At 41.5% G+C, this 243,793-nt stretch overlaps 1 protein-coding gene and 1 non-coding gene across 2 annotated transcripts; one reads left to right on the top strand and one right to left on the bottom strand.

The window, feature by feature from the left end:
* The first annotated feature begins 19,528 nt into the window (after positions 1 to 19,528).
* Positions 19,529 to 208,910, top strand: LOC126213359 (uncharacterized). Its single transcript, XM_049941063.1, has 13 exons — positions 19,529 to 19,707; positions 19,796 to 19,885; positions 26,444 to 26,533; positions 51,508 to 51,600; positions 54,672 to 54,740; positions 76,602 to 76,778; positions 96,640 to 96,708; positions 119,997 to 120,083; positions 130,617 to 130,654; positions 146,976 to 147,432; positions 170,864 to 170,901; positions 199,163 to 199,750; positions 208,787 to 208,910. Exons 1-13 carry the CDS (start codon positions 19,699 to 19,701, stop codon positions 208,908 to 208,910), a joined length of 1,929 nt encoding a protein of 642 aa, XP_049797020.1. The 5' UTR covers positions 19,529 to 19,698.
* On the bottom strand, positions 55,567 to 55,641 carry Trnat-cgu (transfer RNA threonine (anticodon CGU)). The gene has a single exon. It is a non-coding gene; the product is annotated as a tRNA-Thr (tRNA).
* Positions 208,911 to 243,793: the final 34,883 nt, after the last annotated feature.

The following is a 243,793-nucleotide window of genomic DNA, read 5'->3' as shown; positions in this document are numbered from 1 at the left end:
AGAGACGTCTACTGACATTAAAGTAACCTCTGGCATGCCACAGGGGAGTATTATGGGACCATTGCTTTTCACAATAAATAAATAAAATAAATATGTGTGGATGGATGTGTGTGTGTGTGTGTGAGTGTATACCCGTCCTTTTATCCCCCTAAGGTAAGTCTTTCCGCTCCCGGGATTGGAATGACTCCTTACCTCCCTTAAAACCCACATCCTTTCGTCTTTCCCTCTCCTTCCCTCTTTCCTGATGAGGCAACAGTTTGTTGCGAAAGCTTGAATTTTGTGTGTGTGTTTGTGTTTGTTTGTGTGTCTGTCGACCTGCCAGCACTTTCATTTGGTAAGTCACATCATATATATATATATATATATATATAACAGAGGGAAACATTCCACGTGGAAAAAATATATCTAAAAAGAAAGATGATGAGACTTACCAAACAAAAGCGCTGGCAGGTCGATAGACACACAAACAAACAAAAATATACACACAAAATTCAAGCTTTCGCAACAAACTGTTGCCTCATCAGGAAAGAGGGAAGGAGAGGGAAAGACGAAAGGATGTGGGTTTTAAGGGAGAGGGTAAGGAGTCATTCCAATCCCGGGAGCGGAAAGACTTACCTTAGGGGGAAAAAAGGACAGGTATACACTCGCACACACACACATATCCATCCACACATACAGACACAAGCAGACATATTTCAAAATACCAAATATGTCTGCTTGTGTCTGTATGTGTGGATGGATATGTGTGTGTGTGCGAGTGTATACCTGTCCTTTTTTCCCCCTAAGGTAAGTCTTTCCGCTCCCGGGATTGGAATGACTCCTTACCCTCTCCCTTAAAACCCACATCCTTTCGTCTTTCCCTCTCCTTCCCTCTTTCCTGATGAGGCAACAGTTTGTTGCGAAAGCTTGAATTTTGTGTGTATATTTTTGTTTGTTTGTGTGTCTATCGACCTGCCAGCGCTTTTGTTTCATATATATATATATATATATATATATATATATATATATATATATATATATAACAGAGGGAAACATTCCACGTGGAAAAAATATATCTAAAAAGAAAGATGATGAGACTTACCAAACAAAAGCGCTGGCAGGTCGATAGACACACAAACAAACACAAATATACACACACAAAAAATTTGTGTGTATATTTGTGTTTGTTTGTCAAAGATGATGTGACTTACCGAACGAAAGCGCTGGCAGGTCGATAGACACACAAACACACACACAAAATTCAAGCTTTCGCAACAAACTGTTGCCTCATCAGGAAAGAGGGGAGGAGAGGGAAAGACGAAAGGATGTGGGTTTTAAGGGAGAGGGTAAGGAGTCATTCCAATCCCGGGAGCGGAAAGACTTACCTTAGGGGGAAAAAAGGACAGGTATACACTCGCGCGCACACACACACATCCATCCACACATATACAGACACAAGCAGACATATTTGGTCTCTAAAGGAGATCACGAACGTAAAATTAGAGAGATTTGAGCGCACACGGAGGCTTTTCGGCAGTTGTTCTTCCCGTGAACCAGAAGCGACTGGAACAGGAAAGGGAGTTAATGCAGTGACACATACAGTGCCCTCCGCCACACACCGTTGGGTAGCTTGCGGAGTATAAATGTTTATGAAGGTAGCAACACAAATGTAGCCCACGGATACAGAGAATGTTACCTTAGCATACACCATCTCCATCATGTCACTATGGTGTAATTTAGCCAATCAGCCCCATCCACTGGGCATAAAAGTGTGAGCATTGCCAGTTTTATGACATGTCAGACTTAGTCCCTGCTGATGGTGATGGAGGATGTTACGAAAAGCTTGGGATTTTATACAAATTTGACATGGCACATTTACAGAACTTTTTATCCGTGTGAGTAAAATTATTGTTTAAAACTGATAGCTGAGCATCTTACAGAAATCTCTACAGATTCTTTGGGAGTCTTACACTTGCATGTCAATACACTTACTCCCCAATAGTATTTGTTTTTAATAACAGGTGTAATTTTACTGTGTTGAGCGAAGTGAACTTGCAAAATACTGGTAGTAAAAATAATGCCTATGTAGATTATGGATACATGCCTACAATTCAAAATAGAATTTTATGTTCTGATATAAAAGTATTTAACAGGTTGTGGCTAGATACCAGGTAGAAGACTGGAAATCCGAAGCTAACTCCAGTGTTTGAGATCGCCACCAGGTCAGATTAAATGAACACATTGAAGCAACTCAGAGATTGGCTGCTCGATAGGATAACAGTAGGTTCAAACAACATGGAGAACTCTTATGATAATCCCTGCAGGGAAGACAATGTTCTTTTTGTGGAACACTATTGAGAAAATTTAGAGGCCAGGCTCTTGAAGCTTATTGCAGAACAACTGTACCACTACCGATGTGTATTTTGCGTAAGATCCATGAAAATATTAAAAATTAGAGCTTGTATGGAGGAATACGGATAGTCTGTCTTCCCTCACTATTTGCGAGTGGAACAGGAAAGGAAATGATTTGTAGTGGTAGAAATGCACCATTCGGTTGCTTGCATATTACGTATATACATTAAAATATGGAAGAAAATTGTGATTGCCTACTACATGAAAAAGTAGTTGAAACTAACCTAAAACTTAGTGATTTTTTTTCAAATGCTTTGTTCCATATTCAACTGTATCTGATACACTCTTATAATCAGTGGGAAATACGGAAGCGTCCGATTCAGCCCGTCTGCTTTGACCCATGACGTCACAAATATGGCGGAAACGACCATAAACCACGATTCCAATATGGCGCATATAAGTCTTTACGTACACATTATGAGGACGAAAATAAATCGAAAAACAAACATACACACGTTCCACAAAAAGCCTAATGACACTAACGGGACAAGTGCGGGAAATAGGGGGTTTTTTGGGTGGGGACAAAATAAATATAAACAAATTTAGACACCCACCCCGATACAAAACTCCCCAAATACCACTAAACACAATATCATCTGGAATCGGACACTTCCCTTGACCTATATAGCTCAACAGCAGCTCCCGATCCCATAAATTAGAACCTAACACTTCCCTTGACCTATACAGCTCTAAAATATCTCCCAATACCAAAACCAACATTCACAGGCACACATTGGGATCGAACACTTCCCTTGACCTGTTATCCTTACAACATCTCCACATACAGCCGTCCCTGGTCCGAGACGCCGGAACTTTAAGTAAACCTCTTTTCTTCACAGCATACTGAACACTTCACGACTTCATCCAACAATCCGAATACTTGAAGAAATGTCATTAGAGACAACGCACTGTCCCCCATCATAGCCGTCAACCGAAAACTGTTGACCCTGTCAGTCATATCCATACCTAGCAAAGACATAAAAAAAGCAATTTACCAAAATTCACACACGACGCCACACTCGCAAACTAAACCAAAAACATCACCTAACACTCCACCAGAGAGCACCAGCGATCGCATGAAAACGACACCTACAAACACGCCACTGTCAAACTAAATTCCGCGCCATCGTGACGTCACACACAACAGCCTTACGTCACGGGTCAAAGCCAACGGGTGGGATCGGACGCTTCCATTCACCCAATCAGGGACTTGCATCTACAACAGTCTTACAATTTGGGGATCTGGTATTTCTTAGATCTGTTAATAATTCCTCATTCAGCTCTGTTTATCAAAATACCACATAAAAATGAACTGGATTTTGAGAAAATACATACAAGAAAATGTGATTGGCACACAGCTGTTTGTAAAAACGATCCAAATTGAAGCATATCGGTAAGACAGATTGGGCAAGAGCACACATCTGGGCAAGAGTACTATACGGGATCCCGGCCCCCCCTTTCTTTGAAACCTTGACTGGAATAACAAGCTTATCAGTAGCGTAGTCTGAGGTATACATAAGGCTGAAAGGTGATAATTTTGTTGACAGTTCTGGAACTCAGCGAATGTGAAGTAAAGCTTGTGGTAACTGACAGACGTGTGGCGCTGCCTAAAATTTTGTTTGCGCCATATTTAAATGAACTTTCCGTTATTTAACGCATTTTTATGACAAATACTAAAACTACTGGGTCACGACAAAAAACATACAGTAGACAATGAACAGATTAGATTAGATTAGATTAATACTAGTTCCATGGATCATGAATACGATATTTCGTAATGATGTGGAACGAGTCGAATTTTCCAATACATGACATAATTAGGTTAGTTTAACAACATACTTAAGTTAATATAACAACTTTATTTTATTGTGTTTTTTGTTTTTCTTTATTTTTTATTTTTATTTTTTTATATTTTTTTCTTAATTTATATCTAAAAATTCCTCTATGGAGTAGAAGGAGTTGTCATTCAGAAATTCTTTTAATTTCTTCTTAAATACTTGTTGGTTATCTGTCAGACTTTTGATACTATTTGGTAAGTGACCAAAGACTTTAGTGCCAGTATAATTCACCCCTTTCTGTGCCAAAGTTAGATTTAATCTTGAATAGTGAAGATCATCCTTTCTCCTAGTATTGTAGTTATGCACACTGCTATTACTTTTGAATTGGGTTTGGTTGTTAATAACAAATTTCATAAGAGTATATATACTGAGAAGCTACTATGAATATCCCTAGATCCTTAAATAAATGTCTGCAGGATGATCTTGGGTGGACTCCAGCTATTATTCTGATTACACGCTTTTGTGCAATAAATACTTTATTCCTCAGTGATGAATTACCCCAAAATATGATGCCATATGAAAGCAATGAGTGAAAATAGGCGTAGTAAGCTAATTTACTAAGATGTTTATCACCAAAATTTGCAATGACCCTTATTGCATAAGTAGCTGAACTCAAACGTTTCAGCAGATCATCAATGTGTTTCTTCCAATTTAATCTCTCATCAATGGACACACCTAAAAATTTGCAATATTCTACCTTAGCTATATGCTTCTGATTAAGGTCAATATTTATTAATGGCGTCATACCATTCACTGTACGGAACTGTATGTACTGTGTCTTATCAAAATTCAGTGAGAGTCCGTTTACAAGGAACCACTTAGTAATTTTCTGAAAGACAGTATTGACAATTTCATCAGTTCATTCTTGTTTGTCAGGTGGGATTACTATACTTTTATCATCAGCAAAGAGAACTAACTTTGCCTCTTCATGAATATAGAATGGCAAGTCATTAATATATAATAAGAACAACACCCGACGTGTGGTTTTATGCAAATTACATATATACATCGCACACAAACCGCAAGAATGCAAGGGGCGTTCCACTAGGCAACTTTTATCCATATTTGATCCGTTTTCCCGCATTTGCAACTGTTGGTATGACAAATTCGTAGTAAAGTATTGTAAACAGACCTGCACACAGCCGTCATTTTGGAACGTCAAGTTCATATAGATTGCTTGAACGAAGCCTCCGTTACGAGAAATGTAGAAACACTATGTGAATAATCTCGACTATGGTGACATACCAATCCTTAGCGTAGTCAGAGCTACAGATTAGTGTGTACGTGTTTGATTTAAGCCAAGTGATTACGAATTGTAAGGTGAATGACCACTTATAGTGGTGGTTACATCAGTGAGCTGCACCTAATATGTTAAAAAAACATTGTGCTAAAGGCGTAATATTGTGTATTACGCTCTAAATCACGGCTGTCATTCAACTTATAATTCGTAATCACTTGGCTTAAATCCATCACGTACACACTGATCTGTAGCTCTGACTACGCTAAGGATTGGTATGTCACCATAGTCGAGATTATTCACACAGTGTTTCTACATTTCTCATAACGGATGCTTCGTTCAAGCAATCTATATTAACTTGGCGTTCCAAAATCACAGCTGTGTGCATGTCTGCACAAACGCTCTGATCAACAGGCGAGGACAACGGCGACTGACGTACGTATGTCAACACAGCTAATTACAGGTCTAGTCACCAGGTGGCGGTGTCACGTTTTCGGTTTTTCTGATGACGTCATGAAATGAAGCAATTCCTCGGGGCACGCTAGACGCAGATGTCTACTGTACTGGTTATTAGGACTTTTTCGCGTTCCATTCACGTGTAGCACGCGGGAAATGTGCCTGCACGTGCAGTAATTAGTCGAATCGTGTCTTCTCGATCCCTACGGCAGTTATATTTTAGGGGTTTGTGGGATATTCCTCCTAGATAATTATAATTTTTATATTATATAAATCAGCACAAAATTTTGCTTCATTCTTTTGTGGGTGTGATAAGCAAGTCTGTTTGGACCGAACTATTAGAAAAAAAAATTGCGCACTGCAGGCCTGGACAAAGAATTACATTCGTAATAATAAACCTGACAGAACATTATGTCCGCAACCAAGTAGAGTTGTAAGGTTATGCGCACTTTGCAATATTACATTTATAGTATTTTCTGAAACGATTATGTAATTCAGGAAATATAGGTATTCATCCATCCATTCTAAAACTACAAATTTGATATTTAAGTTTGAGCCTCTGGCACTAAAGCATTAAATGAGGATGCTGTTATTTAATTCCGATTTCTCTCGTTGAAGACCGCAAGGGTTACAGAACTTACACAACTACGGAAAGGAATATTTCACATTATAAAAATGGGACCTGAGAGGAAGATGGTTAGTTTCAACACTACCTTCTGGGTGTTTTTTTAGCACAACGTGTGAGATTGCTGGGAGTGGATCTTTTGTCACTCTCTGGAATGAAATTGAGTCTTGAAAAACGATAGTACGTAAACAATCACACAGAAGAGAGTATTTTAATATCATTGTATTCAGTTATCCACTATTCGCTATGAGGAGCGAGCACAGATTTCTTCACGTGTTTGGGGGGTGACTTGGGTAGCTCTACAAGCATTTCTACACGTCCGTGCGCCATTACCTTTTTTCCTAAAATTTTCTTTCGATCCTGTAGAATCACGAATACTACCGTCATTTTATGCAACCAATCAGCTCATTGGACTTGACTCTCATCGCAGAGGTGGCCGCCATTTTGTAAAAGCCAAGGAAATTAAGGAAGTTGTGAGTCGAACCGTATTGATAGAAGTTAGCAGTCGACAACTCCGGAAAGAGCGCGAAGTTGCGAATATTGTCCTGTTGTGATTTGCATCGACAACTTGGGAAAGAGCGCGAAGCTGCGAATATTCGCCTTGTGATTTCCGGTAAATCTTCGCTAATACTCCAGAGGTAATAAATGAAGAGTGATGTTAGTGTTGTTTACTATTTCAAAATTCAGTTCTCGTGTTGCTATTCTCCCTGCAGGCGTGCTCATTAAAGAGTTTAATTGTGAATAAACAACTACTATAAATGTATCTATGTGTGTGAGAGTTTCGGAAGGTAGTGCGAGTTTTTCTGTTTATGTAAGTTGGAACAAACAATGGCTGTGAATTGAAGTCCATTCAAGTGATAAGGCTTGAATATCTCCCCGGGTGTGTGGCTTTGAAACCCTCTTCTCTTTAAATGTGTGTTGTGGGGTACGCACTGATCACAACCGTTGCCCGACGCCTATAGCTTAAGGTTGAAAGTTGGTAATTTGGTTGAGGGGTGGTGAATATGAATGCCAAATAAAGGTTATGTTAATAGAATGACCTATAACGTACCCTAACGTTTACATTCGAAACATTCTTAAACTGAAAGGTAAATTCAGGAAACTTACAGTACATGCTGGACACACGCCAGACGAGTATTTTGTTGCCTATTACGTAGATATATCGTTAACAAACCACGAAAAATGCTAGTAGTTTCCCTCTGTTTCAACACAAAGAAATTAAGCTTAATGAGAAGCTCAGTCAGGCTGGTACTCGATATGTTAAAATATTACTAGATTCTTATAAAAGCACAGTGAAAAATGTTAGTATATTCCATCAGAATATCAGGGGATTACAAAAAAAGTAGGTGAGCTTCTTGTTTGTTTAGAAGATTTAGAAACAGAGGGTGGAATACATGTACTGTTTCTGCCTGAACATCATATAGTCACAGATATGGGAAAGGTAAATCCAAGAGGAAAACTTTCCACATGTAAGACGAGACACTATGGAGAGAGGAGTAGTTGCCATATATATTAAAATTTATCACTGTGTGAAAAATTTCGAAACTCGAAGATTTCATGTAGAGCAACATAAAGAGGCATGTGCATGTGAGCTTAAACTAAATAATGGTACTTTTGTAATTATAGCTGTGTATAGATTCTCATTGGGAAATTTTCAGCTATTTTTGATTTTCCCACTTGGGTGGTACAGGAAAGCAGCACACTGATAGCTAATGTTTTTGTTGATCAAGATAAATTTAATCAAATATAAAACTTTCCCTGTGAAGAATGGTCTGTCTGATCATGATGCACAGCTAGATACAATATGACATTGCTCCATATAGTAATGGAAACAATACTCCTAAATAGTGCGTTCAGTTAACGATTTATCAGCTGCAAATTTTAGGGAATGCTTCAAACAGTTGAACTGAGATGAGGTGCACAGGGAACCTGATGCTAATGTAAAAACTGACCTATTTCATGATACCCTTGTGAGTGTATTTGGGAACAGTTTCCCTAAGAAAACAGTGAAACATCTAAAAAGCCAGGACTTTCTGAAGGGATAAAAATATTTAAACATAAAAGGAAAATGTATCTTACAGCTAGAAGGCATAATGATCCAGGAACAGTCAAACATTACAAAATACGTTTGCACTGTAATAAGAAAAGTTATTAATAATTCCAGAAGTATGCACATTATGTCTGAGATTATCACCTCTCATAATATAATTGAAACGATTTGGAATATTGTTGAAGGGGAAGCAGGGCAATTTAGAACACAGGAAGACTGTATTTCTATCAAACTCAATGAAAAGAGTGTTAAGTCAGAAGTTGAAAATATTTTTAATAATCGTTTTTAAGTGTTTCAGGGAAAATAGGATCCAGTTATTCTTCAGAAAATGCAAGGCTGTGTGTGGAAGGGATAATTCCTGTGCAATTTGATAAAATTTGTCTTACTGAAATTAAGAAAATAAGGCACAGTCCGTATCAGTTCGGGCAGACTAGGAAAAAATCTTACCTTTGTAGTCTCATATGCTATTGATTACAGCATATGTTAAAATGAAGGTCTTAAGTAAGGAACACCTACTTTTATTTTCTTCAAAAACAAAAAAAAAAAAAATCTGCTCTGTGATGTACCTCCAAAGATGACACTGCACATACCATTTTGAAGATGTAAATTTTGGAAATTTTTTTAAAATGCTGTATCACTGGAACAGTTCTAAGTTTTTTGAAAGATGATTGCTTTATGATTACAAAGAAATCCTTCATTTTGACTTATCTGTCAAAGTGCTTTTACTATAGCGTTCTGAACTTTTTCATAATTTATGGATTTTTTTTTTTTCAAAAATGCCAATCCATAAAATTGATTTTTTTTCTGTTGATTAATACCATATAGTTCTACATACCTGGAAAAGGAGAGCTTCCACTTTTAGTTTGAACAGATTTTATAAACAATTGAAATGTTTGCCATACATAAAATCTGTTTTATTACTACATTACCACATAACATGCTCACAGAAATCAAAACTTGGCCTTATTTAACAAAAATTTTAGTTTTAAAAGATGAGTAAGAGACTCATTTTTCAAGCATTTTAAATGGCTCCAAAATGTAAGTGAAAGGTCCAAAGAATTAAAGGTTTGAATTCACACAACTTACGTGGGGTCGACAGAAGCGTCCGATCCCACGTGTCGGCTTTGACCCGTGACATAAGGGTGTTGTCGTGTGTGACGTCATGACGGCGCGGAGTTTGGTTTGAGTGTGGCTGTCTCCAGTTCTGTTTTATCTTATTTTATTTACTTTTCTGATCTGTTCGTTCTATCTTGTGAGTTTTTTTTTTTTTTTTTTTTTTTAATTTAAAAACACTTATTACTTATTTTAATTATCTGTTTCCTCCAATTTCTGTTTTAGTTTATCATATTTATCTTTCTGATCTGTTCGTTCTATACCGTGAGTTTTTTTTTTTTTTAAAGACAAAAAACACTAATCAGCTACTGAAGCATCTTTATCTTCTATGGGTTGCAGGGGTTACAACCCCTGAGGAGGTGGGTGGGTATTCATGCATGGCTGTCTTCACTTACATGTTGTAGCTACGCAAGGCGTCTAAATTTGTTTATATTTAGTTTGTCCCCACCCCCCACCCAAAACACCCCATTTCCCGCGCTTGTCCCGTTAGTGTCATTAGGCTTCTTGTGGAAAGTGTGTGTGTTTGTTTTTGTTTCCGCCATATTTGTGACGTCGTCGGTCAAAGCAGACGGGTGGGATCGGACACTTCTGTATTTCCCTTATGTGCGCTCTGTTTTGTACTGAAATTAGCCAGTCAATGAACTATAAATGTGTTCCAATGCTTCAGTAGCTTCCTTTGATATAGAGTGATGCCTTCCTATTGAACCAATAGGAACTGGAACACTTACAATCTTCAAAACATTGTGAACAGGAAGTGATCACTGGTGGAATTGTTGCTGTCTTTCAGCTGGAAACCTATGTCCAGCAGCTGGTCTGCGTGGTAGCATAAAGGTCACAACAGTTTCGTTTAACTCATAACTGGTGTCTATAATCTGTGCAATCTACTAGTAAGTCATACACGCATGCCACAAACATTCCCCTTCCCAGATTGTGAATCTGAATATTATCCCGCTGTTTCTGAGGTGTTGGCCAAACGAATGAAATTTCTTCTTTCTTTGTCTTCAAAGTGCATGTAATATAAGTTGCCCCGTCACTGAGTCCAAAAATGTCTCTTCTGAATGCTTTCACAGTAAAATCCTCAGCATTCTGAATCACAGCTGTATTTGGTCTGGAAAGACTGTTTTGTAGCCTGGTGCTTCAGCAGGCCTCCTAATCCATCACAAGGCCCCTTCCCAGTCAGTTGGCACAAGCGACTTAATACGAACAGTTGGTAACGATTTTTAAAATGACGAGGAGCACCACAAGAAATAATGATGCCCCTGTTTGCTGTTGAAGAATTTTCCACATTGCTAGCAAGGCATGTGCTGAGTCATGTCTGTGTCATCACTTATAACTGCAACGTTTGTGGTCTTCTTTAGAAAATAAGTCACTCCTGTAAAAATTGAATCCTAGTCATTACTCCAATGATATCCTTTTCCTTTCTTGTGGGAGAATTACAGAGCAGTTCTCAGGAAAATCACAGTGAAGCACTAAACATAGTTCTTCAGCCTGTACACACCCTTTCACCTTTGCAATGTGTTGTTGTTGTAATTTCTTCAGATGCTGGTGTGTTACTGCTTTCACTGGCCATTTACCAAGTTCATCAATGAAACTATCAAAGGCAACAGTTTTCGTAATTAGTTTATTTTGGCCCCATGTTCCATATATAATTTCTGCAGTGTTATCTGCTACATCTTCCAGACAAATTGTCTGTAAATTCATTCCTCCCTTTCCAGGGCAGTCACCACATTCTCGAAACTAACAAGTATCTCGCTTTGTCACAGACTACTAATAACTTCACACACTCAACCAAGGTGTCATATGTCAAGTGCCCCAGTACGTTCTTCAGAGTTCAAAATTTGCACAGTACACACATAATCAGACATCAGTAGGTGGGTGTGGAACTACCCATTTAGGTTGTAGAGCATAAAACTTTGATCTTCCAATATGTGAAGTTGTACAGTTGCTTCTTCAGGATGACCATAATAGGGGCCTGGTTCCCAAAGACTCTTTTTTATAGACCTTACATTTCGTTATTTGTCTACCATGTACTTTGATACCAGGGGTGATTCTGGAAGTCGGTCGGGGGGGGGGGGGGGGGGGCCTTAACAAAAGTCAAGTTAGGGTCCTCCATCGACAAATTGCTGAAATTTGGTGTTGCTTAGTTTTTGGTATAAATAATGAGATGCCCATTTTAAGTTAAATGATATTTATAGGTTTAGATAGTAAATTTTGCTACTCTTATTCTTTTGTTAAAATGTGTTTGAAATACATTGCAACCTATATTGCTACATAATTATATTAAAGAAATGATTAATTCTGTTGGAGGAATATATTCGCAGATTTCTGAAGTTAATTTATCTAGTATAATATGATACTCCATTGGAGGGGGGGGGGGGGCGGCTATAGCCCCCATATCCCCTCCCCGCTCCCTGCCACCACCCTGTTTGATAGTGATGGAATGTGGTTCAAATTTGTTTTCTTTGAAAATATCTCTGGAATGATACTTAAAACTTGCACCTTTTCACTGTAGGATGCACAACATTGAGCAGCTGAATTGATATTTGTGAAAAAGTCCTTTCAGGAGGTGCAAGAGTGCTTTGGTTCATTTTCTTCTGAAGATGGAAATTTCTACTTTGCATAGTGTGGTTAGTCTTGCTGTAGTGTATTCATCCATAGCTTTAGTAATTTCTCTGCACTTTCTTGATGCATAGAGCTTATGACTCGACTTCACTGACCACGATTTATCAGGACTGACACCTACCTCTGTAGTTAACTGATTCAGGTTATTTAATTCTTCCTGTATTGATGTAAAATCTGGATCATCTACACCATGGGAGGCTTCACGTTGTTCAGCTACTATCATTGTTGTTATTGTGTCGAAACATTTGGAACACATATAAGTCGTCACTGGAAACATCTTCACTTTGAAGTCTTCAAATGAGAACACTTATTCCCAACCTGAACAAAGTCTGTTTTTTTGTTTGTCTTATGTATCACTCTTTTATGGATATGCAAATATTTCGCTTCAATCTCCTGTGGCCCCAGTCAGAAGACCTTTCAAACAGTCCTTTTCACAAAACACACTGCAAGTATGTCAACTGGCAAATTGCACTTGAAAACACAGAACTCACTGGATGGTCCGATTTCTTAGAAGCCTCTTCAGTAAACAAGTTAGCAGTGAACAACTACAATACAGAAACCTGCAATGAACAACCACAACAAAGAAACTGACTAACTACAACAAAGTGTAAGAAATAACTGCATAAAAGACAATAGTAATAAACATTGTAACATAGAGATTAGTAAGAATTTGTGTCTTCAGTGAAGACATACATTGTCCTTGAAAGTAAACAAAAAAGAAATTATTATTATTTTTAAATAAAACCTGTCCAACTTAGAAGTGGAAGCTCTCCTGTACAGAGAACATAATACTACGTGGTACTAATCAACAGAGAAAAAATATAACTTTCCTGGATTGACATTTTTTAATAGAAAAAATTGTGTTAATTATAAAGAAAATTCAAAAGGTGACAATAAAAGAACTTTGACACATATGTCCAAATGGATGATACCAATGTAATCATAAAGCAGTTGTCTTTCAAATAAAAAAACCTCTAACAAAATATCTAGAACTGGTACAGAGATACAATGTTTAAAAAAAATTCCGTAATTGGCATCTTGAAAATGGTGTTTGCGTTATCATCTTTGGAGGCCTGTACCTTGGGGCAGGAATTTTTTTGAAGAAAACAAAAAAATACGTTTCTTACTATCTCTCTTAGGCTATGAAGGGAGGCCCCCTGCCTGAAGTGATAGGGATTATGCCATTATAAATTTACTCAAAATGTGAAAGCTCACATGGAATTGGTGTTTCCAACAGAGTAATAAAAGCTTGTTCCCAACGGATGAGGAGGATTCTCAGCCACAACAACTGAAACAGGACATTTTTCCAGGTAGACTAAATATGCTGTTGTTAAACCATTGCATAGAAAAGGGGGTAGGTCTGATGCTAACGACTACTGCCCTATCTCACTTCTAACAGTTTTATGCAAAATACTTGAAAAAGTAATGTATTCAAGAGTAGCACTGACAAAATGTCAGTTTGATTTTCAGCAAGTATTTTCAACAGAATACGATACACGGTATATGCTTTCACTGATCAAATATTAAACACTGTGAATAACCAAACATCACCCATTGGGATATTTTGTGATCTCTCAGAGGCTTCTGACTGTGTGAGTTATGAAATTCTTCTAGATAAGCTTGAGTATTGTGGTGTGAGTGGGACAGTACACAGATGGTTTAATTCATATTTAACTGGAAGAATGCAGAAGGTTGAAATTAACAGTACAGATAGTCTGCAAAAATCAGCAGAGTCGTCTAACTGGGGAGGAATCAAGAATGGTGTCCCACAGGCTCAGACTTGAGTCCTTATTGTTCTTAATATGTATTAATGATTTGCCACACTATATGGATGAAAATGCCAAGCTAGTTCTTTTTGCTGATGATATAGTATAGTAATCACATCCAACAGAGGAAATAATGTCTTTCAGAAAACTGTTAAGCTGTTCTCTGCAAGTGTGCACTCACTAAAGTTTGAGCATATACGGTTGTGTGCACTAAAGAGCTTGACACCATCAATAAATATAGACTTTCACTAGAAGTCTTTTGCTAAGGCAGAATATTCAAAGTTTCTGGGCTTGTGCATTGATGAGAAATTTAATTGGAAGAAACATGTTGATCTGCTGAAACAGTTAAGTTCAGCTACTTATGCTGTTAGAGTTACTGCAAATTTTAGTAATAAACTTATCAGTAAATTCGCCTACTGTGCTTATTTTCATTCTCTGCTTTTATATGGCATCATATTTTGGTGTAATTCATCATTAAGAGGAAAAAAACATTCATTGCACAAAAGCATGTAATCAGAATAATAGCTGGATCCCACCCAAAAATCACCTTGCAGACATTTATTTAAGGAACTCGGTATATTCACAGTACCATTGCAATACATATGTTACTTATGAAATTTGTTATTAATAACCCATCCCACTTCAAAAATAATTGCAAAGAGCTAGCTACAACACTAGAAGGAGAGATGATCTATTTTGGGTTAAATCTGACCTTGGCACAGAAAGGGGTGAATTATGCTGCCACAAATATCTTTGGTCTTTTGCCAAATAGTATTAAAAGTCTGATAGATAGCCTACCAACATTTAAAACAAATTTAAAGAATTTGTGGATGATAACTGCTTTTGCTCAATAGATGAATTTTTAGATATGAAGTAATAGCTGTAAAAATAAATAAATATTGTGTAATGAAAATTTACATTAAACTAACACATTCCACATCATTATGAATTGTCGCATTTGTGATCTCTGGAACAAGTATTAATGTAATGTAGTGTTACAAAGGTGTGTATGCATACATTGATATTTTTCATGAAGCTCATTTTGTCTCAAAGACTCATAGACCTTCCACTCCTTGAGCTTCAATTTTCCTGAAATTTGCTGTGCATGTAGACCTATCCTAGAAATGAGCCTGTGTAAAATTTTAAATCGTCACCTTAAGTATATGAGAAACAATGGCCTTTTATTTGGATCAATTTTTGACCAATGTGCATGAAAATGAACAGAAGTCAGTGTTTGAAGTTCTTTCATTACAAGACAAAAGCAAGTAGGAAACTCTTACTTTCAGGTCTTGGGTAACTTTCGGCTGTGAATTAGACAAATGCAATGTGGCAGAATTTAATGCATTTTGTAAGGTAGCATATAGCATTAAAATGATCCAAATAACCTGAAGAGAAAGTTGCACAGAAGTTTTTACTCCCTTTGGGGACAGATATCTAAGCAAGGAAACAATGCAAAGGAACTGAATTTGGCACATTTGTTGGCAAAGCCTGTGACATGATTCTGTTAGCATAGTCAATTATTTTCAATTGTACTCAGTCACAAACATGGTGTTGTATTTAAAATTACAATAAATGAGGCAAGTTCAGATGTAAATATTGGAAAAGGATCATTCCAGAAATTCCTTTCAGTACCATTGGAAAGAGGACAATTTTGTGCACTGGAAACATCCTATTGGATCTTGAAGTAAGCTCAGCAAAGGAACCAAATATGAGTTTCAACTTGAACAAAAATCAAGTGTAATATGCTAAGATTGCAACATGGTACAGGTTGCTGAACCCACAACTTCAAGACAAGCAAGAATGGCAACTGGTAGATTAATACAGGTGTTCCAACTAGACCTGAAAAGCATAGAAATTTGATGACTGTCAGTTCAAAACAATTAGTTGAGTCAGTTTCTGTACCTATCCTGGTTATGGCCATGTATGGTTGCAAAGGCAAGAGGGGTGTGCTGTTGTTATCAAACATTGCTTATCCTGTTAAATATAGATCGTTGCGTTTGCTGGTTTCTTCGTCAAATTTACAAAGCCTCGGTTGGGTTTTGTGCAGTGGTTCCCAAGCCGATACGTGGGTCACATTGGTTCCGAAGCTTGTGCTTAAAATTACTTTTTCATGGAATTAAATTTTTCTTCAATACTGTTCGATATGGCTTCTGTAAAATTATACTGACATCCTGTTCTAGTTGGTGGAAATGCTGCATTACTCATGATAAAGTGCTGTTCAGGAATCCAACATTTATCTTATCTTTCAGGCCAATGGAATGAGCTTGCTGGGCCAAAAGGTGCACGAATTTCACCAGAGACTTTTTTTACTTGTTCTTCATTATCAACTTCACATATGTTACCAATCTACTAGCTATTGTCATAGATGCAGGCAATGTATTGGCCACGAATAAGGCTGACACGAAAGCCACATTGGAGTCAGTTGGCTGATAAACTGAAGCCACAAAAGAAGTTGTATCACTTGAAACCTGGCTAACTTGAATGTGGTTCAAATCCATTGGCATAAAACATTTTATCCAAAGTGTGGCCATTTGCAAATTGTTGTTCTTGTAGCTTTCTTTTGTCTTCTATTTCTTGGCTTTTAACAGAAATGAACTTGATTCCTTGTACTTGTTGGTCACAAAATTTGAATAAATCTTCTGGCGTTAAAATTTGATCATCTGTAGTTTGTTGCAGGCCTGCTGAGGCTACTAAGCATTTAGCATTTAACAATTCCACCAGTTCAGTCGCACAACTTTTAATGTGGCTTGTGGGGAAAAAAAAAAAAAAAAAAACAACGAACTGATGCAGTGTTCCTTGACTGTTGTTCCAGTGATACCCAGCATCATGTATGATGAAAGAATAATTTTCTGCAAAATGCATTAGAATAACTAATCCACCGAGCTTAAAATTTTGTTTGATTATCTTCAAGTGACAAGTCTGGTGTTTTGCAATGTCTCGATGACTAGAAAGCTTTGGCAATCAAATTTTCACTAAATTCGTCAATAGACAGTTGCTTTGTCTCCAGTGCGTCACAATCAGTATGGGTCCATTGTTTGAATTGTTGCAATTTTAAAAGCTTCTGTTAAATATTTTTGTAATTCTGTTCTTCCTGGGCAGTTTTCACATTGCTGGAGCATGTAATCCTTCAAACCTAAACTGCAGACAATCTTGGCAGGAAGGACTTGGCAGTCAGTGTCAATAGGGCTCGTGTTAAACATTAGATTCACATTTTGATGGATTACGCAAATGCATACTGAATGTATTCCAGCTGCTCCAACGGTAATGCACCATTTTGGTTGTAACTCCCAAAATTTAGAAAACCAAGTTTCTAGCTCTTTGATTTCTCTTAAGTATTGAAAGAACAACTCTTCCAAATGTACAAGCAATAGGAATTTCTGTTTTTGTTCCATTAGGACTTGTAATTGAGACAAAATACCTCTTTCCTGGACAATATGTATATAGAAATCATACATGAATTCCACAATATCAGATTAAACTATTGCCCAATGGCTTCATAGAGGGATGTCTTTAGAAGAAAATTGTATAGTTCACGGTTAGTTGTAAATCGGCATCAGTTTGCCAACCACAAATGTTGCTCGATTTGACGCTGTGCATTTGACAAGCTGTAGCATCTTGCAATGATTTTTGTTGCAGTACAACCTAACTTTTCATCCCTTTGCTGAATCCTCTCTTAAGATACAAGAAGACATTTCTAGTGGAGATAACTGTGCTGTTTCCAGTGTTGCTGGAAACAACAACTTCTGAAGTGACCCTTTTGCACAATATTTGCACCTGAAGTTGGCTCACTTTATGCGGTTTTATGTTTGGCACCACATTTCTAATTGAGTATGATCAACAATAAGTGCTTAGGCAGGAAGATGTACCAATAGAGTCCTGCCCCAGGTACGGTTAAGATGTTGTCAAGTTGTTGTAGTTTTGTGTTTTTTCTCTAGAGATATCCGACTTCGGAGAAGACTAAAAAATATAACATCTTTTTTGATACTTTTTTTGGGATACTTTGATGCATTATACTGGTTCACGAAGTGTTTTACACACTGCCCCACTGTATTTTTATGATTCGGGGCCAAAGGTTGTATAGAATCTGAAAACAAGAGCTTCCTAGTTGCTGTTCCCACATATTAAGGAAGGTTCAAACGTTGGGGTTTGCTTGCTTTCACCGGACCCTCATTAAGGAGCTTCTCAAATATGGGACCACATTTTCCAATGCATCGGTTATAATGAGATCAGTTTTTCCACGAGTTCATTTCTACAGCATATCTGTACCCGTGATAAATTTGAACAAAATCAGAAATATAAGAATGGGGAAACTTTCGAAAAATGTGATCACTCAGGATGGAATGACCCATAAACAGCAGTGGTTAGTAAATACGGTATAGTTACATAGAGATACGCAAAAAGTGTGAGTCCAGAGAAAGCTTGAAGATGATTCTCTTTTTTTTTTCTAGATTAAAAATACTAACTGGTGTCTATAGTTTTGAACACGACATAACTGAAAAGTCAGAATAATGGCAAATCAATAAATACATATTGTAACAGAAAATGAACTGGTTTGGCATGCATTTATTAACTGCCTATCTGTTTCCAGAATGAATTTTCACTTTACAGCCTCGTGTGCACCCGTTTGAAACTTCCAGCAATTTAAAACTGTGCTTCAGATGTGGACTCGAACCTGGGAGCTTTGCCTTTCGAGGGCAAGTGTCCCGGTGACCGAGCTACCAGACTGCTGCTCGTGACTTGCCCTGGGAAGGTAGAGCAGAGATGTATCAGGAGTGAAGCTGTGAGGGTGGATCGTGACTCGGTCCGTAGAGTACTCTCCACTTCCTAGTCTGCAGTGCACAAGTTTGATATGCTAGGAAGTACACATGTCAGTTGTTGCAAAGTGCACTGTTGTCTGATGTTTTTCCTAGCTATGTGGGTAAAGACAACAACGTAGCATCTGACATTTTAGTTACAGTAGCTGTAGCAGTTGTGATGAAATGACATCAGTATACTGCATAATGTCGATTGGTGAAACTATCACACTGCTGCAATAAGTAAGCCTATTAAATTGTTTGGGAAGAGCGCACATGACGAGTTTGCCCGAGAGTTGGCAGTAGCGATTATGTGCTGTGGACAGAGTAGTAAATAACGTCGCGTGACTCTGAAGGGTGGCTTAAGTGAAGGGTGTCCAGTTAAGAGGAAGAGCTTTTTAGATTTTTACATAATTTAATAATAAAATACTGCCGATATTGTAATTTGATAAATGCTGAACTCCTTGAGTTATACTGTAGTTAATTCAGAAGGTAGGTGTATTTAATACTAGTGTCAAATTTGAGGCATAAAGTGAACATCAATTTAACATTTCTGTTTTAAAACTTTGATTACATTGTTTTCTTCTGTGTCCAACTCTACATTTGACTTGATGATGTCTGTACCACACTCGTACCTGTGGAATTGGTGGAATTAAATGTTTTAGGTAAAATGGTGCCAGCATGTTTAGTGATCCTCATCAGTAATTGTTTGTTTCTACCACCTAATGCTCTGCATAAGGAAAGGAAATATTGTATCTGTGTACCAAGTCCACTACAGGTGTTGAATTTTATTCCAGTTAACTGGCTATGATTAAGGTTAGACTGGAGGCAGTGACTTTGAGATGTATATCATTGACAAATAAAGCTGAATACTGCTATGTCAATCCATTTTGTTACTTTGCAGGCATCCGTATCTGCTGTTATGGAAAGGGAAATGACGGTTTCTGTGAAACTGGAGGCAAAAGATGAGGTGCTTATGGTACCAAGGACCATGGTAAGTTGCTCTCAAAGCTAGTTATGCAAAAGAACATCAACAATAAAATTTATTCATCATTTGAGCTTTTTGTACAGTGATGCTGCCAAGTCCAAACGGGTATACAATACACAGTGTGTAGGTGATATATGTAACGTGGAAAAGCATTTAATGTAGTTACGTAGAAAAATGAAAATCTTAAAATTGTAATGGATATATCAGTACTTACACACACACACACAGTTTACTGACAAAATTGTTATTGATTTTTGCCAAGCTCACTTCAACAGGTTACTGCCCGGAACAATGAAATCAGAGATGTAACATTGTTTATGTGAAAGTATGTCTGCATATTCTTGAGTAGTATCAGATATGTGTCAGTATAGATGATTGACACTCGCCCGTATATGAAGTGTGCCAACTGCGAATGAAATGATTTTGCGCTGTTCCATTGTTCTTTCATAATTGTGAACCTATACCTATTCTGCTTCAGCTATGACAATGATAAATTGTGTTGTCATATCTCCAAGTTAGCAGCAGTAATATAAATTACAAAGCGAGCTAGACGAGAAAAATTTACGATCTGTGCAATAAAATAACCCAGATTACAAACGAGCAGCACAGTCTCACAATGAGACAATTGTCTACGATATAATTAATAGTCGAATAAGTGTTTCACTGGGATCTAAAGCAGGTGCGCTGTTTAATGCTTCGAGTTGGTCATTACTGTCTCTGTAACACTTGTCCTCAGTAACAGAGTGATACAGCGAATATTTATTTCATTATTGTGTAATAAAACAGTAGTTTAGCTCATATTATATAAGTTTATTTTATCATCGTTTATTTATTATTATTATTTATTTTATGGCCTTCATTGGACCACTGTAGTCAAAAATACAAAGATGTAGTTACACAGAGAAACAATTTGGCTCAACAATAACTTAATATGATATTTAGGTAATATAATTACTACAGTCTATTCTTATATGAAAGGTGTTTTGCTCTTCTGTCTGCCCAATATTTCTTCATTCTTTCAGATATCTTCTTTCTTTCTTCATCTGAGACCACTCTTCCTGTACTCCTTCTATTGATTTTCATTTGTAGTCTGGTTTGCGGGTCTTGCAGTATTCTGGTTTTCTCTGTCTTGTTTTTTAGGTCATCTACTGTAATTTGGAGTTCTTTTATATCTTCCTTAATTCCTGTGATCCATTTAATGTCACTCTTGCTATTCCACAATTTTTGTATTATTTTTTTTTACTAATTCTGTGTTCTGGAGTTGTAATCAGATGTCCAAAGAATGAGATGCGTTTCTTCCTGATCGTGCTCATGACTGGTTCAATTTTCTTATATACTGTTTCATTTGATGCTATTCTCCAATGTCCATTTATTTTTTACTGTTTCTTCTCTAAACTTCAATTTTGATTTGGTGTTGGTTAGAGTGAGTTGTATTATTTTAATTAGTTTTGGATGGAGTCCTAGATTTCTTAAAATTTTTAATACTGAAGGTCTGTGGAGACAGTCATATGCCTTCTTAAAATCTACAAATGTTATTGCCAGAGGTTTGTTCCGTTTCTTGTTGTTGTTGTGGTCTTCAGTCCTGAGACTGGTTTGATGCAGCTCTCCATGTTACTCTATCCTGTGCAAGCTTCTTCATCTCCCAGTACCTACTGCAGCCTACATCCTTCTGAATCTGCTTAGTGTATTCTTCTCTTGGTCTCCCTCTACGGTTTTTACCCCCCACACTGCCCTCCAATGCTAAATTTGTGATCCCTCGATGCCTCAGAACATGTCCTACCAACCAGTCCCTTCTTCTTGTCAAGTTGTGCCACAAACTCCTCTTCTCCCCAATTCTATTCAATGCCTCCTCATTAATTATGTGAACTACCCACCTTATCTTCAGCATTCTTCTGTAGCACCACATTTCGAAAGCTTCTATTCTCTTCTTGTCTAAACTATTTATCGTCCATGTTTCACTTCCATACATGGCAACACTCCATACAAATACTTTGAGAAACCACTTCCTGACACTTAAATCATTACTCGATGTTAACAAATTTCTCTTCTTCAGAAAAGCTTTCCTTGCCATTGCCAGTCTAAATTTCTTGTAGTATGCCATAATCAATTTTAAATTAATTATCTGCTCTGCACAGTTTCTCCATAGTCTGAAACCTCCCTGATATTCCCCTAACTCCTGTTCTAATTGCTCCTTGATTCTTTCATATAGGATCTTGGATAGAATTTTGTATGTGCAATCTAGGAGAGAGATTCCTCTGTAGTTGTCTGGGTTGCTCTTATCTCCCTTTTTGTGTAGTGGGTGGATGGATAATAGCTGTGGTCCAATGTTCGGGGAATCGTTCTGTTACCCAAATTTTTGTTAGAACCATGTGTAAGGAGCTCTTGACTGTGTCACTTGCATATTTCCACATTTCAACAAAAACCTGATCTTCTCCACATGCCTTATAATTTTTTTGTTCTTTAAGAATTTTTTCTACTTCTTGGAAAGTTGGAGGGTCTAGTTTGTTAGGTTTGGTTTTTATTGGGGTATTTATGTTGATTTGTAAGGGTTCTTTGGGTTCCTCGCAGTTCAGAAGTTTGTTAAATGCTTTTGCCATGATTTCTGCATTTTCCTTGTTACTGTGTGTCATTCTTCCATCTTAATCTTTCAGTATTAGTGTAGGGGCCTCATATTGTTGTAGTTGTTTCCCAAAGATTTTATAGTAGTTCCTGTATTTGGTTTTATGATAATTACCTTCTATAGAGTTTATAATATCTTTATGGAATCCTCTCTTGATTCTTCTAATATTTTGTGTGAATTTTTTTCTTTCATTTTTTAGGTTGATGGCATTTTCTTCAGTTTCATGTGTTTGAAACTTTAACCATGCTTGGTGTCTATCTTCATGGAATTTGTCACATTCTGGTGTCCACCATGCACGTTTCCTTCATGGGTTCAAGGGAGCTAGATTCTCTGCTTCTTTTTTAAGATTAGGCAAACCTACGTTTCTAGCATTTGTAGACTTAGAGAAAGCTTTTGACAACGTTAACTGGAATACTCTCTTTCAAATTCTAAAGGTGGCAGGGGTAAAATACAGGGAGCGAAAGGCTATTTACAATTTGTACAGAAACCAGATGGCAGTTATAAGAGTCGAGGGACATGAAAGGGAAGCAGCGGTTGGGAAGGGAGTAAGACAGGGTTGTAGCCTCTCCCCGATGTTATTCAATCTGTATATTGAGCAAGCAGTAAAGGAAACAAAAGAAAAATTCGGAGTAGGTATTAAAATTCATGGAGAAGAAGTAAAAACTTTGAGGTTCGCCGATGACATTGTAATTCTGTCAGAGACAGCAAAGGACTTGGAAGAGCAGTTGAACGGAATGGACAGTGTCTTGAAAGGAGGATATAAGATGAACATCAACAAAAGCAAAACGAGGATAATGGAATGTAGTCGAATTAAATCGGGTGATGCTGAGGGGATTATATTAGGAAATGAGACACTTAAAGTAGTAAAGGAGTTTTGCTATTTAGGGAGTAAAATAACTGATGATGGTCGAAGTAGAGAGGATATAAAATGTAGACTGGCAATGGCAAGGACATCGTTTCTGAAGAAGAGAAATTTGTTAACATCGAGTATAGATTTAAGGGTCAGGAAGTCGTTTCTGAAAGTATTTGTATGGAGTGTAGCCATGTATGGAAGTGAAACATGGACGATAACCAGTTTGGACAAGAAGAGAATAGAAGCTTTCGAAATGTGGTGCTACAGAAGAATGCTGAAGATAAGGTGGGTAGATCACATAACTAATGAGGAGGTATTGAATAGGATTGGGGAGAAGAGAAGTTTGTGGCACAACTTGACTAGAAGAAGGGATCGGTTGGTAGGACATGTTTTGAGGCATCAAGGGATCACAAATTTAGCATTGGAGGGCAGCGTGGAGGGTAAAAATCGTAGAGGGAGACCAAGAGATCAATACACTAAGCAGATTCAGAAGGATGTAGGTTGCAGTAGGTACTGGGAGATGAAGAAGCTTACACAGGATAGAGTAGCATGGAGAGCTGCATCAAACCAGTCTCAGGACTGAAGACCACAACAACAACAACAGGCACTAGTTGTTCTAGATCATCTTTTAATTTGATTGTTTGTGTTATTTGTTGGTATTTATTATTTTTAATTAGCTGATGTGGGTCAAACCTCCTTTTTATTTTATTAGTTTTTCAGGTCCTCTTCTTTAACGGGGTGAATTTGATTTTAATTTTAACTATATAATGGTCTGAGTGTGTGTCTACTCCTCTCAGTACTTTAACGTTGTGGATCTCCTTATGAAAATTTTTGTCCATACAGTCTGGATGTTTTAAGTTTACTTGGCTTCCTCTTAAAGTATGTTGATTTAGATATAATGTTGTGTTCTCTGCAGAGTTCTACAAGTCTTTGACCATTTTTGTTCGTAAATTTATGTGGACTCCATTTTCCAATTATATCTTTATATTTCCTTTCTTTTCCCAACTGAGCATTGAAATCTCCCAATAAGATTTTTACATTCTTTTTATTTACTCTGTCCACAGTTTGTTCTAGAAGGTCCCAAAATTTATCTACCTCTTCCTTTGTTTTTGTTAGACAATTTTTTTCATTTGTTGGGTATGAGCATTTATTGTTGTATAGGTTTTATTCATTGTTTTAAAGCTGAGAGTCGCAATTCTTGGTGATACTGCTTGGAAATCCGTTACTGAATCTATTATTTTTATGTTTACTAAAAACCCTGTTCCTAACTGGGGACATCGTTTCATTGCCCTTGGTCCTGGTTACCCATTATAAATTCTGTATCCTTGTGATTCGAATGGGTCCTCTGTGGTGTTTCTCATTTCTTGGATCCCTGTTATTAAAATTTTTTGTTTATTTAGTTCATCTGTGAGCTCCTTGAGTTTTCCGGTCTGAAGTAGTAAGTTTATGTTGTGTTTTGCTATATAATTTATTTGCTCATGTTTCATCTTCTTTTTGTGTTTTAGTGTGCATTTTGATGGTTGCAAACGCTCGGATTCGTTGCTGTCTTCTAGTTGACTACCCACCGAATCCGATGTAGCCTTTTCCTGCCTTTCTGAGCAGGGCGGTGGAATTTTTTTTTCCTAAAAGACCTTTCCATTTTTGACTTTCAAAGGTTGTCAACCTTAGTTGGAGCAAGCTCCGATTTACAACTGCGGTTGTTAACCGCAGAGGGTGTGTTTGGTCCACAAGAGCTATTTTATTTCACTCAAGTCCGCCGGTAGACCGGTGAGAACTTCCCTATCAGCCACCTGGGACACTCCACGTAGGAGTATCACCTCTCTTCCTACTATGACAGCATAGTAGGTTCGTGGTTATCATTGTTTAATTAAGTGAAGATTAAACTGTGATATTGATCATACACGTTTACCTTGGTAATGTAAAGACAAAATATTCTTTACATATGTACGAAGGACACTGCACACACGCTCGTGTTTTGAAAAATGGTGCGCCTGCTCGGGGGCGAATATATTCCCCTCGATGCTATTGAAGCTATTAGATATTAACATCTTTCTCAACTCTGTCATAAAAATGCCAAGTGTGTCTATGTTCTTTATTTTTGCAAGCAAGATTATTTTACATTTACTTAGCAAACATTTCTGATACAGATTATTATTTCGTATTTATCTGCCCAGATAGCTCTGCATGTCGAAGTGCTACTGCCGACACGGGGAGCTGTGCTGTCCCTGGGAATTCGCCGGCGGATTAACAGTGAGTGGCAGTCTGCCAACAAGCCTGGGGTGGGTTTTAGGAAGTTTCCCACATCTCACTAGGTCAATTTTGTGCTGGCACCCAAGTGCCACCTCAGTTCCAGAATTCACTAACATTTAGAAAACTTTTGCTCACTTTCGTATGAAAGTGAGACTGTTGGGATACCCTCATTCCGTCTTTGGGGGGGAGGAGGCAGAGTGTAATAGGGTGGCGACAGGAACGGCATCTGCCCGTCGCTTAAATTTACCGTGCCAGGTCTGTACGTAACTGTGGCTGACCCTTCGTTGATGCGGGACACAGGCACGAGCAAAGGAAGGAGGTTATTTTACATTTCTTTAGTAAACAATTCTCATACAGGGCGGTGCTGTATACATAACTGTGAAAATCATTCCTTCTTATTGTTTCATTACTGTGAATTTCGCTGGATAGCTCAAAGTCCATATGTGATTTAAGGTAGCACACGCATTCATATACTCGCAGTCCTGGGAGAGTGATATTTTCAAACTCTTTACAAAATGTCCCTACAGGACTCCCTTTTGTGAACCCCTCTCATTCTTGTTATTTTTTAAATTTTAAATGATTGTTTAGCAGAAGTTGAATCTCCTCAGAGCATTACATTGTACAGTTTTAGGCTGTTCACATTATCATTTCCAGCCACTCTGTCATTTAGTTTTCAGCATGGTATGGCAGCAAATGTAATTCACACGTCGCTATTGCAAGTGATGGTTACAAGTTGGTAGATTTGCCAATTCCTATTCACAGCCTTTCACTGCTTTTATAGTAGGCTCATGCAATAATTAAATTCAATGCTGCCTCTTTAATCTATTTCTTGACTTTTCAGGTATTGAGGTCTGCTGCCATGGAAAGCAGAGGAACGGTTTCTGTCAAATGTGAACCAATAGATGAGATACTTACGGTACCACGGGCTGTGGTGAGTAGCTTTCACAGTTTAGTAGTAATAATAATAATAATAATAATAATAATAATAATAGACAATTTAAGAAAATTCTTTCTAGAATGAGCAGAAACTAGCAAAATACACAAAGCAATCACTCGTATAAATACATCGGCTACACCACTGCAATTTCATAACCACTTCTACAACCCTTTAGATCACATAACATCAACAAATACGAAGAAAGTAAATTGGAAGGGGAAGGCACTACATGGCAAGCACCCGTATCATCTAACACAGCCACACATCGATCAAGACACATCCAACACATGGCTTAGAAAAGGCAATATATACAGTGAGACGGAAGGATTCATGATTGCAATACAGGATCAAACAATAAACACCAGATATTACAGTAAGCATATTATTAAAGATCCCAATACCACAACAGATAAATGCAGACTTTGCAAACAACAAATAGAAACAGTAGATCACATCACAAGCGGATGTACAATACTAGCAAATACAGAATACCCCAGAAGACATGACACTGTAGCAAAAATAATACATCAACAGCTTGCCTTACACCATAAACTAATAAAACAACACGTTCCCACATACAAGTATGCACCACAAAATGTACTGGAGAATGATGAATACAAATTATACTGGAACAGAACCATTATAACAGATAAAACAACACCACATTACAAACCTGACATCATACTCACCAATAAAAAGAAGAAATTAACACAACTAATCGAAATATCCATACCCAATAGAACAAATATACAGAAGAAAACAGGAGAAAAAATTGGAAAATACATCCAACTGACTGAGGAAGTCAAGGACATGTGGCATCAGGATAAAGTTGACATTATACCAATTATACTATCAACTACAGGAGTCATACCACACAATATCCACCAGTACATCAACGCAATAGAGCTACATCGAAACGTATATATACAACTACAGAAATCCGTAATTATTTATACATGTTCAATTAGCCGAAAGTTTCTAAATGCAATGTAACATATACCGTACAGTTAAAAGGAAGTCACGCTTGATCAAGGTCCGCGTCACTTTCCATTTTTAACCAGACATAACATCTGAGAAAGGAAAGTAATAATAATAATAATAATAATAATAATAATAATAAATCGTCATCACCTGTGCTTTTTTATCGTTTTGTAAAATAGCGTGAGCAAGACACTTCCAAAGGCATAACCAACATACAGAAAGAAGGTAAATATAAAGAGAAAACAGGTTTTTGTCTTAACTGTAGAGCTCGTCTCAAAAATCTTGCGACAGACTTTGAAGTGTTGCAGAAAGTGCCTTGAGGAACAAATCGAGGATAGGAATCCGCGTCTGTAAATGTCACCCAATGATGCCACAGAGCGTAAAACTTGCAGGTGCAGGTGCCTGTCGCTGGGCCTCCCCGTCAGCAGCAAGCGTTACTTCGCACACTGTCAGGCCGTAGGCAGAAAGTCTCACAGTGTTGTTTGTTATTCAGTGATTGTGACCGAATGCCACGATCGCCAGTGGAGAAGATAAGGCTAGGTGCTGCGTAGAAAGGTCTTCTCTCCTATGTATGTGACGGTGATGGTTTTAGACACAGACAGTTTAGTTTCCTCCTGGAACCATCTAAAATCTCTAATGTTTTTCGGTAAACAGGAGAAAAATAAACAACACGTGTAAATCTGTGTCCGGAATCGTCCGCCGAGACAACGGAGCGTCACATTCGTAGGAGACTGAGGTCTGTCTACACAGCAGCTATCTTCGTCTTCCTCAGTGGAAATCGTGGCGGTCAGTTGTGATCAGTACCGTATTTACTCGGATCTAAGCTGCACATGAAAAATGAGACTCGAAATCAAGGGAAAAAAAAAATATCCCGAATCTAAGCCGCACCCGAAATTTGAGACTCGAAATTCGAGGGGAGAGAAAAGTTTTAGGCTGCATCTCCAAATCGAAACAAAGTTGGTCCATTGTAATATGAGAGACAATTTCGGTCGAATGAATGACGATACAGCTACAGTAGTTTAGTTCGAGTTGTAAGCTTAGCAGTTAAGCTTTACCAGGTAGCCATTGCTATGCATCAGGAGCTCCGTCCGTATTTATATGGGTACCCTTCCGTTTTCACGTGCTTCGTCTGGTTTGAATCGATTGCTTATTTTTCTTTGATCTGATAAGTGCCGTTCTCATTGCTATAGGTGTTTACGTCACTTTAAGCTGAAAATGCATTACTGTACTGTGTCATGCATTGTTTGTCGCATTCTGATGAGTGTTTTACAACCTGTTGCCGTTCGCGACATGGCTTGCTTTTGTGTGTGCTACCCCCGCTTAAAAGAAAGAAAGAAAAACAGAGAGAGAGAGAGAGAGAGAGAGAGAGAGAGAGAGAGGGAGGAATCGTCTCATTAGCAGAAATTAGTCATCTTAGATTTAAAAATCTAGTCAATTGCTGTGCTTCATTTCTGACTGTATCACTATTCGGCATAAGAATAATACGAATATAAGCATGGCATGATATGTATATTCTTCCGCGTTTGCTGTTGTCTCACTCGAGGTTCGTAGTTTATTAGGCAGACAGGATTTAAATGAGATAGCAGCAAACATGAAACAATACATGGCATAATGTTTATTTTCGTATTATTCTTATGGTGAAGAGAAAAAGCATGTGATTCACAGTTCATAAAAGTTCCTGTTAGCAACCATCTCTTCTCACAGTTAGGTTAAAATTCAGAACGTAGAGTTGGCCATTTTGACAAGTAGTTGGCCATATTGACAAACATCCCAAACAGTCTTTCCAGTCGAATTTTCGTAGTACATTGAAACGCTGCTACATTTGAAAATGAACAATACGGAATTTGTATTTACTTTGTTGGATAATGTATGACAATGCAGTGGTCGAATCTCTGGGCGGAGAAAAAAGCTCATCTTCCACCTTTTCTTTTAATTTATTTACTGACGCAGAGGATTTGATGCCAGTATTTATCTGTGTGCCTACAAAGCATGCCTGTGAAGCGCTACATATATTCGACGGCAGAAGTTAGTTGTGGCGGCACCCACCAACATTTTTCAGAACTTCCGCTTGATTTGCACTCGATTCTAAGCCGCAGGCGGTTGTTTGGATTACAAAAACCGGAAAAAAGTGCGGCTTAGATTCGAGTAAATACGGTATGCGACACGTGCCACCTACGGTCTGACGAGGTGCAAAGTCACGCTTACTGCCAAAGGGACGGCCTGGCAGGTCAATTTTTTTTCCTTAAGCCACAATCTACAATGCCTAGAAGTTTGTTGTAACATTTTCGGACACTTTGAATACTCCTAAGTGAGAAAACGTGCAAACTATCGCACGCACTCCCACTCTGAATACAGACATTTACTGTCACCCGTCTGTTAGGAAGGACATGCAGAGATCGTCAAGATCAGTTCAGAAATGTATACAGAAAACAACGTGATCAGAGATTCAGCTAAAAGGTATGTAATATCTCCCACCCCTTTGCATATTTTGTGGTTTATGTGGAATATATCTACATAATATGCAGCAGAATACTTGTTAGATGTTTGTCTGTTTTATGGTAAGTTTCCTGAATTTACCGTGCAGGTTTACAACTGTATCTACTCTCGGCAATCTACCGTATGGTGCGTGGCAGAGGGTACTTTGTGTACGTGTTTCACTTTTCCTGTCCCAGTCGCATATGGTTTGCAAAAAGAATGATTACTGTTGGCTCGAGCTTCAGAGCTCTCTTATATAACTTTGTGGTCCTTTTGTGAGATATACACAGGAGGAAGCAATACATTGGTTGACTCTTCTAGGAATGTAAGCTCTCAGAACTTTAACAGTAGACAATAATGTGCTGCAGATCGTCTCTCTCACAGTAAATGGAACGTGTACCGAAACGTGCTGTTCTTCCGTAGATGTTCTGTGTTTCCCCTATCGGTCCTATCTGGTACTGGATCCCAGCCTAACGAGCAATATTCACGTATTGGTCGGATGAGTGTTTTGTAAGCTGCTTCCTTTGTTAACGGACTACGTTTCCCGAAGAGTGTTCCAAAGAATCTGTTTTGCTTCTGCCTTACCAGTGATTAACACAGGGTCAGTATTGCATATCAGTAATGAAAGGGTACAAATAGGAGCCGGTGAAATTAACAGCACTTGGAACAGGACTGTGTGTATTACATTTGCTGACATACTGCGCTGAAAACATAAATGAGGAAGGTTGGCTTGCTACACCGGTGTGAATAGCCTTAAACTCTGTGGTGTAGTGTTCCGGGGTGATACAAGTTCTGCTTAACATCTGTCGTCAAAAAACCGTGCGATCAGTAAAATTTAAAATTCTCGTGCTTTCACAATTGTATACATATGAAGGTGTATGTTACGTGAAATCACACAGCGAATTGTGAGTGTTAGACAGGCAAGTTCACAGCTATGAAAGTAGCAGAAAGAACAATTTTCTTAGAGAAGTACACAGCACAGCTCCGTAACTGAAATGACTGCTAAATGAATGTGAAATTCTGCAGGAGTAATGAATACAAAACATTAGGTATATTTGAGAAATAGTTGTGAAAGATGCTAATACACCTGTCTAAAGTTGCACGAGTAGGAAATGTCATGAATATTTTGTTCATTACAATTTAAACTTTTCGAGGAAGAGAAGAAATTTTTTTTCATCTTCAATGCTGAGTAATGAATACAAAACATTAGGTATATTTGAGAAATAGTTGTGAAAGATGCTAATACACCTGTCTAAAGTTGCATGAGTAGGAAATGTCATCAATATTTTGTTCATTACAATTTAAACTTTTCGAGGAAGAGAAGAAATTTTTTTTCATCTTCAATGCTACAGAAGAATGCCGAAAATTAAACAGGAGGATCAGATAACCGAAGAGACAATATTAAATTGAATTGGTGAACAGGTCAGTTTACGGCACAACTCAATTGGTAGAAGGGATCGGTCGATAGGGTGCATCCCGAGGCGTAAAGAAATCGTCAACTTCGTGATGGAGGGAAGCCTGGTAGGTAAAAGTTGTCGAGGAAGTCCTAAGGCTGACTACAGCCAGCAGCTTCAAGTGGACGGAGGCTGCAGTAGCTGTGCAGAGATGATGAGGTTCGCACGGGATAGAACAATGTTGAGAACTGCAGGATGGTGGTGGTGATAGCGAGAACAAAATGGAATATTTTGTTTATTACTGTATTTACAGCTACTAATTGGATTTTTGTAAGCTTGTCTGATTTGTTTCTTCATTTTCTTCATGTTAGTGCTCATTATTCCATTAGGTATTTCAATTTAAGCCTTTGGCTGTAACACTCTCAATTCACAAACAAAACATGCTGCACCGATTAACTGTCATCATTTATTAGCTATCTGCCACGTTTTGAGTGTTCTCTGTCCTCACCATCGGGTGTACTGTTTTGTTAACAGTAAAACCTCGATTAACCGCCACTTTCAAGAGCGGAGGGCACTCGGAACACTAAAAAGGGCAGATATTTGGAGAATAATTAGAAATCGTTTACAGAGCACTAAACTATCTAATCCATCAAAATTAAATAAAAAATACATTTTTAATAAAGAGAAAGGAAAACAGAAAACACCACACACTGAAAATATGCTTCAAAAAGTGTAAAATGCCTTTTTGTTCAAATTTCTTAAACCTTGGCTCCGAAGCTGCATCACACCACTTCCTTATTCGCTTTACTTGTAATTCAGCTGTTGTTCCAAATACACTACAGTTTGCAGAAATTGCAACACTGAGAAGGAAACACACGAATTCAATTAATTTAATACCACAGGTTAAGTACCTTTTCAAATCTGTAAATGTCCTTTTAGTCCTACTATTCAGCATGTCGTGTAGCCACCGTGCACTGCAATTAGAGCTGCTATACGCGTCGGCATCCCAGACGTGTTCGATGGACGACACGTCTGGCAAACGTGCAGGCCAGGGAAGCAACAGTACCCGCCGTTCTTCAAAGAAACGCTATGCATTCCTCGCAGTATGTGGCCGGGCATTGTCCTGGTAAAATGTGGGCTGTGGAGATGTCCTAACCGGGCCGAGTACCTCGGGCTCCACGACCTCCGTTAGGTACCGGCTGCTGTTCAAATTTCACGCAATGCGTACGAGGTGAGATCGGTTGTTGTAAGTGATGGCGCCCCAAACCGTCACACCTGGTGTCTGTCCGCTATGCCGCTCCACAGTGCAGCCCTCCAGGTTGCGCTCGCCACGGTACCTCCGGACACGTATGCGGCCATCGCTGTAGGACACGTCGTAGCAGGACTCGTCTGAAAAGATCACACATTGCCTTTCAGCACCCCAGTGACTGTGTTCGTGTACCCACTGCAGACGGAGGAGCTTGTGGTTTCTGGGCAATGGAAGCTGACATAATGGGATGCGTGCAACCAGTCCGACCTGCAGCAGACAGTGACGAACTGTCAATGCAGACGAGTTCACACCTGTCGCAGTGTTCCAACGGTGAGCCTACGCTGTGGATGACACTGTACGGTCCGTAATGGTTGTGCGGACAAGGTGACGGTCGTCCCGTGCTGTGGTCACGTTCCGTGGTCCAGTTCCCGCTCGTCGCTGCGTACGACCTTCGTCTATCCTCTGCTTTCACACACGCACCACTGTCGTAGCAGCGTGCCCTGTGTGACCTGAAATATCGCAGTACGACAGCCCCGTTTCCTGGAGACCGATCGTTCTGCCCAGTTCAAACTCGCTCACGTGCCGATACTGCTACCTTTGACGTCGACGGTGCGTACTGGCACTCACTGTTTTGTTTCCATCTCGAGTGTCAGCTCTGTACGGACTACATTAGGCACAACACTGACCCTGTCGCACTGACACGAGAGGGCTCTGCTCGGCCTACGTGTACCCCATCTCGCTGCAAAATGTATCGCGTGTTGCTTGCACTTCTTTCGCCACTTCCACCACGTGTGTGGCTATTCGGGTAATTCTTTCTCGATGTTGCACTTTTCACGAACGGCAGTGTATTTGAGGGCAGTCTCGGACACATCCTTTGCTGCAGAATGGCTGATCTCTTCGTCTTCTTCCTTTTCTTCAACAGCCGACTCCTTGTGCACGACACTGTACTGTTGCAAAACGAGATCAGTCGTCTGACCGTCTTCGAGTTCTCCATTGCAAACGTGAGCAGTGTCAACTTTTGCTAGCTGTTCGTCTACATCAGCAGGTTGGGTATGATACTGAAAAGATTGCAAATCAGAGACTGAATTTGCAGTTGCTGGAATATGCTGCTCTTGGTGTAGGCTAGGACAGGCCTTCTTCCATGATTTTTGTAGAGTGGTTTTCTTAAGTTATTCTCAAGCTTGAGCAAGTGTGTAGATTTATCTTTCACATTGAGGCTTTCCATTGCTTCAAAAAGTTCACAACCATCTTCTCATGTCTCTTAACAGAGGACTGACATATTTCCTCCTATAATGCCGTGTTAGCAGCTCGATAACACCCTGGTCCGTAGCACGGATTATTGAACTCGCATGGGAGGCAGGAGGCATCGAAAACATAGATTTTATGTCACCTTGTTAAAGTTCAGGCTCCGAGAAGGGGCTCGGCACTCTGTCTAGTAATACAGTTGCAGTAGTTGATAGGTTCGTTTTTATTTCGTGTCTTTTTTAATAGTTGGAACAGATGCGTCAAAAGCTACTGTTAACAAATTACCATTTATTCGAGCACTTTTTTGAGCTTTGCAATGAAGAGGAAGTGCTGACATATTTTTGTTTCTGAGGGCTCTTTGTCTCTCAGATACGCCGATTACAAACAACGGAAAGTAATGGCTACCACTTGGGTTGCTGCACGTTGCCACGGTCAGCCTTTGAGTTGCAACTTTCGAGCCTGTTACTGCTCCTTTCTTAGAGGCACGAGTTTCTTGAGGGAGCCTTTTATACTTTGGTGCTGTCTCGTCAGTCTAGTATAATTCATCAGGTACCAATTTATGTCATGAGACCATTTTTTTTTGTCAAATTTTTCAACAAATTCCCTACATGTATCATCAGGATGTATACGACACAGGAGAACCGGGAAACACCCTGGGAATTTTTTAGAATTCCAGGAATTTTTCATTATTTTTGTTTTCAGTTACACTTTCGTAATTTTGACTGGTAAGAACCGATACTCTGACAAAGGATACTACTGTATCCCGCTACTGCAGAATAATACTGCAGCAATAAAACGTGAACGAGAGAAAAAACGAAAATAAAACTTAAATTACAAAGGAAATGCGCCATATACAACAACAAAACCCAGTGCTCATACAAGCATCTGCCACCAGAAAAATGTGTCAAAGGAAGACTATGCAATGCTTCGTAACAACAAACTGGCTCCGAAGAGCGTGATCTCACAACTGTTTACATTAGATTCGTTTTAGCAGTTACGAGCGGGATTGTGCGCGTGCGCAATTGAGTAGTGCATTCTCCCACTTCTGGCTACAGAAATGTGGCTGTTGGCTGTGTAAGCAGTCTCAGCAAGCAGCTAGGTGCTACTGGGGAAAATTTTACTGGTGCGCCCAAGCTGCCAGACTCGTGCATGCGCAGCTGGCCCAGATATTGGGGGAGCATGGGGTGGGGGGGGGGGGGGGGGGCAATTCATATTCTTTGAGAGGAAAAAACCTTGTTTCACAAAGCGCCCAGCATCCAGCGCACGTTGGTCTATCGATTATTCGTATGACTTTGAAAAGCATCCTTGTCCGTTTTTGGACATTTTCGAACACATTCTAAGTTGATTTCTGAATTATTTGTGAATGCGTGCATAGTGTACATGATGCCTGTCAGGGGAATTCTCATTGCATCTGGAAATAAACTTTCATGCAGACAAAAGGGGCTATACGAGCTGAGCGGAGTAAAGCCGAACGGATGAACGCCAACTGCTGTCTGATTGTGGTCGATTGGGTTTGCGAATGATTACTAGCGAAATCCATAGACTCAGACTAACAGAGTCAGACTAAACGACTAACAGGAATAATAGGTAAGAAAGATTACCTATCTTCTCGGTGTATCCAAGAAAAGGAAATTTTGACAGAAAAGTTTTGGCCAGATTGATATACTAGTAAGGGCGAGTTGTACAGTCCCTGGCTAGCAGCCACTGTAAGTTCTATTCGGGAAGCAGCGCAAAAACGCGTTGTACAAACATGTAACAAAGCCTAACCGGAGAATAATTGCGAGATAATTAAACTGGTGATTATGGCAGAGTTAATTAAGTTAACTGGCAAATAAGCTTTGACATTGGCAGGAATAGTTACAGAACTAGTGACGACAAGATTGTTTGTTAGAACGAGGAAGGAGAAGAAACGGGGACATCACACACATTATGGAAGAATATGACGATTCCAAATTTGCATAAAAATTTCATACTACTACTTTTCGATCTCGTGCTTGAGAAACTTGAGCATATGAATGAAGTTGTGAAACTATTTCCTAACATAAAGCTTTTTGCTTCTAGTAGGCCTAATAGGCATTTGATATTGCTACTTTGTGAATTACATTCTGTTATGTTATAAAAATGACCTTGTCTTACATTTCCTCGAATACACGTTTTATGCATCAGACTCTTCAGAAAGATGTGCACTACAAAATGAACATATTTTTGAAAATTAAATTTAAAAAAAAATTTATGACGTCTTATCTCAAACGCTCCAGGGACAGGGCGGGGTGGGGTGGGGTTGGGGGGGGGGGGAGGAGGAGCGGGTGCCACTATCTAGTATTGCCCCGGTTCTGAAATATCGTAGATCCGGGGCTGATGTGCAGAGCAGTCTGAGTTATAGTGGAGAAGTGATTAGTCTCCACGTGACCTGTGTTTACATTTAGTGATTTTGCTGTTTCCTCTTCGTTTACTGCTCTCACGTCACATGAAAACAAAACGGATTTCTATGGCCAGGAGATATCAAGCAAATTAAAATACATTCACATAATTATGGAAGGCAAAAATATGTTATTAGCTTCAGATTTTATTTTATTTCCACTTTTATGACGGTCAAGCATTAATCACGTTGCGGAGCAATGAAGTTATTTTTGTTGGTTTGCTAAAGAAATTTCCTTTTATTAATTTTTTCTGCTGAGGCAGTCAATATATTTGAAACAAAGTGTCTAATTCCACACTATTGGCTAGTTTCAACTGTTTGCTGCATTTCAAGTGCACATTTTCATCTTCTAGCACGTATGGCATTATGCGACAATAAAGAACCAAACATGATATAACACATTACTGGTACTCCAAGAAAATTTGCATCCCGAAAACCACATTGAAAAGCTTGATATCAGGTCGAGGCCTACTTCATTGGGAATTTGGACATACGAATGTGCACTTTAAATGTGCACATATTAGTACGGTCATGAAATTCCGATGCTCTTGGAGTATCCTCTGATGCCTTTTTTCTTTTATGATATAATGTAAGATCTTTTAATGTTTTACACATAAGAACATATGGGCCTCCTAAGTCATAGTAGCTACGCAAGCGTGGTGGCGCCTGTTATCTGGCGCGCTCTGACAACTGCTGAAGGTTGTGGAAAATACTGCGAATGGTCATTTGAAAAGTGTTACTTTCATAGTAAATTTCCTTTTACGCAAGTTGAACTATGTGCAAGAATGTACGATGAATTTCTTAAATCACAGTGTGTTTGACTCTCATTTAAAAATCAACTCTTTGATGATGAGCCATTTGGAAGATTTTTGACCCCAGAAGATCAGACATTTATGTCATTATTAAAAATTTTACTCGCTCATTTGTGTGATATATCTTAAAGTGTAATACGCACATAAAAGACCAACATTATATGTGAAATTTTAGCTTGTCTTGCAGCGTATTAACCGTAGACACCAATATTTTAACTTATGTGAAAGCTTTGCTTTTCTTGTAGCAATACTATGTATATTAATTTAAACCATTAACTGTTGCTGTTTGTGTGTTCGTGCTACTTAACAGTGATGTTGCTATTGGCTGACTACATCACGTGTCCTAAGCTCTGAATATCCGCTGTCATCGGCTGGCGAGATCACCTGACATGACCTATGACTGGCTTACAAAAGCATATCGCAATCTAGATTTCAATGCTTCGGAAAGTAACGTGCAGTTTTTGGTGGAATTCGAATTTATACTTTTGTAATACGAAAATATGCAGTGTACATGTTGCTGTACATCAAAGATGTTTCCAAAAGGTGTTTTTCTCTCCGAGTTTTGTTTTCTAAAGTGCCGGAAATTCTACGCTCTTGTATAAAACCATAACCATTCAAAGAATTGATAAGTTACACAGTACCGAGAGAACATATACTGTCAGTGAACAGGGAAAAAGTGTGTTTTCACCAAGGAGAAAGTGTATTTTTAACCGAGAAATCCAGGAGAAATCCGTGAATTTTTTTTCCTTGTCCGCGTATACACCCTGATCATCTTCAGGAAAAAGCTTTTCACCTGAAGTAGCAACTTGTCTAAATCAGTGACAATTTTACCACCAGTGAAGCCAACCTTCACTTGCTTGGAATTTGCTTCTTCACCCGTTAGGGCCCGGAAGTGGGGCCCTTGTGTCTTTCCTGATGAAACCAAACTCACAATGTGTTATCGGAGAGTTCAGGTTTTGGTTTTTCTAATAGTTTTTAAAGCATTTTCACCATTTACAGTTAACAAAAAACATAAAGATCTTTTTGCTTCTTTTTTTTTCAGTCTGTAATGGTTGTCACTCCATCACCCCTTTCAGAAGCTAATTTCTTAACCGACTCACCTGTGTCAAATCTTTGTAGAATACTGAGTTTCTCCTTGATTGTGCACACAACACATTTCCTTTTCTGTTCTGTAGCAATTTTTAGTCTTTCAGAATTCCTTGCATTTCTTAATCACAATTTAAATTGTATAAAACTACACTGCAGCTTTAAAATTAAATGGAATTCTGTACAAATTTTAAAAAGCACACTGATAAAACAGCAGATTAAAGAGTACAGTAAAGCAAACAGTCCGGCAGTACAGTAGTCTGTCAACTGAGCAGTGTGAGGAGCACGACATAGAGAAACACCTTTTGTGGCAGGAGAAAATCGATCAATAATGCTGGCATTTGCCGACGGGTAATCTGAGAAATCGGTTAATCGAAAGTCGGGTAATCGAGGTTCTGCTGTAGTGTAGGGGTGATTTTGTGTTTTAACTCATTTCTGCAAAGTATTTGCACTAAAATATTACAGAGAATAATTACTGGTTTTGACAAATAGTGACTTAGATTAACTGTAGCAGTATTGTATGTCGTTTAGTTAAATCCCAGCACACGTTGTCTAGCCGGCCGCTGTGGCCGAGTGGTTCTAGGCGCTTTAGTCCGGAACCGCGCTACTGCTACGGTCGCAGGTTCGAATCCTGCCTCGAGCGTGGTTGTGTGTGGTGTCCTTAGGTTAGTTAGGTTTAAGTAGTTCTAAGTTCTAGGGGACTGATGACCTCAGATGTTAAGTCCCATAGTGCTTAGAGCCATTTGAACCGTGTTGTCTAGGAACTCTTGTTGAGGTAGTCTAGCAGCTTATGGAATTCATTGGCAAAGCTATAGCTGAGTTGGAGTAAGAAGATATCTGGCAGGTGGCAGTGCTGTTGCTATAGGCACATTCACAAAATTGTGTTATGTGATCGGTTGCGGTAGGTGTGTGAAGCTGTCGTGCCCAGCCCACTGCAGCTGTCAGGGATCATCTTACACTGACTCGATTGTATTAAATTACTAGAGCATCTGTGCTGATGCAGATTGTAGTAATGAAGATGACTCTGAAGTGGATTATGCTGATTGCAATGGCCACGAATGAGAATGCAGTTGTGTTACAGAAATAAATAGTGAAGCAAGTAAAGGTCATACGAATAAAAATGAGAACATTCTCCAGAGTTGATACTCAGAGCAAAAGCACATTCTCAGAGAAAGTTCTCAGTTTTGTATGAACAAAAACTAGGAAGCATGAACTCTGACCGGGGAGTACTTTCTCTCTACCTCCCCTCCTTATTAAGTAAGTTCTCAGCAAAGAGATTAACATCCAACATCTTTGGTTCTCAGTTTGTTTCGTTTGCTGTGTGTTTTATGATACCGAAAGTTTTTCTCACGTTATTTCTGTGCCCAAATGGAAGATTCAGAATTAGCCTTCGTGAACATTGTAAAAGATTACCTAGCAATCATCAGCAAATCACAAACTCCAGCCGCAAGAAGAGAGAAAGCAGATTGTATTAAGGAAATACAACACCGTTACAGGGTTAGTTTTGGGAAAGAAATTACAGACGGGAAGATTATGAAGAAACTGCACAATATGAAATTGAGCACCGAGGCCAAGGCAGATATAAATAAGACGGGAAACATTAAGATTCCCCGAAAAATTGGAAACATAAATTTTTGTATGGAGATGACTGCAACTATCCACAGAGTTCATGGTAAGCCCCATACTTTCCGTTTTTTTTTAAATTGTTATTATGTTCTTAATGCTGTGAAATTGTGATTCAGAAAAATACTTGTTTTTAACGTGTGAAAATGAAACAGTGTTTGGTAAAATTCGTCTAATATTTGACCACTTTTCTGTAAAAGTATCACAGTGTACTGTGCATGAAACTGGACAAACCCCTCCCACATTTCTGCGTAAACCTGCTTGCTATATGAAACTGAATCGTGACACACACTACTATTACTTTTTTTTCTCTCTCCCTTTATGTTTATTAGGAGCTTGTGCAGTAGGATTTTCACTAATATTTCACGATGGGTAGTGACGTAAACTTTTTTGAAGTCTAACAAAGGTGATGACTGAATTCTCTGTTTTCAGACTTTTTGACATTTTATTACCCATTAATGACAGATAATTTGGTCGCGAAAGCTCCTTCCTGTTCGAAATCCCGTCTGATGTTTTGAAACTTCTCAGTAGAGTTGCACCTGAATTCTTGTGTGTCTAATCCTAGACAAAGTCTTAACACGGTCGAGTCACCTCGATGTGACCACCGTCTGTGTTCGGTGTCAACGTGCAGTAACCACTCACAAATGGCAGGTGTCGGCACTAGCAATGTGTGCTTATATAAAGCACATTGGGGGCATGTGGAAAACATTGCAGTTGTTGTCATAAAGGGAAAATGGAGCAATTTATCTGATGCCCAAAACGGTGCGATCATTGGCTTTCTTACCGAGGGTGGAAGCATTTCTCAAATGGCTAAGTTTGTAAACGATCGCAGAGGTGTGTACGGGCGAACAGACGGGCAACTGTTCAGCGAATGTCGCTGCACGTGGGCCTCCGCAGCGGGCACCCGGTTCGTGCCGACTATTGTTCGACGACGAAGACTGGAATTTGTGTTCTGATACTGCAACTGCACGTCCACTGAGTGGTGACTGCTGTCATTTTCAGATGACTCACATTTTATTCTCCATATGACAGGTGACCATTGGCGTGTACGGCACGAACTGTCCGAAAGCAGACATTATTGTCTGGAGAATGTTTTTGTGGCATTCCCAGGATGGTTGGCATTCTGGGAGGTGCAGTGGATCGACACAAGTACGCGTCTATTCTCGGGGACCACATCCACTCGTACGTGCACATTGTTGTTCGTCGGCACGGTGCCACCTACCGGCAAGTCTGCGATGTCTCGACGGAGTTTGCAGTGCGCATGCATCGTTCAGATACCACCGGGATGACCTTTGTGTAGTCCCCTGACTGCCAAAGCCCCCAATTAAAACCCAGTAGAGACTGTGGGCCTGCCTCAATTGGGCTATTCCTGCAGTGGATCCTGAACTGAGAAAACTAGTGCAGCTGGCCACCGCAGTGCAGTCGGCGTGGCTCCACGTCCCTCCTGCACGTCTTGCAGTGGTCCGTGCTGCAAAAGTTGGTTACGCTGGCTTTTGACAGGTGGTCACATTAATGGGCTGGACAATGTAGGTGAGAACAAGTAGAGATGTGCCTCAATAATTATTTGGATCCATTGGGATTAGGAATAAATTTCTCTCTGACTGCAAAACATTATATTCAATTCATTTTTATTGTGTTGTGATCATCTTCGAGAATACCGACCCTGTCTTGAGACGGACCTGGTATATACACTAACCGGCCATTAAAATTGCTAAACCACGAAGATGACGTGCTACAGACGTGAAATTTAACTGACAGGAAGAAGATGCTGTGATATGCAAATGGTTAGCTTTTCAGAGCATTCACACAAGGTTGGCACCGGTGGCGACACCTACAACGTGCTGACATGAGGAAAGTTTCCAACAGATTCTCATACACAAACAGCAGTTGACGGGCGTTGCCTGGTGAAACGTTGTTGTGATGCCTCGTGTAAGCAGGAGAAATACCTTCCATCACGTTTCCGACTTTGATAAAAGTCGGATTGTAGCCTATCGCGATTGGGGCTTATCGTATCGCGATATTGCTGCTCGCGTCAGTCGAGATCCAATGACTGTTAGCAGAATATGGAATCGGTGGGTTCAGGAGGTTAATACGGAACGCCGTGCTGGATCCCAACGACCTCGTATCACTAGTAGTCGAGATTACAAGCATCTTATCTGCATGGTTGTAACGGATCCTGCAGCCACGTCTCGATCCCTGAGTCAACAGATGGGGACGTTTGCAAGACAACAACCATCTGCACTAACAGTTCGACGATGTCTGCAGCAAAACGGACTATCAGCTTGGCGACCACGGCTGCGGTTACCCTTGACGCATCGCAGACAGGAGCGCCTGCGATGGTGTACTCTACGATGAACCTGGGTGCACGAAAGGCAAAACGTCAATTTTTTCGGATGAATCCAGGTTCTGTTTACAGCATCGTGATGGTCACATCCGTGTTGGGCGACATCACAGTGAACGCACATTGGAAGCGTGTATTCGTCATCGCCATACTGGCGTATCACCCGGCATGATGGTATGGGGTGCCATTGGTTACACGTCTCGGTCACCTCTTGTTCGCATTGACAGCACTTTGAACAGTGGACGTTACATTTCAGATGTGTTATCACTCGTGGCTCTTCCCTTCATTCGGTCCCTGCAAAACCCTACATTTCAGCAGGATAATGCACGACCGCATGTTGCACGTCCTGTACGGGCCTTTCTGGATACAGAAAATGTTCGACTGCTGCCCTGGCCAGTACATTCTCTAGATCTATCACCAATTGAAAACGTCTGGTCAATGGTGGCCGCGCAACTGGCTCGCCACAATACGCCAGTCACTACTCTTCATGAACTGTGGTATCGTGTTGAAGCTGCCTGGGCAGCTGTACCTGGACACGCCATCCAAGCTCTATTTGACTCAATGCCCAGGTATATCAAGGCCGTTATTACGGCCAGAGGTGGTTGTTCTGGGTACTTATTTCTCAGGATCTATGCACCCAAATTGCATGAAAATGTAATCACATGTGAGTTCTAGTATAATATATTTTTCCAATGAATACGCATTTATCATCTGCATTTCTTCTTGGTGTGCAATTTTAATGGGCAGTAGTGTATATGTCTAATCGATGTGTGGTACGGTTTTTCTGGAATTGTGGCTTCCTGTCAGCACAGTCCACCGGTAGCATACACGGTAAAACCCTCACCATTGGGGAGATGACTCCACGAGTTGCCGTCGGCAGCAGATTACATTTGCGGAGAGGTGATTTATTGGATTACTGTGTCATAAGAAAACAATCTTTCTTTATATTATCCCTGAACTTTAATACCCCTCCAAATTTCTCTTTGGTTACCTTTATTGCTTGGTCACTGTATAGACTGAATAAAGTGGGGGACAGGCCACAGCCCTGTCTCACTTACTTCTGACCTACTCCTCCACTTTCATTCCACAGTTGCTGTGTAAGTTGTAATTAACATTCCATTCTCTGTTTTTTATACTTGCTACCTTGAGAATTTCAGAGTGTGTGTTCTAGTCGACACTGCGAATTGTCACCCCGGCAACATGTTTTTGGGACTCCGTTATTAAACAATCCGCGCAAATATGCCTTGCGGAAAATCTAATGAACTGTGATAGTGGCTACCAGTTGGACAGTGTGTGAAACACTACCATCTCTACAGTTTGCACTAATGAAGACAAGAGAGTGGACCGACGTTCGTGGTGAGCGGTAATGCGTGGGACAGCTGAGTTCTGTGGGCCTACGAGTGGGGATGTTGCCGCCGGGTAGTGTGGTCCGCGTGTCAACTTGATTTTGATACACACGTGGAATACTCACACGGCACTATACAGGGTGAGTCGGAACGAAGGGTACATGTTTCGAGGAGCAACAAAGTACTTCGTATGAGCATACGTCCATTGTGTAGCAGTTTCCTAGTAAGCTAATGAAAACGTGGGGAACAGGTCAAATGCAGGTGATAGTAAATGAAACACGGTAATTAATGTTTTGTTTAATTGTGTACATTTGCTCACGAAAGATGTCCTCGAAGTCCACCACCAATGGCAGTGCATTTTGCAGTTCTTGTACATAGCTTCTGTGTTGCCGATCTGAGCTCCTTTGTAAAGTCCTTTACTTGAGCACAAGCGTGAAAATACGAGCGAGAAGTTCCTCATTTGTGTCCACTCTGCACTTGTAGACTTTACTCTTGAGTCAACACCACAAACAGTAATCTGACGGAGTGAGATCGGCGACCTCGGTGGCTTGGACCTGGTACTGAGACGTGAGGTAAACAATGTGTAAACTTGTAGGACATGTCCCTCCACCGTGTGAAAGTGAAGTATGCATCGAAACGGTCAGTAAAGATGAGCCGTATGTCACTTTGGGTGTAGTTGCTTGTGAGTGCTGGAGGAGGAGGTCATGCAACTGATACCCATGATTTTCAAACAGCTGTGTGTTGGATACGGTGAAGAAAAGAGCATGCATTTATTTGAAGTTTTGTGTGTTCAGAATCACCAATACTGTAAACATCAAAACATGTACCTTTCCTCGTGACTTGCCCCGTACATTGAGGAATGAAGGACGTCTCCGACGGCTAACTTGAGGATGACTGTCAAGTGCCCACTTTAAATATAGTGGGATGTACTCAATGATGATTGGCTGTAAACCTGAAATTTGTTTGAATTACTATAGTCAAAAACTTCCTCTACATCCCTTCTTTGACCTATCTTCTAGGGTAACTCATAGAGTCGGTAATGCCTTGTATTTTCGAACATGTCTCTGGAACCTAAACTGATCTTACCGGAGGTCAGCTTCTACCAGTTTGTCCATTCTTTTGTAAATAATTGATGTCAGTATTTTGTAAGCATGATTTATTAAACTGTCGTTGTTGTTGTTGTTGTGATCTTCAGTCCTGAGACTGGTTTGATGCAGCTCTCCATGCTGCTCTATCCTGTGCAAGCTTCTTCATCTCCCAGTACCTACTGCAGTCTACATCCTGCTGAATCTGCTTACTGTATTCATCTCTTGGTCTCCCTCTACGATTTTTACCCCCCACGCTGCCCTCCAGTACTAAATTGGTGATCCCTCGATGCCTCAGAACATGTCCTACCAACTGATCCCTTCTTCTAGTCAAGTTGTGCCACAAACTCCTCTTCTCCCCAATTCTATTCAATACCTTCTCATTATTTATGTGATCTACCCATCTAATCTTCAGCATTTTTCTGTAGCACCACATTTCGAAAGCTTCTATTCTCTTCTTGTCCCAACTATTTATCGTCCATGTTTCACTTCCATACATGGCTACACTCCATACAAATACTTTCAGAAACAATTCCTGACACTTAAATCTATACTCGATGTTAACAAATGTCTCTTCTTCACAAACGCCTTTTTTGCCAGTCTACATTTTATATCCTCTCTACTTCGACCATCATCAGTTATTTTGCTCCCCAAATACCAAAACTTCTTTACTACTTTCAGTGTCTCATTTCCTAATCTAATTCCCTCAGCATCACTAGACTTCACTCGACTACATTCCATTATCCTCGTTTTGCTTTTGTTGATGTTCATCTAATATCCTCCTTTCGAGACACTGTCCATTCCATTCAGCTGCTCCTCCAAGTCCTTTGCTGTCTGTGACAGAATTACAATGTCATCGATGAAACCTAAAGTTTTTATTTCTTCTCCGTGGATTTAAATTCCTACTCCGAATTTTTCTTTTGTTTCGTTTACTGCTTGCTCAATATACAGATTGAATAACATCAGCCGGCCGCTGTGGCCGAGCGGTTCTAGGCGCTTCAGTCCGGAACCGCGCTGCTGCTGCGGTCGCGGGTTCGAATCCTGCCTCGGGCATGGATGTGAGTGATGTCCTTAGGATAGTTAGATTTAAGTAGTTCTAAGTCTATGGGACTGATGACCTCAGATGTTAAGTCCCATAGTGCTTAGAGCCATTTGAATAACATCAGGGAGAGGCTACAACCTTGTCTCACTCCCTTCCCAACCACTGCTTCCCTTTCATGCCCCTCGACTCTTTATAACTGCCATCTGGTTTCTGTACAAATTGTAAATAGCCTTTCACTCCCTGTATTTTACCCCTGCCACCTTTAGAATTTGAAAGAGAGTATTCCAGTCAACATTGTCAAAAGCTTTCTCTAAGTCTACAAATGCTAGAAACTTAGGTTTGCCTTTCCTTAATCTTTCTTCTACGATAAGTCGTAAGGTCAGTATTGCCTCACGTGTTCCAACATTTCTACAAAATCCAAACTGATCTCACCCGAGGTCAGCTTCTACCAGTTTTTCCATTCGTCTGTAAAGAATTTGCGTTAGTATTTTGCAGCTGTGACTTATTAAACTGATAGTTCGGTAATTTTCACATCTGTCAACACCTGATTTCTTTGGGATTGGAATTATTATATTCTTCTTGAAGTCTGAGGGTATTTCGCCTGTCTCATACATCTTGCTCACCAGATGGTAGAGTTTTGTCAGGACTGGCTCTCCCAAGGCCGTCAGTAGTTCTAATGGAATGTTGTCTACTCCCGGGGCCTTGTTTCTACTCAGGTCTTTCAGTACTCTGTCAAACTCTTCACACAGTATCGTATCTCCCATTTCGTCTTCATCTACATCCTCTGCCATTTCCATAATATTGTCCTCAAGTACATCACCCTTGTATAGACCCTCTATATACTCCTTCCACCTTTCTGCTTTCCCTTCTTTGCTTAGAACTGGGTTTCTATCTGAGCTCTTGATATTCATGCAAGTGGTTCTCTTTTCTCCAAAGGTCTCTTTAATTTTCCTGTAGGCTGTATCTATCTTACCCCTAGTGAGATAAGCCTCTACATCCTTACATTTGTCCTCTAGCTTTCCTTCTTAGTCATTTTGCACTTCGTGTCGATCTCATTTTTGAGACGTTTGTATTCCTTTTTGCCTGCTTCATTTTCTGCATTTTTATATTTTCTCCTTTCAGCAATTAAATTATTTCTGCTGTTACCCAAGGGTTTCTACTAGCCCTTGTTTTTTTTACCTATTTGGTCGTCTGCTGGCTTCACTATTTCATCGCTCAAAGCTACCCATTCTTCTTCTACTGTATTTCTTTCCCCCATTCCTGTCAATTGTTTCCTTATGCTGTCCCTTAAACTCTGTACAACCTCTGGTTTAGTCAGTTTATCCAGGTCCCATCTCCTTAAATTCCATCCTTTTTGCAGTTTCTGTAGTTTTAATCTACAGTTCATAACCAATAGCTTGTGGTCAGAGTCCACATCTGCCCCTGAAAATGTTTTACAATTTAAAACCTGGTTCCTACATCTCTGTCTTACCATTATATAATCTGTCTGATACCTTCTAGTATCTCCAGGATTCTTCCATGTATACAACCTTCTTTTATGATTCTTGAACCAAGTGTTAGCTATGATTAAGTTATGCTCTGTACAAAAGTCTACCAGACGGCTTCCTCTTTCATTTTTTACCCCCAATCCATATTCACCTACTGTTTCCTTCTCTCCCTTTTCCTGCTCTCTAATTCCAGTCACCCATGAACTGATGGTTCAGTAATATTAACACATGTCAGCACCTCCATTCTTTGGAATTGGAATTACAGTGTTAAGTTCTTTTAGAAGTCTTGACAGTGTTTTGCCTGTCACCTTGCACACTAGGTGGAATAGTTTTCTCGTGGCTGGCTCTCTCGAGGTTCTCAGTAATTTACTCTAGGGCCGTAGTTTCCACTGAGATATTTCGTTGCTCTGTCAAATTTTTCTTGCAGTACCGTATCTCCCATCTCTATTTCATCTACTTCCTCTTGTCTTCCTGTTCACCACCACCTCCTTCATCAGTTTTCAGCCTCTCTTCTGCTTCTGTTCCTTCCATTATACATGGTGTCCCAGGGAGAATGATCAATATTCAGGGGTGTGCCAGGAGTGAAGATTCAGAGCCAAAAAATTTAGAAATTAAGGACTCTAAAATGCATATCTTAAGAGCTTAGTAGCAATCGTTCGTTGGAAGAGGTGTGTTTTAGAGTATCAAAAATGAATGAGTGCTCGTAGCTCTTAAGACTTTGACCACTGTGGACAAGCTAACTCGTTGTGCTTCAGCACACACTGTTTAAATGCAGCAGCTGGGTTTTCCTTAATCATCATTGACATGTTTACGCTTCCCGTTCTGCTGACCCTCTCACTGCTGTGGACAAGTTAGCTCTGTAGCTTGGTGAATAAAAATGTCCGAGTATTCATCGTACAACACACGTGTCACTTTGTGTGCTATCGTTTGCATAAAACCTAATTTAGATATCTTGAACTGTTTACAAAATATGACGATTGTTGTGACCACACGATTACTGATGCTCGGGGGGGGGGGGGGGGGGGGGGATCAGGCACACTGTGTGTCAGATATAGAAACTGATATCTTGAGAATGAAATGGAGATATTGTTGTGCTCTCAATTTTAAATAAAATTTTGGTATCTTATCTACATTTCATACACTGAAATATACAAACTAAAATCAACCGTAAACGAAGCATACGCAATGTGTTTTTACATCTGCAAACACTTTAAAGCTTTTTGCAGTGCTTTAGTTAATTTGATGCAGCACAGTAACTGTGACGAATGTGGTCCTTTATCAAGCAGAGATATCAGACCGTAAAATGTGCAAAAATCAAATTTTTTCACCAAATAGTTTTTTTGAAAATTGGACGATGAGTATTTCATAGCTGCTGTAATGCTGTCGCTCAGCACAGGTAACGGCATTAGGCAAGCAGTGACAGCGACGACATAGTGGTCTCAGCTCGGAAAGCAGAAAGTGTGTCCGTAGCAGTCAAATGGTTTAGATATGCGTTTTACTTTCTAAATATTCCTTTCACCTTTTTGCTTTCCCTTACCATGTGAACTCTTTATATTCATTAGCTGCTTCTCATTTCTCCAAATATGTCTTTTTAATTTTCCTGTATATAACTTCTTTCTTCCCTCTAATTACGCATGCTTCTACAGCCTTGCGTTTGTCCTCTAGCCAGTCCTGGTTAGCATTTTTGCAGTTTTTTTCAATCTCATGTTTCGTATGTCTGTATTCTGTTCTGCCTGGTACCATTTCATATCCCTACAAATTTACACCTGGGTGTTTGACTCGACAGTTGTGACTCATTAATATTGTAGTCGGAGGACGACACGCAGTTTTCGATTCGTAAACTGTACAGTTTTATATTTTTTAACATTTACAGCATGTTGCCAATCTTACACCACTTCAAAATCCTATCAAGATGTGATTGATTATTTTTGTAGCTTTTGGCAGATGGTGCTTTGTTTTAGAAACCTGTATCACATCTGTGAAAAGTCAGTTTGCTCTTAATATTGTTTGCAGGGCTATTAATGTACAATATAAACAACAAGGATCCCAACACATTTCTCTGGGGCAGCCCTGAAGTTACTTATACATCTGACGATGACACTCTGTCTGAGATAACATGCTGCATCCTTCCTGTCGAGAAATCCTCAGTCGAGTCACAAATAGATTCTGCTATATGAGTAAATGATGGGCAATATTACACCTACACTTAATGAAATCAATTGTCGTAACTTCCTGGCAGATTAAAACTGTGTGTTTGTCGAGGACTTGAACCTCGACCTTTGCCTTTCAGTGGCAAGTGCTCTACTGAGGGGAGCTCAGTCGGTAGAGCATTTGCCCACAAAAATCAAATTCCCCTTTTCAAAGCTTGGTCCAGTAAAGAGTTTTAATGTGTTAACAGGGTTCAAACAAAAATTGTTATACAAGTTGTGATGTAGTAAGGGAAAAGTTTTCAGTGATCCGGAAAATGTATAAGTGTATAATGACAGTCTTGTATCACAATGTATATTTGTAACCAGCGATTACAAATAAAAATTGTGATCCAAGATTGGAAGTGTAATAAAACAGATACTGTTACATTAGATGTAAGTCATCGTTTATCACAAATAGTAATTATTTTGTGTAATACTGTGGTGGCAACACTTTGCCGAAAAGACTGAACTGCAGTAACACTCCCGTAGTGTAAGAAAACAGTCTGCTTGAAGATGAGGGATTGCCACTCTCATAACATGGTGTGGAGCTTATAAGTGATGACAATGAATTTTTCCTCAGTATTTTGTTTGTCACGTATGTGTATTGTCTTGGTGATAGATAAGATATCTCGTTTTACTTAATCTAGAGAGAGCTTTTGGCAATGTTGATTGGAATGCACTCTCAGAAAATCTGAAGGTAGCAAGGATACAGTACAGGTAGCAAAGGGTATCTACAACTTGTACAGAAAAGAATCTGCCGTCCTAGGAGTCAACGGAAGCGGTGGTCGAGAAGAGAGGGCGACGGGGCTGGAGCCTCTCCCTGATGTTATTCAGTCTGTACTTAGAGCGAGCAATAGGAAAAAAAACGGAGGAGAAATTTTGCTAGAGAACTAAACTCCAGAGAAAAGAAGTAAAAATGTTGAGCTTTGTCGATGACATTACTTGGAAGAGCTGTTGAATGGAGTGGTCAGTTTCTTGAAAGTTTGAATTGAACATCAGTGAAAGTAAAGTAAGTACAATGGAATGTTGTCAGATTAAATCAGGTGGTACAGAAGGAATGAGATTACGTAACACGGCTCTAAAAGTAGTAGATCAGATTTGCTATTTGGTCACCAAAATAACTGACGATGTCTGAAATAGAGAGGATATAAAATGCAGATTGGCTATGCTATAGCAGGGAAAGTGTTTTTGAAAAAACATCTAACATTAATTTAAGTGTTAGGATGTCTTTTCTGAAACCATTTGTCCAAAGTGTAGCCTCGCGCAGAAAAGAAATGTGGACAATATGGATTTCAGACGAGAAGAGAGTAGCAGCCTTTGAAATGGGGTGCTACAGGAGGATGCTGAAGATTAGGTGTATAAATCAACTACCTGAGGAGGAGGAGGAGGTGGTGGTAATGAATCCAATGGGGGAAAAAAATTATTGCTCAACTTGATGAAAATGAGGGATCAGTTGATAGAACGTGTGCAGAGATATCTGAGAGTCATCTGTTGGGCGATGAAAGATAAAAACCGTAGAGGGAAATCGAGGGATTACTGCAATATGTATATTTGAGTGGATGTAGGGGGCAGGACTTATGCAGAGATTAATCCAGGGCTGCAAAGGATAGACCACAGTCTGATTCACAAATGATGGCAGTTTGGACTCACAGTTCGAGGCACGGGCAGGAAATGCATCTACTGAGCAGTGCAACAGTTGTGGTACGCGTGTGTGCGCCTTTTGTGATGAAAGCGTGTCTCCTGCAAATTATTTCTCTCGCTCACTTCTGTAGACTTCATCGCTTACCACCATTGTCAACAATAACAGTTCACAACAAATGGAATATAAATTCACTAAATAACTCTGAACAATCACTTTAACGCCCCGAATTGGCTATGGCTTTCGCAATAGAGTGCTCAGAATGCTATTGAATGTTCATCAGCTGTCGGAGAGTAGGTGACCAGAACGAGCCTAAACTCCACCGCCATTGTTAGTGGCTCCAACTGCAGCGTGGAAAGCTGCATCGAACCAGTCTTGTAACTGAAAATCACGACGATGACACAGTTTTAACAGCAATAGTGTCAGTTGTTGAGTGGGTTCACCTTTCTCGTAGTGCTAACCTATTTGCTTATTTGACTACAGTGGGAGGGGAGGGGGGGGGGGTTCGAGTGCTACTGTACACAGGCAGTTAACTTGCTCTTTTATTTTACACAGGTTAATGGGCACTACGAACCAGCATGTCACCTGTGTGGTTGTGCGGAACGTGACATAGAAGAGGCTCTCGGGCTGGGAAAGGAAGCCAGTGACGTGAGTATTGTAGTGATTTTTGTACGTGAGAACAGTTTTCTTGGACAGTTGTCAGAATAATCTTGCAAATAAACATACCTGTGTAGGACATAGATGCAACATAACAAATTCTAAGTATGTTGTGGGATGCTATGTAAAACTGCCACTGTCTGTACTTATCTTTTCTAGGAGGCAAACTTTATTAGCAGGCAGTACCATAACAGCCCCAACACCCTCAAATGAACACACATTGTTTTGATTTATGAATCTTTCAGTAATAAGTTACTGTGTGTGGTGAACACAATTTTCTACGGTTACGAATACGGGCCGTGTACGGCAAGTGTGTTTCGATGTTTTACGTGCTATCTGTTCTCTTGTAAGGTCCTGTGTTGTGACTCAGGTGTGCACTTGCTTTGCATAAAAAATACAAAGCCATATAATGTAAATTTAGGGCAGTAGCATTAAACTTACAATAATAAGTGATAATACTCATCTTTGATTTTCGTTCAGCCATTGACATTGGGCTCGAGTATCTCTACGCTGCACAGAGTAATATTTCCCTGGGTTCGGTTGCACAAGACATATGTACAACGTAGTAATGAAAAGATGAAAACAGTGATTTAATATTAACTTTCACTGGCATTTTAATGCATTTTAGTCATTTTTCCAAGTACAAAACTATTTACAACTGAGGCTGACACAGTAAGGCACGGCATAACAACTACTACTATCTGTGAGCTTTGACACCCGTCTATTTATACAGTTTTGACAGTAAAAATTAATACATTTGTTGTTGAAATTGTAATTTTAACAGATTTACAATCACAAAAATCAAACTTAGTTATATTAGATTGCATTATGGTATATGTGATGAAACATAAACACAGATTGACTACTCACAACAACAAAGCTTGTTATAATTACGTTTTAAGTTTGTAATATAAGCAGTTTGAACAGTATGTAGACATTGAGTCGTAATTAATCAAATTATTAATGCATTTCCAGTTTTAGTAACATTTACAGTATATTGCAACATTGGCATGGATAATTTTGCGAAATGTGTTTGTTTTACTCATAAGTTAAATGTGAATGGTAAATACAGTAATGTTTACATGTCTGACAAAAGAATTTACTTACATTGTAGTCAGTTGTGACAAATTTGCTAATAACTGAAATAATTTACTTACCAAGCGGTGACAGGAGTACACACATTTGAAGTATTAAAGTTTGCAAGCTGTCAGAACCAGTGGCCCCTTCTTCTGGCAGAAGGGTTGAAGGGGAAGGATCAGAGGTGAAGGAAAAGGACTTGTGAGGTTGAGGAAAAGGTGTAGAGTTCAGAAACGTCACCCAGAACCACGAGTCGTGGGAGACTTACTGTACGGGAAGAGAAGGAAGGACTGATTCCAATCCAATTAAATTATATTTTCAAATATTGATTATTTTCATTGAATTAAAATAATTTAATAGACAAAAATCATGACTTCAAATATCTGTGGAAAAAAAGTGTATTAGGTAACATACTGAATACGGTATCAGTCACTTCTTTATAGTATCTCCCAGTCTGCCACATTACAGCATGGAGGAATGAGTTTTGTGTGTGGATCAAGTTAATGTTGGAATCGTAAGTAGTTCATGTGTGCAAGATAGAGAATAACAAGGTACTGTGCCGTGTGCAGCTGTAATAGTTCCTATTTTCATTCTAGGTGGGTAACGCACAATGTGGGTGATTGCTAGCAACTAATTCAGTGCTGGCTGTGTGAGAACTCTTCCAGTTGTGCTCCATAAAGAGACATTTGACATGAAAACAAACACACACACACACACACACACACACAAATTCCTTAGAATAATCTCCTAAAAAGAAATTCACATTACATAAATATGAATGAAAGGAACAAGAAAGGTGTTGACATGTAGCAATTCCTTGGAAATGTCTTGATAGCTAAATACTGTATATTTATCACAGATTTCGAGTCATCATCCTCAAATAAGTGTGGTCAGTATTAACACAAAAGACAGAATCAGAAAAGTTTTTTATATAAACCACAAGATCAGTGTAACATTAGGAATGAAAGTATGAGTATCAAGTACTTAGAGTATGCTTAGGAAAGCGCATGCAAGTTAACAACACAAGAAAATTGTTCATTGACATGTGTACGTGCAAAAAACTGTCACTGTGAGACCATCCTAACAAAGTTAGAAAATTTGTTTTTGTGTTGACACGGGCCATCTGTGGCCTCAGTAGGATGATAACTGCTTGCTTTGTTGGAACAATAATAAAAAATGCATATTTTTTTTTCTTTATAATGACGGCATGTACATTGCTGTCTCATGATCGAATATTTGGATGTTGTGCCTGGTATGCTGTACATTCTTTGTATATGTCCCATGATAGTTTTTATTCAAACAAATGCAATGTTGTTATATTTTTTCATTGATGATATGATGCTTATTGTAAAAAAAAGTCAGGTTTACTGTAATAAGGCATATTTACAGTGTTTTGTATATTGTGAACACTATGTAAAAGTATACTTCAATCCTTGAGATCAGTGCCATCTGGCACCAAGTTGAAGCATTACGGTTCTTGAGTCTGCTGCCTCAAGTCTAGCGTGTGACATCTCCAAGTAATATCTTTTTGAAAATACACTTAATGGCAACTGCAGATGAGAGTGTACAATTTTCTTTTATTGCTCACTCGTGCAAGCTTTCCTAAGCATATTGTAAGTGTTTATACTCAGTGTGTACTTTAATTTCCCGATATTTCATTGGTCTTGTAGTCGTTATGTATCTGCTTTTCTAATTCTGTTTTTTGTGTTGGTTTTAGCGACAGTTATCTGACGACTATTACTCGAAGCACGTCACGAATAACGTATTTAGCGACTGAGAAGTTTCCGAGGAACTACTAAGTGGCAAGTCTGAATGGTCACATGCCTTGAAAATGGATGACTTCATCAATCAAATGGAAGAAGTACTTATAGTACTCTACAAACCTGCTAGCATCTAGAAAATAGTGAGAATAGATGTGGACCACAAGAGTGATGTTAAATTTTTTATTTTTTTATTTTATTTTTTTTCCCCCCCTTCTGCTGCAGATCAGTGCTGATGTACTGCTGGCCAACATGCACATCAAGAAAGAACAAGAGGACATCAGCGATCAAAAGGTAATCACACAGTTTGGAAAGAGACAAACATAACTTCTGTTATGTTGTTATAGCACTACAGTGGGAGTCTGTGTTGATGGCTCTTGTTGTTGTTGTTGTTGTTGGTGGTGGTGGTGGTGGTGGTGGTGGTGGTGGTGGTCATTGTTGTCGTTGTAGTTGTCCTGGTCCTCGTTGTCTTAAGTCTGGAGGCTGGTTTGATACAGCTCTCCTTCGTAGTCTATCCTGTACAATTTGAAGAATGACATTTTCCCACCAGACCGTGTATAAAACGTTTTGTTTTTCAAATTACTGGTTTAGGGTGTTGCTCAATCTCAAATGTTTCTGAAAACACCATACCAAATAACAACTACACGTAAATCACGTAATGAAATGATAATTAAATGGACTCCCTAGCTGCAAACAGGCGTTTATATACTTCATTGGGGACATGGCAGACGCTCTATCCATCTGAGCCACCGAAGGCACAGATGAATAGCGCGAGTGCAGGGACTTATCCCTTGCACGCTTCCCGTGAGACCCACATTCCCAACTGTCAACAATCTGTATACGTAATGTACCTAATAGATGTTTGTCCATCATACTCATTACTTGTGGCAGATTGATCTACCAAGTCCATGAGAGTTTGGGCATAGCGTGTGCATTCGCACAAGAAGGTCAATGGCCGGGAAGCCACATTTTAACTGTATATGAAGGTAGTATCTGTTCCCGATAGAACAGTCACCGTTGATCACCGTGCAGCTTTTGCTAGAATGAAATGATAATTAAATGGACACCCTAGCAGCAAACAGGCGTTGATATACTTCATTGGGGACATGTCGAAAATGTGTGCCCCGACCGGGGCTCGAACCCGGAATCTCCTGCTTACGTGGCAGATGCTCTATCCATCTGAGCCACCGAGGGCACAGAGGATAGTGCGCCTGCAGGGACTTATCCCTTGCACGCTCCCCATTGACACATTTTCAACATGTCCCCAATAAAGTATATCAACGCCTGTTTGCAGCTAGGGTGTCCATTTATTTAATTATCATTTCATTCTAACGAAAGCTGCGTGGTCGTCAACGGGAATTGTTCTTTCGGGAACAGAGACTACCTTCATATATAATAAATCACGTAACTATGCTGAGTGTACCATTATGCAATCATAATATTTACCTCTAGTTCTAGTAACGTACTGGGCTACAACTACTACCTCCCCACTCCCCCAAGGGGCTTACCACTCTTTGGTGAGTTTGTACTTGGTTACCATGGAGCCCCAGCCTATGCATCACCTCTTCCCTTTCTGTGCTGCATGTCTATCCTTCTACTATATTTTTCCCCCTCCCTTGGGGAACACATCTGGGCTATTTTTGGGAATGTATTGTAACGTTTCGATAGCGCGGCATCAGAACAGTGCCTCATCTGTTTCTTCTTTCTTTCTTTCTTCGTTCTCCATCTCATATCCTTCCTCTTCTCGGTGTTTGAGGTTCCTCTATGTTTCTTCTTCGTCCCTGTGCATTCCTGAAGGCTGGCCCACGCATAACAGGTAGGGTTTGCAGAGCTCCTCTGGTACAGGCCAGGACCAGGGAAGGGTGGTTGCCTGAGGTGTGAGCTTCCCAAATTGCCAATTGGCCACCTGGCAGAAGTTCGGGAGGTGTGAACAATTGGCTAACACACGTGACTGCCCCCCCCCCCCTCCCCCTCTTGCCCCTTGTCTCTGAGGGGGTCCGCAATTGGCAAGAGACACTGGCAAATCTTCTTCTCAGACACTTTCTACTAAACAGAAACAGAATGTCTGAATGAGCATAAAGATTCAAAGACTCTACCAGTCGCACCTCAGTTCCTCGTGGTGTCGTGTACTGAAGGTGGTCAGTTCTTCGCTACAGTTAATCTGTTTATTATTCAGAAAGATTTAGATGCAGTTGCTGTCCCTGTAAAATCTTGCTCTCCTCTACGTAATGGGATTTTAGTTTGCAAACAAGTAGTGATTTTCAAGCCCAACAACTGATTATAGCATCTCTCCTCCACGGGTGTCCTGTTCGTGTCGAGGTCCATCGAATGCTGAATTCTTTGCACGATGTTATTTACACTCGATTGCTTGATGGTCTGACCGAGGGAGAAATCCAAAATTCTCTCTCTCATCAGGGCATAACTGCGATGCATTGGATAATGAAATTGGTTGGTGCCACCTTAGTTCCTACGTGCACCCATTTTCTCACTTTTGATTGAGTAGTGCTTCCATAAAAGATCAAACTAGGCTACGAAGTCGTCACAGTCCGACCGTACTTTCCGAACCCGATGCATTGCTACCAGTGTCAGTGTTATGGCCACACTCGTATGTCCTGTAAAAACGCTGCCAAATGTGTTACTTGTGGTAGGGATGCTGTTTCAATTGTAATTGAGACCGTGCTGCCTCATCTCGTGAATGTCCCTTGTATCTCAATGACTCGTCTGTTCAGGAGATCCGAGTGAAGGAAAAAATACCTTACCCTGTCACTCACAAGTTGTCGGCTAGTCGATAGCCCTGCGTTTTTCCATCTGGCACTTACAATACCGTCTTTACTATACTTCGTTTCGTGAAGGACGTGGCCATGCAGATTCGCGACCTCGAATGCAGCACTGCAGCTATTGAATCACCCAGTATCACAGCAATATCCCTGTCTCCTTCTCTTCCAGCTGCAATCTGAGCCAGCAAACCTTCGCCCTCAGCGGCAAAATCCCGTGCTTCACAACCGTTAAGCCGGAAAGGACGAAAGGAACCCTCCCGTGAAGACTTGTTCCGTCCCTACAGCCAACGAGCATCTGCAAAGGCTCTAAGAAATCGAGGCAAATGGTCTTCTCCTTCGCCGACACGGAGATCCTCTTCAGTGGTGTTGCCGTGTGATTCCATCACGTGGCAGACCTCTGTTTTGCCGGTGCGCACTGCTAACCATTTTTCTGCCGTGGAATCCACAGGATGATCCAGAGAGAATGCTGATGTGTCTGTAGGTCTCGTGGAACTAGGACAGGATCCTCCAGCTTCTGTGCCCTGTAGCAGTGAGTCTTTGAAGGTGGGCACTCAGTAGCCACTGGGGTGACAACCCTTCATTTTATCTCACCTCCCCTTTTCCTATTGTAACTCCCCTCCAGTGGAACATACATGGCCTTAGATCCAACAAGAAGGAATTACGGCTGCTCTCGGAATCTCAGCGTCCACTTGTTTTCTGCCTCCAGGAAACAACATTGCGTCCTTGTGACCGCTTTGACCTCTCGCATTTCTTTCTGGTCTGGTTTGATCTGCCCCTCCCCCCCTCCAGGGTGGCCTTCTACCTCATGGGGGAGTCATGCTGCTCATCCAGGATGACTTTCATATTCAAACCTTCTCACTGAACACCTGGTTATAAGCTATTGCAGTCCATATTTTCCTTCCTCACTTCACCTTTTCTGTTTGTACACCTTTTCTGTTTGTAACGTCTACATCCACCTGTCACCAGGTCAGACTTACTCCAGCTTATTGGTCAACTCTCTCGTCTCTTTTTGCTGCTTGGTGGCTTTATCTGCACACCATCCCCTTCCAGAACCTGCCTGAGAGATGCCCTCTTGGCTGACCTTCAGTCAACTTAACCTCATCTGCCTTAATGCAGGAGCACCCACGTTCCTTTCAGACTCCACGCACACCTATTCGTATTTGGACTTCTCGTGCTGCACTGCCCAGTTTGCCCACCGTCTCGAGTGCTCGGTTCTCTCCGGCACGTGCTCGAGCGACCGTTTCCTATGTGCTATCTGTTTGCTAGCTCCTACGCACCTACGTGTAAACCCGACGGGCAGCTTTTGAAGGCTCTACTGCTCCCTGCCGACCTTTGACGAGCATTTCCTCAGTTGTGGTGATCGGGTAGAATACCTTACAAATGTTATCCTCACCCCTGCAGAATGTGTCATTCCTCGCACTTCATCTTTACCGTGCCCTGTCCTGGCCCCTATATGGACTGAGGCGTGCCACGATACAATTTGCACGTGGGGACGTCCCCTCCTTGTTTTAACTGTCATCCTACGGTGGCAAACTGTATTCGTTACAAACAGTTGTGTGTGCAGTGTCATCGTGTTCTTCCGGATAGCAAAACGGCTAGTTCCACTCCCTCTCCTGTCATGTGGGCCAACCTCCAGTGGCTCTGTGGGACCCAGGTCCATTCCCCAGTTTCTGGTGTGACAGTATCACACAATGTCACAGTGGACCCTACTGGTCTCTCCAACACCTCAGGCTGCTATTTTGCAGAGATTTCGAGTTCCACCCACTGTCACCCTGCCTTCCTCCATTGGAAACGAGTGGGGGTGGCTCGGGTGATACTCTCCTCTCAGAATCGTGAATTCTGTAGTGCCACCTTTACTGGGAGAGAGCTAGATCGTGCTCTCACTTTATCCTTTATCCCAATCTTTTGCCGTAAAGTCGGATGATGTTCACATCCAGATCTTGCAGTACATTTCTCTTGTGGACAAGCACTTTCTCTTTCATAGGTACAGTAGCATCTGAGCAGATGGCACGTTTCCAAGATCTGGCACGAATCCCCTGTCATACCCGTACTTGAGTCCAGTATGAACAAACACCTTCCTTCTAGCTACTGCCCCATTTTTCTCACCAGCTGTGTTTGCTAGATGATGGAATGTATGTTTCCTACCCGGCTGGTACGATGGCTCGAGTCTCGCAATTTGCTAACCACTGCACAATATGGATTTCGAGCACACCTTTCTTCAGATGACCGTCTCATCACTTTGTCAACCTGTGTCCAGACTGTGGCCGGGTTTTTCGATTTGGAGAAAGCGTATGTCACCTGCTGGAGAACTGGTACTCTCTGTACTCTCTACACATGCGGCTTCCGAAGAATTTTTAAAAGACCGAGTTTTCTGGTGTGCGTGGATTCTGCCTTGTCGGACACCTTTATACGGGAAGCCTCAGGATTCCGTTCTGAGTGTCGTCCTCTTTCCTATAGCCACTAACCCTGTTATGACCTGTTTCCCGCCGGCCATCTCCGGCTCCCTTTTCGTTGGTCATTTTGCACTTCTCCACGGACTTGCCTTCTCGAGTGGCATCTTCAGTGGTGTCTCGATCGTATTTACTCGTGCAGAATTGACACTGGCTTCTGCTATTCCACTGACAAAACTGTTACTATGAATTTCTGGTGGCACGATGGATTTCTTCCACCTTCTTTACATCTTGGACCTGTTGCTCTTCCTGGGGCTCATGCTTGATAGGAAAATTTCTTGGTCCTCCCACGTGTCTTACTTGGCTGCCCGCTGCACGCGGTCTCTCAATGTCCTGTGTGTCCTAAGCAGTACTTCCTGGGGAGCAGATAGTACCACCGTCTTCTGTTTGTGCCAATCTGTTGTCCATTAGAAACTAGACTGTGTGTGTTTCGTTTATGCATTTGCTCACCTCCCCCTTATGCCGTCTAAATACAATCCACCATTGTGGAATCTGGCCGCTGGTGCCTTTTGCCTAGCCCACTTGGAAGTCGGTGCAGAAGCTACCAACCTGCCGCTGTCATACCAGTGTTATGTTCTACTTAGCGGATGTGCGTGCCATTTGTCTACATGTCCAGCCATCCGTCCTATTCCTCCTCCTTCGATGACTCCTTTGACGACCAGTATGGGGTGCGTACCTCTTCTGTTATCTCATTGGAGTTCGCTTACGACTATTGCTTTGGCAGCTTAACTTCATGCCATGTGCCACTTTCCCGATGTGTGTGAACCCTTCACAACCTCGACTTTACCGAGCGAGGTGGTGCAGTGGTTAGCACACTGGCCTCGCATTCGGGAGGCCAACGGTTCAATCCTGCGTCCGGCCATCCTGATTTAGGTTTTCCGTGATTTCCCTAAATCGCTCCAGGCAAATACCGGGATGATTCCTTTGAAAGGGCACGGCCGACTTCCTTTCCCGTCCGATGACCTCGCTGTTTGGTCTCTTCCCCCAACCAAACCAACCAACCAACCAACCTCGTCTTTATGCAGTGGTCCGTGTTTACCTCAGTCTTCATTCGCTTTCTAAGGAAACTACTACAGATTTTATCTATCATTGTAAGTTTCTCAGCCTTCACACGAAATTTAGTGATAATACCTACGTGTATGCTGATGGCGCTCAGATCGATCGTGGTGTCGGACGTACCTTTGTCATTGGCACTGACGCTTTGTGTATCGGCTTCCAGAACACTGCTCAGTACATACAACAGAGCTCTTCCCTCCGTATGAGGCCACACAGTATTTTCCGGCGGCACTGACTTTTCTACTGTGTCATCTGCTCCGATTCTCTCAGTGCCCTTCAGATCCTCTGTGTGCCGTACACAGTCCATCCCTCAGTGTAACAGGTCCAAGAAAGCTTCCACTTACCGTATTTACTTGAAACTAAGCCGCACTCAAATCTAAGCCGCACCAGAAAAATGAGACTCGAAATCAAGGAAAAAAAATTTTCACGAATCTAAGCCGCACCTGAAATTTGAGACTCGAAGTTCAGGGGGAGAGAAAAGATTTAGACCGCACCTCAAAATCGAAACAAAGTTGGTCCATTGTAATATGAGACACAATTTAGGTCAAATGAATGACGATACAGCTACAGTAGTTTGGTTCGAGTCGTAAGCTTAGCAGTTAAGCTTTACCAGGTAGGCATTGCTATGCGTCAGGCGCTCCATCAGTATTTATACGGCTACCCTTCCTTTTTCACGTGCTTCGTCTGGTTTGAAGCGATCGCTTATTTTTCTTTGATCTGATAAGTGCCGTTCTCATTGCTATAGGTGTTTACGTCACTCTAAGCTGAAAATGCATTACTGTACTGTGTCATGCATTGTTTGTCGCATTCTGATAATGAGTGTTTACAGCCTGTTGCCGCTCGCGGCATGACTTGCTTTTGTGCACGCTTCTGCCGCTTACAATTAAAAGAAAAGAGAGGAATCATCTCATTAGTGAAACAATGGCAAGAGACTGCTATTTGTTGTTACTTACACTGCTGCTTTGTTTGATAATGATAAACAAGAATCAAATAATAGACTGCGTATGATAGAAGATGTTCCAAACAAGAGTTTATCGAAAAATTTTCTCCGTTTGAAAATCTTTGCAGACGCCTCTTTAGTGCATTACATTCTGCACAGAAATTAAGAGTCATCTTAGATTTAAAAATCTAGTCAGTTGCCGTGCTTCATTTCTGACTGTGTCACTATTCGGCATAAGAATAATACGAATATAAACATGGCATGATATGTATATTCTTCCGTGTTTGCTGTTGTCTCACTCTTAGTTTCGTAGTTTATTAGGCAGACAGGATTTAAATGAGATAGCAGCAAACACGAAAGAATACATGGCAAAATGTTTACATTCGTATTATTCTTATGGTGAAGAGAATACTGCATGTGATTCACAGTTCATAAAAGTTCCTGTTAGCAACCATCTCTTCTCACAGGTAGGAAAAAATTCAGAATGTAGAGTTAGCCATATTGACAGACAAACATCCCAAATAGTCTTGCCAGTCGGATTTTCGTAGTACATTGAAAGGCTGCTACATTTGAAGATGAACAATACGGAATTTGTATTTACTTTGTTGGATAATGTATGACAATGCAGTGGTCGAATCTCTTCACTGCTTCTTTTGTCGTCACTGCTTTTCGCGGCTTTTACGATAATGTCGTTCGAGGAAAACAAAGACTTTTGGGCGTGTTTCATTAATATGAACAGAGAATGGCCACATTTGTGGGAGATAAAATCGAAGGACTATTCCGATAGGAATATGAGGAACAGAGCCTACAAAGTTCTTATAGCTAGGTGCAGAGAGATAAATCATGCAGCCGACAAGGCGTCTGTTATTAAAAAAATTAGTTCTCTACGAGCGTCTTTCCGGCGACAGTTTAGAAAAATACGGGACGCTAAATTGGCAACTGGAAGCGCTGCTGAAAAGGTGCCAGAACCGACGCTTCGGTACTACGATCTCCTGCAGTTCACCCTGGATCGAGAAGAGGTGCGATGTGAGATATCTTCACTAACACGGGGGAGGACTCTGGAGGATGACCAGACTGAGGAAGTAAATGATGAGTCAGATATTGATGTTGTAAGTATACAAACACATTTATGTATTAAGTATACAAAGTGTAAATAAATGTTGCTCTGGACATAAACTCTAAATGATCAAAGTTTCTTGAAATTCTAATTCATTCATGTCACTGAAATATTGCTCGTGTTTTCCCCGCACTTCCTCTGCAGTAACTGTGCCGGTTTGTTGTGTCGTATCGAGTCTTAACATTTGTTGACTACCTGACTGCAAGTTTTTATCAGTAAGGTTTACAATATGTGAGTTATTGCAATCAGCGGCAGTATGAATGTAATTAGGGCTTTTCTTCCTTAAAAAGTTGTGCAAAACTATACGTGCAAGAACGATTCCGTCAACAGTGTTTACGTCGACCGCTATTGGCGTTAATAACACTCAAAAACTGTTTGCCATTATTCCAAAAGCATTCTCAACTACCCGCCGAGCTCTGCTGAGCCTGTAATCGAAGATCTTTTTCTCCCTTGTTAAGTTCCTTTGAGGATACTGTTTCATTAAATTCGGCATCAAAGGGAGAGCTTCATCACCCACGAACACAAATGGCACTGTAGAATCCACTCCTTCCAGATAAACGGGATCTGGTAAATTTAGAGTTCCAGATACTAGTGAAGTGTAGAAGTCTGTAAGCTTTAGAATACCACCATCTGACACTCGACCATTCGTACCGGTACGAACGTATATAAACTCCTAGTTTGCATTTACAACAGCGAAAAGGACAACACTGAAAGTACCTTATAGTAATAGGAGCCACTACCGCAGGTTTTTTAATCAGGACATGCTTACCATCTGATGCCCCTAAACAGTTTTCAAAATTCCATAGTTCTTTAAACTGACGAGCAACGTTTCTCCAGTCTTCTTGAGATGAAGGAGTCTGAAATTAAAATTGATACAATTACCGAAATGCACGATTAAGTGGCAAAGTTGTACAAACAGTGAAGACACTGCATATTTTTGATGCAGACATTGTGCTTTCCAGGTGAACCTGTCACAGGAGCCACCTTCATCTGGAAGCCCACCAGCTGCAACGCCCACTACAGGGAAAAAGAGATGTGGTTGAACTCGGGAGAGAACATCATGGACGAAAAAGAGGTCTCAGTTAGCAAATATTGTGTCCCAGTACTTGCAGGCTGCTGACTCTACCCCTGACAATGATGCCAAAGTGTGGGTCTCGAGATTCAGGCAGTTACTGATAACGAACAAAAGGACGTAGCAAAAAAAATTATTTCGAATGTACTCTTTTTGGCAAAGAGGAGGAAATTAAGTTGTTGTTCCCAAATTTTTACACCTCACCCAAATCTGTATATGCATGTAATGCAATTTTCACCACAGTTTCCACTCCCATACGATTCAACACAATAGGATCACAATAGTAGAATATACGAAACAGGCGCGTATCAACAAGTTACACAACTGCAACCCCGTGGAAGAACATTTGATGGAGGCGCATGTAAGCCATCTACAAGTGATAGTCAGCAACATTATCTATATTACTGATTGTATTTTACAACAATAAAGATGAATTTCACTAAGAAACAGCATCAGTTTTCAATAACAATTTTCCCGTAAGCAACCCTATACGTTTTAGTCAAATTTATATGTCAATTCTGACTTTACCAATTAAATATTTCATTTGTGTGTACCAAACACGTTTCGTCTATTTGTGCTAGGCTTTCTGAGTGCCCAGTAACAAAAAGAAAATTAGATAATTATAAATATTCTGAAAAGAAAATTATTTTCTTTATATTACACTATACTTTTCTGAGGTCACGGTTATTTTTAGGTGATCTTGTATATTTAGTGCACGCTGCATTAAAAAATGTAACTCGCTTTGCTCAATCAGGTCAGGTTTCTTCCTTACCTCAGTATTCAGGTAGTGGCCTATTAGGTATATAAGTGATTCGAGCGTTCAAAATTTTTAGGTTTGTCACAAGGCAGAATTATTTCCATGTCATATTGCAGTAAGCTGGAAAATAGCATGACTTAAGTTTCCTGAGTGAAAGCAGTATTGTTACAAAATGCATCGAAAGTGCAAGAATTGTCCTGACCGATTTTGCTGCATATTGGATAAGTCATTAAGCCACACTAGAAGTTAAACACCACTCCTTTTGTGACGAAAATGTATCTTGAATTCTTTGGAGCTAAAGCATCTAATAAGCAAGACCTTCCCTTTCGTCTGGTTTGCACAACGTTAAGTCAAAAGCCCTCCTGAATACTCAGAAAATTCCACTTTCACTGCTGCACATTAAACTTAGTTTGATGAGGTTCTATATGATGGCAGTGAATAAAGAAACTTGGGCTTTTACTTTGTTAAAACAAATTTCCATGTTTCATTGAGGCTAAATTTAATGCAGGTATTTTTGATGGCCCTCAGATCAGCGAGCTTATGAAACACTCACAATTCGATGAAAGTGTGGAGGATACAGTGATAAATGCCTGTCTGGTATTGAAATCTATAATAAAAAATCTTTCTCTTGGCATATCTATGAGCCCAAAACGTGAAAATACTGTCTATAAATTTCGGCAAAACTTCAAAATACATGGTGTTCAAATGTCAATAAAAATGCACTTTCTCAGCTCACATTAGATTACTCCGCTGACACAACTGTGGAGACTATAAGCAGGGGCAGGATGAGCTTCATAAAGTGTATCAGAGTCGTGGAGGAAAGTTGCCAGGTTCGCTAGGATTAGAACATGCTTGTGGACTATTCTTGGTGCCTCAAGAGAGACATTCCAGTTACAAAATACGTACAAAAGTCTTTGAATAGAGCATTTCTTCCATAAAATGATGTTAATGTATGATCTCGTATATGTGATTTAAACTTCATCCAAATCTAAGACAGTTATCAAACCATAATCCGCATATTTATGTTGAAAAATTTCTTAAGTGCCTTATTTAAAAAATGAAATAGCAATAAAACCTGATCTGACTCAACAAAATGAGTTTCATTTTTTATTTCAGTGTCCATGAAATATTAAGAATCAACCTATAAAACAATGGCCAGTAAGACCACTGAAGATGCTTAACGTGAATAGGCGAAACGTGTTTGTACACACAAATGAAACATTCAATAGCGAAATAAGTTTTTTCTTATATATATGATGAAGCATAACTGAAGTAGCAACTGGAGAAAGTGTCTGCAAATATTGAAAACATTATTTGTAATTTGAATAAACTGTGAGCCCCTTACTCTTAAAAATATTGGCTGCCCAACACGTTTCGGGGATGATTTTTCCAAGCAGCTGAGATGAAATGGCACTGCTGTATTTCAGGTCTTCATAGCTTCTGCCTGTAGCCAGACACCGCAATGTTGCTACTAGTCGCTCCTCAGCAGTGATGGTAGCTCTTATATGCGTTTCTTTCTTTTCGATTTTAAGCCGTATGAGATCCAGTAATTCACAAAAAGTATTGTCGTCCATACGTAAGAAGTTTTTATAGTCTGCTGGCTCTTGAACTTGGAGAGTACAGAACAGATTTATGTGAGAAAACTTGATTTACCTCTCAACCATTCTTTCATCCATAAACGTTTCTTTTTCTTGTCTTCACCTACACATAACATCACTGCTGCAGGCACAGCAAGTTTTCCTTTTTGTTTTGGCACGGTGAGTGCTGCCACACGACTGTGCGCTCGCAGCTAGAGGCCGCCCAGCGGTCGGGTGTGGCCACACACAGCCCGGCTTGTCGGGGCTAGCGTTAGCGAGCGGTTTGGCGGACCAGTAGGTTTGAACAGTTTAGGTGCAAGTGTTGCGGAGATGCTTCAGGAACTCAAACAGGAATCCCTGGAGGGAAGGCGGTGTTCTTTTCGGGAAAAACTAGTGAGAAAATGTAGAGAATTGGCATTTGAAGCTGACTGCCGAACAATTCTGCTGCCGTCAACATACATCGCGAGTAAGGACCGTGAAGATATGAGAAATTAGGGCTCGTACAGAGGCGTACGGTCAGTCACTTTTCTCTCGGTCCACTTACGAGTTGAACTTACGAGTTGAACAGGAGGGTAGTGGCAGAGGGTACCCTCTGCCACACACCTTACAGTGGCTTGCGGAGTATCTGTGTGAATGTAGATCTTACAGTTATCAATAAGATTTCAAAGGTATGTCTGTGTCTTAGTGACAGTTATGGGAAAAACATATAAATAAATCGTCCACATAAGCAGTTACAAAATCTGTAGTACATACATCAAGACATGATGGACTGCACAGAGCTATTTACATCATTTACATTCAATATAATATTGTTAATGTAATGTCAGGTCTAAAATGTAGTCTATTAGTACATTAAGTTGAAAAAATGTGAAAATATGTCCTCATCGTTAATGTGAAAAGTGTCACAATCACAGTGTGTGACAAACATGGAGAAATGATGTCAGCAATCAATTGTGAATACAATAAACCCACTAGACATCACAAATAACTGTGTCCATAAATAGAATAATTAAAATAAAATTGTAACAAATAACATTAAGATGTCAGTCTGCATACACTGTTGTATATATATTTCACTGCACACCATGTCTGTGGCCTCCTGTGGAACTATAACCGTTATTTGAAAAATTAATCGATTGAGATAATTAAGAGATAATCCAAACCATAGCATAAACTTATGCATTTTATCTTAATTAGTCTATATATATTCGGTATTGTCAAGTTGGGGGAATGTAGATAATGCAGAAAGAGAATTACAACTTCAAACAGCCGAGATCGCTGTTGTACGGCATTTATTATGATGACTGGTTTCAGCACACTACATTACCATCATCAGATCTTCTGCAGTACATTGCATTGAATCTGCTCTGTACCACAAAAGATCTGATTATGGCAATGCTGAAACCGGTTGTTACAGTAAATGCTGTACAATGGCAATCTTGACTGTTCGAAGCTATACTTCTGTTTCTGCATTAATTAGTTTATTTTAATTTTATCTGCCCGTGTGACAGTTCGTCGAGTGAGTGTATACAGTGTGATTTGTGGGAAATGTCGGAAGGTTTGTTTTCTTAGTGCTTCTGAGTGGGTATGACGTTTAAATAATGTGGTAATAAGCACTCTTATGTCATGTACCCTTATGTTTTGGATGAGAATGTTTGATGACTGTGCTTGGTATAGTTATTCACGGCACGTGATTTTTAAATTAATGACGAAGACATAGCGACATGTTACTGGAGGTATCTACGAGGGCTGCCCAGAAACTAACGCACCGCATTTTTTTTTCCTCAGCAATTCTTAATTGAGCATAATGAGAATGGTGTTTTACCTACACACCCTATTTTTCCAGTTAATCCCCATCCCTGCCTTACTCCAGTGCGACACGGGCATGTGTGCCCTGTCGGTACCAATCCTTGTCTCGGTGGTGGAGCCAGAGCTTCACTGTGTGAATCACCTCCCCATTGTCGTCAAAATATCTTCCACGAATGGCATCCTTTAATGGCCCGAACCAGTGGAAGTCCGAGGGAGCTAGGTCAGGTGTGATACCCGTGGACGGTCTCCCCGACCGCTGCAAATCGTGGAGCTCCACCGAACTGCTTCCCGATAACCTCACACTCTGTGACCAGCGAGTAACCGTACTTCTGTCGACAGCAGGTGGTCCGTAGACTTCGCACGAGTGTTTGCGAACGTTCCCCACAGTTTCTTCTCTGCAGTGAGAAATTCAATGATGGCACATTGCTTGTAATGTACGCCACCTACAGACGCCATTTCGAAACTGTCCCGCAGCTACGCTATCTGTCAGAAGTGACGGTAACTTGGCACACTCATTCGGGAGACTTCAAATAACATTTCGCATTTGTAGCATTGTTTTTGGCTGAGAAAAAAATGAGATGCATTACTTTCTGGGCAACCTTTGTATTTTGTTTGTGTAATGATACATCCACTGTAGTTTCACAATTTGTGTTTGACTGTTTTCTTTGCTGTGATGTATTGTTACGTTTTCAGACACACCCGAGAATGGGCAGTGCCCATAACTGGTAGTGTGAAAGATAAGTTTTATACACAGTCCGGTGGAAAAATGTTGTTCTTCAGCTTATTGAGGCTGTGGGGCCCAAGCAGAAGAAAATATCCCGTACCGGCCACTTCATCTCTGTATAGCTACTGCAAATGACATCCACTCGAACCTGTGTAGTGTAGTCGAGCCTCGGTCTCCCTCTACAATTCTTAAGCCCTCCGTTTTCAAATGGTCAATTCTGTCATCCCTCAGGATGCCCCGTATCAAACAATCCCGTAAATTTCTTTTTTGCCGAAGTCCCAATCACGATCTGCTCCTAGTAGCTGTCAGTCCTACTCGTCAGCTCCTCAGCGTTCTACCACAGTGCCCACATTTCAGAAGCCTCGTATTCTGCTGTTACCTAGACTGCTTTTTGTCAGTGGTGCACTCCAGGTGGGTTGGTTGGTCGGTTTGGGGAAGGAGACCAGACAGCGTGGTCATCGGTCTCGTCGGATTAGGGAAGGAAGTCGGCCGTGCCCTTTCAGAGGAACCATCCCGGCGTTTGCCTGGAGTGATTTAGGGAAATCACGGAAAACCTAAATCAGGATGGCCGGACGCGGGATTGAACCGTCGTCCTCCTGAATGCGAATCCAGTGTCTGACCGTGCGCTCCAGGCAATTGCTTTCAGGAAACATTAGAATTTGTGGTATGTGTTAATGTTATTTGACTTTTTCAGAATTGGCTTTGTTTCTATTGCCAGTTTGCGTTTTATGTCCTCTTTACATCAGCCTTTATTTTGCTGCCTGTATGACACATCTCATTTACTACTTTAGTGCTCCATCTTCTAATGTAAATCCCTTAATGTGATTTCATTCATTGTGTATGTCAAATATAAAAGGGCAGTGCATCTGCAGAGCTGTCATTTGCACTGTGGTGACTTGTGTGAAAAGGGTTTGGACACGACTGTCGCCACACGGTGGGAATTGACAGACTTTGAACGCGGAACGGTAGTTGGACCTACAGACGTGGGACATTTCATTTTGAGAACAGGTAGGGAATTTGATACTTCGAGGTCGACGGTGTCGAGTGTGTGCCGAGAACATAAAATTGCAGGTATTGCCTGTCATCACAGACAATGTGGTGGTTGACAGCACTCACTCACTGACAGAGAGCAGCGGCGATTGCATAGAGTTGTCAGTGCCGACAAATGAGCGACACTGTGAGAAATAACTGCAGATATCAATGTGGGAGGTACGTTGAACATATCAGTAAGTATAGCGTGACGAAATTTGGTGCAGTGGAAATTCGATTATACGTTCTCCAATTTTACATTTTTCGTGATTCTGTGCCATAAGTTTGTAGCCTCTGTGGAAAACTCGTAAGATCAGTACTAAAGATTCCTCAGTTTTACGTTTCTTCATAGTAAGGTTTACCTCGATTCTACGTTTGTACTCGGCAACTCATTTGACTTTGACCCGTTTTCTTCCTGTTGACGTTTGATGTGACTGAATGAGCTATAAGTGGTACAAAAGACAGAATGTCTGTACTGTGGGTGGTAACAGTGTCGAGGGAATATTTTAGTCCGTTGCGGAGAGGGAGACAAGAGAGAGGAAATGCTGACGTAATCCACAATCGGCTTTGCCGACACGACTTGCAACGTTTAGTTTCACTGTGCCGTTGTGATAAAATTACTACTAGCTGCGGCAACAGTGGAAAAGCGGGAGAGTTGACGCAAAGTGTCCTGGACTGAGTCAATACGTGACGAAGGCGCCCAGCTGCCACCTTTCCTTGTGCCACTTAAAACTATGTGTAACCGTATCTTTTTGCACGTATTTCTGATGTACTGTATTCGGGAACAGTATTGATTGTTGAACTTTTAAATTGAGTCACGGAGTCTCAAAGAATATGCTCGGTCAGAATCGAGAAGACGTCGACCATTTCCGGCTAGTGAGCTCTTATTGGCTGGTGAATTGTTACGTCATCCGACAGCCAGCACAACCACCACACCAGATTAACACACTTAAATTGAGCTCACCTGCTGGATGTGTGGAGAGGGGTAGTGGCCCTATGACGACGGGAGAGCGGGTAGGGGCGAATGCGTTTTGTGAAGTGCCGAAGCCAAAGTGACGTCAAATCGAAAGACTTGCACACTGCGGATGGTCTACTCGACGGGAGGCCCTAGTCACACGACATTTATTTATTCATCTGCTGTGGCAGAGATGTCACATGGAAATGAAACAAGGGTTTTGTGATAGCTCATTTTAAAGACTTTTGTGTTCAAATCTGACACAATACAGTTGCAACACTTAACATATACTACTCACTTTTAAACTGCGTGACACACACTGTAGATAGGAAAGATTGGCAGCAATGATGGGAGGTGTGTAGCGAAATTGTAATGCTGGAGCTTTCTATTTTACACAGTGTATTGAAATTCACTGAGCTAACTCCTAATAACTTCAATTGGGAAGTAAACTCATTCTTTCACACCTGTTTCTCTCACCGAGCCGAAAATAACACTTTGTTGCGGTGGAGAATATGAAGTGTGGTGAGCGTATGAAGTGTTACTTGTAAGAAAAGAGTGATGACAAAGTTTGTCATTCAGCAGATGTCCCCATTTATGCTTTTGGTTTAACCACTCAGCTGCTGTGACATTTTATATACCGGGTGATCAAAAAGTCAGTATAAATTTGAAAACTGAGTAAATCACGGAATAATGTAAATAGAGAGGTACAAATTGACACACATGCTTGGAATGGCATGGGGTTTTATTAGAACCAAAGAAATACAAAAGTTCAAAAAATGTCCGACAGATGGCGCTTCATCTGATCAGAATAGCAATAATTAACATAACAAAGTAAGACAAAGCAAAGATGATGTTCTTTACAGGAAATGCTCAATATGTCCCCCATCATTCCTCAACACTATCTGTAGTTGAGGAATAATGTTGTGAACAGCACTGTAAAGCATGTCCGGAGTTATGGTGAGGCATTGGCGTCGGACGTTGTCTTTCAGCATCCCTAGAGATGTCGGTCGATCACGATACATTTGCGACTTCAGGTAACCACAAAGCCAATAATCGCACGGACTGAGGTCTGGGGACCTGGGAGGCCAAGCATGACGAAAGTGGTGGCTGAGCACACGATTATCACCAAATGACGCACGCAAGAGATCTTTCATGCGTCTGTTGGACATTTCGTGAACTTTGTGTCCCCCCCCCCCCCCCCCCCCCCAAATAAAACCCCATGTCATTCCAAGCATTGTGTCAATTTTTACATCTCTATCTACATTATTCCGTGGTTTATTAAGTTTTCAAATTTATACTGACTTTTTGATCACCTGGTATATCCTTGCTACTTTATTTCAGTCAGATACAGTGCATAAAATAAAAATCACTGTATCTGCTAACTTATTTTACAAAACTGATGAAGACGCTTAAGCTTGTGACTGCTGAAAATTTCTGTGTCCAGACCAATTCCTTTTCACTGAAGACTGCCTCATCACATCGCATTTACAGTAATTCTTTTACTTAAACAGAACCTATTACATTATTGCCTTCTAACCTAACCTAAACCTGGTGTTTGTTGTGTGCAGTCTAATATTTTAACTGTGGAAGTATTTCACATTACAGTGCACAATTTCTAACAGCAGATAGGATTTCATTCAGGTGGTGTGGGTGACCCTGGGAAAGACGCTGCTTTGGGGTCTTGCTATTGTTGTACTCGTACCGGCAGACTTCACATTTAAAAGCGTTATTTCTTTATTTCAAATTGCAAAATGCTGCTAGTACAAATGAGCAAATGAGGTAAAACACGTGCACTATGCACTGATAAGGGAGGAGTGAAGACAGTGCACTGTTGACTGTACAGTGTAGACACAAAGAATTTACAGTGTGTGTAGTTACTCTGGACTTTACCAGCTACCTTTTTGTGTGGGAGTGAGCACTCAGTTACTGTGGAGGAGGGTGAATGGGTAGGATCTGTTCCAGGTCTAAAGCTGTCACTAATGTCTCCTCCTTGGCTGGGATAAGCTGCTTTCGTGTCGACTAGATTTGTATTCGCCAGTTGTCGTACACCGTGGACGCTCACCTGCACCATTTTGACGTCACTTTGTTAGCTTGTTCAGGTGCAGACGAGCTCTCCCCTGGCTACACAAGGAAAGCACACATTCCCATACTAGATTCTGATGCCTTTCATTGTACTTCACAGTTTTCGGTTTAATTCAGCACGTTCATCAAGATTTTTTTTTTTTTTTGGGTGAGCGTCTATCAAAAACAATTTCAATTTTTAACAAGTTTTTATATGCTGTTACACATCTGTGATTTTTAAAAAGCTGCTGAAATTCATTACCCCAAATCATTGTATAAACAGTGTATTGTGTATTTAATTTCCTTCACTTTTATTGATTTTGTGCAGTGTATTGGAAATGATTATCGTTTTTAATCATATATTCCACTTAATATGTTTTTGCTCATATGTGGGGGTTTTAAAGTTTTGCTTAGTTTTGGATTCTTTAATTCTGGACCACACAAAAACGTAAAATAAGTGTTTTTCTGTCGGGCTATGCCAGCAGACGACCACCGTGAGTGCCTTGCCAACAGCATGACATCCCCTGCACTGCCTGTCCTGGGCTCGTGACTGTATCGACGTCTGGAAAACAGTGGCCTGGTCGTGTGAGTCCTGATTTCAATTGGTGAGAGATGATGATAGGGTTTGAGTGTGGTGCAGCCTCACGAAGCCGTGGATCCGAGTTGTCAGTGAGGAACTGTGCAAGCTGTTGGTGGCTCCATAATGGCACGGGCTGTTTTTGCTCAGATGGGCTGGGTCCTCTGGTTATTTTCAGTGACTTGGAGACCAAACAGTGATGGAATTTTTGTGGAATACAATGTGGCGTGTCACTGGGCCACAATTGCTTTGAAGAACATTCTGGCTCAGTATTTCTGCAGGGGATTTCCGACGACTTGCCGAGCCTGTGCCACGTCGAGTTGCTTCGCTACGCTTTTGGGAGTATCTGTGACTTTTGTCACCTCAGTGTACCATTGTTCTACTTTTGTTGTTGTTTATCTTAACAACTTCTTCTAAAAACAGTATCCATCCAATTCAAACAGATCTTCTAAGTCCTTAGGGATTTCTGACAGAATTACCGTGTCGTCAGCAATTTTATGTCTCTCCCTGAATTTCAATTCATTTTAAAAATTTGTTCTTCACTTCCTTTACAGCTTTGTCAAATGAGCTGATCGAACAATACGGAGTATACGCTGCAGCCCTGTCTCACTTCGCTACTGGATCCCATTTTTGCCTTTCGACTCCTGTAAGTGAAGTCTGTTGTCTGTACGATTGTAGGTAAATTTTTGCTCCCTCACCCAATTGAGCTGTCATGTCATTGTACGAAAGTGAATCAAATGTAAACTGCAATTTTTGTTTACGCACTTTAGTATCTGCAGAAGACGTGACAACAGTGCTACTCGACACCGTCGATGTGCGTACTGTGCGTACTTTACGGACTGACGGCGACTCTGTAATGACCGGGGAACAGAACCCCACGTGTGAAACAAACTCGCCTGGCGAATATAACTACGAGAAGTCCGGCGCCACGTAAATATGCGGACGGCAGTATACTCGGTACGAGGCTAGCGTGTGCAGCTGCCGACTGAGCACGCGACAACTCTCGGTGCGAAATACGGGGCTAGGTCCGAGGTGATCGAACTTTGTGGGGACAGTGGCCTGCTGTGCTTATTGCCACTCTGAAATAAACATTTTGGCCAGTGGGTTTGCGTTTCTGAACTACTCCACTGTTCTGTGCTGCCAGCTCATCTACCTCCATCGTGACATCTGCTGGGGGGGGGATGCTCAGTTCACGTTTTTTAAATGCAGAGCAGTTCAATCTCTGCTCATTGTTGGTTTCATTTCCAGTTATTGTTTCCTACAGCTAGAATATTGCTGTACCATTCCTTTAGTCAGAATCACAGTGTCAGAACAAAAGGTACAGTTGCCCAAATTGCTACCGAGATCAGCACAGTTAAACTCCATCCGAACAGGGCTCGGAAGAGCCGACTGTACTGACTGACAGCTGTGTCGTCCTCAGCCCGTATAGGCAGCATCGGATGCGGATACAGAGGGGCATCTCGTCAGCACACCGCTCTGTGCCGTTGGCAGTTTTTGTGACCGGAGTCGCTACTTTTCTGTCGAGTAGCTCCTCAGTTTGCCTCACAAGGGCCGAGTGCTCGGCCCTCGTCAATAGCACTCGCCAGACCGGACGGTCACCTGTCAGCGTGCTAGCAGAATCTGACAGCGTTTGACATCGGTGTTACCACTGTGGCGAGGCCATCGGCACTGAAGTTGGCCTAAGCTATAGTAGTGCTCGGGCAATCATTGCTGACGACCCCACACTCTGAAAAAGTCTGCAAGATGGGTGCGTCGCCTTCTCACCACAGAGCACAAATTTCATCATCTCGTGGGGTGTGCAAATGGCTACTGACACATTACCAAACTGAAGGGGAACATTTTTTGCATTGTATTGTGACATACAGTGATACGTGGGTCAACCATTACAACCCGGGATCGAGAAAAGCAGAATGGAATGGTGCAAAGAAGACAAATCTGTACTCGCCAAAGCCTTCCGCAGGGGTTCTTGCGACAGACTTTTTTGATTTTAGAGGAGTTCTTCTCATTGTTTTTCTCCAAGAATGTTACAGTGTGAATGGTGCATACTGCTGCCAACTTTTGGACCAAACAAAACGTGCACTACCACCAAAAAAGGTGTACATTTCCAGTTGGGGACGTGATCGTGCTTCACAGCAGTGCTCGGCCCCACACAGCTGCTTCAACTCGACAAAAATTAAAGCAGTAATTGTTCTCGACCACACTACAGTATCCTTCCTAGTGTCCGGTGTCGTCAGCGTGCGATGCTCATTTGTCGGATCACTAAAGGAACCAGTCAGAGGAAGCAGATTTGATGACAGTGGCGCTGTCGAAGAGTTTGTGAACAACTTGTTGCTGTCACAGCAACATTCATTTTATGAAAATGGGATCAAGAAAGTGCCTGTCTGCTGGGGAAAATGTGTTTCTCATTCAGAAGACTATATAGAATAATTATTTTGTGTAAATGAATTTTTGTGAATCTTGAATAAAGTTGATTCACATTCATTGCACAACTGTAGGAATCCTCAGTGCAGCTGGCTCAGGTGCAATTTCGTTGTAGGTGAGAAGTACTTGTCCTTTCTGAAAGATATCAACTTGTAACTTTTGTATTATCATGTGTACATTGTAGTGCTTTTCCTGAGAAGAGGTTAATCTCTTCATGTAAATTTCTATAGTTTCTATAGTTTCATTGTTTTGGAGTTCCAAACAAATTGTTATGGCTTACATGTGCCCAAGATAGAGATCAATTGATGAGGCTCTGTGTATGAAGTTCCTGGGCAACCATTAGGGATAAACCAACTAAGGTGTCACCAGCACATGTATAAGTTAAACAAAAAGCTAGGTTCCTGCCTTGCACTCAGGAATCTGTCTCACTCTGTTGAGTGTATAAGCTTTCTCTCAGTACTGACCTGGGGCAGTTCGGCTAAGGTCAAAAAGTATTTATTCCACAGAAGCATGCAGTAAGAATTGCATAAAGTTGATAACAAAACATCTTGTGGACCATGTGGTTGTGTAGTGTGGACACTATAGATATAGTTTGGTTTGCTTCACCTCACTTATGTCAGCACATTTCATTTGCTTAGTATTTCCATTTCTGTTTCAGATTAATGGTACCCTGCATTTTTGATTTGTAATGTAATCCCAGAACGTTAGTGATTGAGTGGGTGCTGCTTTTGTGTGAATTATATCTGCTCATTTACTTTGGTGTTCAAGTTGGGAAATGATGTCAGTAATGATGTCATTGTCTACAAAGTAGTTAATATCTTCTGATTTCGTAGGTCATTGCAGATCTGCTGGCGGTGCATAAATTCTGTGATCGTGCTGAAGGAGAAGGAGAACAACAGCAGCAGCAACAACAAGACGAAGGTGATGGATTGATAGCGTGTAGATTCTGCAATCGTACCAAAGAAGAAGAACGAGAAATGATGGCTGGATTGCTAGCAGAAGCTGACAGTGTAAGTATTCCTGTGACTTTTGTGTCATGTGAATAGTTCTGTTGGCTGAGTTTTTTTGTTATGAAAGTCATTTGGATGTGTGAAGAAAAGGGAAATTCACGCAGCTATATATAAAATCCGAGCAGAGAGAAATATTTTGCTGTTGTGTTTTTGAGCTTCTGTATATAACTACGTCTGTGATTAAATTTATCAGGAGGAAGTCTGTAGTTGTAGGCAGTATCATGAAATTCTCAGCACCTTAAAAGGACCACTTTTCACTGTGACTTTGCCGTGGTATGACATGCTGTGTGTGTGGTTGTTTAGTGTGAGCATTGTATTTCGCGCGCGCGCGCGCGCGCGCGCGTGTGTGTGTGTGTGTGTGTGTGTGTGTGTGTGTGTGTGTGTGTGTGTCCTCTTCAATTGCAGGTTCTTTCCAGAGAGAGAATATTTATTAGAGGCATCCAGAGAATGTGGCAAATACTATGGTTGCATAGGATATCAGGTCTTGATTAGCTGTTTATCACATTGCTGTATTATTAACCAGAGATGTCCTTTCTACTCTGCATTAATGGATACCCAGACTCAGTAATCCATAAACTATATTTTGCAGTAATCAAACATATATTTATATTTACATATCTCTTATAACTTTTCTTTCTTATTTTAAACAAGCTTCATGTCTTCAAAGAACTTAACATTTTTGTCAGTAAATTTTTAACACGAACAAGACGTATCCTGTAATTTTTTTAAAATATTGTTAATTTTATAGGCTGGTTAAACTTACAAATACATTCTTCAAGCAGCATATTTTATTTTCACACTGACTCAATAAAACATTTATTTTTGCTTTCATTGTAGTATAAATTACTATTAGACAGTGTTGCTGTCTCATGGAAACTTAGATAATATGAGAAACAACCTTCCAGTGTGGTATTAGCTGGAACTATTTGTTGCGGATATTAAATTCAGACAATTTTTCTTTGTTCTACAACTGCAATGTTTGAATAATTATCACTGCAAACGGAAACAAAGCAATGGTAGCTTCTCTTGGTCACTGGCTGTCGTACAAATGTGACATTCTGCCTGGTGCACCAATGGTCTACTCGCAGTGAAGTATACGAAACCACATTGCTCCGATCCCTGCTCGATGGATACAAAACATAAAAAGTTAAACTTTTGTAATTCTTTTGTAAATCACATGGGAAAAGGCATTACATATGCATTATAAATAAATATTTGCCCTACAGTACTCAGATGTCAATGGTAGCAATGCGATTGAAAATACTGACAGACCACAATTAACAGTAGAGACGTAATTATCTGAATACAAAGCTTAACAATGTAAGGAAAAGACAGATTGCTACTTACCACAAAGATGAGACATTAAGTTGCAGGACAGGCTCAGTTAAGACACTCAGATGTTAGCTTTTGGCCACAGCCTTCGTCAGAGAAAGAAAGAGAAAAATACGCCATTCATTCACACAAGAAAGCAAACCTCATGTAGACATGACCGTATACTCTGGCATCTGGTCTGAGCTGCAGAAGTTGGCAGTCACATGTGCGTGTGATGTGCTTGCTTGTGCGAATTAATGGGTTTTTTTTCTCTCTCTTTCTCTGATGAAGGCTGCGGCCAAAAGCTAACGTTTGCAACTTAATGTCTCATCTTTGTGGTAAGTAGCAATCTCTTTTTTCCTTACTTTGTTGATATTAGAACTTGGAGTTTCAATTGTTTGATTTTGCTGAATGACTTTTTTTTCCCATCCCACAACCCAGTCGAGTTAGGTGGCACACTGGACTTGCATTCGGGAGGACAATTGTTCAATCCCGCGTCCGGCCTGATTTAGGTTTTTTGTGATTTCCCTAAATTGCTCCAGGCAAATGCCGCGATGGTTGCTTTAAAAGTGCAGAGCCAACTTCCTCCCCTGTCCTTCCCTAATCTGATGAGATCGATGACTTTGCTGTTTTGTCTCCTCCCCCAACACAACCCACAACCTTATGACGTTTTGCTTTATTAGTATACTCGGTAGCATTACTATTTTCAGTGTCCCTTCTTTCTTCTCTTTCCTGTATTTATTCGTCGACTTCCAAACCGCATCAACTTCAGAGTCACACTGTATCGATAATCGTCTACGCACAACACACAGTGCAGATTGTTGACGCAGCATCTGATGCCCCAAATTCTTCTGTCCAATAATTATATTTATTCTTATTGGTCCCACTTCATTCCTGATCCCCACATACTTAAGTGTTTTATTTTCCACGCCTGCCCGTAGCTCATGAGCTTGTGACCCTTGATCTAACCCTACCCCCTTCCCTATCTTTCTTTCCTCATAGCAACACACACATATTATCATATTTGTCCTTTCCTTTTCTGCCCCTTTTCTGTACATTTTTAATGTATTTGTGTGTACTTTACAAAGTTTCATTCCGTTTTGTGCATTTATGCGCATTTTGACAGATTTGTGTGTATTTTTACATATCTGTGCATATTTTTGCATATCTGCTCGTGTTTTTACTTGTCTTTATGTATTTTTTGTGCGCCTTTTCTATTAGTAGAGTCCCCTCGCAACACTCACACCTAATTTTGCTAATTTCTGCATCGTACCCATTTCCCTTACACTGTCCCTGCCATAATGGAGCACTGCTCCACATTTCTACACCAATTCGGAAAAGTACCCCTTTCCTTGGATAAAACCCAGTCCCATATCCTATTCCTTAAATGCTGCCTAAACTGTCGAATCCTCCCCAGAGGCCTAACTGTAAAGGTACATTTCTCTGGATCCCACCCCTCCTTCCCCAGTGACCTTCACCTTTTCAGATTCCGCCAGTCCCTGGCCTTCACAAACCTGGTGCTGCAAAAACACATCTCCGTGCCACAGGCATCCCAGAACCACATCTTCTCCCTCTGCAAGATACTGCTACTGTGCAATCCCTGCTACATACATCACATCTCTGAAATTGAGTCTCTTGCTCTCCAGCACTTGGAGGAGCATTCCAGACACCACCTCCATAAGTTATTTAACCTGCTGGCATCCTACTGCCGCCTCCTTATCCCCAAAATCCATGAACCTGACAGTCCTGGACACCTCATTGTGGCTGGTTATTGTGCCCCCACTGAAAGAATTCTGGCCCTCATTGACCGACACCTCCAACCAATTGCCTGTAATCTTGGCTCCAGTGTCAAAGATAACAACCACTTCCTTCACTGACTCTCTACCATCCCCACCCCTTTACTTCCTGGATCCTTACTCATCACTGTTGATGCCACTTCTCTATACAGAGGGATCCCTTATGCCCACGGTCTTGCCACTATTGGACACTACCTTCCCCAATGTCCTTCAGACTCCAAACACACTACCTCATTCATCATACACCTTACCAACTCCTTGGAAGGGAAGGTGTGCAAACAAACCTTGGCACAGCCATTTGGACCCGCATGGCACTCTCCAATACCAACCTGTTCATGGGCCATCATCTAGACGAGACCTTCCCAGCCTCCCAAATTGGCAAACCCCTACTCTGGGTCTGGTTCATTGATGATATCTTCATGATCTGGACTCCGGGCCAAGACACTCTAGCTTCATTCCCGCACAACCTCAACTACTTCTCTCCCATTCACTTCACCTGGTCCTCCTCAAACCAGTGTGCCACCTTTCTGAATGTTGACCCCCTTCTCTCTGATTTCTCCATCCACACCTCTGTCACATTAAACTCACCGATAAGCAACACTACCTGGATTTCGACAGCTGTCATCCTTTTCATCCAAAATCCCTCCCCTGCACCCCGGTCACCCGGGAACAGCATATCAGCAGTGATGAGAATTCCCTGACCCAGTGTACCGAGGGTCTCTAGGCCCCAGATGAGCACTATCCCCCAAATGTAGTCTGCAAACAAATCTCCCGTGAAACTTCCTGGCAGATTAAAACTGTGTGCCGGACCGAGACTCGAACTCGGGACCTTTGCCTTTCGCGGGCAAGTGCTCTACCGACTGGGCTACCCAAGCACGACTCACGCCACGTCCTCACAGCTTTACTTCTGCCAGTACCTCGTCTCCTACCTTCCAAACTTTACAGAAGCTCTCCTGCAAACCTTGCAGAACTAGCACTCCTGAAAGAAAGGATGTCTCTAGAATGCACTCCGCTGTAGAGTGAAAATTTTCATTCTAGAAACATCCCCCAGGCTGTGGCTAAGCCATGTCTCCGCAATATCCTTTCTTTCAGGAGTGCTAGTTCTGCAAGGTGCACAGGAGAGCTTCTGTAAAGTTTGGAAGGTAGGAGACGAGGTACTGGCAGAAGTAATGCTGTGACGACGGGGCGTGAGTCGTGCTCGGGTAGCTTAGACGGTAGAGCACTTGCCCACGAAAGGCAAAGGTCCCGAGTTCCAGTCTCGGTCTGGCACACAGTTTTAATCTGCCAGGAAGTTTCATATCAGTGCACATTCTGCTGTAGAGTGAAAATTTCATTCTAAATCTACTGTGCCTTTTTCTCTCTCATTGCCAATTCTCCCACCAGCCCAAGAACCAGCCGCAACGGAGTACCCCCTTCATCGCCGTGTACTGAACCACATCTTTCACCAGGGCTCTGATTACCTGTCATTGTGTCCTTAAATGAGAGGCATCATACCCAAGATATTTCCCACACCTCCTAAAGTGGTGTTCTGTAGCCCACCCAGCCCTGTCACAGGCTTCTCGTACACCACCGTAGGGCGGCCACCTCTGAAAGCTGTTCTGCTGCAATCGTTGCATAACTTTATATATTGGTATGACTACCAACTAGCTACCCTCCAGGATGAACGGCCGATGCCAAACTGTGGCTGAGAGCAAAGTAGACCACCCTGTGCCACAATGTGCAGCTGAATACAACATGCCACATTTCAGTGGCTGCTTCACTACCCGAGCCATCTGGATCCTCCCCTCCACCACCAGATTTTCTGAACAGTGGGAGTTACCCTACAACACATCCTGCACTCCCCCCCCCCAGAGGGTCCACAACTCTTTAGTGGATACGTGCGTTGCGAGCACGGGACCCCGAGCTTATGTGGCCCTCCTACCTTTCCGGGCTGCATACCTTCCTTTTCCGCATCCTTCCCTATCCCCCATCTTCGCCCCCCCCTCCCCTCACCTCTGGCTCTTTCCTTCCGTTTCTCCCCCTCTGGGAGTACGGTTTGTGCCTACGTCCAGAGACAGACGCTCGTAAATGTAACGCATTCTTTGCCTTCTTTGCTTGCATGTCTTCATCCTTCCTGTGTCCTTCTCTTTTCCTTACCTCTTCTCTTTACCCTTTTTCTCCGCTGTGGTGTTTGAGACCTCTCTTCTTTCCTTTCCCTTTCTTTGTTTTCCCCTTTCTTTCTCTTTCTTCCTCCCTGTGCGTGTCTGAAGGCCGACCTACGCATTTTCATGCGTAGCTGGTGACGAGGTAACGCGTAATTCCCCGCCCCGGGTATACAGGTAGGACACGTACGTATCCCCTGGTAACGGCCAGGCCCAGTGAGGGTTCATTACTCGAGCTGATACCTTCCGAAAGTGCCGATTGGTCCCTCCGTCCGTTTGTCAGGAGGTGTGACCTGATGTGTGAACTATCACCTAAGGCGGGAGTGCCCTCAGAGAGGGCCCCCACAAGGGAGGAGCGCGCCATCGGAGACGCCGGTAATCGTGGGGGATACTTCCGCAATGGTTTCCTCATCTTCCACTATGTCTGCTCACAAGTGTAAGTTCACCGAGTCTCAGCCACAGTCAGTTCTCCCATCGTTGCCACAGTTCCTTGTTGTTTCTCGGTCTGACGAAGGTCACGACTTCTGCACAGTCAACCTTTTCATTATTGAGAAAGGTGTCGATGCAATTGCAGGTCCTGTAAAGTCTTGTTCCAGGTTACGGAATGGCACCTTGTTGTTAGAAGCAGTCACTGCCCTCCAGGCACAAAAATTGCTGCGTACTTCACTGCTCCAAACCTTCCCTGTCCGGGTGGAAGCGCACCGCACTTTAAATTCCTCACGTGGTGTCGTTTATACATGCTCCCTCGACGGATTGTCTGACGAGGAAATTCAACACTACCTGTCTGACCAGGGCGTAATGGCTGTTCATAGAGTTACGAAAAGGGTTGACACGAACATTGTTCCAACCCGTACTGTCTTCTTGACATTTGACAGAGTTCAACTCCCATCAAAAATAAAAGCGGGCTATGAGATAATTTCCGTTCGCCCCTACGTCCCAAACCCTACGCATTGCTATCGGTGCCAGCGGTTCAATCACTCCAGCGAGTCCTGTTCCAACCCGGCCAAATGTGTTACGTGTGGCAAGGATGCCCATGAGGGTGCTTGTCCACCTCCATCCCCTCGTTGCATCAACTGTATGGGTGACCACGCTGCTTCCTCTCGAGATTGCCCCATTTTTAAAGACGAAAAGCTCATTCAGGAAATCAGAGTGAAGGAAAAGGTGTCGACCTTTGCTGCTCGAAAATTATTCGCAAGTCGAAAGCCCACTGTGCCTCAGACAGGAAAATACAGCTCTGTCCTTGCCTCTCCTCGGCCGACAAAGGAGGCGGCCATGCAGACTTGCGACCTCACCTTTAGTACCACGGTCGTCAGATCGGCCAGCGCATAAATCGCCCGTTCAACCTCCCCACTTTCGCCTGCCCACTTTATGGCTCACCCTTCATTGGGTTTTGCTAAATCTCGAGCCCAAAAGTCAGACACCAAGACTTCGAAAAAGAGCATACTCGTGAAGATTTTTTACTTACCCCAACTTCACAACCATCGGTTCCTCCTTCATCTAAACATCATATTTCCAAGAAGGCTAAAAAGAAACGCAGTTCCTGTCCTTCTCCGCCAAGGCGTGTCTCATCTACAGCACCACCTGGCGGAAATCGCCCTCAGCCATCTTCTGTGTCACCGAGGCGCACTGCTGGCGGCCGATCAACCGGCCGATTGCTGGTGGCAGGAGCTGCTCCTGAACAACCTATGGATCAGGATCTTCTGCCTTCGGCTGAATGCCATTCCATGCTGTCTGTCGCAAGCTCTGAGCAGTCGTTGAGTTGACGGCAACCTTGGTCACATTCCTCCATTTTCTGTTCACCCTATGTCCATTATCCACTGGAATATCCGCGGCATTCGAGCCAACCGGGATGAATTGTCGGTCCTCTTACAATCCTACTCGCCGGTCATCTTTTGTCTTCAGGAAACAAAGCTGTGTCCCCATGACCGCTTTGTTCTTCCCCATTTTCAGTCCGTCCGATTTGATCTCCCCTCTGTTGAAGGCACTCCAGCCCATGGAGGACTCGTGATTCTTCTCCATGATACTCTCCATTATCACCTAATCCACTTAAACACTTCCTTCCAAGCTGTCGCTGTCCGTCTTTCCCTTTCTGGATATACCTATTCTCTTTGTACTGTATACATTCCATCGTCCACACCAATGGCACAAGCTGATCTCCTTCATCTTCTTGGTCAGCTTCCACCCCCCTATTTGCTGGTTCGGGACTTCAGTGCCCACCACACGCTTTGGGGATCTCCACATCCTTGTCCACGTGGCTCACTATTGCTAGACGTCTTCCACCAAGCGGATCTAGTTTGCCTCAACGCTGGGTTCCCTACATTTTTGTCTGCCTCCACGACAAATTTCTCTCATTTGGACCTTTCGGTCGGTACTGTTCCACTAGTTCGGTGCTTCGAATGGTTCGCCCTTGATGATGCACACTCGAGTGATCACTTTCCATGTGTCATTAGACTGCAGCCTCAACTGCCCTATATGCGCCCGCGACACTGGCAGTTTGCCCAAGCCGATTGGACACTTTTTTCGTCTCTAGCGACATTCAATGACCGTCACTTTCCTAGTGTCGACGATGAGGTCACACATATTACCGACATTATTCTTACAGCTGCGGAACGTTCAATACCACGCACCTCCGAATTGCCCCGGCGCCCCCCAGTTCCTTGGTGGAACGAGGCATGCCGTGACGCAATACGTGAGCGGCGACGTGCTCGTCGCGTTTTCCGCCACCATGCTACTTTGGCCAACTGTATCCGCTGTAAGCAGTTCTGTGTGCGATGTCATCGCGTCATCCGCGATAGCAAGAAGGCAAGGTGAGACTTCTTTACTAGCTCATTTAACACCTTCACTCCCTCCTCGGAAGTTTGGAGTCGGCTTCGACGGTTCAGGCGCGCCTAGTTTCTCCCCGATCTCTGGGCTCACTGTCGCGTGTGATACGTTAGTGGACCCCGTCGCAATTTCTAACTCCTTGGGTAAACACTTTGCTGAGATTTCGAGTTCTTCAAATTACCCGCCAGCATTTCTCCCGAAGAAACGTGCAGCAGAAGTGCAACCTCTTGCTTTCTTCTCTCAAAATCGCGAAAGTTATAATACTGTTTTCTCCATGCGGGAACTCCAACATGCACTCTCTTCTTCTCGCTCCTCCGCCCCAGGACCGGATGGTATCCACATCCAAATGTTGCTGCATTTATCAACCCATAGTCTGCGTTACCTCCTTCGCATTTATAATCGAATTTGGACCGACAGTACTTTTCCCAGACGATGGCGGGAAGCTATCGTCTTTCCTGTTCCGAAACCTGGAAAGGACAAACATCTCCCCTCTAGCTATCGCCCCATTTCTCTCACGAGTAGTGTATGTAAGGTTTTGGAGCGTATGGTGAATTGCCATTTAGCTTGGTGGCTGGAGTCCCGCAGTCTTTTAACACCTGCCCAATGCGGTTTCCGAAAGCATCGTTCTGCAGTTGACCATCTTGTTTCTCTCTCCACTTATATCATGAACAATTTTCTACGGAAACGCCAAACAGTAGCAATATTTTTTGATCTGGAGAGAGCATACGATACCTGTTGGAGGACAGGCATCCTCCGCACACTGTTGTCTTGGGGCTTTCGAGGTCGGCTGCCCCATTTTCTTCGCGAATTTATGGCAGAGCGCACATTTCGAGTGCGGGTGAACGCTACTCTCTCCCGTACTTACTCCCAAGAAAACGGGGTACCCCAGGGCTCCGTGCTAAGTGTTGTACTGTTTGCTATTGCCATAAATCCAATTATAGATTGTCTCCTTCCTGATGTCTCGGGCTCCCTCTTTGTGGACGATTTTGCGATCTACTACAGCTCTCAACGGACCAGCCTTCTTGAACGACGTCTTCAAGGATGTCTCGATCGCCTCTACTCTTGGAGCACAGAAACCGGCTTCCGATTTTCTCCCAGTAAGACCGTTTGTGTTAATTTTTGGCGACGTAAGGAGTTTCTTCCACCCTCCTTACATCTAGGACCTGTCCACCTTCCATTTTCGGACGTCGCAAAATTCTTGGGTCTTATGTTTGACAGAAAATTGTGCTGGTCCTCCCACATTTCGTATCTTTCGGCTCGCTGTCTGCGATCGCTCAACACCCTCTGTGTCCTGAATGGTACCTACTGGGGAGCGGACCGAGTGGTCCTTCTCTGCCTCTATCGCGCCTTAGTGCGCTCGAAATTGGACTATGGAAGCATAGTTTACTCGTCTGCTCGGCCGTCTATTCTTCGTCGTCTCGACTCTATCCACCACCGTGGATTACGTTTAGTGTCTGGAGCTTTTTACACCAGCCCTGAGGAAAGCCTTTATGCTGAGACTGCTGAACCTCCGCTATCCAATCAGCGAGCAGTCCTTCTGAGTCGTTATGCTAGCCATCTGTCTTCCATGCCTGCTAATCCAGCCCATGACATTTTTTTCGACGCCTCCTTTGATGTAGGGTATGCAGGCCGCCCCTCCTCCCTACTACCACCGGGAGTCCGCTTCCGTCAACTGCTCCATTCTCTTTCCTTTCGCTTTCCTAAAACTTTCTTGACAACTTGGGGTACAGCACCGCCTTGGCTCCGTCCCCGGATCTGCCTGCTCCGTGACCATTTCCAAGGACTGGTACAATGTCACGGATGGCTTCTCCGTCTGACGGCATTGCTCTCTCTATGTGCATCAAATGAAGGAAGCCACATTTCACGTTAGGCTCGACAGTGCGAGTAGTGTTGGAGGCTCTCCAATCACTTGTGGCTGCGACCCCAAGTCTCTTTCGCTTCATGTTCGTTTATACTGCGGAGCTTTACGCTGTTCTCCAGGCTGTCCACCTAAATCCGCCGCCATCCAGGCGATACAGTACGTAATCTGCTCAGATTCTCTCAGCTCCTCCGCTCTCAGTCTCCAAGCTCTTTACCCTGTGCTCGGGCACCCTCTGGTCCCCCGGGATTCAGGCGCTTGCTCCACCTGGTGCGTCTCGGTGGCGTTCCTCTGGCTCCCGGGGACAACGTTGGTATCTGTGGAAATGAGGCGGCCGATATTGCGGCCAAGGCTGCAGTCTCTCTTCTTCGGCCAGCTATTCAATCGATTCCCTTCGCCGATCTACGGAGCGTTTTATGTCATCGTGTTGTTTTTTATGGTACGTACATTGGTCGACACTTCCTCATACTAAATTGCGGGTCGTGAAAGCTCTTCCTGTGACTGCTGGACCTCTTCTGCCCGGACGCGTCGTCGGGAGGAGGTAATTTTTAACTAGACTTCGGATAGGGCACTGTCTTTTAGCCATCGACATCTTTTAAGCGGCGATCCTTCCCCACTCTGTCCCCACTGCTCTTCACTGTGGACGGTAAGACACCTTTTAATTGAGTGCCCCTATTTACTCCGTTATGCGCCCGTCTACCGCTGTCGCCTGATCTATCGTCAATTTTAGCAGATGACACGCACTCGGCCGATTGCGTTCTCGAGTTCATTAGTGCCAGTGAAATGATGTCAGTCATTTAAAGCTTTTTTTGGGGACAACAAACCCCTTTCTGTAGTGGTTTTTAAGCCTTCCTTCTGCCTTTTAATTTCTCCAATTTTTTGAGTTTCGTTCCCATTGCTGCTGGTTTCCATTTTCGGTTTTTTACTGTTTCCTAAGTCATGGACCGGGCGCTAATGACCATAGCAGGTTTGCGCCCCAAAAAAAAAAAAAAAAATCCTGAACTTCTGTGATTATCTCAGCCTCAACCTGTGGTGACATACTGTCCTTACATCCTCCACCCAACAGTTCCCATCCCCTCTGTTGTATCACTTCACTCACCCTATTCTGTCTCCTGGCCTGTTTGTGTGCTGCCATCTCCCAACGAACCTGCCCATCTTTCCCCGCTAGTCTCCTTTTTTCGCTGCCCCCCCACCACGCACTCCCCCTCCCCTCCTCTCCCCTCTCCCCTCCTCCCACCCATCTCCCCCTCCCCCACACCTCTCACCCTCCCCCACCCCTCTTTCCCTCCCCCTCCCCCACCCCTCTGTCCCTCCCCCCTACCCCACCCCTCTCCCTCACCCCCACCCCTCTCCCCCACTCCCTCTCCCCCACCCCCTCTCCCCCACCCCTCTCCTCCACCCCCTCTCCCCCCACCCCTCTCCCCCACCCCTCTCCCCCCACCCCTCTCCCCCACCCCCTCTCCCCACCCCCCTCTCCCCCACCCCTCTCCCCCACCCCCATCCCCCCCAAACATCTTGCCCACATCTCTCCCCCTCCCCTCCCATCCCCTCCCCTACCCTCACCCGTCTCCTCTCTCCATCACCTCGCCTGTCCCCATCCCCACGCCTCTCCCCCTCCCCTCGCCTCTCCCCCTCCCTCGCCTCTCCCCCCTCCCCTCGCGTCTCCCCCTCCCCTCGCCTCTCCCCCTCCCCTCGCGTCTCCTCCCGTCCCTCGCGTCTCCCCCTCCCTCGCCTCTCCTTCTCCCCTCGCCTCTTCCCTCCCATCTCCCCCTCCCCTCCACTTCTTCTCCACCTCTCTCCCCCCACCCTTCTCCCCCTCCCGGCCCATTCCCTCTCCCCCACCTTCTCTCCCCCCCTCCCCTCCACTCTCCCCACCCCTCTACTTTCCTCTCCCCCACCCCTCCCCTCCACTCTCCCCACCCCTCTCCTCTCCCCCACCCCAGCCCTTCACTCTCCCAACCCCTCTTGGCCAACCCATCCCCTCCCTCTGTCCTCACTTCTTCCACCCCTCCCCTCACCCCTCCCCCCGCCGCATCTCACCACCCCTCTACCGCACCCCTCCCCTCTCACCCACCCCCTCCCCCACACCTCCCCTCTCACCCACCCCCTTCCCCCACACCCCCTCCCCCACACCCTCCCCTCTCACCCCACCCCCTCCCCCACACCCCTCTCACCCACCCCCCGTCCCCCACACCTCCCCCTCTCACCCACCCCCTCCCCCACACCTCCCCTCTCACCCACACCCTCCCCCACCCCTCCCATCTCACCCACCCCTCCCATCTCACCCACCCCTCCCCTCTCACCCACGCCTCTCACCCACCCCTCTCACCCACCCCTCCCCTCTCAACATCCCCTCCCCTCCACCCTCCGCCACCACTCCCCTCTCATCCATCCCTCCCCTCCACCCCTCCGCCACCACTCCCCTCTCATCCATTCCCTCCCCTCCACCCTCCGCCACCACTCCCCTCCACTCTCCCCCCACCCCTCTCACCAATCCATCCGCCTCCCCCTCTCCCCCACTCCTCTCCCACTCCCCTGTCCTCCTCCCCCCTCCCCTCTCCCCCTCCCCTCTCCCCCTCCCCCTCTCCCTCTCCCCCTCCCCTCTCCCCCTCCCCTCTCCCCCTCCCCTCTCCCCCTCCCCCTCCCCTCTCCCCTCCCCTCTCCCCCTCCCCTCTCCCCCCTCATCTCCTCTCCCCCCTCATCTCCTCTCCCCCCTCATCTCCTCTCCCCCCTCATCTCCTCTCCCCCCTCATCTCCTCTCTCCCCCTCGCCTCTCCTCCCCTCGCCTCTCTCCCCCTCCCCTCTCCCCATCCCCTCGCCTGTCACCCCACACCTCTCTCCCCCACCCCCGCCCCTGCCCCCCTCCCCTCCCCCGCCCCCTCCCCTCCCCCGCCCCTGCCCCCTCCCCTCCCCCTCCCCTGCCCCCTCCCCTCCCCCTCTCCCCAGCCCATCCCCTCCCCTCCACTCTCCACCGCCCCTCTACCCTCCCCTCTCCCCTGCCCCCACGCCTACCCTCTCCGCCGCCCCTCCCCTCTCCGCCGCCCCTCCCCTCTTCGCCGCCCCTCCCCTCTTCGCCGCCCCTCCCCTCTTCGCCGCCCCTCCCCTCTGCCCATCCCCTCGCCTCTCCCCTCTGCCCATCCCCTCGCCTCTCCCCTCTGCCCATCCCCTCCCCCTCTGCCCATCCCCTCGCCTCTCCCCTCTGCCCAGCCCCTCGCCTCTCCCCTCTGCCCAGCCCCTCGCCTCTCCCCTCTGCCCATCCCCTCGCCTTTCCCCTCTGCCCATCCCCTCGCCTCTCCCCTCTGCCCATCCCCTCACCTCTCCCCTCTGCCCATCCCCTCGCCTCTCCCCTCACCTCTCCCCTCTGCCCATCCCCTCGCCTCTCCCCTCTGCCCATCCCTTCTGCCCATCCCCTCGCCTCTCCCCTCTGCCCATCCCCTCGCCTCTCCCCTCTGCCCATCCCCTCGCCTCTCCCCTCTGCCCATCCACTCGCCTCTCCCCTCTGCCCATCCACTCGCCTCTCCCCTCTGCCCATCCACTCGCCTCTCCCCTCTGCCCATCCACTCGCCTCTCCCCTCTGCCCATCCACTCGCCTCTCCCCTCTGCCCATCCCCTCTCCTCTCCCCTCTGCCCATCCCCTCGCCTCTCCCCTCTGCCCATCCCCTCGCCTCTCCCCTCTGCCCATCCCCTCGCCTCTCCCCTCTGCCCATCCCCTCCCCTCTGCCCATCCCCTCGCCTCTCCCCTCTGCCCATCCCCCCGCCCCTACCCTCTGCCCATCCCCCCGCCCCTACCCTCTGCCCATCCCCCCACCCCTACCCTCTGCCCATCCCCCGCCCCTCCCCTCTGCCCATCCCCCCGCCCCTCCCCTCTGCCCATCCCCCCGCCCCTACCCTCTGCCCATCCCCCCGCCCCTACCCTCTGCCCATCCCCCCGCCCCTACCCTCTGCCCATCCCCCCGCCCCTACCCTCTGCCCATCCCCCGCCCCTCCCCTCTGCCCATCCCCCGCCCCTCCCCTCTGCCCATCCCCTCGCCCCTCCCCTCTGCCCATCCCCTCGCTTCTCTCCCTCCCCTCCCCTCGCTTCTCTCCCTCCCCTCCCCTTGCTTCTCTCCCTCCCCTCCCCTCGCGTCTCTCCCTCCCCTCTCCCCAACCCCTCACCCCTCCCCTCCCCTCGCGTCTCTCCCTCCCCTCTCCCCAACCCCTCACCCCTCCCCTCCCCTCCCCTCTCCCCAACCCCTCGCCTCTCTCCCTCCCCTCGCCTCTCTCCCTCCCCTCGCCTCTCTCCCTCCCCTCGCCTCTCTCCCTCCCCTCCTCTCTCCCCAACCCCTCGCCTCTCTCCAACCCTCGCCTCTCCCCTCCCCTCTCCTCAACCCCTCGCCTCTCTCCCTCCCCTCCCCTCTCCCCAACCCCTCGCCTCTCTCCCTCCCCTCCCCTCTCCCCAACCCCTCGCCTCTCTCCCTCCCCTCCCCTCTCCCCAACCCCTCGCCTCTCTCCCTCCCCTCCCCCTCTCCCCAACCCCTCGCCTCTCTCCCTCCCCTCCCCTCTCCACAACCCCTCGCCTCTCTCCCTTCCCTCCCCTCTCCCCAACCCCTCGCCTCTCTCCCTCCCCTCCCCTCTCCCCAACCCCTCGCCTCTCTCCCTCCCCTCCCCTCTCCCCAACCCCTCGCCTCTCTCCCTCCCCTCCCCTCTCCCCAACCCCTCGCCTCTCTCCCTTCCCTCCCCTCTCCCCAACCCCTCGCCTCTCTCCCTCCCCTCCCCTCTCCCCAACCCCTCGCCTCTCTCCCTCCCCTCCCCTCTCCCCAACCCCTCGCCTCTCTCCCTCCCCTCCCCTCTCCCCAACCACTCGCCTATCCCACTCCCCTCTCCCCATACCCTCGCCTCTGCCCCTCCCCTCTCCCCTCCCCTCCCCCCTCCCCTCCCCTCTCCCCAACCCCTCGCCTCGCTCCCTCCCCTCCCCTCTCCCCAACCCCTCGCCTCGCTCCCTCCCCTCCCCTCTCCCCAACCCCTCGCCTCGCTCCCTCCCCTCTCCCCAACCCCTCGTCTCTCTCCCTCCCCTCCCCTCTCCCCAACCCCTCGCCTCTCTCCCTCCCCTCCCCTCTCCCCAACCCCTCGCCTCTCTCCCCAACCCCTCGCCTCTCTCCCCAACCCCTCGCCTCTCTCCCTCCCCTCTCTCCCTCCCCTCTCTCCCTCCCCTCTCTCCCTCCCCTCTCCCCTCTCTCCCCTCCCCTCTCTCCCTCCCCTCCCCTCTCTCCCAACCCCTCGCCTCTCACCCACCCCTCTCCCCATCCCCTCGCCTCTCACCCTCCCCTCTCCCCATCCCCTCCCCATCCCCTCCCCTCTCACCCTCCCCTCTCCCCATCCCCTCGCCTCTCCCTATCCCCTCGCCTCTCCCCCTTCCCTCCCCTCTCCCCATCCCCTCGCCTCCCCCTTCCCTCCCCTCTCCCCATCCCATCCCCTCGCCTCTCCCCCTCCCCTCCCCTCCCCTCCTCCCCTCCCCTCCCCTCTCCCCATACCCTCACATCTACCCCTCCCCTCCCCTCTCCCCATACCCTCGCATCTACCCCTCCCCTCCCCTCTCCCCATACCCTCGCATCTACCCCTCCCCTCTCCCCCTCCCCTCTCCACATCCCCTCGCCTCTCCGCCTCCCCTCTCCACATCCCCTCGCCTCTCCGCCTCCCCTCGCCTCCCCGCCTCCCCTCGCTGCTCACCCTCCCCTCGCCTCTCCGCCTCCCTTCGCTGCTCACCCTCCCCTCTCCCCATCCCCTCGCCTCTCTTCCCCCCTCCCCATCCCCTCACCTCTCTCTTCCCCCCTCCCCGCTCCCCCCTCCCCATCCCCTCGCCTCTCTTCCCCCATCCCCTCTCCCCTCCCCTCTACCCTTCCCCCCTCCCCTCTCCCCTCTCTATCCCTGCTCCACAGCCTCTCGACACTGCACCTGTTGGCATTCTAGTCGCTGCACTGCTAGACTGTACTCCCCTCCATCCCCCTAACACCTCACACTACCACCACCGCCACCACCACCACCACCACCACCAATTGTACACTACTGTCGGTTCCCCTTCCTTGCCCCCCTCCAGAGTAGTGCTTCCATTCCCTGTGACTTTTACATTCGGGCCCAATCTGCCAGAGTTGGCAGTCGTCTGTGTGTTAGGTGTGCTTGCTTGTGCAAATGAATGGTGTATGTTTCTCCTTCTTTTTCTGACAAAGACTGTGGCTGAAAGCTAATGTTTAAGTGTCTTTTAATTGTGCATGTCTGCATTTTAATGTGTCATCTTAACAGTAAGTAGCAAACTATTATTTAGTCACATTGTTGATATTTCAACCTGGGTTTTCCATTGTTTGTTTCTGAGTGCAAAATTTCTTAGTTTTTGAGTCTCCCACCTTGGATTATGTGGGTTTTGACTTCTAAGTATTTTTTGGAGTTTAGTGTTCCCATAATCTATCCGAGTGTCTCAGGAAGTGAGCAAAACCAGGTGGTGCTCACTTATTACATCATTAAGATGCACAACCTGGTTGCTTGGTTTAGGATGATAAATGAGGTAACTCAGTTAAGAAAAGGTACTAAAAATTGTCATGACATTTGTACTTGGGTTGCCTTCTCTTGGCTACTAATCTGCTAAAAGACTGTTCTGTGTATCAGGTCTAATTTCACTAGCTAAATAAGATAAGCTCTTTTAAAAATATTTGTGCTGTATTTTCAAATAGAAAAAAATCACAAAAGAACTGCCTCCAAGGCTGTACCAAATGACAAGTACACATTCCCTGTATGCAGTTCATGGCACAAAAGTTAATGTTTATTTATCCCTTTGCTTTTCAGTTTATTTATATGAACACACACACACACACACATACACTGAAAATCAGCATCCACATTGCACTGATGGCCTCCTGCTTAGAGATTATGAAAAAGTCAGGTTTCTGTCAGGTAAATGTTTGTGCAGTATTCAATGGTTAATTATGCTTGCCAAAGTATTACACAGTTTCTCACATCCAGCTTGGAATAGAGCTATGCTGAACACCACAATACACAGAACCTGGTCTATTTTGTGAAAGGACCACTTGATTGGGTTGCCAGACTTTCTAAAATAACAAAAGGAAGAGTGACAACTTGTTTTTTCTTTATAAAAATATTTTCAAAGTATATGAATACAATAGAGGGAAACATTCCACATGGGAAAAATATATCTAAAAACAAAGATGATATAATTTACCGAACGAAAGCATTGGTATGTCGATAGACACACAAATAAACACAAACAGACACACAAAATTCAAGCTTTCGCAACCCATGGTTGCTTCATCAGGAAAGAGGGAAAGACGAAAGGATGTGGGTTTTAAGGGAGAGGGTAAGGAGTCATTCCAATCCCGGGAGCGGAAAGACTTACCTTAGGAGGAAAAAGGGAGAGATATACACTCTCTTGCGCGCGCGCGCGCACACACACACACACACACACACACACACACACACACACACACACACACACACACACACACACACAATCCGCATGTATACAGACACAAGCAGTCATTTGTAAAGGCAAAGAGTTCAGGCACAATGGATTCCAGAGGATGACGGTTCAATCCCGCATCTGGCCATCCTGATTTAGGTTTTCCGCGATTTCCCTAAATCGCTCCAGGCAAATGCCAGAATGGTTCCCTCGTAAGGGCACGGCCGACGTCCTTGTCTGTCCTTCCATAATCCGACGAGAGTGATGACCTCGCTGTCTGGTCTCCTCCCCCGAACAATCCCAAGCCGACCCCACAAGTACACTCAGTGTTCTCACTTATCTCCTCTTCCATTACCCTTCCTCCCCCCATGCTCAGTCTAACCTCCTGACTGCACCTAGCTGCCCTACCCTCTCCCTACCTCATCCCTGTATGTTTCCACAAGCAGCACTTTACCATCCCCCACCACTACTCTGGTATCCCTCCTCCTCCCTGCCCCAGGTTCCTCTTTACCCCTACCACCCAGTTGCTTCTCTCATCAGGCGCTACTGCGTGCAGTCTGGGCTTGGCAGTCGTGTGTGTGTGTGTGTGTGTGTGTGTGTGTGTGGTGTTGTTGTTGTTGTTGTTGTTGTTGTCTATCCTGATGAAGGCCAGTTCGATCGAAAGCATTGTTTGACAGTCGTTCTGTTGTGCCTATCTGCGTCTCAACATCTCTGCTGTATTGTGATTAGCAACTATCCTTTTCATGATATTCTATCTTGGATTTTTGATTGTTTGAAAATAAAACTTTAGCTGCAAAGAAACAATATATCATTTACAACAACAAAACACAGTGCACTCACAAGCTTCTGCCAAAAGCAGAATGTGTCAAAAGCCTTAGGACGAAGACTGTGCGAAACTGTGTGACAGCAGACTGCTTTTGATTAGTGTTACGTCACAATTGTTTACTTTTCTAACAGGTTGTGGGAAAAATATTGTGAATGGTGGTTTGTGAAGTGTTGTTTTCAAAGTAAATTTCCTTCTACGCGAGGTTAATTATATTATGTATGAGAATGTGTGATGAGTTTCCAAATGCAGACCATTCGACTGCCATTCAAAACTTAACACTTTAAGGACCAGGCAAAAATATTTTGGCCCCAGAAGACAGGCCATTTATGCCAATATTTAAAATTTTACAGGAACATTTGTGTTTGATATATCGTAAAAGGTAACTCGCGCTAAGAAAGACCGAGCTTTGGGGTTAGATTTGCATATTTATCGTAATTCTGTCATAAATGATGCAATAATGTTGCCAAAAGTTATAATTGAAAGTGAGAGATGAATTTTCGAGCAACCACACGTAATTGGCTTTTCTGTGGAAAAGTCGAAGCTTCATGGGACACATATTTGGCCGTGTAACCCACGAAATATTTGACGCACGGGAGTGAATTTATAACTGTACTTGTCAGAGATATTGAGCTCCTGTAATTTAATCTGTTGTCGTAAGATCCTGCCTATCCACACCCTCGGGAAAAAGACCAAAAATTTTTGATGATCAATATTATACATGAAAGCTTAGCTTTTCTTAATATACATTAATTTAAACCATTAACTTTTCCTGTTTTATATGTTTATGCTACTTAACAGTGATGTTGCTCGGCTGACTACATTACGTGTCATATGCTCTAAATATCTGCTGTCATTGTATGGCGAGATCACGTTTCGTGAGCTACGATTAGCTGATAAAAGTGCATTGCAATCTCAATTTCAGTGCTTCAGAAGCTACCGTGCTGTGTTTGGCATAATTCGTATTTACACTTGCATAATACAAAAATATTCAGTTTACATGTTGTCTTGTTCAAAGATGTTTCCAAAGTGCATTGTTTTTTGCTGGGTTGTGTTGCCTAAAGTTCTGGAAAGCTCTACACTGGAATATAAAATGTTCACCATTCGAAGGATTAATAAGTTTTACGGCTCCCGGAAAAAATGTATTGTCTTGTAACAGAGGAAAAGCATTGTACTTCAGGTGGGGTACAGTGTATTTTCATCTCGGAAAAAGTGCATTTTCATCGAGGAAAAATCTGGGAAAATTCCAGGAATTGTTTTTTTCTTGGCCATGTGTACGCCCTGATAAAATGAAAGCCTCTTCTTAGCATCACAAAACACTAGTCATTTGCTCAAATGTGTATCAAAATGCCAATCTCTCAAAAAGACAATCTTTTGATCAATAAATATTAAAAGTTTTGAGTGCTCCACTAAATCTTTGTAAGGCACTACACTAAAACTTAGCTGAGGCAGTTGCATCTCACCTTACATACAATAGTAGAAGAAAGAGTCCTTGAAAAAATAGATTACATATATATGAATGAAAAGGGATTGTTAAGAGACACTTGTGGTAATAGTAGTAGTAGTGGTGATAGTAGTATCGCAATCCAGCTAGCAACTAGAGATAAGTTAGGAAAAGCACAGAGCATCTGAGTGATGTAAATGACTTTTTCATTTCTGCTGCAGATCGGTGCTGACGTATTGCTGTCTGACACACAGATCAAGAAGGAGCCACAGGACATAAAGGATCCAAAGGTAATCACCCAGTTTGGAAACAGTCCAAAATGAGTTTCGTCATATTGTTACAGCACTAAAGTGGGAGTCTCAGTGTAGTTGGCTCCTCTACGAAGGGAGTGGGTTGTTGTTGTTGTTGCCTTTGCCTTCAGTCTGGAGACTGGTTTGATGCAGTTCTCCATGCTGCTCTACTCTGTGCAAACCTGCCCTGCTCTGCATAACTACTGCAACATACATCCATTTGAACATGCTTACTGTGGTCATGCTACGTTTCACTCTAAAATTTTTACACACACACACTTCCTTCCACTACCAAATTTATGATTTCTCTATTCTATCAACTAATCTCTTGTTTTAGTCAAGTTGTGCCACAAATTTCTATTTCTCCCCCACTGCAATTGAGTTCCTCCTCATTTGCTGCTAGATGAACACATCATACCTTCAGCATTCTTCTGTAGCACCACATTTCAGAAGCTTCTGTTCATCTCTTGCCTGAGCTGCTTATTGTCAGTTCCATTGTTCACAAATTCCTAATTTTCAGAAATACTTTCCACACTGTGGCCGGTCTACATTTTGTATCCTCCACACTGTAGCCATTGCCAATGTCACTTCCTAATCTATTTACTTCAGCACTGAGTGATTTGATTGTTCAATTGTGTGCCATTACTTACTTTGCATTTGTTATTGTTCACCTTATATATACAGGGTGTTACAAAAAGGTACGGCCAAACTTTCAGGAAACATTCCTCACACACAAATAAAGGAAAGATGTTATGTGGACATGTGTCCGGAAACGCTTAATTTCCATGTTAGAGCTCATTTTAGTTTCGTCAGTTTGTGCTGTACTTCCTCGATTCACCGCCATGATTTCATACGGGATACTCTACCTGTGCTGCTAACATGTGGTTCGCGCACGATGGAGCTCCTGCACATTTCAGTCGAAGTGTTCTTACGCTTCTCAACAACAGATTCGGTGACCGATGGATCGGTAGAGGCGGACCAATTCCGTGGCCTCCACGCTCTCCTGACCTCAACCCTCTTGACTTTCATTTATGGGAGCATTTGAAAGCTCTTGTCTACGCAACCCCGGTACCAAATGTAGAGACTCTTCGTGCTCGTATTGTGGACAGCTGTGATACAATACGCCATTCTCCAAGGCTGCATCAGCGCATCAGGGACTCTGTGCGACGGAGGGTGGATGCACGTATCCTTGTTAACGGAGGACATTTTGAACATTTCCTGTAACAAAGTGTTTGAAGTCACGCTGGTACGCTCTGTTGCTGTGTGTTTCCATTCTGTGATTAATGTGATTTGAAGAGAAGCAATAAAATGAGCTCTAACATGGAAAGTAAGCGTTTCCGGACACATGTCCACATAACATATTTTCTTTCTTTGTGTGTGAGGAATGTTTCCTGAAATTTTGGCCGTACCTTTTTGTAACACCCTGTATAAGCTGTTTTTGAGACATTGCTCCTTTTGTTTGACCGATCTTCCAATTTCTTCGGCACTTCTGACAAAACTGCGTCATCCGCAGCAAACTGTGACATTTTAATTTTTCTTCCCTGAACTTTAATTACGTTTCCAGATTTCCCCCAGTTTTACTTTACTGCCTACCCAGTCTGCAGACTGAGTATACACACTCCATTTTCATCTAATTTTTCCCTTCTGCGTCCTGCGACTCTTATAACTGTAATTTGGTTTGTGTGTGTGTAGTAGATAACTTTTGGTCTCTGTATTTCTAGCCTACTACCTCCAGAGTATCGAAGTGTGTATTGCAGTCAACACTGTCAAAAACTATTTGCTGCAAACATATGTTTACCCTACTTCAATCTATCTTCACTTCTATACATTCCTTTCATCGTTCCCATGTGTTCATACTAGCTTACTGACTGAACTTTCGAAACTTAAATCTAACTATAATTAATTTTAAATGACATTATACAAAGGCTAATTTTTTTCAACTTCTGATTGGTTGCGAAATTGAAGCCACAGTGAAAATCTGATGAAGCTTTGTGCAGATATATTACGCAGGCTCTTTAGTACATCTGTTGACCGCGTCACATTGAAGTTTTCAGTTCCGAGCACACAGTAAGCACATAAATGTGCTTAGAACAACAGTGTCTCCTGCCGAGGGGTTCCCCCTATTTCGAGCAGCCGTGTAACGTAACTTTCACACGTTTCCTTCTTTGTGACAGTGCTGGGCTGCATGCACATTGCAGGTGGAACAAGGACACTCCTGCAGCGTTTTTGATGGGAAGAGTTTGATCGCCCTCTGTACAGCCCAACCCTGGCTCCCTCTTGATTATCATCTCTGTGCTGGCTGAGGGCAGCATTTTGCCTTCTATGATGACGGTGTTGAAAAGTTGATACTAAGCTACAACAGATGCCTTAAGTTGAAGCAACAACTGTATAGAAAAATAGCTGAAAAGTGTAGTTAAATGTGCAAAAAAAAAAAAAAAAAAAAAAAAAGAGTTTGATTTTCATTCTCTCTTTGATTTCACAACTGATTGGAGGTTGGAAATGGGGAGGGGGAAATGTCATCCTTAATGTAGAATTCCAAATCCGCAACTCACATTGATATATTTATCTGTATAGTTGTTTGTTGTCCAGGATTCGAGAGCCACAGCTTTATACGTGGATTGAATTCTTTAGATTTATAAATAATGAACATAAACTTCCAGTAATGTTTGTTTATTGTTGTTATGTACATGCAGGATCAGTGCACTGAAGTCCCTCAGTGTCGCCACCTTTGTGCTAGGAAAAATGTAAAGCTTCATTTTATAAGTGCATACACAGCGTGATTTTATATGTTCGTACTCACGTGTGACTGTCAGAGCATCTGGTAGCTGAACCTGTGGGCGTCGCATCAAAACTGCCTGAGTGAGTGCCACGTGGCCTCCCTGATCTGTGGCTAGTGGCTTGTGGTGTCATTCCCACGGAATTAGAGAAGCTCTGTGGCAGAATTACATGTCCTGTGACTCAAATTAAGTCGAATATAATTTTATGCTGGATCGATGGCCAGTTGTACGGACAGTGCAGTGCGTGCAAGTGACGCTGGGCATCCCACGTGAACTGCCAGTTCTCTTCGTGCAAACCCTGTTTATAGCATACTGACCCAACTGCGTTGAAAGGGAATGGGAGGGCTGAGGACATATAAAAACAAAAATCACTAGAAAAATGTGAAAATCAAACCGAAACGATGTTATCCGTTTGATCAGAAGATTAAGAAATAGAAACTGGATTTTGCCGAGGCAGTGCTTATTGATGTTTTAATTAATTAAGCATAATTAAAACATGGTCTTTTAGGTAAAACCAAAATTCATGTAAATGGACGTGAACACCCTAAACAAGGTGCACAGTAGACCTCACAGTGTCGATCACCGGCGTCGACATTTTGCCACCGAGTCGGCCGGAACACTACTCTACTAATACTATGGGAGAACACATTTGGAGTGGAGGATGCCACTACTATGAGGCAAATTAAAGGACAGAGTTCTTCACCATGTGAAGTGTTTGCAGGTGTCTACAGTTTGCACCCACGGTCTAGGGGTAGCATTTTTGATTAGTAATCAAAATGTCCTCGGTCCCAGGTTTGAATCCCACTAGTGCTTAATTTTTGATTAATAATCAGCATTGTATGCTGAAGACTTCCGGCACAAGAAGTCACCCTCATTCTGCCAACGGCCTTGTCAAAGAGGGCGAAGGAGCAGACAAAGGTTCAAGGCACTCTCTGGTGTAAGTGGTGGGAAACTGCTCCTAAAGGCGGAAGAATCGGCAATGATTAACGGCATGAGGGTGCAGAAGGCAATGGAAACTACTGCATTGAAGACACGTAACGTGTATCCACAGGACATGTGGCCTCTAAGTGAAAAAGTGTCACGATGATCTCTCCATTGCCAAAGATTCCGGAATAGTCCCCCATTCGGATCTCCGGGAGGGGACTGCCGAGCAGGAGGTGACCGTGAAAAAAAGATTGAATAATCAACAAAAGGATAACGTTCTGAGAGTCAGGGTGTTGAATATCAGAAGCTTGGACATGGTAGGGAAACTAGAAAATCTGAAAAGAGAAATGCAAAGGTTCAGTCAAGATGTAGTACAGGTCAGTGAAGTGAAATGGAAAGAAGACAAGGATTTCTGGTCAGATGAGTATAGGGTTATCTCAACAGCAGCAGAAAATGGTATAATGGAGTAGTATTCGTTATGAATAGGACAGTAAGGCAAAGAGTGTTGTACTGTGAACAGTTCAGTGATAAGGTTGTTCTTATCAGAATCGACAGCAAATAACACCGACAATGATAGTTCAGGTATACGTGCTGATGGCACAAGCTGAGCATGAAGGGATGGAGCAGTACATGAGGATATTGAAATGGTAGTACAGTGTGTAAAGGGAGATTAAAATCTAATAGTCATGGGGACAGGAATGCAGTTGTAAGGCAAGGAGTAGAAGAAAAGTTAACAGGAGAATATGGGCTTGGAACAAGGAATGAGAGAGGAGAAAGACTAAATAACTTATGTAATAAATTTCAGCTAGTAATAGCGAATACTCTTTTCAAAAATCACAAGAGGTGGTGGTATACTTGGAAAAGGTCGGGTGATATTGGAAGATTTCAGTTATATTACATCATAATCAGACAGATTCCAAAATCAGATACTGGACTGTAAGTTGCACCCAGGAGCAGATATAGACTAAGATCACAATGTAGTATTGATGAAGAGTTGGCTGAAGTTTGACATTAGTCAGAAAGAAACAATACTCAAAGAAGTGGGATACGGAAGTACTAAGGAATGACGAGATACGCTTGAACTTCTCTAAGGCTTTAGATACAGCAACAAGGAATAGATCAGTAGGCATTACAGTTGTCGAGGAATGTACATTTCTAAAAAGGGCCATCACAGAAGTTGGGAAGGAAAACATAGGTAACTGTGAAGAAACCATGGATAACAGAAGAAATACTTCAATTGATCGATGAAAAGAAGTAGTATGAAAATGTTCCAAGAAACTCAAGAATACAGAAATACAAGTCACTAAAGAATGAAATAAATGAGAAGTGCAGGGAAGCTAACAAGAAATGGGTGCATGAAAAATGTGAACAAATCGAAAAGGAAATGATTTTTCGGAAGGACAGCCTCAGCATACAGGTAAGTCAAAACAACTGTCGTTGTCATTAAAAGTAGAGGTGGTAAAATTAACAGTTCAACAGGAATTCCACTGTTAAATGCAGAGGAGAGAGTGGATAGGTGGAAAGAATATGTTGAAAGCTTCTATGAGGGGGAAGATTTGTCTGATGTGATAGAAGAATAAACAGGAATTGATTTAGAAGAGATGGAGGATCTAATATTAGAATCAGAATTTAAAACAGCTTTGAGCACTTAAGATCAAATAAGGCAGAAGGGACAGATAACATTCCATCAGAATTTCTAAAGTCATTGGGGGAAGTGACAACAAAATGACTATTCACATCGGTGTGTAGAATGTATGAGTCTGGCGACATACCATCTGACTTTCGGAAAAAAAATCCTCCTCACAATTCTGAAGACTGCAAGAGCTGACAAGTGCAAGAATTATCGCACAATCAGTTTAACAGGACATGCATCCAAGTTGCTGACAAGAATAATATACAGAAAAATGGAAAAGAATATTGAGGATGTGCTAGACGACGATCAGTTTGGCTTCAGGAAAGGTAAAGTCACCACAGAGGCAATTCTGATATTGCGGTTGATAATGGAAGAAAGACTAAAGAAAAATCGAGACACATTCATAGGATTTGTCAACCTGGAAAAAGAGTTCAACAGTGTAAAATGGTGCAAGATGTTCTGAGAAAAGTAGGGGAACCTATAGGGAGAGACGGTTAATATACAATATGTACAAGAGTTAAGAGGGAATAATGAGAGTGGACGACCAAGGACGAACTGCTAGGATTAGAAAAGGGTGTAAGACTGGGATGTAGTCTTTCGCACATACTGTTGAATCTGTACATTGAAGAAGCAATGGTGGAAATAAAAGAAAGGTTCAGGAGTGGAATTAAAATCCAAGGTGAAAGGCATATCAGTGATAAGATTTGCTGATGATGTTGTTATCTTCTGTGAAACTGAAGAAGAATTACATATTCTGCTGAATGGAATGAACAATCTAATGAGTACAGAATATGGATTGAGAGTAAATCGAAGAAAGGTGAGAGTAATGAGAAGTAACAGCAACGAGAACAGTGAGAAACTGAACATCGGGATTGATGGTCACGAACTAGATGAAGTTAAGGAATTCTGCTACCTAGGCGGCAAAATAAGCAATGACGGACAGGGCAAGAAGGACATCAAAAGCAGACTTGCATTGGCAAAAAGGGCATTCCTGGGCAAGAGAAGTCTACTGGTATCAAACATTGGCCTTAATCTGAGGAAGAAATTTCTGAGAACGTTCGTTTGGAACACAGCATCGTATGATTGTGACACATGGATTGTGGGAAAACTGGAACAGAAGAGAATCAAAGCATTTGAGATGTGGTGCTACAGACAAATGTTAAAAATTAATTGGAGTGATAAGGTAAGGAATAAGGAGGTTCTGCACAGAATCTGAGAGGAAAGGAATATGTGGAAAACACTGACAAGCAGAAGGGACAGGATGATAGGAAATCTAGTAAGATAACTTCTATGGTATTAGAGGGAGCTGTAGAGTGCAAAAACTGTAGAGGAAGGCAGATTGGAATACATCCAGGCATTTGTAATGAGAAGTCATTTGCTGCCTTGTGGATATTTCTGTATTACAAATAAAAGAAAACGCTCCTTAAAGGAAACTCATAAACAGTTTTAGAGTTTAATAAATTTTGAATGATGTATAAGCACACTTGGTAAAATTCTTTGCACTGTAGGATTTGTGGTGGAAGAAGACAGCGAATAACCAGAAAGTTCTCCGTGGCAAAGAAGTATCAGGGCAGAACAATTTGCTTACTTAAAAAGTATCGGAGAGTACAGACACGAGTGGGGTCCAATTGTCTGTACGTTCACACTGTGGGCATCGTGCAGTTCATTACAGAGTCTGTGGAAACCTGTTTCAAAAGGAAACAGAATTGTCATCATCTGTGCTGGCAGTGAGGAACATTTTGTACCAGATGCCTGCTTAAAGTTTAAATCTTGTCAGAAAATGCAGGATTATCACGATGAAGTGGACTTCTCAAATTATGAGAATTACCTCAGTGAGAGATTATTACCTAATTTACTACCTCATACTGTCCTTTTTATAGTTAACATCTCCTACCACAATGTGCCTTGCTTGTGCTCTAGCATCAAACCCCACGAGGAGAGAAGTGATGTCGTCTTTAACAGAAAACTGAATTCCTTTCTACGAGGAAAGATGCATTCGTTGATCAATATGAGCAAACCAGGCCACATCACTCGTAAAATATACAGTATTTTGACCATACTCGGTCATACTGCGTCACGACTTTCACCGTACCACTCAGAATTGAATCGTATAGAGCTGACACGGGTGAGAGTTGAGAACATCGTTTCTGAACGTAGTGTTACATTCAGAATGAATATGTCAGTAATACTTACAGACTCACAGTGAATGCATTATTAGCACGTACAGACGAATAAATTACTTTCGTAATGAGACTGGAAGAAAAGCTGTGAGTACATAAATAAAATTGAAAAGCAGTGTATTTCAATTGAAGGTTTGGCAACAAGCGGTGGAGGTGATCGTAAATGTGGAAAGTGTCGTACAGACTCGCATAGTGATAGTCTCAGTCATGAGAGCAATGCTGATTTCGCAAGTGAAGATGAATATGAATCGACTGATGTTGCCAGTGGAAGTGAAACAGACATGGCTACTGAAAATGAAGAAACATAGGATGGAGCATTTTCTAAATGTTTTTGATGTGTGGAAATAGTGAGGGAGATCCATAGTATTATGTCAGATGATCAGCTGTGTTGCTTGGAATGTGCAGTGCTGTGTTTGCAATTACTCTAAACATCTTTGAACGTCTTCTTAACAGTGAAACTACTGTTTATGAGATGGCTACACTCGTAAAATAAACCCCGTTACATTTTCTGGCGTGTGCTTGTGTCACTTCTAATACCTGTGTTAGTTTGCAACACTGCAACACCCTTTCACCTCCCTTACATTTCCCCTCGTGCACATACAAGTGTCCTCTGTTTGTACGAAGTGTAATTATCAGAAGCGGGATATTTTACGCCGTGCTTCGACTGAAAGACATCATTTGTTTCAAAAGTATTTTCTAAAAAAATAGATACAAAAATTACGACGTGCAAAGTTCTTTGTATCAGTTGTTGTAGGATTATTTCACGGAAGTTATCTCACATAAAATGTACGACATCTCTGCAGATAAGATATGATTCTCACAAGTTAGTAAAGCTAGGGGTGATTTCTGAAACAGAAACCAAATACAGGGTGATCCAGATAGAATGCCCATTTTCAGCCTTTCAGAAAAACTTTATTAACACAGGTCTTTGTGATTTACGAATGCAGACGTGTTACTGAGATTTTGGAGTTTCGTGTGCATACAGCACTCACTTCTTAAAGGTCACACAATTCGTAGGAACACGGCCTTTACGGGAGCCCTCGTGTAGACAAGCTACGTGGTTGCTATACAAAGTAATCTCCAGTACAGCAACAGGAGCACCGGCAACTTCTCTGCAGAAGATACACCAGAGGAAGAAATTGAGAGCTGTCACATCGGTTGAATGAGCCACGTCACCAAATCGGGTGACGAGATGTCCGGGAAACAGTTTGAGCAGTTCGTCTGTCGACAGACGGCCCGTGTGTGCAGTTGCTCTGTCCTGTCGATACCGTGCGCTCGGACAGGGATGACGCCGCAGCGCGAGGCTGACAAAATTCTGAGTTTTGGACACGTATCGCTCGGAAGTCACAGTGTGCGACTGAATTACCCACTCTGTCGCAATGTCGCTAGCTTGCCACCGGCACGCACATCTGCTGTCACTGTAGCCAGCTGAAAAGGAGCATTCTTTCTGACTCACGCTGTATGTGAACTTGAAACACACGAAAGCTGATAAAGTAAAAATAACTAAGATTGATATGGAAAGAGATGGATAATCTCTAGCAGTATCGTGTTGTGGCCGAAAGTGACTGTAACATTACATAATAAACAGCTTTTATTACAAAGAATTTAGTTAATCACAAGAAAAGCATTTTCAATCTGAAGCAATTGATTTTGAGTAGCTTGCAGTTAGCTGAATATAATTATCCATAGTAACAATAAAACGGTAAAACTGTTGTCTGTCTGTTTTGAATATACTAGTCTCCAAAACTACTGGACAAATGTGGTCGTGGGGTTTTTACTGGTAACTTGGCGTAGCTTGGGGCAATGAATAGGCTTTATTTAATCAAAATTGAATGATTAGGGGGGGGGGGATATTGTAGTTTAAATTTTTATCTAAAATTATCTATTCAACTTAGTAATTCAGATGTTTAATCGTGGTGGCACGATTCACCAAACAACCAATAGATGGCAGTGCTAGTTTTTTTAAATCAGTGACACGTGTTTTTTCGGAAGTCGGAAGTGTGTGTCAGTGACAGATTTAAGTACTGCAATCCTTACAAATACAAACTAACAGCGCTATACAGGTATAAAGATAGCACTATGTGTATTAAAAACTTAATGCCGTTCCTTTCCTTCATTCAGTTGGTTTTATTTGTACTCTTTGTTAGGAAAAATAAATTATTAACTTTACTTTGTCATTTCGGTGCCTACTCGTTACATTTTGATTTAGTTTTGTTCACGAATTAAAATGGGTAGAAAATGGTCAAGTCTTTACTAATACACCAGAATGGCTTCAAGACTGAGGACTGTGCGATCTCAAGAATCCGTCAGAGACAGAGAGGCGAGCCTTGCCTCGACTCGAGAACTTCAGGCTCTTAACTACGCTTCAGAAACTACTCCCTAAAGTGAGGTGTGACGAACTCCGATCGAGAATGTGGGAACCCTTCGATCGCAGAGGCTTAAAGCTACTTCTCTCCAGTGTAACGTCGTAGGAAATGGAAATTTCTCTCCGGAGTAATATTGTACACTTGGAAATTTTTGCGGCAAGTGGCGCAGGCGATCAAGTTTCTTGCACCCTGAACACTCCACATTCCTTACAGTTCACCATTTTGCTTTAAGTCGTACCGTAACTGCAAACAAAGTGCAGGGCCAGATGCTACGTGTTATGGGCGGAAACCTCATTGTCAGTCTCACTTTGTGTGACCAGCTGTACGCGGCTCTCCTCCGTGTCAGTGAAGTGTACGAGCTCTTTGTTCGTACCCTCGGACTTATTACGTCAAATGTTACCTACAGAGCTTTATAAGTAACAAATAAATTCCACCCGTACAAAGTCTCGGGCACTGTTATAAATAAATACCTGAACAGTGCTGGACTTCTCAGCTAGTTTCCCAATATTTACACAGCTGCTTCTCCTTTCTCCGAAAGGTTCTTTAATTTTCCTATTGGCGTTTCATTTCTTTCCCCTAGCCGAGAACGCTTCTGCAGTTTTACATTTGTCTCTCCAGCCGTCCGTTACTGTTTTGCACTTTATTTCCAGTTCATTTTCCCCTTTTGCCTCCCTCCTTTGCTCCATTTTTATGCATCCTCCTTTCACCAACTAAAAAAATTGTATTTCGTGTGTTGGCCGAGGATTTCTACTCGGCAGTGTCTTCCTGCCTATCTGTGGCCCTACTGCCTTCACTGTTCACCTCTGAACTTTACCAATTTGTTCATACAATGCAGGCTTACACAGTAAGTAAATTTTGTTCTAAAGACATTATGCCGCAGTGCGAGGCATATTTTCGTGCCTAATATTTCCTCTCCTAATGCTGACGGTGCCTCCAGCATTATGAACTGAAATTTTAGGCACGGAAATACCCGTGGACCACAGCATAATGCCCAAAAAACAAAATTTACCAGTGACTACTCTTCTGTTGCCTACTGGCATAATCCGTATCACTTCAGGCAGGGGGGTTACCTTCATTGTCTCTGATGGTATTGACTTTAGCATATGTTAAAATTCAGGAGTAAGTAAGAACACGTATCTTTTTTGTTCTCTCCAGAAAAATTCCAGCCCCGAGATACAGGCCTCCAAAGATGACACTGCGAACACCATTTTGAAGATGCGAATTTCGGAAAAAATTTTAAAATGCTGTATCTCTGTAACAGTTCTACAAATTTTGTTAGAGATTTTTTAAGTGGAAAGATAATTGCTTTATGATTACAATGGTATCCTCCATTTGGAACTATCTGTCAAAGTTCTTTTACCATCGTCTTTTGATTTTTTAAAAATAATTTACAGAAATGCCAATCCAGAAAAGTTAGGTTTTTTCTGTTAATTAGTACCATGTAGTACTATATTCTGTGTAAATGGGAGCTTCCACTTTTAAGCTAGACAGGTTTTATTTCCCCCCCCATGAACCATGGACCTTGCCGTTGGTGGGGAGGCTTGCGTGCTTCAGTGATACAGATGGCCGTACCGTAGGTGCAACCACAACGGAGGGGTATCTGTTGAGAGGCCAGACAAACGTGTGGTTCCTGAAGAGGGGCAGCAGCATTTTCAGTAGTTGCAGGGGCAACAGTCTGGATGATTGACTGATCTGGCCTTGTAACATTAACCAAAACGGCCTTGCTGTGCTGGTACTGCGAACGGACATGCAGCTTTACTGTATGATTAAATGATGATGGCGTCCTCTTGGGTAAAATATTCCGGAGGTAAAATAGTCCCCCATTCGGATCTCCGGGCGGGGACTACTCAAGAGGACGTCGTTATCAGGAGAAAGAAAACTGGCGTTTTACAGATCGGAGCGTAGAATGTCAGATCCCTTAATTGGGCAGGTAGGTTAGAAAATTTAAAAAGGGAAATCGATAGGTTAAAGATAGATATAGTGGGAATTAGTGAAGTTCGGTGGCAGGAGGAACAAGACTTTTGGTCAGGTGATTACAGGGTTATAAATACAAAATCAAATAGGGGTAATGCAGGAGTAGGTTTAATAATGAATAAAAAAAATAGGAGTGCGGGTTAGCTACTACAAACAGCATAGTGAACACATTATTGTGGCCAAGATAGACACAAAGCCCATGCCTACTACAGTAGTACAAGTTTATATGCCAACTAGCTCTGCAGATGATGAAGAAATTGATGAAATGTATGACGAGATAAAAGAAATTATTCAGGAAGTGAAGGGAGACGAAAATTTAATAGTCATGGGTGACTGGAATTCGTCAGTAGGAAAAGGGAGAGAAGGAAACATAGTAGGTGAATATGGATTGGGGGAAGAAATGAAAGAGGAAGCCGCCTTGTAGAATTTTGCACAGAGCACAACTTAATCATAGCTAACACTTGGTTCAAGAATCATAAAAGAAGGTTGTATACCTGGAAGAATCCTGGAGATACTAAAAGGTATCAGATAGATTATATAATGGTAAGACAGAGATTTAGGAACCAGGTTTTAAATTGTAAGACATTTCCAGGGGCAGATGTGTATTCTGACCACAATCTATTGGTTATGAACTGCAGATTGAAACTGAAGAAACTGCAAAAAGGTGGGAATTTAAGGAGATGGGACCTGGATAAAGTGAAAGAACCAGAGGTTGTAGAGAGTTTCAGGGAGAGCATAAGGGAACAATTGACAGGAATGGGGGAAAGAAATACAGTAGAAGAAGAATGGGTAGCTCTGAGGGATGAAGTAGTGAAGGCAGCAGAGGATCGAGTAGGTAAAAAGACAAGGGCTAATAGAAATCCTTGGGTAACAGAAGAAATATTGAATTTAATTGATGAAAGGAGAAAATATAAAAACACAGTAAATGAAGCAGGCAAAAAGGAATACAAACGTCTCAAAAATGAGATCGACAGGAAGTGCAAAATGGCAAAGCAGGGATGGCTAGAGGACAAATGTAAGGATGTAGAGGCTTGTCTCACTAGGGGTAAGATAAATACTGCCTACAGGAAAACTAAAGAGACCTTTGGAGAAAAGAGAACCACTTTATGAATATCAAGAGCTCAGATAGAAAGCCAGTTCTAAGCAAAGAAGGGAAGGCAGAAAGGTGGAAGGAGTATATAGAGGGTTTATACAAGGGCCATGTACTTGAGGACAATATTATGGAAATGGAAGAGGATGTAGATGAAGATTAAATGGGAGATAAGATACTGCGTGAAGAGTTTGACAGAGCACTGAAAGACCTGAGTCGAAACAAGGCCCCGGGAGTAGACAACATTCCATTAGAACTGCTGATGGCCTCGGGAGAGCCAGTCATGACAAAACTCTACCATCTGGTGAGCAAGATGTATGAGACAGGCGAAATACCCACAGACTTCAAGAAGAATATAATAATTCCAATCCCAAAGAAAGCAGGTGTTGACAGATGTGAAAATTACCGAACTATCAGTTTAATAAGTCACAGCTGCAAAATACTAACGCGAATTCTTTACAGACGAATGGAAAAACTGGTAGAAGCGGACCTCGGGGAAGATCAGTTTGGATTCCATAGAAATGTTGGAACACGTGAGGCAATACTAACCTTAAGACTTATCTTAGAAGAAAGATTAAGGAAAGGCAAACCTACGTTTCTAGCATTTGTAGACTTAGAGAAAGCTTTTCACAACGTTAACTGGAATACTCTCTTTCAAATTCTGAAGGTGGCAGGGGTAAAATACATGGAACGAAAGGCTATTTACAATTTGTACAGAAACCAGATGGCAGTTATAATAGTCGAGGGGCATGAAAGGGAAGCAGTGGTTGAGAAAGGAGTGAGACAGGGTTGTAGCCTCTCCCCGATATTCAATCTGTATATTGAGCAAGCAGTAAAAGAAACAAAAGAAAAATTCGGAGTAGGTATTAAAATTCATGGAGAAGAAGTAAAAACTTTGAGGTTCGCCGATGACATTGTAATTCTGTCAGAGACAGCAAAGGGCTTGGAAGAGCAGTTGAACGGAATGGACAGTGTCTTGAATGGAGGATATAAGATGAGCATCAACAAAAGCAAAACGAGGATAATGAAATGTAGTCGAATTAAGTCGGGTGATGCTTAGGGAATTAGATTAGGAAGTGAGACATTTTAAAGTAGTAAAGGAGTTTTGCTATTTGGCGAGCGAAGTAACTGATGATGGTCGAAGTAGAGAGGATATAAAATGTAGACTGGCAATGGCAAGGAAACCGTTTCTGAAGAAGAGAAATTTGTTAACATCGAGTATAGATTTAAGTGTCAGGAAGTCGTTTCTGAAAGTATTTGTATGGAGTGTAGCCATGTATGGAAGTGAAACGTGGACGATAAGTAGTTTGGACAAGAAGAGAATAGAAGTTTTCGAAATGTTGTGCTACAGAAGAATGCTTAAGATTAGATGGGTAGATCACATAACTAATGAGGAGGTATTGAATAGAATTGGGGAGAAGAGGAGTTTGTGGCACAACTTGACTAGAAGAAGGGATCGGTTGGTAGGACATGTTTTGAGGCATCAAGGGATCACAAATTTAGCATTGGAGGGCAGCGTGGAGGGTAAAAATCGTAGAGGGAGACCAAGAGATGAATACACTAAGCAGATTCAGAAGGATGTAGGTTGCAGTAGGTACTGGGAGATGAAGAAGCTTGCAGAGGATAGAGTAGCATGGAGAGCTGCATAAAACCAGTCTCAGGACTGAAGACCACAATAACAACAGGTTTTATTTTAAAAAATCATCTTTGTTGCAGTTATTTCTTATCACTTTCTTTGTTGCAGTTATTTCTTATCACTTTCTTTGTTGCAGTTATTTCTTATCACTTTCATTGTTGCAGATATTTCTTACACATTGTTGTAGTTTGTCAGTTTCTTTGTCATGGTTATTCATTGCAGGTTTCTGTATTGTAGTCGTTCAGTGCTAATATTTTTACTGAAGAGGCGTCTAAGAAATCTGAGACCATCCAGTTAGTTCTGTGTTTTCGTGAGGAATTTGCCTGTTGATACAGTTGCAGTGTGTTTTGTGAAAAGGACAGTTTGAAATGTCTTCTGACTGGGGCCACAGGAGATTGAAGTGTGCTGACTATTTGCATATCCATAAAAGAGTGATATATAAGACAAACAAAAAAACTGACTTTGTTCAGTTGGGGAATAAGTTTGAAGACTCTATTTCAAAAATGGAGATGTTTCCAGTGATGACTTTTTGTGTTCGAAATGTTTTGTAAGAATAACAACAATGATAGTATCTGAACAAGGTAAAGCCTCCCATGGTGCAGATGATGTGGATTTTGCATCAATAGAGGAAAAATTAAATACCCTGAATCAGTCAACTACAGAGGTAGGTGTTAGTCCTGTTAAAACAGTGATCAGTGAAGTCGAGTCATAAGCTCTGCGCATCAAGAAAGTGCAGAGGAATTACTAAAGCTTGGGTAACAGAAGAAATGTTGAATTTAATTGATGAAAGGAGAAAATATAAAAACGCAGTAAATGAAGCAGGCAAAAAGGAATACAAATGTCTCAAAAATGAGATTGACAGGAAGTGCAAAATGGCTAAGCATGGATGGCTAGAGGACAAATGTAAGGATGTAGAGGCATATATCACTAGGGGTAAGATAAATACTGCCTACAGGAAAACTAAAGAGACCTTTGGAGAAAAGAGAACCACTTTATGAATATCAAGAGCTCAGATAGAAAGCCAGTTCTAAGCAAAGAAGGGAAAGCAGAAAGGTGGAAGGAGTATATAAGGGTCTATACAAGGGCGATGTACTTGAGGACAATATTACGGAAATGGAAGAGGATGTAGATGAAGATGAAATGGGAGATACGATACTGCGTGAAGAGTTTGTCAGAGCACTGAAAGACCCGAGTTGAAACAAGGCCCTGGGAGTAGACAACATTCCATTAGAACTACTGACGGCCTTGGGAGAGCCAGTCCTGATAAAACTCTACCATCTGGTGAGCAAGATGTATGAGACAGGCGAAATACCCCCAGACTTCAAGAAGAATATAATAATTCCAATCCCAAAGAAAGCAGGTGTTGACAGATGTGAAAATTACCAAACTATCAGTTTAATAAGTCACAGCTGCAAAATACTAACACGAATTCTTTACAAATGAATGGAAAAACTGGTAGAAGCCGACCTCTGGGGAGATCAGTTTGGATTCCATAGAAATGTTGGAACATGTGAGGCAATACTGACCTCACGACTTATCTTAGAAGAAAGATTAAGGAAAGGCAAACCTACGTTTCTAGCATTTGTAGACTTATAGAAAGCTTTTGATAATGTTAACTCGAATACTCTCTTTCAAATTCTAAAGGTGGCAGGGGTAAAATTCAGGGAACGAAAGGCTATTTACAATTTGCACAAAAACCAGATGGCAGTTATAAGAGTCGAGGGACATGAAAGGGAAACAGTTGTTGGGAAGGGAGTGAGACAGGGTTGTAGCCTCTCCCCGATGTTATTCAATCTGTATATTGAGCAAGCAGCAAAGGAAACAAATATTCGGAGTAGGTATTAAAATCCATGGAGAAGAAATAAAAACTTTGAGGTTCGTCGATAACATTGTAATTCTGTCAGAGACAGCAAAGGACCTGGAAGAGCAGTTGATCGGAATGGACAGTGTCTTGAAAGTCGGATATAAGATGAGCATCAACAAAAGCAAAACGAGGATAATGAAATGTAGTCGAATTAAGTCGGGTGATGCTTAGGGAATTAGATTAGGAAGTGAGACATTTTAAAGTAGTAAAGGAGTTTTGCTATTTGGCGAGCGAAGTAACTGATGATGGTCGAAGTAGAGAGGATATAAAATGTAGACTGGCAATGGCAAGGAAACCGTTTCTGAAGAAGAGAAATTTGTTAACATCGAGTATAGATTTAAGTGTCAGGAAGTCGTTTCTGAAAGTATTTGTATGGAGTGTAGCCATGTATGGAAGTGAAACGTGGACGATAAGTAGTTTGGACAAGAAGAGAATAGAAGTTTTCGAAATGTTGTGCTACAGAAGAATGCTTAAGATTAGATGGGTAGATCACATAACTAATGAGGAGGTATTGAATAGAATTGGGGAGAAGAGGAGTTTGTGGCACAACTTGACTAGAAGAAGGGATCGGTTGGTAGGACATGTTCTGAGGCATCAAGGGATCACAAATTTAGCATTGGAGGGCAGCGTGGAGGGTAAAAATCATAGAGGGAGACCAAGAGATGAATACACTAAGCGGATTCAGAAGGATGTAGGTTTCAGTAGGTACTGGGAGATGAAGAAGCTTGCAGAGGATAGAGTAGCATGGAGAGCTGCATCAAACCAGTCTCAGGACTGAAGACCGCAACAACAACATGTATTAATACACTACAGCAAAACTGGCCACACTCTTCAAAGTAGAAATTCAATCTTCAGAAGAAAATGAACCAAAGCACTCTTGCATCTCTTGCCAGGAATTTTTCACAAATATCAATTCAGCTGTTGAATATTGTGCATCGTGCAGTGAAAAGGTGCAACTTTTAACTATTCTTCCAGAGACGTTTTCAAAGAAAACAATTTGGAAACACGTTCCATCAGCATCAAAGTACATGGTAGACAAATCAAGAAATATGAGGTTTGCGAAAGAAGTCTTTGGAAGACCACATCCCTATTATGATCATCCTGCAGAAGCAGCTCAAGTGCAAACAGTGCAGTCATTTTTCCTGGAGGATAAATGGGAATGTTCTTGCCAGAGTGCCAACAAAAAAGACACTATAACTGTAACAGTTGAAGGTCAGAAGGTTGTGAAAGTGAAGAGGTACATGACACATACAACTTTTGCAATTTGTAGTATCAACTATAGAACTTCACATATTGGAAGATCAAAATTTTATGCTCTATGACGTAAGTGGGTAGTTCCACACCCACCTAGAGGTGTCTGTTTATGTGTTTACTGTGCAAATTTTGCACTTTGTGTGGTAACTTTGAAGAAATTACTGGAGCATGTGATACCTTGGTTGGGCATGGGAAGTCATTAGTAGTCTGTTTGTTTCAAGAATGTGGTGACTGCCGTGGAAAGGGAGGACTGTCTTTACAGGCACTTGGCCTGGAAGATGTAGCAGGTAAAACTGCAGAAATTACATATGTGACATGGGAGGAAAATAAACTAATTAAGAAAACTGTTGCATTTGCCTGTTTCATTGATGAACTAGGTAAATGGTCAGGGAAAGCAGTAAAGCCGTGTACACACTGAGACTGAAACATGTTTTCAAAACGTGTTTCCGGCAGCTTGATGTGGACACCATTTGGAAACATGTTTCAAAACACAGATACGTCTATCCGTAGCAGTGTCGGTACAGATCAAAGAAAACAACGTTTCAGGCTAGCTACCACTTGTCACCGCTGCACGGCGCTAGCGTGTGTGTGTGCGCGTGTGCGTGTGTGTGTGTGTGTGTGTGCGTGTGTGTGTGTGTGTGTGTGTGTGTGTGTTTGTGTCATCAACTGTTTAGTGGTGTTCTGTTTACTGTCGTTTTCGCTTTCGCTTTATTTTTCTAAAATAATGGAGTGGTCAAGGCAACGTCCGGAGCAAGGAATATGAAAACACCGTTAAAAAACACGATTGACTTGCAAAAATTGCAGCAGCTTTTGGCACGGACAAGGGAAGTGTTGAGAAAAAGATACGATCGCTCGTGGTTGCTTACAGGCGCGAGAAAAGAAAAATTATTTCCAGCAGACCATCTGGTAGTTGTGCAGACACTGCATATGGCTCGAACTGGTTCGGCTATCGGCTGCTACAGTTCTTGGACGATGTACATGAGCCGAAGGAGACAACAGGTACTGTGGAAAATGAGGTACGAAAATTATGCTTGTTTGTCTTTATTTGTATTTTATAGTACACAGTCACATTCACCCACAGTTATTTTGCCACGGTATACTTCCTTGTGGGCTTAAAAAATAATTAGCAAATTCGTCTCGAATTTGTTTATTCGTGGAAGCAGCTTTCATTGGTATATTCTGTGCTGAAATGAAAACTGATGCAGTGTCATCTCGTCTCCATGTGCCTGGAATCATCTCACCTGTTTGTAAATCGTAGGAATCGAAGCTTCCATGTGGGGTGTATTGGTGCCTTGCCTTGCATTTCACCTTAAAAAATTGTGGAGACATACAGCTGTAAGTGTGACAGTTTTTGCCTTTTCCGGTTGTAGCAACATAGGTTTTCTAAACACACGAAAAACTGAAGTCGTAATGCCGAAAGTGTTCTCAACAACCATTCTGGCCCTTGAAAGTCTGTAATTAAAAACTCTCTCTTTTGAACCTTTAACATGTTTTCCCGGGTAGGGTTTCATAATGTTTTCCTGTAAGAGAAAAGCATCGTCTGCTACAAAAACATATGGTAGGGCCTTGGTGCCAACTGGTAAGCATTCAGCTTGTGGCAAGTTAAGTTTCTTTTTGTTAATTAACTCATTTATGCTCGTGTTTTTGAACACACCACCATTTGATATTCTGCTTTGGCAGACGATATCTGCGTACAAAAAGTTGTAGCTGGCATTGACGACAGTAAGCAGCACAATGCTGAATGAACCTTTATAATTATAATATTCACTTCCACTACCAACAGGGCACTGTAGCACGATATGTTTCCCGTCAATTGCTCCGACACAATGGGGGAACGAAAAATCTGTGAGAATAAACATGCTGTTTCACTCCAGTCGTTTTGAGTTACAGGTATCTGAAAGAAAGAAATTTGATTTCAGGTTTTTGTACATTCGCCAGAGGGCACAAATGAAGATGAAGAGGTTGCGGCTGGACCTTCCAGTCCTCCACCACCAAAAATTAGAAGGATGGGCGAGAAAAAAGACAAGCGGCAACCCTACAAGATTGCATCTCAATTGTTAACTAAAGTGCTGCAAAAACAAGAAGAGAACAAGAACGATGAATGTAGTGCGTATGGGCAGTATGTGGCATCAGTTTTACAGAAATTGACAGAGTTAGAAAGAGCAAAAACAATGGCTTTGCTTAATGATGTGTTAATGAAACAGCATGTAGCGTATTAGGAAAGTGAGCAGTCGACAAGGGGTATGAATTCCCCTGTTACATTTACAAGCTATGAAGACAGTGACAACGCAGTTGAAGAAGTTGTGTTTGATGAATTATGTAATGTAATTGAGAAATAATAACACTTCGAAAATGTGCTTATTTAACGATGTTTTTCATTTACTTACCTTTACATAATCCTTCAGTACTTCCACCAGAGCTCCACATACTTCAGGTACTATTTTAGATATTGCTCGTTTCGAAATGCGATTTAAATACGCAAGGCTCTGAAATGAATCTCCTGTTGCCAGGAAACGAAGAGTAACTGCAAGCCTTTCGTTGACTGAAATAGCTTTCCTGAAATTAGTGTCTTTTTTTTTTTAAACAAATGGTGATATCATATTTGCCAGATATTCAAAATCGGTAGGTGAGATCTGAGTGACGTTGCGGAAGCCAGAGCAGTCTTCCATACTCAGCTCACGTAGCAGATTATTTCCGCCAGTTCTTCTATAGAATGTTTTTCTCCACCAACGACGAGGACGCCTTTCATTTTGTTTGTGTAAATCTTCTAATATTAATAATGCAGCTCCACATATCATTATTGTTTCTTCGACACCAGACATAATGCAGCAGCAGACAATACGAACACAATAACACAAGGAGCACTGCAGACGGCATGAACACACGAGAAATGTGGACGGAAACAGAGACCAGAAACAAAGTCAGAAACATTTGCGAAACATCGCAGAAAACAATGTTTCCAACAGAAACACGTTTCCAGTGGCAGTGTGTACGCGGCTTAACACACCAGTATGTGAAGAAATTGCAGGAGTGAAAGGGTGTATGCAGGCTGAAAAACTACATTTAGTGCTTCACTGTGATTTTGCTGAAAACTGGTCTAATTCTCCCACAAGAAGTAAAAGGGTATCATTGGAGTAATGACAGGTTTCAATTTTTACAGGAGTGACATATTTTCAAAACAAGACCACAATTGTTGCTGTTATAAGTGATGACACAGGACATGACTCAGCACATACTTTGCTAGCAATGCACAAAATTCATCAACTGCAAACAGGAGCACAGTAGATCGTTATTATTTCTTATGGTGCTCCTAGTCATTTTACAAATCGTTACCAGCTGTTTGAATTGAGCTAGTCGCTTGTGCCAACTGACTGGGTATACAGTGCTACTGGTCACGGGAAGTAGCCTTGTGATGGTGTAGGAGGCCTGCTGAAGCACCATGCTACAAAACATAATCTTCCCAGAGAAAATACAGCTGCGATTCAGATTGCTGAGGATTTTACGAGAGTTGTGAAATCTTACATATCCACAGCCCTCATTCTTTTGTCCAAAGAGGAAATCGAAGAATTCCATGAGCAGAAAAAAGAAAAATGGTCCAAAGAAACTACTCCTGTGAAAGGAATTCAGAAGACACATTTGTGGACTCAAAGTGATGGGCGAACTCATATTGCATGCACTTTAAAGAGCAAGAAAGAAGAAATTTCATTCTTTCGGCCAACACCTCAGAAACAGCAGGATAATATTCAGATTCACAACTTGAGACGAGGATGTTTGTGGCATGTGTGTATGACTGTGACTGGTGATTTGCAGAGATTATAGACACCAGTTATGAGTTAAATGAAATTGTAGTGAACTTTACGCTACCACACAGACCAGCTGCTGGATATAGGTTTCCGGCTGGATGACAGCAACGACGCTGCCAGTGCTCACTTCCTGTTCACAATGTATTGGAGATTGTAAGTGCTCCAGTTCCTATTGGTTGGACAGGAAGGCATCACTCTGTATCAAAGGCAGATACTGAAGCACTGGAACACATTTTTAGTTCATTGACTGGCTAATTTCAGTACAAAACAGAGTGCACAGAAGTTGTATACATTAAAAACTTTAAGTCTTTGGACCTTTCACATACATTTTGGAACCATTTAAAATGCTTCAAAAATGAGTCTCTTACTCATATTTAAAAACTAAAATTATGTTGGGTTTTGATTTTTATGAGCCTGTTATGTGATAATGTGGTAATAAGACAGTTTTATGTATGGCAAATGGTTTATAAGACCTATTCAACCTAAAACTGGAAGCTCTCCTTTTCAGGGAATGTAGACCTATTATGGTACTAATCAACAGGAAAAAAATCAAAATTTTATGGATAGATTTTTGAAAAAAAAAAAGAACAATTCCACACCTTATAAAAAAAGTTCAGAATGTTAGAGTAAAATAACTTTGACAGATAAGTCCAAATGGAGGATTTATTTCTAATCATAAAACAATTATCATTCAAATAGAAAAAAAATCCCAACAAAATATCTAGAACGGTTTTTCCAAAATGCCTTCAAAATGGTATGTACAGTGTTACCTTTGGAAGGCTGTACCTCGCAGCAGAAATTTTTTTTTGAGGGGGGGGGGGGGGGGAAGAAAAAAATCCAAACAAACATGTTCCTTACAAAGTCCTTCGTTTTAACATATGCCAAATTCAATAACATCTGAGATTATGAAGGTAAGAGTTTTCCTAGCCTGCCTGAATTGATATGGACTATGCCTACTATACTCTTTCCCCCCCCCCCCCCCCCCTCTCCTCCTCCTCCTCACCCTTTTCATTCAGTGATTACCTCATGCTCTCTTTGAAACCGTCAACAGTGTTTGATTCTTTCAATTTAATATGTTCCGATCGCCTTAGTTTCCTACTTCTCTGCAATTCTTCATCTGCATTTCATGACCCAACTAGGTCATTCCGTGTCTCCCCCTTTAATTTCTTGCAAGTGTAAAATCTGATTCCCAATGTATGTCATAGCCTTCTAGTGTCTCCAGGTCTGTCCCACAAATAAACCTGGAACAGTTATGAGCAATGAATAAGGTATGCTGTGTCCAAGTTTCTAACAGGCGGTTTCCGCTTGCATTCCTTTCCCGCAGTCTGTGTTATTCTGCAAGTTTTCCTTCCACCCCTTATCTTGCTATGAAATTATATCTCCCTTAACGAATTGAATATATTCTTTCATTTCATCGTGTGTTTTATGAATCTCAATCACACACGAGATCACAGTCCACAGTCTCAGCAACCAGAGACTTGTGAACATCTTCGCCATGTGGCGAATAGTAATCTGCTCTTTCATCATACTGTCATTATCCCATCCTGGATTTTCCATTGTTCAATTGTTTAATAACTTTCTGTATTTTATCTGAAGTTGAGCTTTTGTTTAATGTCTAATCTTATAATTAATACTATCATCAGCAGTTTTGCTGACCTACCCTATGCAGTTTGTATTCAACTTACAGAATGTGTAACATATACTTTTTTGCGTTGTGAGACATAAGAAATATACATTTTTAAGTTTTCATTGGAACTAAAACAAGGCTTCTTTTTTGTTTTGAACAGGTTACTGAAGATTTACTGGGTTTTTGCAAATTTTGTGACATTGAAGACAAAGAACTGGCACTTGCATTACAACCAGAATGCAGTAATGTAAGTATTAACATTGTTCTGGGAGTTTTTGTTTAGTGGGCATAGTAGGGTTGCAAACTTCCATAAGACCCCAGTGATAACTCCAGATATTCACATCTGACAGCTTTCGTTGTATTAAGGGAATGTAGTTACCAGAAAACATAAGTAAGTCAGTGTAGTGTAAAATACTGTATTAATAAATTTGTTTAAATACTCGCAATCTATTCAAAATGTACACATATTAGCCCATCGTGAGGTCAACTTGTAATAAAAATGTATTTTCCTATTTCATTTGAGTAGGTCAGCAGTTTCTCGTCACAGCAGTTTCTCGTCACTATTAACAGTGTAAAAAAACAGTCGTGACGATTGAAACTATAACTTAGAACTTATGCATTTGACCTCAAATGAATTGTTATTGACAAGTGCTAGCCATCGACGTTTCTTTTCTCATCTCTTTAGATACTCACCAGGTAGTGGCAGAAGAAAACTAATGGAAGTTAGGGAAATGAGCGAGCTTTTGAAGCCAGTCGCTCCTCCTTCTGGCAGAAGAATAGAAGGGGAAGAAAGAGGGATGAAGGAAGAGAACTTGCAAGGCTTAGAAAGTGGGGAGGGTTATGGAACTGTCGCCCAGAGTTCCGGGTCGGGAAAGACTTACCAGACGGGATGAGAAAGAAAAACTAATTGTCAGGGACTGCACCAAACGATATTTGAAAACATGGGAGGTGAAAGGTGGTAGATAAGATAATAAGCAAGACAGATATTACTGACAAAACATCATACAAGTGTTAATAAGAGCAGGAAGCTAAGTGCATTATACGTGGTAGAGGCAGGGTGCAGGGAAAAATAGGCAAGTCAGAATATGAAAGGTATAAAAAACTGAGTGATGAAAGGAGTAGTTGCTGACAAGGGAACCTCCCCATCGCACCCCCCTCAGATTTAGTTATAAGTTGGCACAGTGGATAGGCCTTGAAAAACTGAACACAGATCAATCGAGAAAACAGGAAGAAGTTGTATGGAACTATGAAAAAAATAAGCAAAATATACAAACTGAGTAGTCCATGCGCATGATAGGCAACATCAAGGATAGTGTGAACTCAGGAGCGGCGTGGTCCCATGGTTAGCGCGAACAGCTGCGGAACGTCAGGTCCTTGGTTCAAGTCTTCCCTCGAGTGAAAAGTGTTGTGTCTTGCCAACACTATGCACACTAATTGAAAGAGGCGGCCAAGATGCACGCGCTAACTCACGAAGGATGGAGTGAGGTCTGAAACAGGAGACTTAATGAATGCTATAAAGAAAAGTACGTATCTTCTGGACTACTTAACTTTTAATCCTTCCTTTGTATACATCATTCTTGATGAGACATCTGGAGATTGTGGCGATACAAGTGCGACTCTTTAGATACAAGCTATATAAGGCTAATGGCGCCTTGCTAGGTCGTAGCCATTAACTTAGCTGAAGGCTATTCTATCTGTCTCTCGGCAAATGAGAGCAAAGGCTTCGTCCGTATAGTCGCTAGCAACGTCGTCGTACAACTGGGGCGAGTTCTCATACGTCTCTCGAGACCTGCTGTGTGGTGGCGCTCGGTCTACGATCACACAGTGGCGACACGCGGGTCCGACAGGTACTAATGGACCGCGGCCGATTTAAGCTACCACCTAGCAAGTGTGGTGTCTAGCAGTGACACCACAAAAAGTTTTCTTCCTTTATTTTCACAAAGTTATGATCTGTCCGTTCGTTCATTGACATCTCTGTTCTCTGTAAGTAGTTTAGTGTCTGTGTTTATTGAAGTCGCGAGCTATATTTGCTGGATTCATATTGGCCACGGAATACATCTGACGTATTTAATAGACTCTCGTCCAGAGTAGCGAACAGTCAACTGCCAGCCAGGGAGCCTCGTTAGCAGGAATACTCTCTCTTCCATGTGCTCGACTGACGTCGTGTGTTTCGATGTTTGTTTAGGTGTAGCGTCCCCATACTACGGCGCAGTTACCTCGCATCGGACGGATGGACTGACAGATAATAATTGTCTGAAAATAAAATATTAAAATTTTCTCTCGAGGGAAGACTTGAACCAAGGACCTGTCGTTCGGTAGCTGCTCACGCTAACCACGGGACCACGGCGCTCCTGAGTTTTTGCTATTCTTTATGTTGCCTATCTTGTGCATGGACTACTCAGTTTGTATATTTTGCTTATTTTTTTCATAGTTCCACACAACTACTTCCTGTTTTCTCGGTTGATCTGTGTTCAGTTTTTCAAGGCCTATCCAGTGCGCCAACTTATAACTAAATCTGAGGGGGGTGCGATGGGGAGGTTCCCTTGTGAGAAGAAATGCTGAGACCAAAAAATTAAGGCCAGGAGGGTGGTAAGACCAAGGATACATTGTAACACCAGTTCCCACCTGCGAAATTCTGAGAAACTGGTGTACGTGGGAATAATTCGGACAGCATGTGTGGTGAAAAAGGCACCGTGGTTGTAACTGTCACATTGTAGAGCATGCTTTCCTACACGATATTGCATGTTGCAAGTATACACTCACTGTGTATTCCTATTCGTCATAACTGGTAACTTGAGGATAGTCATACCGGTATAGATAGCCGAACAGTGTTTAAGTAACAGCAGGTACGTGATGTGTCATTTCACAGGTAGCTCTCACTTTGATGGCATATGTTTGCCAGTTACAGAGCTGGTATAGGTGGTGGCAATTGTCACAGCAGTTGGGCCGTAGGGTAAAAGGAGCATAGTGTCTGTCTGACGGGGGGGAGGGGGGGGATGAAAAGCTATTTAAAGGACAGTGGGAAAAATGTTGGACAGAATGAACCTCATTTTAGGATATGATCTCAGGAAGTCACAGCCTTGTCAAAGTGGCTGATTAATACATTTGAAACCAGATTAGTAGTGAGTGGCAATAGTTGTTTTTTGAAGGGATTAGCAGTAGCGGCATTAGACGTGATGCGCCAGGAAATCTACTTTTGAACTAGGCTGGTGGGGTAATTATGTCCAGTGAAGGCTCAGGTGAGAATAGTGGTGTATTGCTGTAAAGAGTCTGCATCTGATTTGCATTTCAAATGCTGTGGCTGTATGATAGGGAATGTGTGACACAGAAAGAATGGCAACTGTCAAAATGTAAGTAGTGTCATTTGTTGGTGGGTTTAATGTGAACAGAAGTGTGTAGCGGCCCTTGGTGTGGATATGGTGAACATAAAGGAAAGTGGCATGGAATTCGGAATAGGACCATGTGAAATGTAATTGGGAGAATGTATTTAGAGATTCCAAAAATTTTAATAGGCCAGCCTCACCATGACTCAGTATAGCAGATATGTCATAAATCCATTTAAACCAAACCAGGTGCTGAAGGCTTGTTGCTTCTAGGAAAGCCCCTGACCCTGGGTTCTAGACAACTTTTCCGTAACTTTGCCAATTCTGGAATGAGATTTTCACTCTGCAGCGGAGTGTGCGCTGACTTGTTTTTCCTGATGACAGCTTCCTCCTGAGTAGCCCCACCCACAGATGTGACTGGGGGACTATTTTAGTCTGGAATATTGTACAAAAGAGGGTGGCATCATCATTTAACCAAGCAGTAGAGCTGCGTGTCCTCACTTCCATCATTTCACAATACCGGCACCGAAAGGCTGTCTCGGTTCACGTTACGAGGCCGTAACTTGCAGTCGTCCAGACCGTTTCCCCAGCAACTATTAGAAAGGCTGCTACTTCTGTTCAGGAACCGCGAATCGAGCGGACACATTTTGTTTTGAGTCCTGCAGTGGCATGCTACAGTACTGTGCTCCCGAATTTCTTTGCGACTGCAAACAAGCAGAAAATCAATTATGTAACTTTATTCTTTAAGGTGATAGTTAAACAGTGGTAGCTTCCCCTGGTAAGTTGTTAGTCACCCTCTGTTCAACTTCTGTTTAATGTAATCCTATCTGTGTGATAAAAGCTTCCAATATGAAGTTTTTTTTTTTTATTGTCTCGATCCCACGTATGTACAGTAGAGTACTAGTTTCCACAGGACTGATCTGCTGTCTTCAGATCTGTAGTGCAGTGCAGGTTATGGAATCGTGTTGTGTGATAGACCGCACATTTGTTTTTGTATCTTTGAAACAGACTTGTAAAAAAAAAAAAGAGAGAGAGAGAGAGAGTAAAACATAAAAAAATATAGCCTTCTCATATTTCATATCGGAAGGTTTCTTCATACTGAATTACTTGATTGCTCTCCAGCCAACAGTGACAGGTATTTGTAGTAATACTATCTGTTTCTCTCATTAAGTTACTTCGAAAATTTATTGCCGTTTCATTGTTCACACACACACACACACACACACACACACACACACACACACACACACACAGACAGAGAGAGAGAGAGAGAGAGAGAGAGAACAGATCTAGGACTTAAACAGAAAAATGAAATATTATGACTGCGGTCAGTGTATCAGAGATAAAAATGGCCCTAACCTGCAAGCTATAGTCATGCAGTCAATGCTAGAATGTCTTAATAATATAATGATGACTTGCCAAGCAAAAAAGCCATATATCTGTTAAGATATGTGTCATTTCAGCTTACAAAGAACAGTACGACATGTCTGACTGTGTAAAGTGTACCTCACAAAAGTTCTACAACTCACCTGGGCAAGTGTAGCACTGAAAAAATATGGTATAAATTCTACAGACGCAGTCACAACTGGCAGACCAACATTGAATTTGGCAGGAAGTGTGTATCCTTTACTGAAGGAAGCAGCATCTAGACGGAGTCGTATACACAAATTACAATTGTGAGTTGGCAGGCCTTTTCATAGGCGGAAATATTAGTGCGTAATTGATGCCACTGTTGGAAAACATGAGAAATAATAACATAGTGAAAGGTGTTTATTCAGAAAACACATCATCATCATAATCATCATCATCATCATCATCATCATCAGCCAATTCAATCATTAAATGATGTGGCCTCTTCGAGTCGTGGATTCAGGTAGGCTTTCAGCAGTCTTCTCCAAGTGGGACGGTCTTGGGCAGTTCTGTGCCAGGTGTCTGTTGGTCTTCCTCTAGGCCTCCGGTGCTCCCTCGGACTCCACTCCAGTACTAGCTTCGTCCATCTGTTGTCTTTTCTTCTTGCGACGTGACCAGCCCACTGCCATTTCAAGGAACCTACTGTCTCTAACACATACGTAGGCAAAAATCTCCCATACTAGTTATAGGCTCCATTCTTCATCACGGCAGACGTTTGCTCGGAGACGAACTACCTTCGCTCGAGAAAGATCTCTGCCACGACGTCAGGTATGAGTTAGTCTGCCGAACTGTGAGCCGGCAAATTAGTGGTGTAATTGGAGCAGTGAATTCGGGAATAACAGGCCCCACACAACAGGCAGTAGGAACTCAAAAAGGAAAAGGAAACGTTACGATGGAACACGGCACGTTGTTGTGGTCTCCAGTCCTAAAACTGGTTTGATACAGCTTTCCACAGTAGTGTCTCCTGTGTGAGCTTCTTCATTTCTATATAGCTTCTGCAGCCTACATCCACTTCTACCTGCTTACCACAGTCAAGTCTCGGTCTATAATTTTTACTGACCGTGTTACCCTCCACTGTCAGACTGACGATTCCTTCGAGCCTCACGATCTGTCCTATTCCTCCTCCTACTCGAGTCGTGCCGTAAAGTTTTTTTTCTGATTAAATTCAGTACCTCCCCATTAGTTCTAGTCTACACCTCTAATCGTCAGCCATCTTCTGTAACACCTCACACTAAAAATTTCTATTCAGTTATCATCTGAACTGCTTATTGTCTATGTTACACCACTGCACGAGGCTGCACTCCAAGCAGAGACGATCAAAAAGTTTCTGCACGAAGCCCGTACTTCCCAGAATCGGTACGCTGACCGGGCGAAATAGCCTCGAGCGTCGAGGTAATCGTCCCGCCGACGCACCGGCTCGGAGGTGCCCTTTTGGTAAAACACCGTGTCCTGCTGTGCGAAGGAGTCAATAACTGTCTGCCGTACGTCGTCACGAGACATGAAATTTCGACCCTTTGTAGACTTTTTTAAGGAACTGAAGGCGTGATAATCCCACAGTGAGAGATCGGGACTACATTGCGGGTCCTCGACTGTCTCAGACTTTAGTTGTCAAAACTTCTGCATTACAGCATTAACAATTTGACGGCGTGCATTATCACGAAGCAGCAGCAGCAGCACCTCTTGTCACACCGTACCACAGTGCTCGTTTTTGACAGACGTGCTGTCCCATAAACATTCTTCATTCTCTGACGGAACTCGATCAGTTTTTGTCCTGAGGCAGCTGAGAAAAGAATAACAGCACGTTGCTGCTGTTTGGATGCACTGTTAATAATGTTGCCACACTTCACGAGTCTGCATTTATTGCACGCAAATCAGAAAGAGACAAATGCCTCGCCAATCTCCTGCCTACATGTCAGTGCTCACATACCCGCAGCGGACTCGCGCCATGTTGCACGTACACTGCACCGATGCCCTCAGGTGGAAACTTTTTGATGACTCCTTATACCTTCAGTAAACAGTACCTAACACTTCACTTTACATTACAAGTTAACAAATCTCTCTTTTTCAGAGACACTTTTCTCAGTATTGCGTCTGCCTTTATATCTTCCACACTTCATAAATGATCAGTTATTTTGATCTCCAAATCCTCTTTCCAAAATTCTCTTTGGTTTCTTTAACTTATTAATCAGTGTACAGATTGAATAACGTTGGCAATATGCGTGTGCACGATAAAAATATTCATAATGTGGATGTTGCAGTTTTCGGCTGCCCGTGATGAAACTTCTGCCATCTACACCTTGTCGATTCTCACGTTTATTGTTAATATATTAGAGTAATGTAGTCGGATAAACTATTAAGTATTGGCTTATTATCTGCTGTGGGACAAGGAAGTTAACACAGCTTTTCAATTGCCTGAGCTACACTTTACTCTGTGCAATGCGGGCTTACCAATCTTGTGGGCAGTGGCAGAAGGAGTGTACAGTTGTCAGTCGGCTGCAACGTGTAGCGAGGCGAGGTGCGTGTTGTACCCGTTTGCCTTCAGGTGTTTTGATGGAGCTTTCTGGTGAATGAGCTTCCGCATTTAAGCAACTGTGTTTTCAACACGTGATAATCTACCAGTACTGATGTACGTGCCGTTGACCCCGTGAAGAATACTGGTCCACAGTGGATTTTTTGGAGAATCCGAAGGTCTGTAGAAGGTCTTTATAAAATTTGGTATGCCAAACACAAATATCACGTTTAAAATTGTCTCCTAGCTCGGAACTAAAAGTGAGACGGGACTTCACGTTTGACTTATACTGCTACCGTAATCGATACGATCGATACGTTAACTGAATTTGACTAGTATACTTGCACTGTTACTGTGCGGTCCTCTTGTGGGTGACGTGTGGACCATCTCTGTGTAACGTCTAGTAGAAACCGGCCGACATAGTCGTAATCCGCTGTCCTGTTCCTCGAGAGACGTGTCCCGGCGGAACTGCTCGTTGCCGAGTGCACCGCGGTTCTGTGGGAACACGTCGAGGTGGGAGTCGAGAAAGTGCATCTTCAGCATCGTATTGCAACTGGTGACCGTATAAGCACGAATAAGTTCATCTGAGAAGTCCCTGTAATTCTCGGCTCTCCTATTTCCCGAGAACAGTATTGTTATATTACAGAAACAGTGTTAAGTGTGCATCTGATTGGGGCCTAAGTGGTGACACAGTGTGTGTCGCCCAGCACTGCCTTATCGGCGACCGACCGCGATACCCTCTGCTGTCTTCTCTCGGTTGAGCTGTGGAAACTTCTAATGTAAATACTGGAATGCTGCTTCGTTCGTGTACACGGCATTAACAAATGCTGTAATGAATCCCGTCTTAATGTGCAGTGGTGAGAGAACAATTTTGTTTGGACTCACTAGGGGTTCTTTGGCAATATTTTTTGACCCGGGCACCAGAGCTGTTCGCGGAGGCCATTTCGTCTGTGTATAGAGTTTTTTCTCGCACAACTGTCACACTCACACAGGTAGCATCGGTACTTAGTGTAAGCCCCTCACAAACCCGGCATCGTCACGCTGACTTTGAAATCTCCACGTACTAGGCGCATGTGCTTACTGTAATTAACACAGTTTACAGCGGATTTCGACATGGCACTTTTTTTTTTTTTAATTGAGGCACCGTACGGAATAGGGATGGATGGGCTTCCATTACTGTTGTGTAACAGTACTGCCTTAACGCTTGTACAGAGTCACCTGTAGTGTGTCTCCACTCGTCTCATTTATTTCCGACACTCGGCTCTTTCGATGACCCGTCAGTGTCACTGCAGAAGGTAATGTTGGCTCCGAATCGCATGTTATGCTTTGGAAGACCTAGAACCCTAATCACATCATTGAGCTCACACTGTTTGACGTGTGGTTCTCCAGATGACGATGCCGGTGTAAATGTAGGGCCGGTGCAGTTTTTCAACTGTACGTGCAGGTGCGACACGGTCGCTATCGCCGATCGACGGTGATACGTGTAGGGGATCAGAAACTGGCAGTCTTTCCTCGAGCCACAGGTCGAAAGACTGGAGCGATGTCAGGGTATCGAATATTTCTCCTCCTCTTGCTAGTCATTCCTCTGCTCGAAGGAGGTACTGTACAAAAATGGTGAGCCGATGTACGATTTGTAGGTTTGTGTCAAATAGCAGTTGCACAAAACTTTGTGGAGACATTTTTACCACACATCCGTACATTCGTATACGGGAAGGAGAGGCATGAGATGTGTCAGGAGCCCACAATTTATCTCGGTCACCAACTTGATACCCGATCGGGTGAGGTGGTGCGACGGTTAGTGTACCGGACCCAAATTCGAGAGGATGACATTTCAAATCTGCATCCTGACATCCAGATTGAGGTTTTATCCGACTTCCCGAAATCACTTCAGGCAAATGCCGGTACGATTCCTTCGAAAGTGCACAGCCTGTTCCCTTTCCTATCCTCGAAATGATCAGAGTTTGTGGACAGTCTCTAATGGCCTCGATGTCAGTGGGAATTTTAAACCCAAATCTTCCTTCCTTTTTTTCTTTAGACAGTTGAAATATGAGGTGTAAAATTTGTTCACTACTTTAGTCAACGGTTGCCTTCTCGAACCACAAATAACATATGCACAAATGTAACAAAAGTTAACAGATTTGTTACTACAGTTGTGGCACTTTTTGTGAAAGTGTACATGTGCATAGTAATCCATAAACACAACTTTCCCAATTTCTATAGAACTGACAGTGAGCGAAAAGTGACATTGTTGTGTATACAATATTTGTTTGAAATTATGTAAAAGGAGTACTAGACTGCTCCTTGTAGCCCGCGAGTTATCGTCTATTATTTTGAAGCTGTTGCTTATGTTAGCTTACTGGTTATTTGTTTATTATGTGATTTGTACAAGTTTATCTACATGTTGTTGTCTGCTCGTGGCGAGCAACAATTCCTGCGTAATTTGTGAACAGACTATACTTGAGACCACTTTTCATGTGTCACCCTGTGTACAGTACGCACAAATTGTCTTATAGTATCTGTGCTCTAATGTTGTAGTTGTAACTGATTCTGAGAAGGAAAATGAAGCTGCACATTTTCACAGTAAAGCACAATATTTTCTTTCTCACAGTGCATTCTAACAGAAAACCTACACATTGTTGGTTAAAAAAAAATATACGGCCTAAATCCATCTGAACATTTATTACGGTATTGTGAAAAATTTGAATTATATTGGTCAGAAACTTTTGGAGACTTGGTAACAATGTTCCCCTTTCTGTATTAAATACATATTTATGTATCATATACCTTAAAAATATAAGAAGCCTGTGTCTGTCTGAATGTTTGTCAGAGTGTCACATGAAAATATGAAGTAAACTCGTCACGAACTTTCAGATACATTTGCTAAATGACAACTTGCCTTTATGTAGTAGTATAGATGACCCGAAAATAAAAATAAGTTATTTTTATTAAAAAAATATGGCTCAGTATTTGTTAGCAAACACTTCCAATTGATAATGAGTATAGAATTTAAATTGAAGTGGAGAAAAAAGTATAAAACACACTTGGCTACCAGGCATTGGTAGTATATTAAATAAATGGAAAAGTTTTATATTTAACAGCACTTGAAAATCTTGTAGTCTTCAAAGATGATTTCTTAGAGTGTTTTTGAGAGTTCCGTCGTAATGCTTCAGAAAATTGATGTGTGGATGCTGTACTTAAAGTCCCGGTAACTGCGGGGGAAGCCTGTGAGGACGGAGCAGTCTCTGTATTTACAGAAATACATTGTCTGGAATTTGTTTGGTACTGTTATCATTTGTTTTAATATTGGGGGTGCATGAAGTGGAAGAGGTAGATGCTAGAGGATATTTTGGTGGTGGAAAGAAGCTGTGTGAAATGTGTGCATTCTCTTTCCAGCATTTAATTAAGTAGCATTAGTCAAAGTTTTGGAGAAACTAAGCACAAAACGATGTAACTGATGTGTCAGCAACGTTACCACAGCTTTTATTTCACCTCTCATTTTCGTGCTTCCGGTAACTGATATATCTTCTCGTGTTTTTAGGTGGAGGAAGCGACAAGGCAACTTTCTGGCAACAATAGGTAAGCTGGGAGTTGTAGAATATGTGTAGTAACATCGTGCAAGCTTCATTCTTTTTAGTATTAATCTTTAGAGCTGTCGAAGGAAGGAAAGTGGTTGTAAGTATTAGAGATACTCGCAGATATCAACTGCGTTAAGCTAGTCAGCTGTTCAGTGTGTTGTTCTGTGTGAATCGGTGTCCAAAAACGGCACGGTTTGAAGCAGTGTGTATTTGGGGTTCAAATATAACTCCTCTTATCTGCAATCACACACACGACTGCAACAATGTGCAGATTAATTAAAGTAATTCTGTTAAATCTTAAAAGTTACAACAAGAAGATTACACTCAAGTATTAATCAAAAAGTTACTTGTCTGGTGCAATTGGTTTGATATCCGTTTTTTAGTGAGGGACCCGGGTCGTATTTTCAAAACTGTGGAATGAAACACTGGCTTTTAACTTATGAAATCTTGTCATACCTCAATCTTGAAATTGGTATGTGCTTACTTTTCATACAATTTTTTGTGGATTAAGATCTCAAAAAAAAAAAAAAAAAAAAAATTGGTTTTACAATGTGCAGATTTCTACTAAATTAATAATTTTGATAACAGGGGTTTCAACCTTGTAATTCATGTTAAAGATAACTGCGGATTTGTTTTCAGTTGCCGGCCGCGGTGGTCTAGCGGTTCTAGGCGCTCAGTCAGGAACCGCGCGACTGCTACGGTCGCAGGTTCGAATCCTGCCTCGGACATGGATGTGTGTGATGTCCTTAGGTTAGTTAGGTTTAAGTAGTTCTAAGTTCTAGGGGACTTATGACCACAGATGTTGAGTCCCATAGTGCTCAGAGCCATTTGAACCATTTGTTTTCAGTTTTAATAATAACTTTTACTTAGTGTCTTACTAAAACTTTCTATTTGATAATTTTTGATATTTCATTCAAAAAACGGATTGCAAAAATTGTTATCTTTCATGGTCAATTGAAATGTATATGTATGATATTTTTAAATTTTCTAGCTGTGCAGTCTTGATAATGAAATAGTGTATCCAGCTTCGATTATCAGACAGCTCTGAATTATTTGAAATTGTGACACAAAAAATGTGAAAGGAATATACGTCATTGTAAATATACGATGACATAATCTCGATACAGTGTATCAAGCAGTACTCTTTGGAGAGTGTTTTTCATACTCCTACACGAAATCTGTGGTTGTTACATGTAATGTATTAGGCGAATAATTTGATGCTAATGTAACTGCAATATGGTGTTCAAGGCAAAAAATCCAGTCCATTTGTCAGATATGTCACCAAAAGCCTCTGCTGCATTCATATGTATAAAAGCGTAACAATCATCTCCAATTATTTACATGTCAAGTCAACCCGAAAAAAGTCAAGCCATAAGTTTAAGTAAACACAATCAACAATACTACAAGGATCAGCTTAATTTTTCAAAGAACTCCTCAGCAGACTAGGAGTGACCCATGAGGAAGCTCCTCAGTTTCGATTTGAAAGTGCAGGGATTACTGCTAAGATTTTTGAATTCGAGTGGTAGCTTATTGAAAGTGGATGCAGCAATATACTGCACACCTTTCTGCACAAAGTTAAGGAAGTCTGGTCCAAATGCAGGTATGATTTCTGGGGAGTATTAACTGAGTGAAAGCTGCTTATTCTTGGGAATAAGCTAATATTGTTAACAAGAAATGACAGAAAGGAATACTTATATTGAGAGGCCAGTGTCAAAATACCCAGACTCGTAAACAGGGGTCGACAAGGGGTTTGTGAACATAAACCACTTATTGCCCGAACTGCTTGTTTCTGAGCCAAAAATATCCTTTTAGAAGGGGAAGAATTACCCTAAAATATAATACCGTTAAACATAAGCAAATGAAAATAAGCAAAGTAGACTAATTTTCGTGTCGAACAATCACTCACTTCAGATACAGTTCGAATAGTAAAAATTGTAGCATTACGTCTTTGAACAAGATCTTGAATGTGGGCTTCCCATGACAGTTTGTTTACTATCTACCTGAACACCTAGTGATTTGAACTGTTCAGTTTCACTAATCATATCCCATATCTGTGAAATTAAAACGTCAGGTTTTGTTGGACTCTTTGTTAGAGACTGTAGAAATTGGGTATTACTGTGATTGAAAACTAGTTTATTTTTTACAAGCCATGAACTTACGCCGTGAACTGAGCCAATGTTGCACACAACAACCTTTACTACCAGCAAACAGAAATATTTTAGAGTTATCCATAATACTACGGGGCATATCGTTTATATAAATAAGGAACAGGAGTGGCCCCAACACTGACTGTGCCCCACTCACGCCTCACATCACAGCCATTCTCAGCATGTTGCTAAAGTAAGTGAATCAGTTGTGAGCTGCTCCCTGTATTCCGTAATGGTCCAGCTTTTGGAGCAATATTTTGTGATCGACACAATGAAACGTCTTAGTTAAATAAAAAAATATGCCTAGCATTTGAAACCTTTAGTTTAACCCATCCAGTACCTCACAGAGAAGAGAGAATATAGCACTTTCAGTTGTAAAACGACTTCTAAATCTGAACTGTTCATTTGATAGCAAATTGTGTGACATAAAATGGTCAATTATCCTCACATACACAGTCTTATCAATAACTTTAGCAAGCACTGTGGCATAGAAATAGATATAAAATTGTCTACATTTTCCATTTCTCCCTTTTTATAAAGTGGTTTTACTACTGAGTATTTTAATAGTTCAGGAAACTGACTATTCCTAAAGGAAAACTTACAAATAGGCTAAATACAAGGCTACGATGTGCAACACTGTACTTTAATATTCTGCTAGGCACTTCATCATATCTGTGAGAGTCCTTAGTCTTCAGCGATTTAATTATTGATTCAGTTTTCCCCTTGTCTGTATCATAGGGGAGTATTTCAGACATCAATCTCGGAAAGGCATTTGCCAAGAAAGTTATGATTTCCTGTAGAAACTAAATTTTTATTTAATTCATCAACAATGCTCAGAAAATGATTGTTAAATACTGTGTACATATATCTGATTTATCAGTAACAGAAATATTTTTACTACGAACTGACTTTGTATCGTCGACCTTGTGCTGCTGACCAGACACTTCCTTCACAACTGACCATATGGTTTTAATTTTATCCTGTGAATTAGCTATTCTATTTGCATACCGCATACTCATTGCCTTCGTAATAACATTTTTAAGTACCTTACATTACTGTTTGTAATGGGCTACTGCAGCTTGATTGCGACTACTTCAAACATTGTGATATAATTCCTGCTTCGTTCTACAGATACCCTTAAACCACTAGTCAGCCACCCGGGCTGCCTGTTACTGCTAGTACCCCGTTTAGAACATTCTAATGGAAAGCAACTCACAAAGAGCATGAGAAATGTGTTAAGGAAAGCATTATATTTATCATCTATGTTATTGGCACTATAAACAACCTGCCACTCCTGTTTCTTGACAAGGTTTAAAAAACTCTTTGTTGCTGTTGGATTAACTTTCCTACATAGTTTGTAATTATATGTGACATTTGTTTGAGTACAAAAGCCTTTTAGTGTCAAAATGTGTGGATCATGGTCTGAAAGGCCATTCACCCTTTTACTGACAGAAGTGAATCAAGAACCCTCTCTAGCTTGAGCAGAAATGCTCTGAAGTGAGAGTTAAGGGACCTATAAACAATAACAATTAGACATTTAGTTTCTCTAAATTCAACTGCCCCTGCACAACATTCAAATATCTGTTCAGTGCAGTGTTGTGATACATCTATGGGCTCAAATGGAATACTGTTTGTTTGTTTGGTTCGCCCCCCCCCTCCTCCCCGCTTCATATATAACCCATCTCCCATCCCGCAAAGAACTCTTTGAAAACCAGCCAGCTAATTTGTATCCTGGTAAAAGAAGCCTCTGAATCATCAAATTATTTAAGTGGTGCTCCGATATACCAATAATTTAAGAGTCACCATCTGTACGCAGTTTACTAACTTTATCTCTAATACCTCTTATGTTTCGATGAAATGTGCTAATTCCTTCCCTGCTCGGAAACACGATGTCCACTGAAAGTGTGCCCTTAGTTAGAAGGACTTCCCTTAAGCAGGTATACGTATCAACTGACTTCAATCTAAAAAAGTTGCAACTCTAACACCAACTGCTACAGGAATTTTTCCACGGGTGATCCCACCACTATCCACTACACTGTCACCTATAAGCTTTGCAAGCCTCGCCTTCGGATACCTATTGAGGAGCAGCCCGTGCCAAGTGGAACCTGATCTACTGATAGACTCAATAAATTATGTTGTTTGCTAGAGCAGTTGAAGTTAATTTAAATCCTTTAAGTCTCTTTAAAAAACAAAGTTAGAACGGGGTAACGGGGGTAATGTATGTTACTAATATCTGCATAACATTGAAACCTTAAGAAATGCACAATCAATTATCAACTCTGTGTACACGGCCTACTTCCACGTCCGTGGTGTATCCTCTGGGCAATGCACGGTGTGCAGTTAGTGTGCATCATGTAACAGACAGAAGATGTCAGATTTGAGATTCCAGTGCTTTAAAGCTAGAATATTATGGCTAAGGGGCATATGCCCTTACAGAAAATTCTGGTCCTCGAGGGTGGGTCAAATGCTTTGGCCTAGTAACCCATCTCTTGGAAAATAATGAATCTCCACTGAAAATCTCAGCACTATGTCGTGGAAACAAAACAGAATTCTGGTTAAATGACGCAGGCAAAAGAAAGGCTAATGAACTTCACAACTTGGAACATACAAAGCATGAATCAAAAAGGAAAAGAGGTTTTTGATGAACTGGAAAGAATTAAAGTAGACTTCTTTGTTCTAACATAGATGAAAGCGAAGGGTACCGGAAATGAAGGAGTTGGTCGGTATGTCCATTTTTATAGAAGAATTAGTAAAAGTGAAAGAGCCAGTAGAGGAGTATCAATCATAATACGTCAGAAACTGAAGGGTAGCATGCAGAAAAGGTTTATGTCCTTAGAACTGACTGATGGCACTGATAACATAATCAAAGATGCTGTTTTGTAAAGATTTGATGAAATTAATACACAGAAAGACAGATACCGTATGGGGGACACTAATTCCCAGACAGGAAAGGCAAAAAACAGTTAGTTCATAGGAAGACATGAGGAAGAAACAGGTACAAAAGTGGAGGAAGAATGCTTGACTTTTGTGAAGTGTTCTCATTTAGGATACAGAATGAATACTTTCCTCACTGAAAAATACAGTCCTTCGAGATTGCTCCTAGGTATATTTATGTAACATACATAACAGACTGTATGATAAAGCAACAAAGTTCAGAATTAGAGATGTAAGATGTTAAGAGCCTACAGAAGTACAGAATGTGGAGCAGACCATTTTATTGTCGAAGGAAAAGTTTTCTATACGAAAAGCAACACCTACAGCAAGAATGAAAACCACAGCAAAATAGCTGAAGCATCCAAATATAATTTAGGAAGTTTGCAAAATTCTGTGGTATTCCTATACAATACAAGATTGGCCTACAAATTAAATAATACACTCCTGGAAATGGAAAAAAGAACACATTGACACCGGTGTGTCAGACCCACCATACTTGCTCCGGACACTGCGAGAGGGCTGTACAAGCAATGATCACACGCACGGCACAGCGGACACACCAGGACCCGCGGTGTTGGCCGTCGAATGGCGCTAGCTGCGCAGCATTTGTGCACTGCCGCCGTCAGTGTCAGCCAGTTTGCCGTGGCATACGGAGCTCCATCGCAGTCTTTAACACTGGTAGCATGCCGCGACAGTGTGGACGTGAACCGTATGTGCAGTTGACGGACTTTGAGCGAGGGCGTATAGTGGGCATGCGGAAGGCCGGGTGGACGTACCGCCGAATTGCTGAACACGTGGGGCGTGAGGTCTCCACAGTACATCGATGTTGTCGCCAGTGGTCGGCGGAAGGTGCACGTGCCCGTCGACCTGGGACCGGACCGCAGCGACGCACGGATGCACGCCAAGACCGTAGGATCCTACGCAGTGCCGTAGGGGACCGCACCGCCACTTCCCAGCAAATTAGGGACACTGTTGCTCCTGGGGTATCGGCGAGGACCATTTGCAACCGTCTCCATGAAGCTGGGCTACGGTCCCGCACACCGTTAGGCCGTCTTCCGCTCACGCCCCAACATCGTGCAGCCCGCCTCCAGTGGTGTCGCGACAGGCGTGAATGGAGGGACGAATGGAGACGTGTCGTCTTCAGCGATGAGAGTCGCTTCTGCCTTGGTGCCAATGATGGTCGTATGCGTGTTTGGCGCCGTGCAGGTGAGCGCCACAATCAGGACTGCATACGACCGAGGCACACAGGGCCAACACCCGGCATCATGGTGTGGGGAGCGATCTCCTACACTGGCCGTACACCACTGGTGATCGTCGAGGGGACACTGAATAGTGCACGGTACATCCAAACCGTCATTGAACCCATCGTTCTACCATTCCTAGACCGGCAACGGAACTTGCTGTTCCAACAGGACAATGCACGTCCGCATGTATCCCGTGCCACCCAACGTGCTCTAGAAGGTGTAAGTCAACTACCCTGGCCAGCAAGATCTCCGGATCTGTCCCCCATTGAGCATGTTTGGGACTGGATGAAGCGTCGTCTCACGCGGTCTGCACGTCCAGCACGAACGCTGGTCCAACTGAGGGGCGCCAGGTGGAAATGGCATGGCAAGCCGTTCCACAGGACTACATCCAGCATCTCTACGATCGTCTCCATGGGAGAATAGCAGCCTGCATTGCTGCGAAAGGTGGATATACACTGTACTAGTGCCGACATTGTGCATGCTCTGTTGCCTGTGTCTATGTGCCTGTGGTTCTGTCAGTGTGATCATGTGATGTATCTGACCCCAGGAATGTGTCAATAAAGTTTCCCCTTCCTGGGACAATGAATTCACGGTGTTCTTATTTCAATTTCCAGGAGTGTATTACGAGCATCTACGAATCTATGACAGCAACGTTGTACAGTGAAATGAACGAATGCATTCATAGTGCAGCGTGAGAGTCGCGAGGCATAAAGGATAGTTCTGAGAATATGGATCCAGAATGGTGGAAAAATGGTGTTGAGGAAATAGAGAAAGAGAAGAAACATTTATATCAGAAGTGGGGAAGCACACAGGAGAGCCAGGGTAGGGAGTACTATGAAAGCTGCAACAGAAGGGTTAAAAAAGAAATTTAAGGAGCAAAACAGGTGATGTGGGCGCAAAAGAGTGAGGAGATCAATAGGTATGTGAGAAGTACCAAAATAAGATATGCCTAAAGAACAATAAAACACCTTACAGCAGGTAGCAGAGAGAAATCTACTGCCCTAATCATTAGTCCCCCCCATGAACCATGGACCTTGCCATTGGTGGGGAGGCTTGCGTGCCTCAACGATACAGATAGCCGTACCATAGGTGCAACCACAACGGAGGGGTATCTGTTGAGAGGCCAGACAAACGTGTGGTTCCTGAAGAGGGGCAGCAGCCTTTTCAGTAGTTGCAGGGGCAACAGTCTGGATGATTAACTGACCTGGCCCTGTAACACTAACCAAAACGGCCTTGCTGTTTTGGTACTGCGAACGGCTGAAAGCAAGGGGAAACTACAGCTGTTATTTTTCCCGAGGGTATGCAGCTTTACTGTATGATTAAATGATGATGGCGTCCTCTTGGGTAAAATATTCCGGAGGTAAAATAGTCCCCCATTCAGATCTCCGGGCGGGGACTACTCAAGAGGACGTCGTCGTTATCAAGAGAGAGAAAACTGGCGTTCTACGGATCGGAGCGTGGAATGTCAGATCCCTTAATCGGGCAGGTAGGTTAGAAAATTTAAAAAGGGAAATGGATAGGTTAAAGTTAGATATAGTGGGAATTAGTGTTCGGTGGCAGGAGGAACAAGACTTTTGGTCAGGCGAATACAGGATCATAAATACAAAATCAAATAGGGGTAATGCAGGAGTAGCTTTAATAATGAATAGGAAAATAGGAGTGCGGGTAAGCTACTACAAACAGCATAGTGAATGCATTATTGTGGCCAAGATAGACACGCAGCCCACGCCTACTACAGTAGTACAAGTTTATATGCCAACTAGCTCTGCAGATTATGAAGAAATTGATGAAATGTATGATGAGATAAAAGAAATTATTCAGGAAGTGAAGGGAGACGAAAATTTAATAGTCATGGGTGACTGGAATTCGACAATAGGAAAAGGAAGAGAAGGAAACATAGTAGGTGAATATGGATTGGGGCTAAGAAATGAAAGAGGAAGCCGCCTGGTAGAATTTTGCACAGAGCATAACTTAATCATAGCTAACACTTGGTTCAAGAATCATGAAATAAGGTTGTATACATGGAAGAACCCTGGAGATTCTAAAAGGTTTCAGATAGATTATATAATGGTAAGACAGAGATTTAGGAACCAGATTTTAAATTGTAAGACATTTCCAGGGGAAGATGTGGACTCTGACCACAATCTATTGGTTATGAACTGTAGATTAAAACTGAAGATACTGCAAAAAGGTGGGAATTTAAGGAGATGGGACCTGGATAAACTGAAAGAACCAGAGGTTGTACAGAGTTTCAGGGAGAGCATAAGGGAACAATTGACGGGAGTGGCGGAAAGAAATACAGTAAAGAAGAATGGGTAGCTTTGAGGAATGAAATAGTGAAGGCAGCAGAGGATCAAGTAGGTAAAAAGACAAGGGCTAGTAGAAATCCTTGGGTAACGAAAGAGATACTGAATTTACTTGATGATAGGAGAAAATACAAAAATGCAGTAAGTGAAGCAGGCAAAAAGGAATACAAACGTCTCAAAAATGAGATAGACAGGAAGTGCAAAATGGCTAAGCAGGGATGGCTAGAGGACAAATGTAAGGGATGTAGAGGCTTATCTCAAGAGGGGTAAGATAGATACTGCCTACAGGAAAATTAAAGAGACCTTTGGAGAAAAGAGAACCACTTGCATGAATATCAAGAGCTCAGATGGAAACCCAGTTCTAAGCAAAGAAGGGAAGGCAAAAAGGTGGAAGCAGTATATAGAGGGTCTATATAAGGGCGATGTACAATATTATGGAAATGGAAGAGGAGGTAGATGAAGATGAAATGGGAGATATGATACTGCGTGAAGAGTTTGACAGAGCACTGAAAGACCTGAGTCGAAACAAGGCCCCGGGAGTAGACAACATTCCATTAGAACTACTGACAGCCTTGGGGGAGCCAGGCCTAACAAAACTCTACCATCTGGTGAGTAAGATGTATGAGACAGGCGAAATTCCCTCAGACTTCAAGAAGAATGTAGTAATTCCAATCCCAAAGAAAGCAGGTGTTGACAGATGTGAAAATTACCGAACTGTCAGTTTAATAAGTCACAGCTGCAAAATACTAACACGAATTCTTTACAGACGAATGGAAAAACTGGTAGAAGCGGACCTCGGGGAAGATCAGTTTGGATTCCGTAGAAATGTTGGAACACGTGAGGCAATACTGACCCTACAACTTATCTTAGAAGCTAGATTAAGGAAAGGCAAACCTACGTTCCTAGCATTTGTAGACTTAGAGAAAGTGTTTGATAATGTTGACTGGAATACTCTCTTTCAAATTCTGAAGGTGGCAGGGGTAAAATACATGGAGCGAAAGGTTATTTACAATTTGTACAGAAACCAGATGGCAGTTATAAGAGTCGAGGGACATGAAAGGGAAGCAGTGGTTGGGAAGGGAGTGAGACAGGGTTGTAGCCTATCCCCGATGCTATTCAATCTCTATATTGAGCAAACAGTAAAGGAAACAAAAGAAAAGTTCGGAGTAGGTATTAAAATCCATGGAGAAGAAATAAAAACTTTGAGGTTCGCCGATGACATTGTATTCCGTCAGAGACAGCAAAGGACTTGGAAGAGCAGTTGAACGGAATGGACAGTACCTTGAAAGGAAGGTATAAGATGAACATCAACAAAAGCAAAACGAGGATAATGGAATGTAGTCGAATTAAGTCGGGTGATGCTGAGGGAATTAGATTAGGAAATGAGACACTTAATGTAGTAAAGGAGTTTTGCTATTTGGGGAGCAAAATAGCTGATGATGGTCGAAGTGGAGAGGATATAAAATGTAGACTGGCAATGGCAAGGAAAGTGTTTCTGAAGAAGAGAAATTTGTTAACATCGAGTATTGATTTAAGTGTCAGGAAGTCGTTTCTGAAAGTATTTGTATGGAGTGTAGCCATGTATGGAAGTGAAGCATGGACGATAAATAGTTTAGACAAGAAGAGAATAGAAGCTATCGAAATGTGGTGCTACAGAAGAATGCTGAAGATTAGATGGGTAGATCACATAAGTAATGAGGAGGTATTGAACAGATTTGGGGAGAAGAGGAGTTTGTGGCACAGCTTGACTAGAAGAAGAGATCTGTCGGTAGGACATGTTCTGAGGCATCAAGGGATCACCAATTTGGTACTGGAGGGCAGTGTGGAGGATAAAAATCGTAGTGGGAGACCAAGAGATGAATACACTAAGCAGATTCAGAAGGATGTAGGTTGCAGTAGGTACTGGGAGATGAAGAAACTTGCACAGGTTAGAGTAGCATGGAGAGCTGCATCAAACCAGTCTCAGGACTGAAGACCACAACAACAACAACAATCATTAGTGTGGATGAGTGGTAGAAGCATTACAAAAAGCTGTTTAGTGAGAACAGTAATGAGTGCAAACAGGCAGTATACCAGCTGGTAACGTGAATGTGGAACCAGCAGTGCAGAAAAAAAAAAAAAGAAGAATATTCTCAGGTGAATGAAACATAATAAATCTCAGTGCCATCTGACAGAAAAACATATGATAGAAATTTGGAAACGTGTTTAGTGTTAACATATCTCGAAAAAGCATAGGAGGTAGTCCCATTAACCAAGCAGTGGCACGGTATGCCATTGACCTGTTATATATAAGAAGTATTAGGTGATAAACCTGGCGTTGCATGTATATTCGTTTTTCCAATTACCTTACAAACGTAACTGTGTTTTCAGTGTAATATGAAAAACATTTCATTTCCATGTGTTCGTGAAAACACCTTCATAATCGTGACGCAATCTTGCGAAGAAATATCCATAATATACAAATGTATAAGTACAGCTGCTTCATGTGCACAACACAATTTTTTAAATATCTCTGTGGGAATGCCTCTTCGTTGCTCCATAGCTAGGATGTTGTTTTTACCTACAGCCATTTGCGCTTTGCAGTTGAAAGCTGTCAGAAGAACTGCCAGATGCCAGGTGTTTCCTTAAGTTGACTCAACTACGGGAGTGTTGTCGTAAAGAATAAATGTATTAACGTTTCATGCATGATGCGACCTGTTTTTTTTAATGCCTCTCAGTGTTTGACATCATGTCTCTTGAACTGTGTGTTGTACAATGATGTATTTGTGTAGGTACATTCAGTGGCTTATGTGGATACTGTCTGCAAAATTTACTGTGCATAGAGTGGTAAATTAAAAAGTCATGCATGATGTGGCAGTTTTCCACACACCTCATTATGGCCTTGTATTCCCTGGAGTATAACGGCGATTCTTGCCTGACAGTAAGGGATGTGTGTACCAAGTTTGGTTGGAATTCATCCAGTCGTTAGAAGATGTGGAAACGCACACGCACACACTCGCTCAGGGTGTGATCAAAAAGTAAGAGGCATTTCTTAATTTTGCAGGCTTTATACATCTGATTTTCAAAATTTATTTTATCTCGTTTGGTACATATGTTTGTTTTTGGATGTATGTTTGCACTGTCAGTTGTTTTGAATATTTAGCATATTGCTGACAGTTAAAAATGTTATGTGTGTTTCTAAGTGCTTGATGAATTTCCAGTTTTGAAAAAGATGGATCAAAGAAGTTTCATTAAATTTTGTGTAAAAATTGGAACAAAGTGCAGCACCGCATTCAAAATGTTGACTGTGGCTTTTGCGAATCTACTATGAGTTAGACAAGCGTTTGTGAATGATTTAAACATTTCAAAGGGGATCGAGAAGACATTGAAAACAATGCTCTGGATGCCCTAGCACATTAATTACTGTTGATAATGTGGAAGGAGTAAAGAAAATCGCTACGGAAAATCACCGAATCACCATCAGGGAGGTTGCTGGTGATGTTAGCATATCCTTCGTGTCATGACAAGCAGATTTTTGGCTGCGGTATATAGATACTATGTTGAAACTGAGGCCCAATTTTCTCAATGGAAACTGCGCGAAGAACCAAGACTGAAAAAAATTCGACAAGTTCAATCACATGTGAAGGTTCTTCTCACTGTTTTCTTCGATTACAGTGGGTTAGTACATCATGGGCTCCTACCTGATGGTAGTATGATAAATAAGGAATGCTATGTAAATAATAATAATAATAATAATAATAATAATAATAATAATAATAATAATTACCGAAATAGTTTGATTACATCTCGTACATACATACATACATTCGTATGTACAATATGTATGGATATAGAGGGTGATTCACAAAGATATGAAAATATTTTAATATGTTGTTCTACAAGTGAAACTAAAGAAGAAAGTTAATATAAACATAGATCCGTAAATGTTTAGTTACAGAGTTACGGCTAATAAAAGATGTTGCCTAAAATTTAGCAACTTGGCTAATACGAAGCCATTGCAAAACTGTAAGAGGTTAAAGTAGAGCTTGATTTCCATTTACTATGTTGCTATTGGTCTGGTGTATCTATAAAACATGTCCCAAACATGTATCTGCAGTAGATTTCCAGAACATCCAGAGAAGCAAAGATAAATTATACAACTAAATTTGTTTACTTCTCATTAAGAATGTAGAAACGCTTATGTCATTGTTGGCAACTGTTAGTGAATTGTTTGTCGTTTCCTAACCTTGAAACGACTTAGTTTTCTGTGCAATTGCATGGAATTTAATAATAATAAAAAAAAAACGAAATTACGTCTTAGTTAAATAATCTTCTGATGTAGATGAACCAAAGTTGCTGAAATAGTTTATCGGAAAACGTTTTGCTCGTAACAAAAAAATAAAACACCACATACTTTGGATTTTCATGGTTTACTGCTCTGTAAATGTTCTCAAATGTAGGTCTCCCATCACAGCCTGATAATGTGGAGGTCATCTTTTTGCATTTGGTCATACTTATTTCAGTGCTTCAAACATCTGTAACTTACTGCCTATTGTTTAAGGGTTGAGTTTGCAGTGAATTAAAGGTGCCAACTGTAATTGCGAATTTCTGCTCCCCTCAGATTACCGGTCTGAAATTGTCATAGTATTTCAAAGTCTGTATCTCCACATCAGTGAGAGGGGAGATGTAGCTCACTGCTCTCTCAAGCTGTGGCAGCGGTTCACTATATGACAGTGGTGTTGTTTCCACAACTGAAACTTAATTCATCATAGTTCAGACAATTTGTATGAAATATTTATAAATTATATTCAACAACCTTCCTTGTGCATTAGTGTATCTATTATTGAAAAATCTGTACAGCATTTCTTGAGATTACCCTCCATATACAGAAGGGTGCAAGCAAGCAAGTGACTAACTGTGTGTGTGTGTGTGTGTGAGAGAGAGAGAGAGAGAGAGAGAGAGAGAGAGAGTGTTAGACTTCTTAAATAAATTGCATGAGATACATATTTGTCAAAATTTTGGATGAATCCTATTAAGATTGTGTGTTTCTCAAAATCACCAAAAAGGCAATTGAAACACTTCAGTTTGTGAATGTTTGCATAAAAACAATGGGGATTGTGGACCCACCTTGATGCAAAACACTTTTGTGTTATTTATTTTCTTCACAAACTGGTTTCGGTAACAATATCCCCATCATCAGTCGGTCTTTTCTTTATTCGGAAACACGCAAAATTAGCATGGTGATAAACATTTCAAAACATTATTACGTGTGTACTGTTTGGTTCCAACTATTGTATTGTGTGAACAGTTTTATAATACCTTATTTACTTGAAATGACAGCATGGAGTCCATATCTGCTGTCATTACTTACGGCACTTTTATGGATGTGTTTGCCATTTTTTTTGCTTGCAGCATGTCACCTGCACTGTATGTGTGACTGTTGGCTAACAAAAATGAGAAAGTGAATTCACTTACATCAACATCATACTGCTGGGAATTGTGGTAGCGTTGTGCATATAATTTTGGTGTGCACTAGGTTGTTAACTAATTTGTCATTTACTCGTCACTGTCGTTTGTCTTGCAGCTGCTTTTTAACGCAGAAAATCATAACTTTTACAGCTTGGTACATGCAAACAGCAAGATGGCATAATGTTTTGAATTATGACCACGGTGTAAAAGTTGTCTTTCTGTGTTTAATAGCAATTGAACGTGAGTATATGACAAATTACATAATAAGAAAAGTTACATAATAACCTATTCACACCAAAACTATGTCAACAACACTACCACGATCCCAGTACTATAATGCTGACATACGTAAGTTCACTTTTTCATATTTGTTAGTAACAGCTGCTAATACAGTTGCAGATAATTTGCTTTGTGCCAAAGAAATGGTGACAAAACAGGGAAGATGTGCCAGAAATAATGGCAACTGACATAGACTTAAAGGAAATAAGGTATTGTAAAACTATTCACACAATACAATATTTGTAATGAAACAGTACACATGTAATGATGTTTTGTAATGTTTATGACAATGGTGATTCTGATGTTGGCGATATTGTCGCTGAAACTAGTTCAGGAAGAGACAGACTTACAATCCATATTAATTATTCTTATCATTGTCATAATCATTATAGGCATCTGACCTCCTCGTGTACCGTAACATACAGCGTGCTAGGTAGTGAGACGGGGAGGTACGCCAGACCCAGTTCCAATCCATCCAGCAGATTAGCAGCTGTGGGCTGCTGCACCAGTAAGCTCAATTGCAATTTCTAGACACTTTCCCGCTCTCGTTTAGGCAAATGGTGAGCTGGTCCCCAAATCCTACCTCAGAGAATAAAGTCTGCAACATTTAAAACACAGTAACACACAGAAGAAAGTTTACACGATTCAGCCAGATGGCACACGAGAGTTCGTTCCATTAGGTTACCTCGACGACTGTAGTGTTGTGAAGTGCATCGGGACACAAAGTTAAAAAAATAAGATAGATTTTCCAAATTGGGGAAAAAGACCTGTAGTAGACAGAATAAACACTGAGTGTGGGGGCTGTAACAAAGTGTGACCCCTGACAATGAATCTGCACCTGCCTGTACAGTAAGTAACATGTGCTTTTTTCTAAGTGTATAGTTGTTATCATGCTATTAAACACTAAAAAAATATTTCAGTGTTTTTCATGTGTGTATTATTGTGTGCATTAAGCTTCAGTGTAATTCTGAATGTGCAAAGCAACCTTTTTTTTAACATTGTGTAGAACAGTTATGGTCTTTTACAGCTGGTTCTGTTGACCTTTACATCTTTTCTGCTCTTACACAATGTTCCCTTCTCCACTTTGCCCCAGTTTTCTCCTCTCTTCTTCACACACTCCTTCACGCCCAGCGATCCTTCTGTCCCTCGGTGTTCCTCTAGGCCGACTGCCTCCTGCTGTCGTTTCGTGGGCCTGCCTCAGTACACTGCCACGTTGCATTCTTCAAGTGCCCATACTGTCTTAATCTTGTCTTCTCTGTGGTCTCCTCTTTCACTGCTTCATTCCTTCCTCTTTCCATTCTTGTAAGCCCTAACCTTCTCCTGTGAACTTTCGTCTCCCAGCCCCACATTGAGCTCACCCGCCTTTTCTCCATTATCCACATTTCTGATGTGTGCACAAGTATTGCAGTAAAATTTGCTCTGTTTACTGTTCAGTTGCATTTTGGTGATATAGCCTTGTTCCATATTGGGCTTCATACAATCTACAGGAATTTCTTCACTTGGCTTACTCTCTCTGTTCTTTTATTACGCTCACCAGGTAAACCTTCATTTTCTTTAGCACTTGTCATGTGACATGTATATCTGTTGCTACTCCCCAGTTATTCTTCATTGTCACTATCATGTCGTGCTCCTTTGCATTAAATTTCAGTCCCTAATGTAGATAGTAGATAGTGTAGCAGAAAAGAGACTATTTGCCGAATAACAGAAGCATTCAGTCGTCGACAGGCGCAAAAAAAAAAGAAAGGTGTGTGTGTGTGTGTGTGTGTGTGTGTGTGTGTGTGTGTGTGTTTGTGGAGTGATTTCTTCTAAAAGTTTTCACTGTCTTTTGTGTGTACCTGTCAACTACTCAATGTTTCTACCATTTAGTGACTGACGTCTTTTACTCCTGAACTATTTACATCCTGCCCGGACTTTCCTGTATTAATGTAGATTAGTGTTGGATTTACTTTCTCACTGTGTTCCAGGTCCACGTGGAATGTCCTAAAAAAATGCAGTGGTGTGTGTGGTGAGGCTGTCGCTCATCCAGCTCAGAAGTGTACTACACCAGAGGATAGACAGTTTGTGAATGGCAGTGGCCCATTACAAGTGCCGGATGTTAACCGGAGTGGTGGTGGTGAAGACTCTGCTTGTGGCAGCTACACTTGCGGTTCGTGCAGCGCGACTTTCTCGTCAAAGTATAGACTCGTAAGACACGTCTTTGTCCACATCGGTGGCGTGCGACCTCCACCGCACGTCTGTAGACTCTGCGGAGACGTGTTTCGCACGGGAGGCAGCCTACGCGTGCACCTGAAGCGAGGCGAGTGCGCGGCAGTGGCGGGGTGCAGCGTCGCCGACAGCGCTGGAGATCGAAGGCTCTCCGGCACGCGCAGAATTTCACCGGGCAACTCACTCGCCCCTACTGTGGATGGCATCGAGGAAAAGGTTTGTAACAGAGCACGACAACCCTCCACCTGTACTGGACGTAATACACAGACAGAAAAATCGAAACAAAAGCACCGTAACGGCGACTGTGGAAAATCACCCCAATCTGCTTTCGAACCGGGTCAAAATTCGTCAGCTCGGAAACGGAAACGGCAACGGCCGTCTGTATGTTCCTTCTGCCACAAAATTCTTTCCGACCCTTCGTGCCTGAAGCGGCACGAATTAATTCATACGCAGAAGAAACAGTTTCACTGCGTCGATTGTGGTAAGCATTTCACACAAGCTCGCTATCTTCAGAAACACAGAAGAACACATTCCGAATCCACACAGTTCACGTGCAACGAATGTGGCAGATCTTTCAAGCGAAGTGACACTCTTCTGAAACACAGACTAGTACATAGTGAAGTGAGACCGTATAGGTGTGGGGACTGTGGTAAAACTTTCAAATTACGTGGTTACCTCTTACATCATACTAGAATTCACGTCGGAGAGAAGCCGTACGAGTGCGACGATTGCGGTGTTTCTTTCATGCGACCTTACAGTCTTGTGGAACACAGAAGGCAGCATTCTGGGGACAGGCCGTTCGAGTGCAACGTGTGCAGCGCAACTTTTATTAGGGCCGTTACGCTAAGGGAACACAAGAGAATCCACACGGGGGAGAGGCCGCACGTGTGTGGCAATTGTGGCGAGACTTTCTCTCGCGCTGCTGGTCTTCGGAAACATAGGCAACTCAGTGTTGCGGAAATGTTACCGAAGTGTGACGACTGCAACAAATCTTTCGAATTTGATGATCTCCTAAAGCAACTCGTAGTAATGCGAACAGAAGGGAGGTCACACCAGTGTATTAATTGTGGCAAATCTTTCGTACGACCCTTCGAGCTTACGACTCCGTACGAATGTAGCTATTGTGGGGAAATTTTCTGCCGCATTACTGCCTTCAGAAAACACGGAGTCATTCATGTGAAAAAAAAGTTGTACGCATGTGTCGGTTGTGGAAACACGTACAAGCGACGTGATAATCTTCGGAGGCATCAAAAGATGGCGTCGTGTGGCAACTCTTTCGTCAGAGTCGACGTTGCGAAGAAGAAGGCGTACGAGTGCGTCGATTGTGGGAAATCCTTCGATAAAGCTAGATCCCTCAGGAGGCATCACAGAGAAAGGTCATGCAAGTCTAATAATAGCGGCAAATCTTTGTCGAGTTGACGTCGTGAAGAGCAGTAGAAAAATCCCTAGTGCAGTGATATGACAATAACCACAATTGGTATGAAGTGTTCTTACCTCTGGTGAGGGCAAGCCATTCCGGAAAATAAAATACACAAAGACAGTACTAAAACAGTAGTGTTTATTACCAAATTCTGCACCTTGGACAATTAACACTGTGAACTGAAAAGTGCAAAACAGCAGCATTTGTGGTACATTGGGATACTGGATCGTTTACAGTTTTGACGTTGATTGGAAATACTTAAATTGAGTAATAACTTCATCCGAACTGTTGATTCACTCAACATGCACACAGTGATGATGCCAGGCACTACAAGGTCTGTCTGGAGAACAATGTCGCCGGTTCTGTTCTGCTCACATATCGGGCACAGTGTGGTGTACATGACTACGCTAGTCGGTGCGAGTCGTTAGCTCCCCAGTGTGACTGACCACAATTTCCTCAGCTCGCGGAGTGTTTAGGTGTGTCCCACATCAGGGTTGGCCACGGCACGTAGAACTTCACCGTACACAATGTGCTGCACGCGGTGCGGTCCAGGCTACGTCTCGGCGTTGCTCTTTCTTTCTCGGAACTACTGTGTACAGTGTGACGTTTCACTCGGTAGTGCTAAGCGGCACTGTTCCTTCTGGATTTTTGTTTGGCATTTTTCGGGTTGGCACAACTTTCTTTGTTTCGTCACAGTTGCAGGTCATTGCTGTTTACCTTCTGCTATTTGCTTACAATTTAAAGGAAGCTCGGAGGTCCAATCATAGTTGTCTCTTTTTTTGGAGAGAATACGAGAATTCTCAGTACCTACTCTGCAGATGCACAATTGACAGGTACTATTGTACTACAATATTTACTATGCTGTGCATAAAGAATTTAAAGAGTTATGTGATGGAGAAAGAGCACACGGCTGCAACTGTCGCCAAACCGTTTGTGAGGGAGTCGGTGATCTGTACGGTGATAAATACTTTGTCCTACGTTTGCAGGCAACGAGTAGATGATGGAACGGGTGGTACAAATAGTAAATTTTCTCAAGTAGCATGCATTATTACACCATAAATTTCAACAATGTTTGATGGAGTTGAATAAAGAGTTTTGAGACTTTGCAGTAATACGTGAAGTATGTTGGTTAATTCGAGTGACACTTCTGGAAGTATTTTTTTTATTTAAAACACACTATTCTTAGATTTATCAAGGAAAAAGGAAACCAGGAATGAAAACAACAACACCCGGAATGAATTGCGTATCTCGCATTGTAAGTGGATATGACTGCACACTACCCTCTGTAGTACTTTGCTAGGGGAGAAGCCTGGCGAGGAACACTGTCCATTTCCTTGAGCTCGTTGGTGGTAAGAAAAATGAAAATTTTGAGGAATTCATTGTCGCATTGTAAGAATTACAGGAATGGTTTTCTAAATATTTTCAGGAGACTGCCACTCTCACGTTTTGAGCTGTATCAGGGGACAGCACCACTTTGCTTGTGCAGATGAAATTGATTGTCTTTTAAGTGGAAATTAAACTGCAGATCAAATTCTTTCGTGTCAAAACTATCCGGGAGTTCTATGAAGCTATCCTCAGGAAGTGTTTCATCATCTTCATAATGAGGTTGCTAATGTGATACCATTATTTCGATCAAAATATGTGCGAAAGGCTTTTTCAGCTACGAAACTCAGTGTTTCTCGGTATTCCCAGTTACATGACAAACTGAATGATGCAGATGTGCAGAACTATCTGCATTTGTGCAAAGTTCTTGGCCATTCCTGCCCTTCACAAATCGAGTTTGGCAGGCAATTCCAGCTATGATGCAATACTCACTTAAACAGGGGTAAGCAAAAAAATCTGGATGATTCTTGGGCAGTCCACTGTCACTGTTCACGCCCTTCAATGTCGAAAGGTGAAGAAAGTGCGACCCGTGTGAGAATTTTTTAGCACAAACCACAGAACGAGTGTTTGCAGAGTCTGAGCTGATGACGTACAGCCAATCCGTGTCTGAGGTATTGTAACTGAGCATTTGAAAAAGAAAGTATGGAAACTTCATCAACAGTGCATCCAGCCACACTGCCTCCTTGTTGAGTGATTGTCTGGTAAAAGAGGCGTGGCAACGCTGCCTCTACCTCCCTACAGTCCAGACATGGCTCCGGCTGAGTTTCTTCGTACGCAGCTGAAGGCTCTCTCAAAAGGACACAGTTTCGAGACCTATGACTGTGACAGTGGCTGTTATGCTTACCCTAAAGGATGTCCTTCCACTGTGTGTGTTACGATTGGAAATCTCACTGGCTAAAATGTATAAATGAAGTCATCGGAAGATTAAAACCGAGTACTAAGTAATTTTGACAAGATACCAGCACAATACAAAAAGTGTCTGCTTACCGGGTAAGATTGACAGAAGATTCGCAAAAGTTCAAAGAAGGGCAGCTCGTTTTGTGTTATCTTGAAATAGGGGTGAAAGAGGGCCACCCCTGCTCATTTGTCATAACAATGACAGTCATGAAAACAAAGATGTTTTTCATTGTGGTGAGATCTTTTTACAAAATTTCGGTCACTACCTCTATCTCCCAAATATGAAAAAATTTTATTGACACCTACCTACGTAGGGAGACATGATTAATTTTTCTGTATGAGCTCCATTATCTCTTAATTTAAGCATTAGTTTTTCCGTAGTTCTGTTAGAGAATGGAACGGTAGAGAAATAGCGTGAAAGTGATTCGATGAACCCTGTGCCGGGCACTTAAGTGTGAAATGCAGGGCAGGCATGTAGATGCAGCGTGATGTAGAAGGATTCTATTTCTTTGCATTATTGCATCCTGGTCAATAAATTAGTTTTTGTTGACTTGATGGCATTGCTTTGTGGATAGTGATTTGAAATACGTGCACAAGCTTGCCTGCCCTTATCTTCATGCCACATTATTCATATGCACCACACAACATTACACCGTTCAATACTCAAACAGTGGAAAATCCGGGATGGAATGTAACAATATTATGAGAAAAAAAGTTGATACTCACCATATAGCAGTGATGCAGATTCTCAGATAGGCACAACACAGAGACTCTCGCAATTATAGCTTTCAGCCCTTTAATTATCAGAAAAAGAAATTAAAATTTGTTATATCTCCTAAAATGCAGTGTATGGGAAACCCAAAAACACTGAAAAATTTGGGATGTGGTGTTATTGTAATTGCCCAGTCTTTTATAGTGCCATATTTCTGAAGGCTGTGTCCCAAAATTGGATTGTATTTAACTGATATCCTTCAAAATACAGAATATTTATAGAAACAGATTACTTGAGTGTAAATCATGCTAAAAACATCACTTAGGTGGGTGGTTCTGAAGGTTCAGTTTTGAATTTTAGTTTTGCATGGTGATGAACTTAAGGAATCGGGAAATCATGTTACGTGAAATTATTAATGGTATGCATCACAATCTCCAGCAGCAAGAACTGTGTAATTTTCATACTATTAATCTAAAATACTGCTAAAAATGATGTACTTGACAGACCTGTATACAGAAATTGTGCAATTATTAAAAATAGAAGGTTGAGGGGTGTTAGGTTGACAGAAACATGATGTTTTTCAGTATGAACATTTTATTAATAGCTTCGTTGTTGTACATACTTTTGTGAAGAATCCTGCAAAAATTGTGTGTACCAGAGGACCAGGTTTACACCCCCCCCCCCCCCCCCCCCCCTCCTTTTCGATCAGACCTTGTAAGAATCACTCAGTAGGGCATCATAAATAGTTTCAAAGGTTGCGATAATCATAGTAATCTGATCAGCTATTGAACTATTTTTGAAATATCGTGCAATTGTGCTTGTGGCTCAGCAAGCAAACAAGTAGGCTGCATGCTGCAGTTATTTGCTTTTTCCTTCTGTCTTGTGCTGTCATATGCTTCTGCACTTGGAGAAACAGTACACATATGTGAAACGTGAAACACTTTTTAGTCGGTACAATTTCTAGAGTGACAAACCCCTCCAGTCACACGGCTGTAGTAGTGGCCTCGGTTGCTCGTAAGAATGTGTGCGAATATACGCAACTACTCTTAGCATTGTCATTGTGCCGTGAAGAATAATGCTGTTACAGTGAATTATTCAGTTATTTATCTCGGGCTTTGGATACAAGAAAGACACTGTAAGGAAGGTGATGTACAACTTGCCCCTTCACACAAACTACGATTTCGCACTGAAATCGTACTGTGAGTAAAATATGAAAGTCATTCCGAAATTAATGCTTCCAATCTTTCTTTTTGTGTCGAGATTCCGAGACGTATTATGCCAGTATAGTACTGATTGTTGGGTATTCCCACCAGTGTCGCACCAGTTTCGCCGTCCTGCAAGAAATAGACCCCATTTTGGAACAGTATCCTGCTGCTGGCACCAATGTGCTTGTAAAACAAGGGTGTATCATATCTGAGCCGTAACCGTACTGAGTTTGTTATTGCTTTTATAAAATCTTGACAGTGCACATTAGAAAGTGCAGCTGAAACATCTGGTGCATTGTCCCATATGTTAAAAACTGTGCTGGTTGAAGCTAGGTACCCACACTTCCACCTGAGAGATAGAGGGTACTTTTTGCCCTATCACACAAATCACTGAATTGAAGTAGTGGTGAGACGGAGCTAACATAGTCAGTGTGAGAAATCGCGTCATTGGAAAATGGAGCAATGAGTCAACATAAAGTTTTGCTGCTAAGTAGGGAAAATAGGTGCAGAGAGACATTGAATGTTATTGCAAGTGTACAATATTAAAGCAAAGAGTAATAAAGTGTGTGTGTGTGTGTGTGTGTGTGTGTGTGTGTGTGTGTGTGTGTGTGTGTGAGAGAGAGAGAGAGAGAGAGAGAGGGGGGGGGGGGGAGGGGAGAATGGATAGTTTAAATACTTTAGAGACAGAAAGCAAGGGTTGATGATGAGTCGTGCTTGGGTTAGCTGTCAACATGTGCAGTTCCAGGTACTGAAAACACGCTGACAGACGAGCAGACGCAAACTCAGATGGAAATATCTGGCAGTTTCCTCAACGTGCCAGCTTTTGGAAAATGTCATCAGAGGAAGTGAAACCTGGTGCTGCAAATGTGATCTGGGGACCGAGTGACAGTGTGTTGCACGGTATTCAGCTTCTTCTTTGCCTCCCAAAAAAGTCAGCTGGTACAATCTGAGAAAAAGACATTGATTGCCTTTTTTGGCAGCAAAGACTCAACTCACTTTGACATTTCGACCCTCGGGTGGGATTTTGTGATGGAAGTTTGTGAGGTAGTTTTGAAACAGCTGCTGCAATGCAACTGGGAGACTCGACCAGAACTAACTAGAGGGAACAGTGGAATTTGCTCCACAGCAACATCCGTCCACACACTGCGATCCACAAACTCAACTTTCTCGCCCTGCACAAGACAATTCTTCTTCGACACACTCCTTATTCTACAGATTTGGTTCTGGCAGATTTTCTGTTTCCCTGCCTTAATTTATCCCTGAAATGCTTACAGTTCACAGACATTGCAGATATCCAACAACAAGTGCCTACAGTGCATTGTCAGCGACTACTTCTGACATTGATTTGTAGGCTCTTGGAAACTGTGAGCAAATGCTCCTTGTGTAATTTGTCTTTCCCACAGCTTTACAAGTGATGTCAGAAGTGTGTTACGGCCAATGGTGATTGCTTTAACGGCCAGTGGTTGATGTTTTCTTTATGTTCTTAGGCAGTTCACTTTTCAGATGTGCCTTGTACTTGCAGTATTGTTACAAGGAATATATTACGTAATTCAAATGAAGAAAAGTGTAGAAAATTATGTCTGTGTCTTCTGCTGTGCATACTGTCAGCAGTAAATATCTTACATAAATAGTTTTGTAAAATACAGAGTTTTTCTATATTATATTTTATGGGTGAAGATTTTTTAATAGTTGATGTTGAATATATGTAAGTTTGCATTGAAAGTAAATTAATATTACACCTGTCTGCAATAATATAAACTCTAATCTTAAATCTTAGCTATTTTATACAATGGACGATTATTCATAATGTAAACAAGTTTGTAATTACAAACAATTACATCATTTATTAAGTTTGTGTTGAATTACTGTCCATTGATTATTGTTCTTATTGGCACACAAACTTGAATGTTTGAAAATGAGAACATGGTCATAAATTGATCTATCCAATTTGTACTATAGTGAAATTACCTGTGTATCAAGATGTACACAGAAAGTATGTGTTCTTTACGACAATTGGTAAATCTTGGGCTCACGCATTACAGCCTTACGCCAAAATATTGAGTATATTCCAGTGTATCAAAATATGTTGTACTTCCTGTTATTTGTATCTTGGATCATTGAAAATTTTATAGTGCAATTTTGTCAAAATCAATTTTGTACAGGCTTCATTTAAATTTTGCTTTGCTACAAGTGGTACTAGTGAATCTGATCATTTTACGCACGAAATTCATCTTCCATTTTCATTAAAAAAATGTAAAATAAAGTGTAACAAAAAGTGAAGAAATTAGTCTCAGTGACACAATGTCCAACACTCGCAAACCTCAGTATGCAACTTTCATAACTCCATATCGATTGCAGAAATTCTAGACAAAGTGCTCTTCAAAACTGCAACTAATGTACACAGAGATATAAGTGAACTGTATTGACAAAAACATTGATTTTCATCGTAAGATATTTGTATACTTGTTACAATAATTTTAATTTTTTACTATATTACATTTAAAAAAATATTTCATTTCTGTAGCATGTCAAAATTTATTAAGTCATTGATTTGGATGTGACTATAACACAGACACAATCACTATTTATACAAATATTAGTTCAGACTAGGAACTATGATGATTTAACTGAACTGTGTGTACGACAATGACAAAATCAACTAATCGATACCGTGTTGTGGCAACAAATGAAGAGGCAGTACCGAACAAAATGGACTCCTGTACCGAGCTTGTCTCACGAAGCACACTTTCGAGGCTCTCGGGACGGTGAACAGTCTCATCTCTTTGTGCAGTCACAAATTCCTCCCCTTAGCCACCCATTCCACAATATATCTGAATAACAGGACTCAGAGATAGTAGGCTTAGGATCAGTTTAATAAAAAACTGTTAATTCTGAATGATTTTGTCAGTATACAGCAGCTAATAGTGGTCGGTGTAAAGTTAGAAATGCTTTGTTTGAAGTATCAGACAAAAACAGAAACCAGTGCTCCTCCTCATATCTGACTCAGTGTAGAACATAGTTGCTTTTCTTTTAAGATATGTATATATATTGATTACTCTATAAGTAATTACCATAATTGTCAGTTTGAGTACATTAACAAGCAGGTGGAACATCAGCTGGCTTCTAAGAACTAGTGCTAATGTGAAAATTAATTTGTTCCACATTGCTGAAGACTTGCATTCGTGATGCAGCTGATTTAAGATGACATCTGCTGTAGACCAACTTATGCAAGTAAGGCAACGTGAACTATCTGCTTGACTGACTCATTCAGATATATGCCATGTATAAACATATAGGAATAATAAAAGAACTTAACATCAAATAATGCGAAAACAATAGATAATAGTCCATCAGAATTTCTAAAATTGTTGGGTAAGTTGTGAAAAAAAAATTACTGCTCATGTTCTTATATCGCAGTGTCATATCTTCTATGCACTATCAGAAGTAATAGTTCCACTTCGATACAATAAATAGGGATAGAGCTAAGGGCAGTCTCCGTTTAAAGTAGATGAGCTGTTAGTGTGTTTAGATTATCTCAAAAATAAGAGTGACATTGATACACTTTGTTTATCTGAATACCATGTAACTCTGTGGATGAAAAGTGTCACTATAAATGGGCTTGATTTAGCATGTTACACTTGTAGCATGGATAAAGGAGGAGTTGCCTTCTACACAAAACAAGAGTATAAATACAAAACTGTAAAAGTAAGCAAATTTTGAGTCAATCAGCGCTTCGCAGTTTGTTCGTGTGAGCTATGGCCAGATAATGTAGTTTTGATATTAGCAACAGTGTACAGGTCTCCATTAGGAGATTGGGAGCTATTCATAAAAAAGTTTTACTCCATATTATGCTGTCTGTCAGACAAAAAGGAGAAGCTATTAATCTATGATGATCTCGGTGTAAAGTTCCTAAGCAATTCTGATAGAAAAAATGAACTAGAAGTATTACTATTTATTTATTTAGCGTATGGCGCTACACACATGGTTTACACTTATTACATTATGAAATTATATGATAAAATACACTATAAAATACATAGGTGAAGGATACATATTCAGATAAAATATAATACATAAACATAATAAAAAGTAATATCACAACAGATATTTTGCGTTACACAAGTCTTCAAATTCTGACGCCCAAATTGGCGATCCATTCGAGGCAGGGCGGTGTGGCGTTGAAGAAGTCAGCCCGACTGCCCTGGTAGGCTGTTAATTCACAGTCCTGGGCGATGTGCTGTATTGTTTGATTAGGTGCCCCACAGTCACAGCCAGGGCTGGGAAGCTTTCCCCACTTGTGTAGATTGTGTGCACATAGTCAGTGTCCTGTTCGGATTCTGTGTAGGCTTTTCCATAGCTGTCGTGGAAGTTCAAAGCCCTTAGGTTTCTCTGATGGACAGATAAGTTCACAGTTGTCAGGGGAGGTACTATCACTCCAGCTCTCGTGCCATTTAGTATCCGTGCTGAAGTTGGCAGCTGACGGTTGTTGGGCCAGTCTTAAAGGGGGATTCCTGGAGTGGAGTCGTGTTCTTTCCAAAGTTGGGACATCTTCGTGGATAGGAAGTATGGGGTTATTCATTATCTTTGTGTATTCCTTCATCAGAGCTTCCTGTCTTCTCAGGGGGGGATAATGTTCTGTCTAGAGTGACTCCCAGGTACTTTGGATATGGCTGATATCACAGTTGACTGTTATTCACATGAACCTTCTGCTCATATCCCGCCATCCAGTTCTTCAAATGAAAACAGCTGACTTCAGTCTTGGTGGGATTTGGTATTAGCCTCCATTTGGTGAAATACTCATGCATTTTGTTTAGGTCAGTTGTGAGGATGTTTTCAGTGTCTTCAAACTGCTTGCCTTGGATAGCTAGGGCCATATCATCAGCATAGCTGAACTTCCTTGAGATGGTTTCAGGCAGGTCAGAGGTGTAAAGATTAAAGAGCATTGGTGCTAAAACTGATCCTTGAGGCAGTCCATTGTTCAGCTTCCTCTGTCTGCTTATGTCATTACCCTGTATCACCTGGAAGTATCTATCCGAAAGCACGTTGTCGATAAGTCTCAGTGTCATATGGCGTGTGTCATATGGCAGGGGATTACTTTTATCAGTTTGTGTAGAAGTCCTTCCTTCCATACAGTGTCATAGGCAACTGTTAGGTCTATGAAAGCTACCGCAGTCTTTTTTTTTTTTGTAAAAAAAATTGCTTCAATATACGTCGTTAGATTTGGAACCTGGTCTATGCAGCTCCTGTTGGGTCTGAAACCTGCCTGCTTTGGTGGGATGACTTCTAGTATTCATGGGCCGAGCCTGTCGAGGAGTAGCCGTTCCAGAAGTTCGTAGCAGCAGCTGAGAAGAGCGATAGGGCTGTAACTTTTCGCTTTATCTGATGGTTTGTTTGGTTTCAGCACAACAATTATTTTTGTAATTTTAAAAGCTTTTGGCAGGCAGCCCGATGTTAGTATGCATGAGTAAAACTTGGTCAGCCATTTCTTTGTTTCCTTCCCACATCGAGTGTATATATAGATGATGTGACTTACCGAACGAAAGTGCTGGCAGGTCGATAGACACACAAACATACACACAAAATTCAAGCTTTCGCAACAAACGGTTGCTTCATCAGGAAAGAGGGAAGGAGAGGGAAAGACGAAAGGATGTGGGTTTTAAGGGAAAGGGTAAGGAGTCATTCCAATCCCAGGAGCGGAAAGACTTACCTTAGGGGGAAAAAAGGACAGGTATACACTCGCCCACACACCCATATCCAACCACACACATACACATACACAGACACAAGCAGACATTTGTAAAGGCAAAGAGATTCGGCAGAGACGTCAGTCGAGGCAGAAGTACAGAGGCAAAGATGTTGTTGAAAGACAGGTGGGGTATGAGCGGCGGCAACTTGAAATTAGCGGAGGTTGAGGCCTGGCGGATAACGGGAAGAGAGGATATACTGGAGGGCAAGTTCCCATGTCCGGAGTTCGGATAGGTTGGTGTTAGTGGGAAGTATCCAGATAACCCGGACGGTGTAACACTGTGCCAAGATGTGCTGGCCGTGCACCAAGGCATGTTTAGCCACAGGGTGATCCTCATTACCAACAAACACTGTCTGCCTGTGTCCATTCGTGCGAATGGACAGTTTGTTGCTGGTCATTCCCACATAGAAAGCTTCACAGTGTAGGCAGGTCAATTGGTAAATCACGTGGGTGCTTTCACACGTGGCTCTGCCTTTGATCGTGTACACCTTCCGGGTTACAGGACTGGAGTAGGTGGTGGTGGGAGGGTGCACGGGACAGGTTTTACACCGGGGGCGGTTACAAGGGTAGGAGCCAGAGGGTAGGGAAGGTGGTTTGGGGATTTCATAGGGATGAACTGAGAGGTTACAAAGGTTAGGTGGACGGCGGAAAGACACTCTTGGTGGAGTGGGGAGGATTTCATCAAGGATGGATCTCATTTCAGGGCAGGATTTGAGGAAGTCGTATCCCTGCTGGAGAGCCACATTCAGAGTCTGATCCAGTCTCGGAAAGTATCCTGTCACCAGTGGGGCACTTTTGTGGTTCTTCTGTGGGAGGTTCTGGGTTTGAGGGGATGAGGAAGTGGTTCTGGTTATTTGCTTCTGTACCAGGTCGGGAGGGTAGTTGCGGGATGCGAAAACTGTTTCAGGTTGTTGGTGTAATGGTTCAGGGATTCCGGACTGGAGCAGATTCGTTTGCCACGAAGACCTAGGGTGTAGGGAAGGGACCGTTTGATGTGGAATGGGTGGCAGCTGTCATAATGGAGGTACTGTTGCTTGTTGGTGGGTTTGATGTGGACTGACGTGTGAAGCTGGCCATTGGACAGATGGAGGTCAACGTCAAGGAAAGTGGCATGGGATTTGGAGTAGGACCAGGTGAATGTGATGGAACCAAAGGAGTTGAGGTTGGAGAGGAAATTCTGGAGTTCTTCACTGTGAGTCCAGATCATGAAGATGACATCAATAAATCTGTACCAAACTTTGGGTTGGCAGGCCTGGGTAACCAAGAAGGCTTCCTCTAAGCGACCCATGAATAGGTTGGCATACAAGGGGGCCATCCTGGTACCCATGGCTGTTCCCTTTAATTGTTGGTATGTCTGGCCTTCAAAAGTGAGGAAGTTGTGGGTCAGGATGAAGCTGGCTAAGGTAATGAGGAAAGAGGTTTTAGGTAGGGTGGCAGGTGATCGGCGTGAAAGGAAGTGCTCCATCGCAGCGAGGCCCTGGACGTGCGGAATATTTGTGTATAAGGGAATGGCATCAATGGTAACAAGGATGGTTTCCGGGGGTAACAGATTGGGTAAGGATTCCAGGCGTTCGAGAAAGTGGTTGGTGTCTTTGATGAAGGATGGGAGACTGCATGTAATGGGTTGAAGGTGTTGATCTATGTAGGCAGAGATACGTTCTGTGGGGGCTTGGTAACCAGCTACAATGGGGCGGCTGGGATGATTGGGTTTGTGAATTTTAGGAAGAAGGTAGAAGGTGTGGGCGCGGGTGTCGGTGGGGTCAGGAGGTTAATGGAGTCAGGTGAAAGGTTTTGTAGGGGGCCTAGGGTTCTGAGGATTCCTTGAAGCTCCGCCTGGACATCAGGAATGGGATTACCTTGGCAAACTTTGTATGTGGTGTTGTCTGAAAGCTGACGCAGTCCCTCAGCCACATACTCCCGACGATCAAGTACCACCGCTGTGGAACCCTTGTCCGCCGGAAGAATGACGATGGATCGGTCAGCCTTCAGATCACTGATAGCTTGGGCTTCAGCAGTGGTGATGTTGGGAGTAGGATTAAGGTTTTTTAAGAAGGATTGAGAGGCAAGGCTGGAAGTCAGAAATTCCTGGAAGGTTTGGAGAGGGTGATTTTGAGGAAGAGGAGGTGGGTCCCGCTGTGACGGAGGATGGAACTGTTCCAGGCAGGGTTCAATTTGGATAGTGTCTTGGGGAGTTGGATCAGTAGGAGTAGGATTAGGATCATTTTTCTTCGTGGCAAAGTGATATTTCCAGCAGAGAGTACGAGTGTAGGACAGTAAATCTTTGACGAGGGCTGTTTGGTTGAATCTGGGAGTGGGGCTGAAGGTGAGGCCTTTGGATAGGACAGAGTTTTCGGATTGGGAGAGAGGTTTGGAGGAAAGGTTAACTACTGAATTAGGGTGTTGTGGTTCCAGATTGTGTTGATTGGAATTTTGAGGTTTTGGAGGGAGTGGAGCTGGAAGTGGGAGATTGAGTAGATGGGAGAGACTGGGTTTGTGTGCAATGAGAGGAGGTTGAGGTTTGTTGGCAAGGTTGTGAAGGTTGAGTGAGTTGCCTTTCCGGAGGTGGGAAACCAGGAGATTGGATAGTTTTTTGAGGTGGAGGGTGGTATGCTGTTCTAATTTGCGGTTGGCCTGTAGGAGGATGCTCTGAACAGCCGGTGTGGATGTGGGAGAGGAAAGATTAAGGACTTTTATTAAGGATAGAAGTTGATGGGTGTGTTCATTGGCTGAGTTGATGTGTAGGTGAAGGATTAGGTGGGTGAGGGCAATGGATTGTTCAGTTTGGAACTGGTATAGGGACTGATGGAAAGAAGGGTTGCAGCCAGAGATGGGAACTTTGAGTGTGAGGCCTTTGGGGGGGGGTAATGCCAAATGTCAGACAAGCCTGAGAAAATAAAGTATGGGAGCGTAATCTGGCTAGGGCGAAGGCATGTTTGCGGAGGGAATGTAAATAAAACTTAATGGGGTCGTTGTGGGGGTGTTGTGAGGGTGACATGGTATTAGAAGGTGGAAAGTGTAAACAAAGAAGATGTGACTTACCAAACGAAAGCGCTGGCAGGTTGATAGACACACAAACAAACACAAACATGCACACACCAACAGGAATTTTCTGTGACTTATCCCAAGTATTTGACTGTGTGAACTATGACATTATGTTACAGAAATTACAATTCTATGGTATAAATGGAACAGCATATGAGTGGTATAAGTCATATCTGCAGAACAGGAAGCAAAAAGTTTTTTATATGGTTTAAGGAAGTTTCCACTTCATCTGACTGGGATGAAATTACATTAGGTTATTAATGCAGTAAAAGAAATTCCAACAGAAAATGTCACAAATAATGTCTTTGGTTTTCTGTGAATTGGCTTGCCCTGAACTTTGAAAAAACACAGTACATCCAATTTTCTTCAATAAATATTTCACATAAACAGAAGGCAGTATCCAGGATAGAGCATACTAACATTTTTGGTGTATATATAGAGGAGGATCTTCATTGGAGAATTCAAATCTTGGATCTCCTGAAGTTACTAGGTTCAGCAACTTTTGCAATCAGAATAACTGACAATTTTTATGTTATAGAAATTAGTAAGCTAACGTACTTTGCATACTTTCACATCCTGATGTCATACAGAATAGTTTTTTTACATAACTCAACACCTAGGCAAAAAATATTCACAGGTCAAAGGAAAATGTTTAGAATAATGTGTGGGGTCTCAGAGTCGCACATCATGTAGTCATTTGTTAAATTTTAGGTATCTTACAACAGCCTTGCAGTACATCTACTCAGTAATGAAATTTCTTCTCAACAGCATGGACCAGTTTAAAAACAACAGTGACATTCATGATTATAGTAGCAGAAGGAAGATAGACTTACACTATCCTCTACTTAACCTGTCTTTCGCACGGAAAGGGGTAAAATATGCTGCTGTAAAACTTTTCGATAAATTACCAGATGAAATAAAATGTCTGACAGACAGCAGCAATAGTTTAAAAAATAAATTGAAATCATATCTCCTTGACGTCTCCTCCTATACCGTAGATGAATTCTTGAATAGGAATAAATAAATCTATAGGTATAATATATGCATTTTGTGTTATTTAAGGGAATGGGGTAGGTAATAAAAATTTTAGCTTAAAAAAAAGAAAGAAAAGAAAAAGTACTTAAATTGAGTGTGCGTTTCTTACGCATTTGACACATTCCACATCGTGATGGTTACCGTGAGACTGATCAATGCAAGTTTCCTTGGTGATGAAGTAAATTCATATTGCAATTTCTAACTGAACTGTTTAATATCATTAATTTGTTCCTGAAATGTTAGCTTAAGAATTGTCTTATCAAATTCGTACTATCAGCTCATTTACATTCCAACTTGCTATCTTCAGAATTGTGTGGATGATACATTTCCGAAATTCTGATAGTAAGTAGAATATATGAGACTGGCAACATACCAACTTGAATAGTCATTTTTTTCGCATCTTCCCTCAATGAATGTAGAAATTCCATTGAAATGTTACCTATTCCTTTTGCCTCGTTTATCTTTAATTTTCCAGAGATCTTTAAAATTCTCTAGGATCCTCTACATGGTTCATCTTGATTCCAATTTCTTCTTCTATCGTGTCGTCATGCAATGCCTCCCCCTCGTAGAGGCCTTAAATGAACTGTTTCCACCTATCGGACCTTTCCTCTGCATTTAACAGTGGAATTCCCATTGCACTGTTACTGTTAACACACAAGCTTTTAATTTCACCAAGTGTTTTGTCTTTGTTGGAAGAGCTGACTCAACATATAGAAAGCATTGCTTTTTCCATTTCTCCGTATGTTTTCCTGCAGCCATTTTACCTTTGCTGCCATGCTCCTCTTGTTTACTATATTTCAGAATTTCCCTGAACATTTTTGAAGTTCCTCATTGTTTTGATCTGTTACCCACGGTTTCTTTGCAGTTTTGCCTCAGCTTTGCTGACATTGATAGACTTTTGGGTTTTCCTCCCCTCGGTTATGCCTGGTAGTCTATCTCTGATAGACAGTCATAGAGACCTGTCTGTTCGAGGACAACGAGACTGACAATGTAGTAGTTTGGTTACTTTGAGCATCCAACCAAACAACCAATCTTTGCAGTTACCTTTCTTGTACCTATTTCTTTCCAACTACTGTGATTGCCCCTTTTAGATTTGTCTGCTGCTCTTCAATGAAACTACGTACTGAGCTGTTCACTATCAGAGTATCTATAGCCTCAGAGAACTTCAAGCATCTCTCTTCCTTCGTTAGTACTTCTGTATCCCACTTTCTTGTGCACTAATTCCTCCTGATTACTCTCTTAAACTTCAGCCTGCTCTTCATAATTACTAAATTGTGTACTAAGGCTATCTGCTCCTGGGTATGTGTTACAATCAAATATCTTATTTCGGAATCTCTTTCTGACCATGACGGAGAAGGTCTGAAGATATGGGAAGATTCCAATTAGATTACAGGTATATTTACTCCTCTTGTGATTCCTGAACAAAGTATTCGCTAGTACCATCTGAAATTTATTGCAAAACTCAATTATTCTCTCCTGTGTCTTGTTCCTACGGCCAAGCCCATTTCTCCCTCAGTCCTTTCTTCTCTTCCTCCCCCCAGAACCGTGTTCGAATCATCCATAATCGTTAGATTTTCATCACCCCCCCACCTCTCTCTCTCCCCCCCCTCCCTCCCTCCCTCCTATCCCCCCCCCCCTCCGCCCCCCCCCAAAGTTTGCTAAATACGGGGAAATGGCCTTTTATCAGGAAATAAGATTAGTGAAGATGTAATAGAATTGCCGAGTGACAAAAGCAATCACAGGCAAGAATTGTAGATAACACACAGACAAAATGAAAGATGCCAGAGAGGCAGTTAAGTGTGTCAACAAAAAATTCGTCTGGGAAAACTCTTACAAATTATAAGACAGAATTGGTAGATTACATGCACATAAGCTACAAAATGTATCTCACTTATTTTTGCGTGAGCTGTCAGTAGTAGTAGTACATATTTTGCCTCTTGGGCAGCAATTCTGTCTCATTTCTCAATCAAATTATACTTTGATACAATTAACCATGCCTCTTGGCAATTTCTTTTGTGGCAACTGTGTGCTAGCTGAAATTCTTACTTGTTGTCTTTATCGACACTCTGCAATCCTTTTACTTCTACAGTAATCTTCGTGTGTGTTTTGGGTTTGCTAAATATGGAAAAATGATCTGACCACAAACACGCGCATGTGCACACACACACACACACACACACACACACACACACACACACACACACACACACACACACACACACACACACAGAGAGAGAGAGAGAGAGAGAGAGAGAGAGACTATTGATTCATATCTATTGTATTAATGATTGTGCGCCCAATATCATTTGATATCGGATGAGTGAAAGAGATGATGATTGAATTTTATTGTGAGTGTTATGTCATTTGCATTCTGCTCCCCAGGCGCATAAGGATCTGTGATCAATGACTATACTAAAATACTCAATTTTAACACAGTTTATTTATCCTGGAAACAAGTATAGATTATCGTGAAGTAGTAAAGGTTACAGAATGAGTCGCAAAGAAGTTTTATTGCGAATCCAGGTTTGGTTCACTGTGTGGCTATCTTCAGTGCTAAAAAACCTATAAGGAATCAGTCACAATAAGGTAACATGCATACATTATTATAGGTACAGTTGTATAAACTTTAAATGCGAGTTAGTGATGAAATACACTAAATGCAGTAAATGTCAGTTGAAACATTAAAACTGTTTTAATCTGACTTTGTAATAAACATTATTTTCAACTGATCACTGTTCCCTTTACTATTTAAAGTAAATATTGTTGCTGGGTACACCTGCTTCCACATGGACTCCGATGAGTACATTGTCCCTACTCAGTCTCACATTCTCGCATCACTCATTCTGTCTAGCCACAACCGAACAACTAAGTAATTAAGTTATGACTTCCTCCATTATCCAGCTATTTGATGGTCACCTTTACCACATTCGGAATGCCGTGTGTCACCAGTGGCTGCTTCTCACATATTACTCCACAGTTGTCTTTCACTAGCTATAAATTTCCGTGCTTCGCTCGCAGGCTCACAAAACTTCTTTCACGTGTAGACAACCATACCCTCTGTTCACAATTCTTGTCATAATTTCAACTTAACTAATATTTCCTCAAGGATATTAACATTTTCTGCCCCTCTACTTCATCCGACTGTCTCCTTCGACCACTCGTAATCTGCCGACGCCTCTCCGGTGTCTCCCGAGTACGCCCAGTGTAATAGGGGACTACCCGACCGTCGGCACCGAAGTGCTCCAGCTGGAACCTTACGGATAACTGACAGGATAGTAATTACTGGAAGCAGGTGGCCATTACTGATCACTAGTAAGAGTACGATTAATAGTTCCCTTACACAATGAATGTCACATGTTAATTAATCCAGTAAATTGTTTGGTTCTGAATTTCTCACCCAAAATTGCTGCCTGTGCATTGATAATAAAGCAAACCTGGTACTTTGCTTCTGAGATCGGTCAAGAATCTGCGTCTGCACACACGCTGTTGTTATAATAATTTATTGCCCCTCTCTGTGTGAATCTGACCAGTACGTTTGCTGAAAGCTACGATTCTTCAGCACCCGGTCTTATTCATTGGCAGAACTGTAAACCGAGTGAGCTGATGCAACAGTTAGCACACTGGACCCGCAGTGAGGATGACAGTTCGAGTCTGCATCTGGCCGTCTCGATTCCCCGTAACTTAATACTGAATCTGCCATTTTCTGTGTCATAGAATAGAACTTCATTAAACTTTCCTTTGTTTACGCTCCAAGTTTTAGTGACAGCACAGCTGCAGAACAGTACATACAGAATGGCTGATGTAGAGGACAGTGGTAACTGTGCAACAGCTGTGTCTCAAAACAGTGTCACTGCCACGGGACCGACTGTAAATGCAGAAAGGGCCAACACGACCAGTAGGAAAGGGCGACAGAGGGCCAGCAGATTAACGACGGTGACCCGTCTGCCGGCCAGCCCGGATGCAGTTTTCAGGCTGTTTTCCACATCCCGCTAGCTGAATATTGGGCCGGTCCCCACGTCCTTCCCCAGTTACACAGCTCGCAGACATCTGAACGTGTTCACACTTTTCCATGGGGAACACTAGTCGCAGACAGTTGGGGTACATTAATTCCATTCCGGGGGGTACAGGGTTGTGACAGGGAGGGCATCGGCCACCCCTCAAACTAACCTCGCCAAATCCGATTGACCTCGCCGACCCCGCATTACCGCGGGAAAAAGGCAGAAGCGATAGCGAATTACACTGTGTAGTCACAGACAGCCGTCGGTGCGTTCGGCACAAAAAGTCCGAAAGCGGCACCCTGCGACAGTCTTCAGGAGGGTCCGTGGCCGAGGAGGCTGCAGTACGATCTGGGTAATGTTTTCGTGGCACTCTTCTAATTCCGGAAGGCACAGTGTGCCCATCCTCGACGACCACGTCCACTCCTACGTGCAGTTCGCTTTTTCTCGGCGCGACGTCGCCTACCGGCAGGACGGTGCGACGTGTCGCACGACTCGCAGTGTACGTGCGTGTATTGAAGAGCACCGGGACGAGTTTATCGTACTCCGTCGGCCACAAAACTACCCCGATTTAAACCCGATTGAAAATCTGTGTAACTGTCTCAATTGGGCAGTTCACACAGTGGATCCTGAACTGAAATGTAGTGCTGCTGGCCACGACTCTGGAGTAGATGTGACTCCCCTTCCTACAAATGAAGGTTATTTGGGCTTCAGACAAGGGTCACATTAATGTGAGTGGATAATGTCTAATCACCAATGGCCAAGTGTACAGTATAGAAGATTTGTGATTGGAATTTTGACAGTTTGAACGTCATTAGCAGCATTTTTATGTTTACCTTTACTGTTGCTGTGTTGTGGTCATCAGTCCACAGACAAGTTTGAGGCTGCTCTCCATGCTACTCTATCCTGTGCAACCTGCTTCTTCTCCAAGTACCTACTGCAACCTATATTTTTCTGAATCTCCTTAGTCTATTCATCTCTTGGTCTCCCTCTACAAATTTTACCCTCCGCACTGCCCTCCGATACTAAATTGGAGATCAGTCGATTCCTCAGAACGTGTCCTACCAACCGATCCCTCCTATTGTCAAGTTGTGCCACAAAATCCTCTTCCCCCCAGTTCTATTCAGTACCACCTCATTAGTAACATGATCTACCCACCTAATCTTCAGCATTCTTCTGTAGCACCACATTTCAAAAGCTTCTATTCTCTTCTTGTGCAAACTATTTATCGTCCATGTTTCACTTCCATACATGGCTACAGTCTATACAAAAACTTTCAGAAAAGATTTCCTGACACTTAACTCTATACTCGGTGTTAACAAACTTCTTTTCTTCAGAAATGCTTTTGTTGCCGTTGCCAGTCTACATTTTATATCCTCTCTACTTCGACCACCATCAGTTATTTTGCTCCCCAAATAGTAAAACTCCTTTACTACTTTAAGTGTCTCACTTCCTAATCTAATTGCCTCAGCATCACCTGATTCAATTCGACTACATTTCATTATACTCATTCTGCTTTTGATGATGTTAATCTTATATCCTCCTGTCAAGATGCTGTCCATTCCGTTCAACTGCCCTTCCAGGTCCTTTGCTGTCTCTGACGGAATTACACTGTCATCGGCAAACCTCGAAGTTTTTATTTCTTCTCCGTGGATTTTAATTCCTACTCCAAATTTTTCTTTTGTACTGTTTACTGCTTGCTCAATATACAGATTGAATAACATCAGGGAGAGGCTAAAACCCTGTCTCACTCCCTTCCCAACTATTGCTTTCCTTTCACACTCCTCGACTCTTATAACTGCCGTGTGGTTTCTGTACAAGTTGTAAATAGCCTTTCGCTCCCTGTATTTGGCCCCTGCCAACTTCAGAATTTGAAAGAGAGTATTCCAGTCAACATTGTCAAAAGCCTTCTCTAAGTCTACAAATTCTAGAGACATAGGTTTGCCTTTCCTTAACCTATTTTCTAAGATAAGTCGTAGGGTCAGTATTGTCCGACACGTTCCAAGATTTATACAGAATGCAAACTGATCGTCTCCGAGGTCGGCTTCTACCAGTTTTTCCATTTGTCTGTAAAGAATTCGTGTTAATATTTTGTAGCTGTGACCTATTAAACTGATAGTTCGGTAATTTTCACACCCGTGAACACCTGCTTTCTTAGGGATTGGAATTATTATATTCTTGTTGTAGTGTAAAGCTCCTCTTTACTACAATTCCATACTTGTTAGCCGTTGGAAATACGAATTAACATATATTGAAATGATAACTCTCTTAATTAAAGCAATACCTTTTCATTCTCAGTTACTAATCACATGTAAATGCAAGTAATACAATAAATGAAAATGTGAAAAATCAAATAGAAAATGAAACATAATTTTATGTGTGTATGGTGTCAGAAAGTCACTTCACACATGCAATTATTTCATTGTAACTTTAATTTGCCCAAAATGTCTGTATGCACACCACCTTTACCCTTGCAAAACTTGGGGAGTCTCCACGGCCTCCAGTTCATCTGCTTTACCAGCTAAGTCTACTTTTGTGTGGCGTTCCATTGTCCTCCATTTAAATCAATGTGTTGCAGCACAGAGTCTGATCGACACGCGGGGTGAATACGCCACGGACACGCAAACTCGAGCACGTGTTTCCCTTCAGATTGCTGCACGGCGCATCTGAAACGCTTTTGAAGAAAAAAGTTTCCTTCTCCTAAGTCATCAAAGTCCGATAACTCGCTCCTTACCGAACCGTTCACGAAACCTATTCTTCGCCACTGCCGTATTTTCACTGCCGTGCTTCCAGTCGGGGATCCACGTACTCGGTAGCAAAGCGAAGTTGTCGGTCTCTGCCACTGTTCTTCACCGACTACAGTAAAGTTGTATGAGGAATATACAGGGCAGCGCACAAAAAACCGGCCCCGAATACTAGACTGTTCCTCGTAGCCCGCCAGTTACCGTCTATCGTTTTGAAGCTGTCGCTTACATTAGCGTACTGATTATTTGCTTATCGTCTGATTCGCACGTGTTTATCTACATGTTGTCGTCTGCTCGTGGCGAGCAACAATTTATGTGTAATTGGTGAGCAGTCTGTAGTTGAGATCAAGTTTTCTTGCACCACCCTGGGTACAGTAGGCACAATTTGTCTTATGGCATCTGTGCCCTACTGTTGTAACTGATTCTGAGAAGGAAATGAAGCTGCACATTTTCACAGCAAAGCACAATATTTTCTTCCACACAGTGAGTTTTAACAGAAAACCTGCATGTTGTTGTGTAAAAAAATATATGGCCTAAATCCAATTGAACGTTTATTAGAGTATTGTGTAAAAGTTTGAAGTAAATTGGTCAGAAACTTTGGGGACTTTTGGAAATAATGTTCCCCTCTCTCTATTAAATATATATTTATATATCACGTACCTTAAAAAGATATGTAACCCATGTCTATCTGAATGTTTGTCAGAGTATCACATAAAAATATTAAGTAAATTGGTGAAGAACTTTCAGAGACATTTGCTAAATGACAACTTGCCTTTATGTAGTAGTACAGAGGACCAGAAAATAAAAATACGATGTCGTTATTATTAAAAAAAAAAAAAGGTTCAGTATTTGTTAGCGAACATTTCCATTTGATAATAAGTGTAGAATTTTAGTAGAAGTGGAGAAAAAGTACATAACATGCTTGGCTGCCAGCCATTGGTGAGTATGTTAAATAATTGGAAATGTTTTATATTTAACAGCACTTGAAAATCTTGTAGTCTTCAAAGATGATTTCTTAGACTGTTTTTGAGAGTTCTGGCGTAATGCTTCAGAAAATTGATGTGTGGATGCTGTGCTTCAAATCCCGGTAACTGTGGGGGAAGCCTGTGAGGACGGAGCAGTCTCTGGATTTACAGAAATACATTGTCTGGAATTTGTTTGGTACTGTTTTCATTTGTTTTAATATTGGGGGTGCATGGAGTGGAAGAGGTCGATGCTAGAGGATATTTTGGTGGCAGAAAGAAGCTGTGTGTATGTGGTGGAGTTGGAGGAACGATGCTTGATGTTATGCCTTTCACGAGGATGTCCTTCAGCCAATGTGTACATTCTCTTTCCAGCATTTAATTAAGTAGCATTAGTCAAAGTTTTGGAGAAACTAAGCACGAAACGATGTAACTGTTACCACAGTTTGTATTTCACCTCCCATTTTCATGCTTCCAGTAACTGATATATCTTCTCTTGTTTTTAGGTGGAGGAAGCGACAAGGCAGCTTTCTGGCAAAAATAGGTATGTCAGGAGTGGTAGAAAACGTCTATTAACATGCTGCAAGCTCACATTATTTTTAGTATTAATCTTTAGAGCTGTCAAAGGAAGGAAACTGGTTGTAATTATATAGAGACACCCGCAGATGTCAACTGCATTAAACTAGTGAGCTGTTCAGTTTGTTGTTCTGTGTGAATCAGGGTCCAAATACTGCACGGTTTGAAATAGTATATTTTTGGGGTTCAAATATAACTCCTTTTATCTGCAGTGACACATGACTGCAACAAGGTGCAGATTAAAGTAATTGTATTAAACTCTTGTAAGTTATAATAATATGATATTCAGTTATTAATAAAAAAAGTTGCTTAGCTGGTGCAATTGGCTTGATGTCTGTTTTTTAGTGAGGGACACAGGTAGTATTTCTCAAAACTACGGAATGAAACACTGGCTTATAACTTCTGAAATCTTGTCTTGTTTCAATCTTCAGTTTGGTATGTTTGTACTGTTTCAACATTTTACAACACCTTACAGCAGAGTCTGCATACTGACTTCTCCATATTCTACTGTGTCTAACTCATCTTTCAACCACTAACTTGTGCTGCCTTGGACCACTCCATATATGAAAAATGGAACAATATATTATGAAAAATTCATTATTGATGGTAGTTTTTCCTTTTTTTACATTACAAAAAAAACTTTTGCATTAATGAAGTAAATGTTTAACACTGCTCATTTTTTATACAAATTTTTGTGAAATATGATATCTAAACAATTGCTTTTAAAGTGTGCGAATTTCTGCTAAATTAATTAATAATTTTGATAACTGGTGGTAGGGAAGGCTCCTACCCTTGTAACCGCCCCCGGTGTAAAACCTGTTCCATGCACCCTCCCACCACCACCTACTCCAGTCCTGTAACCCGGAAGGTGTACACGATCAAAGGCAGAGCCACGTGTGAAAGCACCCACGTGATCTACCAACTGACCTGCCTACACTGTGACGCATTCTATGTGGGAATGACCAGCAACAAACTGTCCATTCGCATGAATGGACACAGGCAGACAGTGTTTGTTGGTAATGAGGATCACCCTGTGGCTAAACATGCCTTGGTGCACGGCCAGCACATCTTGGCACAGTGTTACACCGTCCGGGTTATCTGGATACTTCCCACCAACACCAACCTATCCGAACTCCGGAGATGGGAACTTGCTCTTCAACATATCCTCTCTTGCCGTTACCCACCAGGACTCAATCTCCGCTAATTTCAAGTTGCCGCCACTCATACCTCACCTGTCATTCAACATCATCTTTGCCTCTTCACTTCTGCCTCGACTGACATCTCTGCCCAAGCTCTTTGTCTTTAAATATGTCTGCTTGTGTCTGTATATGTGTGGATGGATATGTGTGTGTGTGTGTGTGCGCGAGTGTATACCCGTCCTTTTTCCCCCTAAGGTAAGTCTTTCCACTCCCGGGATTGGAATGACTCCTTACCCTCTCCCCTAAAACCCACATCCTTTCGTCTTTCCCTCTCCTTCCCTCTTTCCTGATGAGGCAACAGTTTGTTGCGAAAGCTTGAATTTTGTGTGTATGTTTGTGTTTGTTTGTGTGTCTGTCGACCTGCCAGCACTTTCATTTGGTAAGTCACATCATCTTTGTTTTTAGATATATTTTTCCTACGTGGAATGTTTCCCTCTATTATATATATATATATATATATATATAGAGGGAAACATTCCACGTGGGAAAAATATATCTAAAAACAAAGATGATGTTTCCTACGTGGAATGTTTCCCTCTATTATATATATATATATATATATATATATATATATATATATATATATATATATATATATATATATATATATATATATATATAATAGAGGGAAACATTCCACGTGGGAAAAATATATCTAAAAACAAAGATGATGTGACTTACCGAACAAACGCGCTGGCAGGTCGATATATATATATAGTTTCCATCTGTGCAGTCTTTATAATGCCTTTCCTGTCCAGACAATAATGTCCCCCATAAGGTATATCTCTCTGTGGATTAATTTCATCAAATCTTTCCAAAAGAGCATTTCTGATTACGTTATCAGTGCCATCTGCCAGTTCTAAGGACATAAACCTTCAGTTTCTCATGTACTACGATTTATACTCCTCTACTGGCTCTTTCGCTTTTACTAATTCTGCTATAAAAATGGACATACCGACCAACTCTTTCACTTCCTGTACCCCTCGCGTTTATCTATGTTAGAACAACGAAGTCTACTTTAATTCTTTCCAGTTCATCAAAAACCTCTTTTCCTTTTTGATTCATGCTTTGTATGTTCCAAGTTGTGAAGTTCATTAGCCTTTCTTTTGCCTGCGTCATTTAACCAAAATTCTGTTTTGTTTCCACGACATAGTGCTGAGATTTTCAGTGGCGATTCATTATTTTCCAAGCGATGGGTTACTAGGCCAAAGCATTCGACCCACCCTCGAGGACCAGAATTTTCTGTAAGGGCGTATGCCCCTTAGCCAATATATTCTAGTTTTAAAGCACTGGAAACTCACATCTGCCATCTTCTGTCTGTTAAATGATGCACACTAACTGCATGCCGTACATTGCCTTCGATTATCAGACCGCACTGAATTATTCGAAATTGTGACACAAAATATGTGAAAGGAATCAACACCATCATAAATATACAATGACATAATACTCGATACGCTGTATAAAATAGTATACTTTAGTGTGTGTTTTGCATTCTAATCTCTCTCTCTCTCTCTCTCTCTCTCTCACAAATAGTTTGATGCTAATAGTTGTAATTGCAATTTAGTGCTCAAGGCAAAAAGTCCAGTCCACTCGTCAGATATGTCACCAAAGGCTTGTGCTACATTCATATGTGTAAAAACATAACAATTGTCTCCAAGTATTATGTTGTTGGCTAGTTCAGTTTCGGTTAATCTTAATCCTTTAAGTCTCTTTACAAAAGAAAAGAAATGTTAGTAAGGGGAATTTGGGTTTGTCTGTTACTGATATCTGCCTAACATTGAAACCTCATAAAATGCACACTGAGTTACCAGCTCTACTAACAAGGCCTACTTCCACGTCCTTGGTGTGTCCTCTGGGCAATGTACGGCATGCAGTTAGTGTGCGTCATTTAACAGACAGAAGATGGCAGATGTGAGTTTCCAGTGCTTTAAAACTAGAATATATTGGCTAAGGGGCATACGCCCTTACAGAAAATTCTGGTCCTCGAGGGTGGGTCGAATGCTTTGGCCTAGTAACCCATCGCTTGGAAAATAATGAATTTCCACTGAAAATCTCAGCACTATGCTGTGGAAACAAAACAGAATTTTGGTTAAATGACGCAGGCAAAAGAAAGGCTAATGAACTTCACAACTTGGAACATACAAAGTATGAACCAAAAAGGAAAAGAGGTTCTTGATGTACTGGAAAGAATGAAAAGAGACTTCGTTGTTCTAACATAGATAAACGCGAGGGGTACAGGAAGTGAAAGAGTTGGTCGGTATGTCCATTTTTATAGCAGAATTAGTAAAAGCGAAAGAGCCAGTAGAGGAGTATAAATCGTAGTACATGAGAAACTGAAGGTTTATGTCCTTAGAACTGGCAGATGGCACTGATAACGTAATCAGAAATGCTCTTTTGGAAAGATTTGATGAAATTAATCCACAGAGAGATATACCTTATGGGGGACATTATTGTCTGGACAGGAAAGGCAAAAAACAGTGAGTTCGTTGGAAGACATGAGGAAGAAATAGGTACGAAAGCAGTGGAAGAACACTTGACTTTTGTGGAGTGTTCTTATGTAGAATACAGAATTACTACCTTCCTCACAGAAAAATACAATCCTTTGAGATTGTGCCCAGGTATATTTATGTAAGACCCATCACAGACTGTATGATACAACCACAAAATTAAGAATTAGAGATGTTAAGAGCATATAGAAGTACAGAATGTGGAGCAGACTATTTTATTGTCAAAGCAAAAGTTCCCTATAAGAAAATCAACACCTACAGCAAGAATGAAACCACAGTACAATAACTGAAGCATCCGGATATAATTTTGGAAGCGTACAAAATTCTGTGGTATCCCTATACAATACAAGATTGGCCTACAAATTAAATAATGTTAGGAGCATCTATGCCAGCAACATTGTACCATGAAATGAATGAGTGCATTGAATGTCTCTAGGCATAAAGGATAATTCTGAGAATATGGATCCAGAATGGTGGACAAAGGGTATTGAGGAAATAGAGAAAGAGAAGAAACATTTATATCAGGAGTGGTGAAGTACTCAAGACAGTAAGGATAGGGAGAACTTTCAAAGGTGCAATACAGTGATTAAAAAGACATTTAAAGAGCAAAACAGGTGACATGAGACAGTAGGTTTGTGGGAGGTACCAAAGTAAGATATGCCTGGAGAACAATAAAACACCTCATAGCAGATAGTCTAGAGGGAAGTAATGTCCCAATAAATGTGTAGACGAGTGGGAGAAGATTAACAAAAAGCTGTTTAGTGAGTACAGATGGGATGTATACCATCTGGTAATGTGAATGTGGAACCAGCAGTGCAGAAGGAATAGAAAAGACTGTCAGGTGAATGAAACGAAATCCCAATGTCAGCTGATCAAAAAACACGTGAAAGAAATTTGGCAACACATTTAGTGTTAACAGATCTTGAGAAAGCTTATGAGGAAGTCGCATTAACCAAGCAGTTTATAGCAGTGGAACAATACACCACTGACCTGTTATATATAAGAAGTATTAGCTGATAAACCTGGCATTGTGTGCATATTCATTTTGCCAGTTTCCTGTTACAAATGGAAACAAAAACTGAACTGTGTTTGTAGTGTAATATCAAAAACATTTCATGTCCCTGTATTCATGAAAACACCTCCAAAATCATGAAGCACTCGAGCAAGGAAATATGCATAATGTACAAATGTATAAGTACAGCTGCTTCATGTGTCTACAGCACAATTTTGTAAATCTCTGTAGGGAAACGCCTCTCCATAGCTCTATAGCTAGTTATTGTTTTTGCTTACAGTCATTTGCACTTTGCAGTTGAAAGCTGTCAAAAGCACTGGCAGGTGCCAGGGGTTTCCTTAAGTGGACTCGACTACAGGAGTGTTGTCATAAAGAATAAATGTATTAAAGCTTCATGGATGATGCGACCCTTTTTTTTTTTTTTTAATGCATCTCAGTGTTTTACGTCATATCTCTTGAACTGTGTATCATAATATGTCTTTGTGTAGGTACGTTTAGCGGTGTATGTGGATACTGTCTGCAAAATTTATTATGTTAGTAACACAGAAAAAATAAATTAAAATGTCATACATGATGAGGAAGGTGAAAGACTATTGGAGTTCTCTCAAAGGAGTGGCTTGCCGGTTGGGAACTCTCAGTTCACGAAGAGAGACAGCCACAAGATTACCTGGCACAGTCGAGACTTATAGAGAAAGTCGATAGTTGACTACTTCCTGTACAATAGTGAGATCGACAGGAACATCATTGACATTAAGGTAATGCCATCAGAGGCCTTGGGTAGCGACCACCATTTACTGGTAATGAACCTGAGAGGGACTAAGCATAATAAAGAGACAGAAAACCAGGAAAGACGTGTAAGGGTATGGAAGTTGAAAGAGGGAGAAAGCAGGCTACAGTACCTACAAGTAGTAAAGGAAAGCATCCCAAAGGATGAACCAAAACTGGTAGAGGAGGAATGGGGTAGATTCGAGGGAACATTAGTAAGTGCGGCAGAAGCAATATGTGGGAGGACAAGCATAAAAAAAGATGGAAAGAAACACCCTGGTGAAGTGATAAAACAAAGAGTATGGAACAGAAGAAGAATAGATCCTTTAGGGTATGGTTCCAGAAGTGAACAGTAGAGATAAGCAACAAAAAGAAAGAAACAAAAAGATTGGCAGCAGAGTAGAAAAGAAAGTGGATGGAACAGTGAACGAGAATGATGGAGGAGGATAGTTAAGGTTCGAAAAAGGTGTTAAATGGAATGATTAAAAGTAAGAGGAAGAATGGTACGATAGATTGTGCCCGAATGCTGAACAAAAGTGGCCAAGATGTCGAGAATAAGGAGGAACTCGAGAATATGTGGAATGAGTATTTTGGAGAACTCCTGAACCCGAATGGAGACCTGGATGAGGAGGAAGAATCTGAGGAGGACCTTACATGGGGAGAAGTGGAAGAGGCATTGGGCAAGATGAAGGGAGGGAAGTCACCAAATCTGGATGAACTACGTGTAGACATGGTGAGAGCAGCAGGAGAGGTGGGGATACAGTAAACATAATGAGTAATGAAAATTGTGTGGAGACTTGGACAGACGCTCCCAGAAGACTGGAAGAAGGGAATAATTGTCTTGATCTTTCAGAAGGGAAATAGAAAACAGTACACAAACTATCAGGGGATAACATTGGTGAGTCATTGTGCAAAGATTTTTGAGAAAATGTCGGAAGCACGAATTCAGGCACAATTAGGAGGAGGGATGAGAGAAGAGCGACATGACTTCAGAACAGGAAGATCCACAGTGGATCTAATTTTTGCTGTAAGGCAATTGCAGGAGCAGCTCTATGAATATGGAATAGATCTACTAATGACCTTCCTTGGCAATGGAAAAGCATATGAAAGTGTTGTATGTAGAAGAAAAGAGTGGAAAGCTCTGGAGAACAGAGGAGTAGCAAAACAGAGTTTTTGGAGGATAAGGGAAATGTACCACGGAAGTGTGAGCTGTGTGAAAGTGGGAGGAGATAGATAAGCTTGGATTGCACAGAAGAATGGCTTGAGGCAGGGAAGGGTACTTTCACCATTACTCTTCATTGTAGTGATGGATGATATAATGACTTCAGCAACACAAGTAATTGGTGAAGGAAAGATGGAAGCTATGGTGTTTGCAGATGATCTGATGATTGAGGGGAATGAGGAGGAGGAAGTACAAGAGCAGTTGGACATACGGGAACAAACAGTACAAGAATATGGGATGAAATTTAGTTTAAGGAAGAGTGAGGTGTTTATCAAAACAAGAACAAAGGAGGGAGAAACAACTGAAATAACAATTGGTGGGGAATGATTGAGGAGAGTGGAGATTTTCAAGTACGTAGGAAGCCTGATACAGGAAGGTGGAAAAAGTGAAAGAAAAGCAGAAGCATTTCAGAAGAGTGTCAGAATCCTGATGTGGAGCAAGGATGTACCCCACATCAGTAAAAAGGTTATATACCAGTTATACTATGCCCCAGTCTTGACATATGCATCCGAAACCTGAGTTGTAAAGGAAGAGAGAAAAGCAAAGTACAAGCTAGTGAGATGAAATTCTTGAGGAACAGTATTGGAGTCACAAAGATAGACAGGTTAAGAAATGAGAGCAATAGAGAGTTAAAGAAGGTGGAACCATTACAGGAGGAGGTAGAGAAATCAAGACTGAGATGGTATGGGCATTGTAAACGAATGGAGGAGAAAAGGATACCCAGGAGGATACGTGAGATGAAACTGGAAGGAAAGAGATCGAGAGGACAGATGGCTGAAAGGAGTGGAGGAATGCATCCAGAAGAAAGAAGATTGGACCGAGGTGGAGACGGAGAGATGGTGGCAAGACAGAAGACGATGGAGAGGCTTCAGTTCCAAACAGACCCAGCCAGAGGCTGAAAACTGTCCGAGATGGTGATGGTGACTTATGTAGCAATTATTTTGCCATTTCTGACTTACATACTTAGGTTTTTGTCTATACATCATTCATTAAAATTATTCAGTTTCGTCCCATTACACAGTTTAATATACCGTACCAGTATTTTATTATTATTGAAAAATTACAGTTCATAATCTCTTTTATCACTACTCAAATGTCAACAAAAATATTTAAAAAATCGAGCTTCATCTCGGTAAACATTCAGATATCGAGTACTCCACTCGACCACGGTATCAGATTCGGCACTAAGATTCTGCGGCAATTAAAGTTCCACTGTGAAGTGTGACAGGACAGTCGACACTGCACAGTGAGAAATGTGGCACTCCGGGAAAGACCGTAATTGGCTGGCTGTTCATCCCGACTACTCTGCCCACTGGAACCGCAGTCGCAGCTTTCATCGGAGTATAGTCTCGGGAAAGTCACCAACTTCTTACCTCGTCACATGAAGATGAGTGCCAGTTAATGCATAACGTCTGTCAAATCCTGTATCGTTCCACTCTGAGAACTGACAACTTAATGGTGTGCTTTTGGCTATTCGGGTAAGCTTATGCTCCACTTTTTATATATACTTCAACAGCTGACTCGCTTGCCTTCTTCAGATGGCAAGAGTCGTGTTACATGAACTTGCTGCCACAACTCCGACCTCTCTCTGCAGTACTGCTGGTCTCTCACTTTTATTTACGGCCGATTGTGAGTTTGGCCTACAGTGTCCACTACGAGTGTCGATGCTCGTTCGGTTTTCAGAGCCCGATGCTCTTTCGGTTTTCAGAGCCCTCACTGATAATATGTAATATGCACATCCTTTGAGACCATCTCCGGTGGCCGGTGAGATTTTAAAAGACCGAATGCCGGAACACGAGACACGTTTAAATTGCAGACTCCGTCCTCATTAATTAGATTATCAGACATCATTTCAGTTGAGTCGTTGATTACATTCGCAGAAAATCGCGGTTAGCACAACAGTACTGGTCTTCTAGTGTTTAATTTCGTGATTATGTTCCAGGTAGTGCAAAGTGACAGTTGATTTGCCCAGCTGTTTCAGTCGGATGCACTGCCGATGTTCGTGACATCTCTCGTCCGATAGTCCGTCCCACACCTGACGTGCTCCATTTGTGCAAAGTATTGTACACCCTTGGCTTATGGTGAACTGAGCAATCTTTAACATTACAGTGAATAATGTGAATGGAGCAAAATACACTGGAGGCCATGTTTCCTTAGGGTTCTACCGATGTTGCCAGATAGGGGACCAGAGGCAGATCAGTGATTCTGGGACACCCTGTCTCTGTCTACATCTGAATTCATTCCTTGCGTGTTCTTCATTTGAACTGCAACACCCACTAAGTTTGACAATCTGAGGACTCATTCCTTCAAAACACTCTCTGTGCCTAAGAGCATTCCATCTCAATGTTGTACCTAAAGTGGAATTAACAGCTGGTTCTATTGCTGAAAGCTCACAATAAATCAGTCATCCGACAAATAAGAGTTATGTCAGTGCTGTTCTTGTTGTCATGTCTGTAGACTGGTTTGATACAACTCGCCACACTAATCTATTCCTGTATAAGTCTCTTAATCTCTGCATAATTTCGGCAACGTGTATTCGTACTGTAGTCAAATCTTCATCTCCCTCCTCAATGTTTGTCTGCCACACTTACCTCTCATTACCGAGTCAATGGTGCCTGAAGATGTGTCGTATCAACTGATGCCTTCTATTAGAAAAAGTGTGCCATAAATTTATTTTCTTCCCCGTTTGGCTCAATACCTATTCACTAGTTACATGACCCACCCATTAGATCATGATCGTTATCATGTAGCACTACTTTCAAAACTAACTATCCTCTTTATGGTTATAGCCAATCTGCATTTTATACCCCCTCTTTTTTTTTTTTGTAATGTCCAAATGCCAAAGATGGTCTAATATTTTCACTGTCTCATTTTTTAGTCTAATTGCCTTGTCACTACTTATTTAATTTGATTACATTCCACTGACCTCGTTTTACTTTCTTCACTGTTCATATTATAAGCTCTTTTCAAGTCACTATTCATTCCATCCAACTGATCTTGCAAGTACTTTGCTGTCTGGCAGAGTTAACAATGCTATCAGCAAATCCCAAAACTGTGAAATTTAATTTAGGTTCAAAAATTCTTATTGCTGTCCGTTATTATTTTGTAAGTGTATGTTTTCAATAAAACTGGACATAGATGACAGTCTTGTCTCACTCACTTCTAAACTACTGCTTTCATGTTCTTCAACTTGTATTTGTAAAAAGTACATATAAGCTCCCTATATTTTACTCCTGCTACCCTCTGAATTTCAAAGATTATATTCCACTCTGCATCGTTAAAAACTTTCTCTAAATTTAGAAAAGCTGTAAGCATAAGTTTGCCAATTTTGATTTTACTTTCTAAGATACATATGCCCCACATCTTCTGTCGTTTCTCCCGATCTAATGTTCCTCGAGGCTCACTTGTACCACCTTTTCCTTTCCTGTATAAGTAATTCGTGTCCGTATTTTGCAAATGTGTCTTTTGAAGTTGATGGTTCCACAGTATTATAACTGTCAACATCTGCTTCCCTATGAATGATAATTGTTACATTCTGCAATATAAGGAAAAGATAGATAGATTGCTCCTTACTGTGGAGATGTAATGATGGCATTCTGGTCTCCGCTGCCAGAGATTGCAGTTATATGTGCATGTGCATGAGGTTTGCTGGCTTGTGTGAATGAATGTTCGTGCATTTCGTTTTTGAGGTTGCTGAAAGCTAATGTGTAAGTGTCTTTTAATTATGCCTGTCTGCAACTAATGTGTCATCTTTATGGTAAGTAGCAACCTATCTTTTCCTTACATTATTAATATTCCAACCTTGAGTTTCCATTGCTTGTCACATTCTTCTTGAAGTATGAGGGTATTTTGGCTGTCTCCTATATCCTACACACCAGAATAGCTGTATTATTGCTGGCTGTCCCACGGATGCAAATAATTCTGAGGAAGTGTCTTGTACCCTCGTTCCCTCGTTTCGACTTGGGCCGTTCACTGCTCTGTAAAATTCTTCGCGCAGTGTTGTGTCTCCCTTCTCTCCTTCGTGTATTTCCTTTTACCTTGCTGCAATATTGGTTTATAGGTGGCTTCTCTTGTTTAGCCTTTCTACAGGGTGATCCATTATTATATTCCTATTTTTATTTAACTATTATTAACTCATTAACAGTATTATATTGTTGCTTTCAGTTCTATTATGTACTACGGTCCTTGTCATTTTGTATTTCCACATAGACACTAGCGTTAGTAATATGCACTTGTAGTCAGAGTGCAATGTTCCTGACAGACCACTGGAACACACAGTTCGGTATCTGCGCACACTCTTTCCGAATGACGGGTGCTGAAGTGCCCGAGTCGAGTGGGTTTGTGGCATACACTTTCTCTTTCAAATATCCCCGGAGGAAAACATCCGAGAGGGTAAAGTGTGGACTTCTTTGGTGGCCAGTCGACATTTACGTGACATCGAGAATAATGTGGCCTGGAAAATCTTGCTGAGCATTTCTCACAGATTTGAGGCAAAATGGAGAGGAGCCCTGTGGTGCATAAAGTGCACAACGTCCCTGCCATCTCAGGTTAAAGCAATGGGATGAACAAAAGTTCATAGCATGTGCATATACCTTTGTACATCATTGATTCTTGAAGATTGTAAGGACCACACCACACCAGAAAGTCAACCGATGACGTGACTGCAATTTTTCAGTCATAACTCTGGGACTATTATTACTAGGACTCCAGTAATGACAATTATGGCGATTTAGGAACCCACCCACATGGAACACTGCTTTGTCTACCCACAAAATGTTACTCAGGACATGTGGTTCTTCTTCCATCCATTGTAATGTCAATTTAGCAAACTGCATCCACACATAGCAGTCTTCCGGTGACAGTACTTGGTCAAAGTGTGATTTTCACAGTCTCCACGCACTCTCCTTCGTTACCCGTCGGACTGAACCACACGATAAACCAGTTTCCCTCCGATACTGTCTCAGGGACTTTGTGCGCAAATGCCACAGTAGTGATGGCTTTAGCTTCAGTGACAACTCTCTGTGGGGGCCCAGCACCCCTTTGGTGAGGAGCTGAACCTGTACACAACAAATTCTCATGCAGTCTCTTTATTGTTTCTGTGTCCAGAGTTGTTTGCCCTCTCCTGTCCCACCTCCACCAACATTGCATGGCTACGAGCCGTGCTATACTTCCATCCTAGTTGCAATCCGAGCACAGCCATCTGAAGTTAACATGTGGGTGGCGCTGCAACAAAGAATGTAATGGCATAGGGGAGAGCATAATATAATGGTGGAGTGATTGACCTTACATTGTTTGTGGTAGAATAGCAGCAAAATTAAAAATAGGGATATAATAATGGATATATTCCTTCCATCTTTCAGTCTTTTCTTCTTTGATTAGTACTATTTGTACTGTTGCTATTCATACAGCTGCTTCTCTATTCTCCAAAGGTCTCTTTCATTTTCCTGTAGGCGGCACCTATCTCTGTCATAGTTCCGTGTGCTACTAAAGCACTGCCAGCAACTTTGTATTTTGCTTTTCCTGTCAGTATCATTTCTTTGACGTCTATTATTCTTTTTTCACCTGCTTTATCATCAGCATTTCTGTATTTTCTCCCTTCGTCATTTAAATTCAGCATCTCATATGTCATCCAAGAATTTCTCTGTGCTTATCCTTTTGCCTGTTTGAACCTCTGCTGCGTTTGTTTATTTTCATCCCTCAAAAGCTACCCACTTGTTTCCATTGTATTCATTTTCCTCATTTCAGTCAATTGTAGCCCACTTGCTCCCTTTGAAACTTACAACTACTTGTGGCTCTCTTAACGTATCCAGGTCCGTTCGCTTTCATTTCTTACCTTACTGTATTTTCTTAAGTGGTAACTTGCAATCGTAACCAATAAATTATTGCTGTAGTCCACATGTGTCCCCAAGCAAATGCTTTGCAGTCTACAATCTGGCTTCAAAATCTCTGCCCTATCGGTGTAGAAACCAACCTGAAACAATCCATTGTCCCCAGATCTCTTCTAGGTATAGAACCTTACTTCACAATTCTTACCTATGCCAAAATTGTGGCCTATGGAAATTTGTACCAGGTAGCTGTCCTTTTCATTCCTCTCCCCTCAATCCACATTCTTCTGTTGTTTTCCTCGGTTCCCATTATTGAATTCCAGTCCCTATCACAATCAAAATTTGTCTTACTTAAGTATATAAATAATTATTTTCATAAACTTTTGTGGTATAAGGGGCGTTCAAAAATAAACGAGCCAGAGACATAATTACAGAAACCAGTACCTATATGTTAGATGTATTGACCCTGGCTGTTGAGACACTTGTCCCACTGTGACACAAGGTGGTGAATGGCTGTCTCATAAAATTCTCGGGGCTGCAGTGTTAACCAGTTCCGCACGTACAGCCGGATGTCGTCGTATACACGAGTGCAGGAAATAGTAGATAATATTCTTCTCGAGTGTGCAGCCGGATCGTAACGTCATCTCGACACAATATTTCAGCGGTCCAACTGGCCGCCGCCTTCAGGTGGAAGTGCCGGTACACGATGTCGACGGAACTGACTTCTCGGCGCAAGCGGCGGCCCCCGTATAGGCCGCAGAAGGTCCACGACGCGTGCGCGAGAAGGTGCCGTAACTGCCCTCTAGCGCAAGTAAACGTACCGCGCCGCCAGTGGTGGGAACAGGCAAAATCGAGATATCGCTGTTAAAAATTGTGGGCCTTCTGCGGCCTATATAGGGTCCGCCACTCGCACTGAGAAATCAGTTCCGGCGAGATCGTTTACCGGCACACTCACCTGAAGGTGGCGGCCAGTTGGACCGCTGAAATATTGTGTCGAGATGACGTTACGATCCGGCTGCACACCCGAGAAGAATATTACCAATTATTACGCCCGGGAAAGCCTTCGTAATCACACCAGAAGCCTCGACGGGGATGGAACTTGTGAAGAAGTTTGATAAACTTCATAAGAAGAAAGGCGAGTTTCTGAGTGCCCTCGCCGTTTTGCCGAGTTGCCGCGACGGAAGAGTAATACCTAAGTTTGCTAGGTTTGTGCATTTTATTGATACGAAAACGGCCAACAATATCGAGGAGCGTACCAGTTTTGCCTCAGTTAAGGAGCACATTCACTTCACTCGAAGAAAACTGGATCTCGTATCCGTGGATTTACTTTTCTCGCACTCGGAGGTATCGTCGTTGCTGTCGGATGCATCCTGGGAACGGCTGGATAGTACTTCTCGGGCACTATCAGATTGGACGCATAGGAGCGCCGTCACGAAACAACCTTCGAAGTTTCAACGGCTCTGTTCTCGACCCACGATATCTGGTGACGACAGCTGTCGACGGTCAGTGATTAACCTCACGAGTAAAGAACTGGACGATGCCACGCTGTCAGTGTCGGAGAAAGGCCTGACTTTTGCCCCTACACCGAGGAATGTGCCCGTCACCGAATTCATTTGCGCAGCGAACGAGTGGTGTCCGGCTTTTCTGAGGACCGGGCTGAAGAGATTAGGCGAGAGGTCTCTCGCACGTTGCGTCGGGTGCCGCCTCCTCGGAGTAACATTTCCTCTCTCGAAAGAGTGGCAGTCCGGTCTGTTAGAGAAGACAGAGATCTGATTATTCTACCGGCGGACAGAAGCAACGCAACGGTTCTTCTGTCACGTGATGACTATCTGGGAAAGGTGGATCACTTACTTGAGGACTCGGCATACCGAAGATTGCAGGACGACCCGACTGAACGGATAAAGCGGAAGATGCTTCACTTCTGAAGAAGAGTTCTTTCCCTGACGGCGTTCTCAAAATACTTCATCCCGGTGCTGCCGTTCCGCCGAGATTATACGGTCTACCCGAGATTTGTAAGCGAGGGGTCCCGCTTCGTCCGATCGTGAGTAATTTGGGTGCTCCTACCTACAATATAGCCAAGTATTTAGCATCTGTTCTTGGCCCTTATGTCGGTAAATGTGAACATCACATTCCCAATTCTGTGGTGTTTATTCAGAGATTGAAGTCCTTGTCTCTTGGTCGCTGGGATTTGCTTGTGAGTTTTGATGTCGGGTCGCTTTTTACCCGGGTTCTTCTGGAAGAATCCTTGATTGGTGAGAAACTGGATGAGGAAACAACCGAGCTTTATCGCCACGTGCTGATGTCGGCGTACTTTTTATTCGATGACAAATATTTTGAACAGACTAAAGGAGTGGCTATGGGGAGCCCATTGTCCCCAATAGTCGCCAGTCTTTTTCTGGAGAATTTTGAGGACACGGTGCTGAAGACTGCGTCTTTAAAACCGACCTGTTTCTGGAGGTACGTCGACGATACGTTTATGTGTGGCCTCGTGGGAGAGAAGCTCTTGACTGCCTCCTAGATCATTTTAATTCCCTACATCCTAGCATCAAGTTTACCAGGGTAGTGGAAAGTGATGGAAAGCTTCCATTTCTGGATGTTTTGGTGTACAGAAAGGATGGTGGGACACTGGGGTATAGTGTTTATTGAAAACCTATGCATGCGGACCGCTACCTGCATGCTTCTAGCTGTCACTCGTCGTTCCAGCGTACGGGGGTCCTGCAGACATTGGCGAGAAGAGCTTATGCCATTTCAGACGGAGAAAGCTTGACACAAGAATTGGACCATCTCAAGGTTGTTTTGAAGCAGTGTGGCTATACAGATAAACAGATCCGTCGTGCTTTCCAGTTTGGTCCTTCGCCTGAACAACCAGAAGATACCTGCAAATCGGTGGCTTTTCTACCTTTTGCTGGGAGCATTTCCACAAAGTTAGGAAGAATTCTAAAAAGATATATCAAAAGTATTTATCTTCTGCCAGCCAAGATTAGAGCACTTCTTGGCTCTGTTAAGGATGACTTGGGTTTGAGGAAGTCCGGTGTGTACAAGATCCCTTGCCACTGTGCGAAGGCTTATATTGGTCAGACAATCCGGACCATTCAGGACCAATGTGTTGAGCACCAGCGGCAAACACAGTTGCTTCAGCCTGAGAAATCTGCAGTGGCGGAGCACTGTCTCACCGAGGGACATAGAATGCTGTATAGTGAGACACAAATGGTTGCCCCTGCATCCCGCTATTAGGACTGTTTTTTAAAAGAATCCATAGAGATTCGTTTATCTGATAATCTTATTAATAGAGACAAGGGTTACCTTTGAAGTAAGACTTGGAACCCGGAGTTGTCAGACATTAAAAAACAACGGTCTGTGTTTCGATCGTCGGAATAATTTTTAATTTTTGACAGCGATATCTCGATTTTGCCTGTTTCCACCACTGGTGGCGCGGTACGTTTACTTGCGCGCTAGAGCGCAGTTACGGCACCTTCTCGCACACGCGTCGTGGGCCTTTTGTGGCCTCTACGGGGGCCACCGCTTGTGCTGAGAAGTCAGCTCCGGTGAGATTATGTACCGGCACACTCACCTGAAGGTGGCGGCCAGTTGGACCGCTGAAATATTGTGTCGAGATGACGTTACGATCCGGCTGCACACCCGAGAAGAATATTATGAGTTATTACACCGGGAAAGCCTTCGTAATAACGAGTGCAGCAAACGTTATGCTGACGTTCTTCTTTGACCGAGATGGCCTCCTCCTGATACACTTCCGCAGCCCGGGACGACAGTGAATGCCCAGCGTTACTCGCAAACCTCGACCACCCTTCGCAAATGATCAAATCGAAACGACCGGGCAGTCTCACCCGTGGGGTCATTCTGTCCACGACAATGCAAAACCTCGTACAGTCGACACAATCGCGCCACTCCTGCATAAATTCAAATGGGAGGTTCTCGGCCACCCTCTATACAGTCCGTACCTCTCCCCCTGTGATTACGCCATTATTGGTCCCCTTAAAAAGGCTCCGAGGGACAAAGGATTCACCTCGGACGACGATGTCCGGCTGTACGTGCGGATCTGGTTAACGTCGCAGCCCTGGAAATTTTATGAGACAGCCATTCACCGCTTCGTGTCACGGTGGGAGAAGCGTCTCGACAGCCGGGGTCAATACTTCTAACATACAGATAGTGGTTTCTGTAATTATGCCTCTGGCCCATTTCTTTTTGAATGCCCCTTATATATTACCTTCTTTAAAACAAAATTTTGTAAAATATGTAGCTTTTATCGAGTCGTTTTTGAAATATGCAAAAATGAGCTGTATGTTATGCTTAGCATTTAACTGTTTTGAGTACCTGTCTTCAAAGATGCCCCAGTGCTAAAATTTTATAAATCCATTGAAAAAAACTTTCTATAAAATAATGTAAGGGTTGCAATGCTTGAAATGTTTACATTTTGAATACTTGAAAGCATTATTTCGCAGTGCTCTCTTGAAATTTACATCCAGCAGTCCTGCATGTTTTGTACAGAAATTGCGTTATATGGTTCACTTTCTGTTGTTCTGGATTTGAAACTTGAATTAACTGAGCAGAAATATGTTTACATGAAATTGCAAACCACAATTTCAGAATGACACTTCCCTCAGATCTGCTCTGCCCATCAGGGAACCACTTCGACATCTACCTTTCACAGCTTAGAATGTACAGATTGGACTGGGAAACAGGTTTTACCGTAACAACATGTGATGCTCATCTTTACCTGTTGTAATGTAACACTCCCGTTTTATATTACATTTACTGTTCTTGTCAAATAATGACATAAGTAATACCAATTTCACCTACGTGTTGGTGATACATACTTCGAGAGTAGTAGCTGATACAATGTAATTTTTATTATTACGTCTACAACTTTGCTTCCAAAAGTCTGCAACAGACGGTAGCAGTGATAAGTTGAGGTGTAGGCAGAAGGTCGTTAAGTGTCACACAATACGCTTACGAATTTGTAAACACAGTACCACCAAATGTTAGTCGACTTGTGATTGTATCGTAAAATTATTCTCAATTGAATGTGTCAGTTTATTACCCCAATTCTCATTATTTGCAAGAAGTTTTAGTTTTCTGCTTTAGCACGAAGAAATCTGCATCCGAGGCTCATAAAATGCTGGCCAACACCTACACTGAGGCACCTGCTAGTGAAAGAATGTGCACAGAATGGCTTCAATACTTCAAGAACGGTAAATTTTTTGTCCGAGACCAGCACAGCGGTGGAAGAGGGAAGGTTTTCAAAGCTACTGGAACCGACGGAAACGATCACAGGTGATCAATATCAAAATGGCTGGATGCATCTGAGCCGAGCACCGAAAGACAAAAGGTTACAATATAATGGTAGACATTAAAAAGGTGATTTTTGAAAAATGACGGTGACCGCGCGTGCCTATGTCGCCAAACCCTCGGAAACACCAAAAAGGGAAATCGTACCCCACCCACGGTATATTCCAGATGTTGCTCCCTCTGACTACCTGCCTTTCTGCTCAGTCGCCCACAGCCTGCCTGACCAGCAACTCCAGTCATACAAGCAAGTGCACAATCGGATAGATTTGCCGATCTGCTCAAAAGGGACCCAGTTCTTCTGCAGTTGGATTTGTACGCTGCCCGAAAGATGGAGAAAGAAGTGGCCGGCAACGGCTGATACTTTGAATTGTAAATTCTTGTAAATTTTCTTCGACAACCAATCCAACTTTAAGAAAAAAAGGTGGAAGCAAATTTGTAGACTTAACAAGTTGCTGTAAGTTTAGGATTACGTTTCTTTCTTCCACATACATTTATCATCATCAAACAGCATTAAAGGAATTTAATGACCTGCAGATGATAAAGTTAATCATCTCATTTTGTATGCACAATTCTGAAATTGTGTAGTTTGCAATTTCATGTAAACATATTTCTGCTCAGTTAATTCAAGTTTCAAATCCAGAACAACAGAAAGTGAACCATATTTCAAAGTATCAGCCGTTGCCGGCCACTTCTTTCTCCATCTTTCGGGCAGCGTACAAATCCCACTGCAGAAGAACTGGGTCCCTTTTGAGCAGATCAGCAAATCTATCCGATTGTGCACTTGCTTGTATGACTGGAGTTGCTGGTCAGGCAGGCTGTGGGCGACTGAGCAGAAAGGCAGGTAGTCAGAGGGAGCAACATCTGGAATATACCGTGGGTGGGGTACGATTTCCCTTTTTGGTGTTTCCGAGGGTTTGGCGACATAGGCACGCGCGGTCACCGTCATTTTTCAAAAATCACCTTTTTAATGTCTACCATTATATTGTAACCTTTTGTCTTTCGGTGCTCGGCTCAGATGCATCCAGCCATTTTGATATTGATCACCTGTGATCGTTTCCGTCGGTTCCAGTAACTTTGAAAACCTTCCCTCTTCCACCGCTGTGCTGGTCTCGGACAAAAAATTTACCGTTCTTGAAGTATTGAAGCCATTCTGTGCACATTCTTTCACTAGCAGGTGCCTCAGTGTAGGTGTTGGCCAGCATTTTATGAGCCTCGGGTGCAGATTTCTTCCTGTTAAAGCAGAAAACTAAAACTTCTTGCAAATAATGAGAATTGGGGTAATAAACTGACACATTCAATTGAGAATAATTTTACGATACAATCACAAGTCGACTAACATTTGGTGGTACTGTGTTTACAAATTCGTAAGCGTATTGTGTGACACTTAACGACCTTCTGCCTACACCTCAACTTATCACTGCTACCGTCTGTTGCAGACTTTTGGAAGCAAAGTTGTAGACGTAATAATAAAAATTACATTGTATCAGCTACTACTCTCGAAGTATGTATCACCAACACGTAGGTGAAATTGGTATTACTTATGTCATTATTTGACAAGAACAGTAAATGTAATATAAAACGGGAGTGTTACATTACAACAGGTAAAGATGAGCATCACATGTTGTTACGGTAAAACCTGTTTCCCAGTCCAATCTGTACATTCTAAGCTGTGAAAGGTAGATGTCGAAGTGGTTCCCTGATGGGCAGAGCAGATCTGAGGGAAGTGTCATAGGGGTCACAACGCTCCCTACCCCCTTGCCTAAAAAATAGTTTAAGCACTTACGTTTTTGTATGTGTAAATTTCTAAATTTCTCTGGTAACATTCAGACAGTAGGCTGGCATTAGAACAGAGAGCAGTTGTAGAAGAGCACAGATTGCATTTAGCAATGGTGACATTATAGTGTGTGGATGGCTCGTGTCCTGTATGCCTGCAGAGAACAGTGCAGTTAGGTAAGGGGTGTCCATTCTCAGGTCGACCGTGTTGCCGACGGTGACGTGTCTGCATATAGGACCGACAGAGCACAGCCTCTCGAGTAATACGAGGCAGAAAGGGAAATACAATTCACTGGGCAAAAAATAAGACAGGGGCTCAATTCTCGAATCAAGTGGAAATGACTGAAATGAACAGTATTATCACAGCGCTACGTGGTACCGATAATTGCGAGTGCACATTCAGACTTTATATCGTACTGACCAGCTGTCTCGCCTTTGAGCAGGTAGCATTAAATATCTACAGCCAGCCGACTTGTCAGGCATAGCGTATTTTGTTTTTGGGCCACTGCGTAAAGTTACAAATAAATTTCAGATGACATTAAGTAACTGAATGTCATCACATAACGTATACAATGCAAGGGATGCATGGCAGGAAAGTTGTCTGGAGGTCTGAATGATGCGTGTTCCGTATAGAACTGACGTTTTGAGTGACACCTCGAGACAATGGTGGGGGCACACTTTGATGTAAGTAACATGTTTACAACCAGTGTAAATATTATACATGCACGATGTACATATTAAGCTCATGTTATAGCACTCCCCAGTGAAGCTTAGGACGCACTGTATTGCATTGTTGAGACTCATTGCTGCAACTGTTTGTCGCAGACTCTTTATGGCAGGTTTGTTCACTATGCTGTGCAAACACTCATGTCCACATGTAGGTTTGATTGAAGGAAGGTAGAAAGCTGATAACTGAATGTCTTTGGGTGTAGATGAAGCAAAGCTGCTGAAATAGTTTTTTGGAAAACATTTTGTTTGTAGCATAAAAATAAAACACCACATATTTTGGATTCGCATGTTTCACCGCTGTGTAACTGTTCTGAAATGACTGCAAAGAAACTATTGGTTACAAATATTTGATTATTTCAAACTGTAGGTCTCCCATCACAGCCTGATAATGTGGAGGTTACCTTTTTGCATTTGGTCATACTTATTTCAGTGCTTCAAACATCTGTAACTTACTGCCTATTGGTTAAGAGTTTGCAGTGAATTAAGGGTGCCAACTGTAATTATCAGCCCACATCTCGTGGTCGTGCGGTAGCGTTCTCGCTTCCCACGCCCGGGTTCCCGGGTTCGATTCCCGGCGGGGTCAGGGATTTTCTCTGCCTCGTGATGGCTGGGTGTTGTGTGCTGTCCTTAGGTTAGTTAGGTTTAAGTAGTTCTAAGTTCTAGGGGACTTATGACCACAGCAGTTGAGTCCCATAGTGCTCAGAGCCATTTTTTTGTAATTATCAATTTCTGCTCACCTCAGAGTAGCGGTCTGAAATTGTCACAGTGTTTCAAAGTCTGTATCTCCACATCAGTGAGAGGGAAGATGTAGCTCACTGCTCTCTCAAGCTGTGGCAGCGGTTCACTATATGACAGTGGCGTTGTTTCCACAACTGAAACTTAATTCATCGTAGTTCAGACAATTTGTATGAAATATTTATAAATTATATTCAACAACCTTCCTTGTGCATTAGTGTATCTATTATTGAAAAATCTGTACAGCATTTCTTGAGATTACCCTGCATATACAGAAGGGTGCAAGCAAGCGACTGACTATCTGTGTGTGTGTGTGTGTGTGTGAGAGAGAGAGAGAGAGAGAGAGAGAGAGAGAGTTATACTTCTTAAATATATTGTACGACATATGTATTTGTCAAAAATTTGGATGAATCCTTTTCAGGTTGTGTATTCCTCAAAATTGCCAATTCTTGGAAGTTATGGTAAAGTGAAGTACCAAGTACTGATGTAAATAATCTTTTATCTCGAAACACTTCCGTTTGTCTACGTTTTGCTAAAACACAATGGGGATTGTGGGTCCACCTTGATGCAAATCACTTTTGCGTTATTTTTTTCTTCTCAAACTATGATGGTTGAATGAAAAAGGATGCCTCCACCTCTGTTAATTGGGTTTGGGTGGGAATGTTTTAATAAATAAAATGCAGAAATAATCCTTAGAATGTGATCTTTAATTACCAATATTCACTTTTCCACATAATCACCAGCCAATTGGATACATTTCTGCCAACAATGAACGAGTTTTCTGAAGCTGTCACGGATGAAGTCGACACACTGCGCAACCACAGTCTCGCAGTTCTGTCGATGTTTTCGTCAGAAGCGCAACGATATCCCTGCCGATTGTCTTTCGTACGGGGAACAGATGGAAGTCAGACGGTGCTAAACCTGGACCGTATGGAGGATGCCGTGAGATTCAGTCTCTGAAGTTCTGCTGTGGTGGCACACGAAGTGTGTAGTTTGGCATTGTCATGCTGCAGGAAAACGTTTCCCTTTTCCTTTCAGACCCTATTTAGCTGTCATTTCAGAGTTCACTGCATTGCGATGTGACGCTCGGAATGTGTCGTTGTTCCACAATCGAGGAAATCGACACGGATAACACCGTCTGTGTCCCGTAAGACTGTGGCCACATTTTTTCCAACTGAGGGCTGCATCTCGAATTTCTTTTTCTGGGACGAGTCTTTGTGTGGATATTCCATAGACTGACGTTTCATCTACTGGTCGTAATGGTGTACCCACGTTTCGTCTCCTCTCACAATTGAATGGAGAAAGGAGTCACCTCTATTCTCGTAATGCGAGAGGAGTTCCTGGCAAATTTCAAGTTTGTGTGCTTTCATTTCGGGAGTCGGCATCCAGGGTATCCACCGTGCACAGATCTTCCGATAGCCGAGCAAAGCGATAATGCGACCCACACGTTCTTGTGAAATGCCAAATGTGCTTGCAGTTTCTCTCTGAGTGATACGATGATTGTCCTGAATCAATCTGTCAACATTTTGCTTGTGAAACTCGGTGGTTGCTGTCACGGGCCGTCCGACATCTTTAAACTTACTCGGCCGACGACGCACAGTACTCACGTCGACACGATCACCATTTTTCATTCTCTGATGAATCTCCTTTGGGGTGACACCTTCTGCTGTCAAGAAATCAATGACCGCACGTTGCTCAAATTGCACTGACCGACCGTCTGCACACGGTTCCAAATATTTTACACTGTAACGACACAACCGTTCAATGCTGAGGCTTCACACCGACTGGAACTACAGAGAAGAGGCTACGGAATAAGCCAGTTCCTGCTGCATACTGATGCTGCCAACTGTTAATCAGTTACAAAGATGGAGGCATTACTTTTCAGTCAACCCTTGTAGTTTCAGTAACAATATCACCATCATTAGTGGATTTTTTCTTTTTCTAAAATGAGCAAAATTAGCATTGTTATAAACATTATTACATGTGTACTGTTTGATTCCAACTATTCTGTTGTGTGAACACTTTTATAATACCTTATTTACTTGAAGTCACAGCACGGGGTCTATCTGTTGTCATTATGTACGGCACGTTTTATGGGTGCGGTTGCCATTTCTTCGGCTTACAGCATGTCATCTGTACTGTATGTGCTGCTGTTGCTAACAAATTTGAAAAAGTGAATTTATATACATCATCATAATACTACTGGGAATTGTCGTAGCATTGTGCATATAGTTTTGGTGTCACTAGGTTGTTAAGTAATTTGTGATTTCTTGATGAGTGTTGGTGTCTTGCAGTTGCTTTTAAATGCAGAAAACCATAACTTCCTCACCTTGCCAAGGTGTAAAATTTGTGTCTTTCTGTGTTTAAAAGCAACTGAACATGAGTATATGACAAATTACATAATAACTGAGTCACACCAAAACTGTGTCAACAACACTACCACAATCCTAGTAGTATAATACTGATGTATGTAAGTTCACTTTTTCGTATTTGTTAGTAACATCCACTAATACAGTTGCAGATAATATGCTCTGTGCCAAAGAAATGGTAACAAAACACACAAAATGTGCCAGAAATAATGGCAACTGACATAGAAACCGTGCTTGGACTTAAAGAAAATAAGGTATTGTAAAACTATTCACACAATACTATATTTGGAAGCAAACGTACACATGTAATGATGTTTTGTAATGTTTATAACAATGGTAATTTTGCATGTTTTGGAATAAAGAAAACAAGATTCTGATGATGGCGAAAATCTCACTGAAACTAGTCCAGGAAGAAAATAAATGAAACACAAGTGTTTTGTTTCAAGGCAGACTTACAATCTCCATCATTACATTTTATTTATTTATATTATTATTATTATTATTATTATTATTATTCTCTTTCCTGTCCCAGACGTTATGTCTGGTTAAAAATGGAAAGTGACGAGGACCTTGATCAAGCGTGACTTCCTTTTAACTGTACGGTATACGTTATATTGCATTTTGGAACTTTCGGTTAATTGAACATGTATCAATAATTACGGATTTCTGAAGTTGTATATATAAGTTTGGATGTAGCTGTATTGCATTGATGTACTGGTGGATATTGTGTGATATGACTCCTGTAGTTGATAGTATAATTGGTATAATGTCAACTTTATCCTGATGCCACATGTCCTTGACTTCCTCAGACAGTTGGATGTATTTTTCAATTTTTTCTCCTGTTTTCTTTTGTATATTTGTTGTATTGGGTATGGATATTTCGATTAGTTGTGTTAATTTCTTCTTTTTATTGGTGAGTATGATGTCAGGTTTGTTATGTGGTGTTGTTTTATCTGTTATAATGGTTCTGTTCCCGTATAATTTGTATTCATCATTCTCCAGTACATTTTGTGGTGCATACTTGTATGTGGGAATGTGTTGTTTTATAAGTTTATGTTGTAAGGCAAGCTGTTGATGTATTATTTTTGCTACATTGTCATGTCTTCTGGGGTATTCTGTATTTGCTAGTATTGTACATCCGCTTGTGATGTGATCTACTGTTTCTATTTGTTGTTTGCAAAGTCTGCATTTATCTGTTGTGGTATTGGGATCTTTAATAATATGCTTGCTGTAATATCTGGTGTTTATTGTTTGATCCCGTATTGCAATCATGAATCCTTCAGTCTCACTGTATATATTGCCTTTTCTTAGCCATGTGTCGGATGCGTCTTGATCGATGTGTGGCTGTGTTAGATGATACGGGTGCTTGCCATGTAGTGTTTTCTTTTTCCAATTTACTTTCTTCGTATCTGTTGATGTTATGTGATCTAAAGGGTTGTAGAAGTGGTTATGAAATTGCAGTGGTGTAGCCGATGTATTAATATGAGTGATTGCTTTGTGTATTTTGCTAGTTTCTGCTCGTTCTAGAAAGAATTTTCTTAAATTGTCTACCTGTCCATAATGTAGGTTTTTTATGTCGATAAATCCCCTTCCTCCTTCCTTTCTGCTTAATGTGAATCTTTCTGTTGCTGAATAATTGTGATGTATTCTATATTTGTGGCATTGTGATCGTGTAAGTGTATTGAGTGCTTCTAGGTCTGTGTTACTCCATTTCACTACTCCAAATGAGTAGGTCAATATTGGTATAGCATAAGTATTTATAGCTTTTGTCTTGTTTCTTGCTGTCAATTCTGTTTTCAGTATTTTTGTTAGTCTTTGTCTATATTTTTCTTTTAGTTCTCCTTTAATATTTTTATGATCTATTCCTATTTTTTGTCTGTATCCTAGATATTTATAGGCATCTGCTTTTCCCATCACTTCTATGCAGTCGCTGTGGTTATCCAATATGTAATCTTCTTGTTTAGTGTGTTTTCCCTTGACTATGCTATTTTTCTTACATTTGTCTGTTCCAAAAGCTATATTTATATCATTGCTGAATACTTCTGTTAATTTTAGTAATTGGTTGAGTTGTTGATTTGTTGCTGCCAGTAGTTTTAGATCATCCATGTATAGCAAATGTGTGATTTTGTGTTGGTATGTTCCAGTAATATTGTATCCATAATTTGTATTATTTAGCATGTTGGATAGTGGGTTCAGAGCAAGGCAGAACCAGAAAGGACTTAATGAGTCTCCTTGGTATATTCCACGCTTAATCTGTATTGGCTGAGATGTGATATTATTTGAATTTGTTTGGATATTAAGTGTGGTTTTCCAATTTTTCATGACTATGTTTAGGAACTGTATCAATTTAGGATCTACTTTGTATATTTCCAGTATTTGTAGTAATCATGAGTGGGGTACACTATCAAAAGCTTTTTGGTAATCAATGTATGCGTAGTGTAGCGACCTTTCTTTAGTTTTAGCTTGATATGTCACTTCTGCATCTATTATCAGTTACTCTTTACAGCCTCGTGCCCCTTTGCAACAGCCTTTTTGTTCTTCATTTATAATTTTGTTCTGTGTTGTATGTGTCATTAATTTCTGTGTAATGACTGAAGTTAATATTTTGTATGTTGTTGGTAGGCATGTTATTGGGCGATATTTAGCTGGGTTTGCTGTGTCTGCTTGATCTTTAGGTTTCAGATATGTTATTCCATGTGTAAGTGTATCAGGGAATGTGTATGGATCTGCAATGTAACTGTTAAATAATTTAGTTAGATGTGAATGTCTTGAGGTGAACTTCTTTAGCCAGAAATTTGCTATTTTATCTTTTCCAGGGGCTTTCCAATTGTGAGTAGAATTAATTGCTTGGGTGACTTCATGTTGCACAATTATCACTTCAGGCATTTGTGGTATCATCTTGTATGTGTCTATTTCTGCTTGTATCCACCGTGCATGCCTGTTATGTTGTACCGGGTTTGACCATATGTTGCTCCAGAAGTGTTCCATGTCTGTTATGTTTGGTGGATTGTCTATTTTAATGTGTGTGTTATCTATTGTCTGGTAAAATTTCTTTTGGTTTGTGTTGAGTGTTTGATTCTGTTTCCTTCTATTTTCACTTTTTTTGTATCTTCTAAGTCGTTTGGCCAATGCTTGTAATTTCTGCTTCTTTTCATCTAATTGCTCTTTCGCTTCTTCTTCTTCTTCTTCTTCTTATTATTATTATTATTATTATTATTATTGGTGTGCTAATTAGCGAGATGGGGAGGTACGCCAGACCTAGTTCCAATCCATCCAGCAGATTAGCAACTGTGGGTTGCTGCACCAGTAAGCTCAATTGCAATTTCTAGACACTTCCCCGCTCTCGTTTAGGCAAATGGTGAGCTGGTCCCCAAATCCTACCTCAGAGAATAAAGTCTGCAACATTTAAAACACAGTAACACACAGAAGCAAGTTTACTCGATTCAGCCAGATGGCACACGAGAGTTCGTTCCATTAGGTTACCTCGACGACTGTAGTGTTGTGAAGTGCATCGGGACACAAAGTTAAAAAAATAAGATAGATTTTCCAAATTGGGGAAAAAGACCTCTAGTGGACAGGATAAACACTGAGTGTGGGGGCTGTAACAAAGTGTGACCCCTGACAATGAATCTGCACCTGCCTGTACAGTAAGTAACATGTGCTTTTTTCTAAGTGTATAGTTGTTATCATGCTATTAAACACTAAAAAAATATTTCAGTGTTTTTCATATGTGTATTATTGTGTGCATTAAGCTTCAGTGTAATTCTGAATGTGCAAAGCAACCTTTTTTTTAACATTGTGTAGAACAGTTATGGTCTTTTACAGCTGGTTCTGTTGACCTTTACATCTTTTCTGCTCTTACACAATGTTCCCTTCTCCACTTTGCCCCAGTTTTCTCCTCTCTTCTTCACACACTCCTTCACGCCCAGCGATCCTTCTGTCCCTCGGTGTTCCTCTAGGCCGACTGCCTCCTGCTGTCGTTTCGTGGGCCTGCCTCAGTACGCTGCCACGTTGCATTCTTCAAGTGCCCATACTGTCTTAATCTTGTCTTCTCTGTGGTCTCCTCTTTCACTGCTTCATTCCTTCCTCTTTCCATTCTTGTAAGCCCTAACCTTCTCCTGTGAACTTTCGTCTCCCAGCCCCACATTGAGCTCACCCGCCTTTTCTCCATTATCCACATTTCTGATGTGTGCACAAGTATTGCAGTAAAATTTGCTCTGTTTACTGTTCAGTTGCATTTTGGTGATATAGCCTTGTTCCATATTGGGCTTCATACAATGTAGAGGAATTTCTTCACTTGGCTTACTCTCTCATTTCTTTTATTACGCTCACCAGGTAAACCTTCATTTTCTTTAGCACTTGTCATGTGACATGTATATCTGTTGCTACTCCCCAGTTATTCTTCATTGTCACTATCATGTCGTGCTCCTTTGCATTAAATTTCTGTCCCTAATGTAGATAGTAGATAGTGTAGCATAAAAGGGACTATTTGCCGAATAACAGAAGCATTCAGTCGTCGACAGGCACAAAAAAAAAAAAAAAAAAAAAAAGAAAGGTGTGTGTGTGTGTGTGTGTGTGTGTGTGTGTGTGTGTGTGTGTGTGTATGTGTGTGGAGTGATTTCTTTTAAAAGTTTTCACTGTCTTTTGTGTGTACCTGTCAACTACTCAATGTTTCTACCATTTAGTGACTGACGTCTTTTACTCCTGAACTATTTACATCCTGCCCGGACTTTCCTGTATTAATGTAGATTAGTGTTGGATTTACTTTCTCACTGTGTTCCAGGTCCATGTGGAGTGTCCTAAAAAAATGCAGTGGTGTGTGTGGTGAGGCTGTCGCTCATCCAGCTCAGAAGTGTGCTACACCAGAGGATAGACAGTTTGTGAATGGCAGTGGCCCATTACAAGTGCCGGATGTTAACCGGAGTGGTGGTGGTGAAGACTCTGCTTGTGGCAGCTACACTTGCGGTTCGTGCAGCGCGACTTTCTCGTCAAAGTATAGACTCGTAAGACACGTCTTTGTCCACATCGGTGGCGTGCGACCTCCACCGCACGTCTGTAGACTCTGCGGAGACGTGTTTCGCACGGGAGGCAGCCTACGCGTGCACCTGAAGCGAGGCGAGTGCGCGGCAGTGGCGGGGTGCAGCGTCGCCGACAGCGCTGGAGATCGGAGGCTCTCCGGCACGCGCAGAATTTCACCGGGCAACTCACTCGCCCCTACTGTGGATGGCATCGAGGAAAAGGTTTGTAACAGAGCACGACAACCCTCCACCTGTACTGGACGTAATACACAGACAGAAAAATCGAAACAAAAGCACCGTAACGGCGACTGTGGAAAATCACCCCAATCTGCTTTCGAACTGGGTCAAAATTCGTCAGCTCGGAAACGGAAACAGCAATGGCCGTCTGTATGTTCCTTCTGCCACAAAATTCTTTCCGACCCTTGGTGCCTGAAGCGGCACGAGTCAGTCCATACACAGAACAAACCGTTTAAATGCGTCGATTGTGGTAAGCATTTCACACAAGCTCGCTATCTTCGGAAACACAGAGCAATGCATTCTGAAGCCACACTGTTCACATGCAATGAATGTGGTAAATCATTCAAGCTATATGACACTCTTAGCCGTCACAGACGAGTACATAATGAAATGAGACCATATAGGTGTGGTGACTGTGGTAAAACTTTCAAATTCCGTACCTGCCTTGTAGCACATACTAGAATTCACACTGGACAAAAGCCGTACAAGTGCGACATTTGTGGTACGTCTTTTGGGCGATCTCATATCCTTGTGGAACACAGAAGGCAGCATTCTGGGGACAAGCCATTCAAGTGCAACGTGTGCAGCGCAACGTTTACTAGGGCTTTTGCGTTAAAGGATCACGCGAGAATCCACACGGGGGAGAAGCCGTATGTGTGTGGCAATTGTGGCATGACTTTTCGTCAAGCTAGTGGTCTTCTGAACCATAGGAAACTTAGTGCCTCAGAGATGACACCAAAGTGTGACGACTGCAACAAATCTTTCGAATTTGATGATCTCCTAAAGCAACTCGTAGTAATGCGAACAGAAGAGAGGTCATACCAGTGTAGTAATTGTGGCAAATCTTTCGTACGACCCTTCGAGCTTCCGACGCCGTACGAATGTAGCTATTGTGGGAAATTTTTCTGCTTCATTAGTGCCATCAGAAAACACGGAGTCGTTCATGTGAAAAAGAAGTTGTACGCATGTGTCGGTTGTGGAAACACGTACAAGCGCCGCGATAATCTTCAGAGGCATCAAAAGACGGCGTCATGCGGCAAATCTTTCGTTAGAGTCGATGTTGCGAAGAAGAAGGCGTACGAGTGCGTCGATTGTGGGAAATCCTTCGATAAAGCTAGATCCCTCAGGAGGCATCAGAGAAAAGGGTCGTGCAAGTCTAATAATAGCGGAAAATCTTTGTCGAGTTGACGTCGTGAAGAGCAGTAGAAAAATCCCTAGTGCAGTGATAGGTCGATAACCACAACTGGTATGAAGTCTTCTTACCTCTGGCGAGGGCAAGCCATTCCGGAAAATAAAATACACAAAGACAGTACTAAAACAGTAGTGTTTATTACCAAATCCTGCATCTTGGACAATTAACACTGTGAACTGAAAAGTGCAAAATAGCAGCATTTGTGTTACATTAGGATATTGGATCGTTTACAGTTTTGATGTTGATTGGAAATACTTAAATTGAGTAATAACTTCATCCAAACTGTCGATTCACTCGACATGCACACAGTGATGATGCCAAGCACTACAAGGTCTGTCTGGAGAACAGTGTCGCCGGTTCTGTTCTGCTGACATATCGGGCACACTGCGGCGTACACTACTACGGAGTCGTTCATGTGAAAAAGAAATTGTACGCATGTGTCGGTTGTGGAAACAAGTACAAGCGCCGCGATAATCTTCAGAGGCATCAAAAGACGGCGTCGTGCGGCAAATCTTTCGTTAGAGTCGATGTTGCGAAGAAGAAGGCGTACGAGTGCGTCGATTGTGGGAAATCCTTCGATAAAGCTAGATCCCTCAGGAGGCATCAGAGAAAAGGGTCGTGCAAGTCTAATAATAGCGGAAAATCTTTGTCGAGTTGACGTCGTGAAGAGCAGTGACTGACCACAATTTCCTCAGCTCGCGGAGTGTTTAGGTGTGTCCCTACATCAGGGTTGGCCGCGGCACGTAAAACTGCACGGTACACAATGTGCTGCACGCGGTGCGGTCCAGGCTATGTCTCGGCGTTGCTCTTTCTTTCTCTGAACTACTGTGTACAGTGCGACGTTTAACTTGGTAGTGCTAAGCGGCACTGTTCCTTCTGGATTTTTGTTTGGCATTTTTCAGGTTGGCACAACTTTCTTTGTTTCGTCACAATTTTAGGTCATTGCTGTTTACCTTCTGCTATTTGCTTACAATTTAAAGGAAGCTCAGAGGTCCAATTGGCTGTTTGCATACAAAGAGGCATTCGCGGAATCTGTCTTCACGAGCCTTTAACAATGAATGATTATCATAGTTTTTTTTTTTTGGAGAGAATACGAGAATTCTCAGTACCTACTCTGCAGATGCACAATTGAGAGGTACTATTGTACTACAATATTTACTATGCTGTGCATAAAGAATTTAAAGAGTTATGTGATGGAGAAAGAGCACACGGCTGCAACTGTCGACAAACCGTTTGTGAGGTAGTCAGTGATCTGTACGATGATAAATACTTTGTCCTACGTTTGCAGGCAACGAGCAGATGATGGAACTGGTGGTACAAATAGTAAATTTTCTCAAGTAGCATGCATTATTACACGATAAATTTCTACGGTGTTTGATGGAATTGAATCAAGAGTTTTGAGACTTTGCAGTAATACGTGAAGTATCTTGGTTACATTGAGTGACACTTCTGGAAGTATTTTTTTTTTATTTAAAACACACTATTCTTAAATTTATCAAGGAAAAAGGAAACCAGGAATGAAAACAACAACACCCGGAATGCATTGCGTATCTCGCATTGTAAGTGGATATGACTGCACACTACCCTCTTTAATACTTTGCAAGGGGAGAAGCCTGGCGAGGAACACTGTCCATTTCCTTGAGCTCGTTGGTGCTAAGAAAAATGAAAATTTTGAGGAATTCATTGTCGCATTGTAAGAATTACAGGAATGGTTTCCTAAATATTTTCAGGACACTGCCAATCTCACATTTTTGAGCTGTATCAGCTGACAGCACCTCTTTGCTTGTGCAGATGAAATTGATTGTCTTTTAAGTGGAAATTAAACTGCAGATCAAATTCTTTCGTGTCAAAACTATCCAGGAGTTCTATGAAGCTATCCTCAGGAAGTGTTTCAACATCTTCATAATGAGGTTGCTAATGTGATACCATTATTTCGATCAAAATATGTGCGAAAGGTTTTTTCAGCTATGAAACTCAGTGTTTCTCGGTATTCCCAGTTACATGACAAACTGAATGATGCAGATCTGCAGAACTATCTGCATTTGTGCAAAGTTCTTGGCCATTCCTGCCCTTCACAAATCGAGTTTGGCAGGCAATTCCAGCTATGATGCAATACTCACTTAAACAGGGGTAAGCAAAAAAATCTGGATGATTCTTGGGCAGTCCACTGCCACTGTTCACGCCCTTCAATGTCGAAAGGTGAAGAAAGTGCGACCCGTGTGAGAATTTTTTAGCACAAACCACAGAATGTGTGTTTGCATAGTCTGAGCTAATGACGTACAGCCAATCCACGTCTGAGGGATTAATGCATGTCTGTGGGATTGTAACTGAGCATTTGAAAAAGAAAGTATGGAAACTTCATCAACAGTGCATCCAGCCACACTGCCTTCTTGTTGAGTGATTGTCTGGTAAAAGAGGCATCAACACTGCCTCTACCTCCCTACAGTCTGGACATGGCTCCGGCAGAGTTTATTCGTACGCAGCTGAAGGCTCTCTCAAAAGGACACAGTTTCGAGACCTATGACTGTGACAGTGGCTGTTATGCTTACCCTAAAGGATGTCCTTCCACTGTGCGTGTCACGATTGGAAATCTCACTGGCTAAAATGTATAAATGAAGTCATCGGAAGATTAAAACCGAGTACTAAGTAATTTTGACAAGATACCAGCACGATACAAAAAGTGTCTGCTTACCGGGTAAGATTGACAGAAGATTCGCAAAAGTTCAAAGAAGGGCAGCTCGTTTTGTGTTATCTTGAAATAGGGGTGAAAGAGGGCCACCCCTGCTCATTTGTCATAACAATGACAGTCATGAAAACAAAGATGTTTTTCATTGTGGTGAGATCTTTTCACAAAATTTCGGTCACTACCTCTATCTCCCAAATACGAAAAAATTTTATTGACACCTACCTACGTAGGGAGACATGATTAATTTTTCTGTATGAGCTCCATTATCTCTTAATTTAAGCATTAGTTTTTCCGTAGTTCTGTTAGAGAATGGAACGGTAGAGAAATAGCGTGAAAGTGATTCGATGAACCCTGTGCCGGGCACTTAAGTGTGAAATGCAGGGCAGGCATGTAGATGCAGCGTGATGTAGAAGGATTCTATTTCTTTGCATTATTGCATCCTGGTCAATAAATTAGTTTTTGTTGACTTGATGGCATTGCTTTGTGGATAGTGATTTGAAATACGTGCACAAGCTTGCCTGCCCTTATCTTCATGCCACATTATTCATATGCACCACACAACATTACACCGTTCAATACTCAAACAGTGGAAAATCCGGGATGGAATGTAACAATATTATGAGAAAAAAAGTTGATACTCACCATATAGCAGTGATGCAGATTCTCAGATAGGCACAACACAGAGACTCTCGCAATTATAGCTTTCAGCCCTTTAATTATCAGAAAAAGAAATTAAAATTTGTTACATCTCCTAAAATGCAGTGTATGGGAAACCCAAAAACACTGAAAAAATTGGGATGTGTTGTTGTTGTAATTGCCCAGTCTTTTATAGTGCCATATTTCTGAAGGCTGTGTCCCAAAATTGGATTGTATTTAACTGATATCCTTCAAAATACAGAATATTTATAGAAACAGATTACTTGAGTGTAAATCATGCTAAAAACATCACTTAGGTGGGTGGTTCTGAAGGTTCAGTTTTGAATTTTAGTTTTGCATGGTGATGAACTTAAGGAATCGGGAAATCATATTACGTGAAATTATTAATGGTATGCATCACAATCTCCAGCACCAAGAACTGTGTAATTTTCATACTATGAATCTAAAATACTGCTAAAAATAATGTACTTGACAGACCTGTATACAGAAATTGTGCAATTATTAAAAATAGAAGGTTGAGGGGTGTTAGGTTGACAGAAACATGATGTTTTTCAGTATGAACATTTTATTAATAGCTTCTTCATTGTTCTACATACTTTTGTGAAGAATCGTGCAAAAATTGTGTGTACCAGAGGACCAGGTCCCCCCCTCCGCCCCCCCCCCCCCCTTTCTATCAGACCTTGTAAGAATCACTCAGAAGGGCATCATAAATAGTTTCAAAGGTTGCAATAATTATAGTAATCTGATCAGCTATTGAACTATTTTTGAAATATCGTGCAATTGTGCTTGTGGCTCAGCAAGCAAACAAGTAGGCTGCATGCTGCAGTTATTTGCTTTTTCCTTCTGTCTTGTGCTGTCATATGCTTCTGCACTTGGAGAAACAGTACACATATGTGAAACGTGAAACACTTTTTAGTCGGTACAATTTATAGAGTGACAAACCCCTCCAGTCACACGGCTGTAGTAGTGGCCTCGGTTGCTCGTAAGAATGTGTGCGAATATACGCAACTACTCTTAGCATTGTCATTGTGCCGTGAAGAATAATGTTGTTACAGTGAATTATTCAGTTATTTATCTCGGGCTTTGGATACAAGAAAGACACTGTAAGGAAGGTGATGTACAACTTGCCCCTTCACACAAACTACGATTTCGCACTGAAATCGTACTGTGAGTAAAATATGAAAGTCATTCCGAAATTAATGCTTCCAATCTTTCTTTTTGTGTCGAGATTCCGAGACGTATTATGCCAGTATAGTACTGATTGTTGGGTATTCCCACCAGTGTTGCACCAGTTTCGCCGTCCTGCAAGAAATAGACGCCATTTTGGAACAGTATCCTGCTGCTGGCACCAATGTGCTTGTAAAACAAGGGTGTATCATATCTGAGCCGTAACCGCACTGAGTTTGTTATTGCTTTTATAAAATCTTGACAGTGCACGTTAGAAAGTGCAGCTGAAACATCTGGTCCATTGTCCCATATGTTAAAAACTGAGGGTACTTTTTGCCCTATCACACAAATCACTGAATTGAAGTAGTGGTGCGACATAGCTAACATAGTCAGTGTGAGAAATCGCGTCATTGGAAAATGGAGCAAGGAGTCAACATAAAGTTTTGCTGCTAAGTAGGGAAAATAGGTGCAGAGAGACATTGAGTGTTATTGCAAGTGTACAGTATTAAAGCAAAGAGTAATAAAGAGGGTGTGTGTGTGTGTGTGTGTGTGTTTGTGTGTGTGTGTGTGTGTGAAAGAGAGTGAGAGAAAGGGTGGGGGGGGGGGGGAGGAGGAGGAGGAGGAGGAGAATGGATGGTTTAAATACTTTAGAGACAGAAAGGAAGGGTTGAGGATGACTCATGCTTGTGTTAGCTGTCAACATGTGCAGTTCCAGGTACTGAATGAGAGCAACTGATGCTGGCAGATGATTGGTGGCTGTCCTTAAGAAAGATAGCAGAAGAGTTGAATATAAGCAATGACATTTTAAGCAATATTGTTTACAAACATTTGAAAAATTGGGAAATTTCCCCAATGTATACTGAACACGCTGACAGATGAGCAGACACAAACTCAGATGGAAATATCTGGCAGTTTCCTCGATATGCCAGCTTTTGGAAAATGTCATCAGAGGAAGTGAAACTTGGTGCTGCCAATGTGATCTGGAGATCGAGTGACAGTCTGTTGCACGGTATTCAGCTTCTTCCTCACCTCCCTTATAGACAGCTGGTGCAATCCGAGAATAAGACTATGTCGATTGCCTTTTTTGGCAGCGAGGACTCGACTCGCTTTGCATTTTGACCCTCGGATGGAAATTTGTGATGGAAGTTTGTGAGGTAGTTTTGAAACAGCTGCCGCAGTGCAACTGTCAGACTCGACCAGAACTGACCAGACGGGACAGTGGAATTTGCTCCACGTCAGCCTCCGTCCGCACACTGCGATCCACACGCTCGAACTTTCTCTCTCGGTACAGGGCGACTGTTATACGACACACTCCTTATTCTACAGATTTGGTTCCGGCAGACTTTTTGACTGACTGCCTTAATTTATCTGTGAAAGGCTTACACATCACAGACATTTCGGATATACAACAACAAGTGACTACGGTGCTTTGTCAGCGACCGCTTCTGACATCGGTTGTCAGGCTCTTGGAAACTGTGAGCAAATGCTTCTTGAGGAATTTCTCTTTTTCTCAACTTTACTAGTGATGTCAGAAGTGTGTTGCAGCAATTGGTGAATACTTTAAAGGCCAATGATTCTTGTTTTCTTTATGTTCTTAGATGGTTAACTGAACTGTTCAGATGTGCCTTGTACTTGCAGTATTATTAAAATGAATATTTTATGTAATTCAAATGAAGAAAATGTAGAAAATTATGTCTGTGTCGTCTGCTGTGCATACTGTCAGCAGTAAATATCTTACATAAATAGTTTTGTAAAATACAGAGTTTTTCTGTATTATATTTTATGGGTGAAAATTTTTTAATAGCTGATGTTGAATATATGTAAGTTTGCATTGAAAGTAAATTAATATTACACCTGTCTGCAATAGTACAAACTCTAATCCTAAATCTTAGTTATTTTATACAATGGACAATTATTCACAATGTAAACAAGTTTGTAATTACAAACAATTACATCATTTAATAAGTTTGTATTGAATTACTGTCCATTGATTACTGCTCTTCGTATCAGTAGACAAACTTTAATGATTGAAAATGAGAACATGGTCATAAATGGATCTTTCCAACCTACACCACAGTGAAACTACCTGTTTATCAAGATGTACACAGAAAGTATGTGTTCTGTAACACAATTGGTAAATCTTGGGCTCACACATTACAGCCTGATGCTGTACTTTCCAGTGTTTCAAAATATGTTGCACTTCCTGTTATTCATATCTAGGATCATTGAAAATTTTATAGTGAGCTTCTGTCGAAGTCAATTTTGCGCAGGTTTCATTTAAATTTTGGTATGCTACAAGTGGAACTAGTGAATCTGATAATTTTATGCATGAAATTCATCTTCCATTTTCATTAAAAAAATTAAAAATAAAGTGTAGCAAAAAGTGAAGAAATCAGTCTCAATGACACAATGCCCAGCACTGGCAAACGTCAGCATGCAATTTTCATAACTCCATATCGATCGCAGAAACTCTAGACAAAGTGCTCTTCAAAACAACAACTGATGTATACAAAGATATAAGTGAACTGTATTGACAAAAACCTTGATTGTCATTGTAAGATATCTGTATACTTGTTACAATAATTTTAATTTTTCAGTATATTACATTTAAAAAATTATTTCATTTCTGTGGCATGATGAAAACATGTCAAAATTTATTGTCATCGATTTGGATGTGATTAAAACACAGACACAAGCACTGTTCATACAAATATTATTTCAGACTAGGAACTATGATGATTTAACTGAACTGTGTGTACAACATGACAAAATCAACTCATCGATACCATGTTGTGGCATCAAATGAAGAAACAGTACCGAACAAAATGGACTCCTGTACGGAGCGTGTCTCACGAAGCACACTTTCGAGGCTCTCGGGACTCATCGACGAAAGAAGTAGCTTACAAAACGCTTGTTCGTCCGATTCTTGAGTATTGCTCATCAGTATGGGACCCTTACCAGGTTGGATTAATAGAAGAGATAGACATGATCCAGCGAAAAGCAGCGCGATTCGTCATGGGGACATTTAGTCAGCGCGAGAGCGTTACGGAGATGCTGAACAAGCTCCAATGGCGGACACTTCAAGAAAGGCGTTACGCAATACGGAGAGGTTTATTATCGAAATTACGAGAGAGCACATTCCGGGAAGAGATGGGCAACATATTACTACCGTCCACATATATCTCGCGTAATGATCACAACGAAAAGATCCGAGAAATTAGAGCAAATACGGAGACTTACAAGCAGTCGTTCTTCCCACGCACAATTCGTGAATGGAACAGGGAAGGGGGGATCAGATAGTGGTACAATAAGTACCCTCCGCCACACACCGTAAGGTGGCTCGCGGAGTATAGATGTAGATGTAGATGTAGATGTAAACACACTTCAGACTCGAGATTCCCCAACAGTCTCATCTCTTTGTGCACTCACATTTTTTTTCCCTGCCTCTAGAGAGTGTATGCCGACTACCGGCGACTATTGGCTGAGGGTGTGGAAGGAGTGCATACTAGATTCCATTAACTGTAAAATGATGGAACAACTTGATCAGCACAATATTGTATCAGATTTTGCCTAAAGCCTGACAATATCCCAAGCTGAAACTGTTTGTAAGATTCCACACACTCCACAAGTTGGTCACGTGTTCAACTGTTTCAAAGGTGGATGCACATCAGTGGACAGCAAACCACGTTCAGGCAGGCTTTCGAGAAGCCAAACTGACAGAGTCATTGAGCATGTATTGTCCTCGATCACAGGAGACCACATTACAGTACGAGAACTTGCAAATGAGATTGGGGTAAGCAGTCACTTCCATCTTATGGCATAATCTTCTGAGCCATTGTAGGCAAGATGAAAAAAGTGTTTATTGTACAGCAGCAGGCAGTAAGGATAATGTGTGACGAGGCTTCTGCAAGTTGTTAGATTATTGACTTGAGGGATTTTAGGGATTCGTACATTTACAGAGGGGTCCATAAAAATGTAGAAACTCTTTGGTAGTCAATATTAATGGAACAAAATGACATAGTGTTATATTTCACACATGGGGGAAGGTTATTTTGTGAAAGTGACCCCCATTAGCAGCCAAATAATGTTGCTGCAAACGAAGTGTCGACCGAACTAAGGCTGTCAGCATTACCAGTGCAGTAGGCACGGGATGTCTCGACGGTTTCTCGTAGGTCGTCCAGTGTAGCTGGCTTCTGTTGATAAACTTCATTTTTCAACGTCTCCCATAGGTACGTGGGCAAATCGGAAAGTCTTTTTTACTAGCCAAAGTGAGGTAATGACAAACATACATCCTATTCTACGTACCTTACACTATTTTTCCACACGGTCCCCACACCAGTTCACACATTTGTCCAATCACAGAACTAAATTCGGGACACCCCTGCGGTAGAATTTGTGCGGCCGAATACGGAACCAGAATGAGAGTGCTTTGTCGGCTAAATCGTTACTTGTGAATTGCTGTCCTGCCAGAACTTCTTCGGCAGTCCAAAAACGTAGAAATCACTTGGGGTGAGTCTGGACTGTATGGTGCTCCACACACTCCCAGTGAAGTGCCCAGAGCTTTTTGGCGGCCACATGTGGTCTCGCATTGTCACGGACCAGAATCGCGTTGTCCACATCGAGAATCCGTTGCAACCTCGGCCTAATACCAGCCCCTCAGGTATGACAATGTGGAACGATAGCTGTCGGTAACGGTGGTTGCAACTCGTGGCAGGAGTGTCCCAGAAGCTCGTTAACGTCACTTTCCCGACAGATGGTGCCGAACGGAATTTCTTTGTCACAGGCGAACCCGGATGATTTCACATCGTGCTCCGCTGCTTGGATTCCAATTTGAAATACACTATCCACTTTTCGTCGGCAGTAATAATGAGGTCTGGGAAACCTTCACCCTCCTCGGAGTACTGTTGCAGATCATTCAGTGAAGACAACATTCGCTTGCCTTTTATCGTGTCATCCGACTGCTTAGTCACCGAACAACGTGAAACCTTCCGGTACCCTGAGGACTGACGAACGTTGTCGTAAGCACTCCCACGCGATGTGCCGAGCTCCGTGGAAATTGCCGTGACGTGCACACGCCGGTACGCTTTCACCGTGGCATCCGCACGAGAAATGTCGTCGTCAGCCGGCGACGAATGCGGCCTTCTCGAGCGCTCACTGTCGTACGAGATTGCACTTCCTTTATCAAACTTAAACTTACACCACCATTTCCTCACAGTTTTCATAGTGATACAGTTTCCATTATATGTGGGCTGCATTTCCCTGTAGATCTTGATGGTCGTTTGTCTCTTGCTCCACAGAAAACAAATCACACTGTAGCACTGTGGATGCGGTGAAGCAAACCGCCACCTTTAACAACTGGCAACAGTGCTGTGCGGCAGAGCTTCCAACAGATAAGGCTGGCGTGTCCATAGTTGGGAATGGATATGCTGACTTCTCATTAACAGCTGTAATTTGGCTAAAAAACAAAAGGGAGCAAAGGCTCTCTGATTTGCCCTCGTAGAAGTCGAGAGGTGTAAGGTCTGGAGACTGCGGTGGGTACTCGACGGCTCCTCCTCGACGTATCCGTCGTCCGGGTACATTTTCGTCCAAATACGCTCTGACGTCTCTGTGGTGGTGAGGGGGAGCGCTAACTTGTTGTAGGTAAAATATAATGGTATATGCTGCTGCACAAAATTGCAATAATACGTCATTTTGTTCCGAAGATATTAACTGCCAAAGAGTGTCAATGTACTGGCATATACAGAGGGGTCCAGAAAAATGTGTGTTCCCAAATGGTGTTTGTGGTTGATAACAGGACTTTGGGATGAAGTCAGCAAGTCACAATGAAAATACTACAAGCAGAAATAAATTTTGGATAAACTATGCATCCCACTCTAAGGATCAGAATGGAGTTCTAGGTTTTTGCAGCAGAATATAATACAAGTTGTCATTGGAAATCGGACAGCAAATTTAAAATCCCAAACATTTAAACCTCTCATTAGCCACCCCTTCCACACTATATCTGAATAACTAGACTCACAAATAGTAGACTTAGGATTAGTTTAGTAAAAAAAATAATTCTGAATGATTTTGCCAGTATAGAGACAGCTAATAGTGGTCTGTGTAAAGTTAGAAATGCTTTGTTTGAAGTATCAGACAAAAACAGAACCCAATGCTCCTCCTTATATCCTACTCTGTGTCGAACATAGTAGTTGCATTTCTTTTATTGTGTGTATCAGGGTCATTCAAATGAAACCTGGTCAGTGTGTCTACCTTTGCCTTACACTACACAACTGCGGGTGCGGTGGCGCCATTTATTTGTAAGAGACTGACGTGTGCACACTGTTTGATGTTGCACAGTGCAGGAAATGTTAGCGACAGCCCCAGACGTGGTACAAGCCCTGCCCATTTACCCCACTTCACACCAATCGAGTGCACGTATAAAGACTTGTCTGTGCCGTGTAACACATCGATATGATCTTTGGTTGTCGTCCCGTGTAGCGCATCGATATGATCTTTAGTTGTCCGGCATCTTTGTTAGTGAGCTTTTGTTCGTTTCCTGCAGTGGTCTGCTTTTTTATCACTTTTTGTAGAGTGAAAATTTGCTTGTTTCTCTTTTTATTTATTTATTTATTTATTTATTTTTATTTATTTATTTATTTATTTATTTTTTTTTTTTTTTTGTAGTCCACGTGTTTTACCGCGGTTGCTTATACTAGCAGTGTTGTGTTGTTAGAAGTACTTCTCAGCAGTTTGTGTAATTAAAACCTTCATGTTCCTATCAGTGTTACGTAAGCGACAAGAGTTTTACTCGGGCAAGAAGTTTAAAACGCCACCAACATGATCGTGGCGTAATGAAGCAGCAGAAGAGGTTCAAGTGTATGATGTGCACATTTGAAGCAGAGTCAAAAATGTGTTGGATTGAACATTTCCAAGCTACTCATCGAATATGTGTAAAACCTGAAGATCTGGAGTTCTCTAGTGAAGGTGAATTTTTGAAGTGCAAAGAAGAAATTGGACACAGTACACAATCCAGACTTGTGAAACACCGTGGCATTAAGTTTGTTTGTGATTACTCAACCTGTAAGTATGTTTGCCATTGTTCAGTTCAGTTTGTTTCCAAAGGTGAAGGGATGAGATACTTAAAAATAGTAGCTAGTAACAAAATTTATGGAAAGTGCCGTGCAGAGATGGAAATCCTCTACAAGGAAGGAAAGCATAAGTCATTTGAATGCGAGAGCGTAGCTGCAGACATTGCTGTAGGAATCCCCTTTCCTATTGTTCTTGACAAAATTTGAGCAACAGTGCAGGATTAAAGTTTGGGGAGAGTACATCTCACAATGATGCAGAACTTTAACAACGTTGCAGCTTCTTATAATTTGGCTTCAAAGTCAGTCGGCCATCAAAATGAAGCCATCAGCGTCATTGTTGGGCATTACAAATAAATTTTAAATCAAACTTTAAGAGAATCTTAATGGCTACATTGCTGATAATGTACATATATCCTGGCGTAGATCTTACTGCACCAGAATGGAGCACATGAGCATTTCAGGTATTAAAATATTACCATGAAATGGCTGCTAATTAGTGGTGCAAACCTTTTGCCAAGAAGGGTTCTCAATATCCCATGGCTTTATTCTGTACCAGGGACACCCATATTGAAGTGGTGCAACAATTTCCCTTTCTTTGACAAAAACAGCCTCCTCTGTGGCACAAGTTTCCCCTTTCGAGTCTTTCTGGGCTGATGAAAGACCTTCCCATATGGGTCCTAACAGCACCTAAATTCGCCTTCAACATCGTCACCATTATTTTGGCTATCTTAACTTCAGCAGTTGACATGCCACCAATGACTTCCGAAAACATTGAGACAATCCTTTTTTTTTTTTTCCATCTGTCAGTGCTTCTCGAATGTTGTGCTTACTTGGTCCAAAATTGCTTCCCTCTCATCAATCACAAACATGCATCTGACACTACACGATTTTGCAAGGGAATCTTACTTTTGCTCTTCTTTTCCCACATATTTAATTTAATACTATTATCAGTGCACGTACAAGAATACCAATTAATGCACACTTGACGTTTACTCCACACTAATCTACACTTGCATTGTCCTTCACAAGGTAGACATCGTTTGATTTTGAAGAAGGTACTTCCCGACCACTGTGTACCTTAATAATGAAGTCATCGGTTAAAATAGACTTGTGCCTAGCACGAATGTCTCTTATTTTCCTAGTTGCCTTTCCTTTCATGATCACAGTAAGCCTATCAAGCAGCTTTGCGGTTACAAACGACACCAGTGCCGATATACTTTTGTCCGGGCTTTTCACATTAGCGTGTACATGTTTCAAAGCCTTGTGCATACTCTCCAGATGCATTTTTGTATTGATTCCAGCTTGCATCCTGTGACAGTATGCCCAACACAATGCATTTTTTTGATAGGAGGTATTGAAATAATGACCAAATTCGGATGTATCTGGAACACTATAGAGCTTCTGGAGTGCTTTTTGCAGTGATTCTTCAAATATAGCGACATCTCTCACCTGGATTAATGTCTTGACAAGCTTGTACACCTCAGCTTTCTTATCCTTATGCAGAACTTTACCGTTAATGTTGTTCCTCCGTGCTCTATCCACATGCCGGGTGCAGTATAGTCTCTTCTTAGGAGGCCCCATTGCTCTGTTGCAAGCGATACCGTAGGGTTATGCGAGATCTGGCAGGAACACTTTGGGGCAGATCTGTCTCACCTGAGTCTTTATATAGTTGAAATACATATTTAACTCATCACTGTCATTTCTGTTAGAAATGAGGAAAGCACACGGAAACCCTCGCCTCGTATCATCTAGTACTAGTATTGCGGCAAGTTCGAAACCGCAGCCGTTTAGACCGTGAGTCCCACCGACACAAATATAATCATTTCCACATTTTGCCAATAATTCACCTTGTGCTGTGTTCATTATTACTAACGTGAAATCCTCACTTCTCAGATCCGGGTGCTGGTCAGTGATTATTTCTTGACGCTTATAAAATAATACACACGGATTATCACTTTGCTTAACTTCTTGTACCCAAGCTTCGATGCTGATGGCATCATTTTGATGTCTGACTGACTTTGAAGCCAATGTAATGCAAGCCCTGCAGTGTTGCGAGATGTACTCTCTCCGAATTTGAGTCCTGCATTGTTCGTCAAATTTTGTCAAGAACAGTGGGAAACAGGATTCCTACAGCAATGTCTGCAGCTATGCTCTTGTATTCTTGTGGTGTCAGATTCAAATGATGCGAGTCTAAATCGTGTCCAACATGAGTCGAGACAAAATTAACGAGGCACTTTCCTTCCTTATAGAGGACTTTCATCTCTGCAGGGCACTTTGCATCAATTTTGTTACTACCTATCATTTTGAGGTGTCTCATACTTTCATCTTGGGAAAGAAACTGGCCTGAACAATGGCAAACACACTTACAGGTTGAGTAATACAAAATTGTTAAGGCTTTCGTGGCCACTTCTCGACAAACTGCCTATTGGCTTCTGTCTCGGGTTCTTCGGCCAATGTTCATCTGCTGATTTTACTGACGTTTCGCCAGCACGAGTGGTTGGCATTGTCAAAGCTTCACCCTGCTGGTGGTGAACCAGCAATGGAAGGTGAAGCTTTGACAATGCCAGCCACTCGTGCTGGCGAAACGTCAGTAAAAAGATGAACGTCGGCTGAAGAACCCGAGACAGAAGCCAATAGGCAGTTTGTCAGGTTGACAAATCATCAATAAACCTAATGCCACGGTGTTTGACAAATCTGGATTGTGTAATATGTTCAATTTCCTCTTTCCACTCCAGGTTTCACACATATTTGACGAGTGGCTTGAAAATGTTCAGTCCAACACTTTTTTGACTCAGCTTCAAATGTGCACATCATACACTTCAGCCTCTTCCGCTGCTTCATTACACCACGAACGTCTTGTTGGTGGCATTTTAAACTTCTTTTCCAAGCAAACTCTTGTCGCATATGTATCACTGATAGGAACATGAAGGTCCGTTATCTGTTACATGAAGTACGATTTCATTTAGCTGCTGTGGATGTGCTTTTGGACATATGCTGCCTCAGATTCTTCCGATAATTGCATTTGTTTCCACAAATTTCACACGTAAAAGCACTCACTTTAAATATTTTTTAATTACATGAACTGCTAAGAAGCACATGGTGGTGGTTGCTCTATTTCCAAGTGGAACAGGAAAGGAAATCAAAAGTAATGCTACACGATACCTTCCGCCATGGATCATATGGCGGCTTGTGGAGTATCTATGTAGATGTAGAATAACATTTTACTAGGAAAAAATCAGGGAATTTCAGGAATGGTATAAAATCGCAAGGAATTCTGCATTTTAATGTAGCATTGAAATTTATTTTTATTGAAACTTCCAGATTAAAACTGTGTGCCAGACTGAGACTCAAACTCGGGGACCTTTGCCTTATGCTGGCAAGTGCTCTACCAACTGAGCTACCCTTTCTTCCAGGAGTGCTAGTTCTGCAAGGTTTGCAGACGAGCTTCTGTGAAGTTTGGAAGGTAGGAGACAAGGTACTGGCAGAATTGAAGATGTAGGGACGGGGCGTGAGTCGTTCTTGGATAGCTCAGTTGGTAGAGCAGTTGTCTGCGAAAGGCAAAGGTCCAGAGTTCGAGTCTCGGTCCGGCACACAGTTTTAATCTGCCACGAAATTTCACCTTAGCGCACACTCCGCAAAGAGTGAAAATCTCATTCTGAGTTGTATTGAGTTTTATAAATCGCAAATTTTAAAATACCTAATATTTAAAAGTGTGTTACTTATATGAATATTAAGCTATATAAATTAGTGTTGTATAAAAATTAGTTAAACTACTGCTTATGGCTGGTATGTAGTGCAGCTGAGATAAAGAAAAAGTGGTTATTGTATTATCTGCCCCCCCCCCCCCCCCCACACACACACACACAAACACCTTCGCCTCTTACCATTACTTTATAGGCAGCATATTGACTCATTCAGCCGTCTCACACTTGGAATTCTCAGGAAATTTTTTTACATGTTTGAGTATGTACACTGGAAGTAGCTTAGCACTATTAAATTGTTAACATTGCTGTTGTCCATTATTTTCTTTGTAATGAAGAGGTGATATTGTTAAACTGAAGTACATTTGCCCGAGCTGCACTATTCAATGTAATTTGAAATACAGAATGTTGAATAATGTTCTCCTTCAGATTTATTGAGGCTGTTGTGACAGTCCAAAATAAATCATCTATGTATTTGTTCTCTGCAGTAGTCTACATCTGTGAGGTCCTCACTATATATGTATATATATATGGAACTAAAACTTTATGTATCTACTCTGATCCTTGTGAGAGCTTAGAGCTTGTAGCGTACGTGTTTCAGTGCAAATGAAAGAATGTTAATCTCTCATGTTTTAATCAATGGTATTTGCAGATCCTATTCCCAGTTTACTAAATTTTTGGTGTTCAGTATTTTGATTTGGTTTACATATGCTGTCATATCCCTGTCCTAGTTTATTATATTTTGACACTCAACGTAGGGTGTAATTTAATGAACACAGCACATTCTTTTTTGTGTTTACCTGGTACTTTGTTGTTTTGTGTGATCTTTACCAAACAAATACTGTTTTTCAGTTTTAGATAATTTTAGCAATGAGTGTTCTAATACAAGGGTGAGTCAAATGAAAACCTTAAATTTGTAATAACAAATCGAAATTTCGTGCCATTATCCTGTAAGTTGGTAAGTGTGCTACAAACAGCGTGCAGAATGGCCTGTAGGTGGCAGCATAGTGCAGATGCACACACACAGTCGCAGCATCAGTATAAAGATGGCCGCCCCACTTGCGACTTGCAGGAGGGAAGAACAGCGTTCTGTTATTCGGTTTTTGCATAGTGAAGGTGTGAAACGTAATGAAATTCACGGACGAATGAAGGTTCAGTATGGCGATTTTTATCACAGCAGCAAGTCTACGAATGGAGTAGGAAGTTCGCAAATGGTGTGACTTCAGTGGAAGATGCTCCTCGTCCAGATCAGGCACAATGAGTTGTGACTCCACAGAACATTGCAGCAGTTGAAGCCATAGTGAAGGAAAACTGCCTAGTGACACTGAATGACATTGTAGCGTGTTTACAGATTAGTCATAGATCAGCACACCACATTGTGCACGATGTGCTCCAGTTTCACAAAGTGTCTGCGAGATGGGTGCAACGGCAGCTGACTCCTGAAATGAGAGAACGACATGTGAAGAACTTCTTCAGCACTTTGAACAAGAAGTTGATGGCTTCCTTGCAAGAATCATTACTGGGGACGAAACCTGGGTTTACTTCAACCAACTGGAAACGAAGAGAGCGAGCAAGAAATGGCGCCATTCGCCATCACCAAAACCAAAGAAGTTTCTAACAGAACCATCAGCAGGGAAGGTTATGCTGACTCTCTTTTGGGACGAAAAAGGCGTCATTTTGGAGTATTACATGCCTAGAGGGACCACTGTCACCAGTGCATCATACACAGATCTCCTAAAAAATCATCTGCAGCCTGCAATCAAATCAAAGCAACGTGGATTGCTGTCAGCTGCCCTTTTGCAACATGACAATGCAAGGCCCCACACTGCCCGTACGACAGTTGCAACAATCACAGACTGGCATTTTGAATGTCTTTCTCATCCACCATACTAACCAGACCTTGCCCCAAGTGATTTCCATATGTTTGGACCACTCAAAGACGCAATGGGAGGAAAGAAGTTCCGTTCTGATGAAGAGGTATGCCAAGCGGTGCACGAGTGGATGCGCAGACTACCAAAAGACTTTTTTTCTAAAGGAATTTATGCACTCGGTAAGCGCTGGGTGAGATTATGTTGAAAAGTGATACAGCTTTGTACCACTTCTGCACAATAAATAATATTTTAAAATATGCTTAAGGTTTTCATTTCACTCAACCTCGTATGTTTCAACCACACTGTCATCTGTGTTTCATCAACTAAAGTAGTTGGCTTCCTGAAACATTAATCATACGAACTGTGTTAGTTGTTTCAAAGCTTTTGAGAAAGATTTAAATTTTGGATGCAGTGGGAAAAAATGTTTTTGTTTTCTTGGAGTGTTCAGAGTTTAATATTTCATTTAGTAAGCACTGAAAGCCAGCTGACTGACTATTTTGAACTACAGATATCTGACAGTAGGCCACTTACAACTTATTCCAACATTTGTTTTATTCAGATGTCTGTGAAAAGTTATAAGAATTTTACTGAGTCGGTAAAAGTATATCCTTACAGAATTTGTTTCTTATTGATTACCTTGCCCATTTTACGTAATTAAAATTGCCCATTGGAAATATGAAGGGGTACCATTGATAGCTCATCACTTATGGTGATCAGTAAGTACTTGTTAATGTAATGGCCATCCTATCAATGTTATGTAGTGATATACACCTTACAAATGGTGCTGCATTGCTTTCAGTAAAAGTACACAAAGCATGGTCCCAGCTCTCACCCATCACAAATATTTGTCTGTTTTATTATGTCCTTCTCAGTACCTGTGGCTGCCTGAGTTGTGAACTAGTGTTGATAACTGTCAGTACTGTCTCACGATTATACTGTACTTAGTTCCTAATGTGTAGTTCTATACTGAACATCACAAGGATTTTTTCTGGCTAGCAAAAATGCATCGCAGTCTAAAAAGACTCTCAAAATTGAAATTGAACAGCAGATAATCTAGGATGGAATAACAGTTATATTAAGAAAACGATAGATTGACACCATATAGATGAGCTGTTGAGTCCCAGACAGGCACAACAAAAATTCTGCTATACGTGTGAGTTTTCGGCCAAAGGGCCTTTTTCTAATGTAGGAAATACACACACAATCACATTCGTGCAACCACAACTCTCTCACAAATTAGCACTGTGTCGGGCCTTTTGGCCAAAAGCACTCGCATGTCTAGCAGTCTTTTTGTTGTGCCTGTACATGCGACTCAGTATCTCCTCTGTTTGATGAGTTGAAATCTAGCCTTTTCAAAATTAAAATATTGGACCTCGTGCAGAAAACAGTTTATAATATTTGAAAGTCTCGTGGAGATATGTGAAACTGCGTAGAATAATTTCCGTCTTCGTGTGTCTTCAGCTGGTATGTTCACACAAGACATGGGAACTCTAAACTGTTGTAGTGAACTTGATTTTTAATTACTATTAAACTGTTAGGAAACAAGGCTAACAGATTCTTTGTACGAGATGGGTACCTTTCATTAATGAGGTAGGTAAAGTGTTTTCCTGTGAGTATTGATTCAGCATATAATTCAATTTAGAATCTGCAGAGTTTTTATTGCCACCTAATGTCAACTTCTGCATCTTGCTAGGGAATATCCTTACAGTAAACTGTTACGAAATAATCTTTTACGGATGCTACAGTCGTCATACTCACACATTTGTAAAGCAGCTGAGTCCTTAACATGGTGAAGTAATCAGTTTTATCGAGGCAAATTGTGTATCGTAGTGCATCCCTATGCCACTCCCAATCACAACCCCGTGCCGTAGTGGTCACATCCCTGTGGAAGATCCGTTTGCAAGACCTGCCCAATCCACTCGCCCAGCACTCTCTATTCCAGTCCTGTCACAGGCTTATCCTACCCCGTCGAACACACCGGGCCTCCTTTGAAAGCAGCTGTGTTCTATACCATCTCTGCTGCAGCAGTTGTTCGTATTTTTATATTGATATGACTATCAACCAGCTGTCAGTGAGGATGAATGGCCATTACAAAACTGTGGCCAAGAACAAAGTGGACCGCCTCACGGAACAACGTGCAGCTTATGCAGCTTACATAACATACTTGATTTCAATAGCTGATTCACAACCCACACCATCTGGATCATCCCCTTCACCACTAGCTTTTCTAAACTGCACAAATGGAACTCATCCTCGCAACAAATTCTCCGCTCCCGAAATCGTCCCGTCCTCAACTCGAGCTAACCTACACACCCCACATCTTCCACCTGACTGTTTCCAGCCCCCCCCCCCCCTCCGTCCTGTCACCCCACAATTCGCCTCCCCTCACCGACACTACGTGCTGTTCTCAGCCGTTGCATCCGCTGGTCTTTTTTCCTTCTCTCCTTTCTGCTTCCCACCTTCTCCGTCCCCCACAGCCTCCAAATGCTGCACCTGTCAGCCCTATCCTGCCCCCTCTAGTTCCTGCATACTCCGCCAGAAGGGCCGTTTCCTGTTTCCTCACCCGTATTCCACTGTCCCTCCCCTTTCCCCGCCCTGCTCTGGATTATTGCTTCTGTTCAGCATGACCAAGGTTTCGGTACATATAAATATACCTTCATCAGAAGTAAAAAATCCTGAACAGGAAGACACTTTCATTAGAAAAGTCATAGCATCGGAAGTGAGAAACAAAAGCTTAAGTAACAGTGAAATTACCAAAGTAATAGAGGCACAAAATCTTTAGTTACTTACTGAAATTACATCATGTAATGGAGATTAATAAAACAATTGTGCCAAAGGCGTCGTCAATAATTGAGACATCTTCTCCATTAGTACAACATGACTATGGGCACAGGGTCAAAGCGAACAGTTTAACACCATTACTTCGCCTATGAACTATCGAGACAAGAGTGTGAAGGCACTAGGGCTGATGGTTTCGCCGAGAGAGGGCACTTGTATGTGCCAGACACTCGCGCATATTAAAATCCATGAATACATACATAAGCGCATCAAAAATTATTAAAAGTTGTGTTAATTCAAACTTTCTGTCATAATAAATAAAATGTATCAGGCCATTTAAAAACATTTATGTAAAATAGAAAATATAGAACCAATTTACCTGTGTCCTAGTGTCAAACAGATAAAGCTTGCGCTATGGAACATCTAACGAGAGAGGGCACTAGTGTAATGTGCGAGAATCTCGCGTAACGTAGGCGGTGAAATACATACTAGCGAAAACAACCAAAATGTTATAATAAAACGAAACCATCTGTCGTTGTGAATAAAAACATACTAGTCAATTAACCACACATACACATCGAAAATCACAACTAACAAACATCAAAATTACGTAAAATCCCAACAAATCTCCTGTCTTGTTTTTGGGGGGGGGGGGGGGGGGGGGGCAAGGAGAGGAAGAGGAAGGTGCAGTGTTTCCTTTCCTCTGGGTTCTGCCGTGAAAATAGAAAATCTGATTGAGGTTTGAATTTTGATGGAATAAGTTACGGATAAGGCGGACTTCGTATTACTGATTGAGATAGTGCTCTAATTTGACCGTGAATGGCAGCACTAGAAAAAGCGACTGTAAGGAAATAGCATCAGAAATAAGTTGAAATTTACCTTATAATTCTGTCAGAAATGTAGTATCTATTATAATGTAGTCTTTGTGGCTGCATCTGGAATAATACTTGATTTTCTTGTAGGATGTCCTTTTTTCATTGTTCGCTGGCCCTCTTGGTCTCCGTCTGATGAAAATTTCTTATAAAGTTCTCACTGTCTGGATTAATTTATAAATTTGGCGATAACCATTGCGAATCACTACTGAAATAACTTGAAGTCGCCGTGTATTCGTTTCATAGTATAGTTTAATTTCCACTTAAAATCATTCTTTAATATCAGCGCCAAAAAATACAAGTCTTAAAACGTATGAAGACAAGATAACAAGAGGTTAATGAACTAGTTGTTAAAACAAGCACCTACGCAAAAGAAAAAGAAGATGAAAATTACTTATGAAAATCTGTCGTTGGCGCAGCGCTCTTCTGCATGCGCTATCGTAAATCACATCTTTGCTCTGGCGGAGGCGCGGTAGTACCTTTACAATGCCTCTACTCACACGCTCCGCAAGCGAGCGTGGCAGTAAGTCAGGGATGAGAATGTGAGCCGCAACAGAGGACTGACGTTTTGTTCTCTCCTTTCTATTTAATGGTTCAGTTCAGTACAGTAGATGAGCTTTAATTATACCATTAGATGACTGCTAAATATGTTCTCTTAAATAATTCTTCCAATCTGAAGTGTCAAGCCTACGTAATTCCAAAAATTTCATTACAAGTTCCCATTAGATTAGTGTTAAAGTGACATAGATTTAAATCTTCTGGTATATATATATATATAAAAATCTCATTTTCTTTGTGTGTGTAAGAAAATGAGATTTTTACATATTACAAAAATATTTCTGAGCACAATGCTCTATGCATATCAGTCTTTGTGTACAGTCTTTTTGGTGTGTATCTTCTTTACGACTCGTAACATTAATGTCTTTGCATTTCGGCGTATTATCGTTGCTTATTGCTTAGCAAGTTAGCACAGCGTTTGAATTTAGTTCATGTCAATCGTGTTTACAACGGAATTAATTCGAACAATATATGTTGCTATTATATTGCTCCAATGTCTTTAAACGTAGTATCGGCTTCTGTGTGTTTGTGTGTGTGAGACGAAGAAAATCCAAAGTTTGTTCATTGTGTCAACACGAAATTGTGATCTCCAGCAGTCGAATTTTGGTGGCGTCCACCGGTGTATAAATGGTCAATGATGGCACAAGAAACACCTCACTGCCTACGATAGGTGATGCGCTTGTCCTTTATACCAATCTGAAGACCTGCCGGCTTCCACTACACCATACACTTCAAGGTATATTGACACTACGTAAATATTTCTTGGTTTCTTCATTGCATTTTCAGTTCCATTCATATGAATCATGTGCTACATGCACAAGTCCTTTGCAGTTCATTAACATCTTAAAATACATTTCTTAATAAAATAAGTACATGAATATACAAATATTTACAATAAATCATTACATGAGATATTTACATTGTTGTCATATAGTACATGTACAGAATTAAATGAAAAATGTAGTAAATTTTTACGTTGCATTCAATATCATTGTGCTGACATGTGAATTACGACAATTCCATGTCAAATCAACAAGTGCTACAACCTGACCCTCTCAGATTTTTTTGAAATTAAGTATGCATATATTAATCATAAATCATGACACAAATTAATTTTTTCACATTTTTCTGACGAAAAGTTACCGAGTAATGGACCTTCAAAAATTGGAAAGATGACAAATTTTTGACTCGCCAAACAATGTTGTTTTCTTTGCAACTCGTGTTCTAATTAAGCTAGAACAATAAAATTTACTTCATTGGAAAGCTATTTTAAAGAGCTTTTATATGTTGATACCAAACATCATTAGCTTAATATATATACACAAATCGTTAAAAAAATTGTTGAATTAACCGAATTTTGAAAAACTGTATTTTTAAAATTCTCAAAAAAATATATGTGAAAGAAACACTTTACATCTACATATTCTGAAAGTTTCAACTTGGGATAAGCATGGAATCACTATCAAAAGCAATTTTATGTTAAGGGTGGTGCTTTAAACATTCATAAAAACTAATTTATTTTAGATATTAGGCCTACTTCTCACCATCTGTATGTTGTAAAATTTGGAAATTAAAAATAACTTATAATTGACAAAAGAACATATGTCTTATGCTTCTGTAATTAAGGGGGGGGAGGAAGATGAATACCTGAGATCAGACCTAAATTCAGTTAGTAATTACTGTTATTTGCAAATTGTCGTCCTATTAGTGCACTTCTTCATACTTTGAACTAATCAGTCTGTTGCACATCAACATTTCTGCACTGGACAACTTATATGTTCGCCCTGTACCAGTTTGAGGGTTCACGATTGCCACTACTTCCCTACTGCTTATGGAAAGAATGTCTGGATGACTCGGAAATGTAAAAGATGGTGACTCCATGTGGAGGTAAGAAACTATCTGTGATTTCATCCTTCTGATTTTTTTTTTCAAGTACACAAGTTAACCACCAGTGTCCATTATAATCACAAGCAACATATCCTTTTATGTCTATGAGTGGTATTGTATCACTGTCAGAAACTGTCACCAGTTCAATTTTACTATCATCAGAGTTTGAATACACTTTTGTTAGTATTTTGTCCGTGCTAAACTCAAATCTCTCCATAAGTTTCATTTCTTCATTTTTGTGATCTTCTTTAGCAGCATACTTGAAGTTCATTTCTTCTATGTTATCCTTGGCAAACATATAAAGTTGTTTTGGTGCCATTATTTGATAACTGTATGGCCGTTGCAGACTTGCTCGAGCTGCAAGTCGTTTAACTGTTCCACCAACACCATCACTAGCTCCCTTCCCATGCGAGGTGGCTGAAAAATGCCATTCAGCCTCAGTTTGGAAATCTTCTTCATGATGGCACAGGTTGATAAAGTTCTCCCTATTTTTATAATGAGCTGCTGCTCCATCAGAGAAATAATATATTTTTCTTGGTTTTCTACCAAATTTAACAGTCAGGAAGTCCATCAAGTACGATTGGAACAAATGCACAGCAACAGTGTCGTGTGTTAGGCATTCTGATGTGATTACAAGAGTTGTGTGCTCGAGTTTGTTCCCATCCTTGTAATAAGCAACAATGGGATGAATCGTTGCTTGCATGTTTGTCCCGTGATACCCTTGAACTTCGTCCTGGATGACAAAGGAGTAACTCTCAGAAAAGTCACAGATTGCTAAGACCTCGCCTTCTTTAAGTTCATTTCTCAGTCTCTTTTGGATGGTTGATTGTTGACTAGCAACAAATGAATGTCGTGTAGGCAATTTTAATTTATCAAAAAAAAAAAACAATCAATTAAGTTGTCAGATGATTTTATGATTGTTTCTAGAGATGTGTGATCAACGGAAACCCATCGCTGATAGGTTATATTATCAATATGATTAGTATTCAACAAATCTTGTAAGTGTGTCTTAAATGTTTCTGGGCCAGGGCAGAAGTTACATTCACCAAAATGACAAGCAGTTAATGATGGATTACATACAACTCTTGCAATGCAGTCTTTGTAAGTTTTTATTGGATTATCTTCATCCTTTGTCAGCTGAGGAATGTTACATCCAGCCAGCACGAGTCTGAAGTGTTGACGGGTAGTACACACACACAGACACTATGTGTACCACTACTTCCAGCTAAAACACAATTTTTGGGATGTAGGTCTGTAAACTTCGAAAACCCATTGTGGAGCTCTGGATGGTTGTCTTTAAAGTTCTCGTAAAGTTCTCTCAAATTACTTAAAACTAGCCATTTTTGTACTTCAGTTTTTCTGTGTTATCTCTCACAAGCACAGAATCTTTTTTCCCAGGCATTGCCCTGCCTATCTCATCAGAACAATAAAAGTTTCTTACAAAATCAGCAGCTGTTTGATCAAGAGTCTTGACAGGTTTCGGGTTTGGTGAAGACAAAATTCCCTTGGCCTTCACCAAATCTTTTACTCTTCGAGCCATATTACATTAAATTCATCTTGAAGCTTCTTAACACTCCAGCTTTTAGGTAAAATGGTAAGAATTTCCATCTGTTTACTTCGAGATGTTCGTGTACGAAATTTATCCTTTAACTGACTGATCATCTCAGATTCTGCATGATCATGTACCTCTTCTTCTTTTTCGGAAGGAAGCAATAATACCTTTGTTTAAATTGTTGAAGTTAATTTAATTAGTTTTTCCTTAGGATATTTCGCTTCACAGTCGTTTCTTCATAATTGGCGATTCACCAACGGAGTGCAAAGAAGCATTCAACCTTTCTAAGGCCTCACTTGCTGCAATGTCTTGTACGTTGCTATCACATAAAACCTTTTCACTTTCTTTTTTCACCACAGGATACTGTAGTTCATCATCATTTTCTGTGCTAGACGTATCACAAATTTCTGCTCGTGCAAGTTTTTTTACGGCAGTTGTCACACACTTTTTGAATTAAAGTTAAGAAAAGTTTTCTTGCTATCATCCGTTGTGAAACAGCCCATAAGTTTTTCTTGTGGTTATTGTGGCCCTTTTCATTAAATGGATTACAGCACAAACCCGAAATTTTAGGCATTTTATATTTCTCAAGTGAACAAACTAATTTAAAAAAAATGTTTTTGGAGTTGAATGCCCCAGCTTTCTATATTCGTTACTACACAATATTACTTCTCTATTCTTTCACTTCCTGTAAAAAAAATGTTAACAGTATACAAACATTAACTGGTTATAGGCATACAAACTAACAGACTCTTGTGAGGTTTGTACAAAAGTACCTTTAAGCTAGATCCAAAACACATGTAAGAGTTAATCGCACAGCTGCCTCACAACAAAAGAATGTGTGTCACTTTCAACAATAGGTGAAAATTTCTGACAATATTAACCAGAGATAAAATACTGAATAGATTGCAGATAGTAACACCAATGAATCATTTTACGTATAATCGTTAAAATGAGAGATAGCTTCCTTATTTTTCTTTTTTTTCCCGTATGTTTACAGCTATTAATAAATAGTTAGCACTAAAGTTTAATAAGCAGTTATTCATTTCAAAAGTACAATTTGTGGACCATGTAACAAAATCTAGCTCTGTAATATTTTCATGTGTAGCAAAATAATAGAAATTCACCAATCTGACTGTGATTTTAGAGAATCGTGGTAAACATAAAATTGCTTTTGATAGTGGTCCCATGCTCATCCCAAGTTGAAACTTTCAGAATATGTAGATGTAAAGTGTATCTTTCACATATATTTTTTTGAGAATTTTAAAAATACAGTTTTTCAAAATTCGATAAATTCAACAATGTTGTTTTTATAAACAATGTGTATATATATATACTAAACTAATGATGTTTGGTATCATATAAAAACTCTTTAAAAGAGCTTCCCAATGAAGTAAATTTTATTGTTCTAGCTTAATTAGTACACAAGTTATAAAGAAAACAAAATTGTTCCGAGAGCCAAAAATTTGTCATTTTTTCAATTTTTGAAAGTCCATTACTCGGTAACTTTTTATCAGAAAAATGTGAAAAAATTAATTTGTGGTACTACTTATGGGTACTATAGGCATAGGCCTACTTAATTTCATTTAAATCCAAGAGGGTAAGGTTTAAAATGATGGTTTCATTTGTTGATTTGACGTGGAATGACCCTTACATTACATTCAGATTGAAATATACGTTGTATTTATTTCATTTGTTAGCTCATTCTTTCTCCTTTCTTTCCTTTTTTCACTTTCCCTTTCGTTACACTTGCAACATTTTAAAATAATTGTGTCAACTTGCTAGAATATTCAACTTAAAATTCTTCTTGCCTCTTGGTATAAAATTTACACATCTTTCAAGCTTCAAGACAGCCTTCTGTACAAGGATAGGTTCATGGGATGGTTGGTAACTACTTCATAAATACTAGTAAAGTCATCTCCTACAGTAAACTGCAGAAAATAAAATATGATAGACAAAATACATGTTAACTCAATATAATGTAAAATTTCCTATACCTAATACTGTTTTTGAGTGTGGTGTCCCCATTATTACCGTTTCTGAGGGTGGTACCCCTCTATTACCGTTTCTAAGATCGGTGCCCCTCTAAATATCTTAGGATCCTACAAGTATGTACATAAGTGTGGTAAGTGTGTATATGTATATATATACCTAGTTCAAGTCAATCATGTTCCTATAAAATTTGTATAGTTCATCTCCTTCCTTTCATGAGTATCAATAAAAATAAATAAAGTTGTACTTAATAAATAAATAAATAAATAAATCTTCTTTGTTCTTGTCAGATAGTTGCTGCTGCGTTCCATGCTGTAGATCCATTCTGTACTTACCTTGTGGTACCTGTAAAATTCTATTCATAAATAAATATGTGTGTGTATGTTTCTCCATACTGTCAGATAATCACAAATTATATGTCAAATATTTCAGTTTGTTGCGAAAGCTTGAATTTTGTGTGTGTGTTTGTGTTTATTTGTGTGTCTATCGACCTGCCAGCGCTTTCGTTCACTTACCGAAAGAAAGCGCTGGCAGGTCGATAGACACACAAACACACACACAAAATTCAAGCTTTCGCAACAAACTGTTGCCTCATCAGGAAAGAGGGAAGGAGAGGGAAAGACGAAAGGATGTGGGTTTTAAGGGAGAGGGTAAGGAGTCATTCCGATCCTGGGAGTGGAAAGACTTACCTTAGGGGGAGAAAAGGACAGGTATACACTTGCGCGCGCGCGCGCGCGCACACACACACACACACACACACACACACACATATATATATATATATATATACAGACACAAGCAGACATATTTAAAGACCTTTAAATATGTCTGCTTGTGTCAGTATATGTGTGGATGGATGTGTGTGTGCGCGAGTGTATACCCGTCCTTTTTTCCCCCTAAGGTAAGTCTTTCCGCTCCCGGGATCGGAATGACTCCTTACCCTCTCCCTTAAAACCCACATCCTTTCGTCCTTCCCTCTTTCCTGATGAGGCAACAGTTTGTTGCGAAAGCTTGAATTTTGTGTGTATGTTTGTGTTTGTTTGTGTGTCTTTCGACCTGCCAGTGCTTTCGTTTGGTAAGTCACATCATATATACTAGTTTCTCTCCTTTCAACATATTGTCAATTACTCATAACATTCTCACCTATTTCTATTATTCATTCTTCACAAAATAAACATATCCTTTTTACTTCAATAATAATAATAATAATACCCTTTTCTCATCTTATATTGCATTTACCTCTCTCCATATTACTATTTATCGTCTTATTAAACTAAAATTGCATTCACTCATCTCATTCAGTTACATTACTATTGTCACATGCCTCCTAAAGAAAATAATTCTGTTCAGTTCTCTGCCTCCTCTAATGTGTGTATGCCTCAATAGCAACTCCTCTTATAACCAAGTATCTTATTAGCTATTGGATGGTTCACATTCTCTTTGCTTTCTAGACTTACCTGCATTCATTAGATTGTAAATAACTGTATAACTTCAATGTAGGCTCATCATAACTGTATATCATATTATCTTCTTCTCATTAGCTAACATTTTATTGTATGTATTTTTTCAAATGTCTGTGTGGGAGTCTTTGCTTGCGGCTCTGCTCCCTACCGACCGTAACTCGAGCGCTTAGCTCGGTCGTCGTCTGTTTTCCGGCAAATTCGGCTGTTGCTGTGGGTTGGGTTCATTGCCCAACTCAATAATATTTACATTTCTGTCGCGCGTCATTCAAGTATCAGCTGTTTGATTGTCGACATTACCTCGGTCACATTGGGACTTCCGTTAGGTATGAATTGAGGGTTGCTGTATTGCATGTGTCGTGGCGGTGGGCCATTGTGATTTCTCCATGCATTATTTCGCCCTTGAATGTAAGTGGTATTGTCATTACTGTTATTCCTGAAATACATGTTTGGATGTTGTGGTCTGTTGTTTCTCTGAAAATATCCGGGATGATACCTGTTATCCTCTCTTCTTTGATCTCTATAATTTCGGTTCCTTCTTCTGTTGTTGTTATTTTGAATATAACTGTTAGTGTTCTGATTGTAATTACTGTTCAGATAACCATTATAGTAATAATTAATGTTTCCTTGCCAATGCTGCGATTTGTTTCTCCTAATATTGAATGGATTTGTCTCAGTGTAGTGTGAATTGTTTCTTTGAGTGTTTTGTTGTGGTGTCGGAGGCAGATTCCGATAGCCTCTGTCATTTCTGTTGTGCGTACGTGAATTGCTTGGATGGATTGGATACAATTCATTGAAATTCCTGATCTCGTCTCTGTAAACAACATCTATCTCATCAACATAACTTAAAAAATTCTTTATGTTTTCCTCGGACACTCCTATTAATTTATCACGGTATGGAAATGGTAAGTGGCTTTTAGGTGTTCTAATTACATCTGATAAATCTGCTGGTTTTGTCCAATATAATGTTTTCTCTAGGTAGCGTTCAAAGTATTGGCGTAAAGTCTCTTTCTTCGGGTCGTAAATTTCTGGATTGTCTACTTCTCGTTTTAAACTTTGCTGTTGTTTGTTGAAACTGTTCAAATGTTAAACATAGTCTTTTCATTGCTGCTCCCCACTTAGCTGCTCTTCCACGTAGCAGATTTGTAACATATCGAATTTTATCAGCTTCTAACAAATGTCTCGGGAGAATACTGTCCGAAGAGCGGATGATAACAATCGGATCCACTTTGTCTTTCTCATCACATGAAAATGTGTGAAAGTATTCACGCCGTACTAATGTTTCGTCAGCTGCTCCCGATGGTATTATGGGTCCTGCATTTTGTGTCAAACTGTGCATAGTATGTGGTGATGTCTGATAGTAATTTTGACCTTGTGGTAGCATTAAAAATGGGTCATTGGGATTTGTATCACTCATTGGTAATTCTATTTTCGGCTGTGTGCTGGGCCTAGCATTATTCGTATTCTCATTTGTGTTTTGGTTGCCTGTTATGGGTTTTGGTATCACTGACCAACTTGGTATTACATTTTCTTTAAGTTTACGTACCTCTTTCTGAATATTATCTGTTTCTCCCTTTACTTGTTCCTTTGTCTTATCTAAAATGATCTTTGTCATTGTCTCAAACTTCTCATCTAAATAATCATCACATAATTTGCATTCATGTACAAGTTTTTCTGCTAGAGTTGTGTCATTCTTTAAAGATGCTACATCTGCTCTGTCTTCAAGCTTTTCTAACTTTTCCTGTAAGGATTTCTGCTCCAATGTTACATCATTTAATCTGCCTGAAAGGTCTGTAATCGTGAGGTCTAAGTGTTCTTGGTTTGTTTTTACAGAATTGTGTGTCTGTCGTAATTCATCAACTTGGGTACTGGTTTTCTGTTGTTCAAAAACTACTGTTCACAATTTCTCATTACATCGTCGTAACTCAGTTTTTGTCTCGTCACTGAATTCCACAAATACCTTTTCTTGTCTCGTAACCTTGTCTGATAAGTCAGTAAATTTCCTTCCAAGACTACTGGTGGTTTCTGTCAAGTCGGCAATTTCTCTCTATTGTTTTTCAAAATTTTGTTTTATGTCCCGTGTCAGTTCATTGAATTTAGTGTCGAATTTCCCAATGTCACGTTTTAAATTGTCATTTTTCTCATCTAAAGCATCAAATCTTTTGTCTAAAGTATCCACCAAGTAACTTCTGAATCTGGTTGAGCATGCCAGAGTCCTGTGTCTTAGTTTCATTTTTTCGTGCCTGATTAATGTCTGGGTCTAAAGTTGACATTGTCAGTGTCACATTTTGTTGCATAGTACTCACTCTCCATTCGCCTGTATATCTGTTTAAATATAGGGGTTGCTGTCTTAGTCGATCCGGTAAAATTATGTCTTGAACATCCTTACTATTAAGTTCAATATTCATTTGACTGTCGGACATGTTTTGCAATGTGTCATTTTCACTAAGCTCGTCTACAGAAACAAGTTCTACACATCTAGTGTCCATCTAGTGATTTTCGTAATTAATTGCAAATAAAATTTTCCAATGGCAAAAAGAAAAATTAAATTATGATCTGTTGAAATCTGAAATTTTTCTTATGGAAATGGATATTTCTAGGTGATTTTTAATAAGAAATTGAATTATTAAACTGGTACTGAAATTTCCCTCTCACAAATAAATGACTGTGAATATGCTCTTCACTTAGCATTTGCAACAATAGTAAATCAATTTTAACTACAATTTGGAAAAATAATTTCGAACTAAATGGATTGGAATAAAGGAAGTACAGATGGCTGCTTGAAACTGGAAAAAATGTGAATTTCTGTACTTACCAATGTTTTTGTTCTTCAGTCTTACGTTGCAAATGTAGCGTCAGATATACAGTTTTCAATCCAAAATTTTTCTTTCACGTCTGTGCAAATTATTTTATGGAACGTTATCCTTTTCCTTTTATTTTACAAATTAATTTCCTCAGCATGAAAATGAAAATTAACATGAATTAAAATTGAAATGAATGAAAATTAGTCCAAATTCATAATAATTGCATTTGTATCAAATCTGAAGATTGTAAGTCCTGTCACCAGGACGCCAATTGTAGTGTTTCCTTTTCTCGGGGTTCTGCCATGAAAATACAAAATAGAAAATCTAATTGGGGTTTGAATTTTGATGGAATAAGTTGCGGACTTCGTATTACTGATTGAGATAGTGCTGTAATTTGACCGTGAATGGCAGACCGGCTCGGAAACACTACATAAAGTGACTGTAAGGAAATAGCATCAGAAATAACTTGAAATTTACCTTATAATTCTGTCAGAAATGTAGTATCTATTATAATATAGTCTTCGTGGCTGCATCTGGAATACTTCGTGATTTTCTTGTAGGATGTCCTTTTTTCATTGTTCGCTGGACCTCTTTTTCTCCGTATGATAAAAATTTCTTAAAGTTCTCACTGTCTGGATTAATTTATAAATTTGGCGATAACCATTGCGAATCACTACTGAAATAACTTGAAGACACTGTGTGTTCGTTTCATAATATAGTTTTAATTTCCACTTAAAATCAAAGCATCAGCGCCAAAAAATATATGTCTTAAACGTATGAAGACAAGATAACAAGAGAGTAATGAACTAGTTGTTAAAACAAGCACCTACGCAAAAGTAAAAGAAGATCAAAATTACTTATGAAAATCTGTCATTGGCACAGCACTCTTCTGCATGCACGATCTTAAATCACATCTTTGCTCTGGCGGAGGCGCGGTAGTCAAAGTACCGTTACAAAGGGTTATTTGATTCTGAGAGAATGTGATGAACAATCGTACATTATTGATCAACAGTCAATGATCCTGGTAAGAGATGAAAAATACCAATTTGTAGAGGTACATGACAACTCTGTGGAAAGTTACAGGGTTTCAAATTCAGAAACAATGAAATTTACACATATATGTCTCAAGTTAAAGGACTACATTGCGATTGTAGTACAGCTGTAGCAATGGAAATTTTTTCATTGGAAAATAAATTAATAGAGCTTTACACTATTAGAGACCATGACTTCACTTGCAACAGCTACTACTTTTCCCTCCCTGCTCCAGGCTGTTGCTGGACAGCAGTGAAGGTGTCCTGGGGAACAACGGAACCTTTGTTAACGTTAGTGTGTTGTTCTTGGTGACATCCATAGACTTGCTTTTCCACCAAGCTGGAAGACAGATATTACAAAACCAAACATTTGCTGCTTTGGTTTCACCTGTCACAGCAACTTCTACACAAAATGTAGGTGAAAATGGCAGCACCTGACCTTACACCAGATTAACTTTAAACACAGGTACTCAGTATTTAGGTGAATAGCTTAGGAAGAAATAGCCCTCAGTGTGATGAAAAGCAAAAACTGGAAACTGTAACCTCAATGCATGGGGTATATTTATGTAGCACAATCAGAAAAAGAATAATGAGAACAACTTATGGAATGTAGAGCTACATACTAGCTGAGAGGTTACTTTCAGAATTCAGACAGTATGTGTGACAAAATACAAATTTTGGCTGAAGTTTTTGCATGGGAACCAAGTCACTGCGTTGCTGCCAGTGCTACCTAAACTTTCTGTGTATGTGGTTTAAGTTTTGCTCCAAAGTTTTAAGGGTGGAAAAAGAATTTAGCAATGCAATCGAGAACATTGGTTTTGGCCATAAAAAAATATGTAGCTCTTGTTTCATGCCATTCCATTCTGCTAACACATTTCTTACATCCATGTGCCAATTATTAAGTTCAGATTAGATTCAGTTTTTGTTACATAGACCCAAAACTGAGATGGTTCTCATGGGTGTATAACTTGTCAGAAAGTATGAAATAAAAAACAAAACATTTGAATACTCACTACCCCGATCATTTATTGTAAGGTTATCAAACTGTGTGAGTACATTACAGTAAATTGTAAATGCTAATATTTACAGAATTAATACACTGTCAGAATGAAACATAGATATGCACCTTCAATAAAATTATCATACATAATATACTGTTGTGACCAACTGACTTCAAAACTGAAATCTAACAAAATACTATAAGTTTTGAAGTTTTCCCGGCGTATCGAATATTCCACAAGATTTCGGGATTGCAGCCGGATCTCATCAACTTCTTTCCACGATATTTCGGCTGACAACCTTACAGCCATCTTCAGGCGAGTGTTTGACACTGGAGATTGCTAGTACAAGTCGCTCTATTTGTACGTAAAAGTGCCGCAAGACGCGCATGCGCAAATTACCGTAGCATGCGCACCGCCTGTCGATTCCAAGGCCCTCTACAATATTACTGCATCTATGGAGCGTAAACGAATGCGTGAAACAAGTAAAACATGCACGTAGACGTGTCCAAAACAATAAAATGCAAAATTTCAAAATTAAAATTACTTGTCGCTTGACGTGTCAGAAGCCATAAAAAGTTTTCTTTTGGTTGATATAAAAGAAATCAACCGGTCACAGGCCTTATTCAATTGAAAGCCGCCATCACGATTAATGAGATTTTCCGCCAAACGTATTTCCACGGATTCGTGGGCCAAGATTTTCGTGGCAGAATAATCCATGTGGAAATACAATGTTCGGCTATGGCCGACTTAATGGGCTGTAAAATCTTGGCCCCATTGAGATCCTTCTGGGATTCAGTTGTTAAGGAATCCGTGGAAATACGTTTGGCGGAAAATCTCATTAATCCTGATGGCGGCTTTCACTTGAATAAGGCCTGGGACCCGTTGATTTCTTTAATATCAACCAAAAGAAAACTTTTTATGGCTTCTGACATGTCGAGCGACAAGTAATTTTAATTTTGAAATTTTGCGTTTTATTGTTTTGGACACGTCTACGTGCATGTTTTACTTGCTTCACGCATTCGTTTGCGCTCCATAGATGCAGTAATATTGTAGAGGGCCTTGGAATCGACAGGTGGCGCGCATGCAATGGTAACTTGCGTATGCGCGTCTTGCGGCACTTTTACGTATAAATAGAGCGACTTGCACTAGCAATCTCCAGTGTGAAACACTCGCCTGAAGATGGCTGTAAGGTTGTCAGTGGAAAGAAGTCGATGAGATGAGGCTGCAATCCCGAAATCTTATGGAATATTCGATACGCCGGGAAAACTTCAAGAGTCACATCAAATACCTCTTTGGGGAGGAGATAGCATCTAACATCCAGAAGTTGGATAAGTTATGAAACAAACGTGTGAGATTGTTAAGTACTTTATGTTTCTTACTGAAATGCCGGGATAATGGCCTTATTCCGAAGTTTGCCAGAGTCACACATTTTATCAAGACCGCCGCTGTGAAGTTCATCCATCACACGTAAAGCAAGTTTAGCCCTTGTGAAGGAGAGGATACGTTTCACTCGCCGGGAACTGGACATGGTTTCGAAAGAGCTGTTTTATTTGCATTTGGAGATTGCATCTAATCTTCCTTCCCTCTCCTGGGAATGTGTCGATGGTGTAACATGGGCCAAATCAGACTGGGTCCATCAGGAGCATTCTCTAAGACAATCGTCGAAGTTCGACCGACTCTCAGCAACGTCACGACAAGATGTTTTTCGACGCTCTGTGGTAAATTTCAAGGATAAGGATTTAGACAACGTGACACTGTCTGTACTTGGGAAAGGTCTGAATTTTGCACCGACACCTAGGACCTTACCTTTAACAGATTTTATTATTGCTGTTGAGGAAGCTGTCAAGCCTCTATCCAGTGAAGCAGCAGAAGAAATCAGGCGGGAAACATGTCGCGCCCTTACGAGAACTCGGCCTCAGAAGAGCAACATTTCTTCAATGGAAAGGGCTGTGCTGCGCAAGTTATGAGAAGATCCTCAGACGGTGGTCCTTCTGGCGGATAAGGGTAATGCCGCTGTGCTGTTACCACGTGACATGTATGAGCAGAAGATATATAGTTTGCTGAGTGAGACAACGTACAGGAAGCTTGATAAAGACCCTACTCGGAAAGTAGAAAGGAAAATGTCAGAGTTGCTAAACTCCTCTTCTCTGCCGAAAGAAGTTGTGAAAAGATTGAGACCTCACAGTTCTGTTCCACAGAGGTTATATGGTCTTCCAAAGATCCATAAGGACAATGTGCCTTTACGCCCCATAGTGAGCAATGTTGGTGCTCCGACATATGATTTATCTAGTCATCTTGCTTCGCTACTGAGACCTTTTGTTGGCAAATGTACGCACCATATTCGCAACTCTGCGGACTTTATCAACAGACTGAGAACACTACAGCTGGAGGATTCGGACTTGTTAGTAAGTTTCGATATCGTTTCACTCTTCACGAGGGTCCCTCTTTTGGATTCATTGTCACTTATCGGCAATAAGTTTACGGCCGATATAACGGCGCTGTTTCACCATGCCCTTTCCTCTACTTACTTTCTATTTAATAATGAATATTTTGAGCAGCTTGACGGTGTTGCCATGGGTAGTCCTCTGTCCCCTCTGGTAGCAAACTTTTATATGGAAGACTTTGAGGAGAGGGCTCTCGATTCGGCGATGTTTAAACCAACAGTTTTCTGGCACTACGTGGACGATACTTTTGTAGTGTGGCCTCACGGTGAAGAAGAGCTTTCACGGTTTTTACAACATCTGAATTCCATCCACACAAACATTCAGTTTACGATGGAAGTTGAAAAGGATGGTTGCCTACCATTTCTGGACGTCATGGTTAATCGCAGGGTGGATGGGTCATTGGGGCATTCCGTCTATCGAAAACCCACGTATACGGACCTGTACCTGCAGGCGTCAAGCTGTCATCACCCGTCACAAACTATGGGCGTCCTTCGAACGTTGGTGCATAGGGCACATGTCGTGTCTGACAAAGACAGCCTTTCAGACGAATTAGAGCACTTGAAATCTGTATTTCAACGTAATGGATATTCTGCACATCAGGTCAGTACTGCTTTAAGGAGGAAAAAACGTGACCACCCACAAGATCAAGAGGATAAGGAGGTGTTTAAGTCCAGAGCATTTCTCCCATATGTCGGGAACATTTCATCGAAAGTAGGCAGAATTTTAAAGAAACATCGTGTGAAAGCAATCTTCCGGCCACCTACAAAGACTCGTGCGCTTCTGGGCTCAGCCAAGGATGATCTGGGATTACGGAAGGCTGGAATTTATAAAATGCCTTGCGAGTGTGGGAAAGCCTACATTGGTCAGACCACACGCACGGTACACGACCGCTGCGTTGAACATGAGCGCCACACTCGCCTTTCACAGCCCAGTAAGTCGGCCATAGCCGAACATTGTATTTCCACAGGACATACTATCGATTATTCTGCCACGAAAATCTTGGCCCCATCGAGATCCTGGGATTCAGTTGTTAAGGAGTCCGTGGAAATACGTTTGGCGGAAAATCTCATTAATCGTGATGGCGACTTTCAATTGAATAAGGCCTGGGACCCGTTGATTTCTTTCATATCAACCAAAAGAAAACTTTTTATGGCTTCTGACATGTCGAGCGACAAGTAATTTTAATTTTGAAATTTTGCATTTTATTGTTTTGGACACGTCTACGTGCATGTTTTACTTGTTTCACGCATTCGTTTACGCTCCATAGATGCAGTAATATTGTAGAGGGCCTTGGAATCGACAGGTGGCGCGCATGCTACGGTAATTTGCGCATGCACGTATTGCGGCACTTTTACATACAAATAGAGCGACTTGCACTAGCAATCTCCAGTGTCAAACACTCGCCTGAAGATGGCTGTAAGGTTGTCAGCCGAAATATCGTGGAAAGAAGTTGATGAGATCCGGCTGCAATCCCGAAATCTTGTGGAATATTCGATACGCCGGGAAAACTTCAAAACTTATAGTATTTTGTTAGATTTCAGTTTTGAAGTCAGTTGGTCACAACAGTATATTATGTATGATAATTTTATTGAAGGTGCATATCTATGTTTCATTCTGACAGTGTATTAATTCTGTAAATATTAGCATTTACAATTTACTGTAATGTACTCACACAGTTTGATAACCTTACAATAAATGATCGGGGTAGTGAGTATTCAAATGTTTTGTTTTTTATTTCATACTTTCTGACAAGTTATACACCTATGAGAACCATCTCAGTTTTGGGTCTATGTAACAAAAACTGAATCTAATCTGAACTTAATAATTGGCACATGGATGTAAGAAACGTGTTAGCAGAATGGAATGGCATGAAACAAAGAGCTACATATCTTTTTATGGCCAAAACCAATGTTCTCGATTGCATTGCTAAATTCTTTTTCCACCCTTAAAACTTTGGAGCAAAACTTAAACCACATACACAGAAAGTTGGAATCGACAGGTGGCGTGCATGCAACGGTAGCTTGCGCATGCGCGTCTTGCGGCACTTTTTCGTATAAATAGAGCGACTTGCACTAGCAATCTCCAGTGTCAAACACTCACCTGAAGATGGCTGTAAGGTTGTCTGCCGAAATATCGTGGAAAGAAGTCGATGAGATCCGGCTGCAATCCCGAAATCTTGTGGAAAATACTATAAGATTGCTTGAAATGACATTGACGAAATTATACACAAATGTTTAACAACTGCCGGCCGTTGTGGCCGAGCGGTTCTAGGCGCTTCAGTCCGGAACTGCACTGCTGCTACGGTCGCAGGTTCGAATCCTGCCTCGGGCTTGGATGTGTGTGATGTCCTTAGGTTAGTTAGGTTTAAGTAGTTCTAAGTCTAGGGAACTGATGACCTCAGATGTTAAGTCCCATAGTGCTTAGAGCCATTTGAACCAAGCCATTTGTTTAACAACTGGCAGCTCTAAATCTCTCAAACACTAAATAAGAACTCGAAGTATTCTCGTGTCTGCAATAAGTTAACAGTCACGAGTCCACAAGTAAAAATTCACCGATTACACATGCAAATATTAATGAAGTATGTCACATGTATAAATGTCTGACTGCTTGTATTACGCACATGTACATTATCGCACTCTTATATTCTTTATTTCCTTTAATTTTGATGAGGCCGATCAATACGCCGATTATGGCTTGTTTTTGTTCAACATTGACTTATGACAGTTGAGATAATAGACTGCATTCTTGGTGTTACTACCAATAAATATCTCCCAACAGAATTTCATACACTAAATGAGTTGATGGAAATTGGCGTTCACTGCAGTTAACAAATATCAGACGAAGGCCCATGAAATAAAGAAGGCAGAATGGATGCAAATTTTATTTTTGGTTTTTATTGATGATTTTTCAACTCACATATTCAGTATACATATTTGTATTTCTTTAATAATATGCTCTTTTTCACTATGGTACTGGAAAAATTCAATTTTGTACTAATTACTTATTTTCTCCATTGTTTTTATGACTGCCATATCTGTGATTAACAACTTTGATGTCGGAACATGTGGCAGAGTGAGTAGACCATGGGCGGGATTTAGCATATGGATAGGTGTGGAGGAGAGTGAATAGGCGGGACTTGTGCCATGTCCGGGGCTGTCACTTACGTTATGTGTTATAAGAACCTTGTGCTTCACGAGATCGACGTATGGTCGAAGAATTGAACCAGGCCGTCTATGTTATAGGCAGCTTTGAATGACCCCACTCGCTGGGTCCATGTCACTGGGATTTTCCCCGGATAGTTGAAAATACCCAGAGTTGGACAGGATTTCCAGTATTTCTTCCATTTCGCCTCTAGTTGTTCAAGGGTTTACTTCTTGCTTTTGCTGAGATGAAGCGATCATGGAGGAGAGAATTGTGGAATGATTTCACTATTCCAGATCAAGAATATGAGAAATGTGGTTTATGCGGCAAAAAGTTGTAAAGAACCAGCACGACGAACTTGAAGAAACATATCGAAAGGTCGCATATAATGGTGAACTTTGCGACAAATTCTTAAAGATCCGTCTACCCTGTGTTGCCAGAACCAGCTATGTTGCAACAACTGATTGTTTTATGGGATGCTTAGTTATTTTTTGTCTGCATTCTTTTTCAAAAGAGTGCTGTTAATATATTTTGACTAAAGTTCAGTCTTGATCACTCATGTATGTTTTAATGATATAGGTAACCGGTTTCGGTTCTTTCTACAAAACCATCATCAGACCTGTGGATAAATTTTAAGAAATACTAGATACCAATCTTTAAATAAGATGAAAGTGTCATATTTAACAAGATAAAATAAAATTAATTACACCCATGGCTCCCTTAGGATGGTAGGCGGAGCTCTCCTCGCTGCTACGCAGTCAACTGATGGTTATGAGTGCTGAGCACGAGCTTAAATATGCAGTTGTTGTTGTTGCGGTCTTCAGTCCTGAGACTGGTTTGATGCAGCTCTCCATGTTACTCTATCCTGTGCAAGCTTCTTCATCTCCCAGTACCTACTGCAACCTACATCCTTCTGAATCTGCTTAGTGTATTGATCTCTTGGTCTCCCTCTGCAGAGGCTCCGCCTACTTCATGTCACACTACTTCACAACTGCCAATCAGCGTTCATAATATGACGCCATCGTCAAAGTATAAAAGTAGGAAATATACTAATAACATAAAATTGATCCATTTAAATGTCTGATTAACAGATAGTATGTCTACAGCTTATTTATATTTTGGATAAAAACAGTGAACTACGATGTGTAATAGTTGTGCCCTCTATGGGCAACCTTAATACTATTACAGTGCCGGTTACATCAAAGATGTGAAAGTCCTTGGCGTTGTAGTATATATCGATTATACCGAGTCGCCTACATCACAATTGCATCTTTGTTGGATGCTGCATAATTGTCTTATTTTAACTGTAGTTTTTATAGCAATATTAATGTTAATACCGAGAAAACAACATGCTAGGCTGTGTGATGTTTTAAGTAGATATATAGAAAATTTTAAGTAGATATTTACAAAATTTACTGTTGGGTCTAGGATTATACTTTAATTTTATTTTCTCCCTATGGTATCTGCATTTGTAAGATTAATAATCTCCATCGAGCTTTGAAAATTGAACTAGACAGGCCCCCCGTCCGTGGCACTTGAAATCCGCGCGATTGTGCTGCGATGTTGGCAGTGCCACGTGGTAGCCAATAAGAATTCGACATAAACGCTCGGCGCAGCCGTTACCAACATTTGTGCACTCTTATTACAACACTGACTGAGGGAAACACTTATAATTTCTTCCAATACATTCATTTCCTATGGAAATTGCGCAATTGCTGCTAGAATACCTACGACATTACCTTAATTATAGTGAAGATCTCAGCTTCTGATTTCATTTTTAAGTATAAAATTCGAATTAAAAATATAGCGTATAGTGTTGTGTAACAGGCTGCAAGGCAACCCGCGAGGCCGCCCAATTTGAACTAGAACATGGATGTTCACTTCACTGAAACTGCGTCAGACACTAATTACAAAACAGTTTTCACTTTCTAGTTCCACATCTTTTGCTGTGTAGTGGAACTCAAGTCTGTGATTTGATTTTGATCGTACGAAATTAACGAGTGAAGTATGATGTAATTTAAAATCTGAATGGTGTATTGTATTGTATTGTATTGTATTTCACTTGTCTCCTAATTACTGTTGTATAAGATTTCAATCTTGAAGTGGCGTGAGGAAAGGTTTACATTGCACGTATAATCAACTGAAGAGAACAGAATCTTCGCTTTCATGCAGTTGGCTTTATCGCTGTGTTGAATACATAAAAGCAAAATATAATTACATAAGTAGTCGTGCACAGGAAAAGTAGATTCATATGTTAAAATAATTGTAATAATAGAATAATCATACTTACCGTGTTAACATAATAGCAGCAGCAGCAGCAGCAGCAGTGGTAGTAGTAGTAGTAGTAGTAGTAGTAGTACATTACATTAATCTCATATTATACAAAAGTATCTATATACTTATGTGTTATCTTAAGTACCACGCAGAAAAATGTGTGAATGCTTAGACATTACTGTCACACAGATATAGACGCACTTCATTATGTAGTTACCACCTGCTTACTGCTACTGCATATCTCGTGTGTGTGTGTGTGTGTGTTTGTCACTGTTTAGAAACTCACCAGCGGAGTAGTACAGCATACATTTGAACTACAATTCTTTGGTATGCTTCAAACTTTTGTTCTTAGATCGCTTTCAGTCATAGAAATTATGGTTATTATTGTTCTTATGGATTAATGTCAGTCTCGAGTATGAAGATCTAGGTTAGTATATTTCGGGTATTTCTTAATATTTTCTTTAGCATATGTTAAACTGTTGTAGATACACATACTAGCCAGAGTTACCTTGAGTTCTTCAAAGTGTTTTTCGCAGCTTTGTCTTAGGTGCTAGACGTAATATACATCTAACTGCTTTCTTCTACCACTTGAAGATGGTACTTGTACTCACTGAGCTCCCCAAAATAATATTCCATACTGCAATTGTACATGAAAGAAAGCAAAATATGCAGAAATTAATCAATGTTTACTAATAATGTGTCTCATGTTGTGCAGTAGGAAGAGAGTACTAGTAAGTTTACCACACAGATAATTTGTAGGCTTATCCCATGTGAGTTTTTATGTAAATGCAATTCCAGTAATTTCACACACTTTGTGTCTTGCTTCAATGTCTTTAGGCGAAGAAAATACTTCAGTTTTTATTTTATTTATAGATAAATGATTGGCCCTGACCAGTCACTGCCCATTTCAGTTAAAGCCTTGTTGTATTGTAAGACATCTTGCTGATTTTCTCCACCAGTGATGAGTGTCATGTCATCAGCATACAGTACTTGGAAAGCGAACTGTACTCTAGATGCATATGCTGCCTCTGTTGGTGACACAATCTGTATGTTGATGTTAAACTTACTGCTTTATAGGTGAAGCGTCTCCTGCAGCGGAGTTGCTAGGAGGAGGCACCACAGCAGCGGGACACTGGGGGAAGCAGTGCCCTCCACATCACAGCATCGGACAGCCGTCAGGGAATATGTCCCCAAAAATATGGGACCGATTCAAAGGAAACTCAGCAAATTAACGGGTCTGTTCACAAAAGACTATCAACCATTCTCTGTTGTAAATGACCTGATATTTCGTATTTTTGTACATGCACTGAATCCCGCTTATGAAATCCCAAGTAGAAGGGCTGTAACGTATGTAATGTTGCCGGCAGCATATGCAGAAGCAAATGAGAAAGTACATCAAAAGCTGCTAGATATGAAGACGGCTCAAGACAACAGATTGTTGGACATCAGCTTCCAACACCTGTGACTGGACACTTCATAACTGAACACTTCAAATTACAGTCTGTACTGCTTGAATGCACTCATTTCAGATAAACGTAGTCTTGGTGGCAAAATTTTAATGGCAGTCACAGACAATTCACCAAATGTGAAAAATGCAATTTCCATCATTCTCAAGTGAAAACATTTTGGTTGTTACATCCGTACGCTTAATTTAGCTGTGCGAGATGCGCTTAACAACATTCGGGAAGTCCACCAGATAGTGAAGACAATTGTAGATTTTTTAAAAGAATGATAAGTGCAACAGAGTGGCTCTTTACATGCCAACAGAACAGCGACAAAGTAAACATTAAGAAATTGATACAGGACTTGCCCACAAGATGGAATCCACCCTGTTTATGTTGGAACATCTTGTTGGATTATCAGAGGCAGTAAAAATTACAGTTACCCTTTGAACTGGCCCACAGAACTCCCATCACTGTCAAATGACGAGTGGGAAATCTGCTTCGAACTCTGTTCAATTTTGAAACCATTCGAACAGGTTTCAAGGCAGCTCAGTGCAGAAGACTATCCGAGTCACAGCTTTA

The sequence above is a fragment of the Schistocerca nitens genome, chromosome 11, assembly GCF_023898315.1.
Source record: "Schistocerca nitens isolate TAMUIC-IGC-003100 chromosome 11, iqSchNite1.1, whole genome shotgun sequence".
In the NCBI taxonomy this organism is placed as follows: domain Eukaryota; kingdom Metazoa; phylum Arthropoda; class Insecta; order Orthoptera; family Acrididae; genus Schistocerca; species Schistocerca nitens.
Note: the sequence above shows the minus strand (reverse complement) of the source record. Positions and strands in the feature narration are given on the sequence as shown.

What these genes read in the sequence shown, in the direction of transcription:
- LOC126213359 (XM_049941063.1), top strand. An exon ending in TTATGGTACCAAGGACCATG is followed by an intron (nt 19,886 to 26,443) that starts GTAAGTTGCTCT and finishes TTGACTTTTCAG; the next exon opens with GTATTGAGGTCTGCTGCCAT. An exon ending in CAACTTTCTGGCAACAATAG is followed by an intron (nt 130,655 to 146,975) that starts GTAAGCTGGGAG and finishes ACTGTGTTCCAG; the next exon opens with GTCCACGTGGAATGTCCTAA.